General features: G+C 48.7%; 1 protein-coding gene across 2 annotated transcripts; it reads left to right on the forward strand.

The window, feature by feature from the left end:
- The first annotated feature begins 233 nt into the window (after window positions 1-233).
- LOC146782824 (alpha-2,8-sialyltransferase 8F-like) lies at window positions 234-223185 on the forward strand. 2 transcript variants are annotated; one of them, XM_085639218.1, is made up of 7 exons: window positions 234-2503; window positions 41903-41986; window positions 47292-47378; window positions 76386-76530; window positions 171170-171282; window positions 221575-221664; window positions 222229-223185. In XM_085639218.1, exons 1-7 carry the CDS (start codon window positions 2388-2390, stop codon window positions 222689-222691), a joined length of 1098 nt encoding a protein of 365 aa, XP_085495344.1. In that variant the 5' UTR covers window positions 234-2387; the 3' UTR covers window positions 222692-223185. The 2 variants fall into 2 exon arrangements, with proteins under 2 accessions (XP_085495344.1, XP_085495345.1); XM_085639219.1 differs by lacking the exon at window positions 221575-221664 and having other exon boundaries at window positions 263-2503.
- Window positions 223186-234324: the final 11139 nt, after the last annotated feature.

A 234324-nucleotide genomic window follows, 5' to 3' on the forward strand; every position in this document is an offset into this window, starting at 1 on the left:
GCGCACACACAGCAGCGTTACAAAGATTGATCACAGGAGCTGTTCCAGCACTGCCTTTGCTTTCCATTGACTGGTGAATGGTGCACTCTGGCATCAGTTTAATCACTAAGCCGATCTCCATTGACTTTGGACTATGCCCCTTTTAGTACGTGTATACTTATCAGAGCAAATTACACTTCAGCTTTATGGCATGCAGGGGAACAATGATGGACTTGTGCCACACGAGCCTCGCCACACCTGTCTGACATATAAAAGCAAATACAACTTGATGGAGTTTGACCTGTCCCCTGTCAAGCAAACCTGAACACCACAGCCCCTGGAAGCACTTCCTGCACCAAGAAGGAGTCAATTCTTGCTAAGCAGAGGATTGACCACCAGATCAGATCCTTCAGTCCCGGCACCCAGGAGGAATCAAGCCTTGCTCCACAAAGGACCGACCGCTAGATCATCTCCTTACTCCCTGCACCCAGAGGGAGTTATGTCCTACTCCACATAGGACCGACTGCTAGATCATCTCCTTTACTCCCTGCACCCAGAGGGAGCCAAGCCTTGGTCCACGGAGGACCGACCGCTAGATCATCTCCTTACTCCCTGCACCCAGAGGGAGTTATGTCCTACTCCACATAGGACCGACTGCTAGATCATCTCCTTTACTCCCTGCACCCAGAGGGAGCCAAGCCTTGGTCCACGGAGGACCGACCGCTTGATCATCTCCTTACTCCCTGCACCCAGAGGGAGTTATGTCCTACTCCACATAGGACCGACCGCTAGATCATCTCCTTTACTCCCTGCACCCAGAGGGAGCCAAGCCTTGGTCCACGGAGGACCGACCGCTAGATCATCTCCTTACTCCCTGCACCCAGAGGGAGTTATGTCCTACTCCACATAGGACCGACTGCTAGATCATCTCCTTTACTCCCTGCACCCAGAGGGAGCCAAGCCTTGGTCCACGGAGGACCGACCGCTTGATCATCTCCTTACTCCCTGCACCCAGAGGGAGTTATGTCCTACTCCACATAGGACCGACCGCTAGATCATCTCCTTTACTCCCTGCACCCAGAGGGAGCCAAGCCTTGGTCCACAGAGGACCGACCGCTTGATCATCTCCTTACTCCCTGCACCCAGAGGGAGTTATGTCCTACTCCACATAGGACCGACCGCTAGATCATCTCCTTTACTCCCTGCACCCAGAGGGAGCCAAGCCTTGGTCCACGGAGGACCGACCGCTTGATCATCTCCTTACTCCCTGCACCCAGAGGGAGTTATGTCCTACTCCACATAGGACCGACCGCTAGATCATCTCCTTTACTCCCTGCACCCAGAGGGAGCCAAGCCTTGGTCCACGGAGGACCGACCTCTTGATCATCTCCTTACTCCCTGCACCCAGAGGGAGTTATGTCCTACTCCACATAGGACCGACCGCTAGATCATCTCCTTTACTCCCTGCACCCAGAGGGAGCCAAGCCTTGGTCCACAGAGGACCGACCGCTTGATCATCTCCTTACTCCCTGCACCCAGAGGGAGTTATGTCCTACTCCACATAGGACCGACCGCTAGATCATCTCCTTTACTCCCTGCACCCAGAGGGAGCCAAGCCTTGGTCCACGGAGGACCGACCGCTTGATCATCTCCTTACTCCCTGCACCCAGAGGGAGTTATGTCCTACTCCACATAGGACCGACCGCTAGATCATCTCCTTTACTCCCTGCACCCAGAGGGAGCCAAGCCTTGGTCCACGGAGGACCGACCGCTTGATCATCTCCTTACTCCCTGCACCCAGAGGGAGTTATGTCCTACTCCACATAGGACCGACCGCTAGATCATCTCCTTTACTCCCTGCACCCAGAGGGAGCCAAGCCTTGGTCCACAGAGGACCGACCGCTTGATCATCTCCTTACTCCCTGCACCCAGAGGGAGTTATGTCCTACTCCACATAGGACCGACCGCTAGATCATCTCCTTTACTCCCTGCACCCAGAGGGAGCCAAGCCTTGGTCCAAGGAGGACCGACCGCTAGATCATCTCCTGCAGTTTCTGAACCGGTGACCGCAGGAATCTACATTCAACACTTACCTTCCACACAAGGTCTTCTTGACACTCTTGCCAGGAAGCAGCGCCCTTTCATCCCCAAGCTTCGCCCAAACCCAGCGAGGAGAAGTATACAGCGCTAGTTGAGCAAGAGTTGCCAGACTGGGCGTCTTACCAGCAGAATATTTCTATATGTGGAATGGCAAAATTATTGGTTCTAATCTTTCTTAGTAACAAATAACTATAAATGTTTGTGGATCACACCTTCGCCTGTTTCGCTAGTTCCCACTCAAGAAGAGACACTATCTACAGAAGCGTGGCCTGGTGTAGATTTGCACACTTTGCCATAAACACAAAAGGATGCGGACGGTTAAACACCTGGCTTGGTTACTGGTGGTGTATGGAATCGCCACTGTGTACTACACAGTGTACAGGATGACGCAGCTTCAGAGACAAGAACTGGGCGTTTGCAAGAGGTAAGTCGTCCTTTGTCAAATTATGGTTTTGTTGATGTCTAGTTTGGAGACCACAGTGTAGCAGATTAACTTAAAATAAAAGTTTGTTTTAAAGCTACTTTTATAAAATGCATTAAATGTTTTTAGTTTCTTAGCAGTTAATTTGACTGTGTCCTGTTGACTGCTACAGAGCCCTGAGTTAACTGGGCAAAGAGTAGCAGTAACTATCCAGGGGAATCAATACTTAACTAAATCGAGGAACAGCATGTCACAATAGGAGGGTTTGTTCTAATATGCTGGCAAGAGGCGGAGTTAAAGGCGCAAACCAACCGGTGCTTTTAGCTTCTTCAGGACGCTTCAGAGTCCAGAAAAGTACCCAACAAATCCTTAAATACGACAGAGAAAGTCAGACTTCCACTGATTGCATTTGTTGTCTTTGTGGGTGGAGCAGGATGTACAGAAGGCGAGGACACGGGTACGATGCTAAACCAGTCTTTCCAACTTGTTCTCTATTTACCACCTGTTCCTTCACTTCCGGCATCGAATGCTCCTCCCCTCACTTCCTGTCCTGTCCCTGAGCAGGGTGCGGTGTGCGGTGGCCTGGGAGGCCTGTCTCCTGCAGGGTTTTTGTGTCCTCACCTGACTCCTCCCCCCCCCCCACCTTCTTAAAGAAACCCAACACATCCCCGAAATGAAAGGCTTCGTGTTCAAATGATGACTTCCTGATCTGGGGGCTCTGGTATTGTCTTCAGCCGATGGCTTTGCTGGAATTGGAACCCATTAATGAGGGGGGGGGGGTGTAATGATGCTAGGTGCTTAGGCTATCAGTAGCTTTCCCCCAATAACTCTCAGGAGGCACTCAGGATATTGCAGAAGCCTTTATTCTACTTTTAACTTCTATTGCCGAGAGAGCGCCGGGCAACACGCTCCGATCGCCGTCTCTCCTCGCGCGCTATGCTCGCGCATGCGCAGTAGCGTCCAAATGGCCGCTACGCACATCGCCGTCCTCACGTAGTGCGCGCGTCAACTAGACCGCGACACTACATATCTCCCCCTTTTCATATCACACAACACAATGTCCCAGACCAAGTGGTCAGTCCATTTCAAAGTCTCTAAACTTGGATGGTCTCACCACTGCTCTTCCCCCCCGGGTGTGTCTTACCGGAGTGGAATGTCCTTCTCGGCTTCCCTCTGCGACCGGGCCTCCGTCGGTACCTTTCGGAGTGCCCTGGCCCTCTCTCTCTTTTACCTCACCATCTTCTCGGGTGGTTTCCCCCAAGGGTCCTCCACCTGGGTTGTCTCTCTCTCTCTCTTGCTCTCCGCTCATGTTCTCTCTGCGGCCTCCTTCGGATGAGTCTGTGTCTCTTATCGGCCCTTCCGTCGGGGTTTCCCCTTCTGTGTCCTCTCGTGGCCATTGTAAGATCTTATTGCATTTGGCCATGCGCTCATGTGACCACACGTTTCCGTCGCTGAGCAACGCTGCCCGGTCGTACACTTCTTCTACTCTGAGGGGTGGGGAGTACTTGCTTTCTCCCTTTCGCTTTAGGACTGCCAGCTTCACTCTGACCCACTCTCCTTTTTCCAACGCCGTCTCCTTTACCCTCTTGTGGCGGTTGTAGTGTTCCGTATAGATGCGTTGTGCCTTCTGCAGGTTGTGTTGCACCACCGGAGACCATTTGCTGGTGATGGTCTTCTCCTGCCACGCCACATTGTCTCTGGTGAAGGGTTGCCTTCCTCGTAAGATCTGGAAGGGACTGTACCCCGTACCGGTGGGGGTGATACGGTACGCCCATATCGTGCTTTGCACTTCTTTCTCCCAGTCTTTACCTCTCGTGATGGCCGCCTGTATGGAGCCCATCAGCACCCTGTTGAACCTCTCTACTTGTCCATTGCTGGACGGGTGGTATATCTAGGTGTGTCTAAGTAGTATGCCATTTCTGTTCGCAAACGTGACCCACTTGTCGGAGATGAACTGGGGGCCATTGTCGCTGATAATGCTCCTGGGTATGCCTTCCCGGAGGAACACCGCTTTGAGGAAGCGCAGTATCTCATCCGTGTCCATGATCTCGTTGATGTGCACTTCTGGCCATTTCGAGTACTTATCAACTAGTACACAGAGGTATTTGGGGATCCCCTGGTCGTCCAGTATCGGCCCCAGTATGTCCACAGCCACCTCTTCCCATGGGTTGCTGGGGTTCGTGAACTTCCCTAAGGGTGGTCTCATTGGTTTCAGTGTCTTGTCCGCACCCAGGCACTGCACACAGTCTCTCACGTGCCTCTCTACATGCGTGTCCATCCCTGGCCACCAGTATGTTTGTTTTGTCCTGGCCTTTGTCTTCACGATTCCCAGGTGGCCTTCGTGTAGTATGGTTAGCAGGGTCGGTACGATGTTCTCCGGTGGTACCACCCTGTCACCTCTGTAGACGAACACCCCGTCGTTTCCCACCGACAGCTCTTCTCTGACCTCGTAGAACTGCCTGATTTTTGGTCTTTGTCTTCTCCTTTCTGGCCATCCTCGTACATTGTACGCCTTGATGTCGCCCATGTCGCTATCCGCCTCATACGCGTTTTCCCATTCCTGCCTGCTGATGGCTTTTTCCGGGTCGTCAGTCAGGGCCACCATCTCGTCGTCGTCTTCCCTGTTATCGGAGGCACTGTCCATCGCAGATGCCCTGCTGAGGTAGTCCGCTATCTTGTTTCTGGAGCCCGGGATATACTCCACGTCGTACCTGTACTCCAGGAGTTTCAGTGTCATTTTCGCAATCCGAGGTGTGGCGCTGGCATGGCCGTCCGATGTCAATACCTTCACTAGAGGCTTGTGATCCGTCTTCACTTGGAATCTGCTGCCCCACAGGAACTGACGGTACTTCGCCATAGCCCACACCACCGCCAGCATCACTTTCTCAATCACACTGAACTTTTGTTCCGACGCCGTCAGCGTCCTGGACGCGAAGCTGATCGTCTCCGTTCCACCTTCCGGTCTTTCCTGCATGAGCACCGCTCCAAGCCATTTTTCACTCGCGTCTGTCATCAATATTGACCGTCCCTGGGGATCGTACCCTTGCAACGGGATCGCTCCACCGATTTCCCGTTTCACTGTGTCGAACTCCTCCTGCGTCTCCTCGGTCCAGATGAACGCCGTCTTGTCCCTCGTGAGTTGCCTCATGTGGTGGGTTTTTGTGGCAAAGTGGTGGACGAACTTGCTATAGTACTCCGCCATCCCTAGAAATGACCGTACTTCTTCCTTGGAGGTGGGCGGTGGTGCTTCGCAGATGGCCTTCACGTTCCCTCTCTTCGGTGTTATTCCTTGCGCACCTATCTCGTGCCCCAGGTAGGTGACTGACGTCATCCCGAAGTGACATTTCTCCCACTCTGCCGTTAGGCCCTTCTCTTCAAGGATCTTCAATACTGCCGACAGCTTCCTGTCATGGTCCTCCAGCTCTGTCCCCATCACTAGGATGTCATCCTGGAAGTATTGCACTCCCTCAATGTCCTTAAATAGGCGGGCCATTAGCTTCTGGAACACCGCCGCTGCCGAGGCGAGACCGAAGGGCATGCGGCAGAATTGGTAGCAGCCGAACGGCGTGATGAACGACGTCAATTTTTTGCTTGTCGAATGTAGCGCTACCTGGTGGTATGCCGATTGCAAGTCAATGGTGGAGAACCATTTTACTCCTTTCGTGCGGGCCAACATTTCCTCTATGCGTGGCAAGGGGAACTTTTCAACCACTATGCACTTGTTCAACTCTCTGAGGTCCACACAGAGGCGCACCTTGCCTGACGGTTTCATGGCCACCACCAGAGGCGCCAACCACTCCGCACTGTCGATGGGCTCAATGATTCCCCCTTCTTCCAGTCGGTGGAGTTCCTGTTGCACCGCCTCCCTCACCGCAATCGGGATGTTCTGTACTTTGTGCGCTACCGGCCGGGCATTTTCTTTGAGGACGATTTTGTGGGAGAACTTCTCTAGTTTCCCAATCTTCCCGCCAAAAACCTTCGGGTGCCCGCTCCGCCATTTTTCTGCCGTCGACTCCTCTCCGTCCAGAGTCACCATCACCTGGGTGTCCCCTCCTGGGTTCAGCTGTACGCCTAACTCTCCTTGGTCCATCCAGCCCAGGACTGACGGTCCCTTCTCCGCGACGTACAGCTTGCAGAGCGCACTCCGCTCTTTGAACTGGAACTTCAGCGTCTTGAACCCTACCATCGGGATTGGATCCCCTGTGTAGGTGACCGGTCGAATGTCGGGGGGTTCTAGTTGCGCGCCCCACGTGGGTCTGAACCTCTCATTCCATACCGATCGTTGAACAATCGTGTATGGAGAACCTGAATCCGCCACGATGGTGATGTGTATTCCTCCAATAATCATGTCGCACTGGCGTTTGCGCGTTCTTCTCCCCTCAATGCCCAGTACCTGGTCTTCTATACACAGGACTTCTTCGTCTTCTTCACGGCCTTCCACTTCTTCCCCCTCGTCCTGTGCCACGAATTTCACCGCCTGCTGTCTCCCTTTCCTTCGGCATACTTTTTCGTAATGACCTACTAGGCCGCAGAACGCACACTTGGCTCTGAATGCGGGGCACCGTTTGTCGTGCGCTGCATGGCTCGAGCTTCCGCACCTGTAGCATCTCATAGCCTCGCTTTTTCCTTGTTTCCATGTCTGTCCGGGTCTTGTTTTCCCTTTGGTCGCTCCTCTGTACTCCCCCGTCGCTGGTTTTCCCCGTGCCTGATGGTCCGCGTCGTCCACCTTGTTGACTGTGAGTCTGGGGGCCGGGTCTCTCTTAGCCGCTTCCGCGCAGCGTTTGGTTAGTTCCGCTCTTTTCACTATGGCGATCACCTCGTTTAGCGTCGCATCTCCATTCGCCCACAGTTTGTCCTGTACTGACTTGCTTGTCGTGTGCATAACGATCTGGTCCTTGATGAATTCATCCTGTAGTCCTCCATACTTGCACGTCATCGCCAGTTTTCGCAGCGCCGCCACGTAGTCATCTACGGATTCCCCCGTTTCTTGCTTCCTCTGCTGGAAGTTATAGCGGTCGATGGAGGTGCACACAGCTGGCCGATAGTGGTTGTCCAAGTCTTCTATGGCGTGGGCGAACACGTCTGTGTCCCCTACCTGCCTGACGTTCGGTGTGAGGTTTTGAAACACCCGTATTCCTTCTGGTCCCAGGTTGTGTAGAAGTATCCTCTTCCTCCTGGCACTGGAGAACGCCTCCTCGTTCTCATCTTCCAGCGCTTCCAGGTAGTTTTTGAAGTACTCCCTCCAGTCTTCCCACTTCATTATGGGTTCTCCCGGGCGTGGTAGGAACGGGATCGGCGTCGTCAGAGTCGATGACTGTGCACTCATTTTGGCTTCCACTAGCTTCCTTGGGCTACCTGGTGCGTCTTTCCCCGCTCCCCTACTTCGGGTACCTGGGACTGCGTTCGAGCTGGCTGCTCCGTCGTCCCCCGACTCCGCCAGGGTCTCCTCTGTCGTTCCGCTGTCCGCCTGCGATTTCCTCTACCTCGTGGCCGGCCCCTTTACTGCCCACGTGCCACTTCCTGGCGTCTATCTGCCTCTGCCGCGCTCTCCCGGTGCGTAGGCGTCTGTCCTCGACCCCCTCGGTCTTCTTACCGCGTGGGGTGGTGTCCCTCCTGGTGGACCTCCTCTCTGATGCAGGTTGGGGGCACCTTCCTCCTGTTGCACGTAGGGTTCTCACCATCCCACCTTCGTCGCCACTGTAATGATGCTAGGTGCTTAGGCTATCAGTAGCTTTCCCCCAATAACTCTCAGGAGGCACTCAGGATATTGCAGAAGCCTTTATTCTACTTTTAACTTCTATTGCCGAGAGAGCGCCGGGCAACACGCTCCGATCGCCGTCTCTCCTCGCGCGCTATGCTCGCGCATGCGCAGTAGCGTCCAAATGGCCGCTACGCACATCGCCGTCCTCACGTAGTGCGCGCGTCAACTAGACCGCGACACTACAGGGGGGGGTCAAGGTCAGAGCAAAGGGGGCGGGGTCGGGAGGGGCGAAGTAACCAAAAGCGGATTCTGATAGTCAATTTATTGATGTATTTGTTAAACATCTGCTGCAAAGAATTTGGCAACAAGGGTAAAATGTGAGAGTACATCTGTTCTAGATTACTTAATTGGACGCAAAGAGGCTGCATTTTAAACTATTTCCCTGGTTAAAACACCAGCTGCGGCCTGCGGATGCAGAGATCGCGTGCCCTGTCATTTTCAGGGGATAAAATATAATGACGGTAAGCTACCTGCGGTAGTTGTTTTTTCTACTGTATCTCAATGGTCAAACAGTGACAATAATACACTTATGTTATAGCATCATTATGTATCGATCGCATAACACATAGTATTAGTTTTTTACTTTTATATAACCCCCCCCTCCCCCACCCGAAACCCAACACCACCATGGCGGAACAGGTAAATCATAAGTAAAGCAGCAATATACACGTTCAGCAGTGTACAGCAGCGCGACAGCAATGTACATGACAGTCGTTGATCTGATCGCAGCTTGTGTACAATCCTTCAGGTGAGGTCAGGGTGCTCTAACAGGTACGTGGTAGGAGGTGCCCAGAACTCTTTTGGCCCAGAGGCCTCAGATAGCTCCTCGGCAGATGCATCGAGTTGTTCTTTACAGAAGACAAGATCTCTAATCCCTTAATCAGAGTTGAGGCTGCTTTGGCAGAGCGATGCGCAGCAACAGCACGTTTAGCACGCAGGGTGGCTATAGTAACTATGCGCCGGGCGCAAGCTTTGTTTCCGGTTAGAAGCCCCAATAGGCACATCTCCGGCGCACTGGCAATTGTCGTTACTACGCAATCTATTTCTAGCATGTTATTAGTGCGATGTGTTTACATCGCAAATACCATTCCTTGCATGTTTTTAGTGAGAATGCTTTTAGTTTTCAAATGCATAGTAATCTAATAAAACATATTTTACTACGCAGAAAACGACCACGCATATGAATGTATCTGAAACTGAGAGACCCCTGTGCCCAGCTCTGTCCCGGTTTCACCGAACGTTCTTCTTTCACGTGCACCAGGGTCTGTGTTCCGAGTTTTGTTGTCCCCTTCCGTTTCCGTTCCCACCAGCATCATTATCCCACACAGACTCATTTTTCCGAAGAACTTAGTGACCGCACCGCCATCCCCTCCACTCAACACGCATGCACAGACGTCACCCATAGATTACACTGACACTTTCATTGTGGGGGAAGAACTGCTGCAGGTTTATTTCATACAACATAAGTATGACGATAAGTGGGTTATCTTACAGGCGATCCAGGGCAAGCAGCCCCTCGCTGCTCCGCCCGCCTGGCGAGCCAGCATGCACGGTGGGTCGATGCCCTGCAGTGCGGCACATATTTTCAGATCATCCTTTGGATCACGTGATCTGTCGCATACTCCCGCCCCTTTTGAAGGGGGCGGAGCGTGTTGTGGCACACCCTCGGTTGGTCAGGCCCCCCAACCGCCCGAAGGACTAACGGGGCGCCGTTGCGGTCTTGGCTCGGGCACCCTTACTGTGCCGGACAGGGGTACCCTTACTGTACCGCCTGTCGCAGAGGTACCCTTACTGTACCCTTCTGCCTCCAGATCGCCCTGTAACTCCGCCTGCAACGCAAGAAAAAACATTAAAACATTCCAATGGCGCGCTACCTCCGCTGCGCAGGGTAAGCGGAAAGGATGGGAATACGCATGGCCAGGAGGAGCGGCGCAGGAAGCAGAGGAAGATCAGAGGAGGTGAGGCGCCTAAAAAGGGGGGTCTAGCCTTGCCCACCCATGTGGCACGCCTCCCCCAGGCAATCCCATTGGGGGCCTCCCCTCCCCGAGGTGCGGCCTCACGCGAGGCGGAGCAAGGGGGGGGGGAGTCTCCGACGGGCGGCCACTAGAAGGCTGCCCTGCTGATGTCCCCCTGCGTGGGACGCGGGCAGCGGCATAGTGACCACACTGTCATCCGCTCCACTCAACACGCATGCACAGACGTCACCCATAGATTACACTGACACTTTCATTGTGGGTGAAGAACTGCTGCAGGTTTATTTCATACAACATAAGTATGACGATAAGTGGGTTATCTTACGGGCGATCCAGGGCAAGCAGCCCCTCGCTGCTCCGCCCGCCTGGCGAGCCAGCATGCACGGTGGGTCGATGCCCTGCAGTGCGGCACATATTTTCAGATCATCCTTTGGATCACGAGATCTGTCGCATACTCCCGCCCCTTTTGACGGGGGCGGAGCGTGATGTGGCACACCCCCGGTTGGTCAGGCCCCCCAACCGCCCGAAGGATCAACGGGGCGCCGTCGCGGTCTTCGCAGAACCTCCTTTGGCTCCCGGACCTTGGCTCGGGCACCCTTACTGTGCCGGACAGGGGTACCCTTACTGTACCGCCTGTCGCAGAGGTACCCTTACTGTACCCTTCTGCCTCCAGATCGCCCTGTAACTCCGCCACAGCTCTGGGGAGGCTTCCGTCGCTGCCAGAGCACCCCCTTCCTCCCTTTGCTCTTATAGGTGCCCTGCCCCTGCAAGCTAGCTTTGGCGCGTATGGACCTGAAATCCTACTGTGATTTTCAATTGGGCCAACTACGGCCATTCTGGCTTTGTAAGTGTGTTTCCAACAGCTAAGCACCGTATAGCAGGATGGAGGTGACGCGTGAGTTAACTGCCTTCTCCACGTTTATCCACACAACTGACATCACGGGTGTCTAATGATGGGATGGGCACTTAAAAGCTGTGAACATCAGACGGTATGGGGGCACCAGCCTCGTCTGTACTCTCACCCAGCACACGGGAAACATGCGCTCACTGTCCCTGGCTGCTTCACGTCACCGCCCCTGAATGGTTAATGCCGCAAACTTAGCTAGTGACAGCATTATTGGCAAGGGATTCGTAGAGACAATCTCGCCTCCCTAAAGCATGCCAATACACATCAATTTAACAGATAAAACTGCTAACTCTGCCGTATTTCCTTTTTGGCCATTAACCTTACTTTTCTTCCTCTCACGTTGTATTATTATCCCATTGTTTACTTTCAATGACCAATCTCAGCCACATCTCCTTGGATTGGCCTCCCCACTGCCAATAATGACCCAGCCTTCTGGGGATCATCTTAACTACCAAATAATACCGGTTTTATTAAATATTCTTGCAAGTGAAGTTACATTAACTTACATGATGGAGTCTTATTCTAGCCTTGTTCTTCAATAGTTAAATAAAATCAAACTAAGATAAATATTATTGAAATATTTCGGTTCATTCCTACTTTAATTCCTTGAAATTGAAGCTTCTTTCCTGAAGGCGACATGTAATTTGCACGAATTTTTTTTTGTAAAAGTCAAATCAGTTATAAAATTCAAAACCTAATGCTAATCACAACAATCGGGAACATAAGTGCAAATGTTCTTTAACAGGCACTGAAAATATTTACCGTTTGTGTAATGTTCGTTATCTAATGTTGTTAGTTAATGGTATTGACGGATACAACTTGCACTGCAATTTCACCTTTCACCTTTTACCATAACTATTACTCCAAAATATCGTTAAACTTGTTGACTTCAATTGAATTAATTTCAACATTTTTTTTTTATTATTATTTTTTTTTAATTGTTCAGTTCAACACTATGTCACCTTGTGGAATAACCTGTGTGGCCAGGAGGAGCGGCGCAGGAAGCAGAGGAAGATCAGAGGGGGTGAGGCGCCTAAAAAGGGGGGTCTAGCCTCGCCCACCCATGTGGCGCGCCTCCCCCAGGCAATCCCATTGGGGGCCTCCCCTCCCCGAGGTGCGGCCTCACGCGAGGCGGAGCAAGGGGGGGGGGGGGGAGTCTCCGACGGGCGGCCACTAGAAGGCTGCCCTGCTGATGTCCCCCTGCGTGGGACGCGGGCAGCGGCATTCCCTGCCCTCGAGGCTGTAGGTACAATGGCTCCCTGGGGCGGATGAATATTAATGGCGGCACTTCAGCACGAGAAGAGTTAAAATAAACAAATGAAAAAAGGCGGGCACCTGCGGTCAACCACAGTCTGTGTTAGTTGGCTGTTTGACTTGGCAAGTTGTGGGGACGCGCTCACAAAGCTTCGTTCTGGATGAAGGGTCACCGCGTACAACAGACAACACAACTCCACCTGAAATGACCTTCTCTAATAGAACAAGCATTGGCATAGACAATAGGTCTCGCTTTTGGGACCTTATAAGTATTTAGTTATGCAGCACAATATCCTTGGTGCAACAACATCAACTGTTGCTTGGCTAAACACTTATAAGGTCCCAAAGGCGAGACCTATTGGCTATGCCAATGCTTGTTTTTTTACCAACCAGGAAGAGGGCTGGTGGCATGAACAGCAGAAATTGTGAGATTCATTTAGACTTGGACTAGATCTACCCCAGATGTGAAAATATATACATTTAGCAGAGCTTTGAATTTCAGAAAACATCAATTGGTAGCGGACATGGGATCAGCTCTATGGAAAGAGCCAGACCCATCAAATCTCTGGCAGTAAACAATCTAACTTTAGACAGTACACTAAACTTTTAAACAACTGCACACTTACTGAAAACATTCTACTAATCAGACACTGTAAACAAATTAAAAAACTGCTCCTTTTCTAAACAGCGTTATTTTTTTTAAAATAATTAATGGCAGGCTTACCTTTTGAGACTCACAACCTGAAAGAGGATGTACTGTCAGTACAGAGCTCCTTACATTTCTAGTGGACGCCAAGTGCTAAGAAAGAACACTTACCTATGGCGAGGAGTGGAGATAGCAAGAAAGGTTAACTTGGGGAGACGTTCTTTACAGATACTTTTCTGCAGTTTGGGTTTTCTACGAAGCAGGGGTTACTTTCTAAAGAACCACATAGAAACAGGGAACCAAGTCCTTGAAAGCTCGGTTGTCCAAACCTACACTAGCCTATGCAACCAATCACACGAAGAAAGCTTTACGTAGAGCCCATATTTGTCGCAAAGGGATGTCCCCACAAGAGCAAATGGGGCTAAAGGTGGGGCTGCTATGGGCTGTACAAACCAGCATATAAACTCTGTATGTAAATCTCATACTAGAGAGGTTATGGGCCGCTTGCTCTGTATGGTTGTTATGATAAAATCATTAATTGGCTTATTAACAAAAAGAAAGCTTACTTGCCACTAAATTCTTGCACAACAAAAGAGCAAGGGCAACTAATGCGTCACAACTGGAACCAGTTGCTTAAACTACAGCCCGTAAATGATTACACTCTTCATACTTGAGAGATTAAAAAGATTTAACATAAGTGCCCAAATTATTCACTTTAAGACGGAGCCACAACTAATCATAACATACGTCACTGCTGACATAGAATGATTCCTCACAGATCCTCAGCAAACCTACCTGGGGGAGGCGCTGAAAGTGCCTCAGGGCCACAGCTGATGCCCAATGTGACTAGTGAACTGGGGGCGGGAGGCACTGCTAGCTAGCCCCCTGCTAAAGCCACAGTATCATAACCCCCGGATTATGTTCAGTTCACAGTTATGGTGTATATACGTAATAGCTGGTCTGTGCCTCGAAACACTTTTTCCGGTTGAGTGGAGTGCTGGTGAAATCTTAGTCAAACGACAAGGCCGGTTTTAGGGGACGGGGAGGGGGGGGGGGGGGGGGGGGGGGGATGGCGGGAAGGGAGAAAAAAAAACCCACAAAAGAAATGAGACAACAGAAGCGTTCACCATATTGTGCAAGGTCTCCTGAAGATGCGTGTCTTCAGTAGTATTGTTCAAGGAATGTTCCTGCCTTCAGGGTTACCTGGGAACTCACTCATGGAGGTCATGGGAGAGGTCGCAGCATCTTGGCATCATGCCTGGCCGGATAGACCCTAAGAAGAAAATATTGGCAAAAAGCAACCCTATTTTTTGTCTGAAAAACACGCTGCCATAGCCGCCCCTGCACGGAAGAGAACTTGGTTTGTGAATGTGCCCCCTGGGAAGGAGCAGAATGGCATCGCTCACTGTAAAGTTAGCCAATAGCTGAAGTGGGCTGACCCCCTGTTCTATGTGGTAGTGGGTGAAAGAAATGTGTGTATGACAGTACAGACAAATGGACGAAGAGGGATAGCTAAAAATTCCTATACTTAAGTGCAATTATTGAAACTCCTAACCATCTTTCAACAAGCATTGGCTCACGGAGAATATCAAGTGCGGCCGCGAAAGTGAAAGGGTTCGTGATCAAACATCAAAGCGGCCGTGAAAGTGATCGCGATCAAGCGCGGCACGTACACATGCACTGTAGCTCTAGGCTGGCCATGGTAGCACTTTTTTGAGCCCTCACAAAAAGTCTCGCCAGAACAGCGCATGCGCTGGGTCAGGTGAGACCTAAAAATGGCGTGATGTATTGAACCCGATGGAACAACTTGAAATGACCACAAAAAACGCATCATATGACTGAATAAGCTCCAAAGTAGATGCATTCTCGTGCTATAAAGAGATCTAATTTTTCCAACAAAACAGTTCTACTCTGGCAACACCGACCCCAGTCAACCCAAACCTTTAGAAGCCATAATCAACCTCTTGATAAAGTCTTAAAATAAAATCATAAAATAATCATAATGGTAACCTATCCCCTGTGGCACAACCCTACCCAAAACCCAAAAACACTACAGTACCTTTCACTACTTAAACAACACTACCCTTAACCCTAATAAACTACCCCCTACACGACCATCCCCGTTCCACCAGTCCTGTCCCTACACTCAAACACTACCCTGCACGTCCCCCCTACACTACCCTTAACCCTAAAACACTACACTACAATACTACCCTAGAACACTACCCCCTGCACATCCCTCCCCCAACCCCTAGTCCTGTCCCTACTGACCAACACTACCCTTCACGACCACCGACACTACCCTAAACTCAAATACACTACTCAAACACAACCCTACAACCTAAAAGACTGCACGACCAAAAAAACTACACTTACCTCTCTCTCCGCCGGGTTCCTCTCTTCTCCGGCTTCCAGCGACGTCAGATCTGCACGTTTTCACCATGCTAGGAGGAGGACGGAAGCAGTATGCGTCTCATGACGCTTTCTTCTGGCACCAAATCGCGCTTAGACTTTTCTCAGGACGTGGGACTCTAGCTATTTGGGAATGCAATCTACCTTTCCCAGAAGACATCAACACACATGTAGGAGAGTGGAAGCAGGTAAAAACCTTCCCACAATGCTTTTCAGGAGTAGGGAAAAACCAAATATATGACGTTTCTTTAACAATGTGGATAGCGCATACCATTACATTGCATGCGTTGTACCAACGCTTGCGATGTAAGAACTTGCGTACTAATGGTACATGTTGTAACATCGCAAGCGTAGTAACGCTTGCGAAGTAATGGTATGCACGCTAGCAGCCGCGAAGTAAGGGTTGATTACCTTTTCCATTGTCAGTGAGAACCTTCGTGACTTTCTGCCAGAAATTCGCTATTGCAGTGCAACTCCATGTTAGATGTATAAAATCTGCCCCATCCTGCCTGCATCTAGGGCATCTAGCGTCTTTCCGCAACCCAAATTTCAACAGCGGCACAGGGGTATTATATATCTGATGTAAACATTTAAAATGAATAATCTGAAGATTACAATTGGCGGTCAATCGCCCGGTCAATTTGCAACAGACCTCCCAATTTTCCCTGGTCATAGGGGGTGCTAAAGCAACATTCCATTTATCTAATGCTGAGGAATCAGACCACTAGTTTTCTCGTTGAGAGCATTATACATTTTGGTGATCAGCCCTTGGTTTCACCCCCTTTTAGCACCACCTGTAGCGCTTTCAACCCACACGGTTCCTGCGGGAAGTCCGGGCTTAATGCACGCAACCTGGTGTATATAAAACGTGCATTGCTGTGTATGGTTTATCTGCAAGAAATAGAGATATAAATGTACCATTCCTGTATATATCCCCAAGTCTAGTATTCCCAACGGTCTGCAGTATAGCAAGGGCGCCACGTTCTTGTGCTACTGAGATTCCAGGATGCGCAGCAATTGGCAAATCTGGAGCGTACATAAGATCCCTGCCTGCACAGGCGGTCAGCGCACCCCATGCCCAGACAGTACAATTTACAGGGTTGATCTCCCTTTTATTGCTACCTTTACATTTGTATAGTATTCTAGCCGACACCGGCATTGGATATGCAGTGCTCGCTTCCACGCCTAAATGTGAGAGGTATTTCTCTGGAAAGAGCCAATAGTGCGCAAACTGCGCCTGAGCACACAGATAGTAGAGACACAAATCAGGTGCTTCGAATCCGCCACGTTCAAATGGTCGTGTCAACGTGCTCCAGCTACATCTCAGTTGCTTGCCAGCCCATACGAAGGATAGCAGACAGGACTGCAACGTTTTGAAACATACAGTATTTAATTTTATTGGTATATTATTAAATAAGTAAAGAAGTTTACGGAGTACCGTCATTTTCACTACAGTAATTCTATCTGCCAATGATAGCGGTAGACGAATCCAGCGAGTTATTTGCTCTGTGATAGTGGTTACAACCCGACCATAGTTCCTCTTAAGTACAGTCTCAGGGTCCCTATGAACCCACACCCCCAGATATTGCACAGGGTCTGCAGCCCAGGAGAGAGGATAATCCACCAAACATCTCGTAGTGCAGTCCGTTAATGGTAGAATCATGGATTTTGCCCAATTGATTCCCAGTCTGGATTGTCCCGCAAATAGGATGTATTCACGTAGCAAAGCTGCTAAGTGTGTAGCCAGCGGGTGCTGCCGGAACCCCAGGGCGGCCACCACATGTTTCTAGCACACTTTACAGGCCAGAGGCTCCAAAGCCAGAGAAAATAGCAGCGGCAATAATGGGCAGCCTTGCCGTGTACCTCTACAAATTGGAAATGCCTCAGCAACCCACTCAGTGACTCGAATCCTGGCAAGTGGATTGTTGTACAATAAGCGTATCCACTTCAGGAAAAACGGTGGCATACCCATTCTCTCTAGTACCACAAACATAGACCCTCATTGTAGGGAATCAAATGCTTTTGCCGCATCCAGTGATACTGCAACTGCTGGGGTGTCAGAATCTAACTGGTGCAGCACCGCGAATAATGTGCGGAGATTATGTACTGTGGAACGTTTGGGGACAAATCCTGACTGGTCAGGAAGGACCAACTTGGGGATCAGAGGCTGCAATCTACATGCGATCATTTCTGCTAAAATCTTAGTATCTATATTTATTAGAGATAATGACCTGTACGAATCACATTTATGTGAGGCCTCCTCTGGCTTTAAAAGTGTAACCAGCAGGGCTTCCCTAAGGGATGGAGGCAGTGTACCAGTCTCATAAGCTTCGAAAAATCCTTTAATAATTGTGGGGCAAGTTCTTCGATATAAGTTTTATAAAATTCACTTGGTAGTCCATCAATACCAGCTGCCTTACATGTAGACAGAGACATTATTGCTAATTTAACATCGTCAACGCCGAACGGTTGAGACAGATATTCACGTTGTCCGTTCGAGAGCCACCCCAGTGCCATATCTTCTAAATAGTTCTTCACTTCATCGTCAGCGGCTGTCTGCCTAGCCCCATATAGTTGGGAATAGAAATCAATGAGTACCTTACTAATCTCAGGGGTAGAATGCTGGGCAACATCATTGTCATCCAGCAATTCCCTAATGTATTCCTGTCCTTTAGGTAATGATAGCTTGTGTGCCAGGGAGCGACTAAGCCTCCCACCCGCTCCATAATACCTTGCCCTGGATCTCCTGGATTTATACAATATCTCTTGGTCCACCATTTGATTATGTTCTGATACCAGCTCTCGTATATGGGGCAGTGTATCAGAAATTCATATTCACGTTCTAGCCTGCCAATCTTGTCTACTAGTACCCTGATTTTATTCGTGAGATCTTTCAATACTCCTGCCTGGGCCCCCATGCAGTCCCCCTTTATGGTAACCTTAAAGGCTTTCCAAAGTGTGCCTACGCTATTCACGGAGCCCTCATTTTCTGAAAAGAATTTGCCAATCGCCGCCCCAATTTTGGCCCGGAACACTGGATCTATGAGGGCGGACGGCTGTAACTGCCACTGAAATGGAGGTCTGGTACATTCTGGGACTTTCAGTACAATCAATACAGGGGAGAGGTCTGACAACATTTTGGCCAGATGATTGACTAAAACAGTCCAAGGAGCTGCCTCCCTAGATAACAACCAGTAGTCCAGCCTGGACCATGATCCATGCACTGTCGACACAAATGTGCCCTTTCTCCCACCAGGGTTACGAGCCCTCCATATATCCATGAGCCCCTCTGCCTCAATTAGCTCTAACAGCGCAGTCGCTGCTTGCTGTCCTCACCCATCAGTGCTGACAGATCGGTCCATTTTGGGATCCAGACACACATTCACGTTACCCCCCCCATATTACCACCGAGGGCGGACAGCAGGCGCAGTGCGTCCATTGGGGCGTTGCCCCCCTGCACCAGCCCGCGCCCGCAGCTCCCTTTGGTGTCTCTGAACTTAGTTTACCTAAGTTCAGAGACGCCGAGGGTGGGGAGAACTTACAATGCATGTCAGTCAGCATGACGTCGGACCGTGGGCGGTCCGGCGTCATGTTGACTGACATGCATTGTCAGACCAGGCAGCACTGCAGCACAAGTGCGCATGAGTGGGAATGGTCAGCTAATTTTTAGCCCGTGCCCAGTCATGCGCACTTGTGTTTTCACAGACTTGAGCATGCCCATTAGGAGCCCCTTGGTCTCCTAATGGGCAGGCGGCGGGCAAAGAGTAGGCTGTACCCTCAGCCAATCCTGGCGCTGCAGCAGCGCCAGGATTGACTGAGGGGTTGCCACTGCAGTGCTGACGTGCTGTTCCTGTTTGAAGAGGGCAGAGGCGCCAACGCGGACCAGGAGCAGAGGCGGTCAGGTAAGTTTTCCTCTTAATTTTAAATGTATTCTCCCGTGTGACCCCCCACCCCCGCGCGTGACCCTCCCTCGCGACTGCTCATGTAGTAAAAACCGGTCCTTTCGTTTATTTGCTTCCTTTGCAATAATTTTACGCCCCGCCACTTTCAAATGTCACCAGCCGCCCCTGGCGGACAGGAGGAGATACCCCTCCATACATCATTAAAAAAGGCAGGGTCGTCCATGTTGGGACCATACGTGTTAACAAACAGCACCCCGTATCCCCCAGCTTGCACAGCACTAGTAGAACCCTCCCCTGTTCATCCCCTTCTGACTTGATAAATGTATATGGAGTACCTTTTTTAACCAGGATCATAACGCCCCTAGAGTATGAGGAGTATGAGGATGCAACCCGCAACATGGCCCAACGAGCACCAACCTTAATTTCAGTATGCTTGGTGAGGTGTGTCTCCTGGAGATCCTGCCTATCCAAGAAAGTTAACATATTTCATATTTTTTTGGGATTATTTAACCCACACACATTCCATGTTACTGACTTGATACTATCACTCTGACTCATACCAGCACAAACCCATGTGCAATTCCTTTACATGCAATACACTAATGAGACCAAAACATTAAAAATGATACCGCATCTAATCCCCCCGTGTCCGACATGTAACCCCCCACCCCCACATCCCCCCCACCCACTTCATCACCCTCAACTTTCTAAAGACAACCCATGTTGAAGCAATCGAACATCCCAATGCCCAAAGAACCAAAAAACACAGTTGGGGTACACCCATTAGGGGACACAAGAGTGCAGATAACCTCCCGATGAGGTCGGAGGTGGCAGAGCGTGTCTATAGTTCAACAAGGCAGTGCCAAACCACAGTTAAGTATCGTAAGGCAGCATTATTTTGCAGGTTTTGCATTCCGTACCCCTTCTCTAGTATGCCAACAGTCCTATTGACTATATACACAGTGTCTTGATAATATTTCAAATAACAATCCAAATTATTATTAAATGGGGTATGTGAGACGTGCCATCGCTCACCCTCTGATGGCAGTTCATCAGACACACATCAGTCCTGCCACTCAATCAATCAATCAATCAATCTATCAATCAATCAGGGGTTTATATAGCGCAAGGGTCTCAAGGCGCTGAGGCGGGGGGGGGGGGGGGGCAGCGGCTGCGGATCAGTCAAAGACCCAGGTCTTGAGGTCCTTCCTGAACGTGTTCAGGGTCGGGGAGCGTCTGATGTTCACCGGGAGCTCATTCCAGGTTTTGGCTGCGATGTTGGAGAAAGCTCTCCCGCCGGTTCTGTTTCTGCGGATGCGGGGGACCTCTGCCAGGGCAAGGTCGGCGGAGCGGAGTTTCCTCTTGGGTACGTGAAAGCCAGGGTCGTAACACAGGCCCCCGCAGCCCCCGCGGTGCGGGGGGCCCCCACGCTTCAGGGGCCCCCTCACTCTCAGCAGAGGGAGACGGCTGCGCCTGCAAGCAGGCCTCTTCAGTCTTCGCAAATTAAATGGTGTTCCTGCGCGCACGGCCTCCCCAAGTCCCCATAAATTAAACAGTGCGCGCTCGCCACGGTGACGGCATCTAAGCCTCCGAGTCTTCCCTCTCTTTATGTCTCGCTCCTCAGTTAGTGAAAACTGAGACTTCAAGAAAAGGGTATTACCCTCTCTTTCCTCCTTTCGTTTATTTGCTCCCCTGTGAAATGGATCCAAAAAAGAAAAAAAAAATACGGAAACGTTGTCTTTTTCTGACTCAAGTGCAGCCTCGGGGGGGAGAGAAATAAAACATTCCAAATGTGAAAAATAAATCACTAAGTAAAGCAACATAGAGTGGTTGCAAGGTGGCCAGATTGATTTATTTTCACCTAAACACTTTACAGTGTTTGCCAGTGAAGTGATACTTTTGTTTTATCCTCTCTGTTTGATCAACATTGTTTTCCCTGTGTGGGGAAGTGCACCTTGTCTGGAGGTATTGAAATACCTGCTTGATTGGTGAATAGGAAAACAAAATGTGTACAGCAACTGTGTTTACGAATGAGGTCTTTCTAAACCATACTGCCTATGTTTTGAAACGATATAAGCAATGGGCACTGAAACGGGTCTCTTCCGGGCCCTGTAGTCATGGCCTTACCTTTTCATGCAAAAGCACTCACTAATTTCAGAATAATGAGTGTAAAAGGAAAAAGGTAACCATGTTGATTCTACTTACATTTCACATGCTTTACTTAATCTTGCATTCCCTATGAGTGTTTGCTTTTTCTAGAATGTTGTTAATTTTTTTAGGCAGCTTATTGCTCTTGTCTAGTGCGTAATTAGAATTGAGTCACATCCAGGTGTTTATAGCGGGGTCAGTGCAGTACAAGTTTCTCTAAGTGGAGCAGTATGGTGTTCAGTGGGGGAGAGGATGTGGCGCTATGGTCAGAGCTGCTAAAGTGGAACTGGTGAACCAGGTTCAGCCTTAATGACCAGGCTCCCAGACCACTCTCCTGAGGGAGCACATTCCTGTGCTACACCTTAGAAGGTGCTGCACGATCTTAAAAGCCCTGGTGTCTTAGCACCAGCAGGTGGACCCTAGCGGTGGCAAGTGTGGAATAACCTTGAAGGCCTGTCCACCACTATCCATGCAGTCCACCTTCAGTCTTGGAGACAGACCTATGAAGCAGCACACCATAGAGTGGCAGTGACTCTGTCACTGAGGTCACAGGACCCTTAAGCAGGGTGGCTCTAGGGCAGTGCGACCGCACCGGGCATCAACTTCAGGTGGGGGCGTCGTGTTTGTGAGTATAATATGGTTTTAAAAGCATTTGCTGCCTCCTTCCTGGCCACCAACATTTTTGGGCAACAATAAAAGTGTCTTGATAACTCCAGTGATTAATGTTCTTAGTAGAGAGAGATGGCGTTTTGTCTAGTGGAAGGTTTGACTCATGAAAAGGAATGGCAGAGCTGTAATGTGCATGCTGCTAAGAACATGTGCCATGCAGTTCACAAAGTGCACATAATGTGAATAGGTCAGTCGGTTACTGCTTTTGTCAGAGAGACCCTACTGTTACTTGCAGTTAATGAGCTAAAATCCTAACATAGAACAGTGAGCTATTAACTGTCATGTAAGAGCTGCATGCAAACTCCAAGGTATAAATTAGAGCGTTATGGTTTTTTCCCCAGTCCTCGATTATCCTAATGTTGCAAAAAAGGGTTCATTTGAGTAGAAATCAATTCTGATTATTAAAGCGAACCCCCAACCATGGTATTATCTTTCTAATTCTGAGTTTGTGTTTCTGCAGACCAATCACTATTAAACTATGCTGCCTACTAGTATGGTTGTTATGTGACTCCTACACCTTGTAGTCCTTTGTCTTATGTAACATTTCCTACACAGTGATTTACACACATATTAATTATTTTCTCTGTGTAATATGTGTGATGTAAAGTGCTCTGATACCCTACACTGGTATTAGTGGTGCTGTACATTTTCTGATACTTTATTATTTTGAAATTTTTACAAATGCTAACAGTCTCTGCAAATATTTTTCCTTATTAGTACTAGTGGGACATACAACTGCAGCAATGAGAAAGGTGACCAGTCAACATTTGCAAAGGGCCTTCCACTTCACAGCAGCACAAGTCAAATTTTTTAGTATCTTTTGATGTGTTTGAGCTATAAACAATTTATTAGTTAAAATCGTCAGATTATGCAGCAGATGATGTATTATGTGGCAAATATGGCAAAGCCATAGTTATGTGGAAAACATTTGCAAACTAGGATATTTTGCCAATCATGTTTGAACTGCTCTTGTGGAAAAAGGGAGAAGTGCTGATGACAGAAATTCCATGGCTGGGAGACAAATGGCTTGCGATTCCACTTTTAAGGATATTTGGGACATTTTGTAATTGGAAACGTATCCCACTTTGTGAATGTATTTTAATGTCAATAACACATATTTAGATCAAAATGCAAAAGGGAAAAACCAATTTGCGGGTGTGAGCACAATTTAAAATAGCAAACGATGCTATCAACAGATTTTCATAACGAGAGTTTCAAACATAAAATTCATCCTCTTCAATTGCAAGATGATAGTTTATTTAATCTTCACATATTCTTGAGGTAGCATACAATATCATGCATCTTCTGATATTGTGAAACAACATAATCCTTGTGCGTGTATTGGTTTGATTAAATGAAAAGTTCAGTTTTAACCCAATGCATTTCGGGTCTGATAACGACCCTTCGTCAGGGGTGCATCGTTGAAACACTAGAAAAAAGAAGAAAAGGCAGGAAGGATTTCAACTGATAGTCCAATCAGCCTATATGATAAAATAATCAGTGATTCAAACAAACATTCAAATTAAAATACATAATTTTCTATTACTCGCTTTAAGCAGCAGAATCGCCGAAGGGCAGTGGGTTATTGCTTGAACGTGTTAGAAAAGCGTGAACAGTCGCTAAACGATTAAGTAAGTTAAACAAAAGAAAATTGGTGACGCCAACTTAAGCAGTTATTCAAGAAGTTCCCAGCCTGAATGCATCGACCAAGGACTAAAAGGTCTACTCGGTTCAATAAGTTGAAAAGCGCTCTAGAAACTACACCTTGTTTACCCAATTAATTGCTGTGGCAAGCTAGCGGTTCCACACGGTAATATGTTGGAACGTGTAGTGAGAAATACGACGCGATTTAGTGAACGGCATTAATAGATTAAAATGTCTCGCGTAAATGATAAGCGAGTGCGTAGTATCTTAGGTGGTGTCGATAATATATGCCAAATCTTAGAGTCCGTGACAAATTAGTACTTGTAAGCTCAGAAATATTTAGCCGCGTTACAAACAGAGAGGTGCAGTGCTTTTTTATCCACCAGTCCAGCGGCAAACCACCGACAAGACAAGCCAACACAAAAACCAGGCGGGGTAAAACGAAAAGATCAAGAGACAGAGCTGGATAAGAGATCCTTACGCAGCAAGACCAGAGCAACTTAGTAATTAACATCTCCAGTGTTCATCTTTCAAAAGCTCAAACAGCCGTGTTGAACAAAGGCACATCATATGTTCCAACATATCACAGCAATTTAGCTGAAACAGAAATTGCGTTCTTCAAGTTCACCAGAATCCTTAAACTGAAATATTTCTTCAGTACATTTGATAATTCTAGTTCTCTGCAAGAAGCAGTGAAATTCAAAGAATTTAAACCAAAAAGTTATTTTTGTTCCCCTATTTCACACAAATCCATTGATACCTTCGAACGTCTAGTAAAAGCAGAGATTTCAAAGATTAACTTTCGCAAACATCATCAAATGAATTTCACTAACAAAGAATGGAGTACTTTGAGACAACTATCCTTGAATCAGCAGATAAAGGCGGCGCTTTAGTTGTGCTAGACACAGAATTCTACGAACAAAGTGTAATGGAACACCTCATGGATAGTGACGCATGCACTAAGTTGGATCAAGACCCCACGATGGAATATCAGAAAGTGTTAAACCAAATCATAGTGAATGCAGTTGAAATGGCTGACAATATAGATGAGAAGTACACAAGCTATAACTCAGTATCCTGCGAAAGTCAAGAGAAATAGACTGGTGAATTATCTGCATGCCACACACTAGCGACTGTCAAGGGTTGTGCATGATAATAACGTGAACTGAGGAAGCAATGTCAATCATAATGTCTTTGTAGTAAGCACTGCAAAACAGGCAGGCAAACAAGGCTGAGGAAGAAAACTGTTTGGATGCTTCAGAACATTGATGCAGATGTTTATCTGTTTTAATTTATCATTTCTGTAGTGTAAACAATGCTAAATACAAGATTTAAGGTACACGTATTACAGACAAGTGCAAGCAACACCATAAATAACACTGCATGTAGAATAAAAACCAACCATATCAGCAAGTACCTAATGACAATCTATACAAACTGTAGTTGGTAAAGCAAAAGAAAAAGTGCAAATACTTTCAAAGTGCAAAAGAAAGCAATCACCAGTCCAGCAATATACAAAAATCAAGCATGTTTTGTAAAACAATCCAACTTTCTTCTTGCATCAAGGTAAAAATACTTTCAAGGTCCTGACTTGCAACCATGTTTCTTATTATTGCAGTCAGGCACATTTTAGAAAAATACTACTAAGCCCGATATCTTATGGCCACCAACATTTAGAATGTGCACACATGTATTGTAAACACTTTGGTTTTACATTTGACGCAGCTACAAAGTTGGCAAATTCTTTTTCTCCATTTGTGTAGTTTGACCAACATACCACATTTTTACTGTTCCAATTCAAGTGACCCCTTATTTTTATGCCGTTTCTGCAACTTAAATCACTTTGGCGTCATTCCTGAACTTACATAGTACACAATTGCCACATCGACAGTGGCCAATGATTGATGACAGGCCCTCACTACACGGTCTCTTATGCTCTGATTTCTATGTGAACAGCTTTGTCTAACCTGGATTGAATGAGCAATAAAATAGACTTTAAATATTCTTTTTATCTAGTGCCATTTGCAATGCGTTCTAAGACTTGGGTAAAATATCAGGCTATGTCTTCTGACAAATTGCTGCTTATTTATTTAAAAGGGATATTGGTGGTACAACACTGTGTGCTGTAAATAAGACTAAATGCCAATAAAAACAAATTAACAAATAAATAAAAGAGATATTGGTGTTTACTTTTCTTTCTCTGACTGCAAAGTGGCATGATTTTATAAACTGAACTATGTGAAAATCTTGTTGGGGTAAAGGCAGTGTGAAAGGAAAGGCGGTAGAATGTCACTGTGTTCTAACAGACAACATTTAAATAGCTGTACATGAAATGTACAAATATTTCAGACTATAGCAGCAGCAAGGAAAGCACAAATAGGCAAATGTTTAATTCTGAGGTGTGATCGAAACAAAGATGTTTAAAATGATCAAAACGAATCACCACACTACGCTTGGTGATGAGCAAATGATAAATATTCGCTCAAAACTGCTCTTCGCAGATTAGCATTTGTGAGCTAAATAATAACAGTAGAATTGCATATCTGTGCACATTTAGTGAGCATTTCAGTGGAACATGCGCAGGGGCGGCTCCTCTGTTATGACCTAGGAGTGTCGCCCCACTGAAAAATAAAATGATCATAAAACCACTTTATTCTAATTTTTTTTCAATACTCCCAGCCGAAGTTAGGGCAGAGGCGGGGCCATCCTGCCCGAGCATCACAGTCAGGGAGGAGTGTTTGGGCACTTGTAAGTGCGCATGTCTGGCGCGCGCATCTTTCTGTGTTGTACAGCCGGCTGGGAGAAAAGCCCAGTGCTCCCTGGGCCTGAGCACGCGTCAAGCCAGCCCGCTCAGGGCAATCACTGCACAGCTCTCATGCAGGTATTGAGCATGACAGCAGCGCTGTGACTGCCCGCTGGGAGCCTGTGCAGCGTGCCCAGCATCAGATAAGGAGCACGGAGGCGGCGGACACAGGAGCAGGTATGTTTTTGTTTTTATTATTTTCCCCTCACCCCTGTCTCCCGTCCCACCCGCATTTCTCCACCACCCCAAAATCGGAGGAGCCGCCACTGAAAATGTGCAGTCTGTAAATAACTGTGCTTTAGTAATATATTTGTGACTGTGTGCTCCAAGATGCACCACCGGACATATACTACACCCATATCACTTGACTGCTGTATGGGCTCGTTTGCTACACTTGTTCTTTGTGACACTTGGATTCTTTTCAATCCCTATGACGTCTGTGATGTAACACTGATGTCAGCACTTCCACTCTGAAAATTGTTTCAGCACCACTGACCTTGACTTCTTGAAGCCCGTCTTACCTCCATCCACAGCACAAAAGGGCCATTCTGAGAACGCTCACTGGAAGTCAGACTGTGCACGTGACTTTTGGATTAATTCAGGAGAGACTGTGGACTTTAAAGGAGCAGCACAGAAGGACATACAGGAAAGGGAGAACCAGCTATCTCTGACTACCATAACCTTCTGGAGTACCATATGACTTTGAAGAGGGAACCCCAACCTATGTAGCCCATCTCCCATGTATCTATTCATTCACATTCACATGCAACATACACTCGGGTCGGGGGCTCCTTCTATGGCCTACAGCATGGACTTACTAGAGAAAGCCCCAAAGAAATTCCTGGAGTGAGGTTCAGGTAAAAAGGGCCTGTACCCTCCACTAGAATTAGTTGCCACCAACCTTTATTCATGCCATAGCCTGTGCATGGTGCCGGCACTTGCCCATGTGGAGAGGAGTTCCACTTTAGGATGACGCCTAATCCCTAACAGAGCTACCGATATGCTAGTGAGAAACACATCAATACTATAGAGCAGTGGTTCTTAACCTTTTGACTTTTGTGGACCCCACTTAATCATTCCCAAATGGGGCATGGTCCTCTGGATCAAATCCCAAGATGGCCACTTAACCCTGTGGTTTTCCTCTTTTCCTCTTTGTTCTGTCTGAAAAGTTGCCCCAGTGAGATCCAGTGCCAGTTAGAACTTAGGGAAAATTGCAGAAGCAGCTGTTTACCGGGCATTACGTTACGGTTGGTATGCGGTCCTACAGCGGCTGGTTTGGCCTTGACGGCCTCATCTCCCCCTTTTGCGACCTACGCACGGTGCTGTGTGAAAGCGGTCAGGGCTCCTCAGAGCTGCTGAATTTAGTCCTGTGGAGTTCCCCAATTCCTACACTGTGGTTGGCAGGACACCAGAACTCAAGAGGAAGGAACCAGGGCGATGTAGAGTATAGGCATGGAGAATTAACTCACTGAAGCTTAACCGGGGAACAGGTGGCGGATGGAGGGCACATGAGAAGGAGGTTCATAATAATCCGTGAAGGGTGAAAGGACTTGCTGTCTTCCCTTGACATGGGAGACAGAAAAAGTGATCATAGATCAGGATCTCATGAAGATTTAAGTCAGACATATAGTAGTCGGACATATTACTATTTGATGTATACAAGGCTTTTTAGTTTATACTACAATCACTTTGATAAAAAGTAAGCATATGAAAGTGGTAACGCACAGGCACGGTTTGGCCATCGTTGGGTGCATCTATTGGCAGGCAGCAACACCCTGGTGGGTTGCTTGCCCCAGGGTGCATCGCGTTCATCTTCTTGTCTTCCTGCCTTTCTGTTTGGGCTGTCACAAACCCTGGTGGGACTCCAAGTCCCAGGTGCAACCCGAGGCATTACCGCTGCCACAGATGCAGGGGAGGCGCTCATTCATGCACAAAAGCTCTGCCTCTCTTCCCGCGGCGCGGGGCGTTCTTCGTGCACGGGGCACAGTTTGGCAATCGTTGGAAGCATCTATTGACAGGCAGCAACACCCTGGTGGGATCCTTGTCCCAGGGTGCATCGCGTGCCATCTTCTTGCCTTCCTGCCTTCCTGTTTGGGCTGTCACACACCCTGGTGGGACTTCAAGTCCCAGTGTGCAACGCGAGGCATTACTGCTGCCCCAGGTGCGGGGGAGGCACTCATCCACGGTGCTGGACACGCCCGGGCCTGTCATTGCCAGGAAGAAGCAGGGCAGGGCCACCCCCCTTGGTATTGACTCTTTAACACCGACACGCCGGTAAGACTTTCTGCACCATTAAATTGACTTCTAAACAACTTGTATTTTTCTACTGTACTGTACTGTACAGTTTGTCATTAACTGTTAGACTTGGCATCTTTTGGCGTGTTCCCCCTGAGTTTTTGCTTTCTGGCCTCCCGGTTTCGACCCTGTTTTTTCTGGCGTAACGTTTCTGCGCACTTTTCGCACTGCTGATCAGTGGTAAAGTGCAGGTGCTCCTGTGGTAAAATGTGTTATGGATTGATGTTTTCATGATTGGATATTTGATTTACGTGTCAGTCCCTAGTAAAGTGCACTACGGGTGCCGGGGCCTGTGATTCAAATGCTACTCGTGGGCCTGCAGCACAGATTGTGCCACCCACATACGTAGCCCGGAAAAAGGTATAAGGAAATGGAGTTTAGTATGCCTGAAATCAGAATCTAAAGATGCAGCTTTTAGCAAAGGTGCTTTTTCCATTCTGAGTTCGTAAAGGCCACTTTTAGAAAGTGGGTATTATTTTGCTCAGTCGTCCCGTGTGCCTTGCTGGAATGTGGATTGCCTGTCTGGGTTTTGGATGACGGAAGGCTGGGGAGCATGAGTGGCTCCAGATAGTCTAGGTAGGTCAGGAAAGGGCTGAATAGACCTTGCCTGCGATGGGGGGAAAAGGGAAGAGATTTCCTTGCACCTCAAAGGGCCTGGTCTGCCTCTGACAATGCCATCTCCACCTCCTATCAGGAAATCACACCAGAAAAGGTCGAACTGGTTCTGGCCGGGCACAGACACCCTCTGCCTGAAAGATCAAAGGATTTTTGTGTACAAATACTGGGGCCCAGACCCCTGAACTTTAGAACTCATCTGGATCAGCCGGAGAAGCTGTGAAAAGGAACAACTGCTTTGCTGGGTGCTTTGCTGGTCTGACCTGCAGTGGCGGCTTCTGTCTTGGGCAGTGAAAGGACTGGACTAGACTTTCTGCAACCTAATTTGTGAGTCTCTCCAAGGGCTTGAGGTAGAGCTTGCCCCCTGTTCACGAAGTCTAAGGAACAGCAAAGACTTCAAGTTCTTCTACCCGCAGCACTGGGGACTGTGTGTTTTGTGCTGCAACCAGAAGAACGCCAACTAGACGACCTCTACGACAACCCTGCCGACTGCGTGTCCTGAAGGCACCGCAGAGGGTACCGCCGCAACCCCACACCATGACCCTGGTCTCACAGACGACGCCTGCTGATGCCGCCACCGAGCCGCTGCTCGCACCGTGACCTGTGGGCACTGCACTCCGCACTGCCTCGCTTCACGCAGAAGCCTTGGTACCACAGAGAGCCCCGCCGCAATGCCGCAACGCGACCCTGGTCTCACCGAATACGCCTGCTGACGCCATCACCGAGCCGCTGCTCGCACAGCGACCTGTGGGCACCGCATTGCGCACCGCTCTGCTACACGATGACGCTGTGGCCTTCCTGACGCCGCCACTTCCCGCCGAAATCGACGGCGCTGCTTGCAACTTGGTTCGAGGGCACCGCTCGTAAAGTTACACAACGCACCGCCCTCATTCCACACCGCAGCCTTGGCCCACCGGTGCCATCGACTCCCGCTCGTCAGCCGACAACAGCGCTTCAGCAACGACGACGCCGCTACTTGCACGTGAACTGCTAGCACCGTGACGAGCACCATCTCCATCTTGCTCCGCGACCCTGGTCTCACCGACGACGCCATCTGACGCCCCCACCGAGCCGCTGCTCACACCGTGACCTGGGGGCCCAGCACGCCGCACAGCTGCACTTCGCACCACAGCACCCGACGCTTGCCGGCACCAGCGCTCCTGATTCCATCAGAAAGGAGCTAGACCTGCAACGCAAGTGACTTCAAGGGTCACATTGCCCTGCATTACTGAAAGGTACTGTTTGCTGGTCCTCCCGACACCGTAGCTGGCATGCGACACCACGGCCAGCCAGAACTGTTTGGATTTGTTTGCTCACGACCCTGTGATAGCCCCGGACTGAGCTATCGACATCAAGGAACTTTGCTTGAATCTTATTTTGATAACTACAGACTTTTTTTTTTACATATAGTATTGTGGAGTTTTATCGTCTTTGGTCTTGTTTGAAAGTATGTAAAATTATTTGTTATTTTTCTAAACTGGTGTGGTGTCCTTTTGTAGTGCTTACACTATATTATTGTCGATTGGGTGCAAAACGCTTTACACACTGCCTCTAAGATAAGCCTGACTGCTCGTGCCAAGCTACCAAGGAGGTGAGCAGGGGTTATTTTAGGAGTGTAACTCCCTTATCCTGACTAGAGTGGAGGTTTGTGCCTGGTTCGGCCCTTGCCCTAGCCTACCGGAAATCCCATTTCTAACATTGGTTGTCAGCGGTGAGGATAGGACTTGCGTTTGCACTTGACTTACAGTGATTGGTGTGCACTACTACCATATCGCAGACCATTATGTTAGGTTGGAGCTCTTCACTGTTAGAGAATTGAAATTAGTTTGCAAAAACCTAAAAGTCCAAGTCAGATGCCTCACTAGGAAAGGCGAGCTACAAAAGGTGCTGTGGGCCTGGGTAGCAGCCAGAGACGCAAGTGGACAATCTGGTGATCTTAGTGGAGAGGCGGAGGCGCATAGTCCTAGGTTGGATGTCCCCAGAGGAGCTGGAGGACAGACGGGAAGCAAGGAAAGTAGCAACAGAAATAGAAAAGATTAGATTAGCCATGGAAGAAAAGAGAATGGTATTAGATTACAAAATCAGAAAGAAGGAGCTGGATCGAGAGAAAAGAACCAGCTCAGATGGTGGCAGCAACTCGTCAAGGCAGGCACACAGAATCGTACACCTCCCCAAGAATGTAGGCAAGGAGTTGAAGAAGGGGGACGATATACAAAGGTAGTTCCAGGGGTACGATGTAGCAATCCATATGAATGGGGTCCCTGAGGAGAATTGGGGAGCAGAATTGTGGCCTCTCTTTCCCAAAGAAGCGAGGGATACTTTAATAGCTTTGGGTAAGGGGTATCACCTCACCTATCCAGACATGAAGGATGCCCTCCTCACTAAAAGTACAGGGATCAGTTCAGGTCCAGTAAGAAGTCCGATGCCAACACGTCGTTGGAGTGTGTGGATATGTTTTGCCGATCATTGGATGGCTGGGTGATGGGCAGTAATGTGACAGATTATCAGGGGCTCTACAATTTGATTGCATGGGAGCACCTGTCCAGTCTATGTTGTGCAGATCTGCACCAGCACCTAGTTGATAGTAGGCTGATTGATCCCAGGAAGCTTGCTATGGAGGCGGACCGCTGGGTGAGTACCAAGGTCCACAAGAAAGCGTTTGGGGGAGACTCAGCCAAAGGTGGGCAGGGTCCCCAGCAGAAAAGTGGGGGGGGGGAAGGGTAAAGCACAGGAGTTCTCTAAAGGGCCCCAAATTAACACCCACGGTAAAGGTTCCCATCCCCCCGATGATAAGAAGAAAAGGGGCTCAACAGGAAAGCCTGCTGAGACCGGCCCCCGCAAATGTTTTGCAAGTGACCAGGTGGAGTACACAAAGGGGGACCCCAGGTGCTCAAAGGGGGCACAGCCACCCACCGGTGGGCAGTCCGAATATGTGGCTAGTGTAGCGCTTGGGGAGGAGGAGGAGTACCCACTGGAGGGTGGGGACCCCGCAGAAATTACCCTAGTCTCACTAGGAGACAGTGAGATGGTCCCAGGGACCGAGGTGCCCCCTAACACAAAGAAATACAGCACCGTCAATGGGAGAAGAGTAAAGGCTCTCAGAGATACTGGAGCCAGTGTGGCCTTAGTCCGATGTCACCTGGTCTATGAAGAGCAGGTAGTCCCCAGGGCATTCCACCAAGTAATTGCAGTCGACAATTCAGAGCGCCAGTGTCTGGTGGCGCAGGTTCCCTTTGAGTGGGGGGGGGGGTTTCAGATCCCTTGAGGGTGGTTGTGAGCCCTTCCATGCCTGTCGATTGTCTGCTCGGTAATGACCTGGAGCAGTCCTTGTGGAAGGATGTTGAGCTCAGGTCCCACTTGGAGATGCTTGGGTTGCCAGAGTGGGCGGCCCGAGATGGTGTTCAAAGGGACCCAGAGCCGGCAAGTGTGGCCCAGGTCCCTGCCAAGAAAAAGGGCAAGGGGCGCGTGAAACCGGACCCCGAAGTTCCCACGGCCGGGAGGAGGCGGACCTTGAGGGGGACGCCCTGGTACCTACAGGGGAACAGGTAGCCCAACTGGGGGACATCTCTAAGCTGACCCATTGGCAGCAAGAAGGGGGTCCCACCAGGGAGGAGTTCTGCCAGGAGCAGAAAGAGTGCCCTTCTCTGGAGGGTCTGCAACGGCAGGCCGCAGCCCAGACGACTGGTGATCAGTCCGGATCACATTGGATCTACTGGGAGAATGACTTCCTGTATAGCGAGCCTAAGGTCGCGGAACCTGGGTCAGCCCGTGTGCTGGTGGTACCCCAGCGCTTCCGGACCTTCCTACTGGGTCTGGTTCACGATGTGCCTTTGGCAGGACATTTGGGGCAGGACAAGACCTTTGACAAGCTTGTCACCCACTTCTTCTGGCCCCAAATGCGAAGGCAGTCAGATGGACATTGCAGGTCTTGCCAAACTTGCTAGGCAAGTGGTAAGAGTGGGAGGAAGGTCCAAGCTCCTCTCCAACCGTTCCCCGTTGTTGGGACACCTTTTGAGAGGGCAGGATTGGACATTGTGGGGGCCACTGGATCCCAAGACAGCCATGGGCAACAGGTACATCCTGGTCTTAGTGGGCCATGCCACCCGGTACCCGGAAGCAATCCCTCTCAGGACAAAGACGCGCCAGTGGTGGGCCTGGCGTTAATGGGGATCTTTTCCCGTGTGGGGTTCCCCAGAGAGGTGGTTTCCGACAGGGGGACGAATTTCATAGCCAAGTATATGACATCCCCGTGGAAGGAGTGTGGTGTCACTTACAAGTTCAACACCCCCGTACCACCCCCAAGTTAACGGTCTGGTTGAAAGGTTCACCCAGACCTTGAAGGGCATGATCAAGGGTCTCACCGAACCCATGAGACGTAAATGGGACGTCCTCTGTCGTGCCTTCTCTTTGCCTACAGGGAGGTACCCCAGAAGTCTCTTGGGTTCAGTCCCTTTGAGCTTCTGTATGGTCACCCTGTGCGAGAACCTCTAAGCTTGGTGAGGGAAGGCTGGGAGGCCGCTCCCAGGAAGACAGTCCAAGATGTGTTTAGCTACATGCTGGCCTTCTGGAACCAAACTGCCCACTTCAGGACACTCATTCAGGTGAACCTCGAGGCCAGCCAGGAAGAAATGAAGAAGTGGTATGACCAGAATGCCACTTTGGTCGAGTTTCAACCTGGACAAAAAGTGTGGGTCATGGCCCCAGTGGAACCTTGTGCCTTGCAGGACAAGTGGACTAGGCCCTTTGAGGTGGTGGAGCACAAAAGTGAGGTCACCTACCTGGTGGATTTGCAGGCTCCCCGGAACCCTTTACGGGTCCTCCACGTGAACCGCCTAAAGCCCCACTTCGAGAGGTCCGAAGTGAGCATGCTCTTGGCGACAGACGACGGGGAGGAAGCGGAGAGTGAGCATCTCCCCGACCTCCTGTCTACCCAAGTGGGTGATGGGTCGATGGATGGTGTCCTCACCCCGACCCTAACCGCCAAGCAACAGGGCTATTGTTGCCAGTTGCTGGGGCAGTTTGCCCCACTGTTCTCCCTGACCCCAGGTGTTACTCACTGGTGTACCCACAATGTGGACACCGGTGACAGCCCGCCAACATAAGATTTACAGGTTGGCTGACCTGGTCAAAGCCAGCATCAAAGAGGAGGTATCGAAGATGTTGGCGTTAGGGGTGGTTGAGCCGTCCAGCAGTCCATGGGCCAGCCTCTTGGTCTTAGTCCCGAAGGCTACGGCACCCGGTTCCACACATGAACTGCGGTTCTGTGTGGACTACCGGGGGCTCAATGCCGTCACTCGGATTGATGCACACCCCATTCCTCGAGCTGATGAGCTCATCGATCGGTTGGGAGCTTCTAAATTCCTTAGTAGATTTAATTTAACGTTGGGGTACTGGCAGATTGCTCTAACCGAGGGGGCCAAGGAGAGGTCCACGTTCTCAACCCCGGAAGGACATTACCAGTTCTGCGTGATGTCCCTTGGGTTAAAGAATGCCCCTGCCACCTTTCAGAGGTTGGTCAACCAGGTGTTGGCCGGGCTGGAGGAATTCAGTGCCACATACCTGGACGACATCGCGGTGTTCAGTTCCAGTTGGGACGAACACCTGCAGCACCTTGGAGAAGTGTTGAAGGAGCTGCAGAAGGCAGGCCTCGGGATTAAGGCCAGTAAGTGCCAGATCGGGCAGGGTTCGGTGGTGTACTTGGGACACCAGGTAGGGAGCGGCCAGGTGGCGCCCCTACAGCCCAAGATCGACACCATTCTTGCTTGGGAGCCCCCCAAGACCAAGACAGAGGTGAGAGCCTTCTTAGGACTCATCGGGTACACAGGAAGTTTGTTAAGGGATATGGCACCATTGTTGCCCCCTTAACCGAGCTGACTTCCAAGAAGCAGCCAAAAAAGGCAATCTGGATTGAGTCCTGCCAGAAGGCATTTGATGCCCTGAAGGCCGCCATGTACATGGCCCCGTGCTCAAGGCCCCCGACTTCTCCAAGGAATTTGTTGTGCAGACCGACGCTTCAGAGCATGAAGTGGGAGCGGTGCTCTCACAACTGAATGAAGAGGGCCTAGACCAGCCGGTAGTCTTCCTTAGCCGGAGACAGGGAACAGAGGTGGAGTGCCATAGAAAGGGAAGCTTTCGCTGTGGTCTGGGCACTGAAGAAGCTGAGGCCCTACCTGTTTGGGACTCACTTCCAGGTCAGAGAGACCACTGGCCCCTCAGATGGTTGATGCAAATGAGGGGTGAGAATCCCAAACTGCTGAGGTGGTCAAACTCCCTCCAGGGAATGGACTTTACGGTGGAACACCGTCCTGACACAGAACCCGCTAACGCAGATGGCCTGTCCGGGTTCTTCCGCCTTAGTGAAGAGAACTCCCAGGCGAGTGGGTAGTTCTCCCCACTTTCAGCTGGAGGGGACATGTCATCTTTTGGTGTGTTTCCCCTGAGTTTTTGCTTTCTGACCTCCCGGTTTTGACTCTGCTGATCAGTGGTAAAGTGCAGGTGCTCCCGTGGTAAATGTGTTATGGATTGATGTTTTCACGATTGGATATTTGATGTACGTGTTAGAATTGGAAACGGGATTAGTGATTAAATAGAACTTACAGCATAGATTAAAATAACACTTCAATAGGATTGTACCCTGAAACACACATGAATATGTTTTTTAATAACAAAGAGAGCAATATGTTTGTCTTGAGAAAGATGGTATAAAGTGAATTAACACCCTCGAAACGTGTCGACGCACCACCTGCACAATTCGCATTGCTGGCTGGATCAATTGATACTAATCGGGTCTCAGTTGGCCTTCTTTCTATGAATGTGTAACTTTGTATAACAAAGTGTATTGTATTTTCTATCTCCCTTTTAATAGTTGAGGAATTGGCATTATGAATATGTCTTTGATGTTTTTATTAATACAACGGGTATAATTGTGCATGAAATGTTTTATTGTATTCAATTGTACTAATTGTTTTTGACAAGATTGAACCGAGTATATATTGCTTCTTGCTTTTTATTGTATTAAATAACAAACATATCTAGAGTATACATTTTTAAATAAACAATTGCACTAATTTCTACTCCTGACATATTATGGAATTACTGTCTGGGCCTTGTTCATAGTTATATGTACGTGTCTGAGTGTAAGAGGTGTTGCCAGTAGAAGAGAACAGGAACCGAGGGAAAAATCTTTCTTTCACTTGTTACTAGTGCCCTATTCCCTTGGTCGAACTAAGGGGTCCCTCTCTTTATTTTTTGAGTTCTCGTTGTTTCTCCTTTTCCTCTGCCTAGGAAATTGCCTCAGTTAAATGTAGTGCCTGCCAGAGTGGGAAGCAACTTCAGAGGGAGCTGTATGCTGGGGGTTTCATCTGACGCCCGATAAATAGCCCTACAGCGGCTTGATTACCATGGCAGCCTACTCTCCCACCTCAGGTGATCTAGAAGAGGCAGTGCGTGAAAGATCTCATGATTCCTCGGAACAGATGGTGGTGGTTCCTCTGAGCCCCCCATTTCTGTAGCTGGGTGGATATGGGTACCAGAACTGGGGAGGAGCAAGGAAGTTCTTGAAGAAACACGGAGAATAAGATGGCGGTGGTTTAGTCGGTACCACAGTGATCTATGGCAATGGCAGAGTCCCAGGGGACAGACGGCAGATGGAGGAGGGCATAGTAATCCCTTAAGTGTGAACAGACCTGCTCTCTCGGCGGTACGTTGAGGACAGCAAGAGTCAGCTTAACTCATGATCTCATGCCTCGACTGAAGTACCCCTGGAGGCTGGAGCCTGGTTTTTAAGGCTAAGTGTACCACCTACCTTACGCAGCAGCATCGGATAGATTAGTGCTACAGATAGCCATGGGGAGCACCATGGCAGATGAAAAGAAGTACTAGGAAGCTGTCTTTGTTCCCCGAACAGCTGTAGGCAAGAAGCGATTGTAGGAGTCAACTGGGGTGGAGCATCTCGAGGAGTCAGAACTTACGCCCAGCAAATCAGTGGCATTGAGAACCACCCGCTCTAGCAGCTTTGGCAGGGGCAGTCACAGGGCTCAACGGGCCCATGAACTGGTCCCACTAGATCATTGATTAGTAGTTTATGAGTCTCTTCTGTCTGCAGACAAAATGGTCATATGTAACATTGTTCGGAATACAACAGAAGGGTGTAGGCCTTGAGCTGGCCTGCACAGGGAAAGAGGAATGATAACATTAGTAGAAAACACAGAGCAAGGCACAGTCAGTCCTTTCAATCTTCCATTCATTCATTCAATCTTTCACACTTCCTTCTTTTCTCACTACCATCCTACCCTTCACCTTTGTATGCTTCTTCCTTTCACATTTTCTTCCTCTCACGTTCATTTACTCCCACACTTCCTGCATACTCATCTTTTTTCTTTCCTTTCTATCTACATGCACTCTTTTCCTCTCATCCTTACTTGTTCTTTCTTACCTTTCAAGATGTAAGGGTGAAAAGATGATGGCTAGAAGGAAGAAAAGGTGAAATTTTAAAAGGATGGGAGAGTGAAAAGATGAAATGTTGTGACCATATGCCTTGGGTGGAATCATGAGCTGTAATGTTCATTAATAAGGCTCCCAGTTTTAAATCTTTACTAATTTTATAGATAAATACTGTTAGAAATTAGATTTCCGGTTGGCTAAGGCTTGCGCCAAAGCCAGACAGAAACCACCACTCTAGTGAGGGCAAGGGAGGTACACGCGGAAGATAACCCCTGCTCACCCCCTTGGTAGCTTGGCACGAGTAGTCAGGCTTATCCCGGAGGCAATGTGTGAAGCGTTTGTGCAACACACACTCATAGCAGCAACACACTAGGCACACCACAAAGGGAACTCCACACAAGGTTATTTAAAAAATGCCTTTGTATTATAAAAAAAATTAGAATGCAATCACATACAAATATACACTGTGCCCACTGGCACGAGCAATATTCACAGGGGATTATATACAGGACCAGGCCAATCGGGCCCTAGTCATAACCATCAGAACAGGTAAGTAAAACACAAGTAATGAAACACCCAATAACTACTGTTATAATAATGACCTTAGGCATCACATTAGCATAACCACACTATGCATGAATCACATTTGTCCTAGGCATCACATAAATGACATGGGGCAATAAATCACCTTAGGCCCCAAACCTCATTAGCATAGACGTGGTATGCATAACATCCTCAGCATAAATGTGTTACACATTAGGGATCACATTAGGGCCTTATGCCCTACCACATAAAACGGACCCCCAGGCCAACTGGCCTTCTCCAGGGCTCAAATGCCCTATGTACAGAAATGTCAGGGCTCTGCAGGGCCGTCTACTGGCCCTCTGGCTGCCAATGCAGCAAACCAAAAAGTGCGCAGGTGCATAAGCCTAAATGTGGCAGCTGCCCACTAATTGCTGGACAGCTGTGAACATGAGCCCGGGCCCCAGCATGCCTTCTGAGCCCGTCTCTGGGACTCCTAATTAGCAAATGCCCCAACGTTGCAGCAGCCCGGAACTGCGGTGCCCCTGTGAAAATCAGCAACCCAGGCAAGTTGGAGCCCCCTTTGGGACTCTGAGTAAAAGTATGCAAAACGTGGCAGCTGCCCACTGTCAGGTGGGGCAGCTGGAAAATCAGCGCGGGCACCCACGGCACGGTCACAGGGGGCGGGCACCGGCAATGTGTCCCGACACACCCCCCAACCAACGTACAATTGAGCCCCACTCACCGGGCTTTTCTGTGGCTGTGCAGGCTCTGTCTCCTCTGGGCTCCAGCCGGTTCCACAACACGCGCGGCTCTCTCCGCTCATGAGAGCCCCTCGTCTACTTGGGCACAGGCACTGAGGATCCTCCTCACGTCGCACGGTCCCTCTTACCGGCTCAGCAGGCAAGGCTACCTTCGCCTCACTTAACCCGGGCTTCTTCTTGGTTGCCTTCCCCCTCTCTAGAGCTACGGGGGAAGGTGGAAATGGAGCCCGCGAGGCTCCGGCACCCGTCGCTGGCCCTGCCCACAAACAGGCAGTCCCGTCTGACTTCCTGTTCGCCGCTCCGGTGCGGCAGTTCCTTTTATTGGATCTCAGGCCGTGGCTGTGATTTCTCGGCGGAAATGCGGGTTGGGCTCCTGCTGGGTAAATAAAAACCAATGCGGGTGGGCACCCGCTTCTTTTTACAAATGTATAACGAAGGGTAGACTCCCGCGCAGCACGGGCAAAATGTGGGGTGGGCACCCGCTCTTCCTACGCACTGTGGGGGAATCTCCACGTCGGGATTCCCTCGGGGATGATCACAGCTTAGCGCTGCCAAGCCCCGCGCTCCTCTTTCCTCTGGAGAATATAAATAACAGTGCTCCCAGGTGCTAGAAGCCACAAAGTCCTTGCCAAGGCAAAAAGGAAGAGTCTCCTTGGTGCTGGGGAGAACCCAGGAAAGCACAGCCAGGCAGGCCAGCATGCAGGGACCCCCAGGAAAATGCAGCTGGGTCCGGCGGCGGTTCCTCCTGGCAGAGTGTCCTCCCAAAGTAAGAACAAGCACACACACTTTCATGGGGTCACAGCCCCTTCATTTATAGGACATTTTCTTTGTCTGAAAGCACAGGGCTGGGGAAACCAGATGCAAATGGTTTGGGAGCACTCTGTTTACCAGGCTCCTCTTTCCTATTGTTAGGTGGGGGATCGTCATCAGACACACCACAGGGGGGCGCAGCCAGCATTCACTAGGGCAGGCACACTCCTTTTCAGGGACCAGGGACTTATCCTCCCACTACTCAAAATGTACATGTCCCATTCAGCCTAGCGCTGGCTCACCCTGCCCCTCTTGGATTCACCCACACCTTACCAGCCCCTGTCACTCAAAAGCCAGACATGCAATTAACATCAGGCAGGCAGATCCATAGCACACAGAAATGCCAACTTCTAAAAGTGGCATTTCTAACATAACTACAATAAATCTGTGCACACCATTGCGCAGCATTTATTAATACCATTTCACACATACCAGACTTGACCACGCTGCACCTCTCATATCAGGATCTACCACTGACCCACATTCATCAGGGAATCCCCCATGTATTCCTATGGGAGGGCAGGCCAATTTCACTACATGTAACCCAAAGCGCACGCACTTTACACTGGACAGCAGTGATAAAGTGCCTCTAGGCCTAAAACCACCAACACTACACAGGAAAAAGGCAAGGAGACAGGCAAAATGTTTAGGGGTGAACCCCGCAAAAGGGCCAAGTCCAACAAATACAAACAAAAAAAATCTAATCTCCTGTCCGTATGTTTTCAAATATGGAAACATTTGCAATATAGGTATTCTTTTGGCGGATTCCTACTACTGTCACTAATGAATGCCAGGCCTGTAGCTGTGGAGATTGACCGGTAGGGAAGTTAAAAAAAAAAAAACATTTCCTAAGGAACCTTATTAACTGTAGCCCTACAGCTGTTTAAGCTGTTCTACAATGTAAACGTTTTGAGATGACTGTTTTATATTGTAAACAGTAAACACCCATTGGACAGTTAAACGAGAGTATACATTTATCCATAAATACATATACCCATTGCAGTTACATTCTTACGTTAAACACAAAAACATGTAAATAAATGCCAATAAAATTAAGTAAAAGTAAATATGCTTAAAACAGATGGAAATGTCAAAGAAATAAATACCATAAAACCAGGAGCCCTATTTATAACCTCACCAGAACGTCCACCTCTCTCGATGGCATAGGCAGTGACGTAAAAAAAATTCCCCGAAGTGCGGGAGGGCTCCCGAGCTCCAAAGGGCCCCCCTCCAGCACTGTGCATGGATGGCTAGCCCCAGGCCTGAGAGCTCCTGACTGGGTCTGGAGCATAGGGGTGGGGGGTGCCGCCAGGTACTTTGCAGGGGGCCTCCCTCAAATTTCAGTTGCCAAGCAATCTGGTTTAATAATTCTGAGTCTCTATATCCTGGATGTTGCACCATTTCTTAGTCAGTGACCTTCCCTCTATCTGAGAGTAATCCATCAATCTCTCCCATTCAATTTCATAATTTCTCAATTGGTCTCAGACCTGTAGATATCAGTAAATGTCATCTCTATTCATATTCAATTTCAGCTTCCAGTTGACCCAAAGTCTTCAGACTCCCTTGACCATCAGATTGTGTATCTGACTTAAAACTGACCAAACTAACTCGTCCAACCTTACCATGAATATGTACTATTGAATCTAGTTCAAAAGATAAGATGCAGATGATCAAGCAGTCACTTTTAATAATGAATTTTTCTAATATGTTTTATAGTTTGGAATCTAGTACAGTCCTACATTTGAACAGCTGTCTGTACCTGTGTACCATTTCTATACCAAACCCTGTGCTATGATTGGGAGCTGTAAGCTGTCTGCGTGTTTTCTTTTTTCCAGGTCAGAGGAAGTAAGAGAAAAACTTTCGAAGGACGCGTGCGCGACACTAACTAAGAATCTCACTGCCCTGTCATTGACAGAAAAGTGAGTACTATATGGTTTTACATCCTTCTATTGGTTCCTCAGATGGCTGTTGGGGTTGGGTGACCCTGCAGTACCTGGGTGTCATACTCCTGACAAAAAGACTATATCAGTGTTTGGATATTGGGGAATGAGTGAAAGTCCCACTTTTTTGTAGCCTCTCAGATGCTCGGCTGATTAACATAATGATAATTTGTGGCACGTGGGAACAGAAGACTGAAAGATTCTCTTGTTGGAGAACATCCTGCAATGATAAAACGTCATTTCACTTTTCCTGTTTCTAGATCCGTGGGTAGCAGGGTGAAATAGAACTTGTGAGTAAACTCAGGTACTATGGTGAGCCTATAGAGGAGACTACAGCTTTTGACAAGGTGAAGACATGGGGAGACTAGATGAACCAGTGCTGGTTTCCGCCCTCCAATAGCTATTAATATAAATAGCCTTTACTAGGAAGGACCTACACTGCAAATTAAACAAGCATTGACAAAGACAATTTATTTATTTTATATAGTCAGTGTTTTCTATAGCGCGAACCAGACCCAGGGTTTGGGTGTCAGAGCGCTTTACATTTCAACTGCCTTCGAAATCGGCAGATATCAATTCTTTCACGTCAAGAGCATGTCTATGAATTCCATTAGCATTGGCATATATTTATCCATACATAAAACAAACGTAATGAGGAGTAAAAATAATTAAAAATCAATCAATAGATTACAGCCCAGATTGTCGAATCGTACATTAGATTTAAGATAGGGGCATTCCTGAGTTCTCCTATATCCAAGCTGGTTATACAATTGTTATGTTCATCACATTGTTCATTAAGGGAGAAATGTATGCATCAGAAAGGACTTGGTCTCCTTTTTGAATCGTGGAGCATAGGTGATTCTTCTGATGTTCCGTGGGAGCGCATTCCAGATCCTTGGTGCAGCTCCAGTGAACGCTCTATCGTAAGTCTTTTTCTTACGGAAGAATGCTGGTTTCAGTAGAAAATACTCCGATCCCCTCGAGGGTCTAGTGCCTCTGGACAGCGTAACTTTATGGGCTAGGTAGTGAGGAGTTTTGTGATGTATTGCCTTGTGTGTAATACATGCACTTTTTAGCTCTATCCTTGCCTCGTATGGTAGCCAGTTGAGCGCTTTCAGATGTTGAGAGATGTGGTCGTATTTTTTGGTTCCTGTTATAAGTCTAGTTGCTGCATTAAGGAAGGCTTTTAGGGGAGCTGTTGATATCTTAGGGAGTCCTGATAGCGTTGCGCATCCATATTCAATTCTTGATATGACCAGTGCCTGTACTGCCATTTTTAGATCCACGGGATCGATGAGAGGCTTCATTTTTCGGAGGTAATTCAGATGGAAACTAGCGTTTTTTGCTGTTGTGTAGATGTGTGCTCGCATGTTTAGCTCTTTATCCACAGTGAGTTGGTTGAGTCAACTATCGTTAGGGTACCGTTTAGCGCTGTGATCATCTTGGTCCATTCTTTCATCTTGGCAGAACTTTTAGATGGGGAGATCAGAAGGAATTTGATTTTCTGTGAGTTTAGCTTAAGATGATTGTCAGCTAACCATTCAACAGTTTTCTTGAGAGCTTGGTTCATAGTGTTGATCTGTTCCGGAGATTATATCTTCATATACAGCTGGGTGTCGTCAGCATACATGTGAAAGGAAATGTTAGCTTTATACAGTACTTCAGTTAATGGTTCTATGTATAGGTTAAATAGTGATGGGGATAAGGTTGATCCTTGTGGCACCCCAATTTGGATTGGTGATGGTGGAGATAGCTTGTTGTCCACCAGGAATCTTTGCAATCTGTTCTCTAGGAAGGAGTAGAACCATTTCAGAACAGTACCTGATAAGCCCATCCTATTTTCCAGTCGTTCTAGTAATTTGGGATGGTTTACTGTGTCAAATGAAGACGATAAGTCCAGAAGGATCAGGAGACAGGTTTCATTACGGTCAAGGGCTAGCAGAGCGTCATCTACTTTGTGTAGGATTGCTGTCTCCACACTGTGGTTTGGTCTGAACCCTGATCGGGAGTCATTTGGTAGTTCAAATTCAGTAATGTGTTGACTTAATTGATTGTGAGCACATTTTTCTAGTACTTTGTCTAGTAGGGGAATGGTTGTTACTGGACGAAAGTTGTTTGGGTCCGATGGGTTCTCCGTAGGTTTCTTTAGAAGAGGGATGACCTGGCCTCTTTTTAGGCAGTCTGGAATTGATCCTTGGGCAAGTGATTCATTAATTATTTTAGTCCAGAAGGGGATGACCATGAGGTTGCAGGAGGGCCAGCATTTTGCCGGCAGAGTGTCATTGTAATGATTATTTGGTTTCAAAGATAGTAATATTTTGGTAATGTCCTGCTGATCATATAGTTTGAAGGTTGACCAGTTGGCATTATTTTTGGGCATTATTTGTGGCGGTAGGGCATGGTTCCTCCCTTGTTCGTTCCTTAGGATTGATGCTTTTTCAGCGTTATTCTTGAGTTCTCTCTCCAATGAGTAAATAATGTTGAGAAATCTTCACAGTTCAGATCTGATTTGGATGTTAATAGGGAGTATTTGGGTAATTTGTTTGATTGTTCTTTTAGTATATCGAAGAGTTTCCTCGTCTGTTCTTTGTGTTTTCAAGTTCCTTTCAGAAAAATTCTTTTTTTGATTTAAGGACACTTTTATGGTGGGTTTTTCTGGTCATTCTTAGTTGTTTTAAGTGGGGGATGACGGAGATTGTCCCCATATTCTTTCAGTTATTCTGAGTTTACGTCTTTCTTCATTAAGTGATCCGTTGACCCATGGGTTTTTATCTTTGGTCTAAATTCTTTTCAGTTTTAGGGGTGCAATGTTTTCGATGTTTTTAGATATCGTAAGATTGTAGTGGTCTGTAAGCTCTCTAACGCCCGTTAGTTCAGGCGGGGGTTGCAATTATTTCTCGCCCTACAATGTTAGAGTCTCTGAGTTCAGGTCTCTAGTGTCTCTTACCCAATGTTTGGGTTTGATAGCTTGCGAGATTGTTTTCTTTTTTTTGGCTGGTATTTGGAAGGTAATGAGGTGGTGATCGGACCAGTCACAAGGTACGATTGAGATTGCTTGGGTAGTATTTGCTTTGGAGATGATCCAGTCTAGTGTGGCTCCTTTGGAGTGTGTTTTGTAGGGCACATGCTTGTACTAGTGAGTGGTCTGTTACAAATTATTTCAGAATGTTGACCAGGTTCTTGGGTGTCGTTTCAGTGAGGATTGAAGTCTCCTAGGAAAATATCATTGGAGTGGGGTTCTGAGTTGATTGTAATAATTTCCATTAGATGATCTATGAAAGTTAGGTTTTTGCCTGAGGGGGGTGATAGAATGTGTGTAGTTTCTACACTTGGTTGTCTGTAAATCGTGCTGTGAGCCCCAGGTATTCACATGAGTCTATAGGGTATGAGAGAACTTTGGAGATGGTGATGTTTGATCAGTGGATGCAGGCCACTCCTCCTCCCGTTTTGATTAGCCTATCTAGTCTTATAATGTTATAGTTTGGTGGCACCAGCATGTGTAGGCTGATTCAGATAGCCATGTTTCCGTTAGAATAGCCACGTAAGTATCTTGATTCATGATCTGGTCGGCAATGTCAGCGGCATGTTTCATTGCTGAGCGGCAGTTGATAAGTAGGCATGAGATCTTTTTTGTAGGGTTTTCTAGTTCAGAATTGGAGTTGGTCCCCTCTGGGCTTTGCATTATATCTTTTAGTTTATTAGAGTTTGGTTTTCATTGATTTGTATGTGATATTATGTTGACATTAATTGGGACCACCTGAATCTTGTGGTCACTTATTTTTTCGGGAAGTTTGGAAGTAATATCATAAAAAAGTAGTAGGTTTTGGGTTTCAATGTATGACAAATATCTGAGGAAGATACATGGACGGTAAATCCTATTGGCAAGAGGTAGTGGGGTTGTGTTGAGCTTATTGTGGAGATTGCGTGCCGATTTTTGAGTCTGGATAATTTTGGAGCGATAGCTTTCTGAGAGCAGTAGCGTATTCTTCATGTTCCTAATAGTGTTTCGCATGTCTGTAGCTATCCTATCTGTCTGGGCCATGAGCATTTCTAATTCCTTTCCTAATGGTGAGAGTTGGTGTTTTTGTAGCTGGACTTCTGACATGTGGCTCGTTAGGTTGGAAGGTTCATCTTCTGACATTTTGATTATATCTTTTGCTCTTTCTGTAATTATTTTTTTGCTAATTTATTTTCCTGCCTTCAAATCGGTCGTGTGATTTGTCATCTCCGGGTACTGATTGTTGGTTGCTGTGTCTGATAGATCAGTGATTTGTAAGGTTGTGGAGGCATTTGCATCTGATGTGCGCTGGTTGGGCGGTTTGTTAGATTTTACTTGGGTTGCTTCACTGGGATTAATGCTGATCGATGGCTGTAATGTGTGCCTTTGTGTATTGTCTAGTACTAGAGGATCTAGAGTGTCGAATCTCCTGGTCTGTACTGCGGTCTCTCTTTTCAATTACCCTCAGGGGAGTGTGGATGGAGGTGTCTAAGCTCTCGTCTTGTTGGAGCTCTGAAATAGGGATGTTATGGACCTGGTCTTTTAGCGTGGTAAAGTAATTGTCAAATAACTCAAGATCCCTGTTGGCTGCTTGGATGAGTACAGTGCCATTTTTGAAAAAGGTTATATTTAGTGAGGACTTTAACTTTTTCGAGGGATTTATAATCAACTTTGTTGCATAAGGGATGTTTCTTGCTTCTTTGATGTTTAGCAATTTCAACGTTGCAGAGCACCAATTAGCTAGTGAGCTAGTGTAGAAAATTAGATCATTAATAATCACTCCGTTTTTTGAGTTAGAGGATGGATTTGGCATTGGCTGCTGGCATCTTGACTTTTCCAGTGCTTGTTTTGTCATGGTTTTTCTAATTTCTTTTAGTTGGGGGAGCTTCGAGGCTCGCACATATATAACAAAAATACCTTGACAGTTGTTTTTTTTCAGTCTCAAAAAGCACACATTGCCATAGTGTTACATGGCCCTCAAGGGAACTTCTTTGTGTGCGGAGGTGCACCTTGTGAAAGAGCAGAATACCGTTACTGGCAGTATACCGTTACTGGCAGTGAAGTGATCCAATAGCTGAAGTGGGCTAACCCACACAGACCTGAATGCAGAGCGCTGGGTGAAAACTGCTATAAATATGTATTTTATACATATAATTTTAGTAAATTAAAAAGTTCTCGGCTAACACTGGATCTAAAAACAGGCAGTGAAAAAGAAGGAGCCTAGACTATGAATTTCAAATGTGCTTTTACTTAATTAATTTCTCACTTTGTTTCGATCCCTTACAGGTTTGATGAAAAAACCTTAATACAGGATGCGGCAGCGATGCTGAGATGCCCTTGGCATGAAGATAAGGAGAAGATCAACTACTACAGGTGCCAAGAAACAATTTACAGAGCACAGCAAAGTTCATTGTTGATAACGGAAGTAAAGATACTCAGCTCATTAGCATTTGATCCTTTATGTACTGTAAAGTATGGCAACAGTAGCTTTACAAAAGGAAGTGAAGTGTCATTGAGCCTCAAAGTAGCCCTAGGGCAAAGGGCAGGTAGAAATGAGAACACACGTGTATGCTATTTTACACAGTTTATGGTTTAAATCACTTCTATTGAAGGCACACTCAGGAGGGATTACAAATCGACACACAACAGACATCAGTGTGTGCTCCGACACCTTGGAACCCTGTAAGCACCACCAGTCAAACCTGCTGCCATATCTGGTCAGCGAACACGCTAGACGCGTCACTTCGCCTAGAAGAAAAGTCTGCACTAAACCTGGGAGGCAGGAATAATCACGTCAGATTTTATTCTCAATGACTACAGCTATCTCCTCACAGTTTTAAACAAGTTCCTCAGGTGTAGACAATGTCTGTGTCAGGCACGACCAGTGGCGGCTCCTCCACTAAGGCGGAGGAGCGCCGCCTCACTGAAAAAAAGGAAAAATAAAATTATAAGAACTATTGTTATTGTCATTTTATTTTTCCTAAATACGTCACTGCTCCTTGGGCGGGGCAGGGCTGGCGGAGTAGGGAGAGGAGGGGTTTTCACTCCTGAAGTGTGCCGGACTGCTTGGGCCGATCCTATCGGGCCGCCTCAAGCAGTCCTGCGCACTTTGCATGTTCCCAACCAGGCTGCATTACACAGCCTGGTGAGGAACATCCAAACCCTCAGTCACTGTCTGAGCACCGATCCACGGCGCTCAGACCAATGATTGGCTATTGGGAGGTTGGGAGGGCGGGTGCTTCCTGCTGATGAGTGCAGGAAGATGTCGGAGGGACAGAGGACGCAGGAGGGGAGTTTGCCGTTTCAGGTAAGTGTTTTTCTTTTGTTCAGGTTTTCTTTTTTTGTCCCCTCCCCCACCCCACCACTGCCGCTACTGAGCACGACCCCAGCTAGCTGCTCTCATGATTACAGAAAGCAGATGAACTGTGGCTAGTAATCACCCAGGAGCCCCTTTTTATTAGCGTTAAGTAACCGCCGAGAGCCTGTTATGGCCTCAATGATGCAAGGCTCAAGTTTAGGAAAACATGGATTCTTGAGGAGAGCTCTTCTCACACTTCTTTCTTCTGAAATGCAATTTTGTGATCAGTTACCTTTGTTTATTGTCTCTTATCTTAACCAGCACCATTTCCTCATTTGCCAAGTCATGCAGTAATGAATAAGGACACAGAACCTACATTACTGGTTCTGGAACTGGCCCAGGGCACACGCACCCAGCCCCTTTTATTAACAGGGCCACTTGGACAGTGACACCTGTGATGGATGGGTGTAGGGTGAGTGTGTAAGCCAGCCACAAAGGAGTGGCTGTTGGAAACACAATCTGGAAACACTAGACCGTGACCAGCCGGTCACTACATCCCTTCCAAACTTTATTAAAAATGGGACAACGAGTCCAACCCGTGGGAGAGAACAAAACGACAATACCAAAACTCACCTGAGTCTATAAAGGTAGCTTGCAGTGCAGGATATGTCGAGAGTGCTCTCACCAGCTGGCGCCAGGTTCACCTGGGCACAAAATGGTGTCTGGGCGGCCAGCCTCCCACGGCACCAAAGATGCCTCATTGACCTGTGGGTGTTTCATACGTATAGGGGTCCTCTCCAGATGTCCGGTGCTCCTTGGATGGTCCTAGTGATGCACTTGATAATGATGACACTCACAGTTATCAGTCTGTAATTTGTGGTGGGTGTGCCAGCTGTCTACTACACACCTTTCTCTTCTTCCTTTATTTTCTTCGCACTGCAGTGCTGTGGCCTCGTGCCACACTTTTCTTCTCCTTTACCATCTTCACCACAACATGACAATATACCCACTTGCCACGCTCTTCACTTCTTTTCTCTTCCTCTTCCAGATGTAGCCTTGTTCGATCTTTTCAAACTCTTCTTCCTTCTGACCAGGCCTCCCCATGTGACGTGCACTTCACTTGGACCTTCCTGGTCACGTCCTACCCCTAGGACTGACTCTCCTGCTCTCTCTCCTGACCGGGCCTTTCGCTGTGATCTTCTTTTCACAGGGACCTCCCTGGTTGTGTCCTGGCCTCTCTGCAGGACTTGACTCGGGGTGGACCTCTCACAGGTCTTCTCGTCATAGACCTCCCACAGGTCTTCTCTTCATGGACCGATCACAGGTCTTCTGGTGGTGGACCTCTCACAGGTCATCTCGTCATGGACCTCTCACAGGTCTCCTCATGGTGGCCCTCTCGCAGGTCTTATCTGTGTCTTCACTTGATAACGCACCCCTTGTGCCTCAAGGCTACGTCGAAGCAGCACTTAATTTCCTTCCTCTTTCTTCATTCAACGACGTCATGCATGCGCCTCGAAGCTGCCCTATCGTAGCGCGCACTCCTGCCTCCACTCAGCCATGCTTAGCAGTGACAACACTGGTCCACTTCCATGCAGGACTCCTACTCCGGGACTCCAGCCCGTGCTGTCTGATCTCCGGATGCGGCCCTCTGCACGCCTCTGATCCTGTGCTCTCAAACTTTTTCTTCAATGGTGTCCTCTGCAGGCACCTGTGTGCCCAGTCCTTTCTTTTCGGGAACAACTTCTCCTCATCCCTTTCTTAGACACTTGGTATCACTCTCTCTATTGGACCCTTCCTGGTCACTTGACTCTGCGCAGCAGTGGCTTGCACTGAATGCTACCGCTGTGGTGCTTCCCCCACTTCAAACTATGTCCCGGGCTGCCTTCAACTTTTCCTTATGCTCTGCTACATAGGACTTCTTGTGGGGTTTATTACTGGGGGTTGACAGTCTCTCCTCCTCATTGAGAGTATTTCAGTTCATTTTAGGGGCACTGCAAGCCATAATTAGCTTTCCTCATGGCAGTCCAGCTTGGCACTTCAAACTTGGCTTGTTGGGTTTCTTTCATTGTTTTCCAGACCGCCAGGCCTGGAGTGTTGTGTGGCAACCAGCCGCTAGGGGTGCTGCAGTCATTTCAGGTGGCCACGGCAGCTGTCTCAGTGTTGCAGGCCGTTTCTCTGGCTAATGTTCGCTGTAAACTGAGCTAGTAATCACCACTGGCCACTAGGTGGCAGCGCTGCAGTAATCATGGGTCCCGGCAACTTTCTCTCCAGCGCCGCAGAGGAAGGTGTGGATAATCAACACCACATCCAACTCCTTCACATATGTCACGGCAGCTCCTTCCATGCTGCAGGCACGTCGCTCCTCACAGGTGCTGCCAGGATGGGTGCCAGGCACAGCCCCTCCTCTCTCTCCTGAAGGGGCTCCTTATCGTACAGCCGGCCGGCAAGCAAGCATGGCGAGTAGGAGGCTTCTCACAAGGTAGCAGCACGTCTGTAGCTGCCAGCCGGGGCCACGACTTCAAAGTGGTTCCAAACGTCGTTGGGCCGCTGTAGTGTGCAGGGACATTTTAAGGATTTGGGGGGCCCTGGGCCAAACATATTTTGGGGGGCCCCTTTTGGGAAGAGTTTTGAATTCATGATTCAATTTAAGCTCTTTCATGCAGTCTTTAGCCAGATCACTAACGGGCACACTCGTCCAAATTCTAAATGTGTTTACATCTAATATTCAGGGATAGTGACTTGTGTTTTCAATATTGTAACACAGCAGTAGCTCTCTAATATTGCTGCAAATAATCTCAGTGACACCCTCCCATTTCTTATATGTGAAGTCCTGTTTTGATCTATAAGAAAGTTTTTTGTATGGATGCGGCATGAAACCAACACAACATTTCTCTGCAAAATGTCTGAAACAGACTCTCACATATCGCCCACAATAAAAAATAAATTAAAGGGAAAATGATATTTAAAATAATCTGCCTCAAGAATTAGTAAAGGTCATCAGGGCAAGACTTTCTGCAGAACAGAGCTGGCTCTCTCAGGGGGCCCCCTGAAAGAGTGTGGCCCTGGGCCAGAGCCCACTTTGCCCATGCCTTAAAACGTCTCTGGTAGTGTGCTGTATATGCCGCTGACCGCGGCCCCCGCAGGGGGCCAATAGGCGGTCGGCGCCTTAGTGGCCCCGGGGCACCGGTCACCCCTCCCCACCCCCTCCCACCGGGGGGGGGGGCGGAGACGCAGAACGGAGCCCCCCTCCTCGGGCTTGGCCAGAAGTGACGCGCAATGCGTGTCACTTCCTGGCCCTGGTGTGAGGGGGAGGCTATTTAGCCTTCCCCCACCCTTCCTGGCGACCTCTTTGTCGCCCACCTCGCCTTGACCTCACCTCGCTGCATCGGTCCGTCGTCCGCGCCGTCTTCGTGCGCCTCCGGCCCCCGCGGCACTGTTGATTGTCGTCGCCTCCACGCTTCTTGTTCTGGTGAGTCTTGCAGCACCCACTCCGCCCCGGCCCTGTCCCTGGGCAGTACCAGGTCGACGGGGCCCTGTGGCAAGGATCGCCACGGGCGGAGGGGGCGCAAGATGGGGGCATGGGGGGTTGGAGAGGCGGGGTTGGGCTAATGAGCACGCGCTGTTGTGAATTCGCTCGGACCGTTGCGGAAGTTGGGGAGTGCGGGCCACGCATGGCTGATGCCATTGAGTTGCGGCCCCGTCCCCTTCTGTCGATGGTTGTGCCCTGCGGCCTGCCTGCTCCTAGGCGTTGAAGACCCTGGGGCGGGCCTCGGGCCGCGTCCTTTCGTTGCATGGGGGAAACGGGGCGAGTAGTGCAGGGCTGCCCTCGCGAGGGTGGCGCCGCCCACCGGTGGGAGTGGCGTCCAATGAGCTGCTGAGGCTCGTGATGCTGACGACTGTATTGCCGGAAACTAAGGGGAAAGGGTTGTGGTCCGTCGGCTGCCTCTGGTGCAGTAATACAGAGGGGGCGAGACGCGAGGTCGCGTCCACATTCTGTGAGTCACTTAATCACTAATTCACTCAATTTCCCGTGCCTAACTATATGTATGTAAACATGTATTTAAATACGGTGCTATGTAAAGCGTTCGCTACGAGGAGTTGGCCTTACGGCTAGGGCGCTCGACCTCGGACCTCGGGAACTAGGTTCGAGTCTCGGTAATGCCACTGAACTTCCTGTGATTCGGGGCAAAACACTTAATCTCCCCGTGCCTTACAAAACGTGAATGTGGGTCCTCATGTAACGTAACGGGTGCTATGTAAGGCGCTGTAATACTTGATTGGTTTCGGGTCAAGTTCGCGCTATATAAAACTCGGCAAATATTTTCAATGCCTTCGGGTCGAGCTCGCGCTATATAAAATATGCATAAAAGCGTAACCTATACATGAACCGAGGCTCATGTCCTCAAGGTCCGAATCTGGTTTGTGTTTTCGCGGCTCGGGTCCGCGTTCGCATCGCGCGATGATAGGCCAGCCACTTATTCTACTAGTGCCTGTATATGTAATGTGATGCGTGGCCTGGTTCCATCCAGATGGGGGGCAGCGGCGCCGTCCCCCCAGGGTGTGTGGGCCCGGGTTCAATCCCCGGCATCAGCGGATGGCCTTTGGGTTAACCATCTGCTTGAATAGCTACAGGTCCCTGGTTCGATCCCTGGTTCGCAAGATACCTTTAATCCCCAGCGAACTAATAAGGTAATAAGGCTGCCGCCTCGGATGCAGAAGACCAGGGTTCGAGTCTCGAGGTCACGCCACAGGATGTGATTCTGGGCAAATTACCTATACCTTCGGTTGCGTTTGCGCTATATATACATGCCGGCTGGACTTGCAATAAGCATAGGAAAAGACATGGCCTAGATGTGAGACGGCAATTACAAGGCACTATCGTACTCAGTATAGAAATGTTTTGTCTCAAGTCAGTGTGGCCTAAGGGAGAGTTGGGAGCGGTGGGCGGTGCCAGTTCCCTGAGGCTCGGAGAATGGACGGGAGCGGTGGGAGCATCCCAGTCCCATGGTGTGTCCTCCTGTGTGGGACCGTGTCCGCCCGTCGTGGCATCTCCTCACCCCCGCCGCACTGACTCAGGGTTCGCGGGCACGCTTGCCAGGGTCAAGCCCCGTGGCCGTGTCCACATCCGGCGACTCTGGACAAATCACTTATCCCCCCGGTCATGAGAAATAATGTTGTCAACGCTATGTCCAGCGCCACAGGACCTGCTGTCGCAATCACGGTGGCGATGGGGTCCGCGGGTTGCACTGCCGACTCGGTGCAGGAAAACAGGTTTCAGGGTTTGAGCCTCGTGGCCGCATACATACACGGTGACTCTAGGCAAATTACCTACCTCCCCAGGACGTAATACGTGTGAGTTACAATGCCATGCCTGTGCCCCAGGACCTGCGGGTCGACATCCCGCGGGCGCGTGTTCCGTGGCCTGCACCGCCGACTCGGTGCAGGAGAGCAGGTTCCTAATGCATTGGCGCGCAGTTCCGGAGCAGAATACATAAGCCCCGTATTTACATAACATCACGGCACGGTGGTGATAGTATTGCCGAATCACTGCGCGACTCTAGCTTATGTTTTGCCCCGAGTCCCAGCGCGACACGCCCTCAAAGGTATTAGAGCGCCGTGCATGCCCCCATCCCCATCGACACTCTCGGGCACTCGACGCGACTGCGGGGGGGGGGGGCCAGGATACGTCTCCACATAGGCACGTCCGCTTCCTCCCCTTCATTTACGAGCCCCGCCACGGGTGGGGGGGTGCGGGAACTCCGTCAGAAATGTGTCGCTCGCCCAGCGCCGGTTACGTTTATGCCCGGCACCGCGTGTCTCGGGGGGATGGCTTGTTTAGATTAATATCCCCGTAGGCGCCCAGCGGCGTGAGCCACTCGCGGGGGTGTTGGAAATGCATTGTGGGGGCTCACGGTGAGTCGGGCCATTAGTGCATAATTGTATACCTAAGAGAGTATGTGTGCACGGCCATCTAGACATGCTTGCCAGAGAACCAGGTCGAGCACTTCCGATACCTTGTTTCAATTGCTCTCCATTCTCTCTCCTAGATCGTGCCTGGTGTCCGGTTGACCGATGGGACCCGCTTGTCACTGGACAAGGGGGTAAGTGGCGCAGGGGGCAAATTACCTATACCTTCGGTTTGCGTTCGCGCTATTGAAAAACGCACAATAAGAACACTGCTGTTAGTGTGTAACAGGGAAGGGCAGGACTTGAACTAGGTATCTTCACGGGTTGGAGCTAGGCGGGCACCCTAGGCGTGCTCTCCCTACGTTGCCTGTGATATATGTGTTTTATTCCCGGTTTGGAATGAGGGAAGGGAACTCTTGCCAGCCGGGGCCATCCCTTCATCCCACCCCTGCCACATTGAACTGGGCATCGGGGGGGGGGTTTTCGCGGCATCGATCAAACTATCCCCTGCCCAAGCGTCGCAGCAGCGTGATGCTAACAGTCACTGTGGCCTAATGTGGAGCGGTGTGGTGCGGCGGCCTTGGCACCCGACTTTGGAGCACAAAGCTCACGGTTCGATCCCCGGTGACACCCTCAGCCCCATGTGACTTTGGACAAGGCCTCCAATTCCACAGTGGCCCCCGGCGCCTTGAGACCCGTAAGGGGGGAATAGTTCGTATTCGGTCCGGCCTCGCGAGCAGAGTAAGTTAAGGGGGGGGGGGTGGCCGGCTAAGAAGCCGCATACCCTGTGCCTTGGGAGCCGGTAGGAGACTAGCGTGGGTTCACGGCCCCAATATACCAGCACTGCATGGCTGGGAGCTGCCTGGGTCCCCGCTGATCGCGGGAAGTGCAACACCTGTGGCGCTCCCTGGTTAAGGTTATCGCCCCCCCCTCCCGTCAGCTATGCTGCTGTTGAGGGTGGGGGGGCATGCAGTGGGCTGCGTGCGGCAGGCGCAATGGACCTGGCACGGGGATCGTTTAGTATGACACGAATCTTGTAAGCTCCCCGTGCTTGAATGTGTAATGTAAATAAGGTGCTCAGGTAAAGCGCTCCGACACCTTCAGGTCGAGTTCGCGCTATATAATTCTGCAACATGTATTGCTGACTTCCTATATGGCAGTTAAATGACACAAGTGCGTGCATTGTTCACATACGCGATTATGGGCATTAATAAACCCCCCGCACCTCAATGGAAAATCTGGTGCGGTGCTCGCGTGATCCGGTTTGGGGAGCGGGTAATATGGTACGAATTTCTTAAGCACCCCTTGCGTGAAGATGTACTGTAAATACGGTGCTCATGTAAAGTGCTCCAAATGCCTTCCGGTCGAGTTCGCACTATATAAATATGCATCATGTAATTGCAGGCTTCCGATAAGGCAGATACATGATACCAGTACATGCACTGTTCACATCATGCGATTACGGGTATTACTAATCCACCCACGCACCTCAAGGGTTAATCTGGTGCAGTGCTCGCGTGACCTGGAATGGGGTTCGTGTTCTGTGGTACGAATCTCTCACGCTCCCCGTGCCTGTATGTGTAACGTAAATACAGTGCTCATGTGAAGCGGTGCAATACCTTTTGTGTCGAGTTCGCGCTATACAATATGCAACATGTATGTGCTGGCGTGCTATAAGGCAGATACTTGATACAAGTGCAGGCATCGTTCACAAGTCTTTGCTCCGATACCTTCGGGTCGAGTTCACGCTAGATAAATATGCAGCATGTATTGCTGGCTTCCTATAATGCAGACACATGATACAAGTGCACGTATTATTCACAAGAATTGCTTGTGCCCACATTCACGCGCATTAGATGATTACGGGCATTACGACACCCCCTCTACCCAAATGGGTTATTCGGTCGGTGCTTGTGTCCGGCGCTAGAATAATTTCGCGCACATTACGGTTTGAGCTAATCACTAATTGACCGTGCCCGAATAGGTATGTAAATACCTATGGCTCATGTACTGCACTCCCAACACCTTCGGGCGGGTCACGCTGGGACTCTGGGCAGATAATTTAATATCCACGTGCCCGATGATGCATGTATATACAGTGCTCAGGAACGGCGCGCCATTACCTTCGGATCGAGTTCACGCTGGGTTGCGACGCTGGGTAAATCAATGAATATCGCCGTGCCCGAATATGTATGCGAGATGCTGGACCTGGTATTCCTGGGTTCCCGAGGGTCGCGGACCTGGCGGCTCATGATCTCACTCCCGTGCCCGAATATGTGTGTAAATATGTTGATCATGCACAGCGCTGCCATACCATTCGGGTCGAGTTCGTGCAATATGAGAGTGCTAATTACAGCGAGGGTCGTGCAGTACGATCCTGACCACATGTGACCACGTGTAGCTCGTCTCCAATCTTTTGCTGAAAGGGGGCTTGGGTCGTTTGTCATTGTTGTTGTTGTCTCGACACCCACCCCCATTGCCTACGGCCTCGCGCTCCCAAGTGCATCAGTCCTTGGGTAGGTCGGACCAGAGTCGGGATAGTCCTAACGTAGAACGGTCATTGCCATATTAGTAACAGTTAAACACGGGTCGCTGCCGACAGTCTATACAAGGTATGCTTATGCCCGCAACTCTGCCCCGCCAACATGCTTATGTGGGCCGCCTTCAACTGTCACTCATAGTGGCACTGACATGGGGGAAACCACACATAACTAACTGTAACCTAGACACCCAGGTGGGTGCCTAGTCGGGCAGGGCAACGCAACCGAGATGGAATGGTAGTTATTATCTAATGCTAAAGGAAGTCTGGATTGAGCCTCTAGATGGGTGTAGATATGGGTGTAGCTCAGTGCCCCATTCGCATTGAATACGGGGACTCACTGACTCAGCACCACATAGGTTACCGGCGTGATTGACCAAGTGGTTGCGGGTGCGCCGCTCGCGAGCAGATTTTAACCCGTGGTTATTTCGGTGTCTTGGAGTGTACCTCTGTCTCAAATCCACCGATAGTTCATTGTTAAGCCGATTAGCCTGCAGCACACTGAGCTGGGCACCATAACCAGGAGTTAGGCCTGCAGGAGAAGAAGCGGAAAGAACCATATAGGAATAGGTCCAGGTGTACTTTGGGGGGCATTCCACTGCAACCAAAGACAGATTTCGGGTTGCTTCAGTGAAGACCTTCCACCCGCGCTTTAGCCAGGGCGGCTTGTGGGTGGTATAGTTGTTATATAGCAAGGGTGCCGTCGTTCAAAAGTTTGGTAAACACCACGTAGAGCCTCATGGCGTCAGGGCATTATGGACCTTGCAGCATTCGCAACATTCAGAATAGGGCCGGTATTTGCACCAAAGTTCCGGTTGGTTCCCACAGACTTGTCCGCCCCCGAGGTTACCCTTTAGGGGTAGAACTTGAGACTAAGGGGTCATCTCCTGCTCCGGCGTCACAAATAAGCGTTAGCTACGCGGGGGTGGAGTACCAGGCAGGTCCTGCCACCACTGGGTTCCCGCCAGTCGATGGGATCATTTTAGGTGGGACCACGAAGTCTAAGGTTCCTGGGAAGCTTCCAGCCGTAGGGTAGTTGGCATCAGATGAAAGTATCAGCGTGTGGGTATCGGACATCTGCTTTCAGGGAGCACCGTGCCCTGGGAGCACGCGCGTTGCCCTAATTCTGAGGCCTGCCCATAAAGGGGCCGAGTAGCAAAACAATTAAATAGGCTCCATAGGCGGGCCTCGGGCCTTACAGCTGGGTGAAACCACCATCATTTGGGGATAGGCCCAGGTAAAATAGGGCTTTTCTTAATGTCTAGAGGACCATTGCGGTTGGGGGTATCCCCCACCGGATTCACTGGTCGCGTACCGCAGCTGCGGGAGACTGGGATCCGGGTTTACGGACACGTTACCGCGCCAGGGGCGCTGCCAGCAAACATAGGGTGCTGCTGTCCCAGTAATTGGGGTGTCAGCGGGGCAATCGCAAGGGGACAGTATGTCAATAGTACATTCGACACGCCCAGGGTGCACTAAATCTCCACTTCAACGGAGCAGGAATTTGGCACCGCTGGGGATGCTCTGGGTTTGCGGTGGGGGGCACCCCCCGCCACCCTCCTTCTGAGGAGCATGATGGGAGGGGCGTAGTAGGACTTAGTCAATCCTCAATGCTTGAACTTTACTGACAGCGCGCAATGTTTAAGCCAGACAGATTCCCGAAGCTGGTATACCTAGGGGGTTACATCACTGAGGGATCTGTAGGGGCATAATTCCCATAAGGAATAGGGGATGGTGGGCAGAGGCAGGAGTCGCCCCTTGCCCACGGTCACGCGCTGGCAGCTAGGAGCACTCCTGTGCTCCAGGTTTAGCAATCAGAAGGGGCTGGCCAAAGGTTAAGTAAACCCCTTCTCGCCTTCATAGCCTAAGAGGGCAGGCCCAGAATTGTGAAGAGGGTAACCTGCCCGCATGGGGGGCGAATAGTTCTTGGCACATCTCCCCAGGCCCAACGAGTCCTTTATTTCAGCAGACCCTATTCCGATTAGGATAGCGTCTCGGGCCTTGGGGGCTTGGATGGGGCCATCTACAACACCAGGAGCTACAGCTCACTGGTAAGTCTTGGGCCTGTGGATATAAGGGATCTCACAAGGTTTGAGTCCCGCTAGCGCTGTCACACTGTCATGAAGTGGCAGAATTTCAAACTCTTCTTTCTGCTAGGATGGTTCCCTTCCAGCTAGTTGCAGGAAGCCCTAGATAGGAGAGGTGGCAGGTAAGACTATAGCGGGTTGGTGGGGGGCCCTGGCTGCGACGGTGAGCCGCCTCCAGGGCTGTGGCGGAGTTACAGGGCGATCTGGAAGCAGGCCGGTACAAAGGGTACCTCTGCGCGGCACCAGAGGTGGTGCTTGAGCCAAAACGAGGAGCCTCATGGGAGGTCCCGGAAGCCGTGTCGGCGCCCCGCTAGTCCTGCGGGCGGTTGTGGGCCTGAACAACCGGGGGCTTGCTATGCGACGCTCCGCCCCGATAGGGGGGGCGTGAGTAGAATTACCAACGGCACGTGATCATAGAAAGAATCACCTGGAGGGCAGCAACGGCGGGCATCGCTCCCGCGCTGCCCGGCTCATCAGGCGGGCAGGCGACCCAGTTGGTTGCCTGCCCTTGGATCGCCCGTAAGATAACCCACCCATTACATATTCTGGAATTATGTAACAAACCTGCAGCATTTTGTTACCCAACACCAACTGTCTTGTGTGTGTCATTTGGGTAACCCATGATGGGGGAGGGGGGACAGCGGGGTGCCCCTGGGGGTACTATGCCGCTGACCGCGGCCCCCGCAGGGGGCCAATAGGCGGTCGGCGCCTTAGTGGCCCCGGGGCACCGGTCACCCCTCCCCACCCCCTCCCACCGGGGGGGCGGGGACGCAGACCGGAGCCCCCCTCCTCGGGCTTGGCCGGAAGTGACGCGCAATGCGTGTCACTTCCTGGCCCTGGTGTGAGGGGGAGGCTATTTAGCCTTCCCCCACCCTTCCTGGCGACCTCTCTGTCGCCCACCTCGCCTTTTCCCTCCCTACCGCTTACCCGGCGTAGGCGTTGGGTGGGGGGGGGGGTTTGCTGAGCGTTGTAATGTTTTCCTTTTTCGTTGCAGGCGGAGTTACAGGGCGATCTGGAAGCAGGCCGGTACAAAGGGTACCTCTGCGCGGCACCAGAGGTGGTGCCTGAGCCAAAACGAGGAGCCTCATGGGAGGTCCCGGAAGCCGTGTCGGCGCCCCGCTAGTCCTGCGGGCGGTTGTGGGCCTGAACAACCGGGGGCTTGCTATGCGATGCTCCGCCCCGATAGGGGGGGCGTGAGTAGAATTACCAACGGCACGTGATCATAGAAAGAATCACCTGGAGGGCAGCAACGGCAGGCATCGCTCCCGCGCTGCCCGGCTCATCAGGCGGGCAGGCGACCCAGTTGGTTGCCTGCCCTTGGATCGCCCGTAAGATAACCCACCCATTACATATTCTAGAATTATGTAATAAACCTGCAGCATTTTGTTACCCAACACCAACTGTCTTGTGTGTGTCATTTGGGTAACCCATGATGGGGGAGGGGGGACAGCGGGGTGCCCCTGGGGGTACTATGTTACATGCTCTCGCGCTGAAGGCGCGAGAGCTCGTATGTATTTGATTGTAGTTCTACAGTCTGGCTGCGAACGATGCGTGCCAGGATTCTACCCACTTTAATCAGTTGGTGGAGATCCTGGTATGCAGCGGGAGCTCTTGGCTGTGGGTGCCTTAAATCTTTCATTAAATTCCTCAAAAAGATTGCCTGCATATCTTCTCATCATTACAGCCGCCCTTCGCAGCCGTTACCTTCGGCCCTGGACAGGTGTAGCCATGCACATCTAGGCGGCTCCTCCTCGCAGGCCGCGGCACAGGCTTCTACCGCATACCCTCACCAGCCACCGGGGATGTCTAACTGCAGGTACTCGGGGAGGGGTCACTGTGTCAGTGCTTCTCTCAATGCTGGTGCAACTTTTCCACCAGTGTCGGCACGGCGCTTCCTTCTTTGCCAGCACATGCAGGAGTTTACAATGTGCAACCTGCAGCAAGGTGGCCTGTCTATACCATAAAGCTCGCCCGGTTGGGCTGAGGTCTTCTTGTCTCTCAGTAGGTGCCCCTACCACTTCACATGTAGACCACGTCTGCCTTCCCAGTACTGCAGGCCATGCCTTTGTTTATGGGCTCACTCCCAATCCTGCAAGGGGGGCTTTGACAATCACGTTGGATGAGACCACTCTTTTCTCCCGTGCAGGCACTTCGTCCGCCACACTGTCGGTACAGCTTCTCTCTGCCCCGCGGGCACTTCAGAAGCCGGGAGGCGCCCTCAGCATGGCGCTAGCTGCACACAATCACTTTCTTCCGTGGACCTCATGCGGCGATGCCGATCAGCAACATGGTTGTAAGGACCTCGCCGGTGCGTGCTCTGGATGGCCACCTTCTCGCCCTACAACCATCGACGTCCAGCTGGCAGTCAGTGCTAGGGTGGGCCTAAGACTCTGCCCACATTTCCCCCACGACAACCCGAAGTTACTGCCAGCCTACACGCGAGGCAGTTCCTGCTGATCGCCATTGTAAGGGTCAGGGTCCTAGGCCCCATGCAGTAATGAATAAGGACGCAGACACAATATTACTGGATCTGGAACTGGCACAGGGCACATGCGACCGGCTCTTTTGTTAGTAGGGCCACCCGACCAGTGACACATGTGATGGATATGTGTGGTGTGAGTGTGGAAGCCAGCCCTCCAGGACTGGCTGTTGAAAACACATTCTGGAAACACTATACCGCGACCAGCTGGTCACTACAGCCACCGTACCAGCTGAGTTCCTGCTGGGCAAAGGTGAAGCACATTTTATTGCATGTTCAAGAACCACACTCTGTAGAAATGTCTGAACTTTAGTTTTCATAGCAAGTGCTGCCAATCTCAGCATCTGTAGTGTCATGGTCCTTGCATCATTCTCAAAGGTCTCCATAGACCCCAAGTAGGCAACCGTTGTATAAAGTCCTCTAACTTCTCAGACAATGGGAGTGCTCCAGTGTGGTCCTCCACTGCCTTCTCAACTTCTGCAGCCTGAGGTTTCAGGGAGCCAATATCCTGTCCCACATTTGCCCGCATCCTTTCAAGTTCTGTAAGTGCCCTGTCCATGGTCTATATCCTCAACTTGATGCACCCAGTGATGTCCTGCAAGGCTCGCTGAGTAGATACTATTAAAGTTTCTTCTGTGGTTAGCTATTCTTACATATGTGTACCCTGTTCATGGTCCCTAGCCCATAAGTCATAGGGCTCATGGGGGACTGAAGAGTTTTGGACAGAAAGTCCCCTTTGCTCCTTGCAGGACGCTCTTTGTTTTCTTTAAGCAGTATTTTCCTTAGCACTTTATACCATTTGTGCTGGCTTTTTGTAGTCTTCACATTGCTGGGAAGTTATATCACCACCATCTGCTGAAAGGCTCCCCCACTTTTTCCCTTGCAACCTCTTCTATCACAACACCTCTCTGCACCTTCAACCTCATGCATATGAGTCTCCCTGGAATTCTGTCCTACCATGTGGGCTCAGAAAATTGATCGAGCTCACTGGCTTTACTGCAGGCCTCCAGCAGGCTGTGTCCAGGCCTGCTGAGATGCTGCTCACACCCACCACCATCTTGCTTGCACTGGCTTTACTGCAGGCCTCCAGCAGGCTGTGTATCCAGGCCTGCTGAGACGCTGCTCACACCCACCACCATCTTGTTTGCATCATGCCTGCTACCAACAAAGTTAGCGGGGACATTCGGGTCCTTGAAGCAGATCTGCAGGGGCGCGGCCACGGCTAAGCTGATGAACTGTCCCACCTCCAATCCCAATCATGGAGTGCAGGCTGAAAGCTGGGCTGGCATGGCGGTTGGCAATTCTGCAGCCATCATGGAGCCAGGCAAGCCAACCCTCTTATTTAAATAGAAAGTGAGGTGCCATATAATAAAATAGCTTCAACAAAACTGTACTCTAAAGTTCAAAGGGAATATGTGAAACTGCATGACTGATTATGGCTCTGACGTCTGCAGTTTCGAGTTTGATCCAATACACATACATAATTACTTTGGTAGCACAAAAAGCACAACAAGCAAAGTACCACAAAACATAGTTTTAACATAACTCTGCTGCAAAGTGCAAGGCAAAGATTCTTAACATTCAAGAGGATCATGGTATGTTATAATGCTATGCATTTTTATGATAGCCTCCCGTCATGTCCAAGGTGTTAAAATCTAAAATGAATAAAACATATTTTAAATAAGATTAAAGATTATATTCATGTTTTCAAATAAAAAAAGAAGTTTGCTTTGGCCATCGTCAGCACTTTAACAAAATCAAGTAGCAAAAAATAAAAATACAGCTAACCCCGGCGGTGCGTAGTCAAGGAGATTGGATTGTAGCTGGTGTTGTGCCCTTTAAGGTGGGATGTATGTCCACAGGCAGGAGAAGAGAGGGCTAGGATGAGAATATGCAGCAGGAAAGTACCAATGCGTTTTGGATGTGCTCTCATAGCGTTTCATGGTGTACAAAATGACGTATTATGACTTTTAAAGTCCTGAGGCCTTATAATAAAAGTGAATAAAACTTGTATTATTTTTTTTTTTAATTATTTAAATTAATTCTTCATGTAATTTTTAACAAATTTACGACATGGTAAATAAGAAGAAATAAGTTACTTACCTGTAACTGCAGTTATCCAGTATTGGCTTCTTTCATAGATTCACATGCTTGAATCATTCCCCGTTGTCGAAGTGGGAGTCCCATGGTACATATAATAAAGCAGTAAATGGTAATTTCCATAGGCTATCATGGAGGTAACCATGCACTCAATAGCCTATCAACATCCTTTTATAGAAAGTACCAAACTCAAAACACGACCAATCAGCAACCAGCGCCCTCTAGAACCTTCCCAAGAGAGGTTGAATCCCTCAGATTTTCCAGCACTAGTGTAGTTAGTAGTACTTTAATGCCAGAGGAGCCTCTCCAGGGAGGAGGGTGTGTTGCATGTGAATCTATGAAAGATACCAATACTGGATAACTGCAGTTACAGGTAAGTACATTATTTCTTATCCAGTATTGGGGTATCTTTCACAGATTCACATGATTGAATCAAAGTAACAAGCAGTAATCTAAAACAAGTACCCCTTAAGGATTCTTTAGATTGAATCTATTGTTTTGTAGCTGTTCCTGTAAGAGTCTAATTTTACAGGTGCGCAAGAGGGATCACATTGATAGCTGAGGACATGATGGCCAGAATTTAATTGAACCAACGCTTTTTTTGTAAAAAAGTTTTTAGTTTGATAGTCAGTTCCTACACCGTTAGTTGCTTGGCAGCTTAGGATAGAAAGTATTTTGTCTTGGACAGTATCAAGTGTTGCGGCCTAGGAACAGAATCTTCTGAAATGAATGAGTTGATGATCTTAGATAATTCACAAGGGGACCTAGTTTGTGAAACAACTTTAGGCAAGGTTCTGTGGCCGTGGACGATTAAAATGTCTTTGGTACTTTAATCAACTAGTTGCCGAGGTAGGGGAATACCTGATGACCCTTCGTCCTGAAAAAACTGCCACTGGACTATGCAGTAGGTAAAATGTAAGAAGTCGAACTGAAGGCAAATGGGAGGGCTTTAATGCGTGGGAGGAAATGTGGAAGTATGAATCCTGTAAATTCAGAGCTCTCATGTGGTGTCGGAGAGGATGACCAAGTAACAGTATTGGTTTCAGAAATACTTGTTTAATTTCCAGAGGTCTACGATGGATAGCCAATCCTTTATTTTCGTGTCTACAAAGAAAAAAAACTAGAATAGAAGCCTGTAGTTTGCTTAAAATGTACTTCTTTCTCTATGGAACCTCTGGTTAACGTAGCCATCACTCCTTTTCGAAGCAGATGCAGATACGGGGGAGCACCCTAATTTTGGTGGAGTAGTGGGTGAAATCTTAGTGAACTCTAACGTCTGACCATATGTTTTGAGTGCCAGGACTTATATATCCAAAACTATTTTCTGACATAGATGACACCATTTTGGAACTGTTTCTCCCACAGGATGGCGTTAGCAACACTAGAACGTTGTCACTGTAAGTAAGCTAGCCTAAGGGCTACTGATAGCGTTGTTAAGTCTGATACCTTTGGCATCCTTCTTGATACAGATGAGTATCTCTTTCACGAGTGCCTCAAAAGGGTGTTTCTTTCAAAATTGAATGTGACAAAAATCTTGCGGTGTCAGAGTCATCCTTGACTGCTTGCAAGGTGTCGTCAATGTGCTTGCCAAACAGAACATCGCCATGGTATGGTAAAAATATTATATATATTTGCACCTCAGGTTCTATATTCAGTGGTCTTGAACCAACATTGGCGTCTAAGGACCACTGGCCCTGCCAGTTGTGAAATACCCATTGAGGCTATATCTATAGCGCAATATATATTTATTGATGAGGAGGTTTCAACCCCTACAGAATCTTTTTCATTTATTTATATCTATATTTATTTTAAAATGTATTTATTTATTTTTGTAATTTTTGCCCTATCTGCCATCCGGCAGAAATTTTAGGTATGTGGCAATGTTGGAAAACATCTCGTGATTATACCAGCCCGATATTGGCAGTGACTGGGCAGCCTGTACAGTAGCACCAGGCATAGTTGAGAACGTCTCCTTGCTGATAAGGCGGGCTTATACGTGACAGGGTTTTCCATGATTGCAATTCCTCCTGGATAAATCAACAATTGGAATAGGTCTCACAGCTTTTCTATTTAAAATCAGAAGGAGAACAAACCATTTCTTATTTGCTTTTGTAAGTTAGTAGCGTTTCCTTAAGGGTCTCGAAACCATCAAAAATCATCTGGTGGGGAATCCAGCAGTTGTGGGCCTTCTCCCTATCACCAGATATGAATGGGTCATTCCGGGAAGAAAAGTAATTATTTTTTATTTATTTACCCTGGGATCTCTTTTTCTTGTAGCAGGAGCATCGGAGTCTGCGGACATATCGGGCACAATGTGACCTTGCAGTCTTAGGAAAGTGTTAGTAATAATCCTGTAACACGCCCTATAGGTCTATTACTAGAGCGACATAGATCTGACATATGCCGTGAAGTTGGAGGCGGAGCGAAGTGGTGCATTTGCTCCACATATTGACTCTCCATATATTGGTTACTGTTGTAGACTTACTCATATTAGTCCCCTTAATTTGTGTCATTAAGTTATTCTGGACTATGTGTCTTTTGTAATTGTTGATGACTATGGTGTATTGTCATTGAGATCATAGTTGACTAGGTAGACGTAGACGACTAAGCTGATGTTGACAATTTTTTGTCATTGACGAGGCCGTTGTACAAGATGCAGTCATAGATGAGGCCATCGTAGACGATCTCATCGTAGACTAGGCCGTCATAGACATGGTTATCGTAGGCGAGGTTATCGCAGACGAGGCCGTCGTCATAGATGACCGTCATAAACAACCGTCATAGATGAGGCTGTGGTAGACGACCGTCATAGACAATGCCATCGTAGATGAGGCAATCATAGATGAGGCCATTCGTAGATGAGGCCATTCGTAGATGATGCCATTCATAGATGAAGCCCTACGTAGATGAGGCCATCATTGATAAGGCTGTCATAGACAACCGTCGTAGATGACCATTGTAGATGAGGCTGTCGTCGAGATGAGGCTGTCATAGACAATGCCATTGTTGATGAGGCCATCGTAGATGAGGCCATTCGCAGGTGAGACTATCATAGATGAGGCAGTCATAGACAACCATCATAGACGAGGCTGAGGGTAAGCTAAAAATAGATGGTACACCTGGATTGAAGTCTAACATCCCTAGTCAACACTAACTTATGTGGCGCACCTACCACCTAGTTGACAGAGACCCATGTCCCTGTCTGCGCATGACCTAAAGATTCCTTTGCGGATCTACAACCCAGGAACTAGCATGTTGCATTTTTTTATCATTTCACATGAATCTACGTAGGCAAGACATAAAACGTCTGGAACCACTCTAAGATGGGTCCTATATTTGGTAACTCAATATGGCGTCCTTGTATTAACCAATCCCATACCAGGTTCGTGCTCTAGCTTTCCATAACACGCCTGTCACGCTAGGGTTAAGAACCCCGTTTGATCAGGAGTGCAGTACCTTCTGTGACGACCGGATGCGGGGTAGGTCCTGTACCCTGAGGTGCGCTAACTGTAGTAAGTACCCTCGTGATTACCTCCTGGGGCCTGCCACTATTCGCAGCCACACTCATGTGTGAGCGTGCGGCAGTGCAAGGCTTGGGCCGCCTTCATCTCTCTCGTGTTTGGCAGTTCAACCATAGCCCCCAGCAGTCACCTTTACGAGGCCATTCCCGTCTATAACCATCAGTGTGGGCTTCACGCCAGATCATCCCGACTATAGGGATTAGGTATACTAATTCTGTTCACCATGGCTGGGGTCATACAACCACACTGGGGCTCCCCCGTGATGGTGAACCATCACGGCCGTTTTGGCACAGCCCCGTGTTAAATCGCACTAACCTACTGGTACTGCCTTATGTATATTGACAAAACAAACTGCATGGTTAACTAAATACTGCTGCTCTCAACCTTTATGGATTAATTTCTATAACTGTGTTTGTTGGACTTGGCCTTTTTTGCAGGGTCATCCCTAAACATTTTGCCTTCCTCCTGTATTTTTTCTGACCTGTTGTTGGCTGTTTTATTACTCTGGACACTTTACCAATGCTGATCAGTGCTAAAGTGCATATGCTCTCCCTTTTGTAAATTATTGTATGAATTAGTGATTCCATGATTGGTTGGTTTGGTTTACCTGTCAGACCCTAGTACAGTGCACCAGGAGTGCCCAGGGCTTGTAAATCCAAATGCTGCTGGTGGGCTTGCAGCACTGGTTGTGCCACCCACAGAAGCAGCCTGTAAAAGTGTGTCTAAGGCCTGCCATTGCAGAGCCTGCGTGCAGTCTGGTACTGTCATGCTGACTGGGCAAGTGCACCCACTTGCCAGTCCCTAAACCTTCCCTTATCTTCATATCAGACACCCCTATGGTAGGCCCAAGGGCAGGGTGCATTGTAAGTATAAGGGTAGGACATGCCCTGGTGTGTGTGGCATGTCCTAATAGTGAATTACAGCCATTTTCGTTTTTCACTATTGCAAGGCTACCTGTTCTCCATAGGCCAGAATGGGCAGTTTGATTATTACATCTTATAATCTTAACTGTCTCAGGGAACACAGTAGAAATTCGAATTTAGTATGCCTGAACTCAGAATGATAAAATACATCTTTTAGTGAAGTTGGTTTTAACATTCTGTGTTTGAAAATACCACTTTTAGAAAGTAGGTATTTTCTTGTCTAACCATTCAAACCTGCCTCTGCTAGGTTGTGTATTCCTTGTCTGGAGTTTGAGTGACAGGGCTGGGGGATTCCAGGAGACAGGGTGAGTCCGCCCAGTGGTGAATAGAGAGATCTGCATCTAGATGGGAAGGAGGAGTTGCACCTGGGACCTGAATAGGACAGTGCCTGCCCCCCACAGTGCTGGCTCCACCCCCTGTGGTGTGTCTGATGTCTCTGCCCTGCACTGTGAAAGGAGAGAAGGAATAATGTCAACAAAGTGTTCCAGGGCTGTGCTTTCCCTCCACAATGCTGGCTCCACCTCCCGTGGGGCGTCTGATGTTTCTGCCCTGACCTGTGAAAGCAAAGAAGGAGTCATGTAAACAGAGTGCTCCAGAACTGGTTTGGACTGGGCATAGGCCCCTCTGCCCTCAGAGGACAAAGGATTTTGGGGTATAAATATTGGGACCCTGATCCCAAGAAATTAGATCACTTTTGGAACAAGAAGAAACCTTTACTGAGGAGCGGAACCTGAAGAAACTGAGGAGAGATTATCCCTAAGCTGAAGTGCTGCTTGGGGGATTGGCCTGCAGTGGTTTGCCTGACTGCCAAAGGAAGAAGAGACTTTGTGTGCATATTTCAACTTGTAAGGATCTCAAAGGGCTTGGAACAGAGCTTGCCTCCTGTTGAAGTCTCAGGGACAACAGACTTCAACCTCCTCATGGTGCAAGACCTCCACCTATGTTTAAAATTAATTAGTAGTAACTTTCCACTTGTATATCCTGTTGTATATGGTTCAACCAGGGGGTCTAAACTTAGGTTTAAATCTGCACTCAGAAATGGTGACGAGCAAAAAAAGTGTAGATTTACACCTAGGTGGATTAGCAATTTACAAGTGAAAATCTACATGTGTAAATCCACAGCTGTGAATCATGCCGTTAATATTGACACTGCTCCTAAAGTATTACACGCAATACAAAATGAGGAATTATCTACCCTTCCAGACAACGCAAGTCTCTCTGAATTTGAAAGACTGTCTCATCATCAAGTAGCTTTTGAACCTCCAGGTTCTCAGGATACTGACTATAAAGTTCCTTGAAATCACCAAATATCTCCTTGAAATACTCTTTTCGGGATCTAAGGAAATGTGGGTATTCATTTGGTGTCTACTTCCTTTCCCCTTCTCTCTCATGCGACTCCGGCAAAGATATGGATACAGGCTTAGCCAATGCAGAAGTGCAGATCATTAGTGATTACTCCAAAGATTCCCTTGTAGGTCAGTCCAGTAGTCTTTTAGCCCAACACATCCATGCAAAGGTTGGGGGTAACAGCCACACTTTCCCTCTTCTTGCACTAGGCACAGTCTATCAGTCGTGCAGAGAAAATACCATGTTACTTGCTGAGACTTCTAGGTGGAACACCTCTAGACTGGTGTCTCTATCCTACTCCCTTTGCCTGGGGCAAGTGCTCCATTCTGCCTCTTTTCAAAAAGTGCACAGAATGCTCCCACGTGTCTGGTACCATGGACTGTCCTCCTTTGCAAATCCTGTTCCCACACTGAATCAAACTTACCTACTTGCTGACTCCAGTACCTGGCGTCTCGTTTTCTTGTATGACAGTCCATTGATTCACCTTACCGATTTATAGAGGCTTCTAGTATTGATCTTGACCTATAAGGTCTCTACATTTACTGTAAATTCACTTTGACACACGTTTCACATTTTGCACCTTTGCTCTGGACTTTTCTCTCGCGTGAGCAGTGTGACACCTGTGTGATTTACACATTTCTCACAGATTTATCAATATATCTTAAAGATACGCTTCTAATTATGATAGGTATCCATCAAATGGTACAGCCTCAGAAGCCCCAGGCCTGCATGCCACCAACGGGCGAAACACATTGGCAGTTTGAGTTCAAGATTTCAGATGACAAATAAGAAATGAGAAACTACAGTCAGATGAAATAATCTACTGTACCGTTATTTATTGTGTTTGGTTTATATATATGACTTTTTCCTCGCACTATTAATTTGCAAGTCTACTGCCTTGATTAGTGGTGTTCCCACATCTCGCATGCCTATGGGTATATCCATTCTCATAAATATATCTCTGGCCTCCTGGCTAAAATACCAGTTGTGTAACCAGTAGAGACAGATTATTTAATCCAGTTTTTCAATTTTACCAAATGGTGTGCATATCATCGCGAGCCAACTTTGAATTTTTTCACATGGTAAAAGTAAAATGTCCAAACCTAACTCACAAAGGTGGGTTTGGAGTATACTGGCCCAAGGAGGACTGCAAATTGTACCCGCATTCATGACACCTAGTGAGTTTTCCCAGGAAAATGTTGCATGCACCAGAGGTTGTAACATTGTGGGTGTTCACAAATATTTATAGTGACTCTATGGCACTTGTCTAAACTTCTAAATGTACAGCTTACGAAATGTGGAAAACATTTTTGTAGTCGCAAAAGTTCTGATTGAGAGTTTGCATGGACGGGGAGATTACAGTACAACGAATTCTGGTGCTGTCAATCAATCATTCAATAATGCAGTTTGTTTATTGTAGGAAACACTCCAAAGAGTTTGAACAGATTGCAAAGTAAGTTTCTTTATTTTTCTTCTGATGCTTGGCAGAAAAACACAGCAGAACAGCCAATGTGTTTCGGTCATACACCAGAGAGATTCATCAGAAGTTTAGCTAAAACAGTGAAAGCACACATTGATGTGAAGTGTCTTCTACATGTCTTGGCTTGACGGAGATATTATCCAAAGAAAATTAAAAATTTGGACCTTAAAGGTTTTAGCTGAAGTCTTGATGAAGCTCTCTGGTATATGAGCGGAACTGCGCTGAAACAAAGAAATTTGCTTTGTAAGAGCTCAAAAACAAATAGAATTACTGAATGTTAATCAATCAATTCAATTCTTTATACGAATGTCAAAAGACAATCATAAAAGATAAAGCATACAGAATATATAAAATCACATAAAATTTACTGAAATGGTGAACAATATTAATACAGAAATAATATGATCTAAAAATCAATATTTTTGTGATATTATACAGCTGCTTAGAGAAAGATACACATTCTAAAACATACACCGATATTGGGTAACACTTGTAAGAATCAAAGAGCAACTCTGCAATGTTTAAATTATGGATTTTAAAAAGACTTAATAAATATAGACCTCTAAAAGATTTATATCACTTACAAAATACCACAAAGTGTAATTAAGATTGAGAGGAAACATTATCGCAAGCACACTTATTCTCTTCAAAATTCCCGTAATAACCCCTCGGAAAACAGAGCATAAAACACAAAGTGCCAGTTCTGAATTTTGCTAGGAAGGCTCTTTCCCAGTTGTTGGTCACATACAATAGATACAGTTCTGGACTGAGAGTAATTTTAAGGAGAATATAATTCCTGACTAATAGTTTACTTAATTCTAGGCTTTCCCTTATAGTACAGCGTCTTTCCATAAATAAGCGCTTCACAGTACATTTATCAGCCTTACATATGGATAAAGGATTATCAGATAAAGCATGTTTAACCAGGGCAGTACACTTCTGCTTAACATATTCAAGCCGGGCGATGTTCAAACCCCCGACACATCGTACACAATCATTGATTATATTATGGCGAAAAGAAGCCCTGCGATTATTTCATATGTAAAGTAGGCCTGGGCAAAAATTTCGTTCCGTTCGCGGAAATTGCGATAATTTGACATTTTTGCGTTCCGCGGAGAGCGCGAAAATGTAAAAAATTCCGGTTTACGCAGCTTGGCGATAATTTGTTTCTTGCTCGCGCTGTAAAATGATACATTCTCGCGCGCGCGCGATCGCCTTACCTGAATCCCTGCGTTCGCCGACAAGTTTTCTTGATCCGGTCGCGTTCTCCATGAGATGTTGTATTGTTTTTAGCCATTTGCGCTGTCTCGCGACAGTTCGCGCCCGCAGTGACGTCATGCGTCGCGCGATCACGTCTTTCTTCTCGCGATCATGCACCGCGAGAACAACTCAAAACAAGATGGCCGCGCCCGCAAGCAACCACATGGGTAAGTTGGCGACCCGCAACCATGCAGAAAATCTCGCGAACATGCCGGAAAAAAACTTCCGCATCTTTGCGATATTTCTGCTTGTTTGCGATAATTTTAAACATTCTCGCGATAATTTGCGAAGGTTAATTCCGCAAATTCCGCCCACCCCTAATGTAAAGCCACAGAAAGAGAGGACCCAGCTTAATGGAGTCCTCAAGGTACGATAGAGCTAATCCTTCACAACAAAAGTAATTGGGGGTTGAAAGAGGAAGAGAAAGGAGACGCCTGCAGAAGCCATTCTCCTAAACCTGCAATGCTTCACACTCTCTATAAACCCCGACCTTCCTCAATCATAACTGGAAAGAAGTAAAAATTGCTTCTAATAAATTTGTAACAGTGAAGATATCAGCTTTCCCCCCTACTGATTTACAGACATTAATGCCGATTCCGATCCTGGAAAAACCGGGTACGAACCGTCGGTCGGAGGGTTTTCTCCGTCCGACTCGTACCCGGTAAAAAAACATTACAAACATGGAAGTACGATTCGCACGGAAACACCATTTCCGTACGAATCGTAAAAAACACCGACCGACGAAAATATACATACAAATGTGATCCGGGAAAGCGCCGACGTGACGTCGGGACGCAGTCAGGCTCCGTTTCACGAACAAGGAAGTACGATTCGAACCGACACCAGTTCGGACGGCAATATTTTTACGGCACCCAAAAAGTGCCGGAAAAGCGAAGTACGGCGCGATGCGAGCGGAATTGGGGGCCCGGTACGCGCCGAACCCCCCCCAGACCCCGCGGATGTACGTGCCGTACCCCCACCCGTGTATGTACACCCGTGTATGTACGAGTCGAACCCCCACCCGTGTATGTATGAGTCGAACCCCCACCCGTGTATGTACACCCATGGGGGTTCGACTCGTACATACACGGGTGTAGTACATACACGGGTGGGGGTTCGACTCGTACATACACGGGTGGGGGTTCGACTTGTACATACACGGGTGTACATACACGGGTGGGGGTTCGACTCGTACATACACGGGTGGGGGTACGGCACGTACATCCGCGGGGTCTGGGGGGGGGGTTCGGCGCATATGCGGGCACATGTCTCCATGGTTGCTATTGCAGTTCGGTCCGTACGGTGTATTTTCCATACGGTTGTAAAATTGGAAGGACGGGACGGATCGTACTTGCGCGGTCGGACTTCATTTTTCCGATTCGTAGGGTAAATCGTCCGAGGATGTGTCGGACACATTTTCCGACCCGAGGACGTGTGGGGATATTTTCCCAATGCGATTCGTATGGATTTTTTCCCATACGAATCGTACTTGGCAGTTTGTACGCTACTTGTACAATTCGTACGGTAAAAATCCCGGATACGATTCGTATGGGGAAATTTTTTCCAGGATACGAATCGGCACCTTAAATAAGGAATATTTAGCTTCTTTAAATTTGGTGTTCCTACATCTGATGTTCTCTGTCCACGAGCCATTGACATCAAAGACTACACCTGAATAGGGGTATCCGGGGACAGTTTCTAAACTGTTTTCGTTGACACGTATGGTACTCAAAAAATAATGTTTAGGGCCACAAGTGTTTGGGATTTAGTATAATTAGTTGATAAATCAAATCATGCATAAATTCAGAAAAAACATGTACCGAGCGCCTCAAAGTACTAGGTGTCCATGCTAAAAGCACAGCATAATCAGCGTGCAGCAGTACGGTGCGGGGACAGAGTTAGCATAAGAAACATCGTGTGTGACTGTTCTTAAAACACCATTACATTTATTAATGTATAAAATAAATAAATGCGGGGCTAAAACACAACCATGCCTAACACCATGATGTGAACTGAAAGGATCAGATACTGCGCCATTTGAGCCAAACCTGACCCTGTTGGTCAGGTTTCCATGTAAATAGGTAAACAAAATAGGCAATCGCAATGTCTATCCCCATCTCCAGTAATATGGTTCACAATATGTTGCGATTAACCTTGTCAAATGTGGAGGATAAACCCATTAAGGCGAGACATAAAGGGGTCTTTTTAGCTATGGTGTATTTACCCAGCAGCAAATTAAGATTCAAACACTGCTCCATGGTTCCAAATCTTTCCCTGAACGCGTATTGAAAGGGAGATAAAACATCATTGTCATTACAACATTCTCTTAATCTATAAAAAATTACTCCACCCATTATTTTAATGGTAGAGTCGATTAAGGATATAGGTCTATAGCACTTTGGGTCTGAGCGGCTACCTTTTTGGAACCTGGGACTATAATGCTACTTGTCCATGTAGAGGGAAGGGCCTTTGAATCTAAATTAGTAAATATATTAGGGAGCAAAGGAGCCCAAAGGTCCATTCTACATTAGAAAATATCAATAGGTACTGCATCTGGCCCAGGGGCATTGGAGGAGGAGCTGTTATTAAGAGCAATAGACCTCTTTTTATAGTGAATTGAAGCCTGTCAGTAATAAATTAAAAGATGGCGGATCAGCTGGGACAATACCATCAGAGGTTCTACTATATATATTGTTAAAGAGCGTTACCCACTGGTCACCTGTAATGTGACTGCTCAGCAGAAAGAGTGTCTGCTGTTGTACCCCAAATTCACTAACTGCTCTCCAGAATTCACACCAACTCTTGAGCGTAGGTGTGTTGGACAGCCGGTCCCAATTATCCTTTTGAATTTTACACTTCCTAATCCTGGATGATTGAAAAACAGAATGTGTTATATTTTCGCATCTCTGTCCCTGCAATTGTTTTTTGATATTGGGGTCTTAGGCAGCTGACCCATGGAGTTGGACAACACATGTATGCAGAGTGCAGAACCTGTCGGGTGGTGTAGTTGGGCATACCTTTGTTGCCATTGTATTGTGTAGATTCAGAGTTTATGATGTTGCTATGCACAAAACCCATTTTAGAAGTTAGTAACTTTTTTTCCAACTCCTAAAAGGTGTTTAGAAATGAATAAGGACTTGCTATTTGCAAGGGGTGTGTTGTAAGTGTCCCTTCCAATTTGCGATTCTTATTCCTAATTGTCAATGGTTTAGGACAAAAAGAGATTTGGAAAACCAGTGAAGAATTACGGATCCTCCCCCGTTTTCCTCTTTTCACAGTACTGTAACTGTTAGACGATTGGGGTCCGGCTCCCCCCTGAGGGGCTAACACCGTGGGTATTCAGTGTTGTTGCCTTGCTGGGGTTTGTTGTGTGTTTGTAATTATTTAAAAATGGAACCTTTTCACTGCTCCTTCAATGCACTGTGGACGCTTCTTTGTTCTCTCCTACCGAAGCTGCCGAACCTCCGGGTTGTCGGCTGAATAGCTGTGTCCAGATTCTTGAAGAAATAAAGGTTTTATAAAAAAAAAAAAAAAAAAAAAGAATTACGGATCCTCAAGTTGGAGTGGTAGCCCATTTGCAAAAGGGAAGGGGTTGCCCAGGAGACACCTTTCACTTTGTGACTGTAAAAAGAAAGACATTTCTTGGGGCTAGGCAGTGGTCAATGGGACTACTATCTATTCTCGAAGAAACTTTTTAAAAGTTTAAAACTTTTTTTTTAATGCAGCCAAACGGGCGGCATTAAAATAAATCTTTTAAAAGTGATCATAGATATGGCTGTCTGCTCACCCCAACTAGCCATCGTCCCTGTAATGGCCACCAATCGTAGTGAGCCTCAATTTGTGACCTACTGCGTGACTATTGATCAGGTAGGTCAGATTGTCCCACTATGATTCTGAATTTTATGGACTCGGCCTTTAGAACATAGGTCGATTTGCAAAATTCCACACTGGTCGCAAAAATACTGACCTCAATTTACAAGCCGTATATTGCAATCAATGTTTCATACATCTGCCCCTTGGTGCCACAGATGTATGAGGTATGGGAAGGTGTATGGAAAACTGCCAATATTGTGTGCTTGTGGGGGACCATAGTTTTTTTCCGGTCAATGTAAAGAAAAAGAAACATGTTTTCATTAAATGTCACAAAATACTTAGCGTTGGACATACAGATCCTCCGCACACGAAGGATTTTAGAATATAGACAGATGCTAGTAGGTTGCAAGATGAAATCTCCGTCACGTTTGGCTTTTTCTGAATAGGTTTAAAGGTTGTGCTCTCTACAATGGTATGTGTAAGCCTTTGCAAGCAAACACTTACTCGTTTTTTGTGACTCAGCCCTTTATTTCACAGTCTTGGTGTCCTCACCCATCAAAATTGGGAAAGCTTAAAAACAGCTTCAGAAATAAATATTTTTAAAACGATACACTTTTTCCCCACAGGTCAGCAATGAAGCAGTGTTGCAACGCGTCTGATTGGCTAATTGTGACGCAGGAGAACGCACATGTAGGTCAGAATATTGTCTACGAAGCAGAACCAAACAAGAAAATCATCGTGACAGTGGAGATGTTCAACCTCTTCCCAAAGGTAGCATAACTAGAGTGGGTGAATGAATGATTTCATCAGTGGATGCATGGATGAATAAATGTGGGCTGGGTGAATGAATTAATTGATGGATGAATGAAGGGGGATCAATGCATGTGGGGATGGGTGAATAAATAAATGTATCAATTAATGGCTACATAGATGAATGAATGAGTGCTTGGGGTGCATGGAAGAGTGGTAAATAAACCACCAATATGCTACACAAAGTTGCTTGAAGGCTTTGGATTTCCATCAGATGTATATCTGTAAAGTAGCTGTACATCTCGTATATAGTCTCCCTCCTAGTTTGTCACTAATTATACCTGTGTATTTGCACGTAATACATATTTCCCTGGCAATAAAAGGCTTAAATCTTGTTTCCATCAACAGTAAATGTCACTATATATATCTATATAACCATGGCTCCGTCTTTCCCTATTGGCAGTCTGGCCTTTGCTTAAAGAGGGGCATACCTTTGTGGTGGCCTAGGAGTCCCTTTCGCCTTTACAAGAGGGGCCTGGAGGGAGGCGGGGCACTGGCTGTACACCACCACATGTGGCGCACAATCAATGTCCCCCTGGACAACATTTGTACGTCTCGCCTAGCGTTGCAGTGCGTTAGCGCTGCTTGCTACGCGAGACATATTATTAGAGAGGAAATTTCAGAAGGGGGCTCGAAGCCCCGCCCCTCATTTTCATTGGATGGCATCATCGTGGCCTCCGATTGAAAATGAGGCTTCTTTGTTACCGCCCTTTCTCCTTTTGAGGCAGCCCATCCGGACGGGATCGTTTGCTTCACGGCTGTCGTGAAGCAATTTCTTATCTAAAGGAGGTGTGTTATATAAACAAGCCGTGAATCAAAGGATCCAGTCCGGATGGGCCATCCCAAAGGGAGACAAGGCGGTAGCCAGCCTGGTCCCGGCAGGCTGGCGCGGAGCTGGTGTCGGTAACAGTTTAACAGTAAATAACACGCCGTACAGAGGGAGTGAGCTAAAGAGCAAAACAACATGTGATGTGGGAAGCCTCCGGGGGTAAGGGAGGGGGCGAGAGCAGAGTGCACACGGGCGGAACCAGAGCTGGGTGGGCGAGGCCATCAGTTCCGGATACCTTTGCGATCTCATTGATCTGCGCCGGAGATTGACGGCACCAGGAGCCACTGGAGAAGCAGCCCGGCTATTGCAAATCTTGCTTGCCTTGCCTCCTACCTTTTGGAAATGATCCAGCCCCTCTCTGACAACCTCCAGATTCTGACCAAAACAAAGTTAGGTAAAAACGGAGGGGTGGGCGGGGGCTTCCTTTATAGGGGTTGTTTTTGTTTATTCTTCTCGCTTTCTGTATTCCATTTGCTCTAAACGCATAACTCTATAGTGATCGTCAAGTGGAGGGGGACACACGTGACACTAGTCACCTGTTCGTTATCTGTTTCCATCCCCTGGATATTTCATTAATTTGAAAGTGCATACACGCCAACAGACCCGATTGAGGAGTGAGACTCCCTAATTTTAAGCCTATGGATTTATTTTACGTGTCTCCCGCCTAAAATCTCCTCTGCATCGATATGTCAACAGGGACCATCGATACCGATTTTTATTTAAAAATCACCCCCTTACTAGGTTCTAAATGTTGGCACGTATTAAAGTGTTTCATGTGCCAATAGAGGGTTGAGGGGGGTCTTATCTCAAACATTTTAGGTCTCGCATATTTTTCTCCTCGGCAGGCAGGAGTCTGCAAAGGTACAGATCGGTGGCTGTACTCGCTCTCTCTTGCCTCCATGACTGCGCACCGGAACGGCCCGTACATCAAATACTAATTATTATGGCTGTAAAGGGGGGCTTCCCATGTCGAGGTGTCATGGCACCCAGGCAGTCACTGGGTCTGAGGGGGAATGTGTTAGGGCTCCGGGTCCGCCCCCTGTTCTCGTGCTTCGCCCGATTTGGAAATCCGCAGTATTTACCCTGCGCGTCAGCTCATCTACCACCCCTCGGCTGACGTCTGTACCGGGCTTTTTTTTTCCCGTAGCTACCAGGACGCCGTTTGAGTAAGCGAGACAAAAGAAAATGCTATATCTACTTTTTAATTACAATTGTCATGGAGTGGAGTTGTGATGCAGAATACAGTGTCCGGATATTTCACTGTATTGAAGGAAAGCGCATGGTTTATATATGTGAACTACTCGCATATAAGCGCTATAACGTAAACAAAATCAAAACGCCACAAGCAGAACGATCGCAGTGGTGCTGATCAGAGGTACAAGGACGTACTAATACGGTGAATAGTGGCACCAACGTCATTGCTTCCGCTACTAGCGACATCAGCTTATTTTCTGTTTGATGGAGAAAAGAACGCACTGTTCAAAGAACCTCTGCGCACACACAGAATATTATTTCCACTGGAGGTGCTAAGGGGCGCTGCTCCTCCTTCCAGTAGCCCCCGCTACAAGAAGGCAGGCAAATAATCACTCGCCGCCTCTTGCAGTTCAAAACACAAGCTCCGAAACGCAGCTGGAGGAATGCGTTTGGAGGCCGCTGCAAAGGATCGAGGTCAGAGCAGCATTAGACCCCCCCACACACAAACACACGCACACGTTCTTGAAACGATGCAAGTGCAATGTTTTCTCGCCAGTGGTGTCAGTGATGCCAAGGAGCCCCACGTTTCATGATGTCTGGTGTGCGGTGAAGTGCCAAGGGCTTGGAGTTGGCATCTGCAGTGCATTGAGCTCTGATGCGTTCACCCCTCCCCCAAATAACAAGAGGAATTCCCAGGAGCAAAACACCAGCTGGGAGAGGGGTACCACAAACAGCTTGCCATGTATTATGGCCAAAAGGGTGACCTTTAAAGTACTTATATTGGCTGGGATGGTTTCCAATTTTTGACCCACAAAATGACCCCGAGGACTCGATCCGCCATCTTGTCGGTTGGCACACACATATCTCTCGTCCTGTCAAATGTGTATCACGGTTTGTTTTAGCAGTATTGTATAAAGAATGACATGGCCCCTGGTTCAGGCTAGAAAAATGTCCTCCCCCAGCCCTCCACAGACTGGATAGCTTGGATAGCAAGACAAAACAGCTAGAGTTTGGCTACAGTGGGGCCCCAATGCCCTTGGGCCATATTGCCTCAATATCTACTGCACAATTTATAGCTACTCCTCCTCCCCCTCTCCCCCCCCCCCCCCCCCGGGGGTGGCAAAATCAATGACCAATGAAACAATACTTCAAAAATAGGTCTGTGTTTTACGACAACATGAAGCTATAAAATCGGTGCACAATTTATTGCATATTATGTTCTGGAGTGAGGAGAAGGAATCTTAGCGAGAAGACCAGCGTGTCACCCTTCTCCAACTCATGCATATTCCGCACAGCGCGTGGCAGCCAGCTCAGTCCCCACCTCGCGCGCCCGCGCACGAGCCGTCAAAGATCCGTAATAGGTTCAGGTGTGCATGTGGCATGGCCTATCGAGTAGAACGGTAAATCTGAATAAAATTAAAGCCAGCCAGGCTGCCAACACTCAGATAGTCACGAGGATAAAAATAACAATTGAGGCTTCAAAGACGGAATCGAGCAGAGAGGCCCCAATCTCAACTCTAATCCTATGACCATCTGCCCAGCTGTCATAACTTCGAAATAATGTATTAACCTTAGGGTGCTGGCGGTGTCAGGCTAAAAATATTAACACTTAACAAGGGCATAACGAATCTGAAGACAGATCAAATGCAGCATCACGGCTGACTATTCAGTCAACTTATCATCAGTGCCAAATAGAAACACAATCTGACATACATGAAACCCGCCCCCTGCTGACATACATGAAACCCCCCCCCTGCTCAAGGAACTTGTCACGGGCACCAACCACAGCTGCCTTAAACAGTTATTACTGGAATTAACAGCACTCATCATTAACACCAGCTAATAAAGAACACAGATAACAAAGTACTGCACTTATCAACACAACTGATATTTGCAATATAGTTTTTGTTAATGTGCCTCTTACCACTAACTAAACCAATACAAGCGAACAACCAACACAGCATATTCAACACACACCTCCCACACATTCAGCACTATAGAGATAAATACCTTCAGGGGATATCAGCCTTACCACAAAAACATTCAGCTTCACCATCGCCACCAGGGCTTGCCTTTGGCATGTGCGAGCTGAGCCCACGCCCAGGGCGCCGACCTGCAGAGGGGCACAGGTGCAATAGTCTCCTTTCAACCTGGATCCACAGAAGACTGTGTCTAAACACTGTCCCTGAAGGTTGCTGGCTCCCATATCCGCACGTTCTGTATTTCTTTTCATGCAGCTCCTTAATCTTGCCCCCTTCACCTCCTTTCTACTCCTCACAATGTTTGAATCACAGCCCATTAAAGAGGACAAGTAGGATGGGGAGCCAAGTTTGGGTTCGCCCAGGGCGCTATCTGAGAAAAGACCAACTCTGATCACCACACACCATCATGCAACGGTACATACCTGGGAAGAACATTTAATAGGCCTCCGACACAGTTCAAAACTGACACTAGTACAAATGCATGCAATCGATTTGACAGTTACAACAAAGTGAGCTATTGCCATTTTGCATTACACCATTTCATTAATGCTTCACGAAGGGAAAAAAAAAACAAGGACATTTACAATGCCAATAGCTCAAAATAATGTTATTGCGAGACCTATTGTATTGTAAATGCTTGTTGCTACTATCCCCATGTTTGTGACACGACGTGGATGCAATGGCGAATGCTGCTGCCCCATTCATGTGAATGCATATTTCCTTTTGATGGTGCCAGCGCGATCCATGTTACAGAAATGACTTTACAAGCACATGCAACCCCTTCTACAATCCCTGAGTGCCCCGGGAACACAAGATGCAGGTGCAAATACCCATTGGACCCTGTAGAAACGGGGTGAGCCGACAGACCGAGACAGGAGACAGTGAGAGGGATTTTTAAAAGGTTTATTCCATAGGTCCAACAGAAAGGACCCACGGTGAAGTATCCAGTTGCTCAGGAGAAAGTTCAGAGGAAACTGACAGGGATTCCAAGAAGAAAGTGGAACATCCCACGATTTGGTATGAATCTTAGAATGTTACAGTACCTAAGGCAATGACCATACATAACTTTTGACAGTAAACATAGATACACATAGCATAAAGAACACTGCATCATTACCCCCCCCCCCCCCCCCCCATAAAAGGAAACAAGTAAGATAAATCGTAATCCTTAAAACGCACTGGTCATTTCGGAATCCTTCTAGTACAAGAAGCCTCTTGTTTAGAGGTGGAGTCTGAGACACCCGGACACAGCATCCTATCAGGTAACACAGTTTGAGACACATCAGAACACAACAAACTATTAGATAAACCAGACTGTGTACTCTGGAGCTCTTCAGGAACAGGTGCATTAGATACACGTGGGGAAGCATCAATGTTAAACAAGCTCTGTGGAGCTCCTGCACAAACCCTGGAGGGATGTGACTCATACAAGATGGAATCCTCATCAAGAGGGGTGTATGTTTTTTGGTAGATCTCCACTTGTGCATCAGAGATAGGTACCAAACTCCTGTTATTCCACCAACCCTTGCCCTGCAGCAGAACAGCATTTTACCTACACGTTCAACTCTACAGGGAGAGGAAACAACAGACTCCCCTTTCCTGATCTTAACAGGTTTCTTGATGAGAATCCAGGAGCTGACCACAAATTCCCGTACAGAGACACGTTTAATGATATCAAAATAGAGTTTCTGTTTTTGTTGTTTCAAAAGTACTTTTTTCTGCAAAGAAGGCACAGGAGTCATTGGTTGGTCTCTCGAATCAGTCTGTGCATCCAACCAGCCAGATATAATCTTAGACCTGCTCTTCCTCCCACTTAACAAAGGGAGTGAAACCAGTGGTTGAATGTGGGGTGGTGTGATAAGCATTGACTCTGTCTCTCAAAAATTGTTTCACATCAAGACCTGAGGATAAGGCAGACTGAATACCTTCCTTGATGAAACGGTTGGCACTTTCCACCAAGCCATTTGCTGAAGGGCTATTCAATGCAATCTAAAGATACTTTACATCCCTCATTTATGAAGAAACCAAATGGGTGCCATTATCTGTTATTATTTCCCTTGGAGTTCCTTCAAGAGAAAAAACATCTTGAAGAAAACTTAAAACAGACTGGGTGGAAGATGACTCGACAAAAGAAAAATAAATTCACTTCGAATAGTTAATGATAAGAGCAATCAAGATCTATTGCTGAAAGGTAGAAGGTTGAAAGGACCAGCAAAAAAAGCCACCTTCGACCAATGACCATCAGGTAAAGCTACAGGATGCACAGGTTTTGTACAGTTTCCCAATGCTTATCTGATAGAATGCACTGGGGACACAAGTCAACAAATGAAGCCACCTGCGTGTTCATGGCAGGCCACCAATAATTCTCCCTCAACCTTTTATAGGTGGCCGTGATTCTCAAATACCCTTCATGAGCAATTCTAATCACTTGTGGTCTGAACGTACAAGGAGGAATAAAATTGCCATTTCTTGTGCAGATTTGGTTTTCAATGGAAAACTCAGGATAAACTTGAGCAAACGGTCTTAGATCATCAGAGACACCCTTCCAGATGTATTGCACAACCATTTTCAAGACCTCATCTTGAGCAGCAGCTTTCAACCAGTCATTTTCAGGAATGACATGATTACAAGCAGATACAGCAGTAACCCACTCACAGTTCTCCTTGATGTCATCATTGGTAGGTAAAGGTAAACGTGAAAGGCAATCTGCCTTAAATTTTTTACCGCCTTTTATATACTTTATAGTAAAGTTGTACTCTTGCAGTTTAGAAAGCAGTCACCAAGGCGGGAAGACGCTTCACCTAATCCGTTACCTTGTAGATGAAAAACCAACGACTTGTGTAGATTTCAAATGAACAGCCCAACAGATACTTTTAAAATTTCTGGACAGTCCAGACACAAGCTAATACCTCTTTTCCATGGTGCTGTAGTGTGTCTCTGCCTCCAGAAGGGTTTTGGGTGCAAATGCTATGGTAATCTCTTTTCCTTTAATTCTCTGCCCAAACACCACACTAATTCCTTTCATGCTGGCATCAACAGTGATAACACATTGCTGACCAGCAACGAAAGGGCTAAGAGCCGGAGCATTCACTACAAGCTGTTTGACCCTGGTATCAGCCTCATTAGTCTTGTCAGTCCAAACACATTTGACCCCTTTCTTAAGTAAGTTTCTCAAGGGCTGAACAGCAGAAGCATATTCAGGCACAAAGCGCGCATAATATTCACACAAACCTAGGAATGACCGCACAGCATCTCTATCGACTAGTGGAGGTGCATTGAGGATAGCCTCAACGTTGCAAAACTTAGGTTTGATGCCATTAGGGGCTATAGTATTACCAAGGTAACCTAAGTGTTGAACAAGAAATGTACACTTCTCATGTTGAACTGTAATACAGCTGGAATCTAGAATGCTTAGTACTTTGTCCAGAATCAAAAAAACCTCTAATCTTGGTAAAGACAACAATGTCATCTTGAAGGCTTGGACATTCTTCAGGTCTTTAAAAAAATGTCCATAACGATCTGAGAAACATTTGGTGCAGAAACAAGCCAAAAAGGTAGTCTTAAATACTTATATGCCCCAAAAGGTGTGATGAATGTGGTGAGCTCTTGGGTATTAGCATTCAAAGCTATCTTGTGGTAAGCAGAGTGTATATCTATTGTGGAATTTTACTTAGCCTGACCTATGTTAGATAATATTTCTTGAATGTGAGGGAGCGGGTGACAATCAACTGTTAAATTGTAGTTCCAAGATCTTAAGTCCACACGGAGATCTCATCTAGAACAATTGGAGATACACATTCCGAAGAGTCAGTGGGAATGATAATACCATCCTTGGTCAGCTTATCCAATAATTTAGTCAAGTCAGCATGAACACTGATCGGGACAGGCCTGACCTTGTGGACAATAGGCACTGTTTTTTTTTTAAAATCTTATTTCATGTTCAAACCCATTAACCCTTTCTATTACATCTTTGTACACACTTGGAAATTTACATATCAACCCAGACAGACTATCAACATTGCAATCATCAGTAAGGGAAAGTAAAGGCATTTCCCCAAGTACGATGTTTTTTTTTTTACAGAGTTTTATTATAGCGCAACCTTGACCGAAAGCTTATCAGAGCGCTTTACATAGCACCAGTTGCATTACATGAGGACACATTCATTTTTGTTAGGCATGGGGAGATTAAGTGATTTGCCCATGATCACCGGATGTTCAGCGTCATTGCCGTGACTTGAACCCAGTTCCCCAGATTTTAGGTCGACCTCCCTAGCCGTTAGGCCAACTCCGCTCCTTTTGTGACCAGGTCTAAGATGTATGTTCAATTTTGCTAGATTCATCCGGCCAAGTAGATCCCTTTCCTTAATGGCAACATAAATCTTAGTGTAAACAACTCTGCCTAAAATTTGCAAGTCATCATGGAAAAATCCCAGGAGATATATATCCTTGTCTCCAAAGGCCTTGGAACATATGTTAGGGGCATTCAGTTTGAAAGAGGCAGACCATAGCGAGTAGCGGGTGCTGTCTGCCAAAACCCTGATAGGGGCACCTGAGTCGGCCATGAGCGGGAGACACTTACCCCCAATCACCGCTTGATAAAAAGGGACCCTCCACCCTAACAATGTCCTGTCCTTATCAATGGTCAACACCACATTGGACAAATTGTAGGACCAGTCAGGAACATCAATATTACTCACATTCTTGCCAGAGAACTGCTGAACATCAACACTATGTATTAAGGCTTTATCCGCAGCATTCTGAGATCTACTTACTAGTTGGAAATGTCCAAACTTCCTGCATTTTAACACATTTCATCCCACTAGCAGGGCATGAGGGATTGTTGCTTATGTAACTCTTTGAGCCACAGCGATAACACACAGCTAGCTTTCTTCTATCTTTACTTGATCTGATGGCAGAGATAGATTTTTTATCACCAGTTATAACAGAAATTTGGGAACATCCTTCGTAGCTAGCCAAAGCATGAGTAGAATGCTCAATACTCTTGGCTGTGTCAATTACTTCAGAAAGAGGTGGATTCTGACAAGTAAGTAACCTTTACTATATTTTTTCCGAGAAGCAGTTGAAAACAAACTGGTCCCTGATAAATGTGTCAACTGAGTATTCAAATTCACAAGGTGTGGCTAACACACACACAGCAGCTATATATGCTTCAACCGATACGTCACTAACCTGCTTGAACATAAGGAAACTATGCCTCTCCAGTACTACTTTAGCTTCTTCAGAAAATTGTTTCATAAGCCTTTCTTTGGCTCCACATACACATTCTAAACAAAATCACCCCAGGAGATAGTATAACAGGAAGGTTATCAAAAACATTCTGGCCTACAATTCCTAAATGATTGAAGAGTAATGCGAGTTTTGTTGGAGGCACATAAGCAAGCCAATCATTGGCAACCAAATAGTTTCCGAAATTGTGCAACGATTGCTTCCATTTGATCTCTTGTTTGCTTGGTCTTTGTAAGAATGGAGGTGGATGCACAATATTCTGTGTAGTAGCCATGCCTAACAAATAATATAGTTAATAGAGCAGTAAATGACCTGTTCAAATGGAAGGAGGAGGCACTAAATTAAAATAATAGTGGCAGAATCATAGAAAGAAAAAAAAAACAAGACTAACAGGTGAGCTGTTGATGAGTATTTAAATTGAAAATGGCTGCTATGAAGAAGAACTCCTGGAACCTTATGTAGAATCAAAGAGGAACTCCAGCGCTGATGCCCCATACGAAGAAGTGAGAGGTAGATCTGCTACAAGATGGCTGCCATGCATGTGACACAAGCACACTGCCCCCAGAGTCTTTAAAGGCAGCGCGATGTTGGGAGAAGAAGGGCATGTCACCACCTGCAGGGCTGGAGTGAGAATACCGCTGCGAGAGGCAGTTTGGAGCTCCTATAGCCGAGTGAAGTTAGAGAACAAGCTGGAGTGAGGACGCTGTTGCCAGGAGGCAGCAGTCTCGAGCTCCCACAGTTGTGTTGTTCGACGAAGACAGGAGGTGAGCAGCGCGTGACAGCCTGAATCAAACAATGCTCTATCTAAGGGTACTAGGCTTAACGATAAGGCCCTGACGGCAAAGTCCAAACCAGCACAAATAGTAGAAAAGGGTAGGGCAAGTGCAACGCGTCTTAGAGTTGGGGTTGTGAGAAATCCAGAAGAGGCTAAAAACGGTTCCAATGAAGAGTTCAGCCTGTGGGTTAAGTAAAGACAAAATGAAGCAGTCAGACGGTCAACAAAGAGTCAGCCAACCCATTCCTGGTACCAGATGTAGTATTGGGGTGAGCTGACAGACTGGAGACAGTAAGAGTGTGTTAGACCTGTCAGCCCTTTGGGTGGTCCCTCCTCATCATTATTTATTTTGTCCCACTTTTGCCTCAAACCCTGTTAGTATTTTTCCTTTTTGGGAACCACCAGACTTTTTCGTATTGATGCAGATTCAGGGAGCCATTTTATCTACCCCTGGAACTTCTGTCTGAGGGCCTGGAACACAAAATGGTGGCCACCTGTGACATCATCAGAACCCACTGGAACCTCCTAGAACCTTCTGCAACATTCTGGAACCCTGTGACCGCTGGAGGCGGTTTAGAATGTTGGGAAGCTAAGTCAGGGTTGACAGTTGGAGCTGGCAGTTGGCACCTGACTGGTGAAGAGAGAGCAGCAGAAACCTGAAGGAGGAAGGAGTGAGGCAGCAGGGGTGGAAACTTGTGCCTGGAGTGGGGTCCATAAACCCACCCTTGATACTAGTCCCTACTGACTGAGCCCAGCCTGGAGCCCTGTGTGGGAGGAAGCAAGAAAAACCATCTTAAGGACCTGGCCAGCAGGAACAGGCCTTAAAAGCAAAGAACAGCAAGTTCCTGACCTGGTTACTGGTAACTACCTGAAGTCCGACGTCGAGAAGCCTGGAGACCTGGAGCCCGAGGTGGAGAAGCGGCGCTGACTGGAAAGCAGGCGTCGTACCCGGAGCCGCCAGAGGTCGAGAGAGGGCGCCGACGGAGGTCGTGGAGAGTACCAGAGGTCGTGGAGGAAGTCACCCGAGGTCGAGTGTGCGGCGTCGACGGGGGAGTGAAGTCCGCCCTCCGGAGTCGCCGGAGACCGAGGTGAAGCGTACCGGAGGTCGGGAGTGGAGATCGCACTCCGGAGCCGCCGGAACCGAGGAGAATCGTGCCGGAGGTCGGGAGTGGAGATCGCACTCCGGAGTCGCCGGAACCTGAAGGAAAGAGCACCGGAGGTCGGGAGTGGAGATCGCACTACGGAGCCGACGGAAGTCGACATCGAGATAAGGGCGGCCGACGTCATCGAACCGGAGCCGCCCGAAGTCGACATCGAGCCAAGACTGCCCGACGTCATCGAACCGGAGGTCGTCATCGAGCCGAGGCCGCCGACATCGAACCGGAACCGCCTACCGGCGTCGTCAAGAACTGACATTGCGCCGAGGCCGCCGACATCGAACCGGAACCGCCTCACGGCGTCGACACGACTCCAGCGGCGTCGGAGCTTCATAAAAAGGGCAGTAAGTGGAATTGAGGGCGCCTAAGGCCCTGTGGAGCCCTAAGAGACCATCCTAGGGGATAAAGAGGTGTTAGGACCAGCCTGGGAGTGCCAGGGGTGGACTGAGACTGATACAGTGACCTGTGTGAGGGGTTGTGTAGTTTGGGAGAGCCAGATTCCTAGATTACCCTTGATCTACCTCAGTTTTAGCCTCAGCCTTACCCAAGCTAGGTGAAACACCCTCAGGCCATCCACCTAACCACAAGCTGTGACTGGGCCAAATCCGCCCATAGTATTTTAAATGTGATCTGATTTTACAAATGTCATTGTTGGCTGATATTATTTATTGAGGGTACTGTATTTATTGTATTTATCTAAGTTATTCCGGTAACGTATTTATTGTCCTGAGCTAACTTATTCCTGCACAGTATTTATTCCCTCACAGTATTTATTTGACCTGATCCTATGTATTGCACCTGTAAAGTGTTATTATTTATTTGACCTGCACTTTTTAAGGAGAAGCCTTGTGTACTGTGATTGTATTATTATTTATTTAATCAGCAACTAAGAGAAAAGAAGATAAACACAGAGATATATTTTCATAATTTTTTAAGGTGTAGTGTCGTTTTTGGAACGGATGCACGCATGGTTATTGTGTGGGTATGACGTATGCTTAACACGGTGCCTTCCTTACCGCTCGAGCCAAGCTACCACAGTATGTCTGGGAGAACACCACCACCCTTCCGGTGTGGGAGTGTGCTTTTCTAACATGATTGGTGTTCAGCGGCGGGATTGAGCTGTGCCTACGTATACTCGACAATAACTGTGGGTAGTCCATAGGCCTACACCGGGAGTTTTCTCAAAGCGGCCTTCCTAATTGTGAGTTTTTGTTTTTTTCCAAATTTACTCTGGTGGTGGGAGGAGGTATTATTAAAGGTACCCCCCTGCATTGCTTCTGTAAAAACCTGTCTTCTGACCTGAGTGGGCAAAATGGAGTTTGTGCTAGAAGACCTGGAAACCTATACTGTGGCCCAACTCAGGGAGTTTTGTCAGCGGGAGGGGGTGTATTGTCCCCCAGGAGCAAAGAAGGGTGCACTTCAAACCAGCTTAAGGGCTTGGGGGGAGGCACGACGAGAAAGCAAGGCTGAGGAGGAGGACAGGGATAGAGAGCCCGACAGTGAGGGAGCTGGTTTGTACCAACCTGAGGTGGGGAACCTGTTAGAGGGGCCCAGGACACTTGCCAGGAAGGGCAGCAGTGCCTCTAGCGGTGGCTTGTCTGAAGTGGAGTTAACAGACCGGAGGGAGAAACGACAGCTCACATGGGACTTAGCAAGGCTAGAGAAAGAGAAGGAGGAACAGAGGATGGCTCACGAGTTAAGGCTGAAAGAGATAGATCTTCAGATCCTAAGAGTCGGGGCACACACTGTTCCTAATGGTGGCAGCAAAGACCAAGAAAGAGAGTTCACTAGGGAACCCAAACCCTACCTGCCAAAGGACATAGTAGCTAGCTATGGAGTGGGCGACGATATTGCCAAGTGGCTAGCGGCCTATGAGGTCTCGTTAAGGGCCCATGGGGTTCCAGAGAAGTACTGGGGAGGGGGATTGTACAGGTACATGCCTCCAGCTGGTAGGGATGCTTTATTGGCCCTAGAGGAGGATGAGCAGACCCACTACCCCACCATGAAACTGGCGCTCATAAGAAAGTTTGGACTAACACCCGAAAAGTACAGACAGAAGTTCCGGGGTAGTCACAAACTGGGCACACAGAATTGGGTGGACTTCCTGGACTATGCAAAGAAGGCACTAGAGGGTTGGATTCAGGGCAGTGAAGTGAGGAACTACGAGGGGTTGTTTGATTTAGTACTGAAGGAACACCTGCTCGAAAAATGTTTCCCTGAACTGCGTCAACACCTGGTGGATAGCAAGCTGACCAATCCCCGGAAGCTTGCTGAGGAGGCGGACATTTGGGCTAGTACCCGGGTGTCCACAAGGGGGACTGGAGGGGATACTCAAAAGGCCGGACAGGGCGCCCCCCAGAAGAAAGAGGGAGGGGAAAAGAAAAAGGAGTTCTCCAAAGGCCCCCAAAATAATTTCCAAGGAAAGGGAACAGGATTCACCCCTAGGGCTAACCCACCCAGAAACCCTAATCCTGGCCAGAGTCAGCAGCCAAGGGTTGTCCATTGCTTCGAGTGCGGTGGCGTTGGACACTATAAGGGAGATGCGAAGTGCCCGAAACGACCACCCCCTCCCATTGGAGGAAAGACCCCCGGAGTAGCTAGTGCAGTGCTCGGGGAGGAGATGCCCTTAACTAGGGGAAGGGAGTGGGCGGGTGTCACTTTAGTGTCCCTGGGAGAACGGGAGATGGTTCCTAAGATCCAGGTGCCCGCAAATACCGTAAAGTATGGGCAGTGGGTCACCATCAACGGCCAAAGAGGGGAGGCTCTGAGAGACACAGGAGCCAGTATGACTATGGTGCGTAGCCAACTGGTGTCTCCAGAGCAGGTAATTCCCGATGTACTCCACCCAGCCGCGATGGCTGACGGCAGAACAGGCCACTATCCAGTGGCCGAGGTTCCCTTTGAATGGGGGGGGGGTTGCAGGTTCACTTCGAGTTGCCGTAAGCCCTGCCGTGCCAGTCGATTGTCTGCTGGGGAATGACATGGAGCACAACGCTTGGAAGGAGGTGGAATACCGGACTCATGCCGAGATGCTGGGTACACCTGACTGGGCCTGTGTGAGCACAAGGTCCGCGACTACCCGGAGAGGGAGTTCGTTTCGGCTGGAGCCTGGAACAAAGGCCCAGCCAGCTGCCAGTCAAGGGAAGAACCGAGGACAGGAGGAGCCTGCCTCGGCGTCCGCACCCCGTAGGACGGATAGGCCACCGGAGGTGGTGGACCAGGAGTCTGCGGTGGGGGATGTTACCAAACTGGAGGACCTACCCATCCCGGCCGAGTGGCACGTGGAGGGAGGCCCGTCCAGGGAGGAATTCTGCCAGGGCCAGAGGGAGTGCCCTACCCTTGAGGGGCTGAGGCGACAGGCCGCAGCCCAGGCAGCAGGGAACGTTGAAGGGAACTACAGTGTTTACTGGGAGGATGGCCTCCTCTACAGTGAACCCAAGGCACCCCTACATGGATCGTCACGAGCCTTGGTAGTCCCTCAACGTTATCGAGCCTTCCTTCTGGAGTTGGCTCACGAGATCCCCTTGGCAGGACACCTGGGGCAAGACAAGACCTTCGCCCGTCTTGTCCCACACTTTTATTGGCCTCAAATGAAAGTGTCGTCCGACACCTACTGCCGGACATGTGTGTCTTGCCAAGCCAGTGGGAAAACAGGGGTGAAGCTGAAAGCTCCCCTGGAACCACTTCCTGTCGTTAGCACCCCCTTTGAAAGGGTGGGCATCGACATTGTGGGTCCATTAGATCCGCCTACTACAGCTGGTCACAGGTTTATCCTGGTTCTGGTGGACCATGCCACACGGTACCCAGAGGCTATACCTCTAAGGACCATTACAGCACCTGTTGTGGCTAGGGCCCTGATGGGAATCTTTACCCGAGTGGGTTTTCCCAAGGAAGTTGTGTCCGACAGGGGGACCAACTTCATGTCAGCATACATGCGGGCCATGTGGAAGGAGTGTGGAGTGACCTACCGGTTCACAACTCCTTACCACCCCCAGACCAATGGTCTGGTGGAGAGGTTTAACAAAACCTTGAAAGGCATGATTAGAAGTCTGCCTGAAAGCCTGCGGAGGAAATGGGACGTCCTCCTACCCTGTCTATTGTTTTCCTACGGGGAAGTGCCACAGAAGGGAGTGGGCTTCAGCCCCTTCGAGCTTCTGTATGGGCACCCTGTGCGTGGACCTCTCAACCTGGTGAGAGACGGATGGGAAAGAACTCCCAGAAAGCTTCCCCAGGACGTGGTGAGCTACATGCTGGCCTTCCGGAGCCAAATGGCTAAGTTGTGGAAGCAAGCTTCTGACAACTTGGAAGCCAGCCAAGCAGTAATGAAGGCGTGGTATGACCACAACGCTCACCCGGTGGAGTTGGAGCCTGGCCAGAAGGTGTGGGTGATCGAACCGGGAGAGCTTAGCGCCCTCCAGGATCGCTGGTCAGGACCCTTTGAGGTGTTGGAGAAGAAGGGTAAGGCTACCTACTTGGTGGATCTTAAAACCCCTCGTCAGCCCCTACGGGTGCTGCACGCCAACCGCCTCAAACCCCACCACGAGAGGCCCGAAGTCATCTTGATGATGGTGACTGACGGAGCAGAGGACGTGGAAAGCGAGCCTCTCCCCGATTTGTTTGCGTCTCAAGAAAAGGATGGGTCGGTGGAGGGAGTGATTCTCTCCCCATCTCTAACTCCTGAACAGCAGGAGGACTGCCGCCAGGTCCTGGGACAGTACTCTTCGTTGTTCTCCCTTGTTCCGGGTAGGACTCACCTGTGCGTCCATGACGTGGACACAGGAGACAGCCCACCTGTGAAGTCCAAGATCTACCGGATGTCAGACAAGGTGAAGGCCAGCATTCATAGTGAAGTCACTAAGATGCTGGAGCTAGGAGTGATCGAACCTTCTAGCAGCCCCTGGTCCAGTCCGGTGGTGTTAATACCCAAAGCTGCACCACCGGGTGCCCAACCGGAACTGAGGTTCTGTGTGGACTACCGGGGACTGAATTCAGTAACCAAAACTGATGCTCATCCGATCCCTAGGGCGGATGAATTGATTGACCGGCTGGGAGCTGCCCAATATCTAAGTACCTTTGACCTTACTTCTGGGTACTGACAGATCTCTTTGACTGATGGAGCAAGGGAAAGGTCAGCCTTCTCCACGCCCAATGGCCACTACCAGTTCTGTGTGATGCCCTTTGGGCTCAAGAACGCACCTGCCACGTTTCAGCGCCTGGTAAACCAGATCCTCACCGGAATGGAGAGTTTCTCTGCTGCTTATCTGGATGACATAGCCGTCTTCAGTAACAGCTGGGAGGATCACTTGCGTCACCTGCAAGCTGTTCTCCAGGCCCTGAGACAAGCTGGATTGACGATCAAGGCCAGCAAATGCCAGATCGGGCAGGGGTCGGTAGTGTACCTGGGACACTTGGTGGGTAGGGGAGCGGTGCAACCCCTCCAGGCGAAGATCGAGGCCATCATGGCCTGGGAACCCCCCAAGACACAGACTGAGGTCCGAGCTTTTCTGGGCCTCACGGGATATTACCGCCGCTTCGTGAAGGGGTACGGTACCATTGTAGCCCCCCTCACGGAGCTCACGTCCAAGAAACAACCTCGACGGGTAGTCTGGACGGAGGCTTGTCAGCAGGCCTTTGTGAGACTGAAGAAAGCCATGTGCGAGGCCCCGGTCTTAAGGGCCCCAGACTTTTCCAAGGAGTTCATTGTCCAGACGGATGCATCAGAACATGGCATTGGGGCAGTGTTATCGCAACTCAATGAAGAGGGTCTGGATCAACCCGTGGTCTTCCTATCCCGGAGACTACTTCCCAGGGAACAGAAGTGGAGTGCAATAGAGCGTGAAGCCTTTGCAGTGGTATGGGCTCTGAAGAAGTTGCGGCCATACCTGTTTGGCTCGCACTTCCTGGTTCAGACCGACCACAGACCCCTTCGTTGGCTGATGCAGATGAAGGGGGAGAATCCCAAGTTGTTGAGGTGGTCTATTTCCCTACAGGGAATGGACTTTCAGGTGGAACATCGGCCTGGAGTGGACCACGCCAATGCAGACGGTCTCTCAAGGTATTTCCGCCTTAGTGATGAGAACTCCCAAGGGGTTGGGTAGCTCTCCCCACTTTCAGCTGGGGGGGACGCGTGTTAGACCTGTCAGCCCTTTGGGTGGTCCCTCCTCATCATTATTTATTTTGTCCCACTTTTGCCTCAAACCCTGTTAGTATTTTTCCTTTTTGGGAACCACCAGACTTTTTCGTATTGATGCAGATTCAGGGAGCCATTTTATCTACCCCTGGAACTTCTGTCTGAGGGCCTGGAACACAAAATGGTGGCCACCTGTGACATCATCAGAACCCACTGGAACCTCCTAGAACCTTCTGCAACATTCTGGAACCCTGTGACCGCTGGAGGCGGTTTAGAATGTTTGGAAGCTAAGTCAGGGTTGACAGTTGGAGCTGGCAGTTGGCACCTGACTGGTGAAGAGAGAGCAGCAGAAACCTGAAGGAGGAAGGAGTGAGGCAGCAGGGGTGGAAACTTGTGCCTGGAGTGGGGTCCATAAACCCACCCTTGATACTAGTCCCTACTGACTGAGCCCAGCCTGGAGCCCTGTGTGGGAGGAAGCAAGAAAAACCATCTTAAGGACCTGGACAGCAGGAACAGGCCTTAAAAGCAAAGAACAGCAAGTTCCTGACCTGGTTACTGGTAACTACCTGAAGTCCGACGTCGAGAAGCCTGGAGACCTGGAGCCCGAGGTGGAGAAGCGGCGCTGACTGGAAAGCAGGCGTCGTACCCGGAGCCGCCAGAGGTCGAGAGAGGGCGCCGACGGAGGTCGTGGAGAGTACCAGAGGTCGTGGAGGAAGTCACCCGAGGTCGAGTGTGCGGCGTCGACGGGGGAGTGAAGTCCGCCCTCCGGAGTCGCCGGAGACCGAGGTGAAGCGTACCGGAGGTCGGGAGTGGAGATCGCACTCCGGAGCCGCCGGAACCGAGGAGAATCGTGCCGGAGGTCGGGAGTGGAGATCGCACTCCGGAGTCGCCGGAACCTGAAGGAAAGAGCACCGGAGGTCGGGAGTGGAGATCGCACTCCGGAGCCGACGGAAGTCGACATCGAGCCAAGGCCGGCCGACGTCATCGAACCGGAGCCGCCCGAAGTCGACATCGAGCCAAGACTGCCCGACGTCATCGAACCGGAGGTCGTCATCGAGCCGAGGCCGCCGACATCGAACCGGAACCGCCTACCGGCGTCGTCATGAACTGACATTGCGCCGAGGCCGCCGACATCGAACCGGAACCGCCTCACGGCGTCGACACGACTCCAGCGGCGTCGGAGCTTCATAAAAAGGGCAGTAAGTGGAATTGAGGGCGCCTAAGGCCCTGTGGAGCCCTAAGAGACCATCCTAGGGGATAAAGAGGTGTTAGGACCAGCCTGGGAGGGCCAGGGGTGGACTGAGACTGATACAGTGACCTGTGTGAGGGGTTGTGTAGTTTGGGAGAGCCAGATTCCTAGATTACCCTTGATCTACCTCAGTTTTAGTCTCAGCCTTACCCAAGCTAGGTGAAACACCCTCAGGCCATCCACCTAACCACAAGCTGTGACTGGGCCAAATCCGCCCATAGTATTTTAAATGTGATCTGATTTTACAAATGTCATTGTTGGCTGATATTATTTATTGAGGGTACTGTGTTTATTGTATTTATCTAAGTTATTCCGGTAACGTATTTATTGTCCTGAGCTAACTTATTCCTGCACAGTATTTATTCCCTCACAGTATTTATTTGACCTGATCCTATGTATTGCACCTGTAAAGTGTTATTATTTATTTGACCTGCACTTTTTAAGGAGAAGCCTTGTGTACTGTGATTGTATTATTATTTATTTAATCAGCAACTAAGAGAAAAGAAGATAAACACAGAGATATATTTTCATAATTTTTTAAGGTGTAGTGTCGTTTTTGGAACGGATGCACGCATGGTTATTGTGTGGGTATGACGTATGCTTAACACGGTGCCTTCCTTACCGCTCGAGCCAAGCTACCACAGTATGTCTGGGAGAACACCACCACCCTTCCGGTGTGGGAGTGTGCTTTTCTAACAGAGTGCTTTTAAAAGGTTTACTCCATAAGTCCAAGAAAAAGGACCCACGGTGAAGTATCCAGTTGCTCAGAAGAAGGTTCAGAGGAAACTGACATTTCTCCTGGCAACCAGACAAGGATTCCAAGAAGAATGTGGAAAATAACATGACATGGTATGAATCTAAGAATTTTACAGTAACTAATGTAAAGACCATACATAACTTTTGACAGTAACCATAGATACACATAAGCATACACAACACTACACACCCCCAGTACTCTGTCTGTGATACGGTCAGTATTGAAACGTGCTTCTGCGAGCACTGATAAACTAAAAGTTGCACTGCGGATAAATAGATAATATTGCCCTTGAATACTCTGAATTCTTTGAACTCCATAAAACTGTCCAAACTCTCCTTTGTGTACCGCCAACCCACGTCTCCCTATTTGGCTGCTAATCTGTCTGATACAGATAAAATTTGAGTCTAGGGCTCCAAAAATACATACACCAGGATTGTTTAAAGGCCAGCAGCGCATAAGAAAAACAGTGATGAATTTTTAAAAACAGATACATGCTCATGTTTTTTTTAATCTGCCCGGTGAATCACGTTTGAACTGCAGAGCTAGCGCTGTTCCAAAATTGTCTGTTGTGCTGCCACTATTTTGAAGCAAGAATAATAACTTTTGGGGGCAGCCAAAGTTCAGAGACCTAGTTCAAAGTTTATGAAGTTCCTTTACAAAACAAAATTAGCTCAGAGGAATGTAGGACAGGGTGTAGAGATCCTATGACCTCTTTTGAATGTGCATGGCCAAAAAGTCGTAAGGTCAGGTCAGGGGTATTGTGGATGGAGCACATGTTGTGGTGATGCTGAAACTGGTTTTGATGGGGGAGGGATCTGGGTATAGTACATTGCTGACACAGTCTGTTTAGGAGGGAAGAGGGATTGTGAAACGCTGTCGTGTAGTTCCTATATTACCCATACAGGATCTGCGTGTTTGGATAACATAAACTGTGGGATTGGTGGCAGACTGATTCTCTACACCCCCACCGGATATGTTAACCTGTCTGTATCAGCTATCTCACAGTGCCACTAGAATCTTCTCTTATCAGGGAGAGAATAGTTCTTGGCAACCTCAGAACATGACAACCTTGATCCCTCAGAATCGTGGAAACAATATACTACTTTTCGCTCAGTCACTCGTGTTCACTAATTCTGTCTCAGAGATACACAGAATAAACATACTGGGCGTTTGTCAATAGAGGTTTATTTAACAGTTTTTATTCTAGTGTAAAATAGATGAGCTGCAACAACCATTAGATAGTAGCAGAGATATATGATTAGCAATACTACAAAAGTAAAGGGATGGTATAGTTCTACCATCTTGCAGTAATCATGAAAACACATGATAAAAGTGTGTACGCCTACGATGTCTCCCAAACTAGATGTACCTAAATGTACCTAGCATCTGTGTAGGTATTATGCAAAGAATCCCTCTAGGATCTAGTCAACCCCATTACCTGAGAATGCGAGAATGTGGAACCGCGTCCTGGTCTCAAGTTGTTTGCCCCATGAGGGATGTTAGACCACTGCTAGCTGGTGTATCTGCATGCAGGAACCTCAGCGTCTCTGGTCAGTGTGTCAGCCGGGAAGTCACGGTCTCCTCTGTCATTCTAAGCAAGTCATGATGTAGATATACCCAGAGGTCTCCCCAGGGGTCCTACCTTGCTGTGTTACTCTGTAGGCCTAAAGGATGATGTCGGGCCTGAACTTTATACAGAGATATTATACAGGAGATGTCAGTCCTGCTAGGCTTCCAAGAAGCCTCATGCATAATGTATGCGATTCGAACTATGGAAAAACACGTTCTGAATGCAGTGTCGTATCTTCGTAAAAGGTCAGTCCCTATGAACCATTATGTATGTAATGCAGGGAAGGATATAGGTGAAAGGTTGCAGTGTTACCTGCGCCTATATAGGGTACCTATATGGAATATAACAATGCCCCAAACTTTACTTCTCTTGAGTCATCTGCTATGTTCCCTCTGTTGAGTACAGCATGGGCCTTGTCTCCTTCACAACAGGCTACCGCTTGTGGTACCATTTTTTAGTAGAGTGACATTTGTTTTCACAAGAAAACAACCCATTTGGGTGGTTGGTTATCTGTGGTAGAGGGTTAGGAGCAGGGCCTGCCCACACATGAAGGCTGTGCTGAGTAGGGGATTGGATGTCCTTGGAGGGTTGGACCCAGAGCCTGGCCTGAGCTCAGTCATGCGGTTAATGCATCGCTGCACATGGACAAAGGCCTTGCTTAGCAGGGGGTTTTCCACCCATGGGGTTGGTTGCAGGGCCTCCAGTTGCGCCCAGCCTCCTGTGTACAGCAGGTGAATGCTGCCCATGGTGGAGCTGGGCAGAGGACCTGGCAGGAGGCTAGATCCTGCTTCCAACCCCCTGCTGTGCACAACCGAAACCTGTGCTCAGTGGGTGAGTGGGTTGACTACAATCAAAAGGCCACAGAAACTCACTGAAAAACAGAGGGTTCATAGTTAGGCACGGTAATAAGATCATAGCTTATGTTTAAAAAAAACTAGAAATTCACTAAAAAACCAAAGTGAAAAGAAACATTATAGTTAGGATTGGAACTAACACAAAATATTATGTTTAAAAACCATAAAATCCCATAGATAACTATAATTTGCGCCCTGCCATGAGCTGCTTATGATCTTACATATTACAACACTCATACCATGTTAAATTACATCATTGTTGATATCACCCAAGACATCTCAAATGACATCTATCACTGATAACATCATCCAATCAAAGTGAGAGTATTCTATACTCTTCTCTAACTGGACAGTTGTAGAAGTGAAGTAAATTCAAATAATGAGGAGTCCAGCATAAAGTGAAGAAGCATTCCATCCATCAAGCAAGCCTCAGTCAGGTTAACTGATCTAGACTCCCAACATTCTCTGTAACAAAGCTCCATCACCATGGTGCTGCTTAAGAATAAACAGCAAGCAGAGGTAAATGCCAGAATGCCACACACCTTTCCCCTTTATACAATAGAGGAAAAAATTGAAAAACCAACGATACACAACAAATGAGATAGAGGATTCTTAAGTATGCAAATATATGAGATAACAGATAAAATGCAAAATGTATAAAGTAAAAAGAAATGAAGTATTTAAAAACTTTTAATGTTCATCTCTAACCAAGGATAAAGTCCTTGAAGTGCGACGGTTGTCTCACATCCCTCTTTTGTCTCCGTAGAGTAGAACCTGTAGGTAAAGAGTCCAACGACAGCTCCACATCTTTCTTTTGATTCTGCGAAGAAGACCTTGTAGAGATAGAACTACGCGTAGTGTGTCCCAACAAATGATCTTTTACAACGATCACTCCGTTGAGATTCCAAATACGAGAATCCTCAGTCTTAACAGAATTGGTCAGGACTTTAATCAATTTGTGTGGTCTCTTAAATATACAAGATGCCTTTCTCCCAAAAGGAGCTCTAACCATAACCCAATCACCAGCTTTTACAGGGGTAACCTTTACAGATTTCCTACAATCAAAATTAATTTTTCGAGCAATAATTTTCTCCGCTTCTTTAACTCTCCATTCTCCATCAGACAATAATAGGCCTCTCATGGATTCGGCATCATTCACCCAATTAGGCGCAATCATAGTGTTAGGATATCTACCCCTAAATAATTCAAACAGTGTTTTACCCGTGATGGAATGAGGAGACACCCTATAAACTTCAACTTTCCTATTTATTTCTTCTTTCCAATCAAGGTTATTCTGTTTAGCCATAGCAATGGTTTCCTTTAAGACTCGATTAAACCGTTCTACCATACCATTTGTCTCGGAATGATATAAAGAAATTTTTTTATGTTTGATTGAATATTTTTCACAAAATTCATCCATTTCTTTAGAGACCAGTTGGACCCCATTATCCGTAAGTAAAGAACCAGGCAAGCTCTCTCTTCGAAACACCTCTTTTAGAAATGATACCGCATGCCTAGTTTCAATCCCTCTGGATACCTTAAGTTCTGGCCACCTTGAATATATGTCAATGAGGACTAAAACATATGCATGGACCTAATATATCAAAAGCTACTTCCTCCCACGGTTTTCTTGGACGATCCCTGATAACCATGGGCTGTACCTTAGGTTTGACACTCTTCTCTCTCAACACACATGGCAAACACTCTCTCACCAAACTTTCAACCTGTAAGTCCATGCCAGGCCACAAATATATCAATCTGAGTCTCTCTTTAGTCTTGGACATCCCTTGGTGTCCTATGTGGGCCAAATTCAATAATTCCTGTTGAAGAGAAACAGGGGGAATAAGCCTAGTACCTCTAAACAAAAGTCTATTGGTTTCTGAAAGTTCATTTCTAATATTCCAATACTTTTCCACATTACCCTTTACTTCGGTATGCCAACCCTTACTAAGTAATTGGAAAAGTTCTTGCAACTCTTTATCCATGGTACACTCCTCACACGATCTACTTTCCTTGAGACCATCACACTCAATGTTACACACCCATTCATCTTGCTCATCCTTGTCATGATCTTCCCCGCCTTCAGAACTTGCCACTAATCTGGAGAGTGTATCAGCTATCTTATTCCTGGCACCAGGTAAGTATTTTATTTGAAAGTCATATTCTTGCAAAGCAACAACCCATGTAGATATTCTCCATGAAACAGCATCAATTCCTTTTTTTTGTTAATATCTCGCTAAGGGGTTTATGATCTGTGCGTACCTCAAATTTTGATCCCCATAGTAAATTCTTACGTTTTTTAATGGCCCAGTGTACAGCAAGGGCCTCTCTCTCAATGACAGAGAAATTACGTTCTGCTCCTCGGAGACTGCGTGAGAGAAACAATATTAGATTCTCTGAACCTCCACCCTCTTGTTGTAACACTGCACCTAAACATTTCATGCTTGCGTCCGTGATGAGAACCGAATTGCCAGAGGGATCAAAACTTCTCAGCTTGGGAGTTTTCTTTAACTTCTCCTTTATATCTTTAAATTCAATTTTACACTTTTCGGTCCATGCAAATTCAACACCTTTACATCACAACGATCTCATATTGATACACCTCACAGCAAACCCTTTCACAAACTTGCTGTAATATTCTGCCATACCAAGGAATTTCATAAGTTCTTCTTTATTCGTATGAGAAGCTAAATTTTGTATTGCGTCCACCAACTCTTTTTTGGGTGCTACACCTTCACCAAAAATGGTGTGGCCAAGGTAATCAATTGAAGATTTCTTAAACTTACACTTGTCTAATCTGACAGTGAGATTGAATTGGTCAAACCTCTGCAAAACTTGCTTTATCCTGGTATCATGTTCTAGTTCATCCTTTCCAAAAATTAAAACGTTATCCTGATAAATCTTCACACCTTCTTGACCCTTTAAGACTTTCTTTAGAGCCCTCCGAAAGACTGAGGCTGCAGACACCAACCCAAACGGCAACCTGACAAATCTATATGTGCCGAAGGGTGTTATGAATGAGGTAATTTATTTATTTTATTTCTAGAGTTTTATATAGCGCGAAAGTGACCCAATTGTATCAGAGCGCTTCACAGTTCCATGAGGTACAGTTTAGAGTACAACGGGTATAGCAGCATTAATATATATAAGATTCCGGTACATGTCTTTCTTAATAGTTTCAACAATAACAATTTTAGAATCTGTTTAGTGTACAAATGTGTAACAATATTACTTTACAAATAGTTCCGATGTGTACTTTCCGTATGTTTTACATCAAAACTCCAGAGTAGTACTGTACAGTTAAAGAAGTATTCGCAGCTTAACTGGTGATTTTAGCTATACATTCGTTGTTGGTCTGTAGAGGTAACACCTACATCAGCTCTAGCTGGCAACAGTCTTTGGTTAGTTTTGGTGTCTTTGTGGTTATTTTGTGCAGGATGTATCCATAACTGACCGGACTATGCGACTTCTGGCTATTGATCACGATGCCGATGAGGAACAGTCTTACCTATGGAAGTAATTTGCTCATTAGGAAGATCTTTGCTTACCTCTTGAATGTTGCCGTGTTTGGAATTTTTCTAATGTTTGGAGGGAGTGAATTCCAGAATCTGGGGGCCGCTCCGGAGAATGCTCTGTCATATGTTTTCTTCTTCCGAAAGATGGGTGGTTTCAACAACAGCTCTCTGGCACTCTTGGCTGGTCTGCTTCCCCCTGATAGCTCAATTTTCTGGACTAAGTACCTTGGTGTTTTGTAGTGGAGCGCTTTGTGGGTAATACATGCCAGCTTAAGTTGAATTCTGGCTTCGTATGGTAGCCAGTTTAATGCTTTCAGGTGTGGGGAGATATGGTTGTATTTTCTAGACCCGGTGATGAGTTTTGTGGCCGCATTGAGACAGGCTTTTAGTGGTGCTGTGGAAATTTTTGATAGACCTTTTAGTGTTGTACATCCATATTCAATCCTTCAAATAACTAAGGACTGGACCGGCAATTTGAGGTCTGCCGTAGTAATGACTGGTTTCACTTTCCTAATATAGTTCAGGTGAAACCGGGCACTTTTTGCCATTGAATTGATGTGGGCTTTCATGTCTAGGTTCTTATCAAGCGTGATTCCCAGTGATTTCGTCGAGTCAACTAGGGTAGGGGTGCAGTTTAGCGCTGTGATCAGTTTGGTCCATTCCTTCACATTAGTGGGGTTCTATGGCGTTGATATTAATAGGAATTCCATTTTTTGTGCATTTAATTTCTGGTGATTGCTTGTTAACCATTGTAATGACACTTCTAAGGCCTCATTCATTGTCTTGATGTCTTCCAGTGACGCGATCTTGATGTAGATCTGAGTGTCATCTGCGTACATGTGATAGGATGTGTTTGCGTCTCGGAGTTTTCTGTAAGGGGTTCGACATATAAATGAATAGTGATGGAGATAGTGTTGATTCTTGAGGGACTCCAATCGAATTCGGGCACGATGGGGATAGCATCTGGTTGACCAGGAATCTTTGTGTTTTGTTTTGAAGGAAGGATTCAAACCATTTCAGAACATTTCTAGATAGCCCCAACCTGTCTTGGACCCAGGCTAGCAATTTCTCATGATTTACCGTGTCAAATGCAGACGACAGGTCAAGTAGGACTAGTAGACATGTTTGGTTGTGATCTAGAGCCTGTAGGGCATCATCCACTATATGTAATATTGCTGTTTCCATACTGTGGCCTGGTCTGAATCCCGATTGGCAGTCGTCCAATAGGACAGTTGATAGGTAAGATTCCTAGACCTCTCATCAAGCATTATTTGGTGGTATGCGGACTTAAGGTCCACCGTGAAGAAAACCTTGGTCCACTTCAATAGCATGAACATGTCAGAAATCTTTGGAAGAGGATATTTATCAACCACAACTTGTTTATTTAATTCTCTCTTACGTCAATACAAAGATAGAGATTTCCATTGGCCTTCCTAGCATCTACCATTGGAGCCAACGATTGAGTCCCTTTCACTTCTTCAATGATGCATTCAGCCTTGAGTTTTTCTAACTCCAACTTCATCTCTTCTCTCACAGCAAAAGGCACACCATGAACCTTCTGTGAGATAGGATTGGCCCCACTAATCAATAGCATATTGTGAACATAACCACAAAGACATCCTAGTTCATTTCTGAATACCTTCGGCCGCTCTTTTCTTAACATTAAGGTGTAACACTCATCAAAACTCTCTTCAACATTCACTTCTTTAATTTCCAAGTTCTCTCTCAAAATGATGGGTTGATCATTAGTGGGATCAAGTATCACACCAAGATCTCTCTGGTGAAACCAGCTCAAGATACTGTCACCTTTTTGAGAAATATAAATCTTTGCAGACAGGAATCTTTCTTTGTATTCTAATAAACCCCCAAAATAACCTAGAAGTTTTATAGGCTCTCCACCATAGGCACATGGTTTAATGTCAGGTTTCATAATCTTGATCTTATCTTTGAGAGAGCGTAAATAAAATTATTTGCAAACAATGGTAATTTTTGCCCCCGAGTCAAATAACACTCTGGCCCTAAACCGTTCAATGCTAACTTCATCGAAGGGATCTTTCCTGTTAATAGATTTCACCTGTGAAACAATTTGTCCACAATCCACATCAGAATTTTCATCACTCTCACTATAATTTTCTTGAGAGATTACATTAACCTTTCCCTTGTAAGCTTTCGCTTTACAGGCTGCAGTATAATGTCCTATTTGTTTTACAATTCGAACACACAGATTTTAATGCAGGACACTTTTTGTCATTAGCAGGATGACCAATCTTCCCACATCTAAAACATTTGGGAGTAAAGCTATTCTTCCTTTCAGGCTTGATATAGTCTGTTTTCTTCAGATTATTTTCTACAGCTCCCTTAGATTCATGCTTTGTAATGACTTCAACACATTTCAATGAGTGTTCAATTTGTTTAGCTGTAAAAAGAACTTCATCTAACGAGGGATCATCTTTCAGCCACAAATCATCTCTCACCTTTTCAACATTATAGCCCAGCATAAATTGGTCTCTTATTCTCTCTTCAATGAATGCACCAAATTTACAAGAAGCACCTAATTTCCTTAAGGCAGTAACATCATTTTCAACCGATTCTCCTTCTTTTTGTGTCCTACAGCCAAAATGGTATCGCTGCTAAATGGTGCTTACTTTAGGTAAATAATGTCTATCGAGCTTTAACATACAAATTTCAAACTCATTCAAATTGTCATCCACAATCTCAGGTAGATGATCGAAAACTTCTTGCCCTTCTGATCCCAAACAATGTAAGAGAAGATCAGTCTTTCTTTCAGCACTAAGATTAGTACTACAAACCTTAGCATATCGCTCAAATACCTTTTTCCATTTCTGTCATCTAATGGGAGGATCTCCGGGAGCAATCAGAAAAAATGGAGGAGCTGTAACATTCGGCATGGTAGAATAGCTTAAGCGGAATGAAAAAAAAAACAACAACAAAAAACGCAACCACAATAAAACAATGCACAAGATAAGTGTGATAGAACAAGTGCCCAAAATCGTATAAAAGTTTTGTTATTCTAAGACTGTTCCACAAAAGAGGTATAGCCTATGTAGAAATCTCAATGCAAAATAAACGTGTACATTAAATATACATACATGCATGTGCAAAGCAATGTTTACGGTAGATGCACAAAGTGATAAAATGTACTGCAGCAAAATGAGGACAAATGTGCACAGAAAGTAGATAAAAATGTGCACAACTCAGTATCACCATAAAAGTAAACAAGTGTCTGCATCACAATATATGGGCCATTTTATGAGTACATAGTATGTGCATTGAAGTAGTAAGTGTGTGCATCACTGTGATTTAATCATCTTAAAAATTAACGAGGCTTAAATCTTATTTATGTGACAAGCAAGCAAGGTGTGCGTATCACCGGTAAATAATGTCAAGAAAACAAGCTGAGCGAATAACACCTGACCATGAGAATCTTATGTGACAAGCACACAAGGTGTGCGTATCACTGGTAAATAATGTAAAGAAAACAAGCTGAGCAAATAACAGCTGCCCGTGAGAATCTTCATGTGTATAAAGTGGAACACGCAAAGTGAGTGTGTCACCAAAGACAAGAGAAACAGAAGAAATGCCTCAAAAACTGAACAAAGATGGCCCCCACATTACGCACGTTGCGTAAAGAGCGTAGCGTGGCGTGTAGACTAATGGATTGATGCGTTGGAGCCACAAGAGCATGGAAAAGAGACTCGCGTGGATGCGATTGGGAACAATGAAGCTTGCGTTCATTCAGCCAACAAGAAGACGCGCGCTGGCAAAGTCTCATGAGTTAAAGTGTTTATGTTTAAAAATTAAGGTCGGGATTAGCCTGCGTCGTTACCTCCCAACCGCTAATAATGTTGAAATGGGGTGAGTTTAAGTGGCAAAAGCTCCCAATCCCAGGGTTTTAGTAACAGTACTCCTAGAGGCTACAAGTTTTATTACCCAAATTAAGTTGTAGATAATGCATGGCTTGTTGTTTAGTAAAAGGGACAAGCTTGGAATAAAACTCACTTAATCCTCTGATGTAGACGGAGTTAAAAGTAGGCAAATGAAGATAAATCCTTATTCCACAAGGTGAACTCTCGCATTTATCTGTAGCAATCTATAGAAATCTGTAGATGATGTTGGGACTTTGGATCAGAACCTCACGTTAAGGTCGTAGAATCCTCGCTTGTCGTCATGTAGAAGTGAAGTAAATTCAAATAATGAGGAGTCCAGCATAACGTGAGGAAGCAGGTCTAATCCAAGTAGGAAAGTCCCATCCATGAAGCAAGCCTCAGTCAGGTTAACTGATCGAGACTCCCAACATTCTCTGTAACAAAGTTCCATCACCATGGTGCTGCTTAAGAATAAATACTAAGCAGAGGTAAATGCCAGAATGCCACAATAGTATTCAGGAAGCTACACCTAGACCCAGTTTTCTATCACCCCTGAAATGCTAATGGACGTAACCTTTGGCAACATGCAGGACATGAAGCATATCTGTGAAATCACCAACATTTAGTAGATATTGGGAACTGTTTTTAGTGGTATTCAGGTGTGTAATAAACATAGTGGCTCTCTAGGCATTAATGTGACCAGCAACTTATTAAACCTTGATTACAGTTCGAAAAGGTGTTTGGTCATTATTTACCTTAATGAGATATGCATGTTAAATACCTCACCTGACGTAGAGTTTTAAGAAAACTGCTTCCTATCTATACATTAGCTAATGATGAGGCATGCACAGCCAGGCCCTATGGATGATCCTCCCTAGTTTCTTAATGTACCCTATGCATATTCCTGAAATGAGCAGACCAGCTGTAGAACAACTCTTACACTCACAATGAAACTTAAACCATTTGTAAAGTAGGTCGGCCATACATTATGCATTCTACAACAATGTATAAATGTCTCAGAATTTTCACTGAACTTCTGCACATAAATGTCTGCACTTTATAAATCTGCAGTTTACACACAAATTGTTGATCACACTACATCAGAACTCTTTAATGTCTGTATGTGCATAGAAATCCACAGGTGAAACAAGGAGAAGCCTTAGTATTTTCATATATTTTGGCAATAGATCTTTGATTTAAGGCACAACCTGTCTGATAGGTATGTATGCAACTTGCTCTAGTTGCGGTAAGTGTTTAGCTTGTTTAAATTAAGTACTGATTGCACTTAAAACGTCTTAATTAGCTAAAGAGTGCACCATATCATATTTACCAGGTTGATTCAGACTTATCTTTGGATTTACAGTGCTTCTGTGCATAAAGTCAATGTATGTTGTATATGTTTGTGAACCCTTTAAATCCCAACTTTGGTGCCGATTACGATCCTGTAAAAACCGGGTACGAACCGTCGGACGGAGCATATTCTCCGTCCGACGCGTACCCGGTCGTAACAATATACAAACATGGAATTACGATTCGCACGGAAACTCAATATCCGTACGAATCGTACAAAACCCCGACCGACGAAAATAAACATACAAATGCGATCCGGGAAAGCGCCGACGTGACGTCGGGACGCACGCAGCCTGCCATTCACGAACCAGGAATTACGATTCGCACCGACGTCATCCCGCACGGACAATATTTTCCGGCTGCCAAAAACTGCCGGGAAATCAGTACGACGCGAACAAGGAGTACCTGTACGCGACGGACAGACATGGACCCGAACCTACGTGTCATAGCAGTCGACCTCCTCTACAGGTTCGGACGCAGACGCCGCAGAAGGTCAGAACAACTAAGGGAGGGGGGAAAGGGGGGGGCAGGACCAGGGGCAGGCCACAAAACCCCCACCAAAGTCACACAGCACACATGCCCTGGACATACCTGACCCCCAGTCCCTGGTCACTACGAGGGGGTGGGGGCGTGTCCAGCAAAGCCAGCGTCCGCCACAACGGAAGTGCCTGACGACGCGAACCGGCAACGCAACAATACAGGTACGTCCCGTACCCACGCCTTAAGAGCGTGGGTACGAGTCGTACCACGCCCACACCTACGTCACCCCAACAATGGTGGGACGGCTGTACCCACGTGGCAAAGGCCTGGGTACGGCCCGCACAAGCATTCCACAGCGTGGGTACGGATATGTACGGACCGTACCCCCACCCCTGTATGCATGGAGCGTACCCCCCACCCCAACAGTGTAAGTACGACCCGTACCCTCACCCGCGTACGTATGGAGCGTACCCCCCATGCCAACAATGTACGTACGGACCGTACCCCCACCCGCGTATGCATGGAGCGTACCCCCCACCCCAACAGTGTAAGTACGACCCGTACCCTCACCCGCGTACGTATGGAGCGTACCCCCCATGCCAACAGTGTACACACGGACCGTACCCCCACCCCGTATGCATGGAGCGTACCCCCCACCCCAACAGTGTGAGTACGACCCGTACCCTCACCCGCGTATGCATGGAGCGTACCCCCCACCCCAACCGTGTATGTACGACCCGTACCCCCACCCCCCGTATGCATGGAGCGTACCCCCACCCCAACCGTGTATGTACGTGTCGTACCCCCACCCCAACAGTGTAAGTACGACCCGTACCCCACCCGCGTACGTATGGAGCGTACTCCCACCCCAACAGTGTAAGTACCACCCGTACCCCCACCCGGGTATGCATGGAGCGTACCCCCACCCCAACCGTGTATGTACGACCCGTACCCCCACCCCAACCGTGTATGTACGACCCGTACCCTCACCCGCGTATGTATGGAGCGTACCCCCACCCCAACCGTGTATGTACGACCCGTACCCTCACCCGCGGACGTATGGAGCGTACCCCCACCCCAACAGTGTAAATACGACCCGTACCCACACCCGCGTACGTATGGAGCGTACCCCCACCCCAACAGTGTAAGTACGACCCGTACCCTCACCCGCGTACGTATGGAGCGTACCCCCCACCCCAACAGTGTAAGTACGACCCGTACCCCCACCCGCGTATGCATGGAGCGTACCCCCACCCCAACCGTGTATGTACGACACGTACCCCCAACTCATATGCATGGAACGTACTCCCACCCCAACAGTGTAAGTACGACCCGTACCCCACCCGCGTACGTATGGAGCATACTCTCACCCCAACAGTGTAAGTACGACTCGTACCCCCATGGAGCGAACCCACACACGTGTATGTTCTACGCGTACATATTGTTAAATAGGAGGGGTGTGTGCAGAGTCCTCCCAGCAGTGCCCAGACACAGGAGGGGTGTGTGCAGAGTCCTCCCAGCAGTGCCCAGACACAGGAGGGGTGGGTGCCTAACACTCCCAGCAGTGCCCAGAGACAGGAGGGGTGTGTGCAGAGTCCTCCCAGCAGTGCCCAGACACAGGAGGGGTGTGTGCAGAGTCCTCCCAGCAGTGCCCAGACACAGGAGGGGTGTGTGCCTATCACTCCCAGCAGTGCCCAGACAGAGGAGGGGTGGGTGCAGATTCCTCCCAGCAGTGCCCAGACACAGGAGGGGTGGGTGCAGAGTCCTCCCAGCAGTGCCCAGACGCAGGAGGGGTGTGTGCCTATCACTCCCAGCAGTGCCCAGAGACAGGAGGGGTGTGTGCAGAGTCCTCCCAGCAGTGCCCAGACACAGGAGGGGTGTGTGCCTATCACTCCCAGCAGTGCCCAGACAGAGGAGGGGTGGGTGCAGATTCCTCCCAGCAGTGCCCAGACACAGGAGGGGTGGGTGCAGAGTCCTCCCAGCAGTGCCCAGACGCAGGAGGGGTGTGTGCCTATCACTCCCAGCAGTGCCCAGAGACAGGAGGGGTGTGTGCAGAGTCCTCCCAGCAGTGCCCAGACACAGGAGGGGTGTGTGCCTAACACTCACAGCAGTGCCCAGACACAGGAGGGGTGGGTGCAGAGTCCTCCCAGCAGTGCCCAGACACAGGAGGGGTGGGTGCAGAGTCCTCCCAGCAGTGCCCAGACACAGGAGGGGTGTGTGCCTAACACTCCCAGCAGTGCCCAGACACAGGAGGGGTGGGTGCAGATTCCTCCCAGCAGTGCCCAGAGACAGGAGGGGTGTGTGCAGAGTCCTCCCAGCAGTGCCCAGACACAGGAGGGGTGGGTGCCTAACACTCCCAGCAGTGCCCAGAGACAGGAGGGGTGTGTGCAGAGTCCTCCCAGCAGTGCCCAGACACAGGAGGGGTGTGTGCCTATCACTCCCAGCAGTGCCCAGACAGAGGAGGGGTGGGTGCAGAGTCCTCCCAGCAGTGCCCAGACGCAGGAGGGGTGTGTGCCTATCACTCCCAGCAGTGCCCAGAGACAGGAGGGGTGTGTGCAGAGTCCTCCCAGCAGTGCCCAGACACAGGAGGGGTGTGTGCCTAACACTCACAGCAGTGCCCAGACACAGGAGGGGTAGGTGCAGAGTCCTCCCAGCAGTGCCCAGACACAGGAGGGGTGTGTGCCTATCACTCCCAGCAGTGCCCAGAGACAGGAGGGGTGTGTGCAGAGTCCTCCCAGCAGTGCCCAGACACAGGAGGGGTGTGTGCCTAACACTCACAGCAGTGCCCAGACACAGGAGGGGTGGGTGCAGAGTCCTCCCAGCAGTGCCCAGACACAGGAGGGTGGGTGCCTAACACTCACAGCAGTGCCCAGACACAGGAGGGGTGGGTGCAGAGTCCTCCCAGCAGTGCCCAGACACAGGAGGGGTGGGTGCAGAGTCCTCCCAGCAGTGCCCAGACACAGGAGGGGTGTGTGCAGAGTTCTCCCAGCAGTGCTCAGACACAGGAGGGGTGGGTACCTAACACTCACAGCAGTGCCCATGGAACGCAAAGGGTGGAGTAGCCACAGATACCATGCCCACAAATTTCAGTCAGGTGCACAAAGACCCTGCAGTACATGTACCACATGTGTGCGAGGCTGGGAGTATACGCATGCATAGCGCAGAAAAGAAAACATGTCCACATGAAGTCATGTCAATAGTCCACATACACAAGTACAATGACTACCAAGGATGCCACGAATGATGCAGGTGGAAACATTGCTCAGCATGCATGTGCAAAGTTGAAGGAGTCCGTCACACACCCAGCTAATGTACACACAGCTCAGTGCTAAATATTGGGAACACCCTGCAGGGAAGATGTCAGGGTACACAGAGGAAGGAATACACCTTTGGACAATTTCACCATGCAGCAACTGCTTACATGAACAGAGAAACCTAGCTAACACCGTGTGATGGCACACAGATCCCAGGGTCCCCCCTATGACCAGCACACTACAAAATTTCCCACACACCCAACACATGAACACCACCCAAAACCATGTAGCAGCCCCACCAACAGCAATACCAGCAAAGCAGTAGTGTTCCAAGGGGAAAAAAATAAATTGCTTTATTCAGCATGAACCAAAAAATCTTGTTTGTAGGAAGTTCAATATTTACAAAGCCCATAGGGCAGTCCAGAAGTCACAGCTGGATGGGGGACACAGTGGGATGCGTGTCCCCTAGCTTGCCTGCACAGTTAGATTCCGTCGTCTTCCACAGGGGTGAGGGCATCATGTGGGGGGGAAGAACCAGGCACCGCAGGGACAGGAGGGCGAAGGGTAGGCGTCGTGGGTGCAGGGATGGAGGACTCCACCACAGGGGGTGGGGCAGGGCCAAAGGCGGAGGCCAGGATCTCGCTGCACACCTTAGCAAGGTCCTCCAGGGAATCCCCTGCACCCGAAGGAACCACAGGCCCCAAGGAGGGGGGGGGGGTCAGAGGGATGGGTCGCAGCGCCACTGGGGGAGGGTGTAGACAGGGGGGGGGGACTCAACCACCCTGACCGGGGACTCCCTTGACCGCTTGCGGGGTGGTGTCACTGTGGGGCTCAAGGACAGAGCGGCCATGAAGGAGTCTTTGTGTGATATGTGGCCAGGAGAGCTGAGGGGAGGGGATTTGGAGGGAGTGGATTTGGTGGAATACGGACTCCCACTCTGGCTGCGTGTCTTACGTTTGCCCCCCGACCCAGTGGGTGTGCCTACTTCACCCTGTGTGTGCGTGCCAGGAGGTGTGCGGGTGACCTTCCCTGCTGGTGTGGTGCCTGTGTCCGTCGTGGTGGGTGCATGCTGACGTCTGGGTGTACGTGGGACAGGCATGGGAGTGGGAGGTGTGGATGGGGCAGGGGTAGGGGGTTGGACGTAGCGCTGCAGGAGACCCACTGCTGCAGTCAGTGTCGAGTCTATCGACCTCAGAAAGCTGCGTTGGTCAGCCTGCGATGAGTGAATGCCCTCCAAGTATGCCTCCATGTTGTTGAGGACCTGGCTGTGGCCATGGAGGACATTAAGGATCGCAGCCTGACCAATCTGCAACTGCCGCTGGATGTCCACAGACTCGGCATTGGCGGCAGCAGTGGAGACAGGGGCAGGGGGTGCGGTGCCTGGCAGGAAGGAGACATGTGGTGACCGGGCACGTTGGGAAGGGACACGAGCAAGTGGGAGGCGGCTGATGGCAATGGAGGGGGCGGGGTGCGATGTTGTGCCGCTGTCAGCTGGTGGTGCAGCCTCCGCCCACTCGGAGAGATCATCCTCGGACCCGTCGGCTTCATATTCGGTGGTGCCAGTGGACAGGTCCTCGGCCTCACTCTCCTCCGCCTCTGTACCACTCAATGTGCCAGCCACGATGTCAACGCTGGCACTGGTGCTCGGTCCCTCCGCTCCGTCTGTGCTCATGTCTCCCTCCGTGTCCCCCGACGATGCTGTGGGCAAGGTGAAGAGACAGCAATTAATCACACACCTGTATACATATGTCACATGAGTCCAATCTACATAGGTTACAGTGCATAGCCTGAAAAGAAAGATGAGTAACATCTACAAAACAAGGTACATATGTAGGGCATGCAACACACAGTTGGTTGACCCACCATGCCACTGAAAAACTATGGAGAGCATGACACAATAGCAAATGACATGAAATGGATTTTGACAGAGGAGCCAGGTCCTGGGGACAATCCAGCACTGCATCTGCACCACACAGCGTTGCCGAAAATAGGGATGAGCAGGGACCATATCCATGAACTTGAGGCACATGCTGCATTGGCAATACTGAAAACATGCCCAACATGACTGGCTCACTGCACCTTGAGTGTATGTCCAGACAAACATCACACACTGGCCAGACCTAGCAAGGAGACATCAGGATTTGACATGTAGGCTTTGCCCGCACCAACCACCCCCTACATGAGACAATTTGTTGAGACACAGGAAGCACTTACATCTCTTAGGCTGGGTGAAATACACAGGGGCTGCATAAATGCAAGATTGGACGCCAAATACCCAAGGTGCGCCTGTCCAAATAATCATGTACAAATGGTCATCATCAGATGATTGTAACAAGACACACAGGCACTGGCCACCGTGAGTATGAACAAGGAAAATCAGGTCAGGCTGTACAGTGGACACTTGTACTACATTTCACGTCAATATACATGGTGCCAGGAGACAATGGCACAGAGCACAACCTATGCTGTAGACACTGAGAGTGTCCACGTTTTGTGATGCCACACATGACACCTAGGAAAATATGACCCAGGGGACAGTAGTGGCAACACAGCTCCATGGTCCTGAATGGGAATGACTGCAACACACGCCACCATCCCTGCACTATGCGTATCGCACACTCATGCAAATCATGTCACAGGCCACAACATAGGACATGCGCACTGTAAGGCATGACACTTGTGAGACTAACTCCCATGTCTGGACTCTGCATCAGTGCCAACTGACATGGAACCCACATGTACTGAACTGGACAGGGCACAGGCAAGGTCCCAAAACCTGTTACACACCACCCCCACACATGATGCTACAGGCATAGTTCACGTGGAGAAAGTGCCAGCCTAGATAACCTTGTGAAGGAGTGACTACACACAGACCAGGGAACACATTGCAAGGAGGGGAAGGGAGGCAGGAGAGCACAGCTATACAGTGGGTAACTGGATCTGCACAGCACCTTTAAACCCTGGCATTGTATCCATGCAACTGTGCACTTACAAATGCTGGTGAAACACAACAAGCACACATGTACCTACCCCCTTCCTGCTGCTGCATCTCCTGTAAGCGCCTCTCCAAGTCTGGAAAGACCACCGGCAGCACACGCTTGTGGATGTGGCTCAGTCGGCGGTGCCCGCGGTTCTTATGGCTCTCAGGTGAGTCCCCCAGCAGGACCCGTGCGATCCTCCGCGTCCAGCACCGGATATCCTGCCAGCGTTTCCTCACCTGGGACAGGCGCCGCTTCCGACCATCCGCACTCCTCACGGCGCTGACGGCGGTCAGCCATATCTGCTCCTTGGCAGAGGCGCCTACCTGTGAGGATGAACAAGTGACACTACATCAATACACCTGGCACATGTCACAGAGACACATATTAGAACACATTTGCTGTTTACAACAAGGCATAGTATGCATCCAACGCATTGCACCTTTGTCATAGGGACATGATCCTCTGGGGAAGGGCAAAAGCAGTACGTGCCATTGAAAGGACACAGGTGGAATGAGGGTAACTAAACAATCAATGATCCAGGCTCACACTGTGCATCACAAGCTACACCAGGATAATGTGCAGCACCTCTAAGCAGTCACATGCCACAGGCCACTGACATTACCGCAGCAGAGTACACAGACACACACAGGCACAGGACATTCACCTGCCATTGCCAAATGCAGCGACAAACCTCACTCTGCACATGTGCCACTAGACTGGGGGGGGCTCACAGGTGTGGGGCTGGCTCTGCACGTCAGACACACAGCACTGCTCCCTGCTCACATCACATGGCCAGGGTATATCCATCCCTCATGCAGCTGGGGTGCTACACTCCACATATGCACCCACCCACATGACAGGGGACTTACACACACACCGATGTCCAGGGTACGAACACATCATGTGGACACTCTCAGCACAGGTACACAGAACTAACACACATCTGTGGGTACAGTCACCTGTCACACTGGGCTGACCACATAATCACATGAGGACTGTAGAGGCAACATTCCCAGGAGGATAAGACAGGCAGAATGTGGCATGCACCATGCAGTGATTGTCACAGTAAACACGATGCAAGTGAGGACGGCAGACATGCACCACTGCATGCTCTGGCTGGGAGACATCAGGCATTCCCCCCCCTGGGACCCCCCCTACAGTACATAGCATGTGTGAGACACCTGGACACAATGCCAGAAGTCACAGTCACAAAAAAGGGACACAGTCTGTGCCAGTGGACTCTGCACTCACCTGATACCCTGATCGCCCATACAGCATGGGGTACTGTGGGAGGATCACATCCAGCAAAGCCATGTTCTCCTCCAGGGTGAAGGGCTGTGACCTCTCCACAGAACTTGACATGGTTCCAGGGAATCAGTAGCAGCAGCTGGGTCGTGGAATCTAGAGATGTGCAGGCAAGTGCTCCCTCATGGGACCTGGCTGCCTTATATCTGCCTTGCTGGCCTGTTTCATGCACAGGAGTACAGAGTGATTGGTCACTCACATTTGCATCCTATGTTTCCTCCAATCCCTTCAAACCTAGCACAGTCAGTGGGTTCTTATTGTGTTTTTTTCTTCAGCATGATGTCAACCCCACAAACACATTGCAACAAAGTAGATTCATTCCAACTGACTTCTGCTGTGCACCTTCCAGAACAAATTCAAACTTTAAACTTGGTCTCCATGACAACCAGCATGCATGTAGGCCTTAATACTTGTCCCTCATGTGTCCCCTATGTAATTTTGAGCTTCACACACAGGTACGGTGCATTCCGGGGCCCTAGGGCACCCCAAATGCATAGCAACGGCCCGTACAGGCGTGTGTACGGGCCGTACCACTATGAGTACGCATACGCAAGAACACCCATAGTGGTACGGACCGTACACGCGTGTGTACGTTCACTATCACTATGGGTGTCCTCGCGTATGCGTACTCGTAGTGGTACGGCCCGTACACACGCCTGTACGTTCACTATCACTATGGGTGTCCTCGCGTATGCGTACTTGTAGTGGTACGGCCCGTACACACGCCTGTACGTTCACTATCACTATGGGTGTCCTTGCGTATGCGTACTCGTAGTGGTACGGCCCGTACACACGCCTGTACGCTCACTATCACTATGGGTGTTCTCGCGTATGAGTACTCGTAGTGATAGTGAGCGTACAGGCGTGTGTACGGGCCGTACCACTACGAGTACGCATACGCGAGGACACCCATAGTGATAGTAAACGTACAGGCGTGTGTACGGGCCGTACCACTACGAGTACGCATACGCGAGGACACCCATAGTGATAGTGAACGTACGCACGCGTGTACGGTCCGTACCACTATGGGTGTGCTCGCGTATGCGTACTCATGGTGGTACAGACCGTACACACGCCTGTACGCTCACTATCACTATGGGTACGCATACGGCAGCACTCCCATAGTGATAGTGAACATACGCACGCGTGTACGGTCCGTACCACTATGGGTGTGCTCGCGTATGCGTACTCATGGTGGTACGGACCGTACACATGCCTGTATGCTCACTATCACTATGGGTACGCATACGGCAGCACTCCCATAGTGATAGTGAACGTACGCACGCGTGTACGGTCCGTACCACTATGGGTGTGCTCGCGTATGCGTACCCATAGTGATAGTGAGCATACACACGCCTGTACGCTCACCATCACTATGGGTACACATACGGCAGCACTCCCATTGTGATACGGGAACGTACACAGGCCCTCTTAGCAAAAGTACGGTGGTTTTCACACATCACAGTGGTGACAGGCAGCACACAGGAAGGAATAGGGCTGACATACTTGTCCATGGATGGCCATCAAGGCATTGTCTGGCCAGTACTACATGTGTGGGGCACAGGTGTGAAAGGCTGTGATGTGGCACATTACTCCTGAGTCGAGAAGGCACCAGATGTATGATGAGATGTGTACACATGTAATGTGTGACGGTGCAATGTGTGCCAGGCATGTTCTGACACGACGGCGAGCACGGCGTTACTGACCCCCCTAAGGAACACCTTGGAACACTATACTCCAAACCTAACACTACCAGGACTCCTTGAGAACTCTCATCCCTGACGTACTTCCCTTTATGACTTACGAGCATTTGCGTGTTACTCTTCATTTTGACTCTACCTACACTGCATGCTACGGTACCTGTGGAACACATTTGTGCATCTACGTTTAAAATTCCGTGCCTTGAAAAAGCCCATGTTTGGGCGAAACGCGTTGGCTGTGAACCTTGTTGCATTACGTCTTGGAATAAAGAACATCTGAATACTGCGAATTTTTCGTGTGGATCGAACATTTGTGCTTGAACTGTACTACTTCCATACACCTTTCTTTTGTGTTGCCTCTCATATTTCTTTAAAATATGCCCTTGACTCCTTTGACATGTGTGCATGTCGTACTGCACACTTGGGATGAGCGTCACTGGCATGGCACGGACACCAACACACGGAAGTGTCCCCTGAGGCCCGGTACAGGGGTTACCACACCTGACATCTCACTACCCACGGTGCACGATGTGACTATGTCATGTATGTGTGTGGGATTCGCATTAGCTTGATGTTGGAGCTCCCTCAAAAGCTGCAGCTGTTGCAGCAACCAACATGTGTCTGTGTGTAGATTGACATTGCACACTGTTCCGCACACCATGCCACATGTGGTATCGGATGTGAGGTGCGTATGTATGCATGGGACACGGAGTAGCGTAACAAGGACATGTCTGCATCCTCTCTATGAATGTGTGGTGAGTCATCACATGTACACCTTAATGGCAAGGTGTGTGGGCTGTCCTAGTGTAATGTCATGTGACCTGTGGCTCTAGTGTTCCGCTACCAGTCTCTGAAATCGACATCCTACTTCTGCTGATGTGTGGATGTATGTCACTCCTGTGTTGCGTCTGGCTGTTCACTTACACTGGGACACAGCTAATCCCATGCCATGGCATGTGGAGGTTCACAATCTCCGTGTGTAGCTGGGTCTTGGTAGGAGTGTCACCTGGCAGCCATACGTATCCAGGGCATGTGGCACATACCTGACTCTGTATGTAGCATATGTGTATAGACAGATTAACATGTGCTCAGTACAAATAAATTGTTGTTGTGGTGCACTCACTCTTCCTTGTCACTTCCAAATTACTGCAGAGCGCCGCCTCTTCCCCGACCAATTCCGGACTTGGCTGCCATGCGGGAGAATGACTGTATCCGGTGCTACCGCTTCCCCCAACGGTTGATTCTGGAGTTGACGGCGAGACTGGCACCACACCTGCAACCGCTGCACAGGTATCCTACGGCACTGACACCCAAGCTGAAGGTAATGGCAGCCCTACATTTTCTAGCCACGGCTACCTTTCAAAATACCATAGCTCATGGTGGTGGCATGTCCCAGAGCATGTTCTGCCGTGTGCCGCACGATTTCTTAGAGGCCATGTTGATTCACCTGGATGACTTCATCCATTTCCCAACCCCTGAAATGTTGACTGGGGTCAAGCGTGGATTCTATGCCCTGGGAGGGATGCCCCATGTCATTGGGTCCATAGATGGGACACATGTGGCTTTGGTACCACCACAGGCACAGGAGGTAGCGTACAGGAATCGCAAGCACTACCACTCCATCAATGCCCTTGTGGTGTGTCTGTCCAACATGGTTATTTCACATGTCTGTGCTCGTTTTCCAGGATCAGCACACGATGCCTACATCATGAGGCGTAGCAGGGTGCCTGAAATGATGACGCAGCTGCGCAACGAACGAGCATGTGTTGTTGGTGGGTACAGTCTGTCTGTCCTGTATTTTGCGTAGACTTCCAGCACGACCGCTTCTCCTGTCCTACTTATGTCCATGTGCTTTCCATGTAGGGGACGCTGGCTATCCCAACATGCCATGGCTGATCACACCTCTCCGCAACCCCATCACGCCGGCCCAGCTCCGCTACAACACCGCCCATGGCCGGACAAGGCGAGTGATAGAGAGGACGTTTGGCCTCCTGAAGATCCGATTCCGATGCCTCCACAAGACCGGCGGCGCCCTCCCATATGCCCCGGCGAAGGTCTGCAAAATCTTCATGGTCTGCTGCATGCTGCACAACATGGCAGTTGAGAAAGCTGTGCCACTCATCCTGGATCAAGATGACCAGGACCATCCACCCGTGGAGGACGAAGGGCTTGGCAATGGGGCTAGTGATGTGGAGGATGTGGAGCCGCAAGAGGACATCCGGACTCAGCTCATACGCGACTTCTTTGCTTAGTGGTGAGTACCAGTATCTGAGTGTGCACGCATTGGTCCCCGTGTGGCATGTGTTGCGATGTGTGTCTCCATCTGCATGTATGGCACGTGAGTCAGAGGTGTGTGTGGATGTGTCACTGGAGTGATGGTGCCAGTGATGAGTGTATTTCCCCAGTCATAATTGTGACCTAGCATGTTGTCATCCATACATGTGTCGAGTACATGCACATGCAAGTGGCTGTGCTTTTTGTGGCTGACTTCTTGTGTGTCTCTCTTCCCCAGGTACTTGCGCATGCCGTCTGCTGCTTGCATTGTTGTGGCACTGCTATTCCTCATGGACACGTCATCGTGTGCTGACTCAGCGTTACACGCACGGACAAGTTTGGAAGTCTCCTTAGGGTAAGGGATGCATCAGGGGTGTATTGGGTGTGGCAGTAGTTCACGATGTATGCACACTGCCCCTGTCGATGTTTGTTTCCTCTGCAGACATGTTGCATCACCATGGTACACATGACATGCAGATGGGTACACCTGAATAGATGGTCAGACTTGTTGACAGTCATCAGTGATGGGATTGTGGAATGTGATGATGGCATCAATGTGTGTAACACTGCCCTCGGACACATACGGTTTGCATTGGCTTGACATGGTGTGGGACTTCCACATCAGCGGATCAGTGGTGTATGGCAGGCTCTCCGTGAGCAGCAGGGGGTGTTTAGCTGTTAGCCGACACTTGTGTGCCAGTTCCATGGATATCACGCATTTGTGGTGCAGAAGGGGGGTGCCAGTGTTGGACCCACATGTTACTCCACATGACCCGTTCATGTGTACTACGACTTGCCTCTGCAATCCCAAATACATGACTAATAAAGGTGTCCCTATGCCTCCATGGTGCCTCTTCTCTGTCAATGCTGGTGTGTTGCCACGGTGCATCCGGCATGTCTGGCATGGTTTTCCGTGATAGTGGCTATGTGTCTATGTGTAGAGTAGCAAGATGCAAGCGGTTTGTGTGGGATTAGACCGTGTATTGTGCATGATGTCCATGACTGTGTGGGTATTGTGACATGTGCCATCCCCATGCATCCAACGTTGGCCAAGCCACCATTCTCTGCATCCACCTGACTCAAGCTTGCAGGACATAGTTCTGCCACCTGTCTACACATACCTGGGTGCCCCCCAGGACACTCGACATGATCCCTGACCTCTGCGCATGACTGTTGCTGTACTCAATATGTCTGTCGGCACGGTTGTGCGGCCACCCCCTCAGCTGGTTGGGCCCATCACGGGTGTTGTGTATGGTGCTCCATGTCTGTCTTGCCTAATACACTGTGACCCGTGTGTCCTGTGCCAGACTCAGGCCCCAGGGTGTGGATGGTTGAAGTCCAATGAGAACTCAGGCATGTTTAGACTTTACAAGACACATGTAAGGTAATAATGCAACCAGCAGGCATCTTCTCTTCATGGTGTGACTTTTTATTTTAGGGGGGGGGGGGGTTGACATGAGGGGCTTTCCGGGTGTGTGGAATCCAAAGTTCACTAGGGGAGTTGGTGTCCTTGCCATTAGAAATCCTCAGAGTCCATGCCACAGTCTTTGTCAACATTGGTCAGACAGTGACCAGCAAGGCCATGTGGCAGAGAATGTCTTTTGATGCTGTGCTGCTGTTGCTCCAGTGGGCCAGGTGCCAGGCCAGGTGTCCTGGGAGATGGTGCTGTAGCGCCGACCCTCCCGGTCTTTTACGTGAACGACCCGCCCTCCTGCGGGGACCCTCAGAAGCAGGCCGTGACGATGTTTGGGATGCTCCATCGGATGTTTCCTCCTCCTCCTCCTGATCCCTCCCTGTGGTTGGTGATGTTCTACGCCTTCTGGCACAGGGAGGGTTGCCCATGTTGTCGGCCATCCGACGGAGTGTACTGTGAATTCCCGTGAACACCGTCACGAGCTCAGCCTTTCTGTCCTCCATCCTCCGTTGGTGTTGCAGTAGACAGGCATGTTGCTCCGCATGTTGCTGGGCCTGCTGAGTCTTGATCCCCTCGAGGATGGACACAACCTGGGCCATGCCCGTGGTGTCCTGCCGGTATGTGTCCAGGATGTTTCGGACATGGGAAAATACCGGTTCCCCAGCCAACTGGTCAGGCTGGCGCCTCCGCCGTCCTCCACTCCCACCACCCCTGCCCACTTGCACCTGGCCTGCCCTTGTGGGCACATCGGGTCACCGGGACCCCTGAGGGGTGGCATTGGCGTTGTCGCCTGCCTCCTCCTGGGTGCCCGGGACACCGTGTCCCTCCTGGCCAGCCTGGCTGCTTTGTGGTGGTGGGGCAGGGATCCTGGGTGTCTCCTGGGATGTGGCAGGAGTGGGGGTGGTGGTTGGCCCCGTTGTACCTGACGCAGGTGCTGCAGATCGTTGGACACCAGAGGAGCCAGGTTGGTCGGGGTCGGGTTGGTCCACAGAGTGGTGAGAGTCGTCGCTGCCAGTGGCTCCTTCATCCCGCCGAGCCGGGTCCTGTGAGTCTTCCCCCCCAGTGTTGGGGGGTGATCCACGACGTTGACCTGTGTGTGAGAGAGACAATGTTAATTTTGTTCCATGCAACATCCATGTTTTATTAGTTTCAAAGTTGGAACATTTCCTCTGGGAATTTGGATATGTCTTGCATTCCACTCACAGTGCACTTGTGCATGGGTATGTCCCTTGGGCACAGCTTTGGCGACTTTACCTATGTGTGGCACAGTCTTACTTGCTGCGTCAAGTGTGACTGCAGTCGGCAGTGGAGTGGGCAGGTGTGGCGAGCCGTGCATTGGCGCCTTCCGTGTAGCACTGTACGTGGGCACATGAAGTTGTTCCACACACTAATATGATGCAGGTAGCTGTCGTTGTGCTCGTGCACAGGTTGTGACATGGCCCTGTGTTTTGCCATGGAGGAGAGGGGGGGTGCTGGCACTGGCCACCCTTGTCTACATGCACGCAGTCCACCTGCTGACGAGCAGCCATTCCCACACACCACAAGGCTGATTTGCTCTCCCTGTGTCTCCCTCCCTCTCTGTCCCCCTCTCCCTCCCTCTGTGTGTCGGCCTCCTCCCTCTGTCCGTCTTCCTGTGTCTCCCTCCCTCTCTGTCCCCCTCTCCCTCCCTCTGTGTGTCAGCCTCCTCCCTCTGTCTGTCTTCCTGTGTCTCCCTCCCTCTCTGTCCCCCTCTCCCTCCCTCTGTGTGTCGGCCTCCTCCCTCTGTCCGTCTCCCTGTGTCTCCTTCCCTCTCTGTCCCCCTCTCCCTCCCTCTGTGTGTCGGCCTCCTCCCTCTGTCCGTCTTCCTGTGTCTCCCTCCCTCTCTGTCCCCCTCTCCCTCCCTCTGTGTGTCAGCCTCCTCCCTCTGTCCGCCTCCCTGTGTCTCCCTCCCTCTCTGTCCCCCTCTCCCTCCCTCTGTGTGTCACCCTCTGTCACCTCAGCCCAGCTTACTGTGCACACACTGTTAGCAGATCTTTGAATGGCCCTTGGATTGTTGATGTGAGTTTGTTTCTGATCTCCAGGCACCCATTGGGTGTAGTGTCTGTGTCTGCACTGCTGCTGTGGTGGTGTGTGCTGCCACTCTTTCACAGTGTTGGCTGTTCATTAGCTGCTGTCATGTGCAAGAACGTGCCGTCACCCCCATGTGTTGATGCAAGGCGTCCGCCATTTGCTGGCAAGTCATTCCTGTGTTGGGACACACTGTTTGTCTGGCTGTGACCTAGGCCATATGGGCAGGGGGCATTGTTGTCTGCTTCTGAGTTGTACTATGTGATTTTTGGGGCCCACCCTCCCGCCATCCGGCTTACCGTGTCATGTGTTGGTGTCTTCTGTGGCCTGTGACTTGACATTGTCCAGCTGGGTGCATGGGGCATGGTGGCGCCAGTTGCATGTGCGTGTTCATGGAGTGTGGTTGAGTCATGCGATAGCTTGGGGTGGTTGCGTGCCTGTTTGTGAGTTTGGTTGTGGATGACGTTCCCCCCATGTGAGGTGAGTTGTTTGTGTACTCACCCGGGTCTCGGAGTCCGTCTAATCTGTCCACTGACACCACCGGCAGTATGGCCATCACCCTCTCCTCCCAGGGATGGTAGTGTACGGGTCTGCGGGCCGGCCCTCCTCCAGTGACGTTGGCCTGGTTGTGTTCATCCGTCATCTTGGCTCAGACCCTCCTCCGCAGATCGTACCACCTGGCTTGGCATTCCTGCTTGTTCCTTCTGGTGTCCGCAACAGCATTCACAGCATCGACGATGGTCTGCCACATGGCTGTTTTTGCTGAAGTGCTGGTCTGTCTGACCAATGTTCCAAAGAGGTGTGGCTCGACTCTGAGGATTTCATCAACAAGGACCTCCAACTCTCGGCTAGTGAACTTTGGATTCTTGTTAGTGGGCATGGTGAGGGGTGTGGGTGTGGATGGTGGGGGTGTGTGTGTGGATGGTTGTGGGTGTGTGGGTGTGGTTGTGCAGGTGTGTGTGTGAATGTGATGAGGGGGTGTTTGTGAAGGTGTGTGTGTGAAGGTGTGCAAGTGTAAGGTGTGGTAAAGGTTCTAGTATGGTGCTGTAGGTTGTCTGTGGGGTCTGGCAGCAGTGAGTCTGTTGCAAAGGCTCATGGTTTGTGTGTGTGGGCCCTTTTTATTGGTCCATTGGTGGGTGTGGGTGTGTTTGAACTTTGGGTGGGTGTGTTATAAGGAGTGGTTGTGTTTTGGGCCTCTGTTTGTTTTTGGCAGTTGCAGGTCAGTGAATGTGTTGTTTTAGTGGTTGTTGGACATGTTTTGTGGCTTTGTGCCATTCGGATGGTGTATTCTTGTGTCGTTTTGGTTTGTCCTGGTTGTGTACGTGCGTTTTTTGCGTGTGTACGGTGTGTACATGGGCCATTTTGTTGTACAGTGCTGTCCTTGTGTGTGGCTTGGTACGACTCGTACATGCGGTTGTGATGTTGGGGCCTGGGGTGCGCTCCGTACTTAGAATGTTGTGGTGGGGGTACGCTCCATGCATACGCGGGTGGGGGTACGACTCTAACGTACACGGGTGTAGATACACGGGGGTACGACACGAACGTAGAGGGGGGTAGGACACGTACACGGGTGTACATACACGGGGGTACGACACGTACACGGGTGTACATACACGGGGGGTACGACACGTACACGGGTGTACATACACGGGGGGGTACGACACGTACACGGGTGTACATACACGGGGGTACGACACGTACACAGGTGTACATACACGGGGGGTACGACACGTACACGGGTGTACATACATGGGGGGTACGACACGTACACGGGTGTACATACACGTGGGGTAGGACACGTACACGGGTGTACATACAGGGGGGGGTACGACACGTACACGGGTGTACATACACGGGGGGGTACGACACGTACACGGGTGTACATACACGGGGGGTACGACACGTACACGGGTGTACATACACGGGGGGTACGACACGTACACGGATGTACATACACGGGGGTACGACACGTACACGGGTGTACATACACGGGGGGTACGACACGTACACGGGTGTACATACACGGGGGTACGACACGTACACGGGTGTACATACACGGGGGGTACGACACGTACACGGGTGTACATACATGGGGGGTAGGACACGTACACGGGTGTACATACAGGGGGGGTACGACACGTACATGGGTGTACATACACGGGGGTACGACACGTACACGGGTGTACATACACGGGGGTACGACACGTACACGGGTGTACATACACGGGGGTACGACACGTACATGGGTGTACATACACGGGGGGTACGACACGTACACGGGTGTACATACACGGGGGGTACGACACATGCACGGGTGTACATACACAGGGGGGTAGGACACGTACACGGGTGTACATACACGGGGGTAGGACACGTACACGGGTGTACATACACGGGGGTACGACACGTACACGGGTGTACATACACGGGGGACGACACAAACGTACACGGGTGTAAATACGGGGGGGTACGAAACGAACTTACATGGGGGTACGACACATACACGGGTGTACATACACGGGTGGGGGTGTACATACACGGGGGGTATGACTCGAACGTACGGGGGCTGGGGGGAGTGTTGGGCGCGTATGCGGGCACATGTCTCCATGGTTGCTATGGGAGTTCGGTGCGGACGGTGTTTTTTCCATCCGGTTGTAACATCGGACGCACGGGATGGATCGTGATTCCGCGGTCGGACTTCACTTTTCACATTTGTACGGTAAATCGTCCGAGGACGTGTCGGACACATTTTCCGACCCGAGGACGTGTGGGAAATTATTCCGAATGCGATTCGTATGGTCTTTTTCCCATGCGAATCGTAATTGGCAGTTTGTACGGCACTTGTACGAATCGTACGGTAAAAAGACCGGATACGAGTCGTATGGGGAAAATTTTTACCGGATCGTGATCGGCACCTATGTCTTTTAAATGATTTACAATTTATGGAGTAATTTGAGGAGCAGTAGTTTAGATGATGCCATCTGTGATGTCATCAATTATGTCATTTTAGATGTCATACATGGCTTATATATAGTACACAAAGGCACCCACCATTGTGCAGTTATAGCTAAGTTAGAGTTTTCGTAGGAAGTTTGTTTTTCTATTGGTTTTGCTAGTAACTTTGGTGCCGTTTGATGAATCGGCAAAAAACTTCTAAAACAAAGTTAATCTACCCTGGTTCCTTCATGGAAAGCTTTGCGCTGATCCATCAAGCGAGGGCTGAGAAAAAGGGGGAGGAAGGGTCCGGAAAGTGTTATTTCCTATGTTAATTCCCATAGGAACCATTGCTGTCAAATACAGAAAAAATGCCAAATTCTTTAAAAATTGCTTTTAAAAATGGCTTGTTTGGGCATGAGGGGGTTAAAAAGTTAGCTATATATGAATTGCTGGTGTATAGATACGCTCTGATTAACCAATTTAAAAGGGACCAGTCCATTCTGATTGGTTGGGCACAACCTGACCAATATGTTGTGGCAGCCATTAAATGGTCCTCGTTGATATACATTGTAGTGAAACCTGCTTCTGAGGTTTACAAACAGGAACACACATAAGCGTGATAACAGATTTTAGTCACAATATATATAATTTATTGATTGTGTTATATAATGTTAGGAATTCCGGTGAGCTCTCAGGTGATTTTACCCTGTGAAAAATTCTGACTCTCTTCTGGGATTTGTTGAAACATGTTTGAGAAAACACTGTTTTCCTAATGAGATCACATTGCTTACAAATGTACACCATCTTCCTCAACCATGTGAGAACAAAGTCTGACATTCTGAGTAAAACATCTACTTACTTCGAAGAGCAGTAGTGGCCAGACAACTGATTGTCCATCCCAGTGCTCTACTGGATCTTAACACAGTGTTATAATGAACAACTAGAGCGTTAACATTCTGTATGTACGACAAAAGTGTGGCACCTCAACACAATCTCAATGGAATCAAAGCTGTAAAACAGAAATGATAAAGAGGAAACTGCAGAAAAATTAACAAAATGAGGGGTTTTATTTTGTTTATAGAACCGGTTAGTGCTATACAAAGCTAAAATGAGGGCATATGTTCTATGAGTTCATATATATATCTTCCTTATCAATTTCCGTGAAACATTCTGACTGCAAAGTAAAACGTACTCCTAACACCAGCAGTCTGTCAGCGAACTCCCTAGTAGTCAATGGCAGTGTCACCACAGAGTTGTATTGAACAACTAGAGTGCTAATTTTTGTATTCAAGACAAAAGTGAGGCACACCTGAACCCCTTTTTATTGGAATAGGAGCTGCTGAATATAAAGCCTTTCCTGCGGAACAGACTGAACTCAATGAGAGTTGAGATGTTAATATAGGCATTCAACAAGCAGGTGAAAAACGTGATGGAAAGTATGGGTTTTTACTAATTTGATGTATTATGTATTTTTAAATGGGCAAAAAATTGTTACAACAAGAGTTGCCTTCATAAGTACAGAATCCCCTTTTCACATCTGTTTACTCTGCTTGCCCATATTCTTTGTCACTTAGCAGCTCCCTAATTTTAAAACAGTAACATTTTAGTAGGCAAATATATTTAAATATTCACTGAAAAAACAAAGGTAAAAGTGACTTTAATCTAAGACCTGAATTGCCTTTTGAAAAAGAATTGAATTTCTCTGAAAAATATCAACAGTTAAAGGGACCCTATAGTTAGGTGTTGGAATGAGACAGGAGCTAATGTTAGAAGAAAAACAAAAAAAATTGCCAGTTAGAATTTAGTGATGTAACTCTAACTTGCTCCCCATCATGTACTGCTTATGACCTTACATATTACATCGCTCATGACATGTTGAATGATATTGTTGATGACATCACTCATGACATCTCAGTCATAACTTCCAAACAGACCCTGCTTCTAATCTGCATCAGGACTTGGACACTGTGCCCAGACTCCAGTAAGGCCCAGCACCTAACCCTCCGCAAGCATCAAACCTGCACTGCACATGATGGTCAGCCATAAATAGAACAAGTTTGACACCGGGTTTAGCTTGTGGCAAGGATCTGCTCCCACCCCTCCACAGTGGCCAACCCACCCCATACACAAACCTTAGACACATATATTTCAGGTTGTCTGAAAAGTCACACCAGACCCAATCCAACATACAATAGGGGTTGGGTGAGGGGCTTGCCCTATGGCCAGACACCACTTACTACCCTCCATATGTAGCCAACCCCCTCTGTGCATGGTTTTGGCCATGCAAAGGGGGGGTTGGTTACAGGACCTACGCCCACCCCACCATGACCACCTAACACTGAACTATACCTGGTGTTTCTCATTGTTTTTCTGGGTTTTTTAACGTTAGCTTGTGTCTCATTTCAACACCTAGCTATACTATCACTTTAACCATGGTGTTTTTCAGCCTGCTGTTACTGGCCCATGAGAATTATAATTGACCTCGTAAGGAGGCCCTTAATACAGTACTCCCCAAATTGTGGGTCAGGACCCACAGGTGCGTCGAAAGCTGATTTTGGATGTGTCGTGAAAGTCCAAACAGTAAATAAAAATGCCTTTAAATTCAATATTTATCTTGTCACATTTGCTGCGATTCAAAGACAGAGGTCAAATATCAGGCTATGTCTTCAAACAAATTGCTGCTTATTTATTTTAATGGGGACTGATCTTTACAAGATCCTCTCACTTTTCAGTCAGAGAAAGTAAAGTAAATGATGTGACAATCTTGCTGGGGTACAGGGAGTGTGAAAGAAGAGGCTGAAGAATGTAATTTTTGTAACACCAAACAAAATGTAAATACCTGTAAACAGTGCTTAACTTGTAAAAGAATGAGCAGCGGTGCCCAAGGCTAGGCTCAGAAGTTCGCGGTCAGTGCAGTTGAATGTCGGTGGCCCGAATACCAAGGTTCTGTAGTCCTAAATCCACCTAAAGCCTGTTGAAGCCACTGCCAGACACTCCCTGCCTATCTATCTCACTCCTGCTGTTTCCTGTTTTCTCCCTTTCTGATGGCTTTTCCATCGTTCTCTTCCTCTGACTTTTTGTTTTGTGTATTTTTCCTTCTCTTGCACTCATTTTTGCCTGATGCAGAAAAATAAGCGGCTGTTCCCATAAATGAGTGCCGGTGGCCCCCATTGGCAACCACCGGCTCAAATTAAGCACGACCTGTAAGTAAATTGTACACATTCAGCAGTTAGGAAAGCAAAAACAAGGTACATTTTTTGTAATTCAGAAGTGTGACGGAAAGAAAGATTATAATAGGATGAAAACAAATGAAGACACTTTAGTTGGTGATGCACAAATGAATAATATTTACTGAAATACAATTTCCATCATTGGTGTGCAGTATAGTTTCTACGGTAAAACTGTCTATGCAAATTTAGTGGCCATTTTAATGGAAAATGTGCTGCCTGTAAATGACAGTGTGCTAAAACACATTGCTTTAGTTATATTAAAAAAATCACCCACCTGAAGGACTGGGTTATTGTAAGACCCAGCGGTGCCAGGGGACAACACCTGAAACCTTCGTGGGTTACCTATTCTGGCGTACAAAATACAGAGACACGGGACACTTCCAGCGACGTCAAAGATCGGTATTTATTTACTGCAGGGATACAGAAATCGCAAGAAGTACACAACGTGTAGGTTCTAGGAGACTGCTTCGAATTGCAAAAGTGGATCGCTCCTTTTATACATATTTTTGCCATTGCACAACATGGCAAACAAAGGTTACAACTCAGTTCCCACAATAAACTTCAAAAGAGTTGCGTTCATGTTTCAGGAGGCCGGAACATAATTACAGCAGCATTGCCGGTTCCCAACTGTAAAAGCATATCATCCCCACAGTTAAACACATTCCATTCTGACTGTAAACACATTAAGAGAAGGGACAGAAACAGATGCAAAGAAAGAACAAGGATGCACGACAGATTGAAAAAGAGTGTTGGGAGTAATAACGGGAACTTGATTACAGGATCAAAGACCTCGTGCCCAATGCATGCACGACTGAAACAATAGACTAGCACGGTAAGATGAGCCTCGAGCGGGGCCATCTGCCCTTGCCGTGTCATTCCCCCTATCATAAAAGTCACCCTCAAAGAAACACGTGTCCTTAGTGTAAGCTTGGGAATCCCAGGGTCACAGAGCGGACAAAGTCCGTTCGCTGGCTACTTGAGGGCAAGAGACAAGATGGATGCCGCATCTAAAATGGAACCCGAGGGTTCGGATGGACAAACCCAAAAATGAGACGAACCATGCGTGGTGGCGTAGCGAAACCGCGTACACCCACTAAACTCGTCATTTGCGGTTCGTAGATACCAAACTCATCCATATTCGACAACACCCAAAAAGTGTCGTTCCGTCTCGCACGGAACCTCAGACGCTCCTTTTGCCCTCATGTAGGCAAGCACTAGTCAAGATCGGAATCAATTTCAATATTCATCAAATCGTTCAACTGCTGCTGGAACATCATTCTATCCATCAATGTCTCCTTGGTAACAGATGGCCGTCTTATACACGTTGTAGCACAAAGGCCACAGAAGGCAGGACCGCACTGCACGCAAAGACAACACGTGAATAGAAACGTTACAACAACCCCTACGATCATCAGAATCTTCCAACCCCAAGTGGATATCAGACCCCATAACCATCCTAGAAGTGTCCAATTACCTTCGTCCACGTGTATGGACTCGGAGATCTTGTGCAACTTCGAGATGGCTTGGTAAACAGTTGGAGCATTGTCAGGAATGAAAATGCAACAGCTCGAATAGATAACTTTACACACACCACCTCTATCTGCAAGAACAACGTCTAGAACCATACGGTTCTGCAACGTCATGAGTCTATCCGCCTGAAGTTCGGCTGTTAAATTACCAAGAGCACTCGCAGTTATGTTAGCAGTCGACTCGACTACACGGGTCAACTGTCTTGGGTTCCTACTATTCCCAAAACGGCAAGAAACCCTTAAAGAAGTCTCCTGCTTCTTGACCGGCAGTGTCCTCTTTGCTAATAACGCCTCTCACAATTCTAGTCTTGTGATAGTCTGAGGCAACTGTAAAAGTCGGTGGTAAAAGATTCGCAATATAACAGGTACCCGAGAAATCACGGGGTAACCATGTATATGCACGTTCATAACATACGAAATAAGTGCCCTTAGCAGTCAGAAAAACAGGGGAAGAGAGCATCGGTAGGACATACGTGTCAGTACAAGCACTATTCCCAAGTTGTGCTCTCGGATTTCGACCCAAACCTTTCAAGCAGAAATTACCGAGGTGGGGTACGATCCATATTGGGGGCGAACTCTTGAGCTGTCTATCACCCACTGACGTACTATACTCAGCCTCACTCAGATCTTTATAGGCTTGCACCTCTTCATCTGGAATAAGCGATGCATCAAAGACATCTCTATCTAGATCAGCAATCGCTATCGCCAAAGGCTTGTGGTACGGACCAGGACCAAAGTTCGCAGAGCGTGGCTCTTGACTGGGGTAGGAATCTAGTGCACTACGGAACATAATTTGGAATGCTCGAGCTGACCCTTGGGAGCTATAAGGAAGAGCCAAATACGGAATACCCCTATCCATGGTATGTGGCATTAACCCACACACCCAACAGTTGGTAGTATTCATCACCAACTGATGCTGATGTAGGAGTTGAACGAAGGAGTTATTCATGAATTCCGCACGTCTAACCTGTTCGTGTTGAGGCAGGGGATGAAAAGAATGTGGAGAAACAGTGGTAATGGAGCTTAGTTTAGGAGAAAGAGTAGGTGAAACAGAAGGTAATAACGACTGTATTCCAAAATACACTCCGCCCACCAATAACATAGACACAGTCAGAAACAGTAGGAATACCTGAAACAGAAAACATTTTGTTCGTACAATCTTATGCAATTTTGATCTTTGCGCCGACATCCTTTCTACTTCCAACAGCTTAGAGAATGCCATCCTCTACAAACCGTCCGTGACGTACTTGACGCACTTCGTTCCGAGTAGCGATTATCAATTCCCAGGAGTTCCCAGGAGTCGACAAAAGTAACCGACCTAGTGTCAGAAACCTGCTAAACAGAAAGGAGTACCCGCACGGCCCTACGGTTAACCCGGATGATAGGTTTTCTTAAACGCTCAGCTTTAATACAAATCTCTTAGCAGTGAAAAGCACATCAAAAGAAACTCAAAAAGAAAGGATGTAATTGTTCATAATGTTCGTAGCACCAGTAAAGGAAAATATAAAACAACATTTTATTAGTCCTTGCTACGTGGACGAAGAAAGTATCGATTTCTTCCAGGTCGAGTCTGCTCTACAAACAATTGTTCAGCTGGTAAAACAGTGTTCGGTGGAGTGGACGACGATTCAGACCTTGAGTTCTCTACAACTGATGACTCCACAGGTGTGTCTGGCAGCGACGAATTGTCTCCTACAGGTTGAGCATCACTAAACGGCACAAAGCATAAAGGGGTCTCAGTTTCCGTTGCCGCAATCCCAGTCCTCACCCAACCATCTGTTGGTGAGGGGATTGGTACTTTTTTTGTGTGGGCAGCGTGTACCCAGTTCTTTCTGCCTTCCAACCGAACTGCAGTCCTCGTTGTTAATAACACTTGAAAGGGTCCCACAAATCTCGGCTCCAAGTTACGTTTTCGGCCAAAATTTCGGGTAACGACCCAATCGCCTGGCCGGAGCCGATGTCCAGGACCCTCTGTCTGTGCCGGTAGAGCTTCAAAGACCTGTTGGTGAATTAACCCCAATTTAGTAGTCAGATCATGAAGATAATCAATTAGCATTGGATACTCAAGACTATCAAAGGCCTTAGGTCTCGGGACTCCCCAAATGTTCGCAGGGCGGCCGAACACAATCTCATATGGGCTAAGCCCTACTCGAGAGTGTACAGTCGCTCTGGTTGATAGGAGAGCCAGAGGCAAGGCATCAGGCCATGATAGACCAGTCGTAGCTTGTATCTTTGCAAGTTTCAGCTTCAGGGTACCATTGTACCCTTCAACTAAACCCGCTGCCTGAGGATGATTAGCGCTATGGAATTTCTGCCGAATTCCAAGGCCCTTACATACACTCTGCATCACACTCCCCACAAACTCACTTCCATTATCTGACCACACGATCCGTGGCATTCCATACCGAGGAAAGTATTCCTTCAGTAGGACTTTCGCTGTGGACAGGGCAGTGTTATCCTTAAGAGGATAGGCCTCAATCCATCTGGAGAACGCACAAACCACAACCAAAACATATTTTAGATTATTGCATCCCTCCATATGGATGAAGTCCAGCTGGATAACCTCAAAGGGACAGGCAGGAGGAGCAAAATGACCAGGTGGAGTGGGGGTGCCCTTGCCAGGATTATGCATCAAACACACCATGCAATTCTTAACCACTCTCTCGGCACATTTATCAATACCATCATTCTTCCATACAGGGGACAAAAACTTGCATATCCCTTTCGCACTAATGTGTGACAACCCATGAGCCATCGTCACGACAGCTAATACATACGCATCCGGTAACATCCACCTCTGACGTTCCGACAAGTCAACCCAACATCCATGCCTATCCAACTTTCCCGTGCTTTCTTTCCACTTGGTCTTTTCAGCTCCAGTGGCCTCGTTCTGAATTGCTTTCACACTCTCAACAGTGTCTTCACACATACCAGTTCCCGTTGACCATCTCGCTGAACTTGTCACATACATTCGGGTTGCAAGATTCTTAGCCGTTTCCTTAGCAATCTCGTCCGCAAATGCATTTCCACGACCAACATCATCCGTCACTTTTCGATGCGCACTACATTTAACGATTGCCACCTGTTTAGGCAATGTAAGTGCATCCAAAAGATCATTCACGAGCTGCCCGTGCTGGATCTTCGTACCATGCGATGTCATAAATCCTCTTTCTCTCCACAATCGACCAAAACTGTGCGCAACGCCGAATGCATACTGACTGTCGGTAAACACATTCACTCGCTTTCCCTTAGACAAAAAACATGCTCTTGTCAATGCAATCAACTCTGCCGCTTGCGCTGAATTCTGATTCAATCTCGCAGTTTCCACAACCGTGCTCAACGTCACTACAGCATACGCGGTCGTCACACCGCCATTCGGCAATTTAAAACAGGAACCATCAACATACAAAGTACCATCGGGATCTGTCAATGGAGTGTTTTTCAGGTCCACACGACCCTTTGTTTCTTCCTCAGTTCGTAAATAACAATCATGTGGTGGTACATCATCTGATTCCATATTAGTCGGCAACAATGTCGCCGGATTCAGTACATTACAATGCTTGATCTGTATATGACTTGCCAAAAGGGTCAACTCATACCCAGACAACCTTGCACTCGTCAGATGTTGAGTTTTTGTCCGATTCAGGAGAGTGTCAACTGCATGCGGAACCATCACTATGAGCATATTATCCATGACCAGACCTGTGGATTGTCGAATAGACGCCGCAGCTGCCGCCGTCGCCCTCAAGCAACTCGGCAACGCTCTAGCTACCGGGTCTAAGGTCGAGGAAAAGTATGCACACGGACGCTGCCTGCCACCAAATTGTTGCGTCAAAACACTCAACGCACAACCTTCCCTCTCGTGGACATATAATGTAAATGGCTTACTGTAATCAGGAGTACCTAACACAGGAGCCGAACACAACGCATCACGCAGTTCAGAAAAACTTTTCTGACATTCTTCCGTCCATGGCAAAGGAGTCGAAACATCCTTGCACGTGAGAGCTATCAATGGCTTCGCTAACAGTGAAAAATTTGGAATCCACTGTCTGCAGTATGACGTGATACCTAGAAAGGCACGCACATCTCTCTGAGTTGTTGGCACAGTCATTCGAGCAATTGCTGCAATTCTTTCGGGGGTCAACCTTCTTCCCGCCTTTGACAATAAGTGACCTAGATAGGTTACTTCTTGACAACAATATTGCAGTTTAGAAGGTGACACTTTGTGATGTAAGTCACAAAGATGCTGTAACAGTGACGCTGTAGCAGTCTTGCAAATCTGTTCAGTGTCTGCAGCTACCAACAGATCGTCAACGTACTGAATCAAGGCCGCACCAGTGGGCAGCACGAACGCATCAAGTTGACTCTTAAGAGCTTGGCTGTAGATCGATGGACTTTCACAGTAGCCCTGAGGTGCACGTTTGAACCTGAAGCTACGACCACCTAATGAGAAACCGAATAAATCCCTGCTTTCCGCAGCAATCGGAATGCTAAAGAACGCATTCTTCAGATCGATTACCGAGAACCAAGATGCAGAGGCTGGAATCAGAGTCAGCAAAGCTGTAATGTCAGGTACCACAGGAAACTGTGGAACAACAATTTTATTTACCTCCCTTAAATCAATAACTAGACGGTACACAGGAGGCTTGGAGGGATCAGTTCGCTTCAAAATAGGCAACACAGGACTATTACACACGTTACCTCGTGTTTCCTCAATGACATCTTTATCGATCAAATCGTAAATGATCGCTAATAGTGCTCGTTCACCATCAAGGGAGATACGATACTGGGGTATGCGCGGCAGTCGCGCGTTGAATTTCAATTGAACAACATAAGGGGGTATATCCAGCAGACCCACATCATTGGGACCTGTCGCCCACAAAGAAGCCGGAAGAGAACTCAATTCCGGTGGGAGCTTATCAACCGACAAATACATAGGAGAGATCACTCTCTGACCCAATGTAAGCTCCACTCCCGCGGGAGAGCAATACAAAGTCGCATGTAACCGTTTCAACAAATCCAAGCCCAAAAGATTCTCAACACAACCAGTAGTCAAAATCAACGGAGCTTCTAACTCAGAAGACCCAATTGTAAGGGGCAAAGGGCTAGAAACTGGATTGCTAACGGGGGCGCCAGAGAATCCAACGGAAACATTCGTTAAGCCAGACAAAGGTGCGCCAGGGAGTTTCGAATGCATGATGGAACTTTTCGCTGCACCAGTGTCCAACAGAAAAGGCTCGACTACGCCCAATGTGGCAACTGCGACATAAGGCCCTCTCTGATCAACCGGAACTGATACTTCTCCCTTCCTCTGTCTACGGCTGTCCTAGTAGATACCATCCGCATCAACATCATGCTCGACATAATAGTCATCCACATGATACTGTGCAGATCTACAAGACGAGAGATCGCGTCGATCGAAACAATTTTGCGAGTCTGAGGAAGTGGCAAGACGCTCGGTCTGATTCTGAGTAACACCGCGACCTCTACCACGTGAAGCTTGTTGAGGACCACTACGACCTCCTCGAACCGAAACACCATTGTTCCTGTCACGTAAAACTGGACAATTGAACTTCAAATGGCCCTCACCCCGACAATACGCGCATTGATTATACCCCAACACAAAGCGAGGTGCAGAAGAGTCATTACGCAACTGTGATCTAGAAAACTGCGATTGCGATCGATTTGGCTGTTGCGAGTCATTGTAATTCGAGCGCGGAGGATACGCTTGCTGCAATAAGACCTTAGTTTTAAGATCCTTCGTTTTCTTGTCTGCGCGCTCGCTTTCTTCCTTCTCTCTGATTTCGTAGTACTGGGCCGTGGCTAATATCTGAGCAGTGGTAGAAACAGCCCACGAACTTTCAGAATTCTTCAGCTTGTTGCTGAGTTCAGGCAACAAATTCGATACGAATTTATCAACGAACAACCGTTGACCACCCTCAGAGCTCATGTCCTGACCACTATGATCAATAAATGCCTCCTCAAATCTCGTAAAGAAATCGGAGACACTCTCATCCCTCTTTTGTTTGCACGCAGACAACTTGTCCCAATTAACGCGTATTGCTGGCATAAGTGTCTTCATAAGGGTAATTATCCTCTGGGGCAAATCCGCAATAAGCTGTTCAGGTTTAGCCCCACCAACTTGCTGGGCGTCTGCCGCCGCAAGAGCAGCCCAGTCACCGCCTAACTCGGCCGCGTGATTCTCATGACGGATTTTCGCCCAAATCGGCTGAGGCACTACATTGCCAAACAACATGTCAATATCGGCAAGGTTCATAACGGTAGCATCCACTAGTTGGGACAACTCCTTATAATAACCTGCAGGATTTTTACGGGGGTCGGGCAAGGTTTGCTTTACCTGCAAAACTTCCGATCGCTTCCAAGGGAGGTGTATCCAAACTCTCTGAAAACGTGCTGGAATAGCAGGATTAGCATTAGGATCACCTGGCATCCATACTGGGGGAACTTCCCGCATAGGATACTGACCAGGTTTTGCCATCCACTCTTCAGTCTCGTCCTTAAACAATGCTCGAGGTTGCACTGTACATCGAAAAGATAACAGACGCTCTAGAGCACATCGAACATTATCACCTACAATCACACCAGTCGAAAATTGATTCTGGAGCTCAGAGACCTCGGGCGGTACATTATCAACCGCATCATTATCCCACTCTTCTCTCAAAGATTTACACATTTCCTCGAACACGAATCGCTGTGTGGGCGCATTAAACTGGGAAAATGTCTCAAACACTATACGCGAAGTGTACTTCACAGGATGGCGAATCCATTTACGCGCCATTTTTACCAACGACTCACGTTCCCTACCATCAGGAATCTGACTGCGCCTCTGAGCAACATCAGAAAGAGTCGATCCGAGTATTGGCCCAAAAAGCGGAGAATAGAGGGTAGCAACAGCATTAAAGAGACGGCTACGAACAGAAGGGGAAGAAGAAGGAGGTACAGGAGCAACAACAGTAGGAGTAGAGACAGTAGTAGTGGACGGGGTAACAGGAGCAGTGGTAACAATAGGCTGACGAGGGACTGGCAAAGGAGCAGTAGGAAGAAGGGCTGGTAAAGGAGGATGAACAATCTGCGGCACAAGAGGATTCGGGAGAGGGGGAGGAACGACGGGCTGACCAGCAGCCGCCAGAACAGCAGGTTGAGGAATAGGAAGAATCATAGGACCCACGGTATCTGGAGCATAGGGAGGTGGTGATTTCAATAGATAAGACAATAACGAATCTTCTATCACTTCCTCTCCCGTCTTATCAGAATTAGACGGTAACGCCGGATAACACTTATCCACCGCCATGTGATGAAGTCGAGCACTGACTTCCTGCTCCTTCTCATCTTTGTCTCGCTGATACTGTTCTGCATTTCGCATCACCGTAATAACACCTTCTCTCTTATTTTTCTTAATCTGTTTGATTTCTTTCTGCTTGGTCTCTTTGTGCCATAACCGGAAGGAATCAAACATGGCCGGCCTAGCCTTCCTTTTAAACAGTTTAGCTTCAAGATTATCTAAGACAGCAGTTTCGAAACTACCATGTGATGGCCAACTAAGAACACCATCATTTTTAGTGTAACGAACCCAATATTCATTATATACGATAGGACCTACGCCATGGCGACTATAGAGCTCATAAATTGGAGTTCCAACCGGAGGTATCGGACATGAATCCTCCAGCCGGGAATCCGTGCTGCAACATTGAAGGAAACCAAACAAAGTACTACGGCCAGGCATCGTGCACACTAACCGAGTTTACAAACTTCGAGGGCTATCAAATTATGATGTCCTCGCACAAAAAATGCAAGACCCTCGGTTTTTGGCAATTGCAATCGTCAAATAAAACCCAACAACTAAGAACCAACAACTAAGAACCACAAATGCAATGGAACCATGCAAACAACAAGGTAACTCTGGGAGCGACCCACAAATACTTAACTGAAAGAGCAATGGCGTCACCAGGAAGGCCCATCTATCGTCTCGCCGTACAAAGGACTACGCCAGGCGCCAAAACAGGTCGACAGTCAGGGCATCAGTCCGTCGCAGCCGTCTGGAAGCGGGAATCTTCGCGGGAAAAGACTTCGCGCCACTTATTTCGACAACTGGATCGATGAAGCAGGGTGCACCTTCCCTCGGAGATTTCACACGAAGTTCCTCACGATCGTCGGGCTTTGGACCGGTACCGCTGATGTCGCCCCACGTTGGGCGCCAACTGAAGGACTGGGTTATTCTAAGACCCAGCGGTGCCAGGGGACAACACCTGAAACCTTCGTGGGTTACCTATTCTGGCGTACAAAATACAGAGACACGGGACACTTCCAGCGACGTCAAAGATCGGTATTTATTTACTGCAGGGATACAGAAATCGCAAGAAGTACACAACGTGTAGGTTCTAGGAGACTGCTTCGAATTGCAAAAGTGGATCGCTCCTTTTATACATATTTTTGCCATTGCACAACATGGCAAACAAAGGTTACAACTCAGTTCCCACAATAAACTTCAAAAGAGTCGCGTTCATGTTTCAGGAGGCCGGAACATAATTACAGCAGCATTGCCGGTTCCCAACTGTAAAAGCATATCATCCCCACAGTTAAACACATTCCATTCTGACTGTAAACACATTAAGAGAAGGGACAGAAACAGATGCAAAGAAAGAACAAGGATGCACGACAGATTGAAAAAGAGTGTTGGGAGTAATAACGGGAACTTGATTACAGGATCAAAGACCTCGTGCCCAATGCATGCACGACTGAAACAATAGACTAGCACGGTAAGATGAGCCTCGAGCGGGGCCATCTGCCCTTGCCGTGTCATTCCCCCTATCATAAAAGTCACCCTCAAAGAAACACGTGTCCTTAGTGTAAGCTTGGGTATCCCAGGGTCACAGAGCGGACAAAGTCCGTTCGCTGGCTACTTGAGGGCAAGAGACAAGATGGATGCCGCATCTAAAATGGAACCCGAGGGTTTGGATGGACAAACCCAAAAATGAGACGAACCATGCGTGGTTGCGTAGCGAAACCGCGTACACCCACTAAACTCGTCATTTGCGGTTCGTAGATACCAAACTCATCCATATTCGACAACACCCAAAAAGTGTCGTTCCGTCTCGCACGGAACCTCACACCTCTTGCCCGTTAAAGGTGGTTGGGTTGCAATGGTTTGTTCTAAAAATTAGGCATTGGTTCTAAAAAGTTTGGAAATCGCTGCTTTAGTGCCTACATGCTCCAATTGCTGTATCCAGCTGCTGCCCTCTTGTGAGATGTTTAAGACTGGCCATAGCTATGCTTCAAAGATGTAAGGATTGTATCCTGAAGATATTTCCAAACCAAATACAAGTGGCCCTGTAGTGCTGATTTTGACGCCAATGGAAATACAAGTGCCCTGGTATTTCTGGTCACTCATGCACCAGCAAAAAACGGGTGGTAATATGCCTGGGAAACAGGTCAGTATTCATAAAAATATGCAGAAAACGGTTGCGGTAACACCACTGTCCCCATGTTATTCCTCATTCCAGATGTGAAAACAAATTGTGCTGTAGTACCATTCAATATTGGTAATACTGTGTGCAGTATTACCTGTAGTGTCTTCCCCAGCCCTGGAGCATGAGAAGGAAATATACCACACGGGATCTGCAGTCCAATGCTTATTTGTTCCTCGGTATACACTCACACACTGCGCATTATCTCATACTCAACATAAACCACACCCTAACACATGCTCAGATATGACGTATTTCTGTTCAGAGTCCGCCCCAGAACCATGACGTTCCTAGTGCGTATAACATCAGTATGCTACATCTCTCCCTTTGTTAAATAAAAAAGTGGTGAACATCACGAAAATTGCATTTCTTCAATTAGTCGGCGAGGTGTTCACACTTATCAGCCGGACTGGGTGATTCGAGATGATTGGGGTCCACCCTCATCCGACCACCGTAACATTGGGTCAGGTGCTTGATGTGGATATGCTGGCAGAGGTGCTTCACGCATGGTTTCAGGACTCAACAGGTGTCTGATATGTGACGTGTCCCAAGTGATGGGTTGTCCATGATGATGTGCTGTTATCATATGTCCTTTGCATGCCACTATCTGCAAAGGATAAGCAGCAAAAGGAGTGTCTGTTTTCATCTCTGCTTAAACAAACCCAGTCACCTCTGCCAAACGTTCTCTCCCAGGCATGCCAACACCGATCTACATACATTTTCAGTTTTCTTTTCCGAGTTGGGTCGGTGTCTCTAACTCGGTCAGTATTCACTAATTGATCCAAGGTCCATTGAGGTAGTTTTTTTCTGATGGCTCTGCCAAATAGGAAGGTGGCTGGATTCTCATCAGTTGTGGAATGAGGGGTTGATCGATCGGTCCGGAGGGTTTGGCACACGGCTTGGTTTAAATCGAATCCCTCCATGGATGCTCGGTGAATGACCCTCTTGAGGATGGCCATGCATCGTTCAACTACACTATAGACCTGGGCAACAGGGGTGTACTCTTTTGGTGCTTGACGTTTAGTTGGTCAAGAAATTCTTTGAACTCTTTGCTGTTAAAGGGCAGGCCATTATCAGATTTGAGGATTTCAGGGATGCCCCATGTTGCAAAGATGTCATCAAGCCGTAATAAGACATTGTCATAGGTTGGCAAAGATAGGTCTTCCACCTAAGGAAAACGTAAATATGATGTCCATTTTCTAAAGGCCTAAAAAAGTCAACTGCAATCCTCTCCTAAGCATGGGCAGGAAGGTTAGACATTGTCACTGGGTGCTGGGTCACCTTGGGAGACAAAAAATTGCAAGTGTGGCATGCCTTCAGTTTCTTCTCAACTCGGTCATCTAGCTGAGGAAACAACAGTCAAACTCTTAAAGTTCTCTTGGTGGACACAATACCACGGTGTCCTTCATGGGTCAGCTCGATGACCTGCTGTCTTAGGCTTCCAGGAGTGATGAGTCTTGAGCCTCGCAGTATTACACCTTCTTGGGTGATTACTCACTCGTCACTCACTTTTGGAATTCAACATCATTGGCAAGGGGCCGGGTATTTATCCTCCATGATTGCATGATAATAAGTTCTTTGATTATGGTCATGTCTTTATCAGCATTGGTGAGCACCAAAAACAAGGGAACCCTACTCACATGGAACCAGGGTACTTAAATTATTATCAAAAACAATGGCTCCTGTGGACTAATAGCAACTTAATCTTCTTATAGAAATGCAAAATGGCAATGTAATGGGTTAAATGTGATGTCAAAAGGAGAAGCAGTCAAACACACCTTAAATTTGTATTTCATGAACAATTATTTATACAGTTTTTGAAACAAACTACACACATAGGGGTCCATTAGGATGTCGGGCGGTGGCACCACTGCGGTGCAGAAAAATGCCTTTTTCCTCCCGCGAGCCGCGGTCCTCATGTCCGCCATATTTGTATGGCCAAACATAGCCCATTTCCCGTCCGCCGCAGTGAGACACACACCACCATCAAAGTGCGCCTGCCACCGCGGCATTGGGAGCCAATGGAGACTCACCCCCGTGCGGAATGACGTCTGCCCCGCTCCACTTATTAGGATGCCCCAAACAAGCAGACGCACCGCAGAAGAGAAACCGCCCAACCAGAGACGGCGGAAGCTAGACAGCGGAGCGCGAAACCAGAGTCCTGGTCCACACCACCCGGTCACGACCGCCATGGATCCAGCTCTACACGTTTTCCTGGTGCTGTACCTGCTACATCACCAGCAACTCATGGACCGCCGCGGACGCCGCCGCAGGTACGCAATAAAACAAACACAACACACAACACATGGGCTGACACAGGGTCCAAATCCACATCAGACACCCTGGTGGGGACAGGAACACATCCACAAGGGCACCCACACATCACCCACCTGCCACCAAGTCACCCCTCTGCATCCTGGACACACATCTTCCGCGAACATGCAGCAATGTCCCGGTCACCTCACCGCAGCGGTGAACACAAAGAAATACATGCGCACAATGCAGAAGGCAGGGTTAGTGCAAGGCATGGGCGGGGCACAAAGACCACAGGGCCACACCCCCTCCCACCACACACTAGCAAACCCCATGAAGGCACATGCCATGTGCCTCTCCTGTGCACCCCCATGCACAACAACAAGCCAGGTGAATACACACCCTGCACCACACACCAAATAACCAGGGAGACAGCCACTGCAGGAGTGGCTGCACAGGAACACACAACACACAGCACAGTAGCAAAGGGCCAGGGAAACACACACACCACCACAACACCACACTCAGGGAAACAAAAATCAGTACAAGCACCAAATGAACACATATAAAGAACAAATATCCAAATGGACACACAGCCTGCATAGTCACACATACATCCACAGTCTGACACACAGACACATACACATCCCACATGCCAACAGCAATGGAGCACAACAAATAGGAAAGCCAAAGTGGGCTGCACACAAAAGGAAGGCCATGGAGAAACACAACAAGTATGTGTACATCACATGCAAGACAAGGAACAGAAAACAACACCCTCAGACCATCAAAGCACACATGGCTGGTACAGTCAGTGAGGTCAAACCACAGACATCACAGTGCAACAACACAGGGAGACAGCAAGGCAACCCATGTATAGGCACAAGGATGAAAGGAAGGCCCTGAAGTCAAACTGTGAACAGCCACACATCTATACAACTACTAGTACACAGGCGTACACCAGCAGCACTACACAGCAGCAGCACTACACACAGGGCCCATTGACACACTCCATGACTGCCAAACACCAGTAGGAATCTACACACACACCCCCCTCACACCAGCAGCACACAACACCAGTGTCAAACACACTGAAGGCTGGCAACACTTACCAGTCAATACACACACAAACAATCACACACCCTGGGGGTAGCCACAAACATCACACGCACACAGGGATGCCAGAACAAATGTCTGCACAAAAACAACAGACAAACACATAACCCAACAGAAACACACACAGAACCACACCAAGAACAGACATGCCCCGTGCAACTAAACTGTGGAAAGACAATGGGAGCACAGACACAACAGGAGTGCACAACCTCATCACTCAGGAACAATGCACAGACAACATACCACAACACACACAAGAAGTGCACCATCACAAAACAACACAGCCACATCAAACAAACAACAGATGCACAGGCAGAAAAATCACATAGCAAACACAGCTGGACATCAGGCGATGGACACCAGGCAATGACAAGGCAACATACACACACAGCGCTGCATGCACAACAAACAGTCTGTGCACACCAAGCATACCACCCCAACACAGACATGAGTGACAGAACATCAACCCACACAACACCAATATGCACAGCACAAAGACAACAGCACACCCAGGAAGTGAAGCAATAACACAGCCAACACACATACATCCAACACAACACCAACAGAAGCACAAGTCTGGGACACAAAGGTGGAAACAACTTGACCAGAGCCCATTGGCAGCACACACAGTTGAACTGTATAGGAGCAACCATGACTGCCAAACTGCACAAGAACATCACATACAACCCATTGGTTGACAAATTGATCCTGGCCAAAGAACTGCACCACAAAGCACAGTGTCACAAATGAAGTGATGGGGAGGCACACACACACATGTAAACCAAGAGGACAGCAGACACCAAAGTGAAGTGTACTGCATGCCAGTAGGGGACATGGCAGGAGTGTACCATAAGACCCACAATGGGTAGGTATCTGAAGCACAGATAGGGGATGGTATGACAGCACACACACCATGCTATACTGGAGGCAAGAAGGCACCATGTGACACATGGATGTGCAACAAAACACAACACTGACTTGCCAGTTACACACTCTGCATACTCACAAGTGACAAAAACAACAAGTAGGAGTCAGCCAGAACTGCAAGGACACACCAACACACTGCACAGTGCACAACATACAACTCACACATGTGCATAAAACCACATCCACAGGGCTGAACAATCAAAACAACAGGCATACAACTCCTGGGTGACGTGTGTAGTTGACAATGCAGGGGCATGCAAACATCAACACTCCCGACAAACTCACCCCGTTCACACTGCACACTTCCTGACCATCCAAGAGCACACATGGAAAGTAAGCCATGGGACTAGGTTGACTGGCCATCACAAGATGACCATACACATACACCACTTGGCACATACATGATGACCCTGGCCAGCCTGCCTGCAATACTGTGTGCAGAAACCCACTATGTGCTGGCAGTGCCCCCCAACCTGACATGTGTACAATATAGCCAACATGAACAAATTAAGAAAATGACAACTGCTTTCCATTGACAATTGACACCATTGCCCCCACAAGTATCTAGGTCAGGAATGACTGAAGACCTTGTCACCCCTGTAAGAAATAGAGTAAGTGAGCCCAAATATTGACTATGTTGAAGTGGCACACAGACCATGTGGCACAGTAAACCATATACACACAGCAAAATAACTTTATTCAGTAAGGACACTGACAAAATAGACAACAGGAACAACATTCTTTATTCACATATTGCACAGATAGGCACTGAGAAGAGAAGAGCAAGGCCCAAAATGCACAGCATGTCCATGAGAAGCTGCACAGGCTAGGGCAAAACATCAGTGGCCAGGGCTAAGTGCAGAGCATATCCATGAGAAGCTGCACAGGCAAGGGCAAAACAGCTGTGAACAACAAGGCCAGTGGCCAGGGCTAAGTGCAGAGTATGTCCATGAGAAGCTGCACAGGCAAGTGCAAAACAGCAGTGAACTACAAGGCCAGTGGCCAGGGCTAAGTGCAGGGTAAGTCCAGGAGAGGCTGCACAGGGAATGTGTGCGACTGTACCTTTCCATGATCAGCAACACAGGGGGTAACAATGTGCAGTACAGGCCCACCTGTGTGAGAGACAGGTGTGTGAGGGTGACTACCACTCAGACTTGGCTGTCAGACGGACTGGGACCTGGTTGTGTCCCGGGGACTGTCGGGACACTTGACCAGGGAGAGAACGGACCAGCTGAGGTAGAGCTATCAGTGGCTTGGCAAGCCGGAGGGCTCCTTGGACCAGGTGGTGTAGTGGCACGTGGAGGCGGAGTCATGCAGACGGGAGACACGGTGTGGCTGGGAGATTGTGGAGGGGTGCCTTTCCACTTCTTGGGGATCCTAAATGACTTGCCTGACTCTGGCTCAATGGGAAGCGGTGTGGACACATCAGGAACAATGACCACCAAAGCTGCATCAGGTGCAGATGCTGGCACCCCCTCTGGTGATGTGCTGGACCCAGCGGAACGCTTTGCCTGGCACTCAACTAGCTCTGAGCACACCGAGGGACATGATGGGGGCACACTACTTGTTGCCACTGACAGATCTGGATGGAACAGGAGGGGACAACACAGACACAGACTACAACATGACAGTCCACAATGGCCATTAGACCATGCCACCCACCATGTTGTATTTTGGGGCCAAAAGACTGGTGCACATTGTTGTCAGATGTCTAGGCCTCCCCAATCTGGGTGCATGCAATGGACGCATTGATGAAGGCACACTCAGATCGGGAACACTGCTGTTCCCTCCCATGGGATTTCCAAGACTACCCCAATGCAGAAGAAACCTGAAGAGCACAACTCAGAATGCAATGGGAATGCCCAGAATTCAAATCACCTTTGTAAGTACAGGTATGGTAAATGCATGACACCGGCATCCAGCCCAGCAGCCACTTACATGCCACTGCATCACACTACCAACATCACATAGGCCAGTGCTGGCACAGGCACTGTACACATGCAGCCACTCCTAGCCAAAGTCACCCTCCCCAAATGCTCACCCCTGGCTTGCTGCTGATGCTCCTTCAAACGTGCATCCAGCTCAGGCTGTGTCACCGCCAAGATGCGCCCCATTAGTGGTGTCATGGTGCGCTGTGCCAAACGCCCAGTGCGAGGAAGCAGCCCCAAGGTCATCTCCGCCACGTTCTTTGCCAGCCGGCTAATGTCGTCCCACCTATTGTGGCAGTGGGTGCGCCGGTGGTTTGAGACCCCCAGAGCTCGCACCTTGGCTGCAATGGCCCTCCACATGGCCTTACGCTGGTGTACCTTGAGCTGCAGTCATGGGAGACAAGAGGGGGAAATTATCAGTGACACAGTGTTATGTACCGACATCTATCAGTATAGCAGCAAGATACAAACTCATCACAAATGCATCGATATGCCACTCAGAGACTAGAGTACATCTCACATGGTACATCTGTGTGCGAAAAGCTGATGTAAATGCCTGCAGGTGTGAGGGGGGACCCAGTCCCTGCACATCTCACACACATGCAGGATGTCAGCACCGAAACACCTATGTAGCCAGCCCACATCTCCAGTCCATTGTTGGGTTGAGCTACACATACATCACATATCAACCTGTGTCTGACGGTGGACTCACTGTGTCCAAGACTGTGCAGCCCCCGATGTACCTGCCCTGTGAATAGATACCTGTGTCATGATTGTAGCATTGAGGGACACGATCTCACAAATCCAAAATCCTTATCACAAGGACGGTCGTGTGCAATATACAGTGCTGAGATGGCCCATAGCTGGAGTGCAATGAGAAAAGACTGATGTAATACTCTGTAAGTGAAGTGATGTGTCCTTGTCTTTGTGGGAGGGGACTGTGATGGCCATGTGGGCTCACACTGAGATGAACTACAGGGGCACACACAGCCATTCAGCCAAGCAATCACTGTCCTGACTCCTGCATGAACAACCTTCTGAGTCACTGTATGGCTGACAACATGACACAGGTCACTCATACATACATGTGCAGGCAGGGAAACCTATGGCATTGGGTACACACACCTTCCCCCTGGAGACAGCATGTTAGGCAGTGCATGAAACAACCCCAAACTCCCAGGCACATACTGCATCAGTCCAACCACATGTGTGCCCCCCCTTCCTTACCCCCCCACTGAGGACTTACCACGACATTTGGGACACCATATAGCCTTGGGTACTGTGTGAGCACCTCATCCACCAGGACCTCCAGCTCTTTGCTCTTGAAGGGACTGGAACGGATCTTCTCTGTCCTTGCCATCACTGTGGACATGAGACAACAGCGGCGGAATTGGGTGGTGAGGGGTCTCAGGCAGCAGTTCCTGGAGGCGGTAGAAACAGGTGAGGGGTCTCAGGCAGCAGTCCCTGGAGGCAGCAGCAGGTGAGGGGTCTCAGGCAGCAGTTCCTGGAGGCAGCAGCAGGTGAGGGGTCTCAGGCAGCAGTCCCTGGAGGCAGCAGCAGGTGAGGGGTCAAAATTGCATCATGCGACCCCAATCAAGGTTCCCATTGGCTTTAAGGGCATGCTCCATGGTGGTGACACACCGCTGGGGTCCAGTGTGCGCTAGCGCGATGGTGCATCTTTCAAATGCATCCAATGACCGCCTCCACGTGGCGGAGCACGCCTACCGCGATCTTCAAAATTGCATCATGCCACCGCAATCAAGGTTCCCATTGGCTGTAAGGGCATTCTCCATGACGGTGACACACCGCTGGGGTCCGGCGTGCGCTAGCGCGATGGTGCATCTTTCAAATGCATCCAATGACCGCCCCCGCGGTGGTGGAGCACGCCTACCGCAATCTTCAAAATTGCATCATGCCACCGCAATCAAGGTTCCCATTGGCTCTAGGGCAAGCTCCATGGCGGTGACACACCGCTGGGGCCTGGTGTGCGCTACCGCGACTTTGGCGGCGGAGCATGCCCACCACCATTTGGGCATGTCTCCATGCCAATCACTACTGCACTTGTGTGAATGGGGGTGCTGGTGACACACCGCTGGGGCCAGGCGGTAGCTACCGCGATATGGATGGCGGAGCATGCCCACTGCCATTTCCCCATGTCTCCATGCCTATCACTACCGCACTTGTGTGAATAGGGGTGCTGGTGACACACCGCTGGGGCTAGGCGGTAGATACCGCGATATGGGTGCCATACATTGACACGAGGCACCGCGATTCAGGCGGCAGAGCATGCCAACCGCCATTTCTCCATGCCTATCACTACCGCACTTGTGTGAATGGGGGTGCTGGTGACACACTGCTGGGGCCAGGCGGTAGCTACCGTGATATGGGTGCCATACAATGGCAATGGCCATCTGGCAAACATCAACAGTGCACAGTACCCACATGGTCAATGGCACATCATTGTGCACACGATGCCAATGTTCCTTTTACTCCACTGGTGACTACACATGCCATGTTTGTGTGTGTGATTTCGTAGATTGGCCTGTACTCCCGCACATGTCACTTATGAATTTGATGGTCGTGTAGGCAGGACAGTGTTGTTCTGGACTCTACAATGTGTACACATGTCAATGTGTTGAGGTGCAGTGACAATCACAGCAATGCTCGTCTCAATGAATGATGATCTTTTTTGCATGGCCTCTTATGTCTGCTCATGCACACATTCGTCAGTTCTGCGCCGACTGTGGTCATTGTGTTGTGGATGTGTGCCAGGTTGAAATTACGCATGAAGGTGTGACAGGTACAGCAGCTAGGTAGGAGACAGCGGGGTTGATTTGTTACACATATGCTGGATGCTATACTCCCAGGCGTGCCCATGTGAAATGTGGCCATATCCCTATGAGCTTTCACATTGACCAAGGTGGTGTTTGAGGTACCTGTTCTGTGTAAGATGACAGGTGTACCCTTTGTGTAGCTGAAGGTGTCCCTACATGTAAGCTGGTCTGTAACTTAATTTTGATGGCAGTCATTGTTGTCGTTGTGTCCTCCAGAACGTGAAATGCTGTGCCCATCTCATGATGTATTGCATTGACATGTGTCCAATTTCATCTCAACTAGGAGGCCAAATCTGATTCGTCACTTGACAGTGCTGGAGGAAATGGAGGATGTGGCGATCAGCCGGAAATGCCGTCTGGATAGAGCCCCCCTAAAGACCCTTTGTTATATGTTGGAGCTCCACCTACAGCCTCGCTGGACATATCAAAGAGCTTTCACAACTTATAAGGTGATGGCGGCCCTGCATTTCTTTGCCACTGGATCGTTCCAAGAGACAGTGGCCAGTGCAGGTGGGATGTCACAACCGATGTTCAGCGTGGTGCTGCATGATGTTCTGTCCGCCATGATGATATACAAGGACAGATATATACATTTTCCCAGGGGTGCTGCATTGCCAGCTGTGAAGGGAGACTTCTATCCCCTTGGACACATTCCCCATGTTGTTGGTGCCATTGACTGCACCCATGTCGGGCTTGTGCCACCACAGACAAGTGAGTACATTTACAGGAATCGCAAACATTACCACTCCATAAATGTGCAAGTGGTGTGCCTGGCAGATATGATCATCTCCCACGTGTGTGCCAAATTCCCAGGCTCAGCCCATGACTCCTACATCCTGCGGAACAGCATTGTGCCCCAGCTAATCTGCTTCCAGAGGGAGCATGGATTTGAGGGTGAGTATGCCTAGACGTATGGCATGCTGCGTGTGACCTGCTGCCCTCTGCCTCAGCGATGTTGCAATGTCTATTTGTGTTTGTCATACCTAGGTGACTCTGCATATCCCAACCGTCCCTGGTTGCTGAGGAATCCCAGGACCCCGGCTGAAGTCGGCTACAATGAGGCCCATGGGAGGACACGTCGTGTGGTGGAGCGTACTTTTGGTCTGCTCAAGCCGCGTTTCCGCTGCCAGGACAAGACCAGAGGTGCACTGGCATACTCGCCCGGGAAGGTGTGTCAGATTGTAGTGGCATGCTGCATGCTCCACAACCTAGCCATTCGCAAGCAGATTCCCCTGATACTGGATGATGATGAGGACTCAAGGCCCCAGCCTGCAAACCAACCCATGTCCAGAGATGAGGTCAGTGGAGAGGAGGAAGGTGTTGACCTGTGTGAACAGCTCATCACCCGCTACTTCACATGAAGGTGGGTGACAATGTACAACATACCCATTGTCTGCTGATATTGCTGTTGTCGTGAAGGGGTATGTGAGAATTGTAACATCAGCCAGTTGTAGACTCAGCAGTGGTTGCCAATGTTTTTGGGACAGGTCATTTTGGAACATCTACAGGACGGGTATGTTGACACTTTTTGCCCATTGTGACGTGTGCATTTTGGGTTATCTTGATGGTAGGTGTTGTGTGATGTCTGTGATGCCACACCCAGACCAGTGAATGTTGCTCTGTTGTGTTTCCCTAGGTGCCTTCAACTTCTCCTTGCCTACATACAGTCAATACTCCTGGTACATTGTGATCATGTTGAAGACTGTACATCCTGCAATAAAGACGGAGCAGACACGAAAACATGTGTGTAAGGATTTTTTATTTACAATAGTGACATGTGGGGGGGTGTACATTTCCATTGAGGTGGTGGTGGAGCAGTGAGTTGACAGTTAGGGTAAATGAGATAATCGTGTAGTCACCACATTGATGTGGAGACCCAGTCCAACAGACAGTTGCCATTCACAAGGCAGTGTGAGGAAGGACAGTCCATTAAGTCAATGCAGTGGTGAAGAGGGTTGCCATCAGGGCTGGCTCTGTGACTGGCGTTTGGCAGGTGCTTTGCCTCCAGATACACCCAGGGTCTTCTTAGGACGGCCCCTTCGTCGCTTGGCAGGGGGGGGCCCTGCTGCAGTGCCAGTGGGGTCTGAGGACTCACCCCTCTCTGTGGGCGCAGGGGAGGATGGTGAACTGTCATCCTGCGGCTCACCAGAGGGAGGTGGAGGTGTTGGTTGTGGCACAGGCCTGTCCCTCAGTACCGCCACTTGCTCGCCCAAGAGGTCCACAATTTGTCCCATGCGGGTGTCAATGGACCTCATCAGCAGGATGGGCTCGCGTAACAGTTCGTCCGACCGGCCCGTTCGGCCCTGAGCCTGTTCATATGCGCCAAGGACTCTGGTGATGTGTTCCAGGGATTGGGTCCCAGCCTACTGGTGTCTGTGGGTGACCCTGCCCCTCCCACCTACTCTGCTGCCACGGACCTGTTGCCTCACCACTGTGGGCACCCGCATCCTCTCCCTGCCCTCAGTCGGTGGTGTGGGGTGGTCATCCTCTTGGACAGGGAGGGTGTTGCAGGCAGCACTGGTGGTGGCAGTGGTGGTCGATGGCGGTGGCCGCACAAGCCGTAACAGCAGGGGTCTGCAGTGAAGTTGTTATTGCCACAGATGGGGTCCTGGGACCTGTCGCTCCCTGGCCCACCAGATGGGCCGGCTTCGAGCTCATCGTCCAGAGAATCCTGGGAGTCAACATCTGAGAGTCCATGTACCGGGGGGTGAGGGGGAGACTGGCTCTGCAGGTTGCTGGTGTTGTCCTCTGCGGTGAGTTCTTGGTCACCTGTGGATCAGATGGGAAATGGTCATTGTAGTGCACCCTGCAAGCTTTGTGTTAGCTGTGTGTCATTCACTGCTTGTACACTGCACAATTGACTGATCATCACATTGTATTTGATGTGCACCACTGTGCCTCCTGACATGATGCAGTGGTACATGCATGACTTGTCCATGGTTTGAGGTGTCAATGCAACCCGTGCATAATTTATGTTTACAGGGACCTGTTGCCATCTAGGTACTGGCACAACATGTTTTTCATTGAGGACTCTTTGTTGATTTGTCTTACCTGGCAGACGTCACATCTGGCCATGGACTGGCCATTGTCATTTCCTGCATACCCTTGTCCTGTCATGTGCATATCTTGATTTATACCACCACACATGTTTTCTTATTTCTCGAATGGTCCTTGTTGCATTGGCCCCATGGCGATGCACATGTCAATAGGTGCTGTGCATGATTGTGCCCAGACTTTCTTCTACATGTGCATTGGTGTGTCACACTTTGGTAGCTGTGACAGTTTCCTTAGCTTACCTGTGTGCACACTGTGCGTGGCAATGGGGTCGGTGTGCATATTTGTGCAATGAGAGGGCTGATGTTGTCATATGGCAACATTTCTTTTGTGTGTGGGTGCACGTACTGGCTACTTGCCTGTTACGTGCTCGCATTTGGCTTTGTGATGTGACACATCTGTGTGTGCGTGGTGGAGGCTTACATCCTGCTCAGTGGTGTCATAAGACAGAACTCAACAGGGCGAGGGTCTGTGGTAATAGCTCATGTGTTGTTGCAGGTGTTGGAAACGGTTAACACCCGCTAGTTTCATTAACTAGCCATAAGAGCAGGGTACCTGGAGGAAAACAATGCAAAGGTGCCTGGGAACCATTAAAGAAGCGGAAATGTGTTTGGCTGAACATCGGTGGGATGGAAGTTTCAAATAAATAGAAACATTATCCCAAGTTTTTTAAGATCTTCAGAGCATGGGACGTCATGTTTTTTAGTTTTGTGTATTAATTAATGCCCATGATTAATTGATTTGAGCTTTATTTTTATTAAACACTCAAATACTAGTGGGTGTCCTGGCAGTAGCCAAAATAAGGCAGAGAGTAACTCAGAGTGTAAACAGATAAGTTCTGAGCAGTTTATAAAACGTATGCACATGGGGTGCTGAATGGATAGAGATAGCATAGCTGGCCATACTTGATTTTTAGGTCAAGCATTCGAGACCTCTTGTATATACTTTAGTATATACTTATATGTGTATGTAAAAAAATTGTATATTCTCACTGAAGGGAGCTGTGTTAAAGCTCAGGGGAGGGGCGGTAGGGCGCGTGCACCGGCTCAGCGGTCTAGTTGTCAGACCTCGCTGAACTCGGACGCATATAAAAACGCCTGTTGACACGAGCGCGTCGCGGTAGCTAGAGGGGTCCTGTCCCCTGTGAAGACCTCGTTTGAACAGTTTTTTTAAATTGCACTTATCCTGCTGTTGAAATTGATTTTAACTGTGACATGCTTTTTTTAAAATTGTATATTCTCATTGAAGGGAGCAGTGTTAAAGCTCAGGGGAGGGGCGCTACTGCGCATGCGCCGGGTCAGCGGTCTAGTTGTCAGACCTTGCTGAACTCGGACTCATATAAAGACGCCTGTTGACGCGAGCGCATCGCGGTAGCTAGAGGGGTCCTGTCCCCTGTGAAGACCTCGTTTGACCATTTTTTAAAAATTGCACTTATCCTGCTGCTGAAATTGATTTTAACTGTGTGACATGCTTTTTTAAAAATTGTATATTCTCACCGAAGTGAGCTGTGTTAAAGCTCAGGGGAGGGGCGCTAGTGCGCGTGCGCCGGGTCAGCGATCTAGTTGTCAGACCTCGCTGAACCCAGACGCATATAAAAACACCTAATGACGCTATCGCGCAGCGGGCGCACCGCCGGCGCACCAAAGGCAAGCCCGTCCACGCCCAACCGGGCCCAGGGGCCAGACCCCCTGCCCCTTCACCTTCAGCCCTCTTCCGCTATACAAGGGAAGAACTAAAACAACTGAATTAAGCCCCAGAGTTAACATTCATCCACTCTATCTCCCTTGAGAAGTCGCAGGATAGGTGTTCACACTGCTCATATGAATTTTCTCCACCATCTACCCAACCTCCCCCGGCAGGGAACTTTTTCAATCTGGCTTTGCTTAGCTGTAGATCCCTGCCAAAACACACCATGGAAATCTCCATGCTACTACAAGACACAGAACTGGATGTTCTGTTTCTCACTGAGACCTGGCTATCTCCAAGCTCAGATCCAGACATTGTACAAGCGCTCCCCCCTGGCTATCTGATTCAGCGTCTAGACAGAACTAGCGGGAAGGGCGGCGGGATCGCAATCATTCATAAAGACCATTTGATCTGCCGCTTTCTGGTCAGTCCCCTACTAGATTGCGAAAATGCCCATTTTTCTATTGAATTCACCCCCTCACTTACATTTGTTGGCATTCTTATATACCGCCCCCTTGGAGCACAGAGACAATTCTGGAAACTGTCATAAATCTTGCTAGTACCTCGTCCAATTTTACCCTTCTCGGAGACCTTAATCTTCATTTTGACGACCCCTTGAACAGGTCGGTTACTGACCTAGCCCATGATCTTGCAGCTTAACAACTACACCTAAAGGCACAGCAAGCAATGCATATTAAGGGACATCTCCTTGATCCTATTTTTTCAAGTATAGCTGAACTAAAACGGAAGGACCCCATCCCCCTTCCTTGGTCAGACCACTTTTTAGTACCTTTCTTTTGGCACCCACCTATCACAAGCTCTCATTCGCTAGCAACATGCACCCAAATTCGTCCCTGGCCAAAACTATCCGTAGAGGACTGGACCCACGAATTGGAATCAACCAAACCCAATCATGACACTGATCCTTCCGTAGCTAACAGAAAGTTCTCCTCTTGGATTGAGAACTCACTCATTACAGTACTACCCAGAAAAACTATATTAAAAAAAATTGACCTAATAAATCCCCATGGTTCACTTCGTCTATTGAAACAACAGTGTAAAAGATTTGAATGAGCATGGAGGAAAGACTTCTCAATAGACAAGAAATCCGAATATAGGTCATCCATCGCATCATACAAAATAGAAATAAAAGCAGCCCAGGCCACTTATTACGAGGAAAAGATCTTATCCTCTTCTAATTCCTCCAGAGAAATATTTCGGATCGCAAAAAAACTCTTGAAAGTCCCTGATCCTCCTGCGGACCCTGACTCGTCCGTACGCCGATGCAATGAATTGGCAGGATTTTTTTCCACCAAAATTCAAAATATCCTCAGACACCTCCCACAGACAGACAATGAGCACACACCCAAGCTTTCTGACCCAGAACCTCAGAATAACAACCACCTTTTAGAATTATACACTCCACTCACCGAGGAATTACTTTTTCCCATCTTAGACTCGGTCAAAAGCGGGTCACCCCTCGACCCTGCCCCCCGTAACATTCTGAAGTTGGTAGCTCCCACGGTCGCCTCTCCCATCACCAATTTAATCAATGCCTCTTTAACATCGGGTACAGTCCCCCGAGATTGGAAAAATGCAATGGTGAAAGCTTTATTACAACAAGCATTTGGTGCAATGCAATAGGCTTCGCATTTACGAGAGTTTAAGTTATTGGCATTGTAAATAACAGTGGCGTCACTAGGGGGGTGCGGGGGGTGCGGACCGCACCGGGTGACACCCTCACGGGGGGTGACACCAAAGGGCCGGTCCGGTCGGTGTGTCACTGTCTGTGGTGCACTGCAACCGTCCGTGCACAATGTTATTGAAACCAGCAGTCCAAATTAGAAACCAAAACGCAACGACGACGCGCGCAACCTAACCTTGTTCTATTCACAGGAGGTGCCTGTGCGCAGCGCGCACTGTCTCCTCCTCCGCCGCGTCTGCGCGCCTCGGCAGTGACGTCATGTAGTCACTAGAGGGGTGCAGTCGGCGATGTTGTTACGGGTGGAATCCGAATCCCGCATGCGCATTGGCGCCCCCCCAAGTGCGCGTGACTTGGCATCACGAGGGACGAGGAGGTGAGGAGGTCTCAGGTCGCCGTCGCCACACTGCCACTATAATTTAATTTTATTCCAAGCAAGGCCGACCGAGGTAGTCCCCCCCCCCCCCGTCTGCAACTCAGCAGGTGAGTGGCCTACTATTGCCTATTCAGTGCAGGCCAGGGCGGTGGGCGATTCCATTATCATCGGTAAGGTTTCAGCTGACAGTGAACTGAGGATGAGGGTGAAAATGAAAGCAGGTGCCTCTGGCGAGCAGCAGGGCACAGTGGCCGCCATTCACCAGCACCCTGCACTCAGCCTCACTGGATCCGGAGCAGAGGGGAAAAGTTATTGTTTGAGATGTGTCACGAGCCCGTGCAGAGAGAATGCTTGCAACGCAAGTTAAATGCTAGACTTTTCAGGGTAATTAGTGCTCGGGATGCCAGGCGCCGGTGAGACATGGAGACTGTGTATGAGCTCAAGGCCAGGGTTTGTGAGTATTTCAGCTTTTTGGTGAGGTCTGAAGGCAAGAATCCCCTGATAGCTATAGCTCACCCTGTTCGAGCTTAAGTTGATTTATTACACAGTGGTTGATTTCAATACAATCTTTTGTGTGAAATTTTATCATGGTGGTGACCATTCAGCGAAAGGGGTCTATTTACAATACAGGGTTGGGGATATATCATTTTATGTTTTTAAATTTGGACAAATTCACCATTTTAATTTGTGCAGCAGACTGGTGGGCGCATTGTGCAAATACAGCGGTTAAGGCCAAAGTGTTTTTTAGGTCTTGCCTGATACAACACATTTGCTGTCGCTTGCAGTACACTTTTTTTTTTACCTTAACAAGGGCTTGGAGCCATTGCTTACCACTCGTAGGCATTATTGTCACTCTTATTTGCTGACTCATAATAGGTCCATGTGTTCCAGTTTCACTTTCGCTTCATTTTTTCTCACTTCCTTGGTGCATAGACTAAGTACTGATGGCTTGTTTTTTATTAGTGTCCTTCCACGGAGCATGCTGGGATTGGAGTACAGTTTTTTTCTTCTTCCCCCATCATTGTTGTTGCTGCTTGTTCATTGTCCCCCCTCCCATATCATTGCTTACCTGTTGTTGCTTGCCTTGTCCCCTTCCTTCTCCCGCCTCATTGCTTGCGCTATCTTTGTGGCGCCCCAATCATTGCTTGCGTCTTGCTTGCCCAATGCCCAGTTCCCCGTTCTACATTGTCGCTTGTCCCATCGTTGCTTGCCCTTTGTTGCTTGCACCTTTCTTGTTGCTTCTCCTCTCCATTGTTATGTGCCACGTTACACGCCCAACACCCGCAACCATTGTTAGTTGCCCCGTTACCACCCACCTGCTCCCACCTCCCACCCAGCCACTGTTTCTTGCCCTGTCTCACCGGAACCCCTCCCACCAGAATTATTTTTGACAAAGCCAAATAGCTCTTGCATAGGCGAGAGCTGTTTACTTTTATCAATGTGTTTTTTAGCCATGTTGTACAGCAGAACGTCTTGCTGTGCAAAATGGCTGAAAGTAAAAAATAAAAAATCTGCTATGACGTGAGTAGCTTTGACCATGTCTTAGCACTTTTACGTTTTTTATTTTCAGCCATTCTGCACAGCAGCTGCGTTAATGTACAACATGGCTAAACAAACATTGATAAAGCAAATAGATGTTTTATAGATGAGACCTATTGCCTTTGCCAATGCTTGTTCAAAACTACCATCTCACCTACATCAACAGCAGAGTCTATCTAGTTCCCCGTATTATTATAGTTGAGGTCATTTACGACCATATTGGTATTGGATGGATATGTCCAAGTTTGATTTTTTTTTATTTATTGTTTTACTATTTCCATCATGTCACGATAAGGGTAGAGAAAACGTAGAACTCTGTGTTACAAGGACACTTTGTTACCAAGTACTGGAGTGTTATTCAATACGCCATTGCATTCTGTCACCTGGCTCAGTTCAATGCATCCGTTTGACTATCAACCCCAAAAAACGACTGAATCCCAGGACTGGAATGGTTGTGCTGTCATGATCATCATTTGGCTATCTTATCAGACTCCTTTGCTAGCCTTTATTTCAAAGGATTTCCTTACTCTTCTTGGGTTTTTCCCTCCCTAGGGCACTGCTTCTTTACCATTCTTTTGATGGGATAACTTAGATCCTTCCACTCATTACATTTAGGGAACTACTTTGCTCCTTTTGTTTTCAGCACTTCATGGGACTTTAAGTGCTTTTTAGCCTTATACCTCTTCCCCCGTCAGCTGCTGCTTCTTTCACATCAAGACTCCACTTCACTCTCCATGTTGCTCCCCGGTAACTCAGCTCGTCCTATGCTTGCTTTACCAATTTAATAGATAAGAATAATAGATGTTGTGTGGTTCCAGGGATCAATCATACCCAAGCTGAATAATGGGTGTTTTATGTATTTAAGCCACAGTAGTGTCGCCGCTCCTTTTTGTGTACCCAAAATATCCCTAAGTCCTATCCTATATGGTTCCAGCTAGGTCAACCAAATCCTCAGCCAGTACTAAATTGCTTTAATCCTAACTTTGGCTGTTATGGATTGCATTCCCAAATCCATTTGGAAAACTAATGAAGTACTTTGGGGATGTTTTCGTGCAGTCCTCAAAAATTTGTTTTCTGCGACCCCAGTACTGATCCATAAACTGCGATAGCCACTGATTCAGGCGCTATACAACTAATTGTCTGAGCGATGGAGTGATTAAGGAGACTTGAGGGGCACTGTTAAAGGGTGATAGTGAGGGAATGCATGGCTGAGGTGATCACTGGGGGGGCGCCAACAACCATTGTCGCACTGGGCACCACCAGCGCTAAAGCCGGCCCTGCTAGGGCCAGTCTCAGAAGTTGTAATGCCCTTTTGTATTGCCGCATGGAATTTTTGAGAAGTGAGAATGCCAAAACCTAAGTCAGAACGTGATGCCTTGACTACTCTGTATAAAATTGTAGGAAGCTTTGTCGTGCTATATCTCCTACCATAACTGTAGGGACATGCCATGCCTGTTGACAATGCATCACATTTACTGGGGACAAAGGTACCGAATACGGAGCGGGACGGACCTATCTCTGGTGTTTGAGCAAATTAAGTGAAATGCACATGTATTTTTAATTCCAAATACACATTCTTTCATATACTCATGGATTGTCTGATGCAATGTTTTAACTATGAAAAATACATTGATTTTAATCACACCCAAACATATTAGCGCTACTTTACAGAGTTTGCCAGTGAAGCAGTACTTTTCTTTTCTTGTCTTTTTTTCAACAACATTGTTTTCCATGGTGGGGAAGTGCACCAATCGTGGGGTACTGCGACGAGTGATTGATCGGTGGATTGGTAACTCTAAAGCATGTTCTACTGCTTACATTTCACATGAGGGTGGGGTACCCGTACCACCTGACGCCTTAGGGCCGAGTTCGCGCTATATAAAACTGCAAAAAAAATAGAATGCCTTTATCGGATTCGGAATGCACGACGAGGCACTTCTCTACTTGTTTAAGTACACTTGGCCACAGAGTCACCAGTCGGATCCAATCCCCAAGCGCATTGCCCCCAATCCCCACAGTTTCGGCAAAGCCAATAGGACAGGCCTCCATGTGATGAGGAGCACTCACAGTGAACCGGAGGAGATCCCAGGCACAAACAGCCCAACATATGACACCCGACAAATGCAGACCACCCTCCTACCAAGGGGCCTGTGCGACACAGTCGAGGGAACCACAGCATCCCGACAAACCCACGTGAACTCTCACCTAGCATACAGTGCACCACACTGCTTCCAAGAAACGGCACTGCAGGAACGCCAACGACTGACAATGCTGCATGCAGGCACAGCAGGGACGCCAACGACCCACAATGCTGCATGCAGGCAGTGCAGGGATGCCAACAACCCACAATGCTGCAAGTGCGCACTGCAGGGACGCCAAATGTCATGAAAGTCACAGCTTTTGCAACATTGCTTGAAAAGCTGTTACAGATGCCTGCTGATATGTGCCTATGACGCAAAAAGACTTCTGAAATGGCTCGGAATGTTTTAATCGCGACTCACTCATCAGCCTCATTCTATTGACTGTGACGTCTATGTTGTGGAAATTGGCATGGGGTGCTAAACTTTACGTTGGCTATCAATATGAGCCTCCTTTAAGCTCTTTGCTAATATTTTGCTAGAATTGTTGAGGAAAATGACATGGACATTGCAAAGATTTTTCCACTTCTCTTCCAAATCATTGGCAAAATCAAGTATTGTGAAGATCGAAAGAGCAGTGTGACGCAATGATTGACAAAGTTTGCCTACATTTACAAACGTTACTAAGGATTTTGTATGGTCCCGTTATTTGCCAACTGTGTCCACTGGCGGACTCGGAGCGGAGGAGGTCCATGCGGTAAGTCGTGAGGGGGTGACACCATGAGTTACCCGCACCGGGTGACACCAACCCTAGTGACGCCGCTGGTAAATAACAATGCCTTTTATTTATGTTTTAAAAACAAAAATAAAAGGCATCGTCATTTACAATGCCAATAGCTCAAACTCGAGTAAATGCGAGACCTGTTGCATTGCAAATGCTTGTTACAGAGGGGATCATGATTTCAAAACGAAATATCATACATCCCGTCCTCTTACGCTTTTCCCATAATTCACTAATCGGTCCAATCGCCTGTATCATACTTTGCAGGTCATTAAAACCCCATCCACACCGGGAGAGTCGACACGTATTTCACTGGGAGGGTGGTCGCCTACACTTGAAATGAACAGCGTAGATGTCCCATACACAGAAATACAGACATGGGAAACTATTTAGAATGTCACCACAGTAAATGCTTTATGATTGGCATGGTGTGGAGAAACTGTTGACTGCTTGAGAGAAAAAATAGAATAGCTATGTGTTTCCGAATCCAGATAATTTAGAATAAAAACAGAAGCAAATATATCCGCCCTTGTGGTTTTGGGGTTATTAAGCTTCGTTGTAAATTGCAGGATGCGGTTAGTGATTATTGCACTCATAAGAGGCATCTGTTTTCTGGAACGAGCATTTCGGCTCCCAGACGGGAAAGGTCTCAACAGTATGAAATAATCACGAGGCATGTTTGATCATTCATTTAAGCACTTCTGGATTTATTTATTTATCCATTTTATTATTAGATGTGACTCTGTACCCCTCTGTATGTCTCACAGATAACCACAACAACATATACTCTAATAACCTGAGAGTGAATTTATTTTTTTGATATTTTGTTTATTTTTTCCTTTTCCTGTTTTGATGATTGCTTTTTGGAGGGCATGTGTGGTGTCGTGCCAGGCACTTGTCTCTAGAGGTACTTTATGTCAGCCAGTCATGTTTCTCAGATGCAGCATCACAGTGCTTGTCCTTGCAGGCTTTCACCCAGCCGCGCCGCGGGTCTTTCCCAACTGTTTACCAAGTGATTTCGTGCTTAGTTAGGGGCTGAGAGGTGGCGGGGGGAGGGGGCGTTGGGAGGGATATTAAAAGGCAATGTCTTGAAAAATATCTACACATCACAATAAATAAAACAACAGTTTGCGAAACTAACAATTCTGAAAGGGGTTTATAAGTTTCTTGGAGATTCCTTATTTTTCAAAAAATTATTTGCTTATATACTCACTGGAAGAGCGCTGATTGGCCATTCAAAAGCGTCTGATTTACTTAGAGCAATTACTTTATTATGGTTGTTTATTTCCAGGGTTTGAAACCAGAACATATTGCCTTGAACCTTGGCTCCTCCACTTGCCCATTCGTTTGAGTGAGACTGAGTGAGTCGCCTTTTCTCCCTGTGCCGTGGTTCCATTATCAGTAAATTCGAAAGTGCCTAAACATGATTTAATTGACATGGAGCGCTGTTAAAGAAAAACAAGTGTGCGCGCCTCGCGCAAGTAGGGGGTGGGGAAGGAGTGCGGCCGAGAGCAGGCAGCGTTTTCTTTGCGGGAGCGAGCGAGATAATTGCTAACACATGGCGCCGCTCGCTCCCGCAAGGGAATCGCCAAACGTGCACGCGTTGCCATTCAAAGCAATGCAACGCGTGCACGTTTTTGCCTGCAAAACTGGACCGATTTCTAAAGGTCTTTTTCCTACGCAACGCATGCACGCTGCGTAGGAGAGACCTAAAAACCACACTTAGACCCCGCCGAATTGGGCAACTATCGCCCTATTTCGTTACTCCCCGGAATTAGTAAGATTGCGGAAAAATATGTCAATCGCACCTGGAAACCTTTAAACTGCTCCACTCCTCACAAACAGGCTTTCGCCCTGGTCAAGGCACCGAAACTGCACTGATAGCGCTAGTGGAAGAATCAAGAAAGATTCTTGACTCTGGAGGATCTTCGGCCATTATCCTCCTGGACCTAAGTGCAGCCTTTGACACGGTGAACCACTGCACCTTGATTCACCATCTCAAAAAGGTCGGAGTGACAGGTACGGCCTTATCATGGCTTCAATCGTTCCTGGAAGAAAGACACTTCCAGGTATTCAAAGGTAATACCTTATCCCATCCAGTCCCGCTGCAATGTGGAGTCCCCCAGGGCTCGTCCCTGAGCCCACTCTTTTTAATGTATATATGGCCCCCCTAGCGGAGATCGTAGCCCCTTTTGGAATCCACATAGTCCCATATGCTGATGATACTCAGCAAATTGTGGCATTGAACCAGGCGGAACAGTCGCCCACAGATCTGTGCTCCTGTCTCAAGGAAGTCGCCAGCTGGATGAGCTCATCTTTCCTGAAGCTCAATGGTGACAAAACGGAACTCATGTTGCTGGTCAACCAAGCAAGCTTCAACCCGAGCACTATGTGGCCGATCTGCATGGGCCCAGCTCCAACGCCATAAAGGAGATAAAACGTTTGGGCATCTGGCTCGACCAAGATCTCACTCTCAGAGCCCAAGCAAGTAAAACTGCCGCCGCTTGCTACGGTCTGCTCAGAACAACCCGAAAAATACTTCCTCTTCTACCCTGCCACTCAAGAAAGCTATTGATCCAGGCCCTGATCCTCTCTAGGTTGGATTATGGTAATGCTCTCTACCTGGGTGCCCCCAACTCAGTGATCGTTAAACTACAAACCATACAAAATTCGGCAGCCAGACTGCTCACGGGCACAAAAAATCGTTGCTCAGCAAAGCCTGCCCTATGTTCCCTTCACTGGCTCCCGGTACCGGAGAGAATACATTTTAAAGCCCTCTGCATCGCGCATAAGAGCTTGCAAGGAAAAGGCCCACGTATCACCAAAAATTTGGTTAGACCATATAAGGCTACTCGAAGTCTTCGCTCGGACGAGCTTCACCTGGCAGAGGTACCCAGAATTAAAAAGGCCAGAACAGGCGGCCGCCTTTTCTCTTACAATGCTGCTAAGCTCTGGAACTCCCTACCTCTCTCTATCCATAAGGAATCTAACCATCTGACATTCCGCAGGCAATTGAAAACTTGGCTATTCCGATAAAGCCGCCCCCCCTCTAGCACCCGCTGCAGCGCTGGGATGCCTCCGGGTAGCCATGAGCTATATAAAAGCCTCTTTCATTTCATTTCATTCAATGATATGTTTGCCTACCTGTTAGTTTGTTTGGTGTACTGCAATGGCTTCCAACTGCTTCTGGGTGGGGGAGTGCTCCATCCTGCTCAGGTGTGGGACAGAGGGAGTGGTGGGAGTAGTGGTACGGGCTTCCCACCCCCAAACACCCTCCCTGGGAAGATGGCTACCTACTTGTAAGTTTGGTGTGCTGCAATAGCTTTCAACTGCTTCTGGGTGGGGTGGGGGGAGGGTTCCATCTTGCTAGGCTGTAGGACAGAGGGCATGGTGGGAGTGGTAGTGCAGGCCTCCCACCCCTAAACACCCTCACTGTGAAGTTGGCTACCTACCTGTAAGTTTGTTTGGTGTACTACAATGGCTACCAACTGCTTCTGGGTGGGGCGGGGGGAGGGTTCCATCTTGCTAGGCTGTGGGACAGGGGGCATGGTGAGAGTGGTAGTGCAGGCCTCCCACCCCCAAACACACTCACTGTGAAGTTGGCTACCTACCTGTAAGTTTGTTTGGTGTACTGCAATGGCTACCAACTGCTTCTGGGTGGGGGGTGCTCCATCCTGCTCAGGTGTGGGACAGAGGGAATGGTGGTAGTAGTGGTACGGGCCTCCCACCCCCAAACACCCTCCCAGGAAAGATGGCTACCTACCGGTAAGTTTGATGAGGGTAATTTAATGGCTGACTCATGCTTCTGGGTGGGGTGAGGGGAGTGCTCCATCCTGCTCAGGTGTGGGCCAGGGGGTATGGTGGGAGTAGTGGTACAGGCCTCCCACCCCCAAACACCCTCACTGTGACGTTGGCTACCTACCTGTAAGTTTGTTTGGTGTACTGCAATGGGTTCCAACTGCTTCTGGGTGGGGTGGGGGGAGGGTTCCATCTTGCTAGGCTGTGGGACAGGGGGCATGGTGGGAGTAGTGGTACCGGCCTCCCACCCACAAACACCCTCCCAGGGAAGATGGCTACCTACCTGTAAGTTTGATAAGGGTAATGTAATGGCTGACACATGCTTCTGGGTGGGGTGGGGGGAGGGCTCCATCCTGCTCAGGTGTGGGCCAGGGGCATGATGGAGTAGTAGTGCAGGCCTCCCACCCCCAAACACCCTCACTGTGAAGATGGCTATCTACCTGTTAGTTTGATGAGGGTGATGTAATGGCTGACACATGCTTCTGGGTGGGGTGGCGGGAGGGCTCCATCTTGCTGATGCAGTGGGACAAGGGGGCCTGATGGGAGTTGTAGTGCTGGCTGCCTGTACACATGCCCCCATGGTAATATTGGTAGCTACGTTTGGGGTGAATGGGAGTGAGTGAATGTTGGATCTGTGAGACATGTTTTTGTGAGTGTGTGGTGCAGATGAATGGAATTTGTCCTAGGTGGTGTAGCTTTGTAGTTGTGAAAGACAGTACATATCACTGTGGTGGTAGTCATTTGTTTGTACTTACCAGCCTCCACTCCCCCGGCTACTCCTGTGAGACTCTCTGGATGCAGTATAACAAGCACCTTCTCCTCCCATGGTGTGAATGGTTTTGGTGGAATGGGAGGGCCACCGCCAGTCCTCTCAGCCAGCTCACGGTTCTTGCTTCTCCTCTCTTTGACAACCCTCTTCAGATCATGCCACCGCATCATGATGTCCTTTTTGGATCTTGGGGTGGTCCCTACTGCATTGACCCTTTGGACTATCCTTGCCCACATTTGTGTCCTTGTGGCTGATGGTATCTGTTGGACCAGGCTACCAAACAGTTGTGGTTCCACCCTGACTATCTCATTTACCATGACTGTCAACTCACTCTCAGTGAATTTGGGCATGTTATATGTTGACATGGTGTGTGGTGTGCAAAGTGGTTGTGAGTGCAGGGGTGTGAGTGGTGGGTGTGGTTGTGATGTGTATGGTGTGTGATGTGCAGGGGGTTAGTGGTGCAGGTGTGGAAGTGGTGGTGGTGCTGTGTGTGGTGTGAGTAGTACTGGTGTGTTGCTTTGCCTATCCTTTGTTGTGAGGGTTGGGGGCCTTCAGTCTTGGAATGTTGCAAAGGATTGTGGTCAGGGAAGGGGCTGGTTTTATACATCACTATGTGGGTTTGTCCAAATGGGGTATTGCTGTCAGGTGTGTTGTGTGTGTTGTCCTGGGAAGTGTATTCTTCTTTTTACCATGTGGTTGTGTCATTGGGGTGTTGTTTGTGTATTTGGGGGGCATGGCTAATTTGCTGTGTGCACTTTTTGGCCTTATTGTGGGTTTTTTGCTTCGTCCGCCATATTTTTCACGGATCGTCCGCTGCGGTGGCTATGCTGCAGCTCTTCCACTGGCTCTCCCATTCATCCCAGTGTGCGACCGTGGTGGACGGAAACAGCGGTACGTACCACGGGACCATCGGGGATATCATAATTACCCGTGCGGTGTCTCCGCTATGCTTGCGGCGGGTTGGTGTTTTTCCGCTGCGTATCCGACTACCGCGGACGGATTTTAACCATCACCACCCACTACGGGCATTTTTTCTTGACCCCGTTCCCCTGCGGTCGGTTTTTCATCCTTGTGAGGGTAGAGGTAGGCTGGTAAAAATCTGAATGGCACAACGGGAAGAATCCACATGTAGGGTTTTAGAAGGCACAGTGAGTGTGCGGTCCTGGCGTGTGCTCCAAATGGGTGTATCTGTGTGCTGGAGGTGCAGGCTCTTTGTACGTGTGATTAAACATTATGGTTCAATTAAATGTAAATATGTATGTACTTGTATAGCACACCGCCACCCCCAACAGGGGTATCCTGGCGCTTTTTACTCATACCGCTGTGGAACCCATCCTGGCCTTTCCCTGTGAAATGTCCACTCCTGGGCACCCCCATGGTGAAGCCAGGCATCCCAGAGCTGCTGGGGCCGTTGTGGAGATTAAGCAAGCTATTGCCCAGAGTTGCAGCGTGGAACCCATGATTAGAATAGGCACCGAGGCGAGAATTATCAGGTCCGAGGAAATTGAATCCAAAACCTGCCGAGGCGGGGGATTGAACTCTGGTCCCGGGCCAGAACTCTGCATCAGGGTCTGCCGCTCTAACCATTGAGCCACACTTCTCCACATTAGGCATGAGAAGCTGATGCTCTGTTCCACTAATAATTAAGGTTGCTTGCATTCAGTTTGGGCTTCTTACTCGATCATGAATCTTTTTATGCCTGCACCTGGACCGCCACAAAGCAGAGCAGCTTCCGTCTGTCTGCTGGGTTCAATGACCTTATATACTGTACATCTCCTAATGGTCGTCTTTATGATATATAGGAAACCTTGTACCTATGTCACAATTATGTCACCACTGTTTTAGGTTCAATTTTTCACTGGGACACAATTCACTATTGTTAGAGTATTATTTAAATACCATGGTGCCGATTCCGATCCGCGAAAAATATTCCCCGTACGAATCGTATCCGGATTTTTTACCGACGAATCGTACAAGTCCCGTACAAACTGGCAAGTGCGATTCGTAAGTTAAAAAATCCATACGAATCGCATTGGGAAAATTCCCCGACACGTCCTCGGCTCGGAAAAAGTGTTCAACACGTCCCCGGACAGTTTTACGTACGAATCGGTAAACTGAAGTCCGAGCACACAAGTACGATCCGTCCCATCCGTCCGAATGCACAACCGTATGGAAAAAACACCGTACGGAGCGAACTCCCATGGCAACCACGGAGACGTCCAAACATGTGCCCGCATACGCGCCGAACACCCCCCCAGCCCACCCCCCCAAGTACGCGCCGTACCCACAGCGCCCCCCAAGTACGTGCCATACCCCCAGCCCCCCCATGTACGCGCCGTACCCCCAGCCTCCCCCAAGTACGTGCCGTACCCCCACCCCACCCCCGTAGGCACGGAGCGTACCCACACCCCCATAGGCACGGAGTGTACCCCCACCCCCGTAGGTACGGAGCGTACCCACACCCCCGTAGGTATGGAGCGTACCCCCACCCCCGTAGGTACGGTGCGGAACCCCAGCGCGTAGGGCTGGGGGTCTGCACCGTACCTACGGGGGTGGGGGTACACTCCGTACCTACAGGGGTGTGGATACGCTCCGTACCTACGGGGGTGTGGGTACGCTCCGTACCTATGGGGGTGGGGGTACGCTCCGTACCTACGGGGGTGTGGGTACGCTCCTTACCTACGGGGATGTGGGTACGCTCCGTACCTACGGGGGTGGGGGTACGCTCCGTGCCTACGGGTGTGTGGGTACGCTCCGTGCCTACGGGGGTGGGGTGGGGGTACAGCGCGTACATGGGGGGGCTGGGGGTATGGCACGTACTTGGGGGGCTGGGGGTACGGCGCGTACATGGGGGGCTGGGGGTACGGCGCGTACTTGGGGGGGGCTGGGGGTACGGCGCGTACTTGGGGGGGTGGGCTGGGGGGGTGTTCGGCGCGTATGCGGGCACATGTTTGGACGTCTCCATGGTTGCCATGGGAGTTCGCTCCGTACGGTGTTTTTTCCATACGGTTGTGCATTCGGACGGAAGGGACGGATCGTACTTGCGCGCTCGGACTTCAGTTTACCGATTCGTACGTAAAACTGTCCGGGGACGTGTCGGGCACTTTTTCCGACCCGAGGACGAGTCGGGGAATTTTCCCAATGCAATTCCTATGGATTTTTTAACATACGAATCGTACTTGCCAGTTTGTACGGGACTTGTACGATTCGTACGTAAAAAAATCCGGATACGATTCGTACGGGGAATATTTTTCACGGATCGGAATCGGCACCAAAGTGTTCATGTAACGATTTACTCATATTTTCGAATCCTTCATTTTATCAGCGCAATACAACCAATATGTCTCACCAAAAAAATGAATTGCAGTATCAAATCTTTTCAAAGTATCAGTGTCCTTTCATATAAAAGTATCCAATCTCCGTAATGTGACAATGGAGAGACTAACTCCAATTAAAGCAACAAGTCCCTGAAGTACGGGGCACTCTGCAGAGTTGATAAATAAAATAAAAGATTGCCCAAGTTAATGCTGTATCCAAATATTAACCTTTGATGAACCCACCAAAATCTTTGACTCTTACCGCGATAGTAATGCCACGGCAAATCTTTGTCCGAAAGTAAGCAACCTGCATAATTAATTCAAAATTCAAAAGTTCTGTGCGGATAATTATCCGAAGGGAATAGAAGGGAAAAAGGTCTAAAGAATTTTCGTATGTTTTCTGAGCATCCAAAGCTGTCATTGCCTACATTTCTGGATAGAATAATAAGTTACTATCTATCCAGACACCTAATCTTTTCACTACCGGCGTCAGCCACCAATGTGGGCCCCATAACTGCGGTTGCTTGCCCACTATTAACCTCCTATTTATCGGTCTTAAGCTTAAGGTAATTAAGATTCATCAGAGAGAACTCATGGGATTCATCAATCTCTGTCAACATGGAGTACGTAAATGTTGAAAAGAGTGGGGTTCAGGGTTCATCCATGAGGCACCCCAAACTCCAGGTGACCGTTCGAGAAAGAAAACGTGGTCGATACCACTTGAAAGTAAAGCCCTTCCAGAAAAGACATAAACCAGAGTAATGCTTTGTCAAAGATCCCATAGTCTCCAAGTCTTTTTTATCATCTCTCTGTGGGGGACAGTATTGAATGGTGCACTGAGGTCTATAGTATCAGCGATACAGCACCTCTTATATCAGCAAGATCTTCTGTTTCAGCAAGCAGCGCAGACTCCGTGCTGTGAGTAAGCCGGTAGCCATCTTGTGAGGGGTGAAGTAGTTGATGTTGCCCCTAATATTCCAACAGCTGTGTATTGTTAAAAAAAAATCCAGCATGTTAGCCAGTATTGGAACTATGGTTTGACAGTCTATTGTGAGGGAGTACTCCAGTCAAATTGCCAGATATTTTTGTGACAGGTTTCGGGACGTGTGAGTCGCCCATATCATTAGGCCATTGAATCAGTGGTGTGTGAATGGCAGGGTTTCCCAGTAGCATAAGCTCCGTCTTTTCACTGTTTAGCTTCAAGCAACTGTTTGACATCCATTTTGCCACCTTCTAAAGACAGTGAATAAGCTGATGGTTTCTTGAATTAGGGCCATTTGTCAAAGACACTACCAACTGGTGTCAGCTGCGTGAGACACCGCTGATATGTCAAACTTCTGCACTATGTTTGCAAGCGGTCGCACGTAAATGTTAAATAGTATAGGGCTGAGAGGCGAGTCCTGTGGAGCACCACAGGTAATTGGTAAACAATCTGAGAAACAGTCCTTTTTCCATCACTTGAAAAGGTCTGTTCTCTAAAAAAAGAGGTAAGCCAGTCCAATGCTTCACCCTGAATTCCTACTTCCCTTAGTCTGTCTTTTAAGATGGCGTGATCCACGGTGTGAAAAGCCGCGCTAAGATCGAATAGGAATATAGCGGCCGACCCACTGTCATCTCATAGCGCCTTTAGCCCCTCTGTAACCACCAATAGTGCTGCCTCTGTGCTGTGGGATGCGCAAAAGACGATCTGAGTGGGGTGAAGGATGTCATGAGTCTCCCAAAAATTGGCCAATGTGTGATTTACATGTTTCTCCAAGAGTTTCCCAAGAAACGGCAGAAGGGAAATAGGATGCAGATTATTGAATATTGTTGGGTCGAGGTTAGCTTTTTTTTTAACGGTCTGATGACTGCATGCTTCCAAGATTTGGGAAACAGAGTTGTGTCTAGTTAAAGTTGATGATGGCATAATAGTATCCAATGCTTTAGCTAGGATATGTGGGGGTGCCGGGTCAAGAGGCGAGCCAGATTTAGTCGTTTTAATTAGGTTGAGAACATTCTCTTCCTCAAGTTTAGGGAATTTAGCTAGTTGGAAATGACAATGATACTCTAGCCTTAAGTCCTTTATCCAAACCGAATTCCGTATTGCTCGGGAATTGATCATATAGGTCTGTCACTTTAGAAGAGTGAAAGGGAATATTGCTTTCCTGGAGGCTGATCAGAGTTTTGACCACACTGAATAATTCCTTTGGGGAGTTTGCGACTGGGAGATTTGTCCTCATAGTATTTAGCTTGTGCATTCTTCATTTCGTTATGATAGGACCTGATTGTAGATTTATATTGAGATTTAGGGCAGGGTCATACTCCTTTCTCCAAAGTCATTCTAGTTTTTTACATAGTTTTTTTCAATAAAATGAGCTGTTCATTGTACCATGGAGCCTTTTTGGGATGTGTTTTACAATTGATAGTTTTCTTGGGCTACACACATCTAACAACTGGATAATCCACTTCTCCCATTGCTGATAGTCCTCTTAAGTTTGCCAGCAACATTGGGTATATTGTCCCTCAGGACTGTTTGCCAGGTTTCTGGGACCAGCTTCTAGTCGCGATTGTTTGGGCTCTAACCTTAGTCTGCTGAGCAGGTTTAGGTAGGCTGAACGTAATAAGAAAGGGATCTGACCAGGGGACTGGGATTGCTTTAGGTGCCGTGATCTGGGGATTCTTGGAAAAGATTATGTTACAAATAAGTAAGGGCATGATTTAGTGTTTGGGGGGCATCCGACAGTCTGGCACAGTGGCAGGGGATGTTATGTCTGCCACCCATACAGGCTACTACTTGCCCTATCTAGAAATCACAGCTGGCCCAGCGGTGATCTCTGTATCTCCAGAGGAACTGCCGTTTTAGCAGTTCCTCTGAAGGCACAGCAAGATTGATAGTGACCACCATCTATCCCCAAAGAGGGAGCTTGCTATTGAAAAACAAAAAACGAATTACCCTTACAGTCTGGGAGTCTTCACCCAGCATGTGGGGGTAATATTTCATTCTTTTGGTTCGAGACCGCCAGTTTTGTTCCTGGCAGTGATAGACAGAAAAAATAGACCCTACTCTCTAAAGAGGGAGTATCTGATGTCCTTACTCTAACGGGCCCCATTCCATCAGACCCTTGAAATACGTTTTCCACTGGGAGAGTCAGCAGTGTCACCACCATCAGAAATATGACCGTGTGTCCAAATCAAAATAGAGCGGGCAGACTGAGGGTTTGACGGGCAGGATACTCCAAATATCACTTGTCTGCCAAACTCTAAATGAGGCTCTAAGTGTTCCTGAGCACCACAAGGCAGTTTTATATTTGTGCAACTTTTTCTTTTTCCAGATGTCCCCTATTTCAGGCACGTCGCTTAAATCCTGTGCAGTGGTGGGCAGTAGCGACATCTTATCCGGAAGCTGCTGTGGACGGGAGATCGACCAGAATGACTTTGTGATCAGGTAACTTCTCACTCAGCTGCTCCTCGCCCCTAGCTTGAGGAATGAGTCCCATCAAAGAGGAATTTAAAAGTTGAGATAAGGAATAATACTAATGATGTTATTAGCAATAGCAATAACAATACTCCTAGAAACCTGATTGCCACCAGGTTGGCCAGAGGAGTCTACAAACAAGCACTAAGGGACAGAAAGCCAAAAATGAAGCAGGAGGCTTGGGTGGCCCTATATTTGGCCTCAGTAACGAATGACAGTGCGGCATTCTGGAAGGCAGTTAGGGCTCCTTTTTGAGCTGGGGATGGCGGCCCGTCGCTTGAGATAGCGATCCCGGAGGAACAGTGGATTAACCATTTCTCCCAAGTATACAGTGGCGAATACCCTGCTCTTTACGATCGATATGCATGCCCGGGAGACACTGGGGGGAAATTGTTTTTTGCAACAGAAGGAGTTATGGTTCACCCTAGAGGAGGTGGAGAGGGCACTTCACGCAAGTCAAGGAGGAAAGGACCCGGGCCCCTGACGGGCTCCCCATTGATATATTTAAATCAAACGTTCCCATGTGGGGGCCCCTGCTGGTGCAAGTACTTAATGCAAGTTGCTGCACAAATTTTTTATCTACTTGGGTACTCTCAACCATTGTGGAAATTTTTAAAAAGGGGAATAGACAGGATCCAGGATGCTACAGACCAATTTCCCTGCTAGTTGCCATAACAAAAGTAGCAGGTAGAGTTCTACTTGAGCGTCTTCAGGACTGGGCCGAGGAGAACTCCATCCTGTCAGACTTGCAATATGGATTCCGGCCCGGCCTGGGGACCGTAGAGCAGGGTTTAAATCTCTCTCTGTTGGTGGGGAAATATACCAGGGCAAGGAATGGGCACCTGTTTTTAGCATTCGTGGATCTCACAGTCGCTTTTGACTGTGTGGTCCACGCTAAATTGTGGTCAATTTTAGAAGTCATGGGAGTCGATTTAAACATTATTTACTTTCTTAAATGTTTTTATTGTGAAGCTAAGGCCTCTGTGCTTTATGGCACAAGGGGTGAATGCTCAGAAGCCTTCCTGATCAGGAGCAGAGTCAGACAGGGATGTGTCTTGGCTCCGTTCCTTTTTAATCTGTATATAAACGGGTTGGGGAAGGCGCTCCTGAACGACAATCAGGACTTCCCTACAGTAGCGGGCCGTCCGATTCCAGAGCTTTTGTACGCGGATGACGAGGTGCTGATGTCCCGTACTCAATTTGACCTTCAACAAGTCTTAAACAGCTTCTCCCATTTTATGAATCAGCTAGGCCTAAGGGTGACCACAACTAAAACCTTTATGATGCGTTGTGGTAAAGGCATCAAGAAACAAAAGGATATGTTTATTGGAGGCCCAAAAATCGGAGTCACTACAAATTTTTCTTTTTGCTTCTAATGATACATGGGTACAAGCAGTCTCTGCTAAAAAATTGGCACTTGTACGCACCACTTCTGCTCTAATTGCCTTCTCAAGAAAACTGGGCAAAAGACCACCGGTGGAACTTTTAAAGATCCACAAGGCTAAATGTGTCTCAGTGGCAACTTATGGGAGCGGAGTCTGCAGAGTCTGGGGATTTGCTGACCCTTTACCAATTCAAAGAGTAGAAAACTTGTTTTTAAAATATGTTTTATCTTTACCAAATAGCTGTGCCACAAGTGTTTGTCATGCTGAATTAGGCCTATCATTTATTTCTGACCTAATCAAGATTGAACCCGTGCTCTTGTGGCACAGATTGTGGCTTAAAGAGGAGGCCAAATTGAATAGAGACTTCCTCTCAGACATTATGAAATTGGAGGGAGCAATGAGGATACCATGGCTTAAATATGTTTTTAACTTTTTAAACAACCACGATTTCATTACAGACCACGATTCATGTTATTCTTTTCTGTAAATATTATTCTGTATTACGGACCACATTTTTGAAACCTATTTTTAAACAGTTTGGATTACGTCAATGCCGACCTGCCTTATTGGCCTTGCCATTACTTGACCATCGAGTACAGAATTTATAGTGTCACTATTTTCTTGAAAAAAACTCTCTTTTATAGGAAACAATTGCTCAATATTTGATTAATTCTTATCAAAAGCTCCTTAAGTTTAATACTATTTTATTCACAAAATGTTTTTAATGAACAAGTGTAAAGACTTTTTTTTTCTTTTTATTCTGCTTTTATGATTGTTTTTGCTTAAACATTCGAATAAAGCTTTCCTGGTTGATTGATTGATTGACTCCTCTATTATTCAACAGTTCAAGGCGTTCCCATCTATACTTCTAGCTCTGTGTCCCCATCTGAGTCTGCTGCAGGATCATGTAATAATGCAACTAAGGCCTCCCACGCCCTCGCAGTCTCTAGCGCTCTTTCATTATTAGATCTACTAGCCTGTTGAAACCGAACTGTGCTTTCACTTGTCGCCCATTTAAGTACTTCTGCCCTCCACCGTGCAAGGTTAGGCCCTTGCTTGGATTTCCAATACATTGTGAGATCCCTTTTAGCCAGTAACAGGTCTAAGTCCAAGAACTTACTCGTGACTTTTGTTTTAGTTGTATGCGGTAACCAGTGTAATAGGCACACACCCATGTCCGGCTCTATCTGTCTTTCTGTAATCTCACAGAGCAAGTCAACCACCTCCCTCCAATACGTTCCCAGTTGCGGACAACTCCACAGCATGTGGTGAAACTCCGCTCCTTCTAAATTGCAACGCGGGCAGTGAGCTGTATCCACTTTAAAATACCAATTGATCTTAGCTGGAGTTAAATATGCTCTATGTAATATATAGAAGTGAACCAATTGGAACCTAGCAGTGTGCGTGCTCTTCCACGCTCTCTCGACTAGTTTGGTCCACGTTGTCTCAGGAATTTCCTTACCAAGATGTATCTCCCATTTCCGCTGCAATTGGCTCATTGGTTTCGTTCACTCATTCATCATACGTCTATATAGGCACGTGATAGCTTTGAAGGTCCCCGCTGCCATCACCACATACTGGCATGCCATAGATGTTTGCGGTTCCGACAACCCCCCTCCCCAATGTCGTTGAATTGCTGACACTAGGGCTGAGTGCAATAAGAAATCTCCTTTGGGTAGACCGCATCTGTCCTGCACGGGCTCGAAAGGCAATAAAACATCATCTTCATATAGGTCTCCCAATACTTGTACCCCCAGCTCCTCCCATGTGGCCAGGGCAGTCAAATCCCCCCCATGTGGGAGTACAGTGCACATACCCAAGGGGATCTGCGGAGCATATGGGCAGGCAATCTCGCCTCTGCGCTGGGTCTGGTTCCAGCACAACCTCAGCGTCCGCTCCTCATGGGATAACATCCCAAGATGAAGTCGCTGTTGAAGTATAATGAAGGACAATACATGACGTGGAATCCACCTACCCTCCGGACCATCTGGGCCTCGGAATTCCCTAGCCACTGCTTGGGTGAACCATTGCAGTTGAGCTGCCAAGTAGTATAGCTCAAAGTCTGGGACTGACCATCCCCCCTCACCTCGCAGTTGCATCATTGTATCCAATGCCACCCGCTGCCTACCGTTTCCCCACAAGAACCCTCCTACCATAGAGCGGAGCATTTTGAAGTATGAGTTCGGTATCCATATCGGCAGCGCCCTAAAATAGTATAGCAACCGGGGGAGTGCCACCATTTTTAGGAGTGCTATTCGGCCTGCTACTGAAAGCGGCAGAGTTCTCCAGAACGTGAGACTACACTTGATGCCTCTCAGGGCTCTGCCTATATTACCTTCCAACAGATCCTCCTGTGTGTGATAGATGTTGGTTCTGAGCTAGGGCAGGCAGCGGGGTTCCCACCGAATATCTTTCACATGTGCAGGGCTCGGCATTGATATATCCACAGGGAATAGGCAGGTCTTTGCCCAATTCACCCGCAGGCCTGAGGCCGAGCCAAATATACGCAGTAGAGATAACACCACATCTAGAGCCTCCTCTGTATTGGCCAAGAACATGAGTAAATCATCTGCATAAAGCGATATATACTGCATGTCTCCGCGTAAGTCTTGTCCAATAAAGTGTCTCCTCGATCTGGCCTGTGTGGCCAGTGGTTCAATGGCCAATGCAAATAGCAGGGGGGAAAGCAGACATCTCTGTTGCATGCCCCGCCAATTAAACAGGAAGAGGAAACCGTCGCTCCTGTCTGCACTCGCACTGTGGCAGATCTATAGAGGATCTCTGTCCATCCCATGAAAGTCTCCCCCAGACCCAGCTCTCGCATTACCTGAAACAAGTATGGCCATTCCAGACTGTCGAAAGCCTTTTCGATATCTACCGAAAGGACCGTCGCGGAAGGTACAGTACTGTGATCCTCCCCCAAGACGCGAAGTAAACGGCGCACATTAGTGGATGTATTCCGGGTGGGGATAAATCCCGCTTGATCATAATGTACTAGCTTCACCATGTATGGGAGGAGTCGAGTCGCAAGGATCCTACTTAAAATTTTATAGTCAGTGGTTAACATTGAGAGGGGGCGATAAGCCGCCCTATCCGAGGGGTCCATCCCAGGTTTAAGCAAGGGAATTATAATAGCCTCCCTAGTGGGAGCTGGTAATGTTCCTGTTTTCTGTGCCTCCTGGAACACTGCCAGTAGTCGTGGCGCTAAACAATCAACATACACTGAGTAAAGCTCTATGGGCAGCCCTTCCGCCCCCGGCGTTTTGTTGCATGCCATATGCTTGATGGCGCCCCGTATTTCTCCTATTGTAATCTCCTGTCCTAAAAGGTCTGCCTGCTCCTCCTCCGGCCTCGGTAATGCCACGTCCGACAAGATCTCCTCTATGAGGTTCCCGGCATCCTGAAATTTGCTTTGGTATAATTTGGTATAGTAATCCAGGAACAACCAATTAATTGCGTATACCGACCCTATATTAGGTTGTCAGTCCCAATATAATGAGCCCCAAGGATTCGGGTTAGCTAGCCATGTCAATAGAGTGCCTGCTTTATCCCCCTCCGCGTGCACCCGAGCCAGATAGGACTTGTGGTCAAAGCAGCGCAATCGCTCGGAGTCTCCGGGCGATTCCTTTTCGGCTGTCCGCAAACATTGGTCTGCTGCCTCGATATCATGTACAAGAGTCTTCCGTACCCCTACCATTTTAGGAATGCATAGACCCCGTGTTACCACTTTAAAGGCGTCCCACTCTAGTGCCAATGTTGTTGCTGTGCCCTCGTTCTCGTTAAAATACTGAGTGATGCCTATCCTAACTTCCTCACGGAAGACAGGGTCCTCCTGTGCTTCAGGTCGTAACCTCCAAGTCGGTACTACGGGTTTCTCCCGGGTCCAGTGTATAGTTCCTAGTAATGGACTGTGGTCAGTGTTCTCGTGAGGTATTCACTGTTGCACACTTTAGCATGAATGTCAGGGGTACACAGTATCGCGTCGAGTCGCACATGCAGTTCATGCAGGGCGGAAAAGTAGGAATAATCCCGCTCTTTTAAATGATGCTCGCGCCACGTATCCACCAACCCCCATCTCTCTTGCCACTCACGCCTAACCTTGGAGAGTCTATGTATAGGGGCGTCGGGCATTGGGGGGTGGGATCTATCCATTGTGGTGTCCGTTATGGAGTTGAAGTCAATACTGGCCCAGTCAGGGAGGGTCCTAGTCTCCCAGACAGATGACTTAAAAAGGGGCCTGATCCACGTTAGGGGCATATATACTACACAGTGTTACATCTACGCCATTAAGGCGACCCACCATTGTCACAAACCTCCCCTCCGGATCCACCACATGGTTTGTCGGTTGGAATGGGGCTCCCGCTCTAAATCATACTAGCGTACCTCTTGCAAATGCTGAATATGTCGTATAAAAAAGTTGCCCTCTCCACCTGCGCTTCAGCGCCAGTCCCTCCGCTTGATTAAGATGAGTTTCCTGGAGGAAGGCTATATGAACCCCCCTACGCACCAGATAAGCATGCACCTTATGTCGTCTAACCATTGTGTGTAGCCCTCGTACATTCCAGGTTATACATTTCAAATCAAGTAACATCTCCATACCGAATTCCAATCCTCACAGACAACCGCCTGTAATATCCGAACAAACAACAGTGGCTCTAACTACCCCAGAACAAAATCGTGAATTACCCCAACGACCCTACCCCAGCAGAACAGGCTCTACAAATCTAGTACCCATCCAAACTAACATTCTAACCAATACATAAAGATAGGGGAGGCGGCCTGGAGCCGTAGAGGTTCGACCCACACTATCCCTCTATCCTGCGCCGTACCCCCAATAATGACGAAGCCCCATTCTCTGGGGACCACTTAATATGCGGAACCACATATGTCAAACATCCAGCCAGCCCTGATTACCCTTCCATTTGCCACCCGTTAGGCACTCATAGAAAGGAGGGAAATCGACTAATGATAAAACATTCCCCCCCCATAGACGTTCACATAACCTGAGTCTACTATATTAGGCATTTGTAATCTCATACGCAGTCCCAGGTGTCATGTGAGGCAATCGGGTACTTCCCGTTTCTGACTCCTCAGAGTCCTACTCCAAGGTGCACTTTTCTGATTCTGTCGCCACTGGTGACACCGTTTTTTCTCCAGAGAGATATTCGTGACAGCCAGTAATGCAGCCGACCGCTCCTTCTCTGTTTGGATCTCTGAGGGTTTTTGAGCAATAGTATGGTGTTTTCGGATGCGTCGCGACCGGCGCAGGCGCGGCCCCTCTGCAACAGTATGCACATTGTGCCCTGCTTTGCCAATGCCCGCTCTGTAAGATTCCAACCTGTTCCAGGCTTCTTCAGGGCTGTCGTGAAAATATATTTTGCGTCTACCGCCACCCTTAGACGCGCTGAAAAAATCAAGGAGTACTGGAGACCTTTGTCCCGGAGTGTTTTATTGACCTCTAAAAACGAAGCACGGCAGCGCTGTACATCATACGTGTAGTCTGGAAACAGCGTCACGTTGCAGTTGTCCACTTTGTAGGGGCCGAAGAGCAAGCCTTGTGCAGCAGGAGGTCCCTATCCATATAATGCAATAGTCTCGCCACCACTGGTCTGGGCGGCCTGTCAGGCGCCGGCGGCCTAGCGGGCACTCTATGCGCTCTCTCCAAAGTGTAGAAGGAGGTAAGGCCCTGAGGGGCAACTACAGTTCTTTGCCAAGTCTCCAAGTAGTCCACCATATTAGCTCCTTCCACTCCTTCCGGTAGCCTCACCACGCGGACGTTATTCCTTCGGTTCCGTCCTTCGGCATTTTCGGCCCTCCACTCTAGCGTTTGCAACCGGTGCGTGACATCTGCAACCTGAGCTTCTAGCGCCTTGTGGGGGCATTCTAAGGTCTCTAAGGTGACTTCCGTCTGCTTTACCCGGTCAGCAAGTTTAGCATGATCTGCACGGAGAAGGCCCAGCCCCTGTGCCACAGATGCGATATCCTGGTAGAGAGCATCTCTGGTATCAGTCATGGCTTTAAGGATTTGATCCACCTGCTGCTGCATCAGCCCCTCAGGGTGTGGCACCATCACTTCTTGCTTTTCTTGTGCCCCTGTTTCTTCCTCCAGGTCTGGTTGCGGTCCCCCTTGCTTCCCTCGTGGCTTCCCCATTACTGGCATCAGTGGGTGTTCTAGCCCCAGTGTAGTCTCTCATACAATCTCTCACGCTGCGTGTAGCAGTCCCCTGGGCAGATTTAGGCCCACTACCAGTGAGGGCTCTCTTCGTGTCTCTGTTGGTCTTGTAACTCTCCTTAACCCTTTGGCAACCAGGGTTACCTCTCACCTGCTTCTAGTCGTTTTCAGCTCACCCTGCCAGTTTCGTCCACAAACTTCCTCCTACTCTGGGAGTCCGGTTCCAGTCATCTGCTCTCGCCTAATGTTGGACTTGGCCCTTTTTGCAGGGTCATCCCTAAACTTTTTGCCTTCCTCCTGCATTTTTTCTGACCTGTTGTTGGCTGTTTTATGACTCTGGGCACTTTATCACTGCTGATCAGTGCTAAAGTGCATATGCACTCCCCATTGTAAATTGCTATGTTGGTTGGATTCCATGATTGGCTTATTTCGTTTACTGTCAGACCCCAGTAAAGTGCACCAGGAGTGCCAGGGCGTGTAAATACAAATGCCGCTGGTGGGCTCGCAGCACTGGTTGTGCCACCCACAGAAGCGGCCTGGTAAAATGTGTCTAGGGTCTGCCATCGCAGAACCTGCGTGCAGTCTGGTACTGTCATGCTGACTGGGCAAGTGCACCCACTTGCCAGTCCCTAAACCTTCCCATAACTTCATGTTAGTCACCCCTATGGTAGGCCCAAGGGCAGGGTGCATTGTAAGCATAAGGTAGGACAAGCCCTGATGTGTGTGGCATGTCCTAATAGTGAATTACAGCCATTTTCGTTTTTCACTATTGTAAGGCTACCTGCTCACATAGGCCAGAATGGGTTGCTGGAATGATTACACTCTATAATCCCAACAGACTCAGTGAGCATGGTGGAAAGTCAAGTTTAGTATGCCTGAACTCAGAATAATAAAATACTTCTTTCAGTAAAGTTTATTTCAATATCCTGCGTTTGTAAATGCTACTTTTAGAAAGTTAGTATTTACTTGCCTAACTATTTCAGCCTGCCTCTGCGTGATGTGTATCTGCTGTCTGGCTTATGTGAGTGACAGGGCTGGGGAAACCCAGATGGGCAGGGCTAGGTAGCCTGGTGGTGAATAGAAAGATTGACCTGTAGATGGGTGGGAGGAGTACACCTGGACTCTGAATAGGGCTGTGCTCTGCCACCACAATGCTGGCTCCGCCCCCTGTGGAGCGTCTGATGGCTCTGCCCTGCACCCTGAAAGAAGAAGCCTGCATCGCATCAACAAAGTGCTCCAGAACTGGACTGAACTAGGCAAGGCCCCCCTGGACTGGAAGAACAAAAGAAATGGTCTATAAAAGAAGGAGTCCTGCTCCTAAGAAATCAGATCCGCTTTGAACCAAGAAGAATCTCTGCCTGAGGAGGAGGCGCCAGGAAAGCTGTACGGAGGAAGACTGTCCCTATCCTGGGGGACTGGCCTGCAGTGGTGACCTTGCAGCCAAAGGAGAGAAGAGGAACCCTTTACTAAAGACTTTGCTTCATTTTTATTTCAAGAAACCTTGTGCTTTCAAAAACGATCTCCAAGGGCCTGGAAGCGAGCTTGCCCCCTGAACTAAGCCCCAGGACCATTGGGCTCATCCTGACCTTCACTCGCCTACTGCTGGACTGTGGTGTTCCTTCCTTCGCCGGAGCCGTGACTCCCGTGCCCATCAGCCCCTCGTTGAGCCGTGACCGGACTGCTTGGCCGCCCCTGCCTTGGGAAGAGCCTCGCTCGATCTGAGCCGCTCTCCCTACGCCGTGCTGGGCTGCACCCGTCACCTCGCTCGCCAAGCCTCGGACGGTCCGGACGTGGAAAGCGTACCCGGCTGCCCCGCTCTGCTCACTTGCCAACCTGAAACACCCGCTCTTGCTGTGAGCCTGAAGGACCAGACCCCCTTGTAAAGCGTGGGAGCCCCGAACGCCGCCTCGCCCTTCTGAAGAGCCGCTGAGCGCCCCGCACCCGCCTTTACTAAAAGAAACAAGGTACTGTAAATTACTAACTCGACCGCGAGCTCGCATCGGATCCAGGGTCCGCAACGTTCTGTTTTCCCTGCCATCTGACGCGTGCCACCTGGTCACCGTCTCAGCGCGAAGTGCGCTAAGACCCACAGTTCACCTTGTTGCCCCGCATAAGAAGACTTTCCGTATAAAAGAACTTTCCGTAATCATAGAGATCGTGGCCACACCGTTTCACCATTACTGGGTCTTGTACTAAGTTTGCTGAAAATATAAAAGCCTTATTTTTGTATACAACTTGCCTGGTGTCCGTTTGTGGTGAATGCAAAGTATTTACTGTGTGTATAATTGCGAGTGCTTAACCGTGTACGCCCTGAGGTTTAGCCTTGACGGCTCGCGTCACGCACCTAGAGGGTGAGCAGGGGTTATTCTAAGGAGCCATCCTCCGCCCTGACTAGAGATAAAGGGTCCCTGCTTGTCGCTGGTACTTGCCTGCGCCAGCCAGAGCCCCCTCATTTCTAACACCTAATCAGCCCGCTCTCCCCCGGAAAAAGCCGTATGCAGGGGTTGTGGCTGTGTCTCAGGGCTAGCACACATCTGTTTCACCCACTACAAGATCACACAGGCTTCCAGCGCGCCACTGCGCTATCTCCTTCTCCACGGCATAACCACTAGCGGTGTACCTCGGTAATTGGTGTCTTCGTTAGTTATGGTCGACACTTGGCCCGCACTGTAGCAATCCTCCGCCACAATACCTCCAGTGCGCAATGTATAAGGGTCCCAGCCACTCCACTAATCACTGCAATTGGATTCCTACGGTTGTAGTCACCACAGGGCCTCTCGGCGACTTCTTCGCCGCAATCACGCCCACATCACTGTTTGATCACCTCCTCATCCGTCCCTGTGGTCTATTGGGGGTATTCCTTTGCCAGGGTCTGTTCACCAATAGAATTCCCCAACGTCACCGCCGTTCTCAGCCCTCCAGGGGTCTCAACAATATCCTCCACAGTCTATACAGTGCCCCTTCTGCGGGCCACCTCTCTTTTGGTCGTGTGCAGTCGCGCCGGTCAGATCGATCCGCAGTGTAGGGCCCTCCGCCTTACCGAGCGTACAAGATGGCGGTCCGAGCTCAAAATGGCGGTCCACCCGTGAATCTATGTACTGCAAAGATGCCCCAGCATGGTAACTGACGGATCGTGGTACCGCCCGCCCTTCGATGGGTCGCCGTGTCATATGCAGGCCACCTCTCGCTCCGCGTCCCTTCAACCTCCAGTACACCGCAGGTCCGTTAGACCCCTCCGTGTCGGATCCGGGTCTGCCAGGCTCATTAGTGCTGTGCTCCCGGTCTGTCAATGCAGCAGGGTTCCCAGTGCCATCGCGGTTAGGTGGCACTTGTTGCACTCGGCAAGTCCTCTGTGATCTGCTAAGGCCTTCCTCTGGCAGGGTTTCTAAAGTCAGCAAGCCGCCATCAGCGCCATCGTGGTCAATCCTCCATCGCGCACATCGCCTCAGCAGGTCACCGGGCAGCAGAAGCACCACGTCCCATCAGCGGAAACTCACCGCCCCTATAATCACTATCTTGGGTGCTCAGGGGCTCGTTTCCAGGTCCCGCAGCAGGATAATTCCCAGGGTAGGCACGGAGCTCTAGGCTCACACGTCTTTCCCCATCAGCTCCGTGGCCACACCCTCCTCCTCCTCCCACCATGACAAAAGATAAATCCTCGGTCCCCTCTACGAAGCAGAGTACACTGGACCAATACATCACAGCCATTGTTGGGGCGAGCGGTGCCGATGATGGGGGGCCCTGTCCCGGACAATGTCGCCCTGCTTCCCGCAATTACACATAGTGACCACACCGTCATCCGCTTCAGTCAACACGCATACACAGACGTCACCCAAGGATTACACTGACACTTTATTTGTGGGTGAAGAACTGCTGCAGGTTTATTTCATACAACACAGTATGATAATAAAATTGGGTTATCTTACGGGCGATCCAGGGCAGGCAGCCCCTTGCTGCTCCGCCCGCCTGGTGAGCCAGCACACACGGTGGGTCGATGCCCGGCAGTGTGGCACATAATTATTTACAGATCATCCACTGGGTCACGTGATCTGTCTCCTACTCCCGCCCCTTCCGACAGGGGCGGAGCGTGTTGTGGCACACCCCCGGTTGGTCAGGCCCCCCAACCGCCCGAAGGACTAACGGGGCGCCGTCGCGGTCTTCCCAGAACCCCCTTCGGCTCCTGGACCTTGGCTCGGGCACCCTTACTGTGCCGGACAGGGGTACCCTTACTGTACCGCCTGTCGCAGAGGTACCCTTACTGTACCCGTCTGCATCCAGATCGCCCTGTAACTCCGCCTGCAACGCAAAAAGGAAAAACATTAAAACATTCCAATAACGCGCTGTGCCTGACACGTGGGGTAAGTGGAAAGGGTGGGATAACGCGTGTCCAGGCTGGAGCGGCGCGCAGGGATCAGAGGAGGAACTGGGCGAGAGGGCCTCCTAAGTAGAGGGGGCAAGCCGCGCCCCCCGCCCCCAACGGCCCGCCTCCAGCTCCACACTATTGGGGGTCTAAACCCTAGTGGGCGTAGCCTCGCGCGCGAGGCAGCAAGGGGGAAGGCTCCGACGGGCGGCCACTAGAGTGCTGCCCTGCTGATGTCCCACTGCTTGGGACGCGGGCAGCGGCATAGTGACCACACCGTCATCCGCTTCAGTCAACACGCATACACAGACGTCACCCAAGGATTACACTGACACTTTATTTGTGGGTGAAGAACTGCTGCAGGTTTATTTCATACAACACAGTATGATAATAAAATTGGGTTATCTTACGGGCGATCCAGGGCAGGCAGCCCCTTGCTGCTCCGCCCGCCTGGTGAGCCAGCACACACGGTGGGTCGATGCCCGGCAGTGTGGCACATAATTATTTACAGATCATCCACTGGGTCACGTGATCTGTCTCCTACTCCCGCCCCTTCCGACAGGGGCGGAGCGTGTTGTGGCACACCCCCGGTTGGTCAGGCCCCCCAACCGCCCGAAGGACTAACGGGGCGCCGTCGCGGTCTTCCCAGAACCCCCTTCGGCTCCTGGACCTTGGCTCGGGCACCCTTACTGTGCCGGACAGGGGTACCCTTACTGTACCGCCTGTCGCAGAGGTACCCTTACTGTACCCGTCTGCATCCAGATCGCCCTGTAACTCCGCCACAGCTCTGGGGAGGCTACCGTCGCTGCCAGAGCCCCCCCTTCCTCCCTTTGCTGTTATATGTGCCCTGCCCCTGCAAGCCAGCTTAATGGGCTAAATTAGGGGTCCTGCTCTGTAACCCGTAAAAGACGGCATTAATTTGCAACATTCAAAGAAGCCCCAGGGCAAACGAACAAAGGATGTCTGTTGGCCCCACTGCCGTAAGCTTAGACGTGACTGGTGTTCCTAACCTTCTAAGCGAAGCCACAGCAGATCATCCTAACGTAATTATGGGAAGATCTAGCACCTGCATATGGAGCCAGAACTGAACCATAGCTGAATTCCTCAATCCATCGATTCCCTTCATCTCCAAGCACGAAGTTTTTAATTTCCACTCTATCTACAAAGGTGATGTATTGATAGCGTCATGGTTCCTGAGTTGCAGCCGCTACTGCGGGGGTTGCATGATTTCTCGGCTGGGCAAAACATTGATAACGCCACTGCTAATCGGACGCCGGTTATCATGACTCCTGATAAAGCCAATATGACTGACTGAGCTGCCGGAGGATACATCTCTCAGCTCGGGGACCCCAATATGTGAATGTTTCCCAACTCCCTGGCTCCAAGAAAGGCTGAGCGGGAAGAGCAACACCTAAATCTGTTTCTCAGGCTGGGAAATATGGCATTGGTAACAAGGCTTAGGTGAATTGGCACTTATGGACCTGCCATCCTATTGAGATTTTCCAATTGGCCAGCTTAGGTGCCTACCTGGCTTGTAGTTGTGTTCCCAACAGCACAACAAGCAGGGTAAGGTAGCGTGTGATTCAGCCGCTTACCTACGTATATAAACACAAGCTGACATCACGGGTATATACATTTGCTTCCTTTCACAAGGTGTTTATCCTATTGCTTACTGCAAACTGACCCATATTTTGGACACATCTCCTCGTTTATCGTTTTAGCCTTTCTACTTGCAAATTAAGTTACATTAAATTTGACGACAGAGTCTTATACTAGTCCCGCTGTCCAACCCAATCATTTCTTGCTCTCCCGTGGGACAGCGTATACAATTGCCTCGCTTGATGAATAGAAGCTAGCTTTCGGACTTTATTGCTGCTGGAAAGGATCAGGAGGTGTGCCTACAGTCCTTGTTATACCGGTGTTGCTGTGCTATAGGTAATTCGTGGTGCCGCCATAGTGGCTTGAAAATGAAACGTCATATTTTATCACATGATTTGCTGTGAACCCCAGTTATGATATATCGTTCCTATCAGCATAGTTGACAGTGTCTCTATCTTGCCAATACCTGGGGCTAGTCCGCCTTCATGCCGACATTACATCTGGCTTTTCCGCTAGCCTTGCCCATCACCCGCCCAATGTCTGTGGATAGCAGCACGTCTCTGCTCATGGTCGCTCTCTGCTCTCTAATTGTTACCCTGGGCTGAGGGCATGCCATACACGGGTGTCTGGTTAAAGTATGCACAGGTCATTAACACCCTCCCACGCGCAGTGCTGTGAACCGTTTGAAGTAGTTCATCCGATTCAGCCAGCCACCCCCTAGGTGGAGGCTTGCACTCCCAAACTTCTGCTCGCGTAAAACCCGGCCCACCTCCAGTTCAGTGAAATTTAGTACTTCACGACACTGACAACCCCAGGGGCCAAATGCTGGGCTGTGTAAATGCGGCCCAAAACCACCATGAACAATTAGCTTGGAGTGGATGCGTGTCGCCTAGGCTGGCTGGGGGAAAAACTTTGACCATCACTCCTGGCCGGATGTGCCAACGCAGGTAGAAGAAAGAGTTATCCTGCCCTCCTTATTTCCTTTCCCAGTTCGACACAGGTCGAAGAAGAATGCCCCTTCCAGCAAGGTCACGGCCTTATCCCTGAAGCCTATCCATACAGCATTCTCCCGGAAATCTACAGCATTGCTTTGTAAGCGATATCTGGTTCCCAATTATTTGTGGTCGATATGCTCTTCCTCAGTTTGACCAAAATCGTAGCTAATCCTACGCCTGCCTAATTCCCAAGGCTGTCTGGTATAATGCTTTTGCCTGGAATTGCCCCCCCAAATGTGGCCTTGCACTGAACCTTCATCTGGCCCTGGCGCCTATCAAACCACAGTGACAGCCTGTGTCACCCTCATACAATACATAAACAAACCTCACAAGGTCGCAGAAGCGGCAAGCCAGGCTAAGTCTCGGTCGACCATGTCACTCCGTGCTTTCCCTGGCCTCCCTGTGGAACAGGGAGAATAACCGCAAAGATGTTAAGTATGATAGACAAACCCAGGCCTTCCGCCTGTCTCAAAACCGCTCTTGCTGCTGCCTTCTTGTATGGACTAAGCTGCCACTATGACTGAGTTGCAGAAAAATATCACACCAGCTGTTTCCTAAAGCAAGGCTAAGGATGAAAGCCCGCCGCATCTCTTGACTTAAGCGTGGAACTACGCAATACCTTCAAGATGTTAAGTATGATACACAAACCCAAGCTCACAACTTGCCTCAACACGGCACAGGCTGCCGACTTTTCTATATACGCTAAGCCGTCACTATGACTAATTTGAGAAACCTTACCCCAGCTGTTTTTTTTTTTAAAAATAGCAAGGTGAAGATGAGAGACAGCAGCATCTCCTGACTCAAGCGTCGACTGACATCAATAACATTGGTTGCTTAATTTCTGTGTTACACCTTTCCACAAGCTGACCACTGCATCATGGTTGAGACTGAGGATTTAGGCTGAACCTTGACATATTTGTACACCTGCTGCCAGGGTACATATATCTACCTATAGACCTGCCCTTATCCTGTTGCACCACTTGGGACACAACTTCGTCCCGTCGTACCCACCGGCATGGAACTAATGCCAACGAGATGCCCCCCTAGTACCAGATAATCCTTATAAATGCTGCATTTTGGGACAAAGATACCAGGGAATAAATACAAGGGGGGGACTCTCGAGTGCGTGTGAACCCATGCCATTGCGATTAGTAACAGTTGCTCTGTTCGAGCTAGAACATGCGACTTTATTCCTTTAATCAATTAATTGGCAAAGCATGCGACTCCCCAACTTGGACATACACACAACCGCCTCTAGTGTCCTGCAATACCAGCTATCCCGAATCTGGCTGACGAAAACTACCATTGGCCAAAAGCTAAACTAGTAAAAACTATACCATATGTTTCTCAAAACGTTTACCATAAACCGTGATGAGTACAGACTCATCATAGATCACCCTGGCCCCCCAAACCTTTCCCAGGGAACTGGAGAAAATTGAACTGGTGCAGCTCCTGCCAAGATTAGCAGCAGAGCGTGCTGGACCTGTTTGGAGCGGAAGGGTGCAGGATGAGTGTTGCTGTATTTCCCAACAAATCATTCTTAGTCAGGGGAAACTGTATACAGTGAGAGGCTGGGCACAACTTCCCAAAACGTACAGTGAACTCAAAGAACAAGGTTGTATCGTTTATAACAGTGGCTGCTGCAAAGTAATGTCTGGGAGGGGGGGGGGGGGCTGATGCTCATTGGTAGGGGCTGTTTGTCCCTACTAGAGATAGTTGCCCGACGTAAGTCAAACATAAATCCTACTTAAAAAGAGTGAACTCAATTGAAGATATGTATCGGTCACATCAAATTCAGTATGTGGTCAATAAACCACCAGTAGGTCAAACCCAAACACTATACGTATATATAATTCAGCTCATAATAATAATTACATTATTATCTATAGTTTGGCAACATTTCCATTTGCAAGAACAGTGTGAAGGAGGGCCACAGGGACAAGTTCCTGCCTGGGGAGCACGGCAAGCAAGGGTACACCAGCAAGGTGCGCTGAGCCCATAGCTTTGTTGCTGTCCACAATCGCTGTTCTCACCACCGTCGGGGCCCGGGCTCACCACGCCGCGGGCTCTTTGCATGCGCAGTTCCCCATGTCCCAGCCACTTCCAAAGCAGACCATCACGCGGAGGACGCAGCCCCCCACTCTGCCTGAAAATTATACTCCCGACACCCTCAAGGGAGGGAAGGGAGAGGGCAGTGCTGCCAGCTCCGCCACAGCCCCCACGCATTGTTTTGTCAGAAGTTTTATATGGCACGCAATGGACCAGAAGGTATCAGAGCGCTTTACATACCATGCGTTTCGTTACAATTGCACGCGTACATTCTTTCTTCGAGTGTAACTGTCACCATGAACATTCCCACCGCCTCAACAAGACTGAATGCCAATAGCTCATTGTTTCATCCCTCCGAGACCGATAGTGACCTCTAAATTGTTTTAAGTGAATTGTTAAGCCTTGGTTTAGAAATAAAACAGCTTTAATTCTTACATGCATTACAATTGTTTTATTCACCTGCGTGAAGAAGTAACTCTGGGTTCGTTCCTCCACACCCCTAATTTTGGATAAACGAAAGAACATCCCACACATGGAAATCCTGTGAGCGGAATCCAGGCTTCATTCTAGAAGACAGTTTTTAGAATGTTGAACATCCATCTCAGCCAATCAGATTTAAGGACGATCAGACAACTGCCACTGGATGTCGCATGCCCTAGTGGTGGTTTTGGCCCAGATGCTTTTGAGGTTGACCACCTGCGAAGACCGCCGAATTTGTTTTTAATTCTCTTGTGTGAAGATTGTGTACTTGCCCCTTTTTACCCGAAATCGCGATTTTCCTGACGCCTGTACAGTACGGAATCGACAGGTAGCTCGTGCCTTGAAGGCGAATTTGACCTCATGGCGTTAAGACTATTCACAGGAGGACTGTTGTCAGACTCTAAAGGCGGGGGCGAGAGGTCAGTATTAGTCACTTGTCCAGGGGGTGCCGTTATTTACAAAGGAAATTACATTCTGAAGTTCTTTTTCTCTAACAAACAACCCCGCAGTAAACGTGACCTCGGTCTTTTAAGACGGCTTAGTTTAGTTTTACTGCTCAAGTGAGTTTTAACATGCGGATTGCATAGCTGCCAGTTTCCCAGGTCCGTGCGTGATGGTCTACTCAAGTCCATATTTTTTCCTTTGATTTCTGGGACTTGTAGTCCCGTTTTATAATGACATAAACAAAGGCTAGAAGTCCCAGAATTCAGGCACGTCGGAGCACACGGTGAGGGTAATTCTAGAGGGCATCTAGGAAGTGTGAGGCCCACTGCTACATTAGCGCATTCTCCAACTTATTTCTAAAACCTTGCTTGAGAAACAAATGTGGACGAATCCAGCAAGCGCTTGGTATAGTTGGTAAGCAGCGCCCGGCAGTCGCGCACCGGGGTGTCCTAAGCGACCCCTGGCTGGAACAGCCTCCGGACCTGGGACGAGGTGCGGCCACTACAATCGAAAGGCGACCCGTGGCACCCTGTATCTGAGACTCTGTACCTGGGGCAGCGGACACAGTATCATACGAACGGTGCCCGTCCCCCAAGGCAATATCCGCCCCTTAGTAGCACCCAGTAGGGAGGGTTCCGCGCGGAGGGGGTGAGCGGATGTGCCCCGGTTCCCAGGGTGTGGACGCGACCACAAAGCTCGACCCCTGGATCCTGCCACTAAGGCTGCAGCGCAGCCGATGGACCACCGGAGCGCAGAGCGAACGGTCCGAGCAGCGCTGGCGATAGCCCGAGGGCGCAGCGGGAGAACTAACTCACACGACAGCGCCACGCGGGGAGGCGGGCACCCGCCATCGTGTGGGGCCTTCCACATGATTCGGACTCTGTGCCGCACTTCGCCCACCCCCATCGAGGTCACCATGCCAGAAGTAGCAGACCAGGTGGTCCAGGCTGGAGCGGCGCGCAGGGATCAGAGGAGGAACTGGGCGAGAGGGCCTCCTAAGTAGAGGGGGCAAGCTGCGCCCCCCGCCCCCAACGGCCCGCCTCCAGCTCCACACTATTGGGGGTCTAAACCCTAGTAGGCGTAGCCTCGCGCGCGAGGCAGCAAGGGGGAAGGCTCCGACGGGCGGCCACTAGAGTGCTGCCCTGCTGATGTCCCACTGCTTGGGACGCGGGCAGCGGCAATCCCGTGACATGCAAAATCGGCGCTGTTGGCTCTGAGATCTCATTTCTTAGACAAGACCTTAGAAAGGCGGTAGACCGCATTACGGAGGCCGAAACCTTGCTCAACAGCAGCAGCACCAGTTGCTCACAAACAAGGTTCGACAAGGCAAGCAACCCAATCCAGAATATATCAGTGGGGGAAAAATCGATACTACACCGTTTGTGTCAAGTGGCGCAGTCACCCACCCCGGTGCCGATGTTGCAAAACGTGACGTATGCACTACTACTAGCTCAGGTGTTCACATCCTATTATTTGAGTTTATATGCAAAACGGGAAGTTATATCCCAGGATACCAAAATCGTTGCCTGACCACATTCGTGAACAACCCTAAGTACTCAATAAGTAGAATCAGTAGAAGAACTCAATAACGCCCTGTCTGGCTTACGCCCTGGCCGAGCACTGGGCCCTAATGGATTCCCGAGCGAATTCATAAGATCTCACATGACCCAATTAGGCCCACACTTACTAAAAGCACTGCATAAAGAAATTGTGGTGTTCCTCAAGCCTGGGTGTTCCCCCAAGGAACCCTCCTCATATCGTCTTATCTCACTACTGAATTTTGAATCTAAACTCATGGGTAAGGTTCTCGCAGACTGGCTTTGTATATATATCCACAAGCTCGTCCACCCCAACCAGGAGGGCTTCATGACGCACAGATTAATGTTTCATAATAATAGGCGAGTTCATAATGCCCTTGCAAAGGCACCAGAACTCTGCTGCCCTGCAGCCCTCCTATTAGCCGATATTGATAAAGCATTTGATTCACTCAGCTGGGACTACTTATTCCTTCTCCTACAAGCTTCCAACTTTGATCCGAGAATCCTGTCATATATTCACCTCCTTTACACAGACTCTCTGCCTCGTTTCGGGTGGCTGGGGTACAATCAGATCGATTCGTAATCCATCGGGGCACAAAACAGGGGTGCCCGCTTTCCCCGCTGTTATTCACACTGGCGATCGAGCCACTGGCTACATGGGTGAGGGGGGACCCCTTGGTGCGCAGGTTTGAATGGTCTGCGGAGACGTCCGATAGGATTGCATTATATGCTGACGTCTTATTCTTTCTTACAGACCAGGGGTTTTCTGGCCCATGAATTCTGCAAATACTTCACGTATTCAGGCAAACCTCTGGACTCTGCACTAACCCGGCGAAATCGGTACTATTTTCAGTTTGCGGATACCAAAGCAGGGGCACATGGGCGACCCACCTGACCTATGCCACGGGAGGGTCCAAATATCTGGGGGTATATATTTCAACCAATCCGATCATCTCCTGGTCACACAATATCCATCCTCTACTACCACGTCTTCAAGGAGAGGTGAAGGTGAGGTCGCCTCTGCCCCTGTCCTTATTTGGGTGGTCGGCAATCTTCAAAATGGTCTCCCTACCATGGATGCTGTATCAGCTACAAAATGTCCCTTACGTTATCCCACAGTCTTGGTACCAGCAGGTCAATGCAATCCTTAATTATTTCCTATGGGGAAGAGGGGCTGCAGAGTCGCTTTCCGGACATGTACACAGTCCACCTATTGTGGGGGAATCGCCCCGGCTGATTTATACGCCTATTACTCTGCCTCCCACCTACTCAATATAAATAAATGGTGCCATAGTGTGCAGACGGACCCGACGTTCGCAGTCGAGAGACGAGCGAGGGGTACCCAAACTCTGTTAGACCTCCTTTATAGTCAGACAAATCTTGATCACCTACCCCCAGCATGTGAAGTGGTAATTCAATTAAGCCGACGCACGATCAGGAGGATGGGATGGGGAGGGCGGCTGACGCAGGCGTCCTCACTTTGGCACAGAACTTACCTTTGACAGGTCGCCGCACTGCCAGGGTTCCGCTCATGGGACCTTATTGGGCTCTCCACAGTAGGGGTCATAATGAAAGGGATGGTGCTCAAGTCTTTTCAACAGCTACAAGTCGAATATAGTCTCCACTGCAGCCAGTTTTACAGATATTTACAGCTCAGACATGCACTGACACTGCACATCTGGTCCCTGACGGATCTGCTGGAGGTACACTCACTTGAAGAGCGTCTGCTGATGGGAGACCTAGGTGCCCACAAGATTAGACAAATCTACCAAACACTAGTCGCACATAACCAAACTACACTTAGCACTCTGCGAGTGGCGTGGGAGGGGGACATTGCAGACCTCACTGACGACTGTACAGAGGCCCTGGCAAGCCCTGTGGTGCCACCATTGAAACATGGAGCTGCTTAATGCAATTTAAATAAGCCATAGACCGTACTACACGAGGTCCCACCTCTGGTGTATGGGTGTCATACCGTCCCCCACCTGTCTTAGTTGCGACGATGAGGAAGGGACGTTCTTCCATACAGTATGGTGCTGCAGGGCACTCCAGCCCTTTTGGCGTAACGTTACCTCCTGCCTAGAACAAGTCCTGTCATGGCGGCTCGCCTTTGAACCCAAGTTATTTCTCTAGCATAGCACGGATGGGATCGGGGGAAACGCATACAGCACCTCCTGTTCCTGGGGCTCACGCTGGCCAAGCGGGACACAGCTCAACTTTGTAAGTGGACCGCTCCACCATCGGAGGGTAGAATTGTACCATGGGCAAATGCATGGGGATGGATACAGGGGCATAGACCTGCCTTCTGCACATCTCCTAGAATTCCCTATTGAGCAGGAAATACATTCATATGGCCAGTGACATACCCAGAGCTTGTAGACAATGCCACCAAAACGCTATTGCCAGATATCCCCTGCGGGGTGGGGAGTGGTGCATAGCCTGTGACAAGGTTTCCTATTCGTTTTCTTTCATTCCTTTGTTGATATCTTGAAACATAGCTACTATTCTGCAATGTACAACAACTTGATGTATGTGATTGGCCACCTTGCCGTGTTGTACCGTCAAAATCATCAATAAAATGTGTTATTAAAAAAAAAAGCTGGGATAGTAACTAATCCATTGGATGTATAAACCACTGGAGGTATTTTTTAACATTCTTTTCTTTTTTTTTTTTACTTTATTAATTGTTTTACATCTCTTAATGTTACATTAACAGTACAACAGTGCTCACTTCCTTCTCCAATGACATCAGCAGTTTGATGCTCATATCTATAGTTACCATGTTAAGTGACAGTGCGTTCAATTATCATAGTGGGTAATATACAGTACAATTCTTAGTCAAATTCACAGTGTTGACTCCAACCTGATGCAGTTACTCACTATCTGCATTGCCCTTCCAGGCCCCTGCATTCCTGTGCAGTCATGACCCACTCTCCTTTGAATCTGTGGTCCACCATGTTTACTGGGTACTCTCCTCACTGACCCTTTCATTCAAATAGTCTCTCAGATGTTGCCAAATGTCTCTGGGTCTTGACGTGGTGGGTTGCAATTTAGCATACAGACTAGAGGAGTGGGCATCCAGCAATAAGGTTTTAATCCCAGTCCAATATGGTTTTAAAAAAGGTATGGGCTCTCAGGACTAATGCCTTAAAGTACTTTCAAATAAAATCTGAAAGATTGTCCTTGACGTTTATGGACTTGTCGGCAGCGTTTGAAGTATGTGGCACATCAACATCTATGGAGGATAATGGAAGAAATGGGCATAGATGAGGCTATTATATCTTTTATTAGACAGCTTTACTCATCAGCCACAGGCCTGCGTCAGATACGGGAGAGAGGGGGAGTGCACCAGGTTGTTTCCAATTAACAGGGGTGTCCGGCAGGGTTGTGTGCTTGCCACATTTCTTTTTTCTATTTACACCAATGGGGTGGAAGCTCCCCTGCTGGACACAATACCAGACGTCCCCAAAGTTAATAATGTTTGCACTCCAATTCTCCTGTATGCTGATGATGCAGTGCTAATTGCCCGCACAGGCCTCACCCTTCAAAAGTTACTAGTTACTTATGTATCCTATATGTCAAAACTGGGGTTAAAAAACAATGAAGCCAAGTCCTTTATTTTGATTACTGGCCGTAAAAATAGGAAGGTCCCAAACTTCCATATATCAGGACAGAAAATAGCCCATACTGATAATTTTTCCTACCTTGGTGTAACGTTTGATAAGCAATTATCATGGTCAAATATGCTTGCTACTAGAGGCTTATCACTTGAGAGAAGCATTGTTACCCTACACTCATTTATTAAAAAATTGGGAGTAAAACCCATTGACATGGCAAAAAAAGTTTATGCAGCAAAATCGGAAGCAACCTACGGGGCAGGCATTTGGGGCTACATTAACCCCTCCCCCCTACAAGTTATAGAGTACACATTCTGGAAAAAACTAGTGGGCCTCCCCGTAAGCTGCTCCAGTCTTACTGCTCATGCAGAATTGCAGAATTGGATGTCCCTTATGTGACCGACACAATTGCTTTGGCTCCGATGATGTTGTGGCATTCCATATGGAGAAGGGAATCTATCCATATCACACAAAAGTTAATTGAAGACTGCCTATCCCTGGAAAATGTCCACAAGATCCCGTGGATTTTCTATAGTAGATCTACTTTTTCATCTTTAGGATTAGAACGTCTATTCTCTGTCCCTAGCGACTGTGTGAATTTTCCAAAAAGAGAGATAAAATCCTGTTTCCTCAAATGAAGGGCTGAAGCAAGACTGAAAGCAAATTGTACAAAAGTATCAGTCAAAGCATATTTAGAAAGCCCAATGGTACAGGAAGGGCCAACATCTTATATTTTTACTGTGACAAATTCACGTCACAGATTTTTTCTAATTAGATTGCTTTTGAATTGTATTCCATGCATGTTGGCCCATCCAGCTGGAATTGACTCCATAAATGAATTGCCATTCAGTCCTTGCGATGGTGCTTCTGCACAATCAAATCTACATGTTTTCTTTTTTTGCAAATTTTATGCAGAACCACGTAAAAGATTTATTTTGCCCCTGATGTGTAAATATGATTTTAAACAATGTCATGTCGCAATGTATTTTCTGCAATCTTTGCCTAATCCTATGGTCTGTTTTTCTGGGGCGTCCATTTTAATCCAATCACGAAGAATTAGGAAATTTCACTATACATGAGAATGAATTCTAAACTGTTCCCATCAGCTGGCTTTTACTAACTGTTCCCTAATGGTGTTTGTTATGATATTTTTATCTTTTTTATCTTTTTATTCATATGTGTATTATGTATAGATGTTTTTTACTGCACTTTTATGATCTTATATTGTAAGCATCGAATAAAGTAAATTGACTGACTGAGTCTGTGGTCCACCATGTTTACTGGGTACTCTCCTCACCGGCCCTTTCATTCAAATAGTCTCTGAGAGGTTGCCAAATGTCTCTGGGTCTTGACATGGGGGGTTCCAATTTAGCATATAGCTCGCTGTTGGTATCACAGTACGCCAAGCTTTTAATCCACTGTTCGACTGTTGCTGTGCTCTTCCGACCCCAGTGTATGGGCGACTATCTCTTTGCCATGAGTAATGCTATTCCAACATACCTGCGCATTGCCTTGGGGATATCCACAGCGGTACAAAAGGGGGTGTACCACAGCATATCCCAATAGGGCTAACAATGTGGATGATCTAATCTGCAAGCTTGTCATTTGTTGTAGTGCCTTAAAAAGAAATTCCCAATACACTGCTATCCTTCTGCATGTCCATGTCATGTGAATAAAATCTGCTATTAGGGCCTGGCATTTAGGGCATCGTGCAGTGAGGGACGGGTCTAGGCGTGCCATCTTTACCGGTCATGTATATCCTTCGTATAAATTTGTAATGTCGCAGTTTGTGCCTGTGGTTGCAGGATACGATGGGAGTATGCAGCATTCCCTCCCCATCTTATCTGTAAGCGGGTGCCCCAGGTCTGTTTCCCATGCACTTCTTACTTTGGCATCATGAGCGGGCATTAACTCCAAACCAGCGTGATACAGTTTCGAGATTAACCTGTCCCCTTCATTATCTGAGATAAGCACCTTCAGCGGCGTGAAGTTACCAGGCTCTAGTGGATATGTAAACATACGACTCTGTAATGCATTCTGGAGTTTGGCTAAGACAAAATGGCAGCCGCGGCCCGTGGAGGGAGTTCCGTGGGGCGGTAAGGCGGGGCGGGGGAGGGGCAGGGTGCGATGCAGCACGCGCTACGAAATTCGTTTTGTTTATTTAATTGTTTACTTACCTGCAATTATCCATATTCCGTTTTTTAGAAACCCCCACCCTGCCCCCGCCCCGCCTTACCGCCCCACGGAACTCCCTCCACGGGCCGCGGCTGCAAAATGGTCTAAGTGTGGGGCATCTGCAAAGCGACTGTCTTCAGTGCATAAGTAAATGTGACCCCCGGAAAGGCGCCCCCAATTGTACAAAGTCTATACCACCGCAGTGTGCGCTTTACTAGTGGTTCTGATGTAATAGGTACCTAGGGGTTATCTATCAATGGAATCCGTGATGCGTACAGTTCGGTGCCCCCCGTGACTCGCAGCAGCTTCCTCCAAGCCCAGCAGGTATTCAACACCGTTTGAATTTGATCTTTATCTTGTGGAAACCCCGCAGGTAGGAGCCCCCGTAGTGGTACTGGGGCAGCTAAGTCAGCCTCAGGTTTGGCATATGGTATTCTGGCACCTGGGTGGTACCAATGCCACGCATAGCTGCATTGTGCCGCTAGGTAGTACAGCTGCATGTTTGGGACTCCAAATCCCACCTTTTCACATGGAAGGACCAAGGTGTGCCATCCAATTCGCGGTTGCCGCCCTCCACAAATTAGTCACCTCAGCTGCCTGTGCGGTTGTGTAAAGAATGCGTTAGTGAGGGGTATAGGGATATTATTGAAAAGGTACAGTAACTGTGGTAATACAATCATTTTTATTATGGCTTTCCAGCCTGCCATTGACAGCCACAGTCCAATCCACCAGTTTATTTTAGCATTTAGTTTATCTATTACCGGGCAATAGTTTAATTGTATTATTTGCTCTTTATTCTTGTGCAGAGTACTCCCTATGTAACGGGCCTCAGTGTCACACCATGTCAGCGGGAACCCTTCACATGTGCGATCCCGTACAGTTGTTAGAGGAAATGCAACTGATTTGTGCCAATTGATATGTAATCCCGATAGTTCCCCAAAACGTGATTTGATGTAGCAGAGGTGCCAGATTTTCAGTGGGGTGTGACATATAATATAATGGTCATCCGCATATAATGTCACAAGTACTGGACCTGATTTAAAGTGCAATCCCCTATGTAGGTGATTTTTATGAAGCTGCCTCACCAGGGGTCCATTGTGATGATAAACAGGAGTAGTGATAGTGGGCAGCCTTGCCTGGCACCTCGTGTTATGTTCAGTGAACAGGCTGTTGAGCCTTTTACTCTGATATGCGCAGTGGTTTGGGAATACAGCAGGGTAATAAGTTATAGGAACCCTGCTGGACAGCCCAATTTGAGCACAGCCTGAAGAAAAGGCCATTCAAGCGAGTCAAAGGCTTTTTCTGCGTCCAGCAGCGCCGCCACTGCCAGCTCTATTCTATGTTGAATTGCAAAAAACGTGCGTAGATTCAATGCAGTGGATCTGTGTGGGATAAACCCCGACTGTGCTGGTGATATTTGTTGCCCTAGTAGTAGCGCCAGTCTGGTCGCCACCCTTTTAGCCAGTATTTTTGTATCAAAGTTTAATAGTGATAGCGTTCTGTAGGAACCCCTTCCTGTAGTGGCTTCACAAAAACTTCCAGTAAGTGCGGTGCCAATAACTCTTTATAGACGTTATAAAAGGCACCAGTGAATCCATCAGATCCCGGGGCTTTATTCCCGTCCATGGCTTCTATCGCTTGCTTGAGCTTCTCAGTGGTGAAGGGCTCACTTAGAAATTGTTGCTGCGCAGATGTCAGCCATACCATTGCTATTTCTTCCAGGTAGCTGGTAATGTCACCATCTCCTTCCATGCGCCTAGTGGTGTTCGTGTCAGTGTAGTATCTAAGCAATTCTTGCTTAATTACAAGAGTGTCCGCTATATATTTATCCTGCGTCCCACGCAGGCTAGGTATATATGGCTGTCCGCGTGGTGGTTGTAGCAATCGTGCTAGTGTGCATCCAGGCCCCCCCTCCCCATACCTCCTAGCTGTGGCATATTTACTCATAAAGTGAGCTTCCCTCTCTGCTGCCTCCTGGTATTCCATCATCAGGGCCGCACTCCTAGGCAAATTGTCTAGAGTTGCCCTATCAACCTAACATTGATTCAGCAATGAGAGCTCTCCCTCTAATCTGGTGAGTGTGCGTTGAAGATCTTTCAGTATCCCTACGGTCTTGGAAATGCATATCCCCTCATGTACGCTTTAAATGTCTCCCATAGTGTATGTAGCCTGCGTCGACACTGACCCTGCCTTGTTCTCAAAATATTCAGTTATTGCCTGCCTAATTTTGCCTCTGAAGACTGCATCCAAAAGCGCCCTTTCTGGAAATTACCACTGTCTCTCAATACCACCGGCCAGGGGAGGCTGGTGCATAGGGGCGCGATGGGCGTCGCCCTCCCACCCTGGGGGACAAAAAAAATGCCTGTTGAAAAACACTGAGCAGCTAGGAATAAATTGTGCTGGCTGCTAGTGCTCAGTGAACAAACATGTACAAAATTTGGGTTTTCTTTAGGGGGGTGTGGGGGTATGGCCTTTGCTCTGCAGTGTCTGCACATGCTTTTGGCTGGGTGAAGATTTCTTCGACCTAGAGCCAGAAAGCAGGTCAGTGACGACACCTTGGTGGGTGCAGCCTATTGCTAACTACCAGAATAGCATTTCGATTTTGGACGTTATTCCCTTGGCCCAGGGCGGAGCTGGAGGCCCTCCATTAATTCCAATGGCCGAGGGTGGAGCATTCCGGCAGGCTTAGAGTTTGTGGGGGTGTGGCAGTGGCCTTTGTTGTCTCCTCCACCAGACCCAGCAACAGTTGTTTTTGTTCAGTGATTGGTTTGCTGGGGTCTGGGGGAGGAGTCGATTCGAAATCGAAAGAATTTTCCAGTTTGGGCTTGTGCTCTCATTGGTATTGCCACGCTCACTGCTGCAGTCCTCTTGGGAGTTGGGAGTCTTCTCTTGGTAACGACAATTCTCTGAACTCTGGAACAGGAGGAGGGTTCGTGTTTTTAACCCGGTGTATCCTCACAAGTTCAACAAGGATTTTGGGAGAGTTTTGTTCTTGGTCTGGAATCTTGGAGGCAGAAACCGCGTCTGGCGTCTCTGGCACTTTACAGGTAATTGCAGCAGACACCGAGGGTGCTTTAGAAGAGAGAGAGAGGGGGAGGTAGCGGGATTGGAGTGGATATTTTTGCCCTTTTTTTTCAGTTTTATATAGCGCACACTCGACCCGAAGGTGCTTTACACGAGCAGCAGTATCCCGGCGTAGGTCATAGGCCATCAGGAACTGTTTTCGATCTACTCTGTGTACTCTGGAGGGGGGGGCGGGGCGAAGGAAGCAAATTAATGAACAGTCGTCGTATTCTCAAGTTAAAAACCCTCAACGCTAACCAGAGATTCACCACAGGCAGGGAGAGCCTGCGACCGTAGGCTACCGAGCTCTGTGAAATAAGTTTTTACAGAAGCAGGGTACTAAACTTATTGGAAAACGGGGCACGTGTTTCTATTTTGTCTCACTGTGACTTCCGGTGACATTTGGCAAGTAATTTGTGGCTTTACTCTGAATTTATCTGCGGTAAGAAAGGTGTAACTTCCCCAAGCCTATTCCTGGAAATAGTTTTAGAAATACACTGTTTTTCTAAAAGCGAGTGTCAAATGTTGTCACGTCGTTGGCTAGCAGCTAAGGGCCAGGCTACACAATCTTTTTAATGCCCTGTGAGGTGAACGCACGATACAGTCGTGCTTCATGGCTGCTTGTAGAGCGCTTACGCCCTAGGGGCGCTTCAAAGCACTACAGTGGATTCCGTAATCAACGGAGAGAGCAATGTAGGCTTCGACGAGTAAGTTTCACTTTCACTTCTGTCCATTTATGTCCCTCGAGCATGGTAGTATAGCAAGGGTGCCATGGACCCTGGTGCTGGGTGAATGAGCCCGCCATTCATAATAAAAGACGGACAAACAGACTATGGATGCAGTGGGCTCCTAACATCTCTGCCCCCCGGGCCACGGCCCCCACCAGCCTCTCACCAGGCCCTCGGCCTCCGGCCTCCTCCCCTCTGGCTTCAGGGCTTTTCAGTGAGCAGGGCCGGCTTTATGGCGGTGCGACCGGTGCCACCGCACCGGGTGGTGGCTTCCTGGGGGCGCCGGGTTTGAAAGTTTATTATGCTTTTGAAGCACCTGCTGCAGCGTTTCTTTCCCCCGGCAATTACCAGACCTCACATAAATGTCAAGATAACTGGTGTGATTAATTATCTTCCTGGAGAGAGATAAGCATTTTGTATAGTTGAGGTTTTGACATGGGTGAAGTTAGTGCAGTAATATGCCTGCTGCAAAGAACGTGTACCAACTGTAGATTACAGAGTGCGTATGATGTAAAAAGATCAGCCGGTTACTGCTTTCAAACTGAGTTTGTGCTTCTCCACACCAAGCACTCTAAAACTATACTGCCTACCAGTATGGATGACATGTGACTCCTACACTTTTAGTCCTTTGGCTTATGTAACATTTCCTATACACTGATTTACACAAGTATGATTGATTGTCTCTGTGTAATGTGTGTGTGATGCAAAGTGCTCAGACACCCTACACTGGTATGAGTGGCGCTATATAACTAATTCAATTCAGCTGAGAGAGTGTGGTTATGGAGACTTGGTCACTGTTAAAGGGTGCTAGTGAGAGAATCCGTGGTGGAGGTGGTCATGGGGGGGGGGCGCTAACTAACAATGTCGCACAGGGCGCCACCAGCACTAAAGCCGGCCCTGTCAGTGAGAGGCACTCTCCCTCGCTCCGAGAGTCGAGAGTGCGTGGGCAGTTGTTTGTCACTCTCTGTTGTGACTTTAGTCACTCTGATTTGTGGTATGCGTTTTACCTGTCTGCCGTGAAAGCACCAATTTCTCAGAGTTTCATTTATTGTGCAACTGCTACCTTTCCTTTTAGCTTGTGCAGGACATTGTCTGAGTCGTTCCTGGCAGCTGTTATAATTTATTTGCGATGTGTACATGCTTGTATGTGACGGTGATTTTTTTTTTTAGCTCATATAACTGCAAAACTCCGAACATACTCCTCTGTTCATGCGTTTTGTGTGGGGCAAACAATGAGTATAGGCGTGTACTTTTTGGTATTTCTCAGATTTTTATCGGATTTCCCTTTTGCAATTACACTTTCACCTCTGTCGTCCATCACCAGGGGCATTTTATTTTCAGTTGTAACATAAAGCGAATTAACGTGATCCCCCATGTCAGTCTACACTGTGGGGTCATGGTGGAATGATTGAAGCTGAGCTGCAAGAAACAACGTTAACAGAATCTTAAACAAGTGCAAGCTCGTGCTTGCTGGGAACAAACTTCATTGTGAGCATGTAAGGTAAATATAGCGAAGAAAAGTGCATTTCCCAGGGATCGAGGAAACGGGCAACACACCACTAAGGTAGCATCAAGTTAATTTAAAAAATCAATATAATTTAGGAAAAAATAGAAACATGTTTAATTGATAAGGAACAGTAAATAGGCTTTGATTGATGTCTCTCTTAGACGCCAGAAATACAGCGTTCACCGAAGACAGTGGGCCACTGTCTTCGGTGAACGCTGTATTTCCTTTGCTAGAATCCGAAACTAGGCCGCGGGAGGCCTTGAGATGCCACGCAGAGAAAGAAGCGCGAGCTGCCCAACTGGAACATTTGATTGCGCTGTCAGAAGAGAGTTCTGTTAATGTAGGGAAAATGACGTGTTTAGGTTTCCTTACTCACTCACGATATCGCCACTGTTTTTCTGAATTTTCTAGTTTCTTAATTACTCTCAACCAGTGATACTCAAAGTAGGCCGGGGACCTTCCCATGCGGCCCCTGGTTGAGCAGCAGCACCAGGCCGCAGTTTACTTTACAAAGCATTATTAACCGCAGAAGAATCGTTTCGCCCTGGTACATGAGATTATAAAAGTGCATTGCATTTTATGTTTTTTTATTAACAGTTTTCAAGCATGAATTTGGAAACATGATTCATGCCCCCCTCCTCTGAGAACAATGCCAATCAGCAAAGTGAAATAAAACAATGACCCAAGATTACACAGTTTGGTCAAGTGCGGAAGCTGGGATTGATCCCAGGCAACGGAGGGCATCTGGTGTGTGTGGCATACATACCAACATTTCCGAAGTGGGAGATTTAAAAAAAAATAATCAGGAGATTGGGGGCTGACTTTTGCACACACATGCGTCATCACGCATACACGTGCCTACAAAAGGACAATGCACCAGTTCTTTTAATTTATTGGTCCAAGAAGAATCACTAACTTAAGAGAATTAACTAGATGCAGTGCGAAAGCGCTTTCTGTAAGGCGGGTGTGCCAGCTGCAACTTACTGCTGTGCGCTACAAAAATAAATTAATATTAAAAAAAAGAACAGAATGGTTACAGAGGAGCAGGTGGATTAGGAGGTGTAGGGTAAGCAACGGGTACCGAGTGCGGTGGGGGAAACAAAAAAAAGAAAGGCAGGTTGAGGGAGGAGGGAAAGGCAATATACTAGGTTGACGGCAACACGGCGGTATTTGGCCGGGAGAGAAGTGCAAAAGGGAGAAAGCTGGAAAACACATGCACTCTCATGAAGTGCATAACCAAAAGTGAGCAGTGAGCAAATACAAGCCTGGCAATGAAAAGGATGTCAAAGAGGCTATGCTGCAGGGAAGGGACAAACACAGAATGACCAAGATGGGACAAGGAAAGCCGTTGAATATTAAGCAAACATATAAGGGCTACAATAAAGCTGTTCGTTCGGACAACAATAAGCACGTAATAAGTTCTTGGTAAGTCTGCAATAGGTCTGTTGCAACTAGTAAGCTCACACTGTCTGGTCGGTGAGCCCTAAAAATGAATGCCAGGCATCTCAAGCAAACATTTATATGTGCCCCGAATGTATGTGCCACACTTAACTTTTGCAAAGTGTCTGTCGCTGAGCTGCACCATGTGAGGTACATTATTTTTTGTAACTTTTGATGCTTTGAGCTAAAAACGTTTGTTTGGTGGAATCTGCAGATTATGCAACAGAGAGTGGGATATTTGCAAGAAAGCCCACAGCTCACAGCTCACAATCACATTTTGCCAGTGGCCCTGCCTAAAACATCTAGAATTCTTTGTAAAATAAAAGCCCTTGACTGGGAGCACGATGTCCTGATGTTATACATTAGGGACAGCCATGAGTTTCAGTTAGGATCCTTGTTTAGAGGAACATGTGACTGGTTGTGTAGTTTTTGCTACAGTGTAATTTGCTTGGTGATGCAAAGAGGGTACATCACATGCATTGTGGGTGGTCGCGTAGTGCTAGGATGAGATGTGAGTATGATGTGTTATGGTGATGTGTGTAGGGTAGAGTAGGGGACGTGGTACGATGGGAGATATTGGATTGTGTAGTTGTATTCAATGCCATGTAGTTTGGTTCAGTGCCAATATGGTTTTGTATAGTATAACGTGATTGATAGTTTCATTGTTGATCTCTGTCTTCTTATATCCTTTGTACACAAAACTGGGGATAGTTCACACCAGGAACACACACCACTCATAGCTACGATAATGCAAATGCACGCAAGCACAAACACACGCAGACAAATACGTATATGTGCATAAAAAGTTTACTCCATTGCGATGGCGAAGGGGAATACCTCTGCTATTCCGAGGGACCTCCGCTGACCACATTTAGAATTGTACTCAAGCCCCATCGACAACTCCTAAATTGGTGGTTCATTGTCAATGCGGGAAAAGTTTGACAGACGGTACCGTCAAACATGGTGGACAGTCCTCAAACATTTTTAATGTTCTGCTTTTCAAAGACAAACTATCAATGTTCAAATTTGCTTTTGAAACATCAAAAAAAACGAATGAACATACCCTGTGAGTTTTCTCCCATGGTATAGGGGTCACTTTGGCTTATTTCCCATCCCACACCTTCAGGTTTTTCCTGGTTGTGACAAACTGGAAATAAAATCAGTACACCATCCATCCTAAATAGGGCGGGGAGTGCAATGTTCTTCCACTCTCGCTCCTACTCCCTCGGGTTCATCAGAGAAAGTATTCCGTTAACAGCACCAACCGGGCCATTATGGACAGAATACGACTGTAAATGAGGCGGACGGACTGAAGGTCTGGTGGGTAGGGTACTCCATCACATTTGCAACAGAGTGCCCTGCTCACCCAACTCTAAATTGGTGCTAAGTGATCTCAGTACATCCACCTGTCTCATAGACAGCAAACTTGAGTCTAGAGGAATGCTGTTGACCCATCTTCTTTACTTAGCTGTCCCTAAAATCACTACCCAAAACACACATACCTGTGAACGTCACAGAGCAGAGCCAAATGATAGAACACTTCACAATCACTGAGAACGCTGTACATGTATGAGTTTGGCCCTCCTCTAGCACTGCTTGCAACACACCAATGGACCAACAGTATCGACATTCTTTAATACGGCTGGCTACAAGGTTAACACAATGTAAATAGCGTTTCTCAAAGCCAAGGCAAGCGCTCCTCATATCTTCACTCGACTCCAAATAAACAGAAAAAGGCCAATTATTTGACAGGTGCAGAACAGTTTAAAAACGAAATGGCACGCGTAACAATTAATGTCATTACTGATTGGGCCTTGAATCGGGTTACTGTCATGTATGGGCTTTGGAAGTGTGCTGCTGCAGGACTGGACATTTGGAAGGAAGAGATGTGTTACAGGTAAAAAACACTTAGAGGGCCTCTTCCCATTGGCTGTGTGTACTTGGCTTGGGGGTCGTTTTGCAAGCAGAACAGTTGGAGGATTGGGCACTTTTTTGATATGTTTGTAATGTTTTCTTCACACTTGTGCTTTAAAATGCTAAATTTGGATCCCGTTTTTGCAAAAATTTACAGTAAATATGTGGTGTAAAACCCACCATTTGAATACATTTTTTGCAAAATTTTCTTGCGGGGGGAATTCCCCCCGCACCCTCCTTTTTCAGTTCGGGCTCGCTCGCTTCGATCGCGCATTGTAAGAGGGTATACAATTTTTCGCCCCACCAGTTTAAAAATCCACCAGCCGCCCCTGCCACCGGCCCCTAGTATGCGCATAGACAAGAAAACAGGAGAGTGATGAGATAGCGTGTAGGATAGATGCTTGACATTCCTCAACCAGGGGTCGTGATATGGGACAGCAACCAGTAGTCTAATCCGTCCTTGTGTTTTACTGGGCTGTGTGATGCGTGTAAGCAAGTTCAGTCGGGTGCAGCAGGCGCCACGCATCATTTAGTGAATACTGTTCACACATGTCTGCAAACGCCAATGCGGAGTGGGGTTTAACATTTGGTACTCTAGCTGTGCTGTAAAGTGCTGGATCCAGCATTATGTTCAGGTCTCCCCTATTAAACTATGATTAGCATTTAGTACAGCAATTTGTGCTTGCAAATTATGAAAAATGTAGGTCCGTCTACATTAGGTGCAGATACAGTGGCTAGCAATATGCGGTGTCCCAACATCAGCCCTGATATCAATAGATAACATCCTTCTGGGTCTGCTACTGTGCTTAAATGCCAGAAAGGCAATGTATTGCGTATCAAAATGGCTACCCACGAGAGTATGAACTGTAGCTAGTAAAAAAACTATTGTTTCCCCACATGGACGCAGATGAGTGTGTGGGCGCCAAGTGAGTTTCCATCACAACTACTGCGTGCCTGCGTACCTGCGTATCTTTTGTAAGACTTGCTGCCATTTTCCGCGAGTTGCTGAGTCCCCTAATGTTCTAAGACATGAACGCTATGTCTGCAAATGTTTTAATATTAGCCAACATCATTGTGCACTACACACAGGTGTATCACCCTGAAATTAAATGTTTCCTAGCACTGTTGCACCCCTGGGTGGGAAATACCCCATTCCCTATTTAGCATGAACTGTTGAACCCCACTTCCACCCACCCATGCTGAACGGCTGTCTACCCAGCACTCCCCCGTATCAGCAAATAGTAAAACTGTTTAACTGTCCAGTGCCAACCATGGCTAACCATTCTTGATAAGGTGAACATCACTGGGGGAATGGCAACACCACATCAGCTCCCGCATCTTGAAAAATGAACCCTGCAGTTCTTCCATTCTTTTAACAGCAGCTGCACTACTATACAGTAAACCCAACCCCTTGTTACCAGTCACAGACATGTGACTCGATATAAAGTGTTGTTGTCTGCAGGCCGGTGGGCCAGTCACATAGGCCCGCAGTTATCCAGTCTGGAAAAAAGTCCACACTGGCGCTAGAGTGGATTTCTGGCTGCGACCCTCGTTGGTTGTTTTGCTGAGTTTCTGCGAAGGTCTTGCAGAACTTCTGAACATCCATGGGGTGGTCAAAACGGTACAGCATTCCGTATCGTAGCCCAAGATTGCGTAGCGCTGCTTTCACCCCTGCATATTTACGCCGAGCCTCCTGCACCAGTATGGTGGAGTCTGAGAATAAGGATAGTGTAGATCCCTGCCAGGTCAATGGACCTTTTTCCCTCTCCAATCTCAGGGTGGTTTTCCTGGCACCTGCAATTATGGGTCGGGCGGGAGGATGACACTCTGCTATCCATCAAATCTAGTCTCTGCTCGTGGCTGTCCAGCCGCTCGTGCATCTTGTCTAGTCTCTTGTGGAGCGCTTCAACTCTACCATCTAGTGCCTTGAAGCCACTGTGCAGTACTTTCAGAAGAGCTTCTGCACCTCATCGCGCCACCTGCCCGCCTAGTCCTGAGGCAGCGTCCTCACCTCTTCAGCGCAAGATGGCGTTGCCTTTTCTTTTACCGTGTTGAAGGGCAGGTTATGCTGTTTAGGTTCTTTTCGAGCCATATTGTCACGCATTGAGGTGCCGAGGCCAGCTTTTGTCACCACCAGGTGGGGGACCGCTTCCGTTGTCCCACTATGCAGGCCCAGTTGAGGGCCCGTAGTGCTGTTGCCTCGATCTTGGACCCCAACAAGCAGATACCGGGACCAGGTAGGTCATATGGTCCACTGGCGAAGACTGGGAGCCAATCTCTTGGCACCTCTTGCCTAGCGCTCTCCCTCTTTGTAGCTCCACCATGCAGACATCACCCATCAGCCTCCTAAGGGCCTCCGTTCTAATGCAGAGAGGGCTTTAGGATAAAATCAGTCATTCTCGGCCTCCATATGCCAGTCCATTCTCTGGGCCCCACTGGTCCAAGCACGGATCCGGGACCAGTCTGCGTCTGCCCATAAGTCAGGATTCAATTTCTCCTGCCTTGTCGGAGCTCACCGTCGCAGGCCGTCCACCCGTGCCATTTATTAGTTGTGTTCTGGTCCAGAGGCTGCAATTCAGTGTTGCGCTGCCCCCTGTACCCCAGCCAGCCGTGCAGTACCTTTGTCGGCACAGGCGTCTCTATTGGCTAGCCTGCTCACACAGCAGCAGCTCTCTGCAGTTCACCTGCAGGTGTCTCAAGCCCGCATACGGGTCACGGACAGGTGCTCCCGCTACGCTGGTCCTCCACAATGATGCAGAAACAGGCCCAGAGTAGGCCGCAACTCAGCCTCGACTTCCTCCTTCAGGCTCAAGCTCTCACTGGCATTCTGCCCACGAAATGCCTCGGATCTCTCGTGGGCCACGCTCGGGCACATTTACCATGGCATTTCATGCCGGTGCAGCCGCACTACATGCCCCTAAGGGCCCGGATTCGCAGGATGGCTGATAAAGCTTCAACTCCGTGCGGACATTACGGTCGGCGGCTTGGCCACGCCCTTTTTAAAAACTTTTTTTATTGGTCACTGTTAGACCTGTCATCCTCAAGGTGCTCTTCCCCAAACTTGTTGCTTTCACCTTCTTCATTTTTGCTGAATCTTTTTGTTGACTTTAGGACTCTGAGCTCTTTACCATTGCCGACCTACGCTTAAGTGCATATGCTTCTCCCCTACACATGGTAACATTGGTGTATACTCAATTGACATATTTAGTTTACTTGTGAGTCCCTTGTAAAATTGTATACCATATAGCCAGGGCCTGCCGCACTGATTGTGCCACCCAAGCAAGTATCCTTGCAAACCTGCCTCAGGCCTGCCACTACAGAGCATGTGTGCAGTTTCACTGCCACTTTGACTTGACATTTAAAACCCTTTGCCAAGCCTTAAAGTCTCATTTTATTACACGCAGGTCACCCCTAAGGTAGGCTCTAGATAGCCCATATGGCAGGGTGCTGTGTAAGTAAAAGGCAGGACACATACTTTTAAGTTTCGCATGTTCTGAAGGTGAAAAACTCCCAAAATCTTTTTTCACTTCTGCGAGGCCTACTCCTCTCATAGGTTAAAATGGTAATTCCTTAATACACTTTTGAGCTGAAATTTGTGATTAGAAAAGAGCAGCTTTGTGATGTTTTATATCTTTGGAATAGTGATGATGAATCCTCTTTACTGGAAAAATCAGAATTAACATTACTATTTTAGAAATGCCACTTTTAGAAAGTGATCATTTCTCTTCTCTTACAGCTCTGTGTGCGTGCAGCCTTGCCTCCAATATATGACTGGGCTGGGTGACAGCTACAGTTTGTGCATTACCTCTAGACAGCTAGAAGGCTAGATGTGTCTGAGAACTTATCGGCATAGCTCTTCCTGAGTAGGAAAGGAGAGAGGGGCTGACATTTGCACCTGAATAGTAGTAGGTAGTGCCCTGTCCTCACACAAAGGGCTGATGTGCCCCCTACAGATAGTCTGGAGCCAGGACAGGCAAGTAAGAACCTCTGTGCATTTCAAATACCCTTCTTTGAAGTCACCCCCACTTCAAAGTCACAACTGGGTAAAAGAACTAGGTCTCTGAACCACTAAAATAAGCCACTGCTGGAACTATAACTGCACATTGCCGGAGGGACTGCTGTGCTGCTTAAAAGACTCATCTTAGGACTGCTGACCTGGAAGGCCTGCTTTGGCTCTTGTGTTGCCCTGCTGACTGCTGCTCTCTGACTTTGCTGAAGGAGAGCTCACTCTGCCTTCTCCTCCAAGTGTGCTCCAAGGGCTTGTTGGATTGCCTCCTGTTGTGGACACTCAGGGAAATCAAACTCTGTAGCTCTGCTCTTGTGCCTGGAATTGGACCCAGAGACTTGCAACAGTGACTCTGACGCATCGCCTGCCTGCTGGAAAAGGCAACTGACGCATCAACCCTGTTGTGGGAGTAAAATAGGCACATCGCACTTGGGGCCCCAGTAGCACCACCGAGACCGCCGTATCGACCGCCTCATTGCCACCACCATAAAAGGGCAATTCTCACATCCCTTCGCCAGGCGTGGAGAAACCCAGCGCATCTAAATCGACGCAGCACTAAGACCACTGCTTCGCCACCGCTGCAGTCTATCGAGATGGACACACCCCTTCGACTGCATGGAGAAACCCAGTGCATCAGCTTCTGTATCAACGCATCATGGCTTCAAAACTCGCTTACAGAAACCAGTACATCGCCTTCAACAAGTGAGTGAAATCAGCACATCCCCTCGACAGCAGGAGTGATATCGATGCATTGACCCCCACATCTTGTGTGAGCAACCAGGATCAAAGTACTCTATTTCCAGAGCCTGCGTGGCTCCTGTACCCGGCCAAAGCTTCATCGTGGTCAGCTTGAACTGTTGACTGTGCCCTGGTCCCGCACGACCTCAAGTAACCCCGGTCCACCGCAACCAAAAGAAACTCCAAAAGCGCTAATTGCCTCTAAGCTCTATTTTTACACTTATTCCTTTAAAATTCATATATGCGTTTTTTTTTTCTTAACCATTTAGGGCCATATGTAGGTAGCCTAACATTTACCACTTCATAAATACCGAATTTTACCGATTCGGTATTTATGAAGTGGTAATTGATATGTAGGTAATCCATCGGTAATATTTACCGATTCGGAATGGGTCGGTAATTTAGAATCGGTATTTACCGATTCAGTAATGGTAACTGGCTTCCCATTGATTCCTATGGGCCAGGAGGCCCATAGGAATCAATGGGAAGCCAGTTACCATTACCGAATCGGTAAATACCGATTCGGTAATGGGGGGAACACAATCAAGGGTGGCAGGGTGTCACAGTGACACCCTGTTGCACCCCTGATTCCTGCATGTGTGCACATGTGGCACACATACATGCCCTAAGGGCATGTATGTCTGCCACATTGCACACTTCAAAGTGCAAAAAAATGCTTTTTTCCTGCTATTCGTCATTTACCACCAACTTTTAGTTGGTGGTAAATAACGAATCCCCACAACACCCACACACTCCCCCTACATATCATTTCAGGATTCGGTATTTACCGAATCGGTAAAATGACCGAATCGGTAATTTTACCGATTCGGTAAATTACCGAATCCTGAAATGTGCCCCCTACATACCAAAAGCCTGAATACCGGTCGGTAACGGGATATTTACCGAAAATCGGCCGTTACCGACCGGTATTGGGCTTCCTACATATGGCCCTTAGTCTTTTAAAATTCATATCTCGGCTTGTACTTATTGGATTTGTGTTGTTTCGTTCTTGCTCTGTTCAGAATATAATCTATTTTTCTAAACCTGTGTGGTCTTTTTGTAGTGTTTTCATTGCGTTACTGTGTGAGTGCATTGCACAAATATTTTTAGACATTGCCTCTTTAGATGAGCCTAAATGCTCTGTGCCAAGCTACCAGAGGATGAGCATAGGTAATCTCTAAGTTTGTATCTGACTTACTTTGACAAGGATTGTGGTTCCTGCTTGTACAGGGTGCATACTCTGATAACCAGAAACACCAATTTCTAACAGTACCGGTAACATCAAAAAGAGAAAATGACACTGAGTCATCCATAAACATGCCGGTCAAAACATTTTCACAGTGAGGTACAGTTTCAGATCCACAATACAATTGGGAACACAGAATGTAATAGCCAGACCCATAAGCCCTCAGATAATCAACAGACAATGTGGAACGTGTGTGAGAGTGTTGGGTTCAATCAGGGGTTGACATGGAGGAGTTACCAGTCCCCTCTCCTGAGGTCCAACCAGAGGGGCCCAGGAAGGTAGCCAGCAGTCTGCCCCGGGTATCGAGGTCCTGCCCCAATTTTTCGTCAGTTCTGCATCTTTTTAGTGTCAATTAATCTGTCACTGCCTATTCGGCACATCATGCGCACAGCACCTCAGGTCTGGGCTCGCTGTGCCCATCCAGGTGATTGCAATGCTGTGCTCGGCGAAGACGAGACGTGTAGAAACTTGAAAGACATTTTCTAACTCTTTTCACAGCGAATGTCCCCCCAAAATACATGTAATTTGGTCTGCCAGGCAGGGGATCGCTACCACTGCCGTCACCCTGAAAAGCATGTACAGACGGGCGACATAATTTGATGTTTAGAAAGGATACTGTTGGATGACGGCCACAGGGGTATTGCTGGGGCCTGGAAGGGTCTATCCTGTTTAGCCTGGACAGGGTTATGTATGTTCGATGTAGAAAGTGAAAATACGTACGTTTGAACCTGGCATTACTAGAAATAGACTGTACCATCCCATACAACTATGACCTTTCTGGTCCAGGCCACCCTAGCGGGGGCTGGGACGTGCCTTCTATCCGCCAAACCATTGAGATTGTTAACACATTCTCCATTACTGTCTTTAATCGATTATATGGGTAGCATCTGAAACAATTGAGATATCCTTATAGTAAACCCATAATCATGTTTTTTTAAACAAAAACTGGATCCTGCACTAATCCAGAAGAATAACTTTTTAATGAGCTCCATGTTAGTGGTTGAGCCCGTTCAGGTGGCATTCACCTACCCGAATGAGAGGAAGACACCTGTGATGAAGCATGCCACTGTTAACTGTGGGTGAAGTGTCTTCTTCTAATATTTAATTACTTATACCAAGTAGGAGGTGAGTCTATAATAAGGGGTTCCCCGTTTAAGAGCCCATGCTCCCATCAATCAACCAATCAATTAGGATTTTTAAAGAGCGGCTCATCACACAATAGGGTATCCAGATGCTTCCAAGGTCCTGGAGGCTTTTTCGAACTGCCAGGTTTTGAGGGCCATTCGGAATTCCGGAAGTGAGGTGATGGTACGGGAGGTACGTTGGGAGGTTGTTCCAGGTCTTTGCAGCGATGTGGGAGGAGCATCGGTAGATGAGGGGAGTATGGGCAAGTGAAAGGGAGGCGGAGCCCAGTCTTCTTGATGGTTGATCGAAGTCCTGGCAGTGGTTAATATAGGCGGGTCCGAGGTTGTGTAGAGCCTTGTGTGCATGGGTGAGCAGCTTGAATTGGCATCTCTTCTGTACGGGGAGCCTGAGGTGGAGTATGATGTGGGTTTGTTGGAGAAGGCAGAGGATGAGTCTGGCTGTGGCGTTCATAATGGTCTGAAGTCTGTAGGAGGTGTGCAGCGATTCCTACGTAGAAGGCGTTGCCGTAGTCTAGTCTGCTGGTAATGACGGATTGTATAACGGTGCGTGTCGTGTGTAGGGATAGCCACTTGAAGATCTTACGTAGAATATGTAGAGTGAGGAAGTAGGCAGAGGAGACAGCGTTGATCTGTGATTTCATAGTGAGCTTGTTGTCAATGATGATTCTGAGGTTTTTGGCATGGTTGGATGGAGTGGGGGCGATTCCTAGGTCTGATGGCCACCTTGAACCGCTCCATGTATTGCTGTTGTTGGCAAAGATCAGTACTTCCTTCTTGTCTGTGCCTCAGGCAGTTGTTCTTCATCCAGTTGGCGATGTTTGTCAAGCATCTGTAGAACCTGGTTTTGGTGGTGGTGGGGTCGTCCGTGAATGCAAGGATGAGTTGGGTGACATCTGTGTAGGAAATTATGTTGAGATAGTGGGATTTGACAATGTTGGCAAGAGGGGCCATGTATGCATTGAAGAGCGTGGGGCTGAGGGATGAGAGTTAAGAAGGGATCCATCTGAGCGTGTCCGCTTAAATTCCAATGTGATGAAGTTTTTTGAGCGTGTGGTGGGATACTGAGTTGAAGGCTGCCGAGGGGGCAAGGAGGATCAAAGATGCTGTTTCTCCTCCATCGAGGAGGGTTCGGATGTCATCAGTGGCTGCGATCAGGGCAGTTTTGTTGCTGTGATTGCTGCGGAAGCCGGATTGGGAGGCGTTGAGTAGCTGGCTCCGCTCCAGGTGTATCATGAGTTGATTGTTGAGGTTTCTTTTCCAGTACCTTAGCTGGGATTGTGAGGTGGGAGACTGGTCGTAAGTTTTTGAGTTCACTGCGGTCGGCGAAGGTCGTTCCCCCCCCCCCAGAGTTTTATATAGTTAAAACTAGACCCAAAGGTATCAGAGTGCTCTACATGAGCACCAGTTCCATCACAGATGGACACATTCATTTTTTGGCACGTGGGGATTAAGTGTTTTGCCCGGAATTACATATGATGAGTGTCCCTGCCGAGACTTGAACCCGGTTCCCCAGCTTCGAGGTCAACCGCGCTAGCCATTAGGCCACATCCTCTAGTCTGACTTTGGCATCTCCAGGTGTCAGGAAATGCTGCGGTAATAATAGAGGTGTTCAGTAGGGTGATGCGTTCCTGGACGATCTTTGGTTTCTGAAGTTGAAGATGTGATGTTGACATGGGTCTGTGGGTTCCCGAGTGGATGGATTTCACGGTGGAGGTGGTGTCCTGGGTGGAGAGGCTGTTCTAGGTGGTCATTGTGTGGTTTGTGTCTGTTACCGTGGTGGCGTATCCGTCGAGGAAGTCCGCAGGTGTGGGTTGGGGTTCGAAGTTTCTGTATATGGTTGCAGTCTTTTCGTGGAAGAAGTGGGCGAGGTTGTCGCACAGCTCCTGTGAGGGTGTGGTGTTGTTTTCGCTGGCAATCAATCAATCAATCACTGCATTTGTAAATCGCGCTACATACCCAAGAGGGTCTCAAGGCGCTGGGGAGGGGGGGGGGGTGCTACTGGTCGAAGAGCCAGGTCTTCAGGAGTCTTCTGAAGGCCAGCAGGTCCTGGGTCTGTCGTAGGCTTGTGGGGAGAGTGTTCCAGGTCTTGGCGGCGAGGTAGGAGAAGGATCTGCCGCCGCCGGTGGTTTTTCGGATGCGGGGGACTGTGGCGAGGCCGAGGTTGGCTGAGCGGAGGCTTCGGGTGGGGGTGTGGAAGCTGAGTCGGTTGTTGAGGTAGGTGGGTCCGGTGTTGTGCAGTGCTTTGTGTGCGTGGATCAGGAGCTTGAAGGTGATCCTTTTGTTGACGGGGAGCCAGTGCAGGCCTCTCAGGTGGAGTGTGATGTGGCTGCGGCGGGAGACATCGAGGATGAGTCGGGCCGAGGCGTTCTGGATGCGTTGGAGTCGTCTCAGGAGCTTGTTTATAGTTCCTGAGTAGAGGGCGTTCCCGTAGTCGAGTCTGTTGGTGATGAGGGCCTGGGTAACGGTTTTTCTCGTGCCGAGGGGGATCCATTTGAAGATCCTGTGGAACATACGGAGGGTGTTGAAGCAGGACGCGGAGACGGCGTTGACTTGCCTGGTCATGGAGAGAGTGGAGTTGAGGATGACCCCCAGGTTGCGTGCGTGGTCCGTGGGATCCGGGGCTGTGCCTAGTGATGTGGGTCACCAAGAGTCAACCCAGGCTGATGGGGTGGGTCCGAGAATGAGGACCTCCGTCTTGTCTGAGTTCAGCTTCAGTCTGCTGTCCTTCATCCAGTCGGCTACGGCCTTCATTCCTCTGTGGAGGTTAGCTTTGGCGGTGTGGGGATCTTCGGTGAGGGATATGATCAGCTGGGTGTCGTCGGCGTAGGAGATGATGTTGAGGTTGTGTTGTCGTGCGACGTGGGCGAGGGGGGCCATGTAGATATTGAACAGCGTCGGGCTGAGGGAGGATCCCTGTGGGACGCCGCAGATGATCTCGGTGGTTTTGGAGCGGATGGGTGGGAGGCGGACGCTCTGGGTTCTGCCGGAGAGGAAGGATGTGGTCCAGGCCAGGGCCTTCTCTTGGATACCGGCGTCATGGAGGCGTGCTGATAGGGTGCGGTGGCAGACCGTGTCAAAGGCTGCTGATAGGTCCAGGAGGATGAGGGCGGCTGTTTCTCCTTTGTCCATCAGGGTCCGGATGTCGTCAGTGGCGGCGATGAGGGCGGTCTCGGTGCTGTGGTTGCTGCGAAAACCGGATTGGGAAGGGTCCAGGATATTGTTAACTTCGAGGTAGCGGGTCAGCTGTTTGTTGACAATCTTCTCGGTCACTTTTGCCGGGAAAGGGAGCAGGGAGATGGGCTGGAAGTTCTTGAGGTCCTTGGGGTCCGCCTTGGGCTTCTTCAGAAGGGCGTTGATCTCGGCGTGCTTCCAGCTTTCTGGGAAGGTTGCTGTCTCGAAGGAACAGTTCATTGTTTTCCGGAGGTGGGGCGCGATGGTTGCGCTGGATTTGTTGAAGACGTGGTGAGGGCAGGGGTCCAATGGGGATCCGGAGTGGATGGAGTTCATGGTTTTGATGGTGTCTTCGTCGCTGACGCTGGACCAGACGGTCAGGCGACTGGTGCGAGTGGTAGTCGCAGGGGTGGTGCACTCGGTGGTGGGTGCGGGGGGGGGGTCGGAGTTGAAGCTGTCTTGGATGTCGGTGATCTTGCGGTGGAAGAAGGTGGCAAGGGAGTCGCACAGGTCTTGAGATGGCGGGATGTCGTTGGTGTTGGAGCTGGGGTTGGAGAGTTCTTTCACGATGCTGAAGAGCTCTTTGGTGTTGTGTGAGTTGTTGTCTAGGCGGTCCTTGAAGGCGGTCTTCTTGGCGGTCCTGATAAGTTGGTGGTGTCTGTGGGTGGTGCTCTTGAGGGCTGTGTGGTTGTCTGGTGTTCGGTCGTGGAGCCATTTCTTCTCCAGCTTCTGACAGGTGTGCTTGGAGATCCGGAGGTCCTCGGTGAACCAGGCGGCTTTCTTGTTGGTGTGGTTGGTTGTAGAGGTCTTGAGAGGGGCGAGGGTGTTGGCGCAGTCGTTGATCCACTGTGTGAGGTTGGTCGCGGTGGTGTCTGGGTCGGTGGGGTCGGTGGGTGGTCTCAGGGCAAGGGCGGTAGTCAGTTGGTCCTCGGTGACCTTGCCCCAGCAGCGGTGTGGTAGCTGTTGGGTGCGGTGGTGTGTGGTGGGTTTTCCGAAGGTGAAGTGGACGCATCTGTGGTCGGTCCAGTGTGGTTCGGTGGTGTGGTTGAAGGAGACGTGGGGGCTTGCGGAGAAGATGGGGTCGAGCGTGTGTCCAGCGGCGTGGGTAGGTGTCGTTACGAGCTGTTTGAGTCCGAGGTTGGCGAGGTTGGCGATCAGGGCGGTGGAGTTGGCGTCGTTGTTGTTCTTGAGGTGGAAGTTCAGGTCCCCGAGGAGGATGTAGTCCGTGGAAGCAAGGGCGTGGGTGCTGATGAGGTCGGCGATGGTGTCACTGAACTGTGGACGGGGTCCGGGAGGTCTGTAGATGAGAGTTCCTCTGAGGGTGGTGTTGGGGTCGGTGTGGATCTGGAAGTGCATGTGCTCGGCGGTGGCCCGGTAGCAGGGGTGGTCTCGTCTGGTGTTGAGTGCGTGGAGGTTGCTTGCGTCGTAGTGCAGTCTGGCTTTGTTTTAGGGGGGTGCGGGGTCCAGGGATTCTGGCACTGGGTGCGGTCCAGGCACGGACGGGCGCAGACGGGCTTGCCTTCGGCGCGCCAGCGGCGTGCCCACTGCGCGCGTCCGCTGCGCGCCCGCTTCGCGGCCTCCATATGACAGCAGAGGGAGGGAGGAACAGCTGGGAGGTGGGAGCGGGGCAGCCAATGGGAGTGAAGGGGGCGGGGCCGGGGGAAAAAACAGCGGGAAAAGACGGCGGGAGAGGGACAACAGAGCACAGGGGTACAGAAAGCAAAACACAGCGGCACGGAATGAAAAAAACAAAGTGGCACAGAAAGCCAAGCGCAGGGGTATAGAATAAAAAAGGGAGCGAGCAGTCAGGCGGCAAAAGCGGCAGCGGAGGTTCAACCCACAGGGGGCTTCATGGCGGATGGGGGGGAGCGACCTGCCTGGTGACAGGGTCAAGCAAGTTGGAGGATTCCTTAACAATGTTGAAAAGTTCCTTGGTGTTGTTGGCACTGGTTTTGATGCGTACTGCAAGGGCAGACTTCTTTGTTGCCCTCAGCAGGTGGTGGCAGAGGTTGAGAAAGGTCCTGAAGGCTCCCCTGTCGGAGGTGTCCTTGCTGGTGTGCCATCTCCTCATCAACTGTTTGCTGTCTGGCTTTGCTGTTCTGAGGTCTTGGGTGTACCAGCTGGATTTTTGGGAGGATTTTCTCTGGGTGTTGCTCTTGATGGGGTTGATGCTGTCTGTTCAATTCGTGACCCAGGCACTGAAGTGTTTCACTCCTTGTTTGAGGTTGGTGGCGGTAGCAGCATTGGAGGTGTTGAGGGCATTCGCCCAGTTGGTCTCTGAGATTTGTTCCACCTCCGGTGTGGGGCGTTGGTCATCTTGGGGGTGGAGGTGCGGGGCTGGAGATGCTGAAGTGGAGTGATCGTGCATGTGAGTTCTGTGACATGGATGCATTTGACGCGGTAGCTGGAGGTGAAAATTGGGTCCAGCGTGTGTCCTGCAGTGTGTGTAGGGTCATGGACGATCTGGGTCAATCCGAGGCTGCTCATAATGTCGAGGAGGTATGCAGTGTTTATGTCATTGGGGTCGTCGATGTGGAAATTTGGGTCACAGAGGAAGATGTACTCCTTGGAGTCTAAGGCTAGGGGTGCAATGAAGTCTACGATGGTATTGCAGAAGCTGGACCCGTGCTCTCCATGCCACTGGAATCAAGCTATCCGGGCTGAAGAGGGGTGAAACCCTGAAACCGGACCTAGGATGCTTGTTTCCAGTCCAGGGAGAACCAGGCTTGGCAGTTCGGGCTGGACTGTTCCCATGAGGCACAGGGTCAAGACTGATTTGCATATGGCTAGGTTTAAACTGGAATGGCATGGTGAGCAAAAAAACAATGGATTTAGGCCCAGATCTCTGTACTGGGGTGAATGTATAACATTGTTCTGCATTCCGTCCATCAACTGTTGTTTTTGCATTTGTCACCCCGAGTGGGACGGGTATGCCCAGACGTGGGTCCAGTGTTCTCCATGCCACTGGAATCAAGTTATCCTGGCTGAACAGGGGTGAAACCCCGAAACCGGTCCTAGGATGCTTGTTTCCAGTCCAGGGAGGACCTGGCTTGGCAGTCCGGGCTGGACTGTTCCCATGAGGCACAGGGTCAAGACTAGGGTGACCAACTGGCATTGGTGCAAATTCAGGACGGTGAGTGTAAAAATTCAGGACAAAGGGTCAAAATTCAGGACACAAATTCAGGACAGGAGGTCAAAATTCAGGACAAAACTTCAGGACAATAGGTACGTTTTACAGACACATCAGAGGAGGTCGCGCAATAGTATATAAGTAAGCCCAGCCATATCCAAACATATTCAACCATTTGCAAACCTATCCATCATGTATCCTTCCATCTATCATTTCACTCCTCCATCCTTTCACTCATCTATACATTATCCATCCATCCACCATTTCACCCTATCCATCTGTACACTCATCCATCCACTCTTCTACCCATCCATCCATTCACTCATCCATCCAGGCATTTACCCTTTCACCCATCCAGCCATCCTTTCACTTACTCATCCATCCATCCACCCAGTCACTCATCCTTCCACCCATCCACCCTTTCAGTCATCCATCCATCCTCCCTTTCTCTCTCCATCGACCCTTTCACTTAGCCATCCTTCCTTCCATCCACCCACCCATCCATCTACTCATCCACTCATTAATCCATCCATTGACCCTATCACTCATCCATCCTTTTTCTCATCCATTTATCCTTTCACTCCTTCACTCATCTATACATCCTTTTGTCCATCTACCCTCCCTTTCACTCACTCATCCATCCTTACATCCACCCTTTCACTCATCTGTCTGTCCATTCACCCTTGCACATATCAATTCATCAATCCATCATTTCACTCATCCATCCACCCTTTTACCCATCCAGCTACCCTTCCACCCATACATCCAGCTATTTACCTTTTCTCTCATCCATCCTTCCACTCACTCATCAATCATCCATCCTCTCTCGTTATCCATCTATTCAATCTTTCATTCACCCATTCACCCTTTCACTAATTCATCCAGCCATCCACCAATCCCTTCACTTACTCACTCGCCCATCTTTTCATATTAATTTTGAGCTGAGCCTTTTTGAGAAGAGGCCCATCAAGAACTTCACCCTCACTGAAGGAGCCATTCCAGGACTGGGCCAGATGCCACCCAGGGCGGAGACAGGATCCACCACAGGGGGGTAGGATAGGAGCCACCACATGGGGGGACAGGAGCCATCACGGGGGGGGGCAGGAGCCATCACAGGAGGGGGAACAGGATCCACCAGGGTGGGCACACGGGTGGGCATGCAGTATTCTAGTATCATTTTGGTCTCTTCCAGGATGGGGTAGGGCTCCTCACCTCCTCCTGGACAAGACGAGAAGACAGGCTCTCTTTCCAAAATGTTAGTTTTGCCATCCCCCACTATGATGTAAAGTACTTAAAGGAGATACTCCAAGAGAACTGATTTAACTGATTGTCCTCCATACTTTGTTAATCAGTGTGGGTGCGATTGTGCCATTTCTTTATTTTATTACATTATAGACTGCATGTTTGAAGAACTGAGGTTTGCTTACAATTTAGTGACAGTAATTAAGCTCTGTGAAGAGACCCACCTGCTGCCTCAGGGTAATCAGAGCCGGTTCTACGATTTTTGGGGTCCTGGGCAGAAAGGGAATGTGTGAGGCCCCTCTAAATTGCAGAGACATGAGGCATTAAGGGCTGTTTGCATCTGAATAGATGCCCCTGCTCCTGAAGCTGCAGCCCCTCCCTCTCAGTCACCTTCAAGCACCTCTTAACAGCTCATCAAGGGCGGAAGGTGTGAGGGTTGCCATCCAGCTGTGCCTCTCCAATGCTGCTGGGGATCTGAGCTTTGGTACTGCATCGGAGTCTGTTACACCCGACCTCAACAGCATCGGAGTCAAGAAGGGAGGAGGGCTGAAGCTGTGCCGGCTTTAGGGTGATGCGACCGGTGCCGGTTAAAATTATGGACAAATAGCATCCGTTAAAGAATCCTTCACGGACAACGGACAGACGGCCGAAATTACGGACTGTCCGTGAAATTTGCGGACGGTTGGTCACCCTAGTCAAGACTGATTTGCATATGGCTAGGTTCAAACTGGAATGGCATGGTGAGCAAAAAAACTATGGATTTAGGCCCAGATCTCTGTACTGGGGTGAATGTATGACATTGTTCTGCATTCCGTCCATCAACTGTTGTTTTTGCATTTGTCACCCCGAGTGGGACGGGTATGCCCAGACGTGGGTCCAGTGTTCTCCATGCCACTGGAATCAAGCTATCCTGGCTGAAGAGGGGTGAAACCCCGAAACCGGTCCTAGGATGCTTGTTTCCAGTCCAGAGAGGACCTGGCTTGGCAGTTCGGGCTGGACTGTTCCCATGAGGCACAGGATCAAGACTGATTTGCATATGGCTAGGTTCAAACTGGAATGGCATGGTGAGCAATAAAAACGATGGATTTAGGCCCAGATCTCTGTACTGGGGTGAATGTATGACATTGTTCTGCATTCTGTCCATCAACTGCTGTTTTTGCATTTGCAAACAAGAAGGCATATATTTAGAACCTCGCTGTTATTTCCTCAATCTTTTCTTATTTTAAGGATGCTAAAAAAGGCTACTTTGGGTAGTTATAAACACTTATCAGTAAGTGCCATATATATAGTTATTAGTGAGATAACTAATGGACAGATACATCGGCCATTCTAACAATGCATGCAGATTTTGTGCACACAACCTTGGCAAAGTCAAAAAGCTAACCCCGCTCCATGTCCCACCTTAGCACCTCCCTAAACTCCGCCCACTGCTCCTTTTGGTAAGTACCTGCACTTATTTTTTCCATCTAAAGCAAAGCGCTAAACCTAGGCAGTTCACAAAAGCTTGTCGTTATAAAAAATGGGTCATGGCTCTAAACAGTTTGGAAACCACTGTCATAGAGTTTCATGATTTGAGTTTTTTTTTTTTAGAAGGCCAGAGTTTTGCGGGAAGAGAGCAGCTTTACTCGCGGTGTGATGCTGACACTACTGTTTGAGGTACAACAGTGCTTTAAGATGTCGCTTTTTCATTACCACAAAACAAGGCCTTCTTAAGATGGCTGTCGCTGAGAGCTCTGGGAAGGTAGCAGTGGGCTAAAGAAAGAAGGGCATCATGGGAAATGGAGTTTCGGTTTGCTTTTCTGCACACTTTATAGTTTAAAATTAATATTAAGCTGCTCTAGATGGCAAAAAATAGAGAACTCCTTTTGACGTCATTTTTTCGAACCCTCTTGAAGAACCTCCACTTTTACTAAAGACTCGGTACCATGTTTGCTTCTGCCCTTGCAATATTTGTTGTGAAAGATGCACTTGGAGGGCAGAACATGCCCGCTTCATTGGGGGGATTATTATCAGTAACATATATCATGGATCTTAAAATCAGCCACGTAAAGCCGCCATCCTGCAGGTCAAGCTGTGCCTGCGTCTCTCATCTCTTGTCTTTTCTGCACTTCCTCACAGATTCAACGTGCCGCCGCTCCTCAACTATACGAATGACGTAGGGAGAAAGGTGCACCTCGTCACTGTAAACCCGAGCATTGTGGTTGAAAGGTACCATCAAGACCCTCAGATTTACTTCTACATGTGTGAGCTTGTTGGCTGCTTTGGGAGGTTTTTTACTTCATTCTGCCACTGCAGGGGCAAAATACCCCAGAAAAGCCAGAAGCCAGTGTTGGTGGGTGGGTCGCCATAGAGAAAGAGCTATTTCAACAGTGCATGGTTTTCCATACTAGTTCAGTGTTGGAGCGATATAATGCTCCTCACCACATTTCGCACCTTTGTCTGTAGAGTTCTACCCACTTCATGGCCATACCAGTGCAGAATGTGGGCTACATCAGTTCATAACATAGCACAGTTGGAAGGGCACTTTTGAGGCAGATTTGTCATGCCACCCCATCCATTCTTCGTGTTTTACTGCCCGCCCCACCACCCTCCACTATACTCTGCCTTTGATCTTTCATTAAAATAAATCCCCTCTATGTGGCCATAGCCCTTTTAGATCCTATTAAAGATCAAAGTCTTTCTTGGCTGCTCGGGTATTTGTACTTACAACACGTAAGTTTGAACTTAAGTCTCACGTACGTATTTGTACTTTTTTTCTATTCTGTCTTTCAGATTTCGAAATTTAGATCACAGAAGGAGAGCCTTTGTGGACATGATGCAGTCCTATGGAGATGCCCTCATCCTGATGCCAACGTTCTCCTACCTGCGGAACACTGAGGTGTCCTTCAAGGTGCAGTACACGCTTGAGGACTTTGGCCTGGCCTCCACGATGGTGTCCTTCCATCCCGTGTACCTACAGAAGCTGGCGCAGTACTGGAAGAGCAAGGGTCTGAAGGCCCTGAGGTTGTCATCGGGACTCATGCTGGTCAGTGCAGCCCTCGAGCTCTGCGACACCGTTACCCTATATGGCTTCTGGCCATTCAGCACCGACTGGAAGGGCAGGAAGCTCAGTTACCATTACTATGACCAGGTTAAGTTCGAAAGGTTTGTGCACTCTATGCCTATGGAATTCGTTCTCTACTCTCAGATGCACATTGATGGGGCACTACGGCTACACGTGGGGCCATGTTTCTGACATGGGACATTTGTTCAGATTAATACCATGTTTTATTTCCGTTAAGAGGAGTAATTCTGGAGAATTACTGGATTTTGCACTACGCCATATGTTTGAAATCTTTGCCATTTTGCATAACGTACAATGTGTCCCGCTAAAAGACATTTTCTGCACAGAAGTCTCCTGCAGTAGCTTGAATAACTTTTCTAAGCAATATAGGTCCTCACCTACAAAAGTCACATGAGATACTTGGCATGCACCTTTATGTAAATTAGAGTAATGTTCCCAACATTTTGAAGGGGAAGTATGTAAATTACATGCAGGTCTACTTCATGCACTGCTGTGTCTGACTTTGCACTCAACTGTTGCCAATGTGCTAACATATCTTGTAAACAAATGTCTTAAGTAGTATATAAGGATGTTCCAGAAAAACACCCATTGCCTCTGTTTCTTTACTGATAATTAAATAGTAATAAAAGTATATTGGTTCAATAAAAACATTATTTAATATTGCACACATTTTTTAATATCTTTTTTGCATATATCCAATAAAAGATTTTTCAGAAAGACCAGCAAGTAGAACTTGCAGAGTGGTTAGCTGTGCTGTGGGAATCCTGGCATTGGGAGGTGCACATACTGTTTAATGGGCTGAAATCACAAAAGGTCCACTCACTGATCACTTCTTTCAATCAAGATTTGAATTATACCCTCCTTGCTTCAATCAAGAAATCATTAAACCCTCCACGCTTCAATCGAGGATTGAACTTTACCCTCATGCCTTTAATCAAGGATGTATTTATACTGCCTTTGCTTCAAAAAAGGATTGATTTATATCCTTTCCCCTTAAATTAAGGATTTAATTCTCCCCTACTTGCTTTAATCATGTATTGAATTATATCCTCTTGCTTCAATCTTAGATTGCATTAGTCCCTCTTTGGTTCAATCACGGATTTGTTTACATCTTCCTTTCTTCATTTAAGGTTTAAATTATACCCTCCGTCCTTCAATCAAGGATTGAATTATACCTCCTTGTTTCAATCATGGGGTGAATTGTACCCACTTTGCTTCAATCAAGGACTGAATTATATCCTCCTTGCTTCAACCATGGATTGAATTTTACCCTTTTTGATTTAATCATGGTTTGAAATGATACCCTCTTTACTATATTCTCCTTGCTCAACTAACGAATGACCTTTTATTCCTTAGTTCAAGCAAGGAGGGTATAGTGCGCACCCTTGTGTGCACTAAGTTTAACATTTCTCGACCGCAGAAAGTCCGTAAGTGAGGTCCTGATTGCGATGGCGTTCAGACGAGTGTCGAACTGCCATCGTTTTGAGCAGGTGTACGACCGACTATGTGTCGGTGGTTTCACCTGCCCGATTACAATGCGACCGCTGTGTAGGCAGTCGTAAAAATGCCTTTCACCATAGTGGCTTGTGCTGCGGCCCGGAAAAGTCCCACAGCACAAGCAGAAATGGTAAAAAGGCATTTTACAAACATCCATTCACCGTGTGTCAGGCACCATGTGGTGCCTGGTAAACAGTGCATGGATGTTTGGGGGGCACCGCATGCCCCCTGGCCCCATAGCGGAGGACCACGGGAACAAGGGCCCTGCTAGGGGCTGCCATGGTCCCATTCCGGCTGCCTTAAAGGCAGTTAGAATGGGCCATCATAATCCCTAAGGTGATGCCTCCGCAGGCACCGCCCCTATTGTAGGGTATACGATCCAACTAACGATCAGACAGGCTGCTTGAGCCGGTCATAAGCATTGGTTGGTCCCTTCAACTGATGCGGTCTGACTGACCGCATCATAATGAGGCGGTCGGACTGCTCTGCTGGATGTCGGTGCGGCGCCACCGATGGCCTGTCGATGGCGGTCCGACCGCCACCCCAATCAGCCCAAAAGTATTTATCTATAAATGAGTCATGTGAAAAAAGGCACATATAATGCAGTGCAAGTCTTCATAGTAACATACAAATGAATAGAAATGTACTTAAGGGATCTTGATGGCAAGCCCTTGCCTTAAAGGAATTATACACTCAAATATAAAGTAACACACGACTTATATAAGATAGATTATAAGATATTTATACATTTATAACTTAATGACTTAAAGTATTGCATATAAAGTACTGAATATACTGTATTGTAAAGTAAGCATTAACCCATTTGTCTCATGCTTTAACCTGTTACACTTAGTGTATTCAAACACTCCACATACACACACGCACCCACACAAACACAAACAACACATACAAACCCTATTATAACACATTTTACATGTCCCCACACCTTTTTTCTCTGTGTCTTTTTTCTCTTTTTCTCTCTCTTCCCCTCTTTTTGTCTCACTCACACACACACACTACAGCACAAAAGTCTACTGTTGACAAAGTGATAACTATAACTGCACGACATACCCCATTAAGTCATATGCATTACATTGGCATTCATTACATCACAGATACGTTCAGCAATATTAACACAAGGAGTCAATACATCAAATGAGAGATCACTTTGCTGGTATGTACAAGTAGGTCAGCATTCTTGACTCCTACTTCAAGCCTGCTTCTGTCTCCCATGAGGTAAACCTGTATTAGGTGTAGGCATCTGTGTGGAACATAAATTTGCAATAACTCTCCAGGCTGCTGCTTGTAGAGAGTTATGTAAACTGTAGGGGAAGGAGGATATTTGAAAATTAGGGACTCAACAAAATAACAGTATCATCATCAAGTGTGAAGTAATACATAAATTAATAGAGAAGTTAATGGGTGGGAAATGAAACCAAAACATGCAGCAAGATCTGCTGCTGTGCATAAATTATTTAAAGACACAAGTAGTGTGACATTGCAAAATAATACTTCGTGTACAAATGCTGAGAAGGGAGATAGTAAGTAGCAGGTATTAATGTTTGGAAAATTAGAGAAAAAACAACTTACCAAGTCCTTAGACATTATCTCTCACAAAAATTATGTCAAAGTGAATTGAGTTATATTACGTTTAAGAACTCTAACATTACCTACACACCAGGGAGCAAGTGCAGCATTATTACAAGACTGGAGTAATTCGATGAAGGATAAAGGTAATAAATCAATGCAACTACTTATAAAACATCTATTAATTGAGCAGGACAATATTTTGCTGAAAGTTAAAAAGACTGAGAAAGATTTATGGAAAGAGGAAGGTCAGACAAGGACGTCAGAACAAGTAAAAATGTTAACTTTTTTTAGACAAAATGCACCTGATGCATCTAGAGCAGATCGCTTATTGGAACAAAAATGCTATTTGAGGAAGAAGAAATCACGAAACATGAACACAAGAAGAGGAAAGGTTTGGAACAGTAAAAAAAAGAGAGACAAGATTTGGCAAAGAAAAAGGAAAACCAAAGAAAATAATGAAACAATGAAAGTGAACAGTCCATCAAACAGAGAATTCTCCCTCTAAGAATATTGCCTTTTGCCCAACACAACATACTGATTTGGTCAACACACAAAAATATATTTTTATCTGTTTGCAAGGGATTTCTGTTGAGGCAAATACAACCCGAAGTGAAAAAGAAAGTGTTAGACCTGTCAGCCCTAGGGTGGTCTTTGCCCTTGCCTCATTTTTTCCACCCTCTTTTACGTTGGCCTTAGGTCTCCGAGCGCCTTTCCATTGCTAATCAGTGTTAAGGTGCAGGTGCTCTCTTCCCCCAATATGGCTGCCACAGGCCCCTGCTACTGCGGAGTGGCCTTTTTAGTAGCACCCTAGTTGCCAGGAGCTGGCTGGGACCCTACAACATTGTTGCAACACCAACCCGCCTTTTTTTCTCCTATAGCTAGAGTGGGGAAGCTCCTGGAATTTGCTTGAACCTTCTAGAAGAAGGGTGGGGTTTACTTTTGCCGCCTTAGAGGGGGGTCACCTGACCTAGGGATACTTAAGGAAAGGAGAGAACATTTTTAGTCAGTTGGGGCGACGCAGACCTGGGGGAACCTACGCAGGAGTTTTAGGCGGTAGGGCCTAGTCAGGGACCTATGCCACTGAAAGTGACAGGGCTTAGGTGCTGCCTTTTAAGTTGAGTGAGGGATCCTGAACTAGCCCACTGATCTGGCCCAGCGGGAGGGGAACCCAGGGACAACCTACCAAGCCTAACTGAGAACTCCCTTCAGTCACCAACTCAATCTACCCCCCACCCCCCAAGGAACCAAACTACTAAGGGCGCCAGAACCAACAAGCGCCAAGAGAACCTTACAATTTACCACAGAAACTTACCACAGAACTGCTGGGGGATCAACCAGGTATCTGCGCTGTGCCACTCCTGCGCTCCCTGACTTAACCTGGGCTCCCTCCCTAGCTTGTTCTGCCACTGGCGTGTGGTCTGCCACCTCTCCACCTACCTGCCCCGGGCTGGGGCGTCACTGAGAGAGTAAGGGGGCGCTGGGCGCTGAACAAATCGCTTCCCCCCCAGCTACAGGCCAGCCCTTAATTTCTTCCACCCCCGTCGAGGATACCAAGAAGAATTGCTCACCGCTGCGGCCCTGGGCCGTGTAGCCTGTCGCCTGCCACCCTCGAGGCCCGCGGGGAAGACCGGGGCCCCGCCGCTGCCGTCGCAGCCTCAGCAACGCGGCCCTCCGTGAGGAGAGGGCCGCCGGGATTCGAGGTAGGCCTCGCCGGGCCTTGAAGCCGCGCACTGGGGTCACGTGACGGGAGCGGACTGCCAAATGCCGCCCCCGCCGTCTGAGGAGTGTTGAGGAGGCCGCGCCCCCACAGGCCACGCTGGGATTGGCGGCTGCAGGCGCGCCTCCCCTGCCGACGACCCAGCTGGTTCTTGGTCCCCGGAGACTCCGCAGCAAGGTCTCCGCTGGCCCCGGACGACGCCAGGAAGAGCGTCGACTGGCGGGAGGAGGAGGGAGCCCCTCCCGACTGGGGAACCGGTGCAAGAGCCTAGCGGAGGCCGAAGATACAGGTAATCCCCGGGGAGGAGGGCGGGAGGCCCCCCGAGGCCCGGAGCACACCCCTCCCTCGGGGAAATCTATCGTGGAGTGACTGGGCCCCCACCGCCACGGAGCGGGAATAAAACCGGGCCACGGCCCCCTTAACGAGATACCTGACTTGAAGGACCTAGTGGGGATCCAAGGATATCACCAAGAGCGCCTACCTGGCGAGAAGTCATATTCTGGCTTGACTGTTGAAGAGTGGTCTGAAGGACCCCGCCTAATGCCCACAGGAAAAGCGATGCGTAATACTTCATTTGGTTACCAGGGTTAGAGCTTTGATGTCTGGCCCAGTGGTATGCAAAGGGCAGCGCTAGAAGGAGCGCTAATGAATTGCTATGTGCAGCGCTATGTTTAAATGCCATGTGTTACAGCGCTATTGATTGGCTATGTGCAGCGCTATGCTTAAGCGCCATGTTTTGAAGCGCTATTGATTGGCTATGTGCAGCGCTATGTGTAAATGCCATGTTTTGCAGCACTATTGATTGGCTATGTGCAGCGCTATGCTTAAGTGCCATGTTTTGGAGCGCTATTGATTTGCTATGTGTAGCGCTATGCTTAAATGCCATGTTTTGAAGCGCTAATGAATTGCTATGTGCCACGCTTGGCGTAAACGCTGTGTTTGATGCTCCCCAGGATCACCAGGTGTCGCGCTTTGATTCAATGCCAGGTTTTGATGTTTTAATGAACTGCCAATCTATTCCTAATGAAATGCTTTTGATCCTAATGTTGATCTAGATAAAACTGATTGGTTTTATTCAACCTACTGTGTGGTGTCAATTATTGCGTGCGTTTCCTGTCTCAGTGGATGTGTGTGCTGTATGGTCACTTTACATGTAAGCTCTTGGATGCCTACCTGCTCGCGCCACGCTACCCCCATAGGGCCTGGTGACACCCGGACCTACATTGGTGGCAGTGGTGGGATCAGGACCTGTGACTATACAGCACCCTCCAGTGAGACGGAGGGCGCCGCAATTAGACGCCTATTGTGTATTGTATTTCTGCATCAATTGACCCCCACTGTCTAGACTGAGTGTGTGGAGTCCTGGTTAGCCCAACACTGTTACTCACATCCTAGTATTTTTTTGCCTTGATGTCTGGGTCCCCACCTGTCACAATGGAGTTCCAGTTAGCCAACTTTGAGGGGTATACAGTAAGGCAGCTGAGAGAATTCGGGCAGGGGATGGGGTGCCGGGGGTGCGGAGAGCCAAAGGACCGGAACTCCGTGCAGCCTTGAGGGCATGGGTAGAGGCCCACCCAGAGGGTAGAGGGGATGGGGGACAGGAGGGGCACCTCAGGAGGAGAGCGCGCAGGAGGAGCTAGACCTGCTCAATGTTGATGTTTCTGAAAACTTGCCACCAGGGAGACATTCCGGGGCAAGCAGTAGTGCAGGGTCTAGGAGGAGTGCATCGCCAGAAGAGTATGAGGACAGGAGGGAGGAAAGGCAGTTGAAGTGGGAGCTTGCCAAGCTAGAACACGAAAGGGAAAATAGACGACTAGCAATGGAAGAGAAGAAGCTGGCGCACGAGCTTCAGCTTAAAGAGTTGGAGCTGCGAGCTCTACAGTTGAATGCATCAGGTAATGATAATGGTGGCAGCGTACCAAAGGCTCATCGGGAGCCAAAATTTTATCTACCCAAGGATGTGATTGCCAGTTACACAGTGGGGGATGACATCGCCAAGTGGCTGGAGGCGTATGAGGTGGCCTTGACAGCCCATGGGGTACCTGAAAGCAACTGGGGGGGTGGCCTGTATCGCTACATACCTCCCAATGTCAGGGACACCCTTTTTTACCTAGCAAAGGCGGATCAGGTCAGGTATGCCTCCATGAAAGAGGCGCTACATAAAAAGTTTGGCCTCAACCCTGAAAGGTATCGGCAGAAGTTCCGTGGCAGCCATAAGCTGTCCACGCAAAATTGGGTGGATTTTTTTGATTATGCCCGTAAGGCTCTAGATGGTTGGGTGCGTGGCGGCGAGGTGCAGGATTACGAGGGCTTGTACGATCTGTTTTTGAGAGAGCACCTCTTCGATAAGTGTTTTCCGGAGCTGCGCCAACATCTGGTGGACCGCAGGTTGACTGATCCCCGTGAGCTTGCGGAGGAGGCGGACATTTAGGTTAGCACCCGGGTGTCTCACAAGGGCCCCGGGGGAGATGGCCCGAAAGGCGGACAGGGTTTCCCCCAGAAGAAAGAGGGGGGAGATAAAAAGGTGTAGTTCTCCGGAGGCCCACAAACTAGACAGTTTGGGAAAGGAGTAGGGACCCCACCTCAGTCCAATTCCCCAAAGCCCACTTACCCTGACAAGAGTCGGCAGCCAAGGATTGTGCGGTGCTATGAATGTGGGGAGATTGGACACTACAAGGGAGATCCTAAGTGTCACAAGAGACCCCCAGCCCCAACGGGCGGGAAGAGCCCCGGGGTGGCTAGTGTAGCGCTTGGGGTGGAGCTGCCCCTAGATAGGGAAGGGGAGTGGACAGGCCTGACCCTGGTTTCACTCTGGGATAGAGAGATGGTTCCAGTGGTGTCCCTACCCCCGAACACTGCTAAATACCAGCAGAGGGTGAGAGTTAACGGGGAGGAGGTGGAGGCTCTGAGGGACACAGGTGCCAGCATGACCACCGTAGTGAGGCGGCTGGTATCCCCTGAGCAGGTGATCCCTGAGGAGTTCCATCCGGCCGTGTTGGCTGATGGCAGTGTGAGTCACTATCCAGTGGCTCAAGTTCCCTTTGAGTGGGGAGGAGTCAAAGGCCTATTGAGAGTTGCGGTGAGCCCTGCCTTGCCTGTGGGGTGCTTACTAGGGAACGATCTAGAGCACACCGACTGGAAAGATGTGGAATTTCGAGCCCATGCTGAGATGCTGGGGTTACCAGGATGGACTTGCGTAGTCACGCGGTCCATGGCTGCCCGGCATGGAACTCAACCCGGGTTGGAGCCTGGGATAATGGCCCAACCCAACGCCTATTTTGGAGAGGAGAATGTGGTGGAGGACACGCCCCGTGTGATGGATGGGGAGCCCGCGGAGGTACCCCCGGCGTCCGCGGAGGTGGATGTCGTTCCCGTGGGGGACTTGCCGACCCTTGCCGACTGGCATGTGGAAGGAGGGCCTACCCGGGAGGAATTTTGTCATGCGCAGAGGGAGGGCCCCACGCTTGATGGCATGCGGCGGCAGGCCGAAGCCCAAGCGGCCAATCAGGAGACTGGCGGTTATCACGTGTATTGGGAGGATGGCCTCCTTTACAGTGAGCCTAAGGTTCCGGTGCATGGATCTTCGAGGGCCTTAGTGGTCCCCCAATGCTACCGGGCCTTCCTGTTGGAGTTGGCGCATGAGATACCCTTAGCCGGACACCTGGGCCAGGACAAAACCTTTGCGCGGTTGGTCCCACATTTTTATTGGCCCAGGATGAGAGTTGCCTCTGACACCTATTGTAAGACCTGTAAGTCTTGCCAGGCGAGTGGCAAGACTGGGACTAAACTGAAGGTCCCTTTGGAACCGCTCCCGGTGGTCGGGACCCGTTTTGAGCAGGTCGGAATCGACATTGTTGGACCGTTGGACCCTCCGACCTCAGCGGGACACCGGTTCATTTTGGTATTAGTGGACCACGCCACTCGGTACCCGGAGGCTATTCCTCTGAGGACCATCACTGCACCGGTGGTGGCGCCGGCCCTGTTGGGGATTTTTACCCGTGTGGGATTCCCCAAGGTCGTGGTGTCAGACAGGGGCACAAATTTCATGTCGGCCTATATGCAGGCCATGTGGAAGGAGTGTGGGGTGACCTATCGGTTCTCCATTCCTTACCACCCCCAGACTAACGGGCTCATAGAGCGCTTTAACAAAACCTTAAAGGGGATGATCCGGAGCCTGCCAGAGGACTTGAGGCGGAAGTGGGACGTCCTCCTCCCTTGCCTGCTGTTCTCCTACCGTGAGATGCCGCAGAAGGGAGTCAGGTTCAGCCCTTTTGAGCTGCTCTATGGCCACCCCGTTAGGGGGCCCCTCAGCCTAGTGAAGGAGGGGTGGGAGAAGACTTCGAAGAAGCTTCCCCATGATGTTGTCAGCTACATGCTGGCATTCCGCAGCCAGATGGCCAAGCTGTGGAAGGCAGCCTCAGATAATCTGGAGGCTAGCCAAGCCGTCATGAAGGAGTGGTATGACCGCAACGCTCGGACGGTAGAGTTGGACGCTGGATAGAAGGTGTGGGTCATGGAGCCTGGGGAGCTCAGTGCCCTCCAGGACCGGTGGACTGGTCCGTACGAAATTGTGGAGCGACGAGGCCAGACTACCTATGTCGTTGACTGGAAGACCCCCCGTCAGCCCCATCAGTGCTCCATGTCAACCGCCTGAAGACGCACCATGAACGATCTGAGCTTGCTCTCCTCATGGTGACGGATGGGAGCGAGGAGGAAGAGAGTGAGACTCTTCCTGACCTTCTGGCGGCCCAGGAGAAGGATGGATCGGTGGAGGGCATGATCCTCTCCCCATCCTTGACCCCAGAGCAACAGTGGGACTGCCGACAGGTGTTGGGGCAGTACGCCTCGTTGTTCTCCCTCACGCCTGGAATCACTCATTTGTGTACTCATGATGTGGACACAGGAGACAGCCCACCGGTAAAGAACAAGTCTTACCGGCTATCTGACCGAGTGAAGAACAGCATCCAGAGTGAGGTGGCGAAAATGCTGGAGCTGGGGGTGATCGAACCTTCCAGCAGCCCGTGGGCTAGTCCGGTGGTGTTGGTGCCTAAAGCGGCCTCACCGGGCACCACACCAGAACTGCGGTTCTGTGTGGACTACAGGGGATTGAACTCTGTCACGAAGCCAGACGCTCACCCGGTACCACGAGCAGACGAGCTGGTGGACCGGCTGGGAGCCGCCCGGTACCTCAGCACCATCGATTTGACGTCAGGGTACTGGCAAATTGCCATGGCCGATGGAGCAAGGGAGAAAACAGCGTTCTCCACCCCCGAGGGCCACTTCCAATTCAGAGTGATGCCCTTCGGGCTCAAGAATGCTCCGGCCACCTTCCAGCGGTTGGTGAACCAGGTGCAATCTGGCCTGGAGTCCTTCTCAGCGGCATATCTGGATGACATAGCTGTCTTCAGTAGCACCTGGGAGGACCATCTGCAGCACCTACAGGAGGTACTGCAGGCTCTGCAACGTGCTGGTCTGACTATCAAGGCCAGCAAGTGCCAGATTGGACAGGGATCTGTCATTTACCTGGGACACCTGGTGGGCGGGGGTAAGGTGCAACCCCTCCAGGCCAAAATCGAAACCATCATGGCCTGGGAGCCCCCCAAGACCCAAACTGAGGTCCGAGCTTTCCTCGGCCTCACTGGGTATTACCGCCGGTTTGTCAAGGGATATGGTACCATCGTAGCCCCCTTGACAGAATTGACGTCCAAGAAGCAGCCACGAAAAGTAATCTGGACGGCTGATTGCCAAGAGGCATTGGAGACTCTGAAGCACGCGATGTGCACTGCTCCGGTGCTTGCAACACCTGACTTTGCAAAAGAATTCATTGTGCAGACGGACGCCTCTGAGCACGGCATAGGTGCGGTGCTCTCACAACTCAACAACGATGGCCAAGATCAACCTGTGGCCTTTATCTCCAGAAGACTCCTCCCTCGGGAACAACGGTGGAGCACCATCAAGCGAGAAGCCTTCGCGGTGGTCTGGGCTCTGAAGAAGTTGAGGCCATACCTCTTTGGCTCTCACTTCCTGATTCAGACGGACCACCGACCCCTTCGCTGGCTCATGCAGATGAGAGGCGAAAATCCCAAGTTGCTAAGGTGGTCCATTTCCCTACAGGGGATGGACTTTCGGGTGGAACATCGGCCCGGAGTTGACCACGCCAATGCTGACGGTCTCTCACGGTTTTTCCGCCTTAGTGACGAGAACTCCCTAGAGGTTGGGTAGCTCTCCCCTCTTTCGGCTGGGGGGGACGCGTGTTAGACCTGTCAATCCTAGGGTGGTCTTTGCCCTTGCCTCATTTTTTCCACCCTCTTTTTCGTTGGTCTTAGGTCTCCGAGCGTCTTTCCATTGCTAATCAGTGTTAAGGTGCAGGTGCTCTCTTCCCCCAATATGGCTGCCACAGGCCCCTGCTACTGCGGAGTGGCCTTTTTAGTAGCACCCTAGTTGCCAGGAGCTGGCTGGGACCCTACAACATTGTTGCGATGCCAGCCCGCCTTTTTTTCTCCTATAGCTAGAGTGGGGAAGCTCCTGGAACCTGCTGGAACCTTCTAGAAGAAGGGTGGGGTTTACTTTTGCCGCCTTAGAGGGGGGTCACCTGACCTAGGGATACTTAAGGAAAGGAGCGAACATTTTTTGTCAGTTGGGGCGACACAGACCTGGGGGAACCTACGCAGGAGTTTTAGGCGGTAGGGCCTAGTCAGGGACATATGCCACTGAAAGTGACAGGGCTTAGGTGCTGCCTTTTAAGTTGAGTGAGGGAACCTGAACTAGCCCACTGATCTGGCCCAGCGGGAGGGGAACCCAGGGACAACCTACCAAGCCTGACTGAGAACTCCCTTCAGTCACCAACTCAATCTACCCCCCCCCCCCCCCCAAGGAACCAAACTACTAAGGGCGCCAGAACCAACAAGCGCCAAGAGGACCTTAAAATTTACCACAGAACTGCTGGGGGATCAACAAGGTATCTGCGCTGTGCCACTCCTGCGCTCCCTGACTTAACCCG

The sequence above is a fragment of the Triturus cristatus genome, chromosome 12 (genome assembly GCF_964204655.1).
Source record: "Triturus cristatus chromosome 12, aTriCri1.1, whole genome shotgun sequence".
NCBI lineage: Eukaryota > Metazoa > Chordata > Amphibia > Caudata > Salamandridae > Triturus > Triturus cristatus.

Coding starts and splice junctions, on each gene's coding strand:
- LOC146782824 (XM_085639218.1), top strand. CDS start 2,388: ATGCGGACGGTTAAACACCTGGCTTGGTTACTGGTGGTGTATGGAATC. Junction 2,504..41,902: donor GAACTGGGCGTTTGCAAGAG/GTAAGTCGTCCT, acceptor TCTTTTTTCCAG/GTCAGAGGAAGTAAGAGAAA. Junction 171,283..221,574: donor CAGAATGACTTTGTGATCAG/GTAACTTCTCAC, acceptor ACTTCCTCACAG/ATTCAACGTGCCGCCGCTCC.